The sequence below is a fragment of the Oncorhynchus tshawytscha genome, linkage group LG09 (assembly GCF_018296145.1).
Source record: "Oncorhynchus tshawytscha isolate Ot180627B linkage group LG09, Otsh_v2.0, whole genome shotgun sequence".
Classification (NCBI taxonomy): domain Eukaryota; kingdom Metazoa; phylum Chordata; class Actinopteri; order Salmoniformes; family Salmonidae; genus Oncorhynchus; species Oncorhynchus tshawytscha.
The window spans coordinates 28,959,364-29,216,276 of record NC_056437.1 but is presented as its reverse complement, the minus strand read 5'-3'; the positions used below and the strand labels follow the sequence as shown (position 1 = coordinate 29,216,276).

The 256,913-nt window shown below is 42.8% G+C and overlaps 9 protein-coding genes and 2 long non-coding RNA genes across 26 annotated transcripts; 9 read left to right on the top strand and 2 right to left on the bottom strand.

Annotated features, from left to right (window-relative positions):
* Positions 1–19,651: 19,651 nt before the first annotated feature.
* Positions 19,652–27,860, top strand: fam76b (family with sequence similarity 76 member B). Of its 2 annotated transcripts, none has more exons than XM_024431531.2 (10): positions 19,652–20,100; positions 21,095–21,159; positions 21,265–21,319; positions 21,446–21,601; positions 21,699–21,877; positions 22,116–22,166; positions 22,330–22,431; positions 22,658–22,793; positions 26,266–26,367; positions 26,716–27,860. In XM_024431531.2, exons 1-10 carry the CDS (start codon positions 20,014–20,016, stop codon positions 26,803–26,805), a joined length of 1,023 nt encoding a protein of 340 aa, XP_024287299.1. In that variant the 5' UTR covers positions 19,652–20,013; the 3' UTR covers positions 26,806–27,860. The 2 variants fall into 2 exon arrangements, with proteins under 2 accessions (XP_024287299.1, XP_024287300.1); XM_024431532.2 differs by having other exon boundaries at positions 19,653–20,100; positions 22,330–22,407.
* Positions 27,861–36,684: 8,824 nt separating this feature from the next.
* On the top strand, positions 36,685–49,607 carry LOC112257736 (sestrin-3). Its single transcript, XM_024431530.2, has 10 exons — positions 36,685–36,950; positions 43,189–43,254; positions 43,534–43,734; positions 45,157–45,339; positions 45,488–45,721; positions 45,828–45,975; positions 46,072–46,190; positions 46,272–46,462; positions 46,649–46,793; positions 47,544–49,607. Exons 1-10 carry the CDS (start codon positions 36,873–36,875, stop codon positions 47,628–47,630), a joined length of 1,452 nt encoding a protein of 483 aa, XP_024287298.1. The 5' UTR covers positions 36,685–36,872; the 3' UTR covers positions 47,631–49,607.
* A 7,335-nt stretch (positions 49,608–56,942) lies between these two features.
* On the top strand, positions 56,943–60,976 carry cwc15 (CWC15 spliceosome associated protein homolog). Its single transcript, XM_024431528.2, has 7 exons — positions 56,943–57,082; positions 57,667–57,808; positions 57,977–58,089; positions 58,305–58,396; positions 58,507–58,617; positions 60,311–60,453; positions 60,536–60,976. Exons 2-7 carry the CDS (start codon positions 57,678–57,680, stop codon positions 60,663–60,665), a joined length of 720 nt encoding a protein of 239 aa, XP_024287296.1. The 5' UTR covers positions 56,943–57,082; positions 57,667–57,677; the 3' UTR covers positions 60,666–60,976.
* Positions 60,977–75,253: 14,277 nt separating this feature from the next.
* LOC121847156 lies at positions 75,254–79,757 on the top strand. The gene is made up of 4 exons (XR_006084077.1): positions 75,254–75,501; positions 75,843–75,928; positions 76,138–79,297; positions 79,530–79,757. It is a non-coding gene; the product is annotated as an uncharacterized LOC121847156 (long non-coding RNA).
* A 520-nt stretch (positions 79,758–80,277) lies between these two features.
* LOC112257733 (UDP-glucuronosyltransferase-like) lies at positions 80,278–103,364 on the top strand. 3 transcript variants are annotated; one of them, XM_042326752.1, is made up of 6 exons: positions 80,278–80,780; positions 84,136–84,561; positions 88,659–88,790; positions 99,926–100,013; positions 100,194–100,413; positions 101,729–103,364. In XM_042326752.1, the coding sequence occupies exons 1-6, from the start codon at positions 80,337–80,339 to the stop codon at positions 102,012–102,014; spliced, it is 1,596 nt and encodes a 531-aa protein (XP_042182686.1). In that variant the 5' UTR covers positions 80,278–80,336; the 3' UTR covers positions 102,015–103,364. The 3 variants fall into 3 exon arrangements, with proteins under 3 accessions (XP_042182686.1, XP_042182685.1, XP_042182684.1); XM_042326751.1 differs by lacking the exon at positions 84,136–84,561 and adding an exon at positions 81,388–81,580 and having other exon boundaries at positions 80,278–81,013; XM_042326750.1 differs by lacking the exon at positions 80,278–80,780 and having other exon boundaries at positions 83,518–84,561.
* Positions 103,365–107,258: 3,894 nt separating this feature from the next.
* Positions 107,259–128,107, top strand: LOC112257732. 3 transcript variants are annotated; one of them, XR_006084076.1, is made up of 3 exons: positions 107,259–108,003; positions 127,316–127,469; positions 127,801–128,107. It is a non-coding gene; the product is annotated as an uncharacterized LOC112257732 (long non-coding RNA). The 3 variants fall into 3 exon arrangements; XR_002954634.2 differs by lacking the exon at positions 107,259–108,003 and adding an exon at positions 116,848–117,059; XR_002954635.1 differs by lacking the exon at positions 107,259–108,003 and adding an exon at positions 117,070–117,177.
* Positions 128,108–137,517: 9,410 nt separating this feature from the next.
* Positions 137,518–171,236, top strand: si:dkeyp-118h9.7 (sacsin). Of its 4 annotated transcripts, XM_024431524.2 has the most exons (8): positions 137,518–137,708; positions 137,923–137,962; positions 139,150–139,237; positions 139,402–139,513; positions 150,353–150,499; positions 158,175–159,603; positions 159,708–159,796; positions 159,916–171,236. In XM_024431524.2, the coding sequence occupies exons 2-8, from the start codon at positions 137,943–137,945 to the stop codon at positions 170,907–170,909; spliced, it is 12,879 nt and encodes a 4,292-aa protein (XP_024287292.1). In that variant the 5' UTR covers positions 137,518–137,708; positions 137,923–137,942; the 3' UTR covers positions 170,910–171,236. The 4 variants fall into 4 exon arrangements, with proteins under 4 accessions (XP_024287292.1, XP_024287294.1, XP_024287293.1 ...); XM_024431526.2 differs by lacking the exons at positions 150,353–150,499; positions 158,175–159,603; positions 159,708–159,796; positions 159,916–171,236 and adding an exon at positions 146,996–147,376 and having other exon boundaries at positions 137,520–137,708; XM_024431525.2 differs by lacking the exons at positions 158,175–159,603; positions 159,708–159,796; positions 159,916–171,236 and having other exon boundaries at positions 137,524–137,708; positions 150,353–150,556.
* A 2,378-nt stretch (positions 171,237–173,614) lies between these two features.
* Positions 173,615–175,728, bottom strand: LOC112257730 (ependymin-2). The gene is made up of 6 exons (XM_024431522.2): positions 175,544–175,728; positions 175,312–175,343; positions 174,951–175,091; positions 174,582–174,768; positions 174,318–174,402; positions 173,615–174,115 (listed from the first exon to the last, which is right to left on the bottom strand). Exons 1-6 carry the CDS (start codon positions 175,629–175,631, stop codon positions 173,983–173,985), a joined length of 666 nt encoding a protein of 221 aa, XP_024287290.1. The 5' UTR covers positions 175,632–175,728; the 3' UTR covers positions 173,615–173,982.
* A 26,046-nt stretch (positions 175,729–201,774) lies between these two features.
* Positions 201,775–203,217, top strand: LOC112257729. The gene is made up of 4 exons (XM_024431521.2): positions 201,775–202,218; positions 202,348–202,449; positions 202,567–202,776; positions 202,984–203,217. Exons 1-4 carry the CDS (start codon positions 202,009–202,011, stop codon positions 203,215–203,217), a joined length of 756 nt encoding a protein of 251 aa, XP_024287289.1. The 5' UTR covers positions 201,775–202,008.
* A 154-nt stretch (positions 203,218–203,371) lies between these two features.
* LOC112257728 (unconventional myosin-Ic) lies at positions 203,372–237,858 on the bottom strand. 6 transcript variants are annotated; one of them, XM_024431516.2, is made up of 31 exons: positions 237,620–237,858; positions 220,235–220,393; positions 217,658–217,773; positions 217,210–217,408; positions 216,768–216,848; positions 216,112–216,291; positions 215,921–216,019; positions 215,675–215,788; positions 215,465–215,536; positions 215,101–215,220; positions 214,872–214,957; positions 210,591–210,696; positions 210,363–210,443; positions 210,137–210,228; positions 209,892–209,986; positions 209,739–209,785; positions 209,456–209,536; positions 209,270–209,375; positions 209,079–209,196; positions 208,615–208,728; positions 208,414–208,490; positions 207,417–207,485; positions 206,951–207,195; positions 206,722–206,805; positions 205,829–205,922; positions 205,673–205,728; positions 205,258–205,393; positions 205,028–205,098; positions 204,818–204,915; positions 204,502–204,601; positions 203,372–204,250 (listed from the first exon to the last, which is right to left on the bottom strand). In XM_024431516.2, exons 2-31 carry the CDS (start codon positions 220,358–220,360, stop codon positions 204,227–204,229), a joined length of 3,087 nt encoding a protein of 1,028 aa, XP_024287284.2. In that variant the 5' UTR covers positions 220,361–220,393; positions 237,620–237,858; the 3' UTR covers positions 203,372–204,226. The 6 variants fall into 6 exon arrangements, 5 of the variants coding, with proteins under 5 accessions (XP_024287284.2, XP_042182680.1, XP_042182681.1 ...); XM_042326746.1 differs by lacking the exon at positions 237,620–237,858 and adding an exon at positions 228,696–229,322; XM_042326747.1 differs by lacking the exon at positions 237,620–237,858 and adding an exon at positions 228,696–229,322 and having other exon boundaries at positions 215,675–215,760; positions 215,941–216,019.
* LOC112257727 (rho GTPase-activating protein 35) lies at positions 236,659–253,995 on the top strand. Of its 3 annotated transcripts, none has more exons than XM_042326744.1 (8): positions 236,659–236,713; positions 239,430–239,482; positions 244,129–248,028; positions 248,494–248,635; positions 249,134–249,211; positions 249,630–249,761; positions 250,674–250,779; positions 250,971–253,995. In XM_042326744.1, exons 3-8 carry the CDS (start codon positions 244,306–244,308, stop codon positions 251,422–251,424), a joined length of 4,635 nt encoding a protein of 1,544 aa, XP_042182678.1. In that variant the 5' UTR covers positions 236,659–236,713; positions 239,430–239,482; positions 244,129–244,305; the 3' UTR covers positions 251,425–253,995. The 3 variants fall into 3 exon arrangements, with proteins under 3 accessions (XP_042182678.1, XP_042182679.1, XP_024287283.2); XM_024431515.2 differs by lacking the exon at positions 236,659–236,713 and adding an exon at positions 238,833–239,253; XM_042326745.1 differs by lacking the exons at positions 236,659–236,713; positions 249,134–249,211; positions 249,630–249,761; positions 250,674–250,779; positions 250,971–253,995 and adding exons at positions 238,828–239,253; positions 248,334–248,380 and having other exon boundaries at positions 248,494–248,596.
* The last annotated feature ends 2,918 nt before the right edge of the window (positions 253,996–256,913 follow it).

Sequence of the window (256,913 nt, the reverse complement as noted above, 5' to 3'; positions counted from 1 at the left end):
CTTACAGTAGTGAACTCATCACCGAGTTCCACTGCCTGCACCCCGGTCAATCAAGTATGAGCCCAGGTAGGGGGGGGTACCTTACCGTGAAATGCTTACTTACAATCCCTTAACCATCAATGCAGTTAAGAAAATAGAGTTAAGATATTTACTAAATAAACAAAAAGTAGGAAAAAAAGTGACAAAATAACAATGAGGCTATATACAGGGGGTACCGGTACTGAGTCAGGGGTACAGGTTAGTCGAGGTAATTTGTACATGTAAGTAGGGGTAAAGTGAATATGGATAGATAATAAACAGCGAGTAGCAGCAGAGTAAAAACAAAGTGGTGAGGGGGGGTCAATGCAAATAGTCCGGGTAATTGAAAATGATACTACTTTCAAAGTCTCAAAGTCTTTCAAACAAGCATTGCAGAGCTGGCTACGATTTAAATTTCATCCCCCTGAAAAGAGAGAACAAATATTATGGCTGAACTCAAATGTGCTGGTTGAAAAAATACCTGTATTTATGGGAAAGATGTTTGAAAAGGGTATTTTGTTCTTAAATTATATTGTAATGGTAGAGTTATGTCCTTCATGGAGTTATCAGAATTGTACGGGAAGGTCTGCTCAATCCAAGAGTACATCCAATTGATTAAAGCATTACCCCAGGTGGCAGTGGGAGGAGGTAGGGAACTGGTCTGTCTGTCCAATATAAAGGATCAAACTGTCAGAGGAATAAAAATAGCTTAAATAGGAAAGTATACCAGTTTAATTTGAGGACCAAGCTGTTGACAGCTGTGCCATACAGATAGCAAAATAGTTGAAGAGATTTTTGATGTACCAATTAGAGGTCGACCGATTATGATTTTTCAACGCCAATATCGATTGGAGGGCCAAAAAAGCCGATACCGATTAATCGGTCGATCAAAAAATTTTTTTTTATATATATGTATATATTTTGTTGTATATTTTTCAATATTTTTTTATATTTTTAATATAAATGTATTTTTTCATTTAAAAAAAAAAGTTATATATATATATATATATATATATATAATATAAATCGATGTCTGCTTATTTTGGTATATATTTGTAGTAATGACAATTACAACAATACTGAATGAACACTGAACTTATTTTAACTTAATATAATAAATAAATAATGAAATAATGCCCAATTGGGTTTAAATAATGAAAAAAGTAAAAGTGCAATATGTGCTATGTAAAAAAGCGAACATTTAAGTTCCTTGCTCAGAACATGAGAACATATGAAAGCTGGTGGTTCAATATTCCCAGTTCTTCAATAGTCCCAGTTAAGATGTTTTAGGTTGTAGTTATTATAGGAATTATGACATGTCGACTATTTCTCTCTATTCCTTTTGTATTTCATATACCTTTGACTATTGGATGTTCTAATAGGCACTTTAGTATTGCCAGCCAAATCTCAGGAGTTGATAGGCTTGAAGTCATAAACAGCGCTGTGGGGCAAGCATTGCTAAGAGCTGCTGGCAAACGCAGTAAAGTTTGAATGAATGCTTACGAGCCTGCTGCCGCCTACCACCGCTCAGTTAGACTGCTCTATCAAATCATAGACTTAATTATAATGTAATTAAACACAGAAATACGAGCCGTTGGTCATTAATATTGTCAAATCCGGAAACTATCATTTCGAAAACAAAACGTTTATTTCAGTGAAATACGGAACTGTTCTGTATTTTATCGAACGGGCGGCAACCCTAAGTCTAAATATTGCTGTTACATTGCACAACCTTCAATGTTATGTCATAATTATGTCAAATTCTGGCAAATTAGTTCGCAATGACCCAGGTGGCCCAAACTGTTGCATATACCCTGACTCTGCGTGCAATGAACACAAGAGAAGTGACACAATTTCCCCAGTTAATATTGCCTGCTAACAGGAATTTCTTATAACTAAATATGCAGGTTTATAAAAAATATACTTCTGTGTATTATTTTAAGAAAGGCATTGATGTTTATGGTTAGGTACATTGGTGCAACGATTGTGCTTTTTTTGTGAATGCGCTTAAATCATCCCGTTTGGCAAAGTAGGCTGTGATTCGATGATAAATTAACATGCACCACATTGATTATATGCAACGCAGGACAAGCTAGTTAAATATCATCAACCATGTGTAATTAACTAGTGATTATGTGAAGATTGATTGATTGTTTTTTACAAGATAAGTTTAATGCTAGCTAGCAACTTACCTTGGTTCCTTGCTGGACTCACATAACAGGTGGTCAGCCTGCCACGCAGTTTCCTCGTGGAATACAATGTAATCAGCCATAGTCGGAGTCCAAAAATGCAGATTACCTATTGTTATGAAAACTTGAAATCGGCCATGCCAATTCCATGGTACAGGGTGTTTGAGTTGATATATAAAACGATGCAAGATTCAAGACTTCGTGCTTTTCAGCTAAAATTTTATATAGAATTCTTGCCACGAACAAAAAGTTGTAGGTTAGACTACTGCAATGCTCTACTTTCCGGCTACCCGGGATAAAGCACTAAATAAACTTCAGTTAGTGCTAAATACGGCTGCTAGAATCCTGACTAGAACCAAAAAATGTGATCATATTACTCCAGTGCTAGCCTCCCTACACTGTCTTCCTGTCAAGGCAAGGGATGATTTCAAGGTTTTACTGCTAACCTACAAAGCATTACATGGGCTTGCTCCTACCTATCTCTCTGATTTGGTCCTGCCGTACATACCTACATGTACGCTACGGTCACAAGACGCAGGCCTCTTAATTGTCCCTAGAATTTCTAAGCAAACCGCTGGAGGCAGGGCTTTCTCCTATAGAGCTCCATTTTTATGGAATGGTCTGCCTTCCCATGTGAGAGACGCAAACTCGGTCTCAACCTTTAAGTCTTTACTGAAGACTCATCTCTTCAGTGGGTCATATGATTGAGTGTAGTCTGGCCCAGGAGTGTGAAGGTGAACGGAAAGGCTCTGGAGCAACTAACCGCCCTTGCTGTCTCTGCCTGGCCGGTTCCCCTCTTTCCACTGGGATTCTCTGCCTCTAACCCTATTACAGGGGCTGAGTCACTGGCTTACTAGGGCTCTTTCATACCTTCCCTAGGAGGGGTGCGTCACTTGAGTGGGTTGAGTCACTGATGTGATCTTCCTGTCTGGGTTGGCGCCCCCCCTTGGGTTGTGCCGTGGCGGAGATCTTTGTGGGCTGTACTCGGCCTTGTCTCAGGATGGTAAGTTGGTGCTTGAAGGTATCCCTCTATTGGTGTGGGGGCTGTGCTTTGGCAAAGTGGGTGGGGTTATATCCTTCCTGTTTGGCCCTGTCCGGGGGTGTCATCGGATTGGGCCACAGTGTCTCCTGACCCCTCCTGTCTCAGCCTCCAGTATTTATGCTACAGTAGTTTATGTGTCGGGGGGCTAGGGTCAGTTTGTTATATCTGGAGTACTTCTCATGTCCTATCCGGTGTCCTGTGTGAATTTAAGTATGCTCTCTCTAATTCTCTCTTTCTTTCTCTCTCTCGGAGGACCTAAGCCCTAGGACCATGCCTCAGGACTACCTGACATGATGACTCCTTGCTGTCCCCAGTCCACCTGGCTGTGCTGCTGCTCCAGTTTCAACTGTTCTGCCTGTGATAATTATTATTTGAACATGCTGGTCATTTATGAACATCTTGGCCATGTTCTGTTATAACCTCCACCCGGCACAGCCAGAAGAGTACTGGCCACCCTACATAGCCTGGTTCCTCTCTAGGTTTCTTCCTAGGTTTTGGCCTTTCTAGGGAGTTTTTCCTAGCCACCGTGCTTCTACACCTGCATTGTTTGCTGTTTGGGGTTTTAGGCTGGGTTTCTGTACAGCACTTTGAGATATCAGCTGATGTACGAAGGGCTCTATAAATAAATTTGATTTGAATCATCAAAGCTCTGCAGATTTTGTTGTGAGGATACAGAATCAATAGACCATTTATTTTGGTATTGCCCTCAGGTAGCCTGTTTCTGGTCTCAGGTTCAGGAATGGCTGAAAATGAATAACTTTGATCTAAAGTTGACCCTAGAAATAGTACAGTTAGGAGATCTGGAGAGACCGGGTCAGTCAATTACTAATATATTAATACTCTTAGTAAAAGTATTTATCTTCAACTCACAATCTGTGCAGGTGTTTGTACACATGCATATACACACACACTCATTCAAATGCACACAGGCACATACACGGACACACACATGGACAGTGCCATACATGTACTCAGACATATTCAGTTGGCCTTGCTGGGGGGGAATATATTTTTTTAAATTAGTTCTCTATTCTCTATCGTATTTTCTCGGGGGACTGTGGGCGCGGGGGTGGGGGGGTGTCTCTGTCGATGTGCCTTTTAGCAGGGTGTTGACCCTGGTTGCTTCTGTGTCGCTTTGGATGGGAGTCCGTTATATGACTAATGTGATGCAGTTGTTGATCGGCTTCACTGTACTGTTGAAGTCAGAAGTTTACATACACCCTAGCCAAATACATTTAAACGTTTTTCACGATTCCTGACATTTAATCCTAGTAAAAATTCCCTGTTTTAGGTCAGTTAGGATCACCACTTTATTTTAAGAATGTGAAATGTCAGAATAATAGTAGAGTGATTTATTTCAGCTTGTATTTCTTTCATCACATTCCCAGTGGGTCAGAAGTTTACATACACTCAATTAGTATTTGGTAGCATTGCCTTTAAATTGTTTAACTTGGGTCAAACGTTTTGGGTAGACTTCCACAAGCTTCCCACAATAAGTTGGGTGAATTTTCACCATTTTGTGAAGTGCACCAGTCCCTCCTGGAGCAAAGCACCCCCACAACATGATGCTGCCACCCCCGTGCTTCACGGTTGGGATGGTGTTCTTCGGCTTGCAAGCCTCCCCCTTTTTCCTCCAAACATAATGATGGTCATTATGGCCAAACAGTTCTATTTTTGTTTCATCAGACCAGAGGACATTTCTCCAAAAAGTACGATCTTTGTCCCCATGTGCAGTTGCAAACCGAAGTCTGGCATTTTTATGGCGGTTTGGGAGCAGTGGCTTCTTCCTTGCTCAGCGGCCTTTCAGGTTATGTTGATATAGGACTCGTTTTACTGTGGATATAGATACTTTTGTACCCGTTTCCTCCAGCATCTTCACAAGGTCCTTTGCTGCTGTTCTGGGATTGATTTGCACTTTTCGCACCAAAGCACGTTCATCTCTAGGAGACAGAACGCATCTCCTTCCTGAGTGGTATGACGGCTGCGTGGTCCCATGGTGTTTATACTTGCGTACTATTGTTTGTACAGATGAACGTGGTACCTTCAGGCGTTTGGAAATTGCTCCCAAGGATGAACCAGAATTGTAGAGGTCTACAATTATTTTTCGGAGGTCTTGGCTGATTTCTTTTGATTTTCCCATGATGTCAAGCAAAGAGGCATTGAGTTTGAAGGTAGGCCTTGAAATACATCCACAGGTACACCTCCAAATAACTCAAATTATGTCAATTGGCCTATCAGAAGCTTCTAAATCCATGACATAATTTTCAGAAATTTTCCAAGCTGTTTGAAGGCACAGTCAACTTAGTGTATGTAAATTTCTGACCCACTAGAATTGTGATAGAGAGTTAAGTGAAATAATCTGTCTGTAAACAATTGTTGGAAAAATGACTTGTGTCATGCACAAAGTAGATTGTTATGCCTTCTTCATGACTTTCTTGGTGTGTTTGGACCATGATAGTTTGTTGGTGATGTGGACACCAAGGAACTTGAAACTTTCGTTCCGCTCCACTACAGACCCGTCAATTTGAATGGGGGTGTGTTCGGCCCTCCTTTTCCTGTAGTCTGTGATCATCTCCTTTGTCTTGCTCAAGTTGAGGAAGAGGTCACTGACCACCTCTCTATAGGCTGCCAGGTCTCTCTCTGACCTCCCTCTAGGCTGTCTCATCATTGTCTGTGATCAGGCCTACCACCGTTGTGTCGTCAACAAACTTAATGATGGTGTTGGTGTCATTCTTGGCCATGCAGTCGAGTGTAAACAGGGAGTACAGGAGGGGACTAAGCACACACCCCGGAGGGGCCCGTGTTGAAGATCAGCGTTTCAGATGTGTTGTTGCCCACCCTTACCACCTGGGGGCGGTCCATCAGGAAGTCCAGGATCCAGTTGCAGAGGGAGGTGTTTAGTCCCAGGGTCCTTAGCTTAGTGATGAGCTTAGTGGGCACCCTGGTGTTGAACGCTGAGCTTTAGTCAATGAACAGCATTCTCACATAGACATTGGGTGAGATTTAAGTATAATATGAAGAAGTGTTCTTTTGGTTGTTTTGGGCTTTGTTTCAATACGAATCTCACCAGATTGGGTCTGCTGTATGGTTAGCCCTCTAACTCCCTGATCCTGTAACTCTGCCGTGAGGTTGCCAATATGATACGGGAGTATAAGCCAATTTGCAAAATGGTTTCAGCAGTGTGTTGTTATTCTCTTTGACACTCGTCTTAGAAATGTTGTATTAAGAAAATTGGTTATCCTTTTACGGCTGCGGTCCCTGTACAGGGACCAAAATCAGCGGAAATTTCAGAGCGCCAACTGTAGTACTCGATAAAACTCAAACTTTCATTAAAACACACATGCAGGGTACTCAATTAAAGCTACACTCGTTGTTAATCTAGCCAACATGTCAGATTTGTAAAATGCTTTTCGGCGAAAGCATGAGAAGCTATTATCTGATAGCATGCACCCCCCCAAAATACCTGAACGAGACGCAAACAAAAGAATTAGCGTAGCCGGCGCTACACAAAACACAGAAATAAAATATAAAACATTCATTACCTTTGACGAGCTTCTTTGTTGGCACTCCTATATGTCCCATAAACATCACAATTGGGTCTTTTTCCCGATTAAATCCGTCAAAGTATACCCAAAATGTCCATTTATGAAGCCCGTCTGATCCAGGAAAAAGCACCTTTCCAAAACGCAACGTCATTTTTTTAAATTAAAAAAGTTGCCTATAAACTTTTACGAAACACTTCAAACTACTTTTGTAAACCAACTTTAGGTATTAATAAACGTTAATAATCGATCAAATTGATCACGGGGCGATCTGTATTCGATAGCAGCAAGTCTTGAAATCATCGTCCATATTTTCCCTTTCATAACTTCCTTCGGTGGAGCCCAAGACAGGAAGTGCCTATTCGTCATCACACCAAGGATAAACTACCAATGAAATGCCAGTACTGGCGACATCGTGTGGAAGCTGTAGGCATTGTAAACGGGACTCTATCTATTTTCCCTTGCCGTAGACAATACATAGACTGGCGGATGGATATTTTTTTTGTGAACAGTTTTCCTCTGGATTTTTACTCCTAAACACGTTCTGTTATAGCCACAGACATGATTTAACCAGTTTTAGAGACTTCAGAGTGTTTTCTATCCACACAAATTCGCAGCATCCCTAACAGGTTGTAATAATTTGTCATACGGTGAATAGTTTGTCTGGATTTCCTGAATCAGAAATGCCCTAAACTATTCTGGTCTGCCTTCTCTTGGGGTAATGGCCATAGTGACTCCAGATGGTATCTAGATACATGGAAGGGATAATTCGACAGAACAGTGTGAGCCTCACCCCCTCTAACCGGCTGAAGTAATGGTGACAATTGCGCTCACTACGGCCCTGTCTTTCACCATTCCTACCTGAGACCTGAGTCCGAGCCAGCAACCTGTGTTCGAGCGGCAGGATTGCGGTATGAATCCTGACACTACATGTGGAGTGAGCATTGAGAAAGTTCCCATCCAAACTGCTCATGCTGCTGGTGTACTGGTCAGAAAATGGACAGGACAGAATGGATCGTACAGAATGATGGTGGCGGCCTAGGTGAGAGATTAGTTTGCTTGGGAAAATCTGATTTATTTCCCAGATATTGAAATCGGGACATTATCAAGGGACATTCACTTTGACAGGCATGAGTTACATGTGTGCCATTGTGAGGATGAACTGTAACGTTATCCGATAAAGAAAATTAAGAGACGCCAGAAGAATGAGTGCCGAGGAGTGGGGTGGTCAACTGCCTGTAAATTAATTTAAACTGTTTATTTGGGGTATCAGGTCGATTGAGGGGGGTCTGCACACTGGAAAATGTGTAGTAATTTAGACTAGAAATGCATTGAGATACTGATCTGTCATTAACATGCCACAGGGATAAACGGTGGCCGTGATGAGAAAATGTCATGCTGATATAATATAAGTAGTACATACTGTATATACATTTTCTCCCATCTGTAAATGTACATTCTGCTACTGTCGGGGCGTGTAAAGTTGAGGGTCTTGAATTCGAGTGATAGACTCAACATGAAGCACTGTCATTCTAAATTTGGATTGGATAAGATATCCACTTCTGCGAGCAGGCCTTTCTAATCGACCTGGCCCGGGTATCCTGGAAGGATATTGACCTCATCCCGTCAGTTGAGGATGCCTGGTCATTCTTTAAAAGTAACTTCCTCACCATTTTAGATAAGCATGCTCCATTCAAAAAATGCAGAACTAAGAACAGATATAGCCCTTGGTTCACTCCAGACCTGACTGCCCTCGACCAGCACAAAAACATCATGTGGCGGACTGCAATAGCATTGAATTAGTCCCCGCGATATGCAACTGTTCAGGGAAGTCAGGAACCAATACACGCAGTCAGTCAGGAAAGCCAAGGCCAGCTTATTCAGGCAGAAATTTGCATCCTGTAGCTCTAACTCCAAAACGTTCTGGGACACTGTAAAGTCCATGGAGAACAAGAGCACCCCCTCCCAGCTGCCCACTGCACTGAGGCTAGGTAACACGGTCACCACCGATAAATCCATGATTATCGAAAACTTCAGCAAGCATTTCTCAACGGCTGGCCATGCCTTCCTCCTGGCTCGGCCAACAGCTCCCCCCGGCTACTCGCCCAAGCCTCTCCAGGTTCTCCTTTACCCAAATCCAGATAGCAGATGTTCTGAAAGAGCTGCAAAACCTGGACCCGTACAAATCAGCTGGGCTTGACAATCTGGACCCTCTATATCTGAAACTATCCGCCGCCATTGTCGCAACCCCTATTACCAGCCTGTTCAACCTCTCTTTCATATCGTCTGAGATCCCCAAGGATTGGAAAGCTGCCGCAGTCATCCCCCTCTTCAAAGGGGGAGACACCCTGGACCCAAACTGTTTCAGACCTATATCCATCTTGCCCTGCCTATCTAAGGTCTTCAAAAGCCAAGTCAACAAACAGGTCACTGACCATCTCGAATCCCACCGTACCTTCTCCGCTGTGCAATCTGGTTTCCGAGCCGGTCACAGGTGCACCTCAGCCAGGTACTAAACGATATCATAACCGCCATCGATAAAAGACAGTACTGTGCAGCCGTCTTCATCGACCTGGCCAAAGCTTTCGACTCTGTCAATCACCATATTCTTATCGGCAGACTCAGTAGCCTCGGTTTTTCTAATGACTGCCTTGCCTGGTTCACCAACTACTTTGCAGACAGAGTTCAGTGTGTCAAATCGGAGGGCATGTTGTCCGGTCCTCTGGCAGTCTCTATGGGGGTGCCACAGGGTTCAATTCTCGGGCCGACTCTTTTCTCTGTATATATCAATGATGTTGCTCTTGCTGCGGGCGATTCCCTGATCCACCTCTACGCAGACGACACTATTCTGTATACTTCCGGCCCTTCCTTGGACACTGTGCTATCTAACCTCCAAACGAGCTTCAACGCCATACAACACTCCTTCCGTGGCCTCCAACTGCTCTTAAACGCTAGTAAAACCAAATTGCATGCTTTTCAACCGTTCGCTGCCTGCACCCGCACGCCCGACTAGCATCACCACCCTGGATGGTTCCGACCTAGAATATGTGGACATCTATAAGTACCTAGGTGTCTGGCTAGACTGTAAACTCTCCTTCCAGACTCATATCAAACATCTCCAATCTAAAACAAGTCGGCTTTCTATTCCGGAACAAAGCCTCCTTCACTCACGCCGCCAAACTCACCCTAGTAAAACTGACTATCCTACCGATCCTCGACTTCGGCGATGTCATCTACAAAATAACTTCCAATACTCTACTCAGCAAACTGGATGCAGTTTATCACAGTGCCATCCGTTTTGTTACTAAAGCACCTTATAACACCCACCACTGCGACCTGTATGCTCTAGTCGGCTGGCCCTCGCTACATATTAGTCGCCAGACCCACTGGCTCCAGGTCATCTACAAGTCCATGCTAGGTAAAACTCCGCCTTATCTCAGTTCACTGGTCACGATGACAACACCCACCCGTAGCACGCGCTCCAGCAGGTGTATCTCACTGATCATCCCTAAAGCCAACACCTCATTTGGCCGCCTTTCGTTCCAGTTCTCTGCTGCCTGTGACTGGAACGAATTGCAAAAATCGCTGAAGTTGGAGTTTTTTATCTCCCTCACCAACTTCAAACATCTGCTATCTGAGCAGCTAACCAATCGCTGCAGCTGTACATAGTCTATTGGTAAATAGCCCACCCAATTTACCTACCTCATCCCCATACTGTTTATATTTATTTACTTTTCTGCTCTTTTGCACACCAGTATCTCTACCTGTACATGACCATCTGATCATTTATCACTCCTGTGTTAATCTGCAAAATTGTAATTATTCGCCTACCTCCTCATGCCTTTTGCACACAATGTATATAGACTCTTTTTTTTCCTACTGTGTTATTGACTTGTTACTTGTTTACTCCATGTGTAACTCTGTGTTGTCTGTTCACACTGCTATGCTTTATCTTGGCCAGGTCGCAGTTGTAAATGAGAACTTGTTCTCAACTAGCCTACCTGGTTAAATAAAGGTGAAATAAAAAATACAAATAAAATAAAAGTTCTAAGTATGACTCCGAAAGGCAAGGAGAGAGAGCGCAAAGTGAGGGGAGGGTGCACTGCTCGAATCTATTGAGTCTAGGTGTAAGGGTTTTCTTCCGAAGAGGAGAGGCGAAAAGGATCAGAGGACCAATATGCGGCGTGGTAAGTGTCCATGGTTCTTTTAATACGTAAATGTACACATGAACAACTGACTACAAAAACAAGAACCGTGGAAAACCAAAAACAGCCCTATCTGGTGCAAAACACAGAGACAGGAACAATCACCCACAAACACACAGTGAAACCCAGGCTACCTAAGTATGATTCTCAATCAGAGACAACTAATGACACCTGCCTCTGATTGAGAACCATACTAGGCCGAAACATAGAAATACCCAAATCATAGAAAAACAAACATAGACTGCCCACCCCAACTCACGACCTGACCATACTAAATAATGACAAAACAAAGGAAATAAAGGTCAGAACGTGACACTAGGGAGGATTTCCTCCCAAAAAACCTTGTCTTTTAGTGTCCTCTGAGAGGGAGATTATCAGAGAACCCACTAGCTTGGGCTAACCATGATGGGGACATTGATAGTAGGGGTTTTGTTTTACCATGTCATGAGAATCCTAATGTTAAAGCGCATCAATACATATGGCTTTCTGGACGATACTGTACAATTAATTACTTACAAGGCTCATAGTCTGCATCTTGCTTTGCCACCTGAGGATGAAGAAGACTGGCATGGAGACTAGCATCCCATTGGTATAGAACAGAAGGGATGGATGGTCCTTGCCCCAATCATTCTCATTAAGGGTGTATGAAATGATTAAACATTTATTCTCTCTTCCCTGTTGAAGTCAATGTGTTTTCTAGGTGGTGTGAACATGGTGGGACTGACATCAGTGCATTCTAATGAGTCCCAAAAGCCATAGCGATAAAGTTACAGGGAATTGGGAAAGTGGAATGGAATATGACTGGGGTGGAGATTTGTGTGGCTCATAAATTAAGGAAGTGGGTAATAGAGTCTCTGGGGAACGATACAGTCATCACTGTTTAGTGATACAGGGGATAGCTCTTAGTAGAGGAAGGACAGCTAACTATGTACAATATAGAAACTACTATGAAGACAAGTTGAACGTCACACATACCCAGATCATGGTGGAAGTAGCAGAGCTAGTGTTGTCATTTTAGACACCATTGTCAACTTTCAGTGATTGGTTCAACTCTTGAAAGAATAGCCACAGATCCTTGTATACAGGAAGCCACCTCACCGGAAGGGAAGTTTACTATAATAATAGCATCACATCTCCTGCAGAGTGTGATTAAGAAACATGTGACTCAGAGTTTTGTAAGGTTGGATACTCTTCCAACGCCACTAATCTCTCCCTCATTCCTAACCATCAGCATTGGGGCCGAGTGACGGTAACAGGAAAGTGTCAGAAGGTTGTGGCTTATCAACCGTTGGGACCCAAAGTTTACACTGTAACGAGGATGTTCACAAAGGGGTGGGGTGTAGATCGGCCTCAAGATGAGAGATGTGTACCTAACCTGAGCACAGGGAAATATTATCCACAGATACCGACTCTAGCTGAACATAGGATGTCATTGGAGATGTTGGTGGCTAGAAAACCGGGTATGAGTTGGGAGGGAGTATCTGAAAGATTCAGTCCTAGATCTATCAGTGAACCACAAAGGCAACAGGAGATCGGGAGCAAAAGACAGATTTAATGCAATAGCTATTCTCACGGCAGTCGCTGTAGGGACAGTAACTGAAGGAGCAGTAGTAGTGGTGAAGGATGCTATAGTAACTGCATGGAACTGGACAACGGCGCAAATTAGGAGTATTTTGAAGTATGCATCATGGGCAGTGTTAGTGGTAGCAGGAGTTACCTTGTTAGCATTGCTGGGATATCACCTTCTGAAGGCATTGATGTTGAAACGTATATAGAGTGCTGATTTACCTCAAGATGAGGTAAAGTTGATTAAAGCCACCGCACGTGTATATCAGGTGGCCATGGAGGAAGAAGTAGATTGTGAGTGAAGTGAAAATTATATGGCGTTAGAACACTTTTTGTAACCTGTGGCTAACGGAGGAAGATTGGGTGAAAGCATGAGGAGGTTTTTTTAGGGCCTTCATTTTTGTGGACCCCAGAAGAACATTACCCGAAGGTATAGAGTCAGGCTAATAGAGAGTGGGAATCATCATGATATCAAACTTAGGTTTTTCTTTGCGCATATAATTATGCATAGCTTAACGCATTATTAATACTTGTTATGTTTTGTGTTTCCTTTTGCTTTTCAAGTATTGTGCTATCACTCTCTTAGGAACCCGAAGGAGGAAATTGATCAAGTCAAAAGCTCCAGCTGAAATGTCACTATCAGTACAATAGGAGTGGGAATTAGTGTGCATAGCGTGATCATAAATCAGAGGTCATAAGTCTCGGAGGTGCAAACATACAAATCAACTGAGAATGTTAATCATGTTTTATCTTCTGTTCATTTATGTCATTTCAAAGTTTATATAATGTTGAACAGTATGAAGTTACTATTAAAAAGGAGGGACTGTTGATAATGATTACATGTATAATGAATGTATATGGTCGAGTCAGTGGAGGGTGGATTAAAAACTAGGGGTCTTGAAAGTTACTAAAGTAAAACTAAATGCACGCTCTTCAACCGATCGCTACCTGCACCTACCCGCCTGTCCAAAATCACTACTCTGGACGGCTCTGACTTAGAATACGTGGACAACTACAAATACTTAGGTGTCTGGTTAGACTGTAAACTCTCCTTCCAGACCCATATCAAACATCTCCAATCCAAAGTAAAATCTAGAATTGGCTTCCTATTTTGCAACAAACATCCTTCACTCATGCTGCCAAACATACCCTTGTAAAACTGACCATCCTACCAATCCTCGACTTTGGCGACGTCATTTACAAAATAGCCTCCAATACCCTACTTAACAAATTGGATGCAGTCTATCACAGTGCAATCCGTTTTGTCACCAAAGCCCCATATACTACCCACCATTGCGACCTGTACGCTCTCGTTGGCTGGCCCTCGCTTCATACTCGTCGCCAAACCCACTGGCTCCATGTCATCTACAAGACCCTGCTAGGTAAAGTCCCCCCTTATCTCAGCTCGCTGGTCACCATAGCATCTCCCACCTGTAGCACACGCTCCAGCAAGTATATCTCTCCAGTCACCCCCAAAACCAATTCTTTCTTTGGCCGCCTCTCCTTCCAGTTCTCTGCTGCCAATGACTGGGATGAACTACAAAAATCTCTGAAACTGGAAACACTTATCTCCCTCACTAGCTTTAAGCACCAACTGTCAGAGCAGCTCACAGATTACTGCACCTGTACATAGCCCACCTATAATTTAGCCCAAACAACTACCTCTTTCCCAACTGTATTTAATTTTTATTTATTTATTTATTTTGCTCCTTTGCACCCCATTATTTTTATTTCTACTTTGCACATTATTCCATTGCAAAACTACCATTCCAGTGTTTTACTTGCTATATTGTATTTACTTTGCCACCATGGCCTTTTTTGCCTTTACCTCCCTTCTCACCTCATTTGCTCACATTGTATATAGACTTGTTTGTACTGTATTATTGACTGTATGTTTGTTTTACTCCATGTGTAACTCTGTGTCGTTATATCTGTCGAACTGCTTTGCTTTATCTTGGCCAGGTCGCAATTGTAAATGAGAACTTGTTCTCAACTTGCCTACCTGGTTAAATAAAGGTAAAATAAATAAAATAAAATAAACTGAGTGAGGGAAAATGCAATCACCTGGTTGTGGTCACTGAAAAAGTTGGATAGCTGTGGATTAGTGAGGAATTTGGCCCCAGGTCAGGTCAGATGAACTGAGAAGGAACCGTTTTATTACACACAGCACCTAAGTTCCTGCCTAGCAACAGAGGTGTATTGGCTGTCTAGATGGGCAAGGAGGAACTCCGCCTAATAGGAGGGTATAAATACTTGTGCTGGTGGAAACGTGTTTGTCTTTGCAGCTGTTTGACCCAGTGGGGAATAAACTTGGTTTTAACTTTAGTTGTCTGTGAGTGTTACTCTGTTTTTTCAGAACCTAACAGTATAGAATAACAAATTAATTCTACATAAACTAGAAACTGAATGCCACAGATGTGGCACTAACCAGTCCTCCATGGAAGATGGTAACAGTCTCACTAACGACATGCCTCAAACAGGCACAGTGATTTAGAGCTGTGTGCACTATTTAAAATAAATAGTCGCAACAGGGATGTGATCAATACTACAAACAGTTGCAAGATGTTCGAAAACTAGTGTTTCTATTCGACAGATTCCCTGTTTGCTGAACCTGTCCAATAGAAACGCTAGTTTGTTACAAAATGGAACATGTTGCAACTGCTTGGACTAATGATTACATCCTGGGGCATATTCATTATGGAAACTTTACAGTTGTAGGACCAAAAGGACACAAATAGAGCAAAACGATAGTTTCTATTGGACAAATTCAGGTAGGTCCCTCCCTGTTTCATTCACTTCCACTTAACCTCACTAGGGTAGGGGGCACTATTTTCACCTCCGGATGAAAAGCGTGCCCAAAGTAAACGGCCTGTTACTCAGGCCCAGAAGCTGGGATATGCATATAATTGTTATATTTGGATAGGAAACACTCTAGAAACTGTTAAAATAATGTCTGTGAGTATAACAGAACTGATATGGCAGGCAAAAACCTGAGAAAAATCCATTCAGGAAGTGGGATTTTTAAAAATGTTTGTAGTTTTCCATTGACTGCCTTTACAGTCTCCATTGATTTAGGACTCAGATTGCACTTCCTATGGCTTCCACTAGATGTCAGTCTTTAGAAATTGTTTCAGGCTTGTATTCTGAAAGATGAGAGAGTAAGACCACTCTGAATGAGTGGATCCTGCAGTGTCCCAGAGCTGTTTACTGCGAGCGACCGAGAGCGCGCCTTTCTTGTTTTTCTTTTATATTGACGTAACTGTCTGGTTGAAATATTATTGATTATTATGACTAAAAACAACATGAGGATTGATTATAAACATAATTTCACGTTTCTACAAACTTTACTGATACTTTTGGGATTTTTCGTCTGCCTGTTGTGACCGCCTTGGAGCCATTGGATTACTGAACAAAACGCGCCAACATAACAGAGGTTTTTGGATATACAGAGGGACTTAATCGAACAAAACTAACATTTATTGGGTAACTGGGAGTCTTGGGAGTGCAACCATATGAAGATCATCAAAGGTAAGTGATAATTTTATCGCTATTTCTGACTTTTGTTACTCCTCTACTTGGCTGGTTTGTAATGTTTTGTGTGCTTGGCGCTGTCCTCAGATAATTGCATGGTATGCTTTCGCCGTAAAGCCTTTTTGAAATCTGACACAATGGTTGGATTAACAAGAAGTTCATCTTTAAGCCTATGTATAACACTTATGTTTTCTGAATTTTTATTATGAGTATTTCTGTTTTTTAATTTGGCGATCTGCAATTTCACCGGATGTTGGTCACACCCCCTAGAGAGGTAAGGAAACATTTTGCAACAGTCGCCTAATGAATACGCCCCAGGGCTTTGTCTTTGAACAGTAATCTGATTACTAAACGGAGGGAAAGAAATGTGACTCATTCCCCACTAGCGCAATGATGAAGTGGCTTTTTTAATGGTCTCACAAGGGCACATCCTTAATCAACATAAATCAGTAACTGTTGAACTGTGTGTTACATGGAAGGACGAGGAGATTTTATACTGACGGGTAACGAGGCAGTACGTGACAGGGTTGATGTGATGGATTACCTTGAAGGGACCAATGAAGTGAGGACAGAACTTTTTGTATGGGAGGCAGAGCCGGACATGCTGTCCGGGGTGAAAGAGTGGCGTAGGTCGGCAGCGTCTGTCGGCAAAGCGTTTCTGGGTATTAGAGGCTTCCTGCAGATGCCGGTCTCACATTACCGCTCACTATGCCGAAACCAGTCATCAACAGCTGGAACAGTACCAGGCTCCGCCTCCCAGGGAAACATGGGGGGTTGGAATCCAAGTACACATTGAAACGGAGTAAGGCGGAGGGATGAATGCATGAGTGAGTTCTGAGCGTATTCGGCCCAGGCCATATACCGACTCCAGTCGTGTGAAGAGGCAGAACATTGTTGGTGGAGGTACTTCCCTATTTCTTATTCAGGCGTTCCTTCTGCCCGTTGGTCTGGGGATGGTACCTGAAGGAGAGGCTGAGGGCGACCCCCCCAGTCGGTCACAGAAGGCTCGCCACACCCGGGAGATATACTGGGGCCCGCAGTCAGAGACGATGTCCTTCGGAATCCCATACAGACGGAACACCTGCTGGAACATACACTCAGCCAATTCCATGGCATTAGGTAAATGAGGATTAGGAACCAGACGGCACATTTTTGAAAACAATGGTCTACTATGACAAGGATGGTGGTGTAACCAGGGGATTCATGAAGGTCTGTGATGAAGTCAACAGCTATGTGGCACCAGGGTCTGTGAGGGATTGGCAAAGGTTTAAGCTTACCGGAAGGGAGATGACGAGGGCTTTTGGTTTGGGCACAGACTGGACAGGAGAGTACATAATCCCTTACGTCGGATGCAAGTGAGGACCACCAGAACTTCCGGGCTAGATGTTCATTGGTTTGTGTAATACCCAGATGTCCTGACCCCAAGGACGTGTGACACCATCAGTTGGGGTCTAACAGCTGCTGGTACGTAACTCTTCCCAGCTGGTGTCTCAGGAGGAGCTGGGTCCTCCCACTGTACCTGTCCCATAATTCAAGAGGAAGGAAGAATGGGTGTAGGGTCTGTGTTACTCGTCAGAAGTTCAAACTGGCGGGAGAGAGCATCAGCTTTTACGTTTTCTTTCCAGGGATGTAAGTGACATGAAAATGGAACGCGTGAAGAACAGAGCCCAGCGGACTTGTCTGGAGTTTAACCTCTTCGATGAGAAATCAAATCAAATCAAATGTATTTATATAGCCCTTCGTACATCAGCTGATATCTCAAAGTGCTGTACAGAAACCCAGCCTAAAACCCTAAACAGCAAGCAATGCAGGTGTAGAAGCACGGTGGCTAGGAAAAACTCCATAGAAAGGCCAAAACCTAGAGAGGAACCAGGCTATGTGGGGTGGCCAGTCCTCTTCTGGCTGTGCCGGGTGGAGATTATAACAGAACATGGCCAAGGTGTTCAAATGTTCATAAATGACCAGCATGGTCAAATAATAATTATCACAGGCAGAACAGTTGAAACTGGAGCAGCAGCACAGCCAGGTGGACTGGGGACAGCAAGGAGTCATCATGTCAGGTAGTCCTGAGGCATGGTCCTAGGGCTCAGGTCCTCCGAGAGAAAGAGAGAATTAGAGAGAGCATACTTAAATTCACAGAGGACACCGGATAGGACAGGAGAAGTACTCCAGATATAACAAACTGACCCTAGCCCCCCGACACATAAACTACAGCAGCATAAATACTGGAGGCTGAGACAGTAGGGGTCAGGAGACACTGTGGCCCCATCCGATGATACCCCCGGACAGGGCCAAACAGGAAGGATATAACCCCACCCACTTTGCCAAAGCACAGCCCCCACACCACTAGAGGGATATCTTCAACCACCAACTTACCATCCTGAGACAAGGCCGAGTACAGCCCACAAAGATCTCCGCCACGGCACAACCCAAGGGGGGGCGCCAACCCAGACAGGAAGATCACATCAGTGACTCAACCCACTCAAGTGACGCACCCCTCCTAGGGAAGGTATGAAAGAGCCCTAGTAAGCCAGTGACTCAGCCCCTGTAATAGGGTTAGAGGCAGAGAATCCCAGTGGAAAGAGGGGAACCGGCCAGGCAGAGACAGCAAGGGCGGTTAGTTGCTCCAGAGCCTTTCCGTTCACCTTCACACTCCAGGGCCAGACTACACTCAATCATATGACCCACTGAAGAGATTTCTCTTCTTAAAATCTGATTTTAAACCTAACCACGCTGCTAAGTTTATGCATAATTCTAACCTTAAATTAAGATCAAAAAGCTATTTTTAGTTTCCATGAACTTGCACAAAAGCTGAACACGCGTCACAAGGTCTCTTTCCAGTTCCCCTGAAAACCGGAACATTCGGTTGTTGGGGCTCTGTACGGTTTTGTCTAGAAAGGATACAGCTTTTGTCAAAACTTTTCATAGCAGGTTTAGGAAAATTTACGCAGCACGTTGGGAGATTTAACGTAGCAGGTTAGATCATCTCCCCCCACCTTTATTTAACCAGGTAGACCAGTTGAGAACAAATTCTAATTTACAACTGCGACCTACATTAAGAAAAGGTTTCGCTAAAATGCAAGAAACGACTTTTGACGTTGTATCCCATCTAGAAAAGTTGTATCCCATCTAGACATGGCCACTCGGCAGAGGCTATTAGAATCGGAGATTATATATTATATTGACAAGATGACCGAACTAACAATTGAAATACATGTTTTCATGAAGGGACCATTCTAGCCAATGAGTGTTCAGATACGCTTGTGAACAACTGGCAAAACTATGTAGTTTTTCTCAAAGTTGCTGGAATGCCACGTGCATCCACTTATGTCAGTACATTTGTAATAGTCTAAACATTACGAAACTATTATTCGATCAGGCCTCACGTAATTCGAAAGTCTCATATACAAAAAAATCCTCTCGCTTTCGCTTCCTCTCTGGTGGAACTTAATCATTCAGTCTTGTTTTATTCTCTGATTGGCTTCTGTGTTTCAAAATGCAAAGTCCCGCGCACTAATAACATGTCATGATTGGCTTATCTTTCTTTCTTTTCTAGTCGGCCGCATCCGGTATGAATGACGCCGCCGCGGATACAAAAAAAAAGAGAAAGGGAAAAAAGCTAGGAGAATTGCTAGCTAAGATCAGCGTTAAATATTTTACTCGTTTTTATATTTTGCGAATCCATTATCAGCTGTTTTGACTACCGATGTTAACTAATTTATGTTAGCTTGCCAACAGAAAGAGATGATAGATATTTGAGGACATTTAGCTGTTTTATTTAGCATTAGCCTAGCTAACTATTATTAGCTAGCTGGCTAGCTACATGCTTAGCTAAATAGTTAAGACGGCACGCTGTCTAGGTGACTACATATTTCACTCTATTTGTTTTTATCTGTGACTTTTTGTTAATCTTGGTGAGAATGGCAACAACGGCCCTCTACGCGTGTACGAAGTGTAACCAGCGGTATCCGTTCGAAGAACTGTCGCAGGGACAGCAGCTGTGCAAGGTTTGGACTGGAGGTGTGGGTGCTAGCTAGTTGTGGGCGCCTGCAATTTAGTTAACCATTCATATTGCCAGATTTTGGGCTAAGTTCACTAACGTTACTGTACTATTACAGACGTATACGTGTTTCACGCGTGTTTAGACTGCTACCTGGATGTAGAATTCCAAGGTCTCTGGCCACATTCAGCCCTTATAGCAAGTGATAATTATGTAACCGCTATATCATTGCAACATGTCTGGGACGCAAATGGCATCCTCGTTAGCTAGATAATATACAATGGGACTATACAATGTATCCGCGAGTTGTTTTCTCATCGAAGTGTCCGCTGGGTGTAACAGACAAAATAATGTCAGATGAACTTGTGTTATTAACTAACGTTATCTATTTTCACATTGCATCGTCCATGACCTGTTCAGTTGTCATTAGTTTACACTTCATGCCACTTACTAACAAGTCTATTTTATCATCAATGTAGTCTAACTACCGGCATTTACAAAACTGAATTCCAGTGGGCTCAATGTAGCATTCCTCTTCGGCCTGTAGGGTAGGCTATGTTCCACATAACTTCAAAATGGAATGGGCAAAAATCGAGTTATAATTCCAGTGGCAAATTATTACATTTTATTAAAACATTTTGCTATTCATGCTGGTGCGTTGTAAATACATATTTCCCATTGCCATAAGCTCACCACCACACACACAGGTTTTCAAGCTTTCTGCCCAGATTGACTAAATAAAAGGTTCATTGTAAATACTTCCCATTCATGGTAAATAATAATGAACAAATGCTTAACACTAAATAAAGGCAGACAAAGGTGTTTTGACAGGTAGGACAAACTCATGATTGAGGGTTTTTAATAACTAAGTTATTTATTAGTGTTATTGCCAACATTATTATTATTTTTTAAACACGATTATATTTATATTTTGTCATTGGAAGAGCTTTATAAGCGTTTGAAGAGATTAATCACTAATGCTTTGTTTCTTGTGTCAACAGGAGTGTCGCATCGCTCATCCCATCGTCAAGTGTACATACTGCAGATCAGAGTTTCAGCAGGAGAGGTGAGTTCTGCTCCAGCACCTGGTATTCTTATTCCATTCTTAATATAGTGAAAACATTGGTTTCAGGATGTTGTTGTGATTTCTCTTTACTGTTCTTTATTTCAGCAAAACAAACACCATTTGCAAGAAGTGTGCCCAGAATGTAAAGCAGTTTGGGACAGTATGTTTGACTTGAATTATCTGTTTATAATTGTACATTATGTACTGATTGACTCAGTTCTGGTTATGCTGGACAAATTGTCTGCCAAATCAGGTTGAAACAGTCTTCTGTTGTTTCCCCACATAGCCCAAACCCTGCCAATACTGTAACATCATTGCTGCTTTCATCGGGACAAAGTGTCAGCGTTGCACCAACTCAGAGAAGAAGTATGGACCTCCACAGACCTGCGAGCAGTGCAAACAACAGTGCGCATTTGACCGCAAGGAGGAGGGCAGGAGAAAGGTAGGCACAGATTCCTGCTGCATTGGTACCCTGACATGCATGTTGTTCAACACTTGCGTATTCACTATCCTCCACTGTCCTGTGTGTGTTGTTTCAGGTGGATGGGAAACTGCTGTGCTGGCTGTGCACTCTGTCCTACCGACGTGTACTGCAAAAGACCAAGGAGCAGAGGAAAGGCTTCAGCTCCTCCCACTCCAACTCCTCGCTCAATGAGAAGGACCACCACTCCAGACAGCACCATCACCACCAGCAGCAAAGACACAGCAGCTCACACAAGTAGGCCCTGGCGCCACAGCCCTCTCCTCTACATGTTAGTCCTTTACATCCTCTGTAATGCAGGTCTCTGCTCTGTCACAATACTATATATGTATTGTGCTGAACAGGCACTTTTTGGAAGGATGTAGGGGTCTGAGTAATGATGTATGTGTCAAATATCAGAAGAAACATCTTGAAAGATGAAATTACATAACTTGGTTTTTGTTTGTGCGTGTATTTTCTTGTCTCTGTGTTGTAGACTCAGTGGGAGCTTAAGTCCAGAGCAGGAGCAGGGAATGTGGAAGCAGAGGTGACTTACCACCTCTTTCTGAATCACATTCCCTAGTGTTTTGACTTATGACAAGCCCATTTGCTTAGTTATGCAATGTATTTTAACTATGGGGCAATCTGGGACGAGTTCCGTTTTTGATGGAGCCTCTGTGGCTTAAGTTGTGTGTTGGTTCTCCCGTCAGCCATAAATCGTCTTCGATCCAGAAGGATACCCCAAAGAAGAAACCAAAACTGGAGATGAAGCCATCCAACGGGGACAGGTACGAGAGGAGTTTCAATCAGATGTAAGGAGTTAGAACGAGTTTAACTTTTTGAAGTAAACCGGGCTGAACATCCAGTATGTTCCTGACACTTATTTTTGGCCTTCTTGGTTCTAACACACATCTGTGATGGTTGCCATCAAGGTGTTGTTGGAGCAGGTAAAGTTGGCCAGTGTGAAAAAGATCTCCAAACAGGTATTTTCCTTTTTCTGCCACCCTAACTTGTTTTTTCCCTGCTCTCTTCCTGCAGTAGTTCAATCACCCAATCTATGGATTCTGGAGGAACGGACAACTTCATTCTGATCAGCCAGCTGAAAGAGGAAGTGATGTCATTAAAAAGAATGCTTCAGCAGAGGGATCAGACAATGCTGGAGAAGGACCGAAAGGTACATGCCTAACTAATAGAGATATACCTAAACCTATTCATTCCAGGGTTTTTCTTTATTTGTACTTTTTTCTACATTGTTGAATAATAGTGAAGACATCAACTATGAAATGACACTCATGGAGTCAGGTAGTAACCAAAGTGTTAACTTGCGTCGAGCAATCCCGTATCCGGGAGTGTAATCATAGCCTCAAGCTCATTACCATAACGCAACGTTAACTATTCATGAAAATCACAAATGAAATGAAATAAATATATTGGCTCACAAGCTTAGCCTTTTGTTAACAACACTGTCATCTCAGATTTTCAAAATATGCTGTTCAACCATAGCTACCCAAGCATTTGTGTAAGAGTATTGATAACTAGCATAGCATTAAGCCTAGCATTCAGCAGGCAACATTTTCACAAAAACAAGAAAAGCATTCAAATAAAATAATTTACCTTTGAAGAACTTCGGATGTTTTCAATGAGGAGACTCTCAGTTAGATAGCAAATGTTCAGTTTTTCCAAAAAGATTATTTGTGTAGGAGAAATCGCTCCGTTTTGTTCATCACGTTTGGCTAAGGAAACCCCCCGAAAATTCAGTCATTACAACTCCAAACTTTTTCCCAAATTAACTCCATAATATCGACAGAAACATGGCAAATGTTGTTTAGAATCAATCCTCTGTGTTTTTCACATATCTATTCGTTGATAAATCATTTGTGGCAGTTTGGTTTCTCCTGGTCAATCTTCCAATGATATGCCTACAAATGTCACAATGCAGCAGACACCTTGGGGAAACAGAAAGTGTAGGCTCATTCCTGGCGCATTCACAGCCATAAGGAGACATTGGAACACAGCGCATTCAAAATCTGGGGCACTTCCTGTATGAAATTTCATCTTGGTTTCGCCTGTAGCATTAGTTCTGTGGCACTCACAGACAATATCTTTGCAGTTTTGGAAACGTCAGTGTTTTCTTTCCAAAGCTGTCAATTATATGCATAGTCGAGCATCTTTTCGTGACTAAATATCTTGTTTAAAACTGGAACGTTTTTTTATCAAAAAATTTAAAGAGCGCCCCCTATATCGAAGAAGTTAACCTCTCTGGGATATTCGGGACGGTAGCGTCTCACCCCGCCAACAGCCAGGGAAAGTGCAGGGCGCCAAATTCAAAACAACAACAATCTCATAATTAAAATTCCTCAAGCATACAAGTATTTTACCCCATTTGAAAGATACAATTCTCGTTAATCCAGCCACAGTCTGATTTCAAAAAGGTTTTACAGCGAAAGCACCACAAACGATTGTTAGGTCACCACCATGTCACAGAAACACAGCCATTTTTCCAGCCAAAGAGAGGAGTCACAAAAAGCAGAAATATATATCAAATTCATCACTAACCTTTGATCTTCATCAGATGACACTCATAGGACTTCATGTTACAGAATACATTTGTTTTGTTTGATAAAGTGCATATTTATATCCAAAAATCTCATTTTACATTGGTGTGTTATGTTCAGTAGTTCCAAAACATGCGGTGGTTTTGCAGAGAGCCACATCAATTTACAGAAAGACTCATAATAAACATAGATAAAAGACACAACTATTATACATGGAACTTTAGATAAACTTCTCCTTAATGCAACCGCTGTGTCAGATTTCAAAGAACTTTATGGAAAAAGCATACCATGCAATAAGCGCTCGGAGACCAAAACAGTCAAAGAGATCCGCCATGTTGTGGAGTTAACATTAGTCAGAAATAGCATTATAAATATTCACTTACCTTTGATGATCTTCAGAATGCACTCCCTGGAATCCCAGTTCCACAATAAATGTTTGATTTGTTCGATAAAGTTCATAATTTATGTCCAAATACCTCCCTTTGTCAGCGCGTTTGGTAAACATCCAAGCGCGCGTGCAAGTCCAGCGGAAAATCCTAAAAGTTATATTACAGGTCGTAGAAACATGTCAAACGAAGTATAGAATCAATCTTCACGATGTTTTTATCATAAATCTTCAGTGATGTTCCATCTAGAGAATTCCTTTGTCTGTAGAAAAGCAATCCCCTCTCATTCGGCCCCACTTCACAGTAGAAGCCTCAAACAAGGTTCTAAAGACTGTAGACTTCTAGTGGAAGCCTTAGGAAGTTCAAAATGACCCCACAGACACTGTATATTGGAATGACATAGTTGAAAATCTACAAACCTCCGATTTCCCACTTCCTGGTTGAATTTTTCTCGGGTTTTCGCCTGCCATATGAGTTCTGTTATACTCAGACATTCAAACAGTTTTAGAAACTTCAGTGTTTTCTGTCCAAATATACTAATTATATGCACATTCTTCTAGCTTTTATGGCTGAGTAGCAGGCAGTTTACCCTCTGCACCTTATTCATCCAAGCTACTCAATACTGCCCCCCCAGTCACCAAGAAGTTAAACAAATCAAAATATATTTGAGATTCTTCAAAGTATTCTTCAAAGTAGCTACCCTCTGCCTTGATGACAGCTTTGCATTATCTCAACCAGCTTCATGAGGTAATCCATTTCAATTAACAGGTTTGCCTTATTAAAAATGTATTTCCTTAATGCGTTTGAGACAATAGTTGTGTTGTGACAAGGTAGGGTTGGTATACAGAAGATAGTCCTATTTGGTAAAAGACCAAGTCCATATTATGGCATGAACAGCTCAAATAAGCGACGATAAATGACAGTCCATTACTTTGACTGACCTTCATGTCTTAAACTTGAAAGTTTCTTCAAGTGCAGTTGCAAAAACCATCAAGTGCTATGATGAAACTGTCTCTCATGAGGACCACCACAGGAAAGGAAGATCCGGAGTTACCTCTGCTGCCGAGGATAAGTTCATTAGAGTTACCAGCCTCAGAAATTGCAGCCCTAATAAGTGCTTTAGAGTTCAAGTAACAGACACATCTCAACATCAACTGTTCAGAGGAGACTGTGTGAATCAGGCCTTCATGGCTGAATTGCTGCAAAGAAACCATTACTAAAGGACACCAATAATAAGAAGAGACTTCTGCATCAAATAACCTGGCCTCCACAATCACCTGACCTCAACCCAATTGGGATGAGTTGGGCTGCAGAGCGATGGAAAAGCAGCCAATGCTCAGCATATGTGGGAATTCCTTCAAGACTGTTGGAAAAGCATTCCAGGTGAAGCTGGTTGAGAGAATGCCAGGAGTGTGCAAAGCTGTCGTCAAGGCAGGGGGTGGCTACTTTGAGGAATCTCAAATGTAAAATATATTTTTGATTCAACACTGACATGATTCCATATGTGTTATTTCATAGTTAATGTCTTCACTATTATTCTACAATGTAGAAAATAATAAAACTGAAGAACAATTAGAATGAGTAGGTGTCTAAACTTTTGACTGGTATGCATACACACTTCTAAACATTTTTATGTGAAATTTGACTTTTGGTCGTGTTGTATTCATTAGATTGTCTGCCTCTTTCTTTTTTTTTGTACTTCTAGCTCACAGAGCTCAAGGCAGACTTCCAGTACCAGGAATCCAACATGAGGGTGAAGATGAACAACATGGAGAAGGCACACAAAGAGTCCATGGAACAGCAACAGGTAGACTAGAAATTTCCATGCATGCCTTTACAAGATAAAAACCTGACATCTTGTGAGCCATTGGCTACATTTACACAGTTGGCCCAATTCAGATCTTTTGCCCAATTATTGGCAAATGGGTTGATCTATTAGTGGAAAAAGATCAGAATTGGCTGTCTGTGTAAACGCAGCCATTGAGACAAGTTCCAACCCAATATGTTGACCTTTAGCCCCTCAAGTACATGGGATTCAAACAACTTTCCTAAGAAAGAGGCACAGTAGGATGTAATCAAACACTACTAGCTTGTGCGGTAAATGCTTTCATTAAACATAGATGGTTACATACTCACTACTTTTCTTTTACTACAGGCCAAAAATCGGGATCTGCTGAAACAAGTGGCCGGACTCTCAAAGGGCAAGAAGTTTGACAGAACAGGGAGTTCACTGCTGTTACCGTAATGACAAGCCCACCCAACTACAGCTTGGAGGGGCTTTGTTGTTTTAACACTGAAAGGCTGATGCCATTCAACCTTTCCCCTCTCCTTTCTGTTTTCTCAATTTTGATCCTTTTCAGTTTTCTTCATTGGAAAACCTGGTGAACATGCTGTACATGGAAATTGTCTTTCATGTTGACATGACAATAAGAATGCGTCCTCGTGTTTTGACCCCAAGTTATTATTTTTTTATCTGGCTGTGACTGTGGATGGAGGGAGGAGAGAGCCTCGTTAACACTGCCTGGGTCCAGCAGCATGGTTTGCGCAAGGTGGAAAAGATTGCCAACATCACAGAACCAAGTTGATTTTTATAGATGTCATGGAATTATTTATTCAATTGTCTTTCTTAGTGTTTTCTCACCACATACTCTGAGCATTTCCCAGGGTTTGGGGGATTTTTGTCTTCAACAGCAACTTTCTCTTAACATATTAGTTATATTTTTCTAATTGGACATAATTATGGAATAGGTTCTCTCCTCATTGGAGAGACCCTTCTCAACTTACTATGTATGCAAATGTTAAAATAGTGTCCAACCACAGCGTTGCTGGCCAGCAGCGGAGACTTCTCTCGGCGTTAAAGTCTAAAAACCATGAACTCTTTGAGAGATTTTTAAACCTTGTTATTTAGAGACACCTCCCGGCTGCCCTCTTTCTCACTGTGACAGCTGTAGTGCTTTGCTGTTTCTCTGTAGTGGAACGATTGTAATACTGCATGACTTAGTGCCATATACAGGTTGGCATTGTGGTCTCATGTACTTTTAGACTTTTGTCCTTTTTTTATCACATGTAAAGGTATTACAGGGGTCAGCCTATGTATTTAAAATGTGTAACTTGTATCGTTTTTAGTGAGTATGTGTAGGCTGGGTAATTCTATGTAGAATATGGTTTTTAAAGGAACACAACTTTCACTTTACAGCTCTGGACCAAACTGGTTTCATACTGTGGCGTACAGATCACTTTTGTACTTTTTTTCCAAACCCAATGTTTAAAAAAAAAAAAATTAAATTACATCTGGTTAAACATGTTTTGTTTTTTATTTGTTGCATTCTCAGCAAGGAGTGGCTCTACTATTGTGCCCTGTATCATTCCTTCATAATACTGTCAGACCCACCCAAACACCACCATATTGTGCCTGTACGTTTTCCTGTTCCACCAGAGCTGGTGTACGTGTCAAATGATATTCAGGGTTTGACCACTAGGTGGCACTTGTTTGCTTTACTGTATAAAATCTGACATGCTGATTCAGACATTGCTCTACATTCAATGGGTGAATTGGACAGTCGACTTTAAAGGTGAGTCCAGACTGATTGATCTACAAATGAGCTTGCATCACAAATAACTACTCGATATTAATTATTGATCAGTCAGTGTCACAATTTACTAGGGCTGGAAATTGCCAGGGACCTCACGATATGTTATCCCGATACTAAAGTCCCAATATGATAGGCTAATGAATTGCGATTGGATAGTAATAAAATTAGTATTTGATATTCCAAACATTGCTCACCATTTGTCTGATGCAGAGAGACATGAGAATGAGTTTGGATCAGTCATGGGGAAAGAAAGCTGAAAACAAATTGGCTCTATTAAAAAAGAGCAAAAATAATATCCTGATATGTAACTATGGATATTTTTCACCCATCACTACAATTTACCCATGATCACAGTTTGGGTGGTCTGGAACTAATCTAATATTACCTGAGGATTTTCCAAAGAAGACCGATAGAGAATTCTTTATATCTGTCCAATTGTGGCATCTGAGGTGAAGGGCGGTGCTAGTGAGGCCATCTCCATTTTGAAGTAGTCAATTTCCTTCTGATAGTTCTGAGTTGGCAAACAAACTGAAAGGGTGCACATTGCCACTTGGAGTGTTTGAACAGATATGAAGCCAAGGTTGTTGATTTACTGCTACCTGTAGTTATAAAATGTTTGATCATGAGCATAATTCATTGGCTGATGACCTGGATAGAATTATATGATGCTCCTTATCCCATAGGAAGACCCACCCAGTTGACTACTTCAAAATGGCGAATATCCTCAATTGCGCTGCCCATGCTAAAACTTTAAGGCACTAAAGTCCTCTTTCACCTTTGGATTTGTTTTGTCTTAACCCTACAACAAGGGCTTTTTCATATCGTTTTTAAATGTGCACATGCTTTTCTCCTTTGAAAATACAACAGCTGATTCAAAGGGTGTATGGCAGGTATCAAAAGTCTTCCACGGTAGGATACACTTGTGCTTCCTCACCAAAAGGAGGCTATCAAGGAGGGGAGGACAATCTTCTGTTTAGCATACTCCTCAACCATTTATCAATTTACAGGTGACGGAGGAGAGCGGATGGAGGACAGACTTTTGCCCAAATGAGAAAATGACAGGGAATCAGTACAGTGGAATTTTGGGAGATTCTCAATTGGTTTGATCAACTCTTCTGTCCTCTCCTCACCTCCTTTTGAAAAAGGTAAATGGTAGGCGAGGGGAGGAGAGGAAAGTAGAAACAAATGGACATCATGCAAATGACGTTTACAGTGGTGGAGTCCTCAATTAATTGTGTAAAGTAGTACAAATACATTTAGCTAGTTGTGATAAACATTTTATAGATAAAAGGATAAAAAAGCATATTGTTTTTGAAATATATGCATGCTTTCTCCTCCGTGTAAACAACAGCTGATTCAAAGGGGGTGTGGCGGATCTCTAAATTCTTCCCCGAAGGACTCAGGTAGGATACTCTTGTGCTTCCTCAGCGGAAGGAGGCTGTCAAGGAGGTGAGGACACTCCTCCGTTTGCCTACAAACTAACTGATATTCTCCTCAACCACTTATAGGTTTCCTGATCACAGAGGAGACAGGACGAAGGAGTCAAGGAGAGGACAGTCTTTTTCTCAAGTAAGAATCTCCCTTAGACTTGTGATTTCCATCAAAAAAGTTACGTGAGTGCAGAGAGAAGGTGCCCAACATTGAAGGCCTGTCATCCCATGTCACTTTGTTTAGAAACAAGTTTTCACAATTCTATTTACATATGTTATCTGCTAGTCATTCAAAATGGTATGCACAAACAGCAAACACATTGCAGTCTATGGATCAGGTAGTTCAGCCCTGTAGAAGGACATAGGCTTCAGAAGGGTCAGCTGGGCTGAAGTAAGGGGCAACAGTCCAGAATGTGGGTCAATGCAGGTATGAATGTGGATCAATGCATTGGGGTCTACACTCGGGTCCTCTTGACTGAGGCAGTATTATCTATATGGATGCTTCTTTTCTCCTCCCCCTTTCCTGCTCTCCCTGTCAGAATTTATTGGTGATGTCAATGACCTACCCCAACAACAGAATGATGTGGGCGTTTACTAGTCATTAAAAATATTAATGTAGACCACTGATCGGCCAGCTTAGCTAATGAAGCAGGATGGCATTCTCTTTTAGGAAATAGCAAGCATTTTTTAAACTTCTGTTTGAGATTCAAGTTTGAGGTGGGGATTTTTAAGTGTTTTTTTCTCCAATTTATGCTTTGACCACAAATATGGGTTAACAGAATATTAACTTTTAAAAAGGATATTTTCACAGTTACTTTAAGAGTTACATTTTATGTAAAGTAGATGTAACTTAGACCCAATATATGTGGCCCCACATTTATGGTTTTAGATTCTGTTTTATTATGCCCTTTACCATTTACGAAATCCGCCGGGATCATTTTGCACTATTACAATGGTTCTTATGGAATTTACTGTTGATAATACACTATGTTGTCCTTCAGCCTTCCAATAATGTAAGGATAATACAATTATTACTGACAGCTTGACAAAAGCCATACAGTTAACACAGCCTTAACTAGAGAAACAGCAGGTGAATGTCCAAGTTTAATCTGCTCAAACTCATGCAGAGAAGAGAGAACAGCAGTACGTATTCACAGAGCTCTGACAGAAAGAAAGGCACTCTGGATCTGTTCATAAAAAACAGGAAGTGAATACTTCTGCCAAGAACCTGAATCAGACCAACATATTTTTGTATATTCACAAGAACCACATTACATAAGTCTCAAAAATAATGAGACTTAAAACTTTATGAACAAAGGCACACAATAAAGCTTTGTTAGTCATTGTTTGAACTGAATTATGACCAGGCATTGAACCTTGATTGCTGAGATGTGAAGTAGGAGTTGTTTATGAATTTGATTGTTATACTGCGATGTGTTGTAATGCATAATATAGTCATCCTCACACAGTATAGGAAGTACTGAGAATCTGATATCCAATCAGAAGCCACTCGCTCCTGCCAGCTACCAATCTGACCTTTCTCTGTGTCACTGTCCAGCAATGGAAACAAAATATTTTATTGCTTTGAAAAATTCTCAGCGGTTAGGTATGCTCACTGTACGGTGCAGACATATCTGTGGGGCAGACTGTAATATGCATAAACACAAATTGCAATATAGCCAAGCCATTTCCGCATAACCTCCCAAACACCTAGCTAACAGGGTCTGGAAATCAGTCTCTTGCTCTAGCCACAGCCAGTGATCTGTGTCTGGGTTTCCCAGTGAGCTCAGACAGGCTTCATTGTGTTGGAGGACCCTGTGTTATGATAAGATGTATTATTTTGTTGCTGCCAGTGGGACTGAGTGTTGTGTAAACCAGCCATTGAGGGTCAGGCAGTGCAATACCTGATGACAGAGTTTAGAGTTTGAAAGTAAACCAGCTACAAAGGAACTGGAATAAAGGTGCACATTCAATACCCACCTATTGGAACCAAAATGAGAAGCATATGTGTCCTGTAGTAGGGACAGGTTTAACAAAGGACACAAACTACCCACTGGGTGCAGAAGTCACTTCACGGTATAGCTTTGATTTACATTTGGTTGAGTTGTCATCTAACGTTAATTCAACGAGAAATCAACAAAATAATTCACAGTGTCATTGGATTTATGTTCAAATTTAGGGGAAAAAAACACAATGCCCTTATGCTAATGACTTTTTACAAATCCAATCAGTTTTGCATGTTGAGTCGTCATCACAGATTATTTTGGTTGAAATGTCTTGGGAAAAAAATGTTGATTCAACCAGATTTTGTCCAGTGGGTAGCTTCAGTGGCACAGAGAGATTATAATGTATGCGACACACAGCAGCACTGACCAAATAGAGGGGTTACAGTTCTTTTAGAAAGTATTCAGACCCCTTGACTTTTTCCACATTTTGTTACGTTTACAGCCTTATTCTAAAATGGATTACATACACAATATTTACACACAATAATCCCATAATGACAAAGCCAAAACAGGTTTTTAGAAATGTTTGCTAATGTGCAAAAAAACCTGAAATACCTTATTTACATAAGTATTCAGATCCTTTACTATGAGACTTGAAATGTTGCTCACGTGCATCCTGTTTCTATTGATGACACTTGAGGTGTTTCTACAACTTGATTGGAGTCTACCTGTGGTAAATTCAATTGATTGGACATGATTTGAAAAGGCTCAGACCAGTCTATACAAAGGCCCCACAGTTGACAGTGCATGTCAGAGCAAAAACCAAGCCATGAGGTCGAAGGAATTGTCCATAGAGCTCTGAGACAGGAGCACAGATCTGGGGAAGGGTACCAAAACATGTCTTCAGCATTGCAGGTCCCCAAGAACACAGTGGCCTACATCACGTTTGGAACCACCAAGACTATTCCTAGAGCTGAGAGAGTGCTCAGGACCTCAGGCGAAGGTTCACCTTCCAACATGTTAATGACCCAAGGACGCAGCCAAGATAACGCAGGAGTACCTTCGGGAAAAGTCTCTGAATGTCCTTGAGTGGCTCAGCCAGAGCCCGGGTATGAACACGATTGAACATCTCTGGAGAGACCTGAAAATAGCTGTGCAGCGATACTCCCCATCCAACCTGACAGAGCTTGAGAGGATATGCAGATAAAAATGGGAGAAACTCCCCAAATACAGGTGTGCAAATCTTGTAGCGTAATACCCAAGAAGAATCGAGGCTGTAATCGCTGCCAAAGGGGCTTCAAAAAAGAACTAAGTAAAGGGTCTGAATACTTATATAAATGTGATATTTCATTATTTTATTTTTTATATACATTTGCAAACATTTCTAAAAACCTGTTTTTGCTTTGTCATTATGGGATGTTTTGTGCAGACTGACCATTTTCACTGTAGCTTTCGGCTGGAAAGTCTCTCAGTTTACAGCATTGTAAATGTCGGATTTCTTACTGGGTAACACTTTTTGCTTGTTTGAAGCAAGCTCTCACACGGCAGATTTACAGTGTGTATGAAAACACAAACTGAAATCCAGATTAGTGTCAAATGCAATAATACACATTGAATTACACCTGAATAAACAATTGTGACTAGTTTGAAATATTGAGATTATAAGATGTCATATGTATAACTCTTTAGCTTTGTATGGGAGGAGCCAGGAATCAATGACACAGCCAATCAGATAATGCCAACTTGACATGAGGGCTTGAGTATTTTTCTCTCCAGTTATTCTTACAGTATTAGTACAGCATAGTGATCACCTACAGTACAATGAAGGTCTTCAATTCCCCCAACATACAGTATATAAATACTCTGGATGTTTGCAGCTGTACACAGCCCATCTGTAAATAGCCCATCCAACCAACTACCTACCTCATCCCCATATTTGTTTTTGTTTTTCTGCTCTTTTGCACACCAGTATTTCTACTTGCACATCCTCATCTGCACATATATCACTCCAGTGTTAATTGCTAAATTGTAATTACTTTGCCACTATTGGCCTATTTATTGCCTTACCTCCTTACTTAATTTTCACACACTGTATACAGATTTTTCTTTTGTGTTATTGACTGTACGCTTGTTTATCCCATGTGTAACTCTGTGTTGTTGTTTTTGTCGCACTGCTTTGCTTTATCTTGGCCAGGTTGCAGTTGTAAATGAGAACTTATTCTCAACTGGCCTACCTGGTTAAATAAAGGTGAAATAAAAAATATAAAAATACCATTTTGGAAGATAAGTGCAGATACAGATACACTCAAGTGTAAAACTGTTCAAATTAAAGGCCTGTACTGTGTATGTACAACCCATTCACATAGCATTACAAACAGTAAATAATAATCTAAATATCACTCTTCTTAGAAAAAGGACGACGACGACAACAACAATAGTCGGGATGAAAAACTAAGCAGCGAGAATTTTGGGTGAGCCAGTTGTTGAATGACCTTTGATCAAGACTTTGAATGACCTTTGATACATACTTGATGGAGCACATTTCAGTTTCATGGCTAATGATTAGTAATTGTTTTTTTTATAGGGAGATTTAAAGAATTTTACTTTACAAATATAAGTGGGAAAGCCAAACTCAAAGCCTAATGCAGAGGGATAATGAGCAGTAGAGCACCTAAGCCAGAGTCACCTGGTATCGCCTGCTGAGACTCCCTGGCAATGAGGTGGAGGAGATTGTCCCTAACTACCTTTTGACCTGTCACCTTTTCAATCAGTTAAGTAAAAAACAATGTAGATTGTTCCAAAAGAGATAATTCCAAAAGATAATGTAAGGGAGAAACTGATTGCATCAGTGGCACTCATAAGATTACCAGTGTTGGGGAGTAGTTTACTACATATAGTTCAACTAGTAATTAAACTAGTTTGCAGTAGCTTGGTTTAAATCTACATCGTGTTTTCAGTAGATAATTACTTTTTTGCTAAAATAAAATATGGGTGAAGTAGGCAAGAATGTCCTTTATTTTCAGGCATTTTCAGACCAGCCTAATTCTCCCTTGAAACATTGCTTTTGTGTTTAATAGCATAAATTACACATTATGTTATTGCATTTTGTATTCGATGACATTTCAGATTTAGATTTTCACGAAGTAGTCAAAGTAGCTTTAGTTAAGTAAAAGGTAGCTTTAGTGTAGCTTATTAACTTCTTCCAGTGTGTAGGAATTGGTAGCTTGGTAAACTATATTTTCAGAGTAGCTTTCCCAACACCCATATTTAGGGGTTCACAGCGAGGCTGTCAAACCTATTTTTATTCTTAGATTTTTTTTCTCTTGACATGGTCAAATAACTCAAGTACAGATTGGTAACTTTTTTCTAATTTGGCACACATAAACTAGAGGCCTTGAGTAACTTGGTAAAAACAAAATGGCACGATTTGCCTATAGGTAGGTATCACTAGCAGGCCCGCTAGTTTCTCGAAGCTCCGCTACAGCTAGCTTCACAGTTGGGTGCACAGTTCGCATATGCCGGTGTAGGTTGTGCGTAGAACCGGCTTTATATGAGATTTTGTTTTGGCAAATTCTACACTGTGCTCTAACATAGTCTACATGATTAAAATGCATCCACATGCTACTGTGCTTCCAACTCATTTTCCAGCTGTTGTTTTCACAGCTGTCCTTCCTCTCTCTCCTCGCTGCTAAATGTGTGACTGTGAGCGAGTTGGCTCCGCCCTCCCTCACGCATCTTTGGTTCATTGGTTGACACTGTGTGTCTGATTGACAGGAACAACAGGTAAGGCTGTTAGTCTGAGCAGACAGTCTGAAAGAATGTGTTGAGCATTTAGGCCTATATATTTGATTTCTTTGTTTATTCTTTGAATTTGTTAATTCTATTCATTTAAATCTTTTGATTATTAATATCTTAATGTTTTAATATTTGTATAAATAGATTTGGCTCTTTTGATATGCGAGCCGGCTCCCAACGTTCACCACAAGAGCTGGATCTTAGAGCCGACTCGTTCGCGAACGACCCATCACTACCACTCATGGCTGCACCCCTACACAGTCATGTAAAATCCATAGATTAGGGCCTAATTCATTTATTTCAATTGACCGATTTCTTTATATGAACTGTAACTCAGTAAAATCTTCCAAATTGTTGCATTTTGTGTTTATATTTTTGTTTAGCATAGTTCACTACTCCCCAGCCCTGGGTGAGACTTGAAAGGCAGAAGAGAGAGGAGGTGAAAGATGATGAGACATGTCTGTGGGGCTGGATTAGTCAAGATTTCTGCTGAGTGGTTTTGTTACCACTGCTGCTCTCTTTGTTTGCTGACTCAATGTTGTACTTGTATGAAATATTTTCTGCTTCCTCAACTAATAATGCATTTCAAATTAAAGAGAATTTACAGCATACCAGCAGAAAGTATGGTGACTCACGTCAGATTTACCAGTACTACCATGGCCCCATACACGAAAAACAAAAGCAGGATCCTTCCTTTATGTCTGTATTTATTTATAGTCTTTAGTATAAAGATGAAAATAATGGTTTTATTCTTGAAGATCTACCTGGCTGTAGGCCTGTGTTGCGTTGCTCTGTAAATCGCTGAGCCTTCGTTTTTCATCTTGTTTGTTTACACACACACACACGCACGCACACACACACACACACACACACACACACACACACACACACACACACACACACACACACACACACACACACACACACACACACACACACACACACACACACACACACACCTACCTACGTACAACTTTATTGCCTATTATTAAAACAAACCTTGTAGACCAGAGTATTGTATCCTGGTTCTATCCATGCTGTTATATCCAATTGAAATTACTGTGATGACAAACGCATTGTAATTTATTTATACATCGTAACACAAAGAAAAGTAATCAAATTGTATTATTTTGCTGAATGTTGTTTTTTCCTTTATTTGGTACGGATTCAAGTTGCTTTTTAGTTGTCTTGGGTCTAATAAAAGGATGCGGGTTGTGGAAAGTTATTGCTTTAATAGCTAACTAAAGACAGCAGGCGTATGTTGTTTTGCAAACACACCCCTCTAGCTGTTGTGCGTCGCTATTGGCTGGTGGGCGTGCCCACCTCCGGCAGAGCAAAGTCAGAAGTTTGCTCACCGAACTGCCTGGCTTTGTGTGGTGAGTGAGACTGGGGAAGACAGAGCCTCCTTATACCACTCTCGAAAAACGGCTTCGTGATATAACAACTCTTCGGTCTCCCCAACCCACCACTACCACACCTGCAAGAGAGTGACATAGGCCTACAGTTATTTAAAGTACCGTTTCTACGACGGTTACAGTGGCGGCCAGCATGAGCTTCAGTGCGGACTCCAACTCCCCCAACCCATTTCACATGTGTAACATCTGTCAAAAGGTGATAAGGAAAAAGGTATGGTGTTTTCAGATTGATTTCTCCAAATGTTATTTTTACTAGTCGACCAATAGCATGTTTTATCAAGGTGATTAGTCATTCCTTCCAATTTAGATAAAATATCATTGCACCCTAAAACTCTAGTTTTCAATTAGATCCTAGTACAGTAAGTCGCCTATAGACTCTAGTAGGCTTTGATTAGATCTACTGATTCAGACAGCAGACATACACATTTCTTTTCATGGGTCTAATCCTTCCCTTACTGATATGTTTGTATTACATTCTGTATTTCAACATCTCTATATTTGCTTCAGGACCTAAATTGCTTTAGATTTAGGCCTATTGTAAATGATCTGAAATCTAATAATTTAGTCATTAATCATGGGCTTTTTTGCAGTTCATGGACAACATGAAAGTTAATAATAATTTTGATGACAATCAGGCTGTTTTTCCATTCAAACATAGACAACAATCTGCAAAAATGGTTCCATTTGCATTGATTTAATTCCCAGTATGGTCATCAATCAGTATGATAGCAATAGAGTTGGGGGGGAATTGATAAGAGTCTCTAACTCACTCACTTCATGTAAATGGTAAACTCATTAGAAATGTATCTGCATTTTGCACAAAGATGGCACATATCCATTACATAATTAATGTACTCAAAAACATTTAGCAGAACAAATAGAGACTGCCTTTGATATTAGTTTAGCATGGTGATCATATTTCCACTGCATCACTTCCATTTTCTCTGCAGATTCACTGTGAAGTACCATTTGTATTTACATTTAGTGGTAATATTTGTATAGGCATGTGAGTGAATAGATTTGGACAACTATACCATGAACCTATATGCTAAAATGATTGTAATCTGTCATCGAATACTTAAAAAAAAATGTTTTTATTGACTTCAAGTGTAATATTCATTTCAAGTACATTTCTAAAAATGTTTTGGTATATTTCTAGTTCATCCCTACTTTTATCTAAATCCACCTCTTAATTCCTACTTCTTTCTAAATCTCTACTTCGGTCTAAACAACATTCTGTTGAAGAACTTCAAAAGCAGCTCTCAGTCAATGAATGCATCAATACTCTGTCCTATCCCTGTTGCCACAGTTATCGGTTTAACAACAAAACATGAGGACATACAGATTACAATGCCTAGAGACAGCTTTGTCTGTATGCACACCAGAGTCAGCCCTTTCATGACAAACATCACTGACAGAAAAAAAACACTTTCATGTCTGCCTCCTACATTTACCAATAGATACTGGTAAATACTCTATGCCTCAATCAGATATACATATACTGGTAAAGGCAGAAACTATAGATATTTTATTTTGTAGGTTAAAACCCAAAAGGTTTCATAGAGGTTGTTCTCAACAGACACCCTATTGGTTGGAAATTAGAGTTTACTGAGAGAGAGAGAGAGAGAGAGAGAGAGAACTGTCACTTTGCATTTTACTTAATTTATCTTTAATTATGATGTAAGATTCTTGTTTTTGATTACTTTATTACTTATTTAACAAATACTTATCCCACAATTACAACTGTCTATTAGTTTTTTGTGTGATGGAGACAGACGGGTCCAGGCTCTTTTTAGATCTGCACAGGCCAGGATATATAGGAGCACTTGAGCCACATCTCTCTGTATCATCTCAGGTAGTTGCATCAGCCACGCTGCCCCAGCAACAGACACGCATCACACACAAAGGGGCAGAGAGAATAGGAAAATAGAGGGGGATAGGGAGAAAGAGGGAGGGATTGCTACCAGGTTGCACCTGTCTGCAGCACAGGGCAGGTCTGTCTGTCTGTCTGTGTGTGTCACCGGTGGCAGTGGGAGACACAGGGCTTCAACCCAATTAGCTAAATTCACGGGAAATTGCCTGTCTGTTGACAGAAGGCACATTCAAAGGTCTGTTATGTAATAAGACATATGCCACTGGAACAGAGAGGGGTCTCTCTGACTCTTTCTCCTCCACCCCCATATGTATTGAGCCTACACTGTCGTTAGCTTGTGTGACATCATTTTACAGTTCTTGTTTACAATGTCCTTCATAAATATTATACCCTTCATGTAAATTTTTTCAAAATTGTATATATTTTTTCTCTATCGGTATATTGGACTTTAGCTATATTATTTGCTGTAATATTATATCTGCCTTTTCTGGAGGATGAAATTGTAGCCAACTCTGTATGACTTCATTTAAACAGGAGGATACTTTAAACAGGCATCCATTGTCAATCCACCGAAAATGTAAGGTTTTAATCTGCAAAAAGCTAAAGATAGGATGGGCCTCTCTTAGTAGCTTGCTAGAAATCCTATTTGGATTTACAATAGATACAATTGTGGTACAATGGAGGCTTTAAGAGAGGTTTAATGTCTTAATATTTAATAGTTTTAATGCTCATGTTCGTTATATTATTATGCTCGTTTAACTTAATCTGGTTTGCCATTCCAAATAAATTGAAAAAAACCCATCTTGCATTGTTTGAAAAAAGGATTCTCCTGGAGTCAGTAGAACATGACTAAATATGTCAACTGTGATTTCACTAGAGAAACTGGTACATTTTCCAGTTACCAAACAATTGATTCACATTCAAAATCCTATGTTCCCTAAACCTAATCCCTAAATCTAAAATAGCCTTTTTTCTTGTGGGGTTAGGGTTAGTCCTGTCCCCAATTTTCTTGTTTTACTATCCTTCTGAACAAAAATATAAAATGCAACATGCAACAATTTCAAAGATTTTACTGCGTTACAGTTCATATAAGGAAATCAGTCAATTGAAATAAATTCATTAGGCCCTAATCTATGGAATTCAGATGACAGGGAATACAGTTATCCATCTCTTGGTCACAGATACCTTTTTTTTTTTTACGTTAGGGGGCCTCCCGAGCGGCGCAGTGGTCTAAGGCACTAGCTGTGCCAATTGCTGTGCCAATTGAGATCCTGGTTCGAGTCCAGGCCCTGTCCCAGCCAACCGCGACTGGGAGACCCATGGGGAGGCGCACAATTGGCCCAGCGTCGTTCTTGTCCCATCACGCACTAGCGACTCCCTTGTTTCCTCCGACACATTGGTGCAGCTTCCGGGTTAAGCGGGCATTGTGTCAAGAAGCAAGAAGCTGGGTTGTGTTTCAGAGGATGCACGGCTCTCGACCTTCACCGCTCTCTCGAGTCCGTACGGGAGTTGCAGCGGGAGTTACCAATTGGATACCACGAAATTGTGGAGAAATAATAAATAAAATGTATAAAAGAAATATATATAAGTTAGCGTCGTGGATCAGAAAATCCATCAGTATCTAGTGTGACCACCATTTCAGGCCTGTGGAATGCTGTCTCACTCCTCTTCAATGGCTGTGAGAAGTTGCTGGATATTGGCGCAAACTGGAGCATGCAATCCAGAGAATCCCAAACATGCTCAATGGGTGACATGTCTCTTGATCATGTAGACCATGGAAGAACTGGGATATTTTCAGTTTCCAGGAATTGTGTGTAAAATAGCCTTCTCCAGTTACGTACCAGTGACCATCGAAGGTGAACATTTGCTCACTGAAGTCGGTTACGACGTCAAACTCTTGTCAGGTCAAGACCCTGGTGAGAAGGGTGAGCACACAGATGAGCTTCCCTAAGATGGTTTCTGACAGTTTGTGCAGAAATTCTTCGGTTGTGCAAACCCAGAGTTTCATCAGCTGTCGGTGGCTGGTCTCAGACGATCCCGCAGGTGAAGAAGCCAGATGTGGAAGTCCTCGGCTGGTGTGGTTACACGTGGGGTCTGCGGTTGTGGGGCTAGTTGGACGTGTGTACGAAACTAATTTGGCTGCAGTTGTGGGGCTAGTGTACGAAACAAATTTGTACACAACATTTGAGAGAAATACACTTTTTGTGCATACGGACAATTTCTGGGATCTTTTATTTCAGCTCATGAAACATGGCACCAACACTTTACATGTTGCGTTTCTATTTTTGTTCAATTTAGTATTTAAAAGTACTTTTACTTAGTTACTTTACATCACTGCCTCTGGGAAGAGATCTCTTTAACCTCCCTCTCTCCTCAGAGCTCTCAGTACATTAAGTTCAATAGATGTACAGGTGTGACATACACAACCTAACATAAATCTACACTTTAACATGCCAGACTCACACACGCACGCACGCACACACACACACACACACACACACGACAATGTGAACCATAAAGCTGCCGTTCTTTCCTCTGCCCAGGACTTGATCCCAATGTTCCATGGCTAATGTGTGTGCACACAGGCTGTTTGCTCATCTCAAAAGGTTACAAGAGGAGGGGGTTACTTTACCTTTGAGCAAATGGATTGATGCACAAAGGCCTGGCTGTTACATTTTAGTCACTTAGCAGACATTCTTATCCAGAGCGACTTACAGGAGCAATTATGGTTGGATGCCTTGTTCAAGGGCACATCGTTAGATCTTTCACCTAGTCAGCTCAGCGATTTGAGCCAGTGTACTTTCGGTTACTGGCTAAATGCTCTCACCCGCTGGGTTTACCTGCTGCCCATTACATATCAAACCTCACTTCTATACAGTGCATTCGGAAAGTATTCAGACCACTTCCATTTTTCCACATTTTGTTACATTACAGCCTAATTCTAAAATTGCTTAAATTAAATGTTTTTCTCAGCAATCTACATGCAATACCCCATAATGACAAAGCGAAAACAGGTTAGACATTTTTTCACATTTAAAAAATAACAATAAATACCTTATTTACGTAAGCATTCAGATCCTTTGATATGAGACTTGAAATTGAGCTCAGGTGCATCCTGTATCCATTGATCATCCTTGATGTTTCTCCAACTTGATTGGATTCCACCTGTGGTCATTTCTATTGATTGGACATGATTTGGAATATATCAGGTCCCACAGTTGACAGTGCATGTCAGAGCAAAAACCAAGCCATGAGGTCGAAGGAATTGTCCTAGCTCAGAAACTGGATTGTGTCGAGGCACAGATCTGGGGAAGAGTACCAAAACATTTCTGCAGCATTGAAGGTCCCCAAGAACACAGTGGCCTCCATCATTCTTAAATAGAAGAAGTTTGGAACCATCAAGACTCTTCCTGGAGCCAAAACTGAGCAATCGGGGAAGAAGGGCCTTGGTCAGGGATGTGACCAAGAACCCGATGGTCACTCTGACAGAGCTCCAGAGTTCCTCTGTGGAGATGGGAGAACCCTCCAGAAGGACAACCATCTCTGCAGCACTCCACCAATCAGGCATTTATGATAGAATGGCCAGACAAAAGGCACATGATGGCCTGTTTGGAGTTTGCCAAAAAGCACCTAAAGGACTCTCAGACCACGAGAAACCAGATTCTCTCGTCTGATGAAATCAAGATTGAAGTCTTTGGCGTCACGTCTGGAGGAAACCTGGCACCATCCCTGCAGTGAAGCATGGTGCTGGCAGCATCATGCTGTGGGGATGTTTTTCATTCAGCGGCAGGAACTGGGAGACTAGTGAGGATCGAGGGAAAGAAGTACAGAGAGATCCTTGATGGCAATCTGCTCCAGAGCACTCAGGATCTCAGATTGGGGCGAAGGTTCACCTTCCAACAGGACAATGACCCTAAGCACACAGCTAAGACAGCGCGGTAGTGGCTTTGGGACAAGTTTCAATGTCCTTGAGTGGCCCAGCCAGAGCCCGGATTTGAACCCGGGTTAAGCGGGCATTGTGATCGAACATCTCTGGAGAGACCTGAAAATAGCTGTGCAGAGACGCTCCCCAGCCAACCTGTCAGAGCTTGAGAGGATCTGCAGAGAAGAATGTGAGAAAATCCCCAAATACAAGTGTGCCAAGCTTGTAGCATCCTATCCAAGAAGACTTGAGGCTGTAATCACTGCCAAAGGTGCTTCAACAAAGTACTGAATAAAGGGCCTGACTACTTATGTCAATGTGATATTTCAGTTTTGTTATTTTGATAATTTCTAACAAATTTTTTCTTTGTCATTATGGGGTATTGTGTGTAGATTGAGGGGGAAAAACAATTTAATCAATTTTAGAATAAGGCTAATGTAACAATGTGGAAAACGTCAAGGGGTCTGAATACTTTCCCGAAGGCACCGTACATGCCCTCTTTTTCATTAATTTAAGTTTTTTTTTCTTTGTTTCCCCAACATGGCGGAGTTCATTTAAGTGGTGCTTAAAGTGGGTTGTACATCTAAGTTCCTTGTGTACTATGGTTCCTTAGCTAACCCAGTTTCCTTATCTAACGCTCTTGTCTCGTCTCAGGATAAAGGAGTCAGAGTGCCGCGACCCTTCTCCAGTGGACCCAGTGCCTTCATTCCAAAGGAAGAGGTGAGAAAATGCTTTCGTTCTGTCTTGAGGCTATACTTCCCCCTGTCCTGCTTACACTCTCGTTTTCTGTCACTTTTGTTTTATCTAAAACTTTTTCCCCTTTGTCTTTCTTTCCACCTTTATCTTCTTCTAGCCTCGAATTTAGGTGTAAACCATGTTTTAGATTACAGCAGCAGCATTTTTCCTGTAACACGATTTCAATACACACTGCCTAACTGAAACCTCTCTCTTCCCTGTCCTGCCGGACCACTTCCCCCTACCCCTCCTTCCTGGTTCCAGATTGTGGAGGCGTCCCAAGTGGACCCCCTCACAGAGCAGCTCCTAGCCGAGGCCTACTCTCCGTCAGGCCATGTGGACCACCTGACCCAGGTGATGGGACTGCACCCCCACTACCTGGAGTCCTTCCTGCACAGCCAGTTCTACCTGCTGAGGATGGACGGCCCCTTGCCTCTCCACTGCCGACACTTCATCGCCATCATGGTAAACACTGGAGTAGGATGAACAAGAGATTGTTTATGCAGCCATCTCAGAGGGTCCTCCCAGCACACCTCCAACTCACCCAGTTCCTGATGTGGCCCACAACTAGGCCAAAGTCTGCCCCCTCACTCTTAACGATACAGCATGTTATGTCAGGAGGAACAGCTGAATTCAGTGCATTGTCAAAGAACCATGTGGAAACCATCAATGTGCAGTTTAAAATAAGTCATGCTTAGAAGTGACAGTATACAACATGCATATAAAATATTAATTTAGTATAGATCGTGCATATACAGGCAAAATGTATGCTTTATATTAGTCTGCCAAGCCAGCTACATGGTGAATGCAAACTAAAACAGGACTGTTAAATACAGTACTACCCAGAATATTTTATTTTTATTTCATCTTTATTTAACCAGGTAGGCTAGTTGAGAGCAAGTTCTCATTTACAACTGCGACCTGGCCAAGATAAAGCAAAGCAGTTTGACACATACAACAGAGTTACACATGGAATAAATAAAACATACAGTAGGAAAAGTCTATATACAGTGTGTGCAAATGAGGTAAGATAAGAGGGGAGGTAAGGCAATTACTAGGCCATGGTGGTGAAGCAATTACAATATACCAATTAAGCACTGGATTGATAGATGTGCAGAAGATGAATGCGCAAGTAGAGATACTGGGGTGCAAAGGAGCAAGATAAATAAATAAATACAGTATGGGGATGTGGTAGTTGGATGGGCTATTTACAGATGGGCTATGTACAGGTGCAGTGATCTGTGAGCTGCTCTGACAGCTGGTGTTTAAAGCTAGTGAAGGAGATATGTCTCCAGCTTCAGTGATTTTTGCAATTCGTTCCAGTCATTGGCAGCAGAGAACTGGAAGGAAAGGTGGCCAAAAGAGGAATTGGCTTTGGGGGTGATCAGTGAGATATACCTGCTGGAGCGCGTGCTACGGGTGGGTGTTGTTATGGTGACCAGTGAGCCGAGATAAGGCGGAGCTTAACCTAGAAGAGACTTGTAGATGACCTGGAGCCAGTGGGTTTGGCGACCAGTACGAAGCGAGGGCACTGTGATAGACTGCATCCAATTTGTTGAGTAGAGTGTTGGAGGCTATTTTGTAAATGACATCGCTGAAGTCGAGGATCGGTAGGATGGTCAGTTTTATTAGGGTATGTTTGGCAGCATGAGTGAAGGATGCTTTGTTGCGAAATAGGAAGCCGAATCTAGATTTAATTTTAGATTGGAGATGCTTAATGTGAGTCTGGAAGGAGAGTTTACAGTCTAGCCAGACACCTATAGTATACAGAACAAGAATATAAATAGTTTAGACAGTAGAAAACAACAAAGTATATGCAGTAAAGGAAGAGTTTTCCAAGTAGGCTATAAATATAGATATGATAGCCTCCCCTCTTTCTCTCTCCAGGCTGCAGCGCGTCACCAGTGTTCCTTCCTGGTGTCTCTGCACGTGCGTGAGTTCTACAGGATGGGGGTGTGTCTGGACTGGCTGAAGGGCCTACAGTACGTCCCTCAGAGACTGAGGAACCTCAACGAGATCAACAAGCTCCTAGCACACAGACCATGGCTCATCACCAAGGAGCACATTCAGGTTAGAACACAGACATACATAAAACATACACATATTCAAGTACATTATCCACATATGCACATACTGTATCTATTCAAAAACACGACTTTTATCCACATACGCACACAAAGTAACTCACACCAAACCCTTTTCTTCCCCTCTACTTTAGAACTTGGTGAAGACAGGGGAGCACAGTTGGTCTTTGGCAGAGCTGGTCCATGCTGTGGTCATATTGGCCCATTTCCATGCTCTGGCCAGCTTTGTGTTTGGCAGTGGCATCAACCCCCAGGTTGACACACAAAACACCAACGGCTTCCAGGCCGTCTACATCAGCAACTACTGTACATGTGACCTGGCCAGCGACCATCACCTGGACCGAGATCTCAGCAGTAGCAGCCCTGAGGTGAGATTTAACTATGTGTGTTTGGAGGGATTGTGTTGGAAATGTATCTAAGTATGTGTAACTATTGTCATAATAATAGAGTTCTGCTTTGTTGTGTGTGTTTCAGACCACAGACTCTGTCAGTGAGTTGGAGGCGCTGATGGACAGAATGAAGAGGCTGCAGGAGGAGAGGGAGGAGGATGAGGCTTCGCAGGAGGAGATGGCCACACGCTTCGAGAAGGAGAAGAAAGAGAGCCTATTGGTGGGCTCTGGAGGTACTGCAACCACACCTGTTCCTGTTGTCTCTCTCTCACTGAGTAAAGGGATTATGTGATTACTGATTATGATCCATCTCCATTGTGACTCTGCAGAGTTGGAGGATGAGGTGATGCCCACATCCAAAGTGTCTCAGTTTGTGGAAGATGCCACCTTCGGGTACCAGGACTTTGCTCGACGAGGGGAAGACAATCCACCAACTTTTAGAGCACAGGTGGGTGATAATGGAAAACCTTAATTCCACTGTCATGCCTGAACAACTTCACTCGCTTTCTCTCTGTCTCTCTGTCTGTAGGACTACTCGTGGGAGGACCATGGTTTCTCTCTGGTCAACAGGCTTTATTCAGACATCGGGCTGCTGCTGGATGACAAGTTCCGGACAGCGTGTGACCTGACCTACTACAACATGGCCAGTCACGAGGACGTGGACACCACCATGCTCCGACGTGCACTCTTCAATTACGTGCACTGCATGTATGGCATCAGGTAAGGCATCAGTGCCCTTTCTGTCACATACATTTCTCATTCACTATCAAGTGTGGATACTTAGTATTAATCAAGTTAGTGTGATAATGATAATATTTAAATGAGTGAGTAAGTGTTTATTGAAGCCCTGAAGTAGTCCATAGCAGACCGTAAAGTGATGCTCCAGGCTTGATGTCCTGTCTGCAGATATGATGACTATGACTATGGGGAGGTGAATCAGCTATTGGAACGCAGTCTGAAGGTCTATATAAAGACCGTAACATGTTATCCAGAGAGGACCACTCGTCGCATGTATGACAGCTACTGGAGGCAGTTCCGCCACTCCGAGAAGGTTAGAAAACTGCAGATGCTCGTATTTGTGAGAGTGTATAATCGTATGGTGTTTATGTACGTGTGTATCCTTTGAAAAACAACGTTTTGCTTTGCTTTACACTGTCAACAGCCACAAAAATGATCTTGTGAATCCTGATATGTCTTTGTAACTAGGCCAGAGTTCAGTGGCAGGATTGGTCATGCTGTTAGATTGTGTTTCTGCAGGAGGCTTTGGCTCATGAGTACACTAGGACTATTGAGCAGAGCTGGAGGAAATTAAGCTCTTGGCTGCAGGAACATGCTGTTATTGTGTTTTGGTTGTTCTGCAGAGAGGCCCCCTGTTGGAATCTGACTGGGCTGAAAGAGATGAAAGACGAGCTCGAGTTATTATTAGAACCAGCAGCGTGGAAGTGGGTCATTGTCTTGTTTTTAATGCTCCGGTCAAGACAACCTGGAACAAATGTCTCATCCCTGACGTAATGAGGGCAGCAGCATTCACTTTAGTTAGTAATTATGTCTGTACAAGCATCTTTTTCTTCAGACCCCATTAAAACGTTTCTCAACAGAATCTCACTTGGTTTACATATCCAACTCAGTGAGATGTCTTTTGTCTCTTACAGCCTTGTGCTACATTCTGCAAATGCATATCCATTTTACAGCTCAATGGCTGTCCATACTGCAGTCCATACCATTCCAGTTATATAAAGTAACTGCACTGTGTTATATTATGTATGGTATGCTAATCCTCTGGCCACCATGCCCCTTCCAGGTCCATGTGAACCTACTCCTAATGGAGGCCAGGATGCAGGCAGAACTGCTATATGCCCTGCGCGCCATCACACGCTACATGACCTGACCAACCACAGCGGGCCATCTGTCTCCACCTGACCAATAGAAACCCCAGCCCACGTCCCCCCCAACACCGCTACTGTCCTTCCCCCTCTCCACAGCCCCAGGAATGCGGCCTCTGGGAACCAGGAAACTGTCTCACTACCAGTCACATGTCACTGGCCTCTTACTGTATGGTTGGATGGGGACTTTTACCCATTTTCTTTTAGCTTAATGCCCTTTTAAAAGAGGAAGTATGTGAAAATGAAGGAAATCCTACTGTGAGTGTGTAAAAATTGTGAAAATGGGTGCACGTTCTCATCCTTTTTTGCCAAAATGATATTGCCAGTTTGGCTTTAGTGACATAGTGAAGGGGTTGGAGTTCATGACTAACTTTAAAAAATATATATTTATCCAAGCAACCTCAAAGTACTGCACTGTGCTCTAGGGAAATACTGAATAGCCGGAAACGGTGTTGCACAACGTAGAATATACCTCTGAATGTAATGCCTTGATTTGGTACAGTCCCACCAATATCAGGTGTAAGATTAAAATGTTATCTGATTGAGAGAGCAAGCCCTTTTGTGGCACTATTTTAAAAAGTGCAATATTTCTACATTATTTGCAATTTAAAAAGGTAGACTCAGCTAAATGCCATTGCCATGAGCAGCACCGCAGATATTGAGATGAGTGAGATGCAAGACTTCACTCTAACAGTCACACACAGTATCTTCGCATGGGTATGAGTTCGCTTCACACTTACAGCGTGGTAGCCAGGATACCAAAACAGAAGTTGAACCTCTCGCTTCATCACCCTTAGTTGTTGCAGAACTTGACCCACTATGCTGTTTACTTTTATGCATCTGTCATATCGCTGAGTTTACCTTTGACAGAATAATTATGCTTTTCAGTATATTTATACCTTTGTCAATAAATCTGTCAAATTAAAATATTTCTAGAGAACTATTTATCTGCAATGTTTCTCCTAATACAGAATATAAATCACAGCAGGTAGCGCACAAGATTTTGTGGCAACATTATCAGCAATTTTAGGACTTCTCTCATCCTGTTCTGTGCCAAATGTTTCTCACTGGGTCTGTAAGACATTAAGATTACATACTTGTCTATTTCGACCAAAGATGCAGTGTACAGATGTTAGATCCATGAGACATTTTCAAAACATTTTTATATTCCATTAGGAAGTACATTTTTAGAACTGCAATAAGCTATATAATGCTGGGAATGTGCTCTGTTTTGTTTTATAATTACTGAAGTATCACCACATGAGTGTGTTCCTAATCCTGAAATCTGCACTGTTAACTTTGTATCACCAGCATTTATTTGATGCTTATTTCTTCACCAGTGTAGGGTTGAAAAAATCAGTGTTTTTGTGAATGATTGTTGCTCTTTGCACATCTGTATCTGCAAATGTAGGAACTGCTGATGGCAGTGTCAATCATTTTTGCAGATATTTACTGTAGGGAAAAAAACCTCCCAGTTGGAAATATGCAAGAAATGTCAGTATTTCCTTAAATCCCCTCCCTCTCAAATCTTTCTTGCATTTAATTTCTCAGATGTGAAATTTGTCATATTTTAGCCCCCCCCATGTATAGGTTTAGTTACAATGTTTCATCAATGCCTCTGAACTCAGATGACATTCACCAAAGTACTGTTTACTTTTTGCCAACCTACCTTTTAAAGGGATATTTTTTCATTAGTACACATAATCATGATGCTGTATTAACAGTGGACTAAAGAAAAAAATACCCAAATAGTTTGAGTGGATTTTCATATTTTATTTGAATAAACATAGTGTTAACAATACCAATTAGGCTCTGTATAATCAGAATTATAACTGATGATGGAAGCTGAGTTGTCCAAACTTTACAAAATGATAACCTACTGGTCTGAGAGTTAAAGCTGCACTTCTCTCTTTCCCAGATTGTGCTTCAGGATTGTTGTAATAGTTTTGGGAGGTCGTGCCTTCATCAAAGCCATTCAGCCATTTGCCCCCCCAACACCCCCCAACACCCCCCCAAAGCTAAAAGGACAACAGTGCAACTGAAACTGTACCTCGCCTGTAAGGACATTTTCAAAACAATAAAGAAGTTACAAATACATTATGTGTTCTGTTTATTTGATATATCAACATGCATACTGGTAACTTGATGTATGATACTGGTATGTGTGTATCTCTAGCATCAGTCAACATTTTATTAACTCATTCTAGATAGAAAAACTGTGGCATGAAAATTAGGCTATTTAGAAAAATGTCTCCCACAAATACACATACTGTAAAATCGGGTTTCAAAATTGTTGTTTGACCTCAGAGGTTCAACTGGTTAGCTAGACATGATAATGCCACAGAACAATGAGCCAGATATTTCATTGGACGTATAAGTGTGAAGCATCTGCTTGGCGTTTCCACTCACTGCCAAATATGGTAATGAGAGGAAGCCCAGTGACCGGCAGATGGAGAAGTTGGATTTTGGCCAACATTACGCAGATTTTCTCATGAATTAAACACCTCTGATCTCCAACATCATGGGTACCCCTATAGTTTACACACACAACTTTTTCCACCTATACACCTTCCTTTGTATCATGTCCTTCTGCACACTTCTCAATTTATCCTCCTCAACACTTAATGCCACTCTAGTTATCACTCCTTTCAACGGTGCCCTGCTCCAGAGAGGAAAGCAAGTCACAGTTCTTGTCCCCAATCGTGTGGCACACGTTCACTCACTCTAGACGGCAGAAACGCAAAATATCTACACGATTCCACTTCGAGTCATCATGCAAAACTACAAATCCCTGTAAGCTCCTGCAAGTCATCTACAGCTGATACTTTTGCAAACAGTTATTTTAAAACTTGCACAAGATAGTTCACAGAATTGTCCATTTAAAGAAATGTTGGCAATTTATTCATTACTACATTTAGCTAACATTAGGTAGTTAATCCAGAGATTCTTACCTTTGCCTCGATTCGGTAGTGTAACAACATTCCTCCTCCTCTGAGGAGGAGAACCGAGAAGGATCGGAGGACCAATGCGCAGCGTGGTAGGTGTCCATAACGTTTATTAAAAGACATAAACTGAACACTACAAAACAATAAACGTGAACATGAACGAAAACCGAAACAGTACCGTGTGGCCAAAACACTCACACGGAAACAAACACCCACAACTCAAAAGGCTACCTAGGTATGATTCTCAATCAGACAACTAAAGACACCTGCCTCTGATTGAGAACCATACTAGGCTGAACTCAAAACCCCAACATAGAAAAACACACATAGACTGCCCACCCCAACTCATGCCCTGACCATACTAAATAAAGACAAAACAAAGGAAATAAAGGTCAGAATGTGACAGTACTCCCCCAAAGGTGCGGACTCCGGCCTCAAAACCTGAACCTATAGGGGAGGGTCTGGGTGGGCGTCTGTCCGCGGTGGTGGCTCTGGCGCGGGATGTGGACCCCACTTCACCACAGTTTTTGTCCACCTTCTCAACCGCCCCCGTGGCCTCTTATGAGCGGCGACCCTCGCCGCCGACCTCCGACTGGGGACCCTAGCCATGGGACCCGAATGAGGAGATTCCGGCAGCGCCGGACAGAAGGGAGACTCCGGCAGCGCCGGACAGGCGGGAGACTCCGGCAGCTCCGGAGTGAAGGGCGATTCCGGCATCGCTGGCGTGAGACTGGCCGGCAGCTCCGGCTGGCTGAAGGGCGATCCTCCGGCATCGCTGGCGTGACAGGCCAGCCTGGCGGCTCCTGGCTGGCTGACGCGCTCTGGCGGCTCAGGACTGGCGGCTCAGGACAGACTGGCGGCTCTGGCGGATCCTGTCTGACCGGCGGCTCAGGACAGACTGGCGGCTCTGGCGGCTCAGGACAGACTGGCGGCTCTGGCGGCTCAGGACAGACTGGCGGCTCTGGCGGCTCAGGACAGACTGGCGGCTCTGGCGGCTCAGGACAGACTGGCGGCTCTGGCGGCTCAGGACAGACTGGCGGCTCTGGCGGCTCAGGACAGACTGGCGGCTCTGGCGGCTCAGGACAGACTGGCGGCTCTGGCGGCTCAGGACAGACTGGAGACTCTGGCGGCTCAGGAGAGACGGGAGACCCTGGCGGCTCAGGAGACGGGAGACCCTGGCGGCTCAGGACAGACGGGAGACCCTGGCGGCTCAGGACAGACGGGAGACCCTGGCGGCTCAGGACAGACGGGAGACCCTGGCGGCTCAGGACAGACGGGAGACCCTGGCGGCTCAGGACAGACGGGAGACCCTGGCGGCTCAGGACAGACGGGAGACCCTGGCGGCTCAGGACAGACGGGAGACCCTGGCGGCTCAGGACAGACGGGAGACCCTGGCGGCTCAGGACAGACGGGAGACCCTGGCGGCTCAGGACAGACGGGAGACCCTGGCGGCTCAGGACAGACGGGAGACCCTGGCGGCTCAGGACAGACGGGAGACCCTGGCGGCTCAGGACAGACGGGAGACTCTGGCGGCTCAGGACAGACGGGAGACTCTGGTGGCTGAGGACAGACGGGAGACTCTGGCGGCTCAGGACAGACGGGAGACTGACAGCGCTGGGCAGGAGGAAGGCTCTGGCAGCGCAGGACAGGTGGGAGCACCTGTAGGGAGAAGACGGAGAAACAGCCTGGTGCGGGGGGCTGCCACCGGAGGGCTGGTACGTGGAGGTGGCACTGGATAGACTGGACCGTGCAGGTGCACTGGAACTCTTGAGCACCGAGCCTGCCCAACCTTACCTTACCAACCTTACCTGGTTGAATGCTCCCCGAAGCCAGGCAAGTGCGGCGACGTGGAATAGCCCGCACTGGGCTGTGCTGGTGAACCGGGGACACCATGCGTAAGGCTGGTGCCATGTACGCCGGGTCCGAGGAGACGCACTAGAGACCAGATGCGTAGAGCCAGCTTCATGGCACCTGGCTCGATGCCCACTCTAGCCTGGCCAATACGAGGAGCTGGAATGTACCGCACCGGGCTATGCACACGCACTGGGGAAACTGTGCGCTCCACCGCATAACACGGTACCTGCCTGGTCCCTCTCTCTCCGGTAAGCACGGGACGTTGGCGCAGGTCTCGTACCTGACTTCGCCACACTCCCCGTGTGCCTCCCCCCAATACATTTTTGGGGCTGCCTCTCGGTCTTCCAGCCGTGCTACCGAGCTAGCTCCTCATAATGGCGCCTCTCTGCTTTCGCTGCCTCCAGCTCTGCTTTGGGACGGAGATAGGGTCCTTTACCGTCCAGAATCTCTTCCCATGTCCATCTCTCCAGGTATCGCTGCCTCTCCTGCTGCTGCTGCCAGTTACCACGCTGCTTGGTCCTCTGGTGGTGGGTGTTTCTGTAACGGCATTCCTCCTTCTCTTCTGAGGAGGAGAAGCGAGAATGATCGGAGGACCAATGCGCAGAGTGGTAGGTGTCCATAACGTTTATTAAAAGACAAACTGAACACTACAAAACAATAAACGTGAACATGAACAAAAACCGAAACAGTACCGTGTGGCCAAAACACTCACACGGAAACAAACACCCACAACTCAAAAGTGAAACCCAGGCTACCTAAGTATGATTCTCAATCAGAGACAACTAACGACACCTGTCTCTGATTGAGAACCATACTAGGCTGAACTCAAAACCCCAACATAGAAAAACACACATAGACTGCCCACCCCAACTCACGCCCTGACCATACTAAATTAAGACAAAACAAAGGAAATAAAGGTCAGAACGTGACAGGTAGACTTGTCCAGATCATCAGGGCATTTGTAGTTATTTCTGTTAGCCACATTAGCAGCTAATTTGCATTTAAATTTTTTTAGAGGGGGGTTAAATACAGGCAAATATATTGCTAAAAGTCACCTAGTCCTAGACAGAATTATACAAAACGTCATGCCTGGGTAAGCCTACATGAAACACAGCCCTTAACAAATCAAATTTTATTGATCACACACTGTAGTGAATGGCTTGTGTTTCTAGCTCCTAACAGTGCAGTAGTATCTAAGAACAATTCACAACAATACACATACATCTAAAAGTAAAAGAATGGAATTGAGAAATATCTAAATATTAGATTGAGCAATGTCGGAGTGGCATTGACTAAAATACAGTAGAATAGAATTCAAAATATACATACGTGATGAGTAAAGCTGTATGTGAACATGATTTAAACATTATTAGAGACTGGTCTTCCCCTATTAAAGTGGCAAGTGATTCCAAGTCTATGAATATACGGCAGCAGCCTCTAAGGTGCACGGTTGCGTAACTAGGTGGAAGCCAGCTAGTGATGGCTATTTAACAGTCTGATGACCTTGAGATAGAAGCTGTTTTTCGGTCTCTCGGTCCCAGCTTTGATGCACAAAAACTGACCTCGCCTTCTGGATGATAGCGGGGTGAATAGGCCGTGGCTCGGGTGGTTAATGTCCTTGATGGAGGAACTTGACGCTTTCCACCTTCTCCACTGCGGTCCCGTCAATGTGAATACGGGCGTGCCACCTCTGCTGTTTCCTGAAGTCCACGATCAGCTCCTTTGTTTTGTTGACGTTGAGTGAGAGGTTTTTTTCTGGCACCACTCTACCATGGCCCTCACCTCCTCCCTGTAGGCTGTCTCGTAATCAGGCCTACTACTGTTGTGTCATCTGCAAACTTGATGATTGAGTTGGAGGAGTGCGTGGCCACGCAGTCATGGGTGAACAGGAAGTACAGGAGGGGGCTGAGCACGCACCCTTGTGGGGCCCTGTGTTGAGGATCATCGAAGTGGAGGTGTTGTTTCCTACCTTCACCCCCTGGTGGCGGCACATCAGGAAGTCCAGGACCCAGTTACACAGGGAAGGGTTCAGACCCAGGGTCCTGAGCTTAATGATGAGCTTGGAGGGCCATATGGTGTTGAATGCTGAGCTATAGTCAATGAACAGCATTCTTACATAGATATTTCTCTTGTCCAGATGGGATAGGGCAGTGTGATGGCGATTGCATCATCTGTGGATCTATTGGGGCGGTAAGCAAATTGAAGTGGGTCTAGGGTGTCAGGTAAGGTGGAGGTGATATGATCCTTAACTAGCCTCTCAAAGCACTTTATGATGATAGAAGTGATACGGGGCGATAGTAATTTAGTTAAGTTACCTTTGCTTTATTGGGTATAGGAACAATGGTGGACATCTTGAAGCAAGTGGGGACAGCAGACTGGGGATAGGGAGAGATTGAATAGGTTCGTAAACACTCCAGCCAGCTGGTCTGCGCATACTCTGAGGACGCGCCTAGGAATGCTGTCTGGGCTGGCAGCCTTGCGAGGGTTAACACGCTTAAATGTCTTACATCGTCAACGGAGAAGGAGAGTCCACAGCCCTTGGTAGCGGGCTGCATCGGTGGCACTGTGTTATCCTCAAAGCGGGCGAAGAGTGTTTAGCTTGTCCGGAAGCAAGACATTGATGTCCAGAATGTGGCTGGTTTCCCTTTGTAGTCCGTGATTGTCTGTAGACCCTGCCACATACGTCTCGTGTCTGAGCCATTGAATTGCGACTCCACTTTGTCTCTGTACTGACATTTTGCCTGTTTGATTTTCTTACGGAGGGAATAACTACACTGTTTGTTTTCGGCCATATTCCCAGTCACCTTGCCATGGTTAAATGTGGTGGTTCGTGTATTCAGTTTTGCGCGAATGCTTCCATCTATCCACAGCTTCTGGTTTGGGTAGGTTTTAATAGTCACAGTGGTTACAACATCTCCTATACACTTCCTGATGAACTTTGTCACCGTATCTGTGTATTCGTCTATGTTATTCTCAGAGGCTACTCGGAACATATCCCAGTCCGCGTGATCAAAACAATCTTGAAGCATGGATTCCAATTGGTCAGACCAGCGTTGAATAGACCTTAGGACAGGTACTTCCTGTTTGAGTTTCTGCCTATAGGAAGGTAGGAGCAAAATGGAGTCGTGATAAGATTTGCCGAATGGAGGGCGGGGGAGGGCCTTGAAGGCATTTTGAAAAGTTTAGTAGCAGTGGTCCAATGTTTTCCCAGCGCGAGTACTAGTCAATGTGTTGGTAGAACTTCTGTAGCATTGTCCCAAAATTTGCTTTGTTAAAATCCCCAGCTACAATAAATGTGGCCTCAGAATATGTGGTTTCCAGTTTGCATAAAGTCCAGTGTAGTTCTTTGACGGCCATCGTGGTATTGGCTTCCCTCTGGTGGTAATACGGTCGGCAATTGATTGTGAGGTATTCTAGGTATGGTGCACAAAAGGACTTGAGTTTCTGTATGTTATCACAATCACACCATGAGTAGTTAATCATGAAACATACACCCCTGAATTTCTTCTTCCCGGAGAGGTCTTTATTCCTGTCTGCACGATGTACTGAGAACCCAGATGGCTGTATGAACGGGGACAGTATGTATGAACGGGGATGTGAACATTAGCGAGTAATATACTCGGAAGTGGTGGATGGTGTGCACTTTTCCTGAGTCGGACTAGAAATCCACTCTGAATACCTCTTCTCCGCTGGCTGTGTTTTGGAGCTGCCTCTGGAATAAGTTCAATTGCCCTAGGGGCTACGAACAAATTATCCAATTTGGGAAATTCGTATTCCTGGTCGTAACGCTGGTGAGTTACCGCTGCTCTGATATTCAAAAGTTCTTTCCGGCTGTATGTAGTTACACAAAACATTTTCTGGCCTAATAATGTAAGAATAACAAACCAAAAAAAACAAAATACTGCAAAGTTGCTTAGGCGCTAGAAGCAGAGCTGCCATATCTGTCAGTGACATCTTACTATTTTAAGTGTTTCTAAAATCCCCTATTGGAAAAATGAATGGTGGAAAAACGATTGGAACCATTTCCCTATTTGACCGCTAGAGGTGTTATGGGTATTATGACTTATACTGTGGTACTCTATACTGGCAACCATCTCATTCAGATTGCACCTAGGTTAAAAAAATGCAGAGGTAAAAACGTTCAACAACTGGGACCTCAGAAATCTCTGACTTCCGACTTAAGTGCATTCAAGATAACTGGGGAACTCAACAAAATATATACAAAAAAGCTCAGATCTAACTCGGAATTCGAAGTTGGAAACTCAGGCATCTTTCTACATCTCCAACTTTCCGACTTGAAGATCACCGACATCATGACTTGACCTCGTTTTTTGTTCCCAGTTTCTTGAAAGCACAAAAAGCAAAATACGGACAGTTTGTAGAATGGTAAAAGTGCTTCTGTTGAGGCGTCACACACTCAAGAAGGCTCACCAATCACCCGACCTAAGTCATTAATGTTAATGCCTTTGGCTCCGGCTATCCTACGAAAGGACATTTCGCACACGGCGTAACGTCACGTTTCAACCCGTCCAGTTGGTGGCGGCAACACACCTTTTGGGGTTGTAGTCCGCGATAAAACCCACAGAAGAAGAAGGACGACGTGACGTCACTGTTTACATCTAAAGGCCCTTTCTCTTCCTCATAGTGTGAGGAAAAAGGTACATTTCCTCGACATTATTCCATATTAGCTTGCTAGCTAGTTGGTTTTATTTTTAAAAATAGAAATATAGTTTATTATTTTAGTAAACTTGTAGCTTTGGTTACTGTATGACTGTTATTTTTCTCGCTGAAAAGATAGTAAAGCTAACGTTAGCTGGCAGCCAGCTTGTTAGCTAACAACCCCGGTACTCATAAATTACTACCTAGTGTAGACGAGTGTGCTGGTGTTTGCACAGCAATAATCAATACCACGTTTGTACTAAATTCCATGCAATGCTGAAATCGTTATTAAATTTGCTTTACTAACTAGCTGTGTCGGCTGGTTAGCTAGCCATATAACTAGCTAGCCTAGATGTCTGTTTAAGTACAGTACTACTAGCTAGCTAACGTATCTCAGACGTCCACCGTTTGATTGTTTCATCATGGCGAGTTAGCTAACTAAATATGTATTGAGTTATGTAAACGTGACATTAAAAAAAACGTTGTCACGTGATTTGATGTGATAATGGCAGATTAGCTATGTATGTGTTGCCCTTTATGTTCTCGCTAGCTAGCTATATTTCTTTGGGTTTTCTATTTTTAGAGCTACCAAAAATGACAACAGCCGCGAGACCAACGTTTGAGCCAGCGAGAGGAGGGAGAGGGAAGGGAGAGGGCGATCTCAGTGCCTTGTCCAAACAGTACTCAAGCCGAGATCTGCCTGGTCACACAAAGATCAAATACAGGTGAGTGACACAAGTAACAAAACCTATTCTTGTTGTGTTTTGACATCTTGGCATCAGTCTTTCCCCATACCATATGGCTTAGTGCTGCACTGCACCAGTAGTTGGGAACAGGTCCCTCTGGTTGAAGGTAGAGTGATGTCTCACTGTGTCCCTGTCTCATCCCCTCAGACAGCCCACCCAGGATGCCCCCGAGGAGGTGCGTGCCCGTGACTTCCGCAGAGAGCTGGAGGAGAGGGAGCGTGTTGCTGTCCGGGAGAAGACCAGAGAGAGGGGACCTAGAGGTGGGTATCCAGGCATACACATAAACTCAGACCTGAGGTAAAGATTGACCTGAACGTAAAATATTGTCTTCTGTGTGTAAAAAAAGATCAAGAGGATTTAGCATCTGACATACCATTATGCCCAAAGGTTCTTTTTTGTTGGCATGAGTCATCTGCAGGGGCTTTCATCTCAAGCAAGTATCATTGAAATTGTGGTTTCTCTTTTTAATTTTCAGAACACACCACATCTTCATCCTCGTCCTCAAAGAGGCCCAGACTAGATCAGATTCCTGCTGCCAACCTTGATGCAGACGACCCCCTCACTGATGTAGGTGCCAGATGTTCATCCACCTGTCACATTAAAGTCTGTGCTTCTTTTCCCTTCTTTTTTGAAAGCTCAGCCGCTAACCTTTTATTGTTTTATGTTTTTGGGTGTAGGATGATGAGGAAGATGATGACTCTGAGGACAGTGATGATGATGACACTGCAGCTCTGCTGGCTGAACTGGAAAAGATCAAGAAGGAGCGGGCTGAGGAGCAGGAACGCAAGGTAAGGCCTCCCATGCAGAGATACGAGTCACTACAAGATAGTCAATAGCTGCAAGGTCACAGTCGTGCCAGTTGAGTCCAGCCAAGTGCAAATGGCTTACTCCGGTATTGCTGAGTAGTAGAGAATAGGGCTCAATTGACCTGCTAAATTAATGGGTTGTTTTGTTTGAAAAGTATGTGGACACCTGCTAGCCAAACATCTCATTCCAAAATCACGGGCATTAATATGGAGTTGGTCCCCCCTTGCTGCTATGACAGCCTCCACTCTTCTGGGAAGGTTTTGCACTAGATGTTGAGACATTTCTGTGGGGACTTGCTTCCATTCAGCCACAAGAGCATTAGTGAGGTCGGGCACTGATGTTGGGTGATTAGGCCTTGCACTAAGTCAGCGTTCCAAATCATCCCAAAGGTGTTCCATGGAGTTGAGGTCAGGGCCCTGTGCAGGTAGTCAAGTTCTTCCACATCAATCTCGACAAACTATTTCTGTATGGACCTCGCTTAGTGCATCGGGGCATTGTCATGCTGAAACAGGAAAGGGCCTTCCCAAAACTGTTGCCACAAAGTTGGAAGCACAGACTAGTCTAGAATGACATTGTATGCTGTAGCGTTAAGATTTCCCTTCCCTGGAAGTAAGGGGCCTAGCTCGTACCATTATTTTTTTTTAGCTCCAGACCATTATTCCTCCTCCACCAAATTTTACAGTTGGCACTATGCATTTTGGCAGGTAGCGTTCTCCTGGCATCTGCCAAACCCAGATTCGGCCATCGGACTTCGAGTTCATCACTGCAGAGAACGCGTTTCCACTGCTCCAGAGTCCAATAGCAGCGAGCTTTACACGACTCCAGTCGACACTTGGCATTGCACATGGTGATCTTAGGCTTGTGTGCGGCTACTCAGCCATGGAAACCCATTTCATGAAGCTCCCGACAAATAGTTTTTGAGCTTACGTTGCTTCCAGAGGCAGTTTGGTAGTGAGTGTTGCAACAGAGGACAGACTATTTTTATGTGCTACATACTTTAGCACTCACTGATCCCGTTCTGTGAGCTTGTGTGGCCTACCACTTCACGGCTGAGCTGTTGTTGCTCCTAGACATTTTCACTTCACAATAACAGCACTGAGTTGACCAGGGTAGAAATTTGACGGACTGACTTTTATGACGGTGCCATGTTGAAAATCACTGAGCTCTTCAGTAAGGTTGTTCTACCGCCAATGTTTGTGTATGGCGATTGCATGGCTGTGTGCTCGATTTTTATACACCTGTCAGCAACAGGTGTGGCTGAAATAGCCGAATCCACTAATTTGAAGGGGTGTCCATATACTTTCGTCATTATAGTGTATAATCCTGGTCAGACATTTTCTGACTTGGATATATACATATGGATTCAACTGTCAAACCCCATCAGAACCCAAAATATAAGATTTGAGTAAATGCCTCAAAACATGCATGAAACTAATGTTGATATATTGGCTGGTCAGTCCTTGCATCTATAGCTCTGTCTATGAATTTCAGAGTGGTTACATATATTTAAAGGGACAGTCCTGAGTCTACCTTTTTTGTTGATTTTTGAGATGCTTGCAAGCAACTATTTGAGCCTTTTATTAAGGCCTACCAGAAAGTGGCTATAGTATTGATCTTGGCAACAATGAGAGCTTTGCACCTGGTCCTCTGTCCACGTTTCGTGTCCTGTACCAGGAGCGGGAGCAGAAAGCTGAGGAGGAGAGGATCCGCATGGAGAACATCCTGAGTGGGAATCCTCTGCTCAACCTGGCAGGACAGCAGCAGCAGCAGCAGCAACAGATAGTCCCCACCCCGACTGCCTTCAGCGTCAAGCGGAGGTAAACACACACAAACACAACTGCCTGGGGCATGGCTGTGGATGACAGTTGTTTTATATCCTCTCCTGTCTTTCTCTCTAAGGTGGGACGATGATGTAGTGTTCAAGAACTGTGCAAAGGGAGTGGATGAGGCACGCAGGGAGAAACGCTTCGTCAACGACACTCTGCGCTCCGAGTTCCACAAGAAATTCATGGAGAAATATGTGAAGTAGAACTTACAACTCTGCTTTGAAGGTGTTTCATTTCACTCGGCTCTGCTCTGTTTCCAGTTCATCAGACTGATAGGGATTCGTCTGAAATCATTGAATGAACCTGAAGAATGGAGGGACCCCCACGTACCGAATCCTCTGTATATAAATGAATCTAATGCTTGACATAAACAGATTAACTAATTTTGTTTAGTGTTAACATTTATCCTTGAAATTAATGGTTGCAATTGCGACATCGTCAACTTTTTGTTATTTTGCTTTTAGCCTTTTTTTTAAGCGATGTTAATAAAACAATAAATAAAACCTGTCTGTGAGAGGGCTTTTATGGTTTTGTCATTGCTTTTAGCTTTGTGCCCCAGGAGTTATAATTCTGCAATGGCAAGCTCGACAGCATGCCTTTTCTCTCCTTTTGTTTTGGGGGCTTATTTTGTGGTCATTGAAAGCCTATGTGACACATTACCTTTATGACTCATGCCTTTTAATTGAGATGAGGTTAAACCTTTCTGCAGAGGATGTTTATTTTAACTGAAGTGAAGTGTTGGTTAAACTTACTGTCAGCTGCAACCCCCGACTGACTGCCTTCAAGAGGAGGTTCACACACACTGGTGAATGTCCTCAGAATTAGAGGGGAGATATTGTAACTATTTAACGGACAATGGAAGTTAAGTAAAACTAATGCGATGGCCAAAAGCCGAAACACTGGTTTTACTTGTAATGTTTTGACTTCCATTGTCCTCCAATAGTTGCTGAATCTCCCCTTTTAGTTTGCTCTTCAGTTCATGCACCTTGGTTGGAGAGCGAGGTTGTGGCAGTGCTCCCTTTCCTTTGGTGAATGAGTCCAGCCATATTCTTCATAACGCATCACACTACTCAGTGTGGCAGAGAAATGTGGAAAGATTAGTAAGTATTGGTATTTCGTCTGCTTTGATGTGCTATGCTGTTCCCACTGAATGTCTTCTCTCGTTTGAATTTAACCTTGCCAGATGTTATTTTCCTCATGGTGATAAAGGCAAACATTTAGCTCTGCAGATGTGCTTGACATTCATTTTGAGATGGTGTGATTGTATGTTGCAACAGACATTCTTCACTAATTATGACGACATACTTTTCCCTTTCAGCAGATTAGGTCCTCAGCCAGCAGTACATCTCCAGGGAACTCTGTTCTGGGTGGTTTTCTTGACCTTATTCCATGTGGTTCCTGCCTTCTTAATTTCCTCCTCACTTCCATGGTAGGTAGGTCATTTGACCCCTCCTGTCTCAGGCTCCAGTATTTATGCTGCAATAGTTTGTGTTGGGGGTGCTAGAATCAGTCTTATATCTGGAGTATTTATCCTGTCTTATCTGGTGTCCTGTGTGAATTTAGGTATATTCTCTCTCACGGAGGACCTGAGCACTAGGACTACCTGGCCTGATGACTCCTTGCTGTCCCCAGTCCATCTGGTCGTGCTGCTGCTCCAGTTTCAACTGTTCTGCCTGCGGGTGTGGAACCCTGACCTGTTCACCGGACGGGCTCCCTCTCCCAGACCTGCTGTTTTCAACTCTGGAGACAGCAAGCGCGGTAGAGATGCTATGAAAAGCCAACTGACATTTACTCCTGAGGTGCTGACCTGTTGTACCCTCTACAACCACTGTGATTATTATTCGACCCTGCTGGTCATCTGAACGTTTGACAGCCAGAAGAGGACTGGCCACCCCTCGTAGCCTGGTTCCTCTCTAGGGTTCTTCCTAGGTTCTGGCCTTTCTATTGAGGTTTTCCTAGCCCCTGTGCTTCTACACCTGCATTGCTTGCTGTTTGGGGTTTTAGGCTGGGTTTCTGTACAGCACTTTGACATCAGCTGATGTAAGAAGGGCTTCATAAATAAATGTGATTGTACAACCTTTCATACCAAAGTTAAGAATTCCCCACGTGTCTCGTGGGGAAACAAAAACGATTAACTGGCTGAATGCAACCTATGTTTGTTCAATCATGTTGCTCAGTTCTACAATCTTACTTTGCTGAACTTATACACAATATTTTTAGCCATTCTCAGAGGAAAAAGGAAATCAAATAAGAATGCACTTTTTCCATTCAGTTTGTTCCCTAAACATGCGCTTTGGTTGAATGTATTGCCAGTATGCTTTTTCCTTGTCAGAATACAAAAAGGTAAATGTCATTGGAAGACCTTCCACTGACGATTGCAATAACGCAGTCCTCAGATGTACAGAAGTTATATTATCGGCTGTTCTCTTTCACTCAAAGGCTGAACAGTAATCATAAAGAGACCCATTCCGACTTAGGAATTTGCCTTTCCTACGCACTTCTCAGTACATTTATCTTAAGCCATCCCTTTAAAGATGGTGTGCCTTTAATTAGAAATTTGTCTACAGACTAGAATACATTGAGAGAACGGGTTCAGAAAATAGGGATTAATGAAAGAAAGTCATCTAAATATATGCATATTCGTCTCCGTTTCAACACCAACTGGTCGATTTAAAAAATACTCATGTTAATGATTTAGGTACATTTTAGGGTTGTATGAATCATTAAAAAGAGAACTGGTTTGGAGAGCCTTTACACATGAAAGATATTGATGAATATAAAATGGTGCTTTGAGTCATTCAGAAAATGTTTAACCCAAGGTAATGTATATACAATTATAATAGGGAGAATAGTGTATAATAGCAGGCTAAACTCTCATTTATTGCCTGCACTAGCCATGGAACTATGTGATGACATAGTCAAGTGTCTGGTTCAAACTGTTCGGTCTTGGTCTGTGCTCTGCTCCATAACAATTTCATTAACTATTACGAATGATCCCTGTAACAACCACACGTCTGTGATGGAGTTCACAAAGGAAGCAAATGAAGGCAAACTAAACAATGGAATGGAATGATAATGTAGGCTATACCAACTGAAGGGAACTAACAGTCAATTGGCAGTTGAATATGTGTTGTTATTAGGCCTACTGAGGGTCGAGACTGATCGTGGTATTTAGACAGTTGCGGTAGCCTGTAATTACAACATTTGAGAGTGCCCATCCCCGCCAGTTAAAAGGCTGTAAAATGTTTATTCTGCATAATGGCACAGCATTTCATAAACTTTACTGTGAGAAAGTTGATATGCTTCAGTTTGCTGCCATATGACTGGTTTCACTTCTCCAGCGATAAGGTAAAATATATCTAAAAACAAGTGTCATTTATATTTACAATTCCCTTATCCAAACAGATTACTCATTTACCTAGCTCTTATCAATAGCGTTATTTCTATCTGAAAAAATAAAGTCAATTATTTTTCCACTTGGTAGTTCGCTGGACCTTATTCATGGTTTCGTCATGCGTAAAGTTGGTGGAAATATTAGGGGATTAAGTAAAGGTCAGAAAATTGCATATCTGTAGGCACACCTCTGCCACACCATTTATTCCATCTAAACCCAAAATTAATGGCAAGTGAATAGCACCCTAGTACCATGCTTAAGTTCAAGGTCAGAATACACAGAAAGAGAAGTGCATATAAAGGGAATAACGTTCCATTTACACGCGCTTAACTCAGGTTGGAATCAGGGCCATAGCGATTTGCTGCTGTAAAAAAAACAATACTGTATGAGATGAGCAAGCTGCAGTAGCAAGAGGCTGACCTGAGCAGAACAAGGGTTATTCACACTCCCATTCACAGCATCTACTGGACCATTGATCCCTCTTTGATCTCACTTTGTTCAAAGTGCCTATATATTTCAGATCTTGTTAAAATAATGATATGGTTCAGCCTGTCAACTAGCAGAATTTAGACTGACTAAATGAGGATGTAATTGAAAGGTTACTCTGCATCAGCAACCATCTAATTCTCTGACATTCTACTTGGCACTGTCATATATTAAGCCAGGAAATTTGGATAGGTTTCTCCAATTGAAATGTTTGTTTTGATGAAACAAAAGCTAAAAAAGACAATCACCACTACGTCAACTTTATTTGCAAAGAATCCAATTCTAGGTAGGAGCAATGTAAAAAAAATAATAATAGTTCTATTAAAATGTTCAATTTGCTGGAAGTTATGAGTTTTTCCTACCAAGGTCATTGCTAAGGTCCACTCATTAAAGAGCTTAAAGAGCAAGTCTTTTCCAGACATCCCATTTATCTGTAAGCTAAGCGCTTCAGTATTATAAAAGTAAAGGGATTCCATGCTTTGGATTGAGACCCTCTACTGGCCAGACTGAAGGTGAAATCTCTCCAACTCAGTATCCTTTACCCTCTATGACCACAGTACCCTGATGTAGCAGCTACTATTCAAACACATTATGGCACATCACACAAAAAAACAGAGAGACTGAAAGCCAGCTTCTATCTATCAGCCAACTGAACCACGGCCTGAAGGTGGAGACAGTACAGGTGCAACCAAGCTGGGACCGAGAGACTGAAAGCCAGCTTCTATCTTCAGGCAATTAGACTGTTGACTATTCACTACTAGCCAGCCTCCGCCCAGTACCCTGCCCTGAAATTGTGTCACTGTTACTAGCCGGCTATCACCCGGTACACCACCCTGCATCTTATAGATGGCTGCCCTTTGTACATAGTCATTGATCACTGGTCACTTGAATAACGTTTACATACCGTTTTACCCACTTCATATGTATATACCGTATTATAGTCAAGGTTCATCCTATATACTGTCCATAATGTCTATACACACCATCATATGTCTCATATATATCTATATTGCCACATCACCATATTGTGATGCCCATGTTCCAGTCCCATGGAGTTAAAAATAGCATTTATCATGGCATTAAACAAGGGACTGGTTGTGTGTGTGATTCATTTTCCATTTCACAAAAAGTGAGGGGTAACCGTGAGGCAGCTGTCCCAATATAAACCTGTATCAACCGTCCAAATAATACAACTCAAGATCCAATTATATAATCTCCCACAGATCCCTTAAGGGTACAGTAGTCCTTCTGGCTACAATTTGTCATTGGCCTTTCCAGGGCTCTTTTGTGTGCCTGGCTTTGCATACAACAATCTCTGCTCAATCTCAGCTCTGCATAGTTATTGTTTTTATGCAGAATTTGTTATATTAGCATGAAAATCTGTCACCAATTGGATGGAAACCTAGCCATGGTTGACATAGTTGTTGCATTCATCCATTTTCAGTCCTGTGGACTTCCACAAGTCACATTATGCTGGCTTGAAAAATACACTGAACAAGATAAACAACATTTAAAGTGCTGGCCCATGTTTCATGAGCTGAAATAAAATATCCCAGAAGTGTTCCATACCCACAAACATTGTATTTCTCTCAAATTGTGTGCAGAAATTTGTTTACATCTTTATTAGTGAGCATTTCTCATTTGCCAAGATAATCCCTCCACCTGACATGTGAGGCATATCAAGAAACTGATTAAACAGCATGATCATTACACAGGTGCACCTTGTGCAGGGGACAATAAATAGCCACTAAAATGTGACGTTGTCGTCACACAATACAATGCCACAAATGTCTCAAGTTGAAGGAGCGTGCAATTGGCATGCATTGGCAGCTGACTGAAAGAATGTCCACAAGAGCTGTTGCCAGAACATTTTATGTTCATTTCTCTACCATAAGCTGCCTCCAACATCATTTTAGAAAATTTGTCAGTACATGCAACTGGCCTCACAACCACAGACCACATGTATGGCGTCGTGTGGGTGAGCGGTTTGCTGATGTCAATGTTGTGAACAGAGTGCACCATGGTGGCGATGTGGTTATAGTATGGGCAGGCACAAGACGTGGACAACGAACACAATTGTATTATATCGATGGCAATTTGAATGCACAGAGATACCGTGATGAGATGCTGAGGCCCATTGTCGTGCCATTCATCCACCGCCACCACCTCATGTTTCAGAATGATAATGCATGGCCCATGTCGCAAGGATCTGTACACAATTCCTTGAGCTGAAAATGTCCCAGTTCTTCCATGCCCTGTATACTCACCAGACGTGTCACCCATTGAGGAGGTTTGGGATGCTCTGGATTAACATGTACAACAGCGTTTTTCAGTTCCTGCCAATACCCAACAACTTTGCACAGCCATTGAGGAGGAGTGTGACAACATTCCACAGGCCACAATAAACAGTCTGATCAACTCTATGCGAAGGAGATGTGTCATGCTGCATTTGGCAAATGGTGGTCACACCAGGTACGGACTTGTATTCTGATTCAGACCCCTACTTTTAATTGTCTTTTTAAAGGTATACAGATGCATATCTGTATTCCCAGTCATTTGAAATCCATAGATTAGGGCCTAATTTATTTCAATTGACTGATTTCCTTATAGAAACTGTAACTCAGTAAAATCTTTGAAATTGTTGTATGTTGCATTTATATTTTTGTTCAGTGTATTTATCAAAGTGCAGCTGCCTCTACTCTTAAACACCTTGATGCCGTTTTTCAAAGCGCCTTCAGTTTTATCACAGAAAACAGTATTATTACTCATCACTGTATTCTTTACCAAAAGGTTGGCTGGACCTCTTTGAAGTAACATAGATCACATCCTTACACTCTTTTTGTTTCCAAGCCCTGCTCCACAAACTTCCGACTTACCTAACATCACTGTTAAGATTTACAATGACAAGTTATCAAACTAGTTCACAGGGTTGGTTAACTCTGTAGACTCCTTTGGTGTCTAGAGAGTTAGGTCGGTTTCCTTGCGCCTTGTGTGTGGAATGATCTACAATGCACTTAAGAAATAGGAATTGGTACCTCTAGGGCATTTCAGATGGCTGTAAGGGGACCTTTTTATTGAAGAATGTGTCTGTTTTTTATGATTGCGTTTAGCTTTTTGTGTATTGTTGTGTATAATAAAGTGTATTTTAATGTGTATATGCATTTGTAGTAATGTGTTTCTTGTATTTGGATGTGTATTATGGTGCTATACAGGGCTCACCAGGAAAAAATATATTGGTCTCAGCATTGACTGAGGGTTAATGTAAAAAAATATATATATATTAAAGTGTGTCATTGTACCATCCCACCACTAGAGGGCATAGTAAGCTCTGTGTCTAAATCAAATCAAATGTTATTGGTAACATGGTCAGCAGAGTGTAGCGAAATGCTTGTGCTTCTAGTTCCGACAGTGCAGTAACATCTAACAGTAATCTAACAAATCCACAACAACTACCTAATACACACTAATCTAAGTAAAGGAATGGAATAAGAATATGCACACATGGATGAGCGATGACAGAGCAGCATAGGCAAGATGCAATAGATGGTATAAAATATAGTATATACATATGAGAAGAGTAATGCAAGATATGTAAACATTATTAAAGTGGCATTATTAAAGTGACTAGTGATCCATTTATTAAAGTGGCCAATGATTTTAAGTCTGTATGTAGGAAGCAGCCTCTGTGCTAGTGATGGCTGTTTAACAGTCTGATGGCCTTGAGATAGAAGCTGTTTTTCAGTCTCTCGGTCCCAGCTTTGATGCACCTGTACTGACATTGCCTTATGGATGGTAGCAGGGTGACCTTGATGATCTTTTTGGCCTTCCTGTGACATCGGGTGCTGTAGGTGTCCTGGAGGGCAGGTAGTTTGCCCCCGGCGATGCGTTGTGCAGATGGCACCACCCTCTGGAAAGCCTTGCAGTTGTGGGAGGTGCAGTTGCCGTACCAGGCGGTGATACAGCCCGACAGGATTCTCTCAAATGTGCATCTGTAAAAGTTTGTGAGGGTTTTAGGTGACAAGACAAATTTCTTCAGCCTCCTGAGGTTGAAGAGGCCTTCTTCACCACAATGTCTGTGTGGGTGGATCATTTCAGTTTGTCCGTGATGTGTACGCCAAGGAACTTAAAACTTTCCACCTTCTCCACTGCTGTCCCGTTGATGTGGATAGGGGGGGTACTCCCTCCTATCCTGAAGTCCACGATCATCTCCTTTGTTTTGTTGCTATTGAGTGAGAGGTTGTTTTCCTGACACCACACTCCTGGAGCCCTCACCTCCTCCCTGTAGGCGGTCTCGTCGTTGTTGGTAATCAAGCCTACTATTGTTGTGTCGTCTGCAAACTGCATGGCCACGCAGTCATGGGTGAACAGGGAGTACAGAAGGGGACTGAGCACGCACCCTTGTGTTGAGGATCAGCGAAGTGGAGGTGTTGTTTCCTACCTTCACCACCCGGGGCTGGCTCGTCAGGAAGTCCAGGACCCAATTGCACAGAATGGGGTTGAGACCCAGGGCCTCAAGCTTAATGATGAGCTTGGAGGATACTATGGTGTTGAATGCTGAGCTGTAGTCAATGAACAGCATTCTTACATAGGAATTCCTCATCCAGATGGGATAGGGCAGTGTGCAGTGCGATGGCGATTGCATCGTCTGTGGACTTTTTGGGGCGGTTAGCAAATTGAAGTGGGTTTAGGGTAAGGTAGAGGTAATATGTTCCTTGACTAGTCTCTCAAAGCACTTCATGATGACAGCAGTGAATGCTACCGGGCAATAGTCATTTAGTTCAGATACATTTGCCTTCTTGGGTACAGGAACAATGGTGGCCATATTGAAGCATGTGGGGACAGCAGACTGGGATAGGGAGATATTGAATATGTCCGTAAACACACCAGCCAGCTGATCTGCGTATGCTCTGAGAACGCGGCTAGGGATGCCGTCTGGGCTGGCAGCCCTGCGAGGGTTAACATGTTTAAATGTCTTATTCACGTCGGCCACAGAGAAGGAGGGCCCGCAGTCCTTGGTAGTGGGCTTCGTCGGTGGCACTGTATTATCCTCAAAGCGAGCAAAGAAGGTGTGTAGTTTGTCTGGAAGAGTGACGTCGGCGGTTGTCTTTTTGTAGTCCGTGGATGCCTGTAGACCCTGCCACAGCCGTTGAATTGTGACTCCACTTTGTCCCTATACCAACATTTCACTTGTTTGATTGCCTTTCGGAGGGAATATCTACACGGTTTGTTTTCTGCCATTTTCCCAGTCACCTTTCCATGGTTTTGCGCAAATGCCGCCATCTATCCACAGTTCCTGGTTAGGGTAGGTTTTAATAGTCACAGTGGGTACAACATCTCCAATGCACTTCCTTATAAACTCACTCACCGAATCAGAGTATAAATCTAGATTATTCTCGGACGCTGCCCGGAACATTTCCCAGTCCGCGTGATCAAAACAATCTTGAAGCGTGGATTCCGATTGGTCAGACCAGCGTTGAATAGTTCTTGTCACGGGTACATCCTGTTTGAATTTCTGCCTGTAGGACAGGAAAAGAAAAAGGGAGTCATCCTCAGATTTACCAAAGGGAGGGCGGGGGATGAAAGTTAAAAGGAGAAGAGGGGTTCAATGAAGATATTTAAGTTAACATAATTATCGGAAATTGAATGAGGGAAAGCGATAGAAAACTACAGATCCCTGTTAATATGTTTGGGACATGGCTTTCAGATCAAGGCTGAAATGAACCCACATTTAAAATCTGCAATTCTCTCATTCTTTTCTGTGAGGATATTTCTCTCTGGAATTACTGGAATTAAAAGGGGATTTACCCCTCCACATCTAGTCTACCAGTAGGGGAACAGTCTGAGTGATTACATCATTATGTACCAAACTGTTTTGGAGATTAAGCTTCTTTTTCACACTGAAATATTGTCAAGTCATCATGGCCAGACCTTGGTTTACACAGCAGCTCCCATTCATTCAAACTACTTCACTTCTGAACCAGAGGGCTCTGCTCTGGGCTGGGTGCAGAGTCATTGGCAATAACATCAGACTCACTCTGTTATCTGACATTAGTCAAAGTAATGGAAAGCTGGTTAATCACTCTGTACAATAGAGCATGGCATTTAGAACGCCAGGATTGTTGGTTCAATTCCCGGCGCCACCCATATGTAAAATTAATGCATACATGACTAAGTTGTTTTGCAGAAAAATGTCTGATAAAATGGCACATATTATGTATTTGTTATATTATCAGTGGGCTGGGCTGAGGTAGTGTTCTGATCAGGTAGATTAATCACCAATCAGCTTGCTAGAACTTTCACTAATTACTTTATTACTAATGACAGATAACAGTTTGCTGTTACTTCCAGCCTGATAGATCTGAATATAAATGTGTTTATTGCCACACAACCAAAGGTTTGCGATATTAGTTTTGGGTACAGAGATGGTCTGTCTGAAATATTCCACTGTGCACACCACGGCAGTTCAACGTGGACATTTTAATATTTGGTTGAGATGTTGATCAATGAGATTTCAACCTAGCCAGCCAGAAGTTTGTTGAATTCCCAATGTGTTATCACTACACTTTCAACCATTTAAACAAAATTCAATTGGCAAAACAATGTCAGATATGTTGTATTTATACAAACAACTTAATGTGTTATCACTGTGCCTAATCAAATAGCATAACCAAATGACCTGGATTGTAGTTGAGGTTTCATTGAGATTCTGCACAGATTATTATAGCAATGGTGAAAATATCCATAGACATGCAACCTTTGCATGCTTCCTTGAACATGCACGATTTCTATGATTAAATCAGACATTTGTAGTTACAGTAACCTCAATGTGTCCATGGATGTGTTACTCATTTTAAGGTTGAATAAATACTGTTACATTAGTTCAGGGACAGGGGAGGCTGCTGAGGAGAGGACGGCTCATAATAATGTCTGGAACAGAGCGAATGGAATGGCATCAAACACATGGAAACCATGTGTTTGATATATTTGATACCATTCCTCCTAATCCGCTCCAGCCATTACCACAAGCCCGTCCTCCCCAATTAAGGTGCCACCAACCTCCTGTGTTCAGGGATCATCAACTAGATTCAGCTACGGGACAATTCTTTCTTGAGCGGATGGTTGGGGGGCCAGAACATAATTACAAATCATTTGTAGACTGCAAGAAGCTCAAGCAGATATAATATTTGACTAAAACAATCATTTCAAACCTTACTTATATCACGTGTCTCTTTTATGTATGGTAATACTTGGGAACCGATTTCCAAAATGAAAATATCTTGGAGCAGATTTCCTGGTGTTTTTACAGTCTTACAGGCAAAAAAAAAACACCCGGCCTGCAAGTTGGGGAACCCTGCATTAGTTTGTAAGATAGCCTTAACTTTAGGCTATTTACTGTTTTACAAAAGTAATATTGAATTGTGTTTGGTTGACAACTCAACCAAATATGAACATTTATAGGAGATGTATCTAGTGCTTGCATAGATTCATCTGAGCTACTGGCTTAATCCTTTTCTTTAACTTTTCTTTTGGGGTTTTGGTTTTAGACATGAAACCAACATATCATCTGTTAGCCTATTAACTTGTTGAAAAGTTATTTAGCTACTGTATTGCAAAGTTGATATTAAATTGTTTATGTTTGTCAATGCAACCAAATATCAACATCTGAAGGAGACGTATATTTTTTGCCATTGACTTAGTCTGGCTTTAATTCCAGTTTGACTTGTTGGATTCATGTCTACATCTCAACCAAAAAGAATAGGACTAAATCAAATCACACATGATTTAAAGTTTGACTTGATGTAGTGTGATGGAACATTTCATGTTGGTGCTTTTCTACCCATACATTTGTGTTCTAGGTTTGTACTTTTCTAATAACTGTTTTCTGTGTTCATGCAAGTGACTGATTGAATGAATCCTCACCATCAGTATCTGCAGTACTCCAATAATGCAATATTTTAGTAATTTGAAGTCGTAAAACAGAGGGATTGAGCATTGGAACTGATATTAAATTAGAGGCCATTCACTCTTCAAGGCCTGATTAACTGCTCTCGTGTTTAAGCCCTCTATTGTTTGGGTTAGAGATAAGCTTCCTGTGGAACAATAGATTGCCGCCATTACACACTGTACTCAAACTGGCTGTAAGGGGCACAGTGGGGGAATTTTGGATGGAGGCATGAACAATTGAATAAGATGTTTTTGACAATTTATTACTCAATTCCATAGTTTGGGTAGCACCAGTGATTTAATTAAGTAATGTAATCTAAAACAATAATATGTTTTCATTATGCGGAACTGTGTCCAGAATTGAAGTAGATCCAAGTAAATGTTTTTAATACCGAATGTTGAGCAGATAAGACAGCACCAACGTTTTGAAAGATCCTAGCAGAAGTTAAACAGGTTTTATATATTTTTGACTAAGTTTATGTCCCTGGGACAGTTTGTACAGAATTGTATCTCAATGCAACAGGTCAAAATGACAATGATTACAAGAGAGGGGTTCTGGGATTGTTTACTTTAAAAGGTGCATATTCAGCTTGACGGTACACTGTATCATGTGTCTGAAGTATCATTCTGTATACGACTGATGGAATGTCTACTACCAAGTTTTTAAAAAACACATTTTTAGCAATGATTCTGTATCTCTCCCTTTGAAAGGCTTCCTAAGGCAAGTGCTTTAGGAGAGCAGTTAAATGTACCCGAATCCAGCTGTCAAGCGAGCTCCCTAATTAAGTAAGGCTTGGACATTTTGTTTGTTTTTACCCTGCAATTTTTACCACAAACACAATTATTTCTTTATGGAGTTGTCAATAGTTGTAATTCTAATTTGATATTCTAATTTCTTTATTTTACATTTATTGGACACATGAATCCCGATGTGAGTCATGTGTACAAAGGGGGAATTACCAGTCCCCTGGAGCCCTGGCCCTTTGGTAGATACAGTGCCTTGCGAAAGTATTCGGCCCCCTTGAACTTTGCGACCTTTTGCCACATTTCAGGCTTCAAACATAAAGATATAAAACTGTATTTTTTTGTGAAGAATCAACAACAAGTGGGACACAATCATGAAGTGGAACGACATTTATTGGATATTTCAAACCTTTTTAACATATCAAAAACTGAAAAATTGGGCGTGCAAAATTATTCAGCCCCCTTAAGTTAATACTTTGTAGCGCCACCTTTTGCTGCCACCTTTTGCTGCTTGGGGTATGTCTCTATCAGTTTTGCACATCGAGAGACTGACATGTTTTCCCATTCCTCCTTGCAAAACAGCTCGAGCTCAGTGAGGTTGGATGGAGAGCATTTGTGAACAGCAGTTTAGTTCTTTCCACAGATTCTCGATTGGATTCAGGTCTGGACTTTGACTTGGCCATTCTAACACCTGGATATGTTTATTTTTGAACCATTCCATTGTAGATTTTGCTTTATGTTTTGGATCATTGTCTTGTTGGAAGACAAATCTCCGTCCCAGTCTCAGGTCTTTTGCAGACTCCATCAGGTTTTCTTCCAGAATGGTCCTGTATTTGGCTCCATCCATCTTCCCATCATTTTTAACCATCTTCCCTGTCCCTGCTGAAGACAAGCAGGCCCAAACCATGATGCTGCCACCACCATGTTTGACAGTGGGGATGGTGTGTTCAGGGTGATGAGCTGTGTTGCTTTTACGCCAAACATAACGTTTTGCATTGTTGCCAAAAAGTTCAATTTTGGTTTCATCTGACCAGAGCACCTTCTTCCACATGTTTGGTGTGTCTCCCAGGTGGCTTGTGGCAAACTTTAAACAACACTTTTTATGGATATCTTTAAGAAATGGCTTTCTTCTTGCCACTCTTCCATAAAGGCCAGATTTGTGCAATATACGACTGATTGTTGTCCTATGGACAGAGTCTCCCACCTCAGCTGTAGATCTCTGCAGTTCATCCAGAGTGATCATGGGCCTCTTGGCTGCATCTCTGATCAGTCTTCTCCTTGTATGAGCTGAAAGTTTAGAGGGACGGCCAGGTCTTGGTAGATTTGCAGTGGTCTGATACTCCTTCCATTTCAATATTATTGCTTGCACAGTGCTCCTTGGGATGTTTAAAGCTTGGGAAATCTTTTTGTATCCAAATCCGGCTTTAAACTTCTTCACAACAGTATCTCGGACCTGCCTGGTGTGTTCCTTGTTCTTCATGATGCTCTCTGCGCTTTTAACGGACCTCTGAGTCTATCACAGTGCAGGTGCATTTATACGGAGACTTGATTACACACAGGTGGATTGTATTTATCATCATTAGTCATTTAGGTCAACATTGGATCATTCAGAGATCCTCACTGAACATCTGGAGAGAGTTTGCTGCACTGAAAGTAAAGGGGCTGAATAATTTTGCACGCCCAATTTTTCTGTTTTTGAATTGTTAAAAAAGTTTAAATATCCAATAAATGTCATTCCACTTCATGATTGTGTCCCACTTGTTGTTGATTCTTCACAAAAAAATACAGTTTTATATCTTTATGTTTGAAGCCTGAAATGTGGCAAATGGTCGCAAAGTTCAAGGGGGCCGAATACTTTCGCAAGGCACTGTATGTAGATATTTCATTAAAAAACCTGCCATTTCCAGCTACAATAGTCATTTACAGCATTAACAATGTTTACACTGTATTTTTTGATGTTATTTTAATGGACAAAACATTTGCTTTTCTTTCAAAAACAAGGACATTTCTAAGTGAGTCCAAACCTTTGAACAGTAGTGAGCCTGGGATTTTAGTATGGGAACTGGTAGAAAGAGATATATATATATATATATATTCGAATTTGTAGAAATAAGTAAATAAATAGTTGGAACATTTGTGAGAAAAAAATAGTAACAATAGTTAAAATTGGAGTGTATTAGAGTGTGAGTGTGGAGATTTAAACACCCTGGATACCGTTGGGAGTGGTTTAAACCCTAAATTAGTAGATTAGTGCTCAGCTGCAAAAAGACTGGGTTCGTGAAAACATTGATCGAATATGTACGTCTGCTTTGATGGCAGGTTTGAAACCTGTTATCAAAACGGCAAATGCGGGGTTATTGGATGAAATAGAGCAGGATGCTTTGAGAGTGGAATCGAACTCTGCTCACTGCGCAGTCATGTGAGGGGTTAATACAGCCACAGTAAAAGTCACAGTGGTTTCAATGGCCAAGGTAAGACAAACGTAGCGAAAAAACATCAAGGCTTAGGGAGATAAATCCCTGTCTTAGATGTGGGGCCGTGGGTCATTGGAAGAATGAGTATAGTGGTAATGGAGTCTACTATACTCGGTGCATTCGGAGGCAATGTAGCAATGCAAGGGTTTTGCATCTTTGACAAAAGAACAGAAGCAAACACTGTTAAAGGCAGCGGGACAGGAACATTTTAAATAGTGGTGCATGGCCTCGGTTCAATCAATAGTGGTTCATAGAGATTACGTTATATGTGAAGGGAGACATCTCACACAACTTTTTAATTGATTCCTGGGATCTGTTTACCATGGCTTTCAACATAGGTCCAGTAACAATACACAGAATGAAGTGGAGACGACTTTGGGGTTGGAAAATCCTTGCGAGAATCAAAGACAATGGAGTCTAAAAGGTAACAAGTTAGAATCAGAACGGAAAAATATATTTCTAATCTCGTGAGACATTTTATTTGGTATTTTTCTGAAATAGATTTATAGAATTGACAAAAGGGTGGATGGGTCACTGGAAATTAGATGAGAGTTAATATTGGGAGAAGGTCACAAGAAATTAGAGTTGGGGTAGCCAAACCTATAATTACTTTTTTTAAATGTTGTACTGCAGTGGTCATGGAAAATCATGGAGAAGAGAGACCAGTCATTACGGGAGTGAATCGTTGGACTCGGTGGCGAAATAAATGTTGCCGTGTCTAAGGGTAGTACATGCTAAATTAAGTCCATATAAACAATGGGGTTGATTAAAACAAATGATTAATGATTGGAGGGAGGACAGTGGATTTATCATTGAGTTTGGTTTGTAATTAAAACGTACGAGTTGCTGATTAAGATGTAGCATAGTGAATGCCAAGGAAGTGTACACTTTCTCTTCCAGGAGAGGAGGGGGTGTCATTTTCATGCTTTTTGGAAGGATTAGGCCTGTAAATGAGCTCCCAGATAAGTAAGGCCTGGCCATGTGTGTTTTCGCCATATGGTTTAACACACACACACCAGCATGCAAACACAATTTACTGATAATGAATATAGGTTAGTGGTGTTACTATCGTGGGATTTATTGTTGGGGTCTTAAATTTAGGTGGTTTCTGAAGGATAGGGAAAGGAAATAACTAATGGTGGTGAATGACCTTGGTCCTGACTTTCTGGTGAGGCCTGATCAATCTTACTAGAAATAATGGACAATAGGATTTTTAAAGTATAGTCTATTTTACCTTTACCTTATGGGATAAAATCATTTCCTTATGGAATAATCAAGAGTTGTAACTCTAATTGGATGTTAATAACCTAAGTTGTTTATCTTTGATTGAACAGGTAGTGTTATGTCGGTTAGTGTTTCTGTATTTGTTTTGATACATATTTCACCAGATTGGGGATGTTGTATTGTTGGGATTTCTCCCGAGAGGTTAGTGATGTAACTCCCTGACCCTGTATCTGCTGTGAGGTAGACACTATGATTAGGGAGTATAGGACAATTTGGAAAATGGTTTCAACAGTGTGTGGTTACACTCTTTGGCATTAACGTTATAGGGAATTGGGAAAGCGGAATTGAATGTGACTGGCGGTGGCTCATACATTAAGTGGGTAATAGAGTCTCTGGGAAAAAGTACCACTCTGTATATTGTTACAGGATATAGCACATAGGAGAGGACAGCTAACTGCACAATATAGAATACAGAGACTAATATAAAGTAAACTGAATGTCACACAGACCTAGATCATGGTGACAGTAGCAGAGATAGTATACTATTGTCAACTTTCAATGAGGGTTTGTCAAAGAAGGTATAACGATTAAAAGGAAAGCAACAAATTCCTGTATACAGCAGGTCACATCAACGGAAAGGAAGTTTGCTGTAATAATATCATCACATCTCCTGAAGAGTGTGATTAAGGAACATACAGTATGACTCAGAGTTTGTTAGGTTGGATACGATTCCAACGCTACCATAGGACTCATGCCACAAGAAGGGTTAAGTGGGAGACCGATGGGACTACCGGGTGCTGTTATTCACGTCACAAATTAGTGATTTGGCCATGCTGGGAGAGTCTATGTTGTCATATTGTCAGGAAATGACCCATGCGTTGCAGTGTATATCTTCCCAGGTGAAAGAGGCCCACCGTAGACTCCCTCAGGATTGGAAAGCACACTCACTAGAGCCGGGAGACTACGTGTGCTTGAAGGTTCATCAACCGGGTACCTTTCAGCCCAGGTGGACCAGACTGTCCTACACAGCAGTGAAGGTGTCGGGAAGGAAGGCCTGGATCCACGTGTCCCAGGTGAAAGCTGTATCAACACCTACTGACTTGGGAGAGGCTAGAGCAAGTTTTGATCATTGATAATTGTTTTGATAAATTGAGGATTAATTGTGATAGACGCGGAGGGATGCCTCGCCTATAAATTAAGAAAATGGGTGATATACTCATTAGAGAATGATACCACTCCACTGTGTAGAGTTATACACGGAATAGTGCGTTGTGTGGGAAAGACAGTAGTCTGTGTAGAGTGGAAGGACTACTATGAGGATAAGCCCAACTTGGAGGACTCTAGCAGGGTGATCATAACCATTGCTGAAATAGTTTTACAATTTCAGACTTTAATAGCCACATATGGAGATGGTTTTACTGATGAGGGAACAACAATTGAGAAGGTTGCCACAGACCCATGTATACGGGAAGCTGTATTCCCAGAGATAAAGCTTGCTGTAGTGGTGGCAGCCCATCTGTTGCAGGGGACAATCAGGAAGCATGTGACCCAGAGATATGTAGAACTGGACACTCTCTCAACCCCACTGCTCTCTCCTCCATGTCAAAGGGCAGATAATCCATTGACATACCTCCCAGAGAACTGGGACCAAGACACGGTAACAGAAATCTGTGGAGGGATTGCGGAAAAACAATTAGGGTTTTCACAGGGGGGTGGGTATGCTGTGGGATGAGAGATGTGATCCAGATCTGAGTAATGGTCATTATTGCCCGCCAGTCCCTACTGTAGCACCACATAAGGAGGCAATAGATAAGCTGGTCAGGAAAAGGTTAGGAGAGGACTGGGAAAAAGGCAGAGAATATCACAAACTCAATCATAGATCTAACGGCAAAGCGGGTGATGAAAGTTACTGACAGAGTTAATGCTGTAACAATACTTACTGCTGTTACATTGGGAGTAATAACAAAAGAGACTTAAGGTTGTGGAAGGTGTTGTAGGAAAAGCATGGTATTGGACTATTGATCAAATAAGGTGGATGTTGGAATATGCGGCATGGGCAGTGTTGGCAGTTACGGGTGTAGCAATGATGGCATTGTTACGATTCCATATAGTAAAGCTTTGTTGTTCAAACACACCTATTGTGCAGATTTTCCACAAGAGGAGGTGAAATTGATTCAGGCTACGGCTTGCGTCTTTAGGGCAGCTTTAGGAGGTGAACGCAGTGAGGAGGACTTGGCTGAAAAACACATCTTGTGATCCTGTAGCCCTTGATGGAAGACTGAGGAAAAGCATAATGGGGATATTTAGAGCCCTACTTTTTGTGGACCTGAGCAGAAAAGCATATCAGTGGGTATAGGGCTCAGAGGTAGCAAGATATTTTGTCAGTTGTGTCCCTCAAGCTGTGGTCAGAGATTTAGTTTATACATGTATCTACATAGATGCTTATGATAATCAGTAGAATTTAGGATTGTTTTAACTCAGTGTTTTTTTGTTTTGTGTCTTCTAGTCTTTTCTATGTCTATCAAGTCGGTTTCTATCACACTCTCAGGTCTGGAGAAAACCAAAAGAAGTAAGTCTACAGCCGGCAGTTGAATGATTGTTTAGTGATATTAAACAATAAGAAGTGTTTATGGTTTTAATAGGGGGGACTGATGGATTCTGTCAAAAATGTAATGTTTCAAATTAAACTGTAGTTTGTTTTTATCCTGTTTAGTGAATGATTACTGTGAGTTTAGGCCATGAAACTGTGTGTATGCTCATTTAGAAAGATGAACCTAATCAGTTAAGAGGAAATTGCCCAGGGTCAGAGAGCAGGGTCAGGCCCAGAACAGAAGATAGACGGGGTGTGATTCTGACATCTGGCTAAACAAAAGAGGAGCATGGACATTCCACAGGGGAAAGGAGGGACACTCATTGGGGTCATAAAATGTATGGCTGAGGAGGTGACACCTACAAGGAATGAAGAGTATAAGATGTTTTCTGAACTTTCTAAATATATGCCCTCAGCTGACTATCCTTGGTATTAAATACTTGAAACTTAAAGCTTTTGGTCTCAATTCCTTATTGCAAAGAGGCTGTAATAGCATTTTTCTTTTTAACATTACTTTAAAAAAAATCCATTGTATTTTCCACTTTGATTCCACGTCACAATATGTTGACAAATTCCTGAAACACTTGATTCAACCAGTTTCTGCCCAGTTGGATGTTGCCTTTTCTCTCACGTACAGCATGACTATAGGTCTAGTAGTGTAGCATGCTATTGCACAGAATGAGTATGGCGTTGCATCTTGGTGCAGACAGATCCTTCTACAAACCCTGCATCAGCTCCCATTTGACAGCATGACACCCAGTTGTAGTAAACACATTTCTGAATGCACAGCTCACTGTTGTTTGGCACTATGGCCAATGAAAAAAACTGTCAAACAACGTTTTGTATGTTTAGTGGTGAAGTCTTGATTTCAGCCGGTTGAATCAGGCCAGCCCCTGATAAGGACACACCCTTTTCTATTTAAACACTTGGTTCTCTGCTAGGAAGCACAGTTCAGTTACTCTAATTGGGTATACTGTTCTGTCTATCCTACAGTGTGACTGTACTATACTGCTGTGTTATGGCTGGAGGAGGGGTAGGGTTGAGGGGAGCAGCAGCAGGCCTGGTCCTCTCTCTGTGTCTGGTGGTGTCCTGCCGGGCCGGTAAACTCCTGGTGATCCCAGCCGACGGCAGCCATTGGAAGGGCATGAAACCATTGGTGGAGGAGCTGGGTCGCCGCGGAAACCAGGTGGTGGTGGTGATTCCAGAGGTAAGTGGCTCTCTGGGTCCATCGGAACACACCATCACACTGACCTACCCCGTGCCCTACACTCGGACACAGCTCCAGACCATTCAGAGGGCCAACCTGGACACCATCATGGCCTCCGACACCTCCAACGACATCAGCAGGATGTGGAGCTACTACCAGACCCTGACGGTTCTCAGGAACTACACCCGTAACAATTGTGACAGCTTGCTATCCAACCAGGACATGATGCAGACTCTGAGGGAGCAGCGGTTTGATGCCATACTGACTGACCCCTTTGAGCCATTGGGTGTGATTGTAGGAGCACTCCTCTCCCTGCCTGCCATCTACATTCACAATGGCCTGCCTTGTGGAATGGACTTTGAGGCCTCCCAGTGCCCCAGCCCACCCTCCTACACCCCTGGACGCTTTACTCACTTCACTGATCACATGACCCTGAGGCAGAGGAGCGTCAACTTCCTTTGGGCGTTGCTCCGCCCCCTGGCTTGCAGGTACCTGTACTCTGATGTCAACCCTAACCCTAAAACAGGGGTACTCAAATACCATTTCAGAAGGTCTGGTCAGACATATTTCCTAGGTGGCAATGGTCCGGATGGATATTTATCAGTGTAGTAACAAACCCGCTCCTCGCAACCCATGCGATCCCAAACTGTTCACACCCCTCTTGTTGGCAGACAAAAATTTTAGTTTTATTGCTAGTTTCCTACAATTCTACACATTATGCCATGGAGTGAAGGAAAACAATCTAGACCGAATATGTTTTGTTAGGACCCACGGTCCGTTTTGACCCCGTTTTGGGTCTAGATCCGTTCCGTGGTCCGCCTATTGAGTATGGCTGCCCTGACCTCAAACCCTTGTCCTGCAGGTACCTGTACTCTGATGTCAACGTCATTGCCTCAGAGATCCTGGGGAGAGAGACCACCATCCCAGAGCTGATGAAGAAGGCATCACTGTGGCTGGAGCGCAATGACTTTACCTTCGAGTTCCCCAGGCCTCTGATGCCTAATATGGTGATGATCGGAGGAATGAACTTTGAGGAGCCAAATGAACTGCCAGAGGTAGCTATAAGCTAAAGACATTTTACATTTGTCATTTATGCAGAGCGACTTCTTATTCAGTGCATGTAACCAAGGGCTCTATTCAATCCGTATTGCAGAAGTTCAGTGCGATTGCAATGTTCCTGCATTCACGTAGACTGCAATCACTGTAAATGCTGCATATGTCGGCACAATCGGAAATTACCTTTCAATTTCAATCACATTGAACTTTCGAGGTAAGGATTGAGTCGAGCCCTAAGGTCAATTAGACAATAGTCTGAACTGATTATTTTTTGTCACTATAAAAAAAGGCCAGATAATATAATGATGTGTAGGACAATTGCAGATGGTGACTGATTGTGTCCTAAATGGCACCCAATACCCTACAGGGTTCTGGTCAAAAGTAGTGCCATTTGGGACATATTCACAGTCTATTGATCAGATGAGCCAAACTTCTAGCCCTCTTCGCTTCTTCTCAATCATCGATTTATGTTTGTGTACACACATTAGGAAAAAAAAAACAGACAGAGGCCCAACCTTTAGAACCGTCCAGAATAGAATCTCCAGCCTGGCCTCAGGGCATGGACAGATGTGTGTTCTGAATTAGACTGTTGGTTAATTGGGTGTTCTGTGTGGTCTCTCTTTACTCTGTTGAAGAACCATCATCTCAGTGAAAACAGATGGCCATTGGCTGTATTGACTGTTGTATTGTCCCTGGGGGCCTGGCTGTATTCCTCAGCTAGTTGTTTACACTGTAGTGCCCTGATACACAAACAAACATGGTAACAACACCAGTAAACTGTCTGATCATATCCAGAATGATGGGCACTGAAAGTAATTTTTATATTTAGCTTCCGTCATTAGAAACCATCACAGTGAGTTAGTTGATCACCTCAACAGTTCCTGTTCAGGGAGTAAATAGAACGTGGTGTAAAGAGGCTCAGTCTGTGGGTGGGACTGTACTCAGGATAAGTGTTATTATTGATTACAGTCCTTCACCTTTAAAATAGTTGATTAGCACTGTATACTGTACTTTATTGTAATATGTACTGTAATTCAAATATGGTTGATTACATAACACTCAGCATTCTTTCAATGCTGATGTATTTTTGTTGATGTTCAAGGAAACAAATATTTTATTCTTCATTAACATAAGAGGACAAATGTAATGTATTTGTGTCACTGTGATAAAGGTGGTTTGTCAATAGTAATATTAGCTTTAACCGTAGGTGAAATACTGCTCTATATATCATATGTTAGATGTTATCTCCCCCAGACTGGACGTGTGAGTGTTTGTTTCCCAAGACAGCTGCCTTCGCACGCCACTGGTCTTTTTGAGTGTGTGTATGTGTGTTTGAGAAAGTGTGTGAAAGTATGTGAAAAGTATGTCAGTGTTTTGGGTGGGAGGATAAAGGGGAGGAGCTGAAGTTAATGATCTAGATTCCTCACGAAACATGAGGTCATACTCTGAGTTTGAGGATTAGAATACCACCATGACTCCTCCCATGGTAAGGGTAACTTTGACTTACATGATCTGTAATGACTTTTTTTTCAATATCATGCTGCTCAATGGGAAATTAATAAATAGTTTATTTTGTGGAAATAAGAAAAGACTTCAAACAAGAAAACAGCCCATTTAAATCAGCCATGTTTACTTTTCTTGTTTCAGTACTTGTTAAAAAAAATCTAATTGATCATAAATATCTCTGGTACAGTTTTGCTTTCAAAACTATTGCTTTATAAGTCACTAGCTAGCTAATCTCGGCACCTAGAACCAACTCAGCTAACCCACTGTTAAGGTTGTCACAAGAGATTACTGGCGAGCCAATCTTGTACCTCTCTCAATTGATCTTAAGGAATCATGAACCATTCAGCCTACAGATAAACTTTAGCCCACAGGAAGGACTGTCTGATCTTATATAACAGCCTGCCCATAAAGGCAGCGAGAATGAGCAGGGAGACACTCACCAACCCACCCATCCACAGTTTACTCTGAGGTCCAGCCCCCTCTCAGTAGCACTCAGTGCCAGATCTCAGGGAGGTATTGTCCTTCTCACAGCAGCTCGCATTACTGAGCTGAAAGGCAGAGAGGCATGGGTTGGGGGGAGAATGTTCCTGTGCTGGGGTTGAGGACGGGGCTGAAGATGGGGCAGTGTCTGGGACAGGGATCGCTGGCCCTGCTGTACTGCCTGGCCCTGTGTCCGGGGACCGTCCAGGGGGACAAGGTCTTGGTGATGCCTGTAGATGGGAGCCACTGGCTGAGCATGAAGCTGCTGGTGAAGGAGCTGGCGGCCAGGGGCCATGAGATGGTGGTGCTGGTCCCTGAGACGTCCATCCTCATCCAGGGCTCTGACTACTACAGGACTGAGACTTTTAGGGTCCCTTACAGCAAGGCCCAGCTGGACGAGAGCGTCAACAAACTGAAGGACGGCGTGTTTCTCAAGATGCCGGAGGTAATGGATATATTTGTGAGTGTGCAGCATCTGGTTGACTTCACCACCATGCAGGTGAAAGGCTGTGAGGGTCTGCTGTATGATGAACCCCTGATGCAGCGTCTCAGAGGAGAAGGGTTCCAGCTGATGTTGACGGATCCCTTCCTACCCTGTGGATCCATCATTGCTGACTCCTTCAACATCCCAGCAGTGTACTTCCTGAGGGGGATCCCCTGTGGGCTGGATGACAGGGCTGCCCAGTGCCCCACTCCCCCCTCCTATGTACCACGCTTCCACTCAGGCAACACTGACCACATGGACTTCCTAGGGAGGTTGAAGAACATGATGATGTACAGTCTGGAGAGCTACCTGTGTACATTCATGTTTGCCAGCTTTGACAAGCTGACCAGTAGGTATCTGGAGAAAGACATGACATACAGGGAGCTGCTGGGAAACGGTGCTATCTGGCTGCTGAGGTATGACTACTCCTTTGAATATCCCAAACCTAGGATGCCCAACATGGTCAACATAGGAGGCATCAACTGTGGTAAAAGAGCTCCACTGCCACCGGTGAGTCTCTTGTAAAAACGTTTTAAAACAAACAAGTGGAGAAACTTCCACTTTGCGGAGTTGTGCACCTTATATGTTGTATGGATCCAGGTACAGAAACCTTAAAGGAAAACTTCACCCAAAAACTATTTTGGTATTTGTTTCATTAGTCCATTTTTGATATAGTCCCAAAATGTTTTGCATGTCAGCAATCACATTTTCAAGATATATAACTTTCATAATACAGAAATACAGCCGGTGTGCGCATTTTGCATCATATGACGTTAAATGCCACAAACCGGCTGTATTTCTGTATTTTGAAAGTTATACATCTTGAAAACTTGATTACTGACATGCAAATCATTTTTGGGGCTATATCAACAATGGACTAATTAAAGAAATAACTAAGTACAGTTTTAGGGTAGAATTTTCCTTTAAGGGATAGATTCACTGTAGTGGCAGTTGGACCACAGCAATGATTCCTCTGGATAAAATACAGCAAACTTTTAACTTGTTTACACATTTCAAGATATCAAATTCTTATTTGGGACAATATCTCTTTTCAAGATCTTTATGTTCTAACGTGTTCTCTGAATCACTTTTTATTTTTTGGGGGTGTTGTCAGACACTCAATTAGCAACCGGCTGTAACCTGATCTGTGTTTCCTCCATGAGGATTGACTTGACAAAGCTCAATGTTTGTGTACCATGTTCAGCTCCTCCTCACGTTATACAACATGCATTCCAACCTAATTTGCCTTCAAATCTGTGAACCGATCTAGAAACATAGTGTAGACTAGAGAACCAGCTACTTTCCTGTCAATTCTAAGTATCATGCGTTGGGGAGAGTGGAGTAAGTTGAGCCACCCTTTTCCTTCCAAACACACACACACAAAATTAAGCATTTTACCAAATATTTAGGAAAGAGGTCATCATTTAATGAATCTGAAGGAAGAAACCACATGGAAAAAGTGGTAAGCAAGTTAAGTCCAAAAAAATGAATTTCCCCCAAGCCAATTGAATGTATTGTGTTACAGGCATCATGAAACCTCTATCTAAACCAAAGTAGATTATTTTAAGATTGTTCTATACATCAGTTGGGGTCTTTATAAGCTTCAATGTGAGGAGCTTATAGACCTAGCATGAAAGTACATCCTTGTAACTTGGGGTAAGTTGAGCCGATGGTTGAGCCAATGGCAGGTTGAACAAATTGATGCGTTTTCTTCCCAGGCATAATGCAAGGCATTATCGATTGGATATGAGGTAACAGGGCCTATGGCCTTTGTTAAAAGTGGTCAAAAAAAAGTGCAAAGTGTTTGTTAGGTGTTATTAAGCCTGTATTAATAGATGCTTAAAATGATCAAAAGACAAAAAATTGCGATGTTGTGTTTGGGAAAGGTAGTGATAATATTTCATTCAGGACAGAAATTTGTGGGCAACTTAACTTACCCTGTCCTGCGGTTCAACTTACCCCGTCCTGCGGTTCAACTTACCCTGTCCTGCGGTTCAACTTACCCCATACCCGGTAAGTTGTGCCAAGAGACCACCTTTTTTAGACAAGCTATGTTTTCAAATTTGTAATGTTTACATTAATTCTGATTATTTCCCGATATACACAACGATATACATATTTGTTAGAAAGAATAGTATATTTCCCTTGACAGATGCTGAATCTGAGAAATGGCTCAATTTACCTCACTTTCCTCTATTGATAATGGATTTTTTTATTTAACTAAGCAAGTAAGTTAAGAACAAATTCTTATTTACAATGACGGCCTACCCCAGCCAAATCCAGACAATGCTGGGCCAATTATGCATCGCCCTATGGGACTCCCAACCACAGCCAGATGTGATGCAGCCTGGATTCAAACCAGGTACTGCAGTGACGCCTCTTGCACTGAGATGCAGTGCAGTGTTTTAGAACACTGCACCACTTGGGGTGCCAGAGTGCTATAGGAATCATGCGAAACATAAGTTATCCTGACAATGTTTTAGGCATAAAATAATCAATGCACCAATAGAAATTCTGCGTAATTACACTTTCAAATTGAGTTTCTGAAAACAGTTCTTAGTTAAATTGAGATGTGTTTTTCTAACCCAATCATTGAGCTTGGAGAAGGCAAAAATGACAAAGTAGATGTGCAGGGAAAGCATTGGTGTGGTTCTTCATATTTTGTAGAAAGAAGTATTGCTCAACATTAGTTTTGGGAGAGTATTCCTCGCTCTTCTCTAAACATTCTGGTTGTATCCCAAATGGCACCCTTTCCCCGATATAGTACACCATTTTTGACCGGGTCCATATGCTCTAGTCAAAAGTAATGCACTATATAGGGAATGGGGTGCCATGTGGGACACTGGCTCTGTGCAGCCAGTGAAACCTGAGCCAGGAACAGCAATTCTTTCCTCCTGGACTGTGGCCATTATAATCTAACAGAGGAACTGAGGGGCCCTATTGTGTTCTTCCAACACTACAAACCGCAGGAAGGGAAACTACTCTGCAGGGATATTTCTGTAGGGTTGGGGTTAGGGTTTAGTATGTCTTTACCTTGTATGACTACAGGGTGTGCTTTCAAAGCATGGCCTCCTTTCATAACCTCACTCTTCAGCCAATGTTTTACTAACTAGACCAACTGTTGTAACACTGATGTATGGAAGTTAAGATATATTGTCCAATGTCAACTATATGATTTAGTTCCCTACATGTTTTATTTGGTCCAATGTGAAATGTTGATGGCTACTATGAGGGAACGTTTCAGAGTAAGAGTACACATCTGTTTTCTGCCTGTGGACATACAATTCCATTGCATAGTGTGAAGATATTTCAAAGGATCTAGTAGCATAACTGTGATATGTGGTTGTACTTTCCCACTAAACTTAGTGGCAAGAAAAAGTATCTGAACCCTTTGGAATTACCTGGATTTCTGCATAAATTGGTCATCACATTTGATCTGATCTTCATCTAAGTCACAACAATAGACAAACAGTCTGCTTAAACTAATAAACATTTATACGTTCTCATGTCTTTATTGAACACACCATGTAAACATTCACAGTGTAGGGTGGGAAAAGTATGTGAACCCTTGGATTTAATAACTAGTTGACCCTCCTTTGGCAGCAATAAACCCAACCAAACGTTTTCTGTAGTTGCGGATCAGACCTGCACAATGGTCAGGAGGAATTTTGGACCATTCATCTTTACAAAACTGTTTCAATTCAGCAATATTCTTAGGATGTCTGGTGTGAACTGCTCGAGGTCATGCCACAGCATTTTAAAATCGGGTTGAGGTCAGGACTCTGTCTGAGCCACTCCAGAAGGTGTATTTTCTTCTGTTGAAGCCATTCTGTTGATTTACTTCTGTCTTTTGGGTTGTTGTCCTGTTGCATCACCCAACTTCTGTTGAGCTTCAATTGGCAGACAGACTTACATTCTCCTGCAAAATGTCTTGATAAACTTGGGAATTCATTTTTCTGTCAATGATAGCAAGCTGTCCAGGCCCTGAGGAAGCAAAGCAGCCCAACCATGATGCTCCCTCCACCATACTTTACAGTTGGGATAAGGTTGATGTTGATGTGCTGTGCCTTTTTTTCCTCCACACAAAGTGGTGTGTGTTCCTTCCAATGCCTGTGTGTGTGGTGTGTGTTCCTGAACCATGCCTTTGTTCGAGGCATGGTTCACATCAGGCAATGCTTCTGGTGAATAGCAAACTCAAAATTTGTCAGTGTTTTTTATAGGGCAGCTCTATCCAACATTTCCAATCTCGTCTCATTGATTGGACTCTAGGTTAGCGGACTGGAAAAATCATTAGCCTAGGGGTTCACATACTTTTTCCAACCTCCACTGTGAATGTTTAAATTATGTATTCAATATAGACAATAAAAATACAATAATTTGTGTGTTATTAGTTTAAGCAAATTGTGTTTGTCTATGCGAAAGATCAGATCAGATTTTATGACTAATTTATGCAGAAATCCAGGTAATTCCAAAGGGTCCACAGTTTTTCTTGCCACTGTAGTTGAATGCAATGACTAAGTCACTGGATAAGCGCATCTGCTAAATGACTAAAATGTTAAATGTAAAATGTCCTTGTTAAGTAACCATTCACCCCCATGCCTCTTCAGGACCTGCAGGAGTTTGTGGATGAGTCAGGAGAGGATGGCTTCGTGGTCTTCACCCTGGGCTCTTTGGTCTCCCAGATGCCAGAGGAGAGAGCCAAGCAGTTCTTTGATGCCTTCAGCAGGATCCCTCAGAGGGTAAGGCCAATGCAAATACATCCCAAATGGTACCCTATTTTCTACATAGTGCACGACTTTTGACCAGAACTGTCCAAATGTAGTGCACTGTCGTTCTACAGAAGTGGTGTAAATCTAACAAACTTTCAGCACACATCTTCCAACATACAGTACGTCATGTAGACATATACTTACACAATTTGTAGTAAATGTTGACACTATAATGAATGTTTCTGATTCCTATCGATGCCACATAGGCCATTTATAACCACGGAAGTTGGTTCTAGGAGGCATTTCCTCTTTAAATGGTGGAAGCCCTCAATGGAAATGTCTACAACAGAACAGTTATTTCCATCTAGAGTGCTCTTTTATCTCTATGATTGACACTTAAGACTGAAACTGCAGTTTGTTTTGCCAAAATAAAGATGGGTAAAGTGATATTTTAAACATCTAACAACAATTAATCAACATTGAACATTTAACAGAAAACAATACATTCGATTTAAAGGTTTTTAAAATCAGGTTAAAAATCATGTTTTTTAATATTTTGTTATGCAAATAAAAATATTACAATTAATCTAATAGAAGGTTAAATCAAAATGATCACTACTGTGCATGGTTCTCCCTTTATTGCAACTTTTTTGGTATTATAGACAGACATATCTAATTTATCCAACTATTCACACCTCTGAGTCAATACATTTCAGAATCACCTTTGGAAGCGATTAGAGTCTTTCTGGGTAAATCTAAGAGCTTTGCATAGCTGGATTGTTCAATATTGGTTGTTAAATCATTGCTAGTCTTGCCGAGCAATATGTCAAAAATATAATTCTACCACTCAGGAACATTTTATTAGCTTTATTAGGATCCCCATTAACCGGCGCAATGGCGACAGCTTGTCTTACTGGGGTCCGACATATAATGAAAGACATGACTGACAAAATACTTTACATACATTTAAATCACTGACATGTAGTGTGTGTGTGCATGCATTTATCAGTTACACATACATGTCAGTACAAACATACAACAAGTAGGTCACATGTGGGAGAGGCCTTGTGCCATGAGGTGTTGCTTTATTAGTGTTTTGAAACCAGGTTTGCTGTTCACTTGCGCTATATAAGATGGAAGGGCACTCATGGCTCTGTATAATACTGTACGTTTCCTTGAAATTGTTCAGGACCTGGGGACTGAAAATACCCCTGGTGGCATGTCTGGTGGGGTAAATGTTTTCAGTGCTGTGTGTAAGTTGACTATGCAAACAATTTGGACTTTAACACGTTTATTATAAAAAACAAGTGACGCAGCCAGTCTTCCCTCAACTCTTAGCCAAGCCAGACTGGTGTGCATAGTACTAATATTAGCCCTTTGATTACATTGAAAAGCAAGATGTGCCGCTCTGCTTTGGGCCAGCTGCAGCTTCATTAGGTATTTCTTCGCAGTACTTGACTATATGACTGGGCAATAATCAAGATAAGATAAAACTAGAGCCTGCAGGACTTGCTTTGTGGATTGTGGTGTCAAAAAAGGAGAGCATCTCTTTATTAGACAGACATCTCCCCATATTTAAAACCATTGAATCTATATGTTTTCACCATGACAGTTTACAATCTAAGATGACTCCAAGTCATTTAGTCTCAACTTGTTCAGCAGCCACACCATTCATTACCAGATTCAGCGGAGTTCTAGAACGATTTCTACCAAATACAACCAAAACAGACTGAACTCTTTAAGGGTTTCATTTACTTCATTAGCTGTGGCTGCTGATGCGTATATGATTGAATCGTTAGCAAACATGGACACACATGCTTTGTTTAATGCCAGTGGCAGGTCATTGGTAAAAATAGAAAAGAGTAGAGGGCCTAGAGAGCTAACAGTACAGCTCCCACAATTTCTTTCAACCCATCAGTAATTTGTGTCAGTGCAGTACATGTTGAGTGCCCTTCTATACAACCATGCTGAAAGTCTGTTGTTAATGTATTTACAGAGAAGTAGCATTGTATTTGGTCAAACAGTTTGCTAAGAGTTAGCAGCAAGTTGATAGGTCTGCTGTTAGAAACAGTAAAGGCCGCTTTACCACTCTTGGGTAGTGGAATGACTTTGGCTTCCCTCCAGGCCTAAGGTCAAAGAGTTTCCACCAGGCTTAAAGATTAAGATGAGACAGATAAGAGTAGCTATAAAGTCAGCTACCATCCTCCGTAGCTTTCCATCAAAGTTGTCAATGCCAGGAGTTTTGTCATTATTGATCGATAACAATATTTCCACCTCCCACACGAACTTTACAAAATTCAAACTTGCAATGATTTAAAAAAGAAAAATTATACATGAGTATGATGGCTCATTGTTGGCATTTCCTGCCTAAATTTGCCCACTTTGCCAATGAAGTAATCATTAAGATAATTGGCAACATCAAAATTATTGTGATGAATAAGCCATCTGATGCGATAAAAGATGGAGTTGAATGTCTTTCTGACCATTTATTTTAAAGTACTATTTTTTTCCATCATTCTTTATCATTGATCTTGACTTCATAATATACTTTATTATTTTTGTTGAGTTTAGTCACATAACTCCTCCATCTGCAGTAAATCAGACAGTCAGATTAGCTACTCCTTTTGCCCCATCTCTTTCAACCATACACTTCTTCAATTCCTCAATCTATGGAGCCTTAACAGTTTTATCAGTCAGTTTCTTAACAGGTGCATGTTTATCAATAATTGAAGAAGCAATTTCATAAATTCATCAAGTGCAGCATCTGTATGTTCCTTACTAAATCACATCAGACAACAAATATTTTTAACATCCACATCACAGCTAAATCTTTTGTATGATATCTTACAAATCTGGGCCTGAAAGTGTTTTTTTTTTTAAAACATTTTTTTTTTACTTTGGCTTTCCTGGATATTGCCACTGCATTCAATGGGTACAGATACAAGTTCTACAGTATTTGTAAAAATGTTATCAGTACATGTGGATCACATTCACTGCCTTCTTGGTAAGCAACTAATGTAGAATTGGCCTTTTGTTTTAGGTTATTGTCCAGCTGAAAGGTCAATTCATCTCCTAGTGTCTGGTGGAAAGCAAACAACCAGGTTTTTGCCTGTGCTTAAATTCCATTCAGTTGATTTTTTATCCTGAAAAACTCCCCAGTTCTTAATGATTACAAGTGTTAGGTTCTTATTTTTCAGAGTAAATAACTCACGGACACTAGAGAAGCTTTAACCACATTTAATTATTCCTAAAGGTTCTGTAAAGCTGTAATGAGGCGGCAGGGTAGCCTAGTGGTTAGAGCGTTGGACTAGTAACCGGAAGGTTGCAAGTTCAAACCCCCGAGCTGAAAAGGTACAAAACTGTCATTCTGCCCCTGAACAGGCAGTTAACCCACTGTTCCTAGGCCATCATTGAAAATAAGAATTTGTTCTTAACTGACTTGCCTGGTTAAATTTTTTTATTTTTATAAATTAGACAGCAAAACATTTTTCTTTACCCTACTTAAAACACATCCTTACAGTTTATGGCTCCACAGGAAGCTAATACAGAGGGTAACGGGATGACAAACCTTTATTACTGCCTTAAGAGAATCTGTCCTCACCTCCTGACCAACACATTCCTTCATCTAATCCATAGATGTCCATTGTTTTTCTTCTGAGAACCATTAACTTCTGACATAACCCAGTCTCTTTAATTTCCTATCTCAATTATCAAAGTTTAGCCGATTCCAGCACAAGCATACCCATAACATGATGCAGCTACCAGTATGCTTGAAAATATGGAGAGTGGTACTCCGCAATGTATTGTATTGGATTTGCCCCGAACATAACACTTTGTATTCAGCACATAAATGTAATTGCTTTGCCACATGCTTTGCAGTATTACTTTAGTGCCTTGTTGCAAACAGGATGCATGTTTTGGAATATTTTTATTCTGCAAAGACTTTGTTCTTTTCACTCTGTCAATTTGGTTAGTTTTGTGGAGTAACTACAATGTTGGTGATCCATCCTCAGTTTTCTCCTATCACAGCCATTAACCTCTCTAGGGTACGTCCCACCTGTCAACAGCCAGTGAAACTGCAGGGTGCCAAATTCAAATCAACAAAAATCTCATAATTAAAATTCCTCAAACATACATGTATTTCACACCATTTTAAAGATAACATTCTTGTTAATCCAGCCGCAGTGTCTGATTTCAAAAATACTTTACAGCGAAAGCACCACAAACTATTATGTTAGGTCACCACCAACTCACAGAAAAACCAAGCAATTTTTCCAACCAAAGAGGAGTCACAAAAAGCAGAAATATAGATCAAATTAAATCACTCTCCATCAGATGACACTCCTAGGACTTCATGTTACACAATGCATGTGTTTTGTTCGGTAAAGTTCATATTTATATCCAAAAATCTGAGTTTACATTGGTGCATTATGTTCAGTAGTTCCAGAACATGCAGTGATTTTTGCAGAGAGCCACATCAAATTACAGAAATACTCATAATAAACATTGATAAAGATACGACTATTATACATGGAACTTTAGATAAACATCTTCTTAATGCAACTGCTGTGTCAGATTTTTAAAAAACTTTACGGAAAAAGCCAATCATGCAATAATCTGAGTACAGCGTTCAGACAACAAAATCAAGCCAAATTGATATCCGCCATGTTGGAGTCAACATTAGTCAGAAATAGCATTATAAATATTCACTTACCTTTGATGATCATCAGAATGCACTCCCAGGAATCCCAGGTCTATATTAAATGTTTGTTTTGTTCGATAATGTCCATCATTTATGTCCAAATAGATCCTTTTTGTTAGCGCATTTTGTAAACAAATCCACACTCATGAAGCACGTCCACCAGTTGCAGATGAAATGTCCAAAAGTTCCGTTACGGTCCATAGAAACCTGTCAAACTAATTATAGAATCAATCTTTAGGATGTTTAACATAAATCTTCAATAATATTCCAACTGGAGAATTCCTTTGTCTGTAGAGAAGCAATGGAACAGAGCTCGCGAGACTGATGTCGAGGCTGCTGGCAGACACCTGACTCAATCCCCTCTCATTCGGCCTCACCTCACAGTAGAGGCATCAAACAAGTTTCTAAAGACTGTTGACATCTAGTGGAAGCCTTAAGAAGTGCAACATAGCCCCTATTGAATTTACAGTGGGATATTGGTTGAGTTAAAAAAACTACAAGCCTCAGATTTCCCACTTCCTGGTTTATTTTTTTCTCAGGTTTTTGCCTGCCATATGAGTTCTGTTATACTCAGACATCATTCAAACAGTTTTAGAAACTTCAGTGTTTTCTATCCAAATCTACTAATTATATGCATATTATTTTATGGCAGAGTAGCAGGCAGTTTAATCTGGGCATGCTTTTCATCCAAAATGCCCAATGCTGCCCCATACCCTAGAGAAGTTAAAGTCTGCAACTGTTTTAAAGTCACCATTGGCCTCATGGTGAAATCTGAGCGGTTTCCGTCCTCTCTGGCAACCGAGTTAGCAAGGACGCCTGTATCTTTGTAGTAACTGGGTGTATTGATACACTATCCAAGGTGAAGTTATTAATTGCACTCTTTTTTTTTTTTGACCTATCTACCAATAGATAGAGTAGCAGCAGCTACTCTTCTTGGGGTACATATACAGTACCAGTCAAAAGTCTGGACACCTACTCATTCCAGGGTTTTTCTTTTTTTAACAATTTTCTACATTGTAGAATAACAGTGAAAACATCAACACTATGAAATAAACACAGTAAACAAAAAAAGCATTATAAAATATAGTTTGATTTGATTTTGAGATTCTTCAAAGTAGCAACCCTTTGCCTTGATAATAGCTTTGCACACTCTTGGCATTCTCTCAACCAGCTTCATGAGGTAGTGACCTGGAATGCATTTCAATTAACATGTGTGCCTTGTTAAGGTAATTTTTTTTGAATTTCTTTCCTCCTTAATGCATTTGAGCCAATCAGTTGTGTTTTGACAAGGTAGGGGGGTATACAGAAGATTGCCCTGTTTGGTGAAAGACCAAGTCCATAATGGCAAGAACAGCTCAAATAAGCAAAGGGAAACGAAAGTCCATCATTACTTTAAGACATGAAGGTCAGTCAATCCGGAAAATGTCTAACTTTGAACGTTTCTTCAAGCACTATGATGAAACTGGCTCGTGAGGACTGCCACAGGAAAGGAAGACCCAGACTTACCTCTGCTGCAGAGTTAACTGCACCTCAGATTGCAGTCCAAATAAATGCTTCAAGTTCAAGTTGCAGACATCTCAAAATCAACTGTTCATTGGAGACTGCGTGAATCAGGCCTTCATGGTCAAATTGCTGCAAAGAAATCACTACTAAACGACACCAATAAGACAACACTTGCTTGGGCCAAGAAACACGAGCTATGGACATTAGACGGGTGGAAATCTGTCCTTTGGTCTGATGAGTCCAAATTTGAGATTTTTGGTTCCAACTGCCGGGTCTTTGTGAGACGCAGAGTAGCTGAACGGATGATCTCCGCACGTGTGCTTCCCACCGTGAAGCATGTAGGTGGTGTGATGGTGCTTTGCTGGTGACATGGTCAGTGATTTATTTAGAATTCAAGGCACACTTAACCAGCATGGCTACCACAGCATTCTGCAGTTATACGCCATCCAATCTGGTTTGGGCTTAGTGGGAAAATCATTTGATTTTCAACAGGACAATGACCCAACACACCTCCAGGCTGTGTAAGGGCTATTTGACCAAGAAGGATGGAATGCTGCATCAGATGAGCTGGCCTCCACAATCACTCGACCTCTACCCAATTGAGATGGTTTTGGATGAGTTGGACTGCAGAGCAAAGGAAAAGCAGCCAACAAGTACCCAGCATATGTGGGATCGCCTTCAAGACGGTTGGAAAAGCATTCCAAGAAAAGCTGGTTGAGAGAATGCAAGGAGTGTGAAAATCTGCCATCAAGGCAAAGGTTGGTTACTTTGAAGAATCAAAAATATTATTTTGATTTAACACTTGTTTGGTTACTACATGATTCCATGTGTTATTTCATAGTTTTGATGTCGTAACTATTATTCTATAATGTAGAAAATAGTAAAATTTAAGAAAGACCCTTGAATGAGTAGGTGTCCAAACTTGACTGGTACTGTGTGTTTAATATACTACCCAGATACAAAAGTGTCTGATCACAGAACATTCCATAGAACTCTAGAAAAATACCACCATTACTAAAACATATCTCATTCATAATAAAAGCTATTACTTTTCTGATTTCAGATTATTAATTCTTGCAAAATAAGGAAGGCTCAATATGCTCCATCTTCATTAGGGAGTTGTGTTAATTGTAGTTTGGGACGAAAGCATATAAGACACACTGTTCCTGTTATTGCCTCCTCCCACCTCCAGGTGTCACATGTTTTCCTCATTAGTCCCTGTGTATTTATTCCTGTGTTCCATGTTTGTCTGTTGCCAGTTCGTCTGGTCAAGTCAACCAGCATGTTTTTCCATGCTCCTGTTTTTCCCCCTTCTCTGTTTTTGCAAGTCCTCCCAGTTTTGACCCCTTCCTGCCTCTACTCTGAACCCGCCTGCCTGACCGTACTGCCGGTCCTGACCTCGAGCCTGCCGGTCACCCTGTACCTCCTGGACTCTGACCTTGTTATGATAATTTGCCTGTCCACGACCCTTCTCTTGCCTGCCTTTTGGATTATAATTAATATCAGAGACTCAAACCATCTGCCTCCCATGTCTGCATCTGGGTCTCGCCCTGTGCCCTTATAGTCCCATAGTAATGAATGTGTCGGGACGAGATAGGGTCATGTTGCCTGCCTAAGGAATTACCTTCCAGTGCATGCATTATAACATTGGCTGAAAAAGTACTCACACACAACTACTTCATGTTTCTAAATTATTTCTTTATTCAGATGAAGGGTACTGCTATGGGATCCCCCATGGCTCCTTACTATGGTAATTTGAGTTACATGGAGAAACAGTCTATTTTCAATCCTCTCAAAACTGTTTTCTTGCCTAACATCATTTGGAAACGGTATATTGATATTTTTATTCTATGGAGGGGTGATGTAAAACAGCTCCAGGTGTTCCATGCTTTTCTTAACTCCTGTTCTGAGCATCCTACTGATTGTAACAGTTTGTTGAGTGCCGACAGCGGTCACCCACTTCCCCTGAAAAACAGTTTGCCCTACAGCCAATTCTGTCGAGTCAAAAGAATTTGTAAAAAAACAGATTGACATAAATATGGCTGAGACTAAGAAAATTCAAGGAGAGGGGGGTACAAAAATGGTCAGATTAATACTGCCATTGAGAAAATTCTAAACAAAACGAGACATGACCTTTTAAGGTCAGTCTCGAAAAAGAAGCATCCTTGCGTTCTAGCTACCTGCTATTTAAAGTGCTCTGAGCAAGTTACGGGAATCATTCAAACATTGGCACATTCTAAGATCCGATGATAGTATTTGTAATGTGTTTTCGGACCTTCCCTTGGTTGTAATTCTCGCAGGGGCAGAAATCTCAGATCAATTGGTAAACTCTGATTTATCACCCCAAGATATCCCTGCACAACGTGCATTTGCGCCCCTACTGGATGGAAACTACAAGTGTAATGGCTGTGCTCAATGCAATGGCACTTAAAATGCAGATCATTCAAATACCCCCAAACAGGGAAACAAATCACCAATGAAAAGGTGTTATCAGGTGCTCCACTAAGTCAGTTATGTATCTTATAACTTGTCCTTGTGGTAAAAATGTGGGTAAAACAAAGCGCAAATTAAAAGTACGAATCTCGGAGCATCATTAGGTGCAAAAACTCGACTTACCCAGTTGCGGCACACTTTTTGGAAGCAAACCACTCGATTTCGTCTCTACGTTATATTGGCATCGAACGTGTCACCCTCCCTAGGAGAGGGGGTGACCTCGACAATTTATTGTTAAAACGAGAGCCTGCCTGGATCTTTAAAGACCCTTGCTCCCTTCGGTCTCAACGTAGACTTTGATCTGAAGCCATTCTTGTGATTTTGCTATTGTAAATGGTTGTTGGCTTCTGTAGCCAAATTGTATCTATGATCGTACACTATCCATTTGTTTTTTGTATGTTATTTTAATGAGAATTAACCAATGACACCAGGCCACGATTACAGACAACTGAGTGTGTCTTGACATTTTTTAAGCGAGTTACCCTGCAGTGTTTGTCATTATATCTGAGCTCCTAGACTGTGCGGCTCTCTTTTTTTTTTAGGCAGCGTTTCTCAGCCAGTCGAAATCATGAATCAGCTGGCATCATTTTTATGGATATATACAAAGAAATGTAAATTAAAAAAAATGTAAAACGAAGTGCATCTAGTTTGCAGTCTTTCCAGCTTCAGTTTGAAGTGATTGCGCTAGCTCCTCTAAACAACAGTGTACTGACTGGTGAGCACATTTTCTATGCCAGGTGAAATCGTGCCTCATTAGCTCATTGTTATGGATGTATCCAAATAAATGTCACTAGAAAACAGCTCAAACAAATGCAGCTACTTTGTTATTTTGGTTGCACTGTTTGACGTGACTGTAAGAGCCGTAGTTGGCTGGCTAGCAAGCAAGGGATAAGAACGTGGCCAGCCAGCATGGCAATAGAACTTTTAGGACGAACGACTGGGTCGCGTCCATGGATACAGAACAAAAAGACAACTACTGGGTTGCATCTCTGGCATCCGAACCGATATAACCCTAGATGTGTGTCGGGACTATCTCGTGCAAGGATGAAATATTACGAATGAATTCATCAAAATAATGTTAATGAAAATGTTGGTAACCCGTTGTATAAAAATGATAATGCACTCAACAGGTTCTATTTAAGTGAATGCGCCAAAGCCGGTGTTGAGGATATTTTGTCATGGTTATATCGTGCCAATATATCCTCCAAACACCGGCTTCGAGGGCATTATCACTTAAATAGAACATAAGTTCTATTATTACATTGAAAGATATTGATCTAATTATTAGTTTGGTTTATTTTTAAAAAATTTCTCTGAAATGTCCCCGCTAAATCAGCAACGAAACACACACTTTAAAAGACTGTAGAAATAATGTGCCACAATCCTACAAATATCTCTAGGTAGACACTTAAAACATTAATGCTGTGAAAAGCACCAGAAATGGACGGCTTTCCCATAGAATTATATTTACAATTTTGGGACAAAGTAAAGCCCTTTTAACATATAACGTCACTCGATTCAGTGCTTCCTAGTTTCATGTATCAAACAATTATTTCAGTTGTATTACTACGAGGAAAATCTGGAGAGTCCCCTGTTAATTACAGAACCATACATTTAATAAACTGACAAAATAACAAAGCTCATAAGCAATAGAATGGCAAAAGTCTTACCAGACTTGATACATAATCAAACAGGGTTTATTAAAAATAAACACTAACAAACACATACAAGAACATGTTCCAGCTGAAATACATTATATGATAAAATTGCTTTTGAAAGGGGCACAAGAGGGATGTCTTCTCTTTCTCCCCCAATTCTCTTTGCTCTGGCAATTGAACCGCTTGCAGAAATAGTTAGACTGGACCCAAACGTAACAGGTCTCGGTATAGGTTGACATGAATATAAACTGAACTTATTTGCAGATGGTCTTCTGATATATCTGACCAATATTGAAAACTCAATGCTCCCCTTGCTAAAAATAAATATCAGAATACTAAAATCTCAGGATATGAAATGAACGTGGAAAGAAAACAATGGCAAAATGAAAATAACTTAACTCAAAATCTAATACTTAGGATGCTTAATAATTGACCAAATAAATGTAAAACTGTATCCCATTAACAATATGAAAGCAGATGTCATTAAATGAAACAATGTTCCCATAAATCCACCACGCTGCCTTGTTGACAAAATGACAGTGGCATAGATTACTGTTTGATTTGAGAATGGCACTCCTCCCTGCCCGATGGTCCTTTGCCTGGCCCTGCATCTCAGCATAATCGAATCCACCCAATGATCATAAGAGCAGCTCCTCACCACTTTGACAGCTCAAACACAGTTACCAGTGATTTACACCCCCAGACACTGCCAAAACAGCTATGCGGGTGTCGTCTGTTGCCGATTAACACTTGATCTTATTGAATCTAAGCCTTGATTAGCTAAATAAACTGTTGTCTCTGTTTTTCAGGTTGTGTGGAGGTACACAGGGGTGGTGCCTGAGAATGCTCCAGCCAACGTCAGAGTGATGAAGTGGCTTCCTCAGAATGATTTGCTGGGTTGGTTTAATCAGTTAGTGTTATACATTTATAATAAACCATATAGGGGAAGTTACAGAAGGGCACTTCTCAGTGAACCCAACACACTGTTTATGTTGTAAGATAAATAAGCTTCTCCTTTATTTTGATGTCAACACCCTTGTGGTGAATGTTCTGTGTTCATAAGATTTTATGTTCTAGGCCACCCCAAGGTCAAGGCCTTCATCACCCACGGAGGAACCCACGGTATTTACGAGGGGATCTGTAACGGCGTTCCCATGGTGATGCTGCCATTGTTTGGTGACCAGGGTGACAACGTACACCGCATGGCAGTGAGGGGAGTAGGGGAGGTGCTCAGTGTGTTCGACGTCACCTCAGACAAACTGGTGGAGGCCCTCAACAAGGTCATCAATGACAAGAGGTCAGACATCATGCTAACATAATACTAGGACATCATGTTATAGGAGAGAGAGAGAGAGAAGTGAGATTGCGGGGTTGTCCAGACTGTTTTCAGTGTTGCTTTAACCATCAGACGACAGAAAACATTTGAGCTGAACAAAGTATGCCAGTGAAAGGGAGGACAGTAGCATGTGACCCCACTGTGGTTTGAATACTATGATTTAATTTAATTGAAAATCCGTTAATTTTCTTTCTGTAATTCCGTTACCGATTTGGGAACAGAATTCAGAGTTTTAATCACTTGATACCACTAAAAACAAACTAATTGGTAAGTCTACCTTTACTTGTTACTTCTATGAATTCATGATCCTCCCTCATGAGGTTTTTGGTAATGGAATTAAGGCACAAGGCAATGTTTCTTAAACGTACAGAAGACAAATAATTTCTCAAATAATCAAATGTATTTATATAGCTCATCTTACATCAGCTGATATATCAAAATGCTGTACAGAAACCCAGCCTTAAACCCCAAACAGCAAGCAAATCAGGTGTAGAAGCATGGTGACTAGGAAATACTCCCTAGAAAGGCCAGAATCTAGGCAGAAACCTAGAGAGGAACTATGCTATGAGGGGTGGCCAGTCCTCTTCTGGCTGTGCCAGGTGGAGATAACAGAACATGGCCAAGATTATCATAAATGACCAGCATGGTCAAATAATAGTAATCACAGTGAACAGGTCAGGGTTCCATAGCCGCAGGCAGAACAGTTGAAACTGGAGCAGCAGAACGGCCAGGTGGACTGGGGACAACAAGGAGTCATGCCAGGTAGTCCTGAGACATGGTCCTAGGTCTCAGGTCTTCCGAGAGAGAGAGAAAGGAATTAGAGAGAGCATATTTAAATTCACACAGGACACTGGATAAGACAGGAGAAATACTCCAGATATAAGACTGATCCTAGCCCCCCAACCCACTCAAATAAGTGTTGATATTGGCAGGGTTCTGTAATTTAACATTGTGTTTTGATGTATTTCTAAGACTTTTTCTGGTAGATGATGTTTAAGACTCCTTTTCCATCCGTTTTTTGTCTTTATATAATAGGAGATACTGTGAACTCAAGAAGCAGTGCAAACACTATAGAGACCAAATCCTAACTTTAAATCCACACATTGCATGTCAGTACAAATATATGGTCACCAATCCATTATTGGAGGTGACAGTCGGAGTTCCTCGTTAGAGGAACCCACTTCCTTCACTGGTACAGTATTAGCAGCCATGAGTTGTCTATGAAGAGATGGCAAACCTTGATGCATTCCTCATGTTCTCCATCCTTCCTCCTCAGTTACAAGCAGAAGATGCTACAGCTGTCAACGGTACATAAGGACCGTCCCATTGAGCCGCTGGACCTGGCCGTGTTCTGGACAGAGTTTGTGATGCGCCACGGAGGAGCCGACCACCTGAGACCCGCTGCTCACGACCTGAACTGGATCCAGTACCACAGTCTGGACGTGTTCGCTCTGCTACTTACTATAATTCTCACTGTTGTCATGGTCACCGTTAAATGCTGCAAAGTCTGCTTCCGCAAGTGCTGTGGAATGATTTGGACAATGAAGATGAAGAGTGAGTGAATGTCCTTCCTGTGGCTTAGGCTGGGATTCAATCCGAGGCTGGTTGTAGTGCACTGTCACCAAGAATGTGCCTTTTACAGGCAATGTTTCCGTGTTTGCTGTGATCGCATTCACGTTATATGCTGCAGATATCAACTCAAATTATCTTCAAATGTTAAGCGACCTACAAAGCTATGATTGAATACCAGCCAAGCCTTAAGGCACTAGAGTCCAGTGAAGCTATACTGCCACCTCTAGGGCCTGTGTGTATAACAGGGAAGATATACTGTAGGCTACTGTAGGTTGAAGTAAAGGAACACCAAAAAAACTGCTCAGTAAACCCACACCTGGGTTTGTATGGTGTGTGTGAGTGAAGGGTTTGTGTGTAGTGGGGGGAGCTTACGCCATGTTTGATATCTCAGGATAATGTCAAAGTAACTTCATGCATCTGTTATCAATAAGGCCGTGAATCCAGCTAGACACAAGTCCCATTTCTCAGCCACTGTGCCTTTGGAAGAGTATGGCCTAGATGAAATCCGTATTGTGGAAGATCAGTGCAATAGCGCGATTGCCATTTAAAAACAATGTTCCTGCATTTGCGGAGACTGCGTTTACACGTGTCTCAATCGGAAATTTTAATTGCATTATAACGCAGCTCTTCCGCGATATGGTTGAATCTAGACATGACTCAAACTGTTGGCCTTTCTATGTCATGCTGATTCAATACCCTGTTAAAGGCCCAGTGCAGTCAAATTTGATTTCCCTGTTTCTCATATATATATATATATATATATATAAAAACACACATATACACACAGTTTGGAATAATACTGTGAAGAGAAAAGTATGATAATGTCCTTTTAGTATAAGATCTGTTTAAAAAGACCACCTGAAATGTCATCCTATTTAGGTGGAATGGAGTTAGTTAATAAACCAATAAGATAGAGTTCCAAACCTATTTGCCAATAACAGCTAGTTTAGTTTCCCACACCCCACTCAGACCACTCCTAGACAGTCCCAGCTAAATACTTGCTTGAGAAATTGATCTTAGCTAAGAAGCTGTTTGTTTTAAATTAAAATGGTAAAATAATCACAGTAATGTACTTAATTGTTACCCAGAAATGATTTGATATTGAGATATAAATGGCTACATTGGACCTATAACAAACAAATTGGTGACAGGAGAGAATTTCTCAGTCTTTGAAATGCATTTTTCGCTGGTAAAAAGTGATGTCTTCCAGCTGAACATGTTGCTAGATGTAAAGACAAAGAATAAGTATTTTGCTTTTTTGTTGTTGTACAGTATTTTGGATCACATTGTGAAAAAATAATCTACAAATACATTTTAATAAAACGTTTTGTCCCTTTTCATTGCCGTTAGAGTGAGAGGAAATAACTTTCCAATGAGCACTTGAACACAGCCAAATAGAGAACTACATTACCCATGAGAGATGAGAAACCGGAAATAACCACAGCTGGCTGCTCGGCGAGTAGACTACAGTAAATTAAAATATCATACCACTTTTTGTTACCGTACGAGTAGGCTATAGTAAATTATCATACCACTTTTTGTTATCTCTGCAGGAGACTTGCTAACTGTACATTTACGTAGTTTAGCCGCCACTCTTATCCAGTGCGACTTACAGTAGTGAGTGCACACATTTCATACTAGTGCCCCGTGGGAAACAAACCCACAAATCCTGGCGTTACAAGCACCATGCGCTACCAACTGAGCCACATTACCCTACGCAAACCAATAATAGGTCTGTGGAAATAGCCAACAGTTTTGTTTGCTAGAAAGTTTGATTCTACCAGAATGCATCAGGAGGATAAAGATGACAACTCCACCCGATGAGTTTATTAGCTTGACTGACTTCACGAGCTGCGGTAGCTACCAAACTTTGATTGATTTTATCAAGTAGTGTAGTAGGGTTGTTTACCATTGAAAGAAGTTGTCACAGTTCTACTCAGCGTAAGGGGCGGCTCTCCTGTAAGCACCAATACAATAGCTGCTGGGTCTGGTCTACTTAGTTCATTGACCGTATATGAACCAGAAAAAAAGAGGAAGTGGGATGTCTCGCTTCCTCTTCTGCCATTGATCCTGCTACAAAATGTAAAAAACTGTTACGAAACCCGTAACTAAGCCTACGGATATTGTCGCACTTGGTTTGTCTAGGGGTCCTATGCGTAGTTACAACCTGAACGAATATGTGCATTTATGTGGGAAATCAGCATTTGAGGACTGTTGGATACACATGTGCCCAGGAAGACAGCAATCTTACCTTAGGTCCAGGACCAGCTCTGTCTCTCTTGACATCTTGGTCGGCCAGGTCAAGCGGAATATTAGTTGTTCAAAGATGACCAAAATAAATATATATAAACAATGAAACTACAAAAAGGCATACATAAACTCAAGATTAAAAACCAAATGAATGACCTCATGGTCACCAAACAACCCATCAGCCTCACAGCTTCAAAGCTGTGACACTGACTGACGATTGATTCACCGGCATTGGCAGCAGCTGATGTGCTTATCAACCAGGCTTAGCATCTCGACAAGGTTTCTTGTAACAACAAAATGAAAAAAAAATGAAATAATAATAAAAAAATGTATGTTACTCTCATTGAAAGTATTTTCTTGAGAACTACAGATGTATCATAAAGAATGTGAAAATGTAATTGGATACATTTGCTCTTTTTAGAACCCCCTCAGTCGTTGAGGGTGTGGCTTTAATGAACCATCAGTATGTTGGCAGCAGCCACTCAATGTTAGTGGTGTCTGTTTAACAGTCTGATGTCCTTGAGATAGAAGCTGTTTTTCAGTCTCTCGGTCCCTGCTTTGATGCACCTGTACTGACCTCGCCTTCTGGATGATAGCGGGGTGAACATGCAGTGGCTCGGGCGGTTGTTGTCCTTGATGATCTTTATGGCCTTCCTGTGACATCAGGTAGTGTAGGTGTCCTGGCGGGCAGGTAGTTTGCCCCCGGTGATGCGTTGTGCAGACCTCACTACCCTCTGGAGAGCCTTACGGTTGTGGGCGGAGCAGTTGCCGTACCAGGCGGTGATACAGCCCGACAGGATGCTCTAGATTGTGCATCTATAAAAGTTTGTAAGTGCTTTTGGTGACAAGCCAAATTTCTTCAGCCTCCTGAGGTTGAAGAGGCGCTCCTGCGCCTTCTTCACCATGCTGTCTGTGTGGGTGGACCAATTCAGTTTGTCCGTGATGTGTATGCCGAGGAACTTAAAACTTACTACCCTCTCCACTACTGTCCCATCGATGTGGATAGGGGGGTGCTCCCTCTGCTGTTTCCTGAAGTCCACAATCATCTCCTTTGTTTTGTTGACGTTGAGTGTGAGGTTATTTTCCTGACACCACACTCCGAGGGCCCTCACCTCCTCCCTGTAGGCCATCTCGTCGTTGTTGGTAATCAAGCCTACCACTGTAGTGTCGTCCGCAAACTTGATGACTGAGTTGGAGGCGTGCGTGGCCACGCAGTCGTGGGTGGACAGGGAGTACAGGAGAGGGCTCAGAACGCACCCTTGTGGGGCCCCAGTGTTGAGGATCAGCAGGGTGGAGATGTTGTTACCTACCCTCACCACCTGGGGGCGGCGCGTCCAGTACCCAGTTGCACAGGGCGGGGTCAAGAACCAGGGGCTCGAGCATGATGACGAGTTTGGAGGGTACTATTATTGTTAAATGCTGAGCTGTAGTCGATGAACAGCATTCTCACATAGGTATTCCTCTTGTCCAGATGGGTTAGGGCAGTGTGCAGTGTGGTTGCGATTGCGTCGTCTGTTGACCTATTGGGGCAGTAAGCAAATTGAAGTGGTCTAGGGTGTCAGGTAGGCTGGAGGTGATATGGTCCTTGACTAGTCTCTCAAAGCACTTCATGATGATGGAAGTGAGTGCTCAGGGGCGATAGTCGTTTAGCTCAGTTACCTTAGCTTTCTTGGGAACAGGAACAATGGTGGCCCTCTTGAAGCATGTGGGGACAGCAGACTGGGATAAGGTTTGATTGAATATGTCCGTAAACACACCAGCCAGCTGGTCTGCGCATGCTCTGAGGACGCGGCTGGGGATGCCGTCTGGGCCTGCAGCCTTGCGAGGGTTAACACGTTTAAATGTTTTACCCACGTCGGCTGCAGTGAAGAACAGTCCGCAGGTTTTGGTAGCGGGCCGTGTCAGTGGCACTGTATTGTCCTCAAAGCGAGCAAGACATCCTGGTCAGCGACGGGGCTGGTTTTCTTTTTGTAATCCGTGATTGACTGTAGACCCTGCCACATACCTCTTGTGTCTGAGCCGTTGAATTGCGACTCTACTTTGTCTCTATACTGACGCTTAGCTTGTTTGATTGCCTTGCGGAGGGAATAGCTACACTGTTTGTATTCGGTCATGTTTCCGGTCACCTTGCCCTGGTTAAAAGCAGTGGTTTGTGCTTTCAGTTTCGCGCGAATGCTGCCATCAATCCACGGTTTCTGGTTTGGGAATGTTTTAATAGCTGCTGTGTGTATGACATCGCCGATGCACTTGCTAATGAACTCGCTCACCGAATCAGCGTATTCATCAATGTTGTTGTTGGACGCAATGCGGAACATATCCCAATCCACGTGATCGAAGCAGTCTTGAAGCGTCAGATTGGTCGGACCAGCGTTGAATAGACCTGAGCGCGGGGGCTTTCTGTTTTAGTCTCTGTCTATAGGCTGGGAGCATCAAAATGGAGTCGTGGTCAGCTTTTCCAAAAGGAGGGCGGGGAAGGGCCTTATATGCGTCGCGGAAGTTAGAATAACAATGATCCAGGGTTTTACCAGCCCCGATAGCACAATCGATATGCTGATAGAATTTAGGGCGTCTTGTTTTCAGATTAGCCTTGTTAAAATCCCCAGCTACAATGAATGCAACCTCAGGATATGTGATTCCAGTTTACATAGAGTCAAATGAAGTTTGTTCAGGGCCATCGATGTGTCTGCTTGGGGGGGAATATATGCGGCTGTGATTATAATCGAAGAGAATTCTCTTGGGAGATAATGCGGTCGACATTTGATTGTGAGGAATTCTAAGTCAGATGAACAGAAGGACTTGAGTTCCTGGATGTTGTTATGATCACACCATGTCTCGTTCATCATAAGGCATACCCCCCCGCCCCTCTTCTTACCAGAAAGATGCTTGTTTCTGTCGGCTCGATGAGTGAAGAAACCAGCTGGCTGTACCGACTCTGATAGCGTGTCTCGAGTGAGCCGTGTTTCCGTGAAGCAAAGAATGTTACAGTCTCTTATGTCTCTCTGGAATGCTACCCTTGCTCGGATTTCATCAATCTTGTTGTCAAGAGACTGGACATTGGCGAGTAGTATGGTAGGGAGTGGTGTGCGATGTGCCTGTCTCCAGAGCCTGACCAGAAGACCGCTTCGTCTGCCCCTTTTACTGCGACGTTGTTTTGGTTCGCTGGCTGGGATCCCATCCATTGTCCTGGGTGGTGGGCAAAACACAGGATCTGCTTCGGGAAAGTCGTATTCCTGGTCGTAATGATGGTGAGTTGACGTTGCTCTTATATTCAGTGTCACTGTGTCACATCCTCCCTGCAATATAACAATATTTAGGATATTCTATTAACTGAATTAGTGGATAGAAGCTAACTTTTCTTTTGAGCCTTGTGTTCACTTGGACATTACAATGCCTAAACCTCAATCTAGTGGACAATGTTAGTTAGAACACTGTGCGCTAGGTATATCAAACTCCTCTGTTGTTCTGTTCTGTGTTGTAGGTCTATTAAACCCCTGTTTACTCCTGTAGGTGTGTTAACTTCTGTTGTTTTGGTTTGTGTTCTGTTCTGCATTGTAGGTGTATTAAACCCCTGTTTATTCCTGTAGGTGTATGCAGTGGAGGTCAGCTCCATAGCAGAACACACTGAGACCGTGGTGAGGCAGAAAGGCTGTGAGAAGGTGGTCAGAGTGTTCCAGTGCCGGCCTGAGGAGCTGAGTCTACCTGGCAGAGTGGATGGGCAACTGTCTGCTGGTAGGATACTGTCTGCTGGTAGGATACTGTCTGCTGGTAGTAGTTACAGTGCATGCTTCCCAAATGGTACCCTATTCCTTAGGTAGTGCCCTACTTTGGCAAGTGCACAAAAGTAGTGCACTACAAAGGGAATAGGATGCCATTTGGGACGCAAACACAGCACGGATGGGATGAGAACCTTCTTGATTCCCAGCTGGACGTACATTTCCTGTATTTCCCATAGCTCACATTCTGTCCCAGTTGTGTCAATGACGGCTGTCTCTCCTCTCTCTTACAGTTTAAGTTCATGCTGTCTCTCCTCCTCTCTTCTCTCTTCCAGTTTCAGTTGATGCTTTCTCTCTCTCTTGCTCCAGTTTGAGTCAAATCCAATCAAATGTAATTGTCACATGCGGAAAATACAACTGGTGTAGACTTTACTGTGAAATGCCTGCTTACATGCCCTTCCCAACGATGAAGAGTTTTAAAATAATAAATAGTAACAGAAGAAAATAAAATAAAATACACAAGGATGGAGCTATATACAGGGAGTACCAGCACCAGATCAATGTGCAGGGGTACAAGGTAGGGGGTTGTTGGGGGGGGTTGTTGTTTGGGAGTGTCAATGTAGTGTGTGTGAATGAGTGTGTACACTGAGTGTACAGACATTAGGAAGACTGACCAGATGAATCCAGGTGAAAGCTATGATCCCTTATTGATGTCACTTGTTAAATCCACTTCAATCAGTGTTATACCAATAAGATCCTCTCAAATCTCCACAAGTGCATATAGGGTCGTAGGGTTTAGGGGTCGATTTCGATTTGGGCCTCTCTGTGTGGCTGTACCCAAAGTCAATTTGGCAACATGAATATACTTTGTTTTGAGTCTCAGCCATTTTAACACAAGCATCTTTATCTCCCTATAAACTATTTATCTGTTTTTATCTGCTGGTAGTTTAGGGGATGAAGCTGTTTTTGCTGAAGATATTATGAATCACCAATCATATAAAGACATGGGGGTCTGATGAAGGCCTGATGATTACGACATTATATTACATGATTTCTTCAGAAGAATTCTCTAATAAGTGAGTGGCTATTACATCCATTCTGTTTCCCTACCATCATCCATCATACCTGCTATGTAAAGACCCCTCTGTTTTCTTAGCGCACCACGTCGGCCCAGGTATCCTGCTGTAAGGGCTCTGTATCACTGTATCACAATCTGTATCACTGAAGCTTTAAATTTAAAGATTATTTCTGATGGACTGACATATGCATAGTTTACTGTGAATGTAGTCTCTGCTAATGTGGGAATATTGCCTTTAAATTCTAATCACACTGTAACGCTGATCTTCCGTGATATGGATTGAATAGTGGCCTAAGTATGTACGATGTTATGTAAGTTATTATTATTATTATTGGATTCCAGATAGAGGCTCCAGTGGAGGGGTCATGGTGGGTATGCGTTAAGATTGAAGATGATTCAGATGAACCCCCAGACTAACCACAGATTAACATGTTTCTGTCTAAAGACAATGGAACAAAACAAACAAAAAGAAGCCTTGTATTACATTTTGTATGAACACTGGTGACTGCAGAGATACAGCATTTACATTTTTATAATTTAGCAGACACTCTTATCCAGAGCAACTAGGGTTAAGTGCCTTGCTCAAGGGCACATCAACAGAATCTTCACCTAGTCGGTTCAGGGATTCGAACCAATGACCTTTCAGTTACTGGCCCAACACTCTTAACGGCTAGGCTACCTGCTGCCCACAATGCAGTGCACACTATGCCCAGCTGTTCTGATGAGTGGTGCCATTTTTTATCCTGGAGATACAGTATTTTTACAGCACATTCTGTTTGTTGACATGTGGAAATATGCATTTGTCAGAGGGGTATTCCTGGAAGCCGGATTAGTGATTCCGCAAGATCTGTCAAACAGGAACTTGTGCAAACTCCGGCTCCAGAAAGAAAGCTTGAAAGAGAGCCTGATCAGAAACCATAGCAACGAATGCTCTGAAGCAAACCCGCGACCTACTAGGTTAACTTGATCTTAGCCTGTCCTGGTGAATAAATATGGGACCTCTAAGCCAATCAGATACTTGTTCATCATTATGCCCTGTCACTTCTTGGTTAAATCCACTTGACATCGGAGCCTGTGCTGTTCTTCGCGCTTTACAAAGGGAATGTATTTTCTGGACCTCAAATACATCTTTTAAATCAAATCAAATCAAATCAAATTTTATTTGTCACATACACATGGTTAGCAGATGTTAATGCGAGTGTAGCGAAATGCTTGTGCTTCTAGTTCCGACAATGCAGTAATAACGAAGAAGTAATCTAACTAACAATTCCAAAAAAAAAACTACTGTCTTATACACAGTGTAAGGGGATAAAGAATATGTACATAAGGATATATGAATGAGTGATGGTACAGAGCAGCATAGGCAAGATACAGTAGATGATATCGAGTACAATATATACATATGAGATGAGTATGTAAACCAAGTGGCATAGTTAAAGTGGCTAGTGATACATGTATTACATAAGGATGCAGTCGATGATATAGAGTACAGTATCTACGTATGCATATGAGATGAATAATGTAGGGTAAGTAACATTATATAAGGTAGCATTGTTTAAAGTGGCTAGTGATATATTTACATCATTTCCCATCAATTCCCATTATTAAAGTGGCTGGAGTAGAGTCAGTGTCATTGACAGTGTGTTGGCAGTAGCCACTCAATGTTAGTGGTGGCTGTTTAACAGTCTGATGGCCTTGAGATAGAAGCTGTTTTTCAGTCTCTCGGTCCCAGCTTTGATGCACCTGTACTGACCTCGCCTTCTGGATGACAGCGGGGTGAACAGGCAGTGGCTCGGGTGGTTGATGTCCTTGATGATCTTTATGGCCTTCCTGTAGCATCGGGTGGTGTAGGTGTCCTGGAGGGCAGGTAGTTTGCCCCCGGTGATGCGTTGTGCAGACCTCACTACCCTCTGGAGAGCCTTACGGTTGAGGGCGGTGCAGTTGCCATACCAGGCGGTGATACAGCCCGCCAGGATGCTCTCGATTGTGCATCTGTAGAAGTTTGTGAGTGCTTTTGGTGACAAGCCGAATTTCTTCAGCCTCCTGAGGTTGAAGAGGCGCTGCTGCGCCTTCCTCACGATGCTGTCTGTGTGAGTGGACCAATTCAGTTTGTCTGTGATGTGTATGCCGAGGAACTTAAAACTTGCTACCCTCTCCACTACTGTTCCATCGATGTGGATGGGGGTGTTCCCTCTGCTGTTTCCTGAAGTCCACAATCATCTCCTTAGTTTTGTTGACGTTGAGTGTGAGGTTATTTTCCTGACACCACACTCCGAGGGCCCTCACCTCCTCCCTGTAGGCCGTCTCGTCGTTGTTGGTAATCAAGCCTACCACTGTTGTGTCGTCCGCAAACTTGATGATTGAGTTGGAGGCGTGCATGGCCACGCAGTCGTGGGTGAACAGGGAGTACAGGAGAGGGCTCAGAACGCACCCTTGTGGGGCCCCAGTGTTGAGGATCAGCGGGGAGGAGATGTTGTTGCCTACCCTCACCACCTGGGGGCGGCCCGTCAGGAAGTCCAGAACCCAGTTGCACAGGGCGGGGTCGAGACCCAGGGTCTCGAGCTTGATGACGAGCTTGGAGGGTACTATGGTGGTGAATGCCGAGCTGTAGTCGATGAACAGCATTCTCACATAGGTATTCCTCTTGTCCAGATGGGTTAGGGCAGTGTGCAGTGTGGTTGAGATTGCATCGTCTGTGGACCTATTTGGGCGGTAAGCAAATTGGAGTGGGTCTAGGGTGTCAGGTAGGGTGGAGGTGATATGGTCCTTGACTAGTCTCTCAAAGCACTTCATGATGACGGATGTGAGTGCTACGGGCGGTAGTCGTTTAGCTCAGTTACCTTAGCTTTCTTGGGAACAGGAACAATGGTGGCCCTCTTGAAGCATGTGGGAACAGCAGACTGGTATAGGGATTGATTGAATATGTCCGTAAACACACCGGCCAGCTGGTCTGCGCATGCTCTGAGGGCGCGGCTGGGGATGCCGTCTGGGCCTGCAGCCTTGCGAGGGTTAACACGTTTAAATGTCTTACTCACTTCGGCTGCAGTGAAGGAGAGACCGCATGTTTTCGTTGCAGGCCGTGTCAGTGGCACTGTATTGTCCTCAAAGCGGGCAAAAAGTTATTTAGTCTGCCTGGGAGCAAGACATCCTGGTCCGTGACTGGGCTGGGTTTCTTCCTGTAGTCCGTGATTGACTGTAGACCCTGCCACATGCCTCTTGTGTCTGAGCCGTTGAATTGAGATTCTACTTTGTCTCTGTACTGGCGCTTAGCTTGTTTGATAGCCTTGCGGAGGGAATAGCTGCACTGTTTGTATTCAGCCATGTTACCAGACACCTTGCCCTGATTAAAAGCAGTGGTAGATCTGGGGTTCCCAAACGTTTTCACTCTGGGCTCCCTTTCAAGCTTTGGGGAACATCCCGCACTCCCCTTGCATGCTGCGTCTATTTCTATGGGCACAAGCACTGTTCATGGCACAAACTGTTCACACCCCTCTTGTTAATTATCATACCACTTTTTGTTATCTCTGCAGGAGACTTGCTAACTGTACATTTACGTAGTTTAGCCGCCACTCTTATCCAGTGCGACTTACAGTAGTGAGTGCACACATTTCATACTAGTGCCCCGTGGGAAACAAACCCACAAATCCTGGCGTTACAAGCACCATGCGCTACCAACTGAGCCACATTACCCTACGCAAACCAATAATAGGTCTGTGGAAATAGCCAACAGTTTTGTTTGCTAGAAAGTTTGATTCTACCAGAATGCATCAGGAGGATAAAGATGACAACTCCACCCGATGAGTTTATTAGCTTGACTGACTTCACGAGCTGCGGTAGCTACCAAACTTTGATTGATTTTATCAAGTAGTGTAGTAGGGTTGTTTACCATTGAAAGAAGTTGTCACAGTTCTACTCAGCGTAAGGGGCGGCTCTCCTGTAAGCACCAATACAATAGCTGCTGGGTCTGGTCTACTTAGTTCATTGACCGTATATGAACCAGAAAAAAAGAGGAAGTGGGATGTCTCGCTTCCTCTTCTGCCATTGATCCTGCTACAAAATGTAAAAAACTGTTACGAAACCCGTAACTAAGCCTACGGATATTGTCGCACTTGGTTTGTCTAGGGGTCCTATGCGTAGTTACAACCTGAACGAATATGTGCATTTATGTGGGAAATCAGCATTTGAGGACTGTTGGATACACATGTGCCCAGGAAGACAGCAATCTTACCTTAGGTCCAGGACCAGCTCTGTCTCTCTTGACATCTTGGTCGGCCAGGTCAAGCGGAATATTAGTTGTTCAAAGATGACCAAAATAAATATATATAAACAATGAAACTACAAAAAGGCATACATAAACTCAAGATTAAAAACCAAATGAATGACCTCATGGTCACCAAACAACCCATCAGCCTCACAGCTTCAAAGCTGTGACACTGACTGACGATTGATTCACCGGCATTGGCAGCAGCTGATGTGCTTATCAACCAGGCTTAGCATCTCGACAAGGTTTCTTGTAACAACAAAATGAAAAAAAAAAGAAATAATAATAAAAAAATGTATGTTACTCTCATTGAAAGTATTTTCTTGAGAACTACAGATGTATCATAAAGAATGTGAAAATGTAATTGGATACATTTGCTCTTTTTAGAACCCCCTCAGTCGTTGAGGGTGTGGCTTTAATGAACCATCAGTATGTTGGCAGCAGCCACTCAATGTTAGTGGTGTCTGTTTAACAGTCTGATGTCCTTGAGATAGAAGCTGTTTTTCAGTCTCTCGGTCCCTGCTTTGATGCACCTGTACTGACCTCGCCTTCTGGATGATAGCGGGGTGAACATGCAGTGGCTCGGGCGGTTGTTGTCCTTGATGATCTTTATGGCCTTCCTGTGACATCAGGTAGTGTAGGTGTCCTGGCTGGCAGGTAGTTTGCCCCCGGTGATGCGTTGTGCAGACCTCACTACCCTCTGGAGAGCCTTACGGTTGTGGGCGGAGCAGTTGCCGTACCAGGCGGTGATACAGCCCGACAGGATGCTCTAGATTGTGCATCTGTAGAAGTTTGTAAGTGCTTTTGGTGACAAGCCGAATTTCTTCAGCCTCCTGAGGTTGAAGAGGCGCTGCTGCGCCTTCCTCACGATGCTGTCTGTGTGAGTGGACCAATTCAGTTTGTCTGTGATGTGTATGCCGAGGAACTTAAAACTTGCTACCCTCTCCACTACTGTTCCATCGATGTGGATGGGGGGTGTTCCCTCTGCTGTTTCCTGAAGTCCACAATCATCTCCTTAGTTTTGTTGACGTTGAGTGTGAGGTTATTTTCCTGACACCACACTCCGAGGGCCCTCACCTCCTCCCTGTAGGCCGTCTCGTCGTTGTTGGTAATCAAGCCTACCACTGTTGTGTCGTCCGCAAACTTGATGATTGAGTTGGAGGCGTGCATGGCCACGCAGTCGTGGGTGAACAGGGAGTACAGGAGAGGGCTCAGAACGCACCCTTGTGGGGCCCCAGTGTTGAGGATCAGCGGGGAGGAGATGTTGTTGCCTACCCTCACTTCCTGACGGGCGGCCCGTCAGGAAGTCCAGAACCCAGTTGCACAGGGCGGGGTCGAGACCCAGGGTCTCGAGCTTGATGACGAGCTTGGAGGGTACTATGGTGTTGAATGCCGAGCTGTAGTCGATGAACAGCATTCTCACATAGGTATTCCTCTTGTCCAGATGGGTTAGGGCAGTGTGCAGTGTGGTTGAGATTGCATCGTCTGTGGACCTATTTGGGCGGTAAGCAAATTGGAGTGGGTCTAGGGTGTCAGGTAGGGTGGAGGTGATATGGTCCTTGACTAGTCTCTCAAAGCACTTCATGATGACGGATGTGAGTGCTACGGGCGGTAGTCGTTTAGCTCAGTTACCTTAGCTTTCTTGGGAACAGGAACAATGGTGGCCCTCTTGAAGCATGTGGGAACAGCAGACTGGTATAGGGATTGATTGAATATGTCCGTAAACACACCGGCCAGCTGGTCTGCGCATGCTCTGAGGGCGCGGCTGGGGATGCCGTCTGGGCCTGCAGCCTTGCGAGGGTTAACACGTTTAAATGTCTTACTCACTTCGGCTGCAGTGAAGGAGAGACCGCATGTTTTCGTTGCAGGCCGTGTCAGTGGCACTGTATTGTCCTCAAAGCGGGCAAAAAAGTTATTTAGTCTGCCTGGGAGCAAGACATCCTGGTCCGTGACTGGGCTGGGTTTCTTCCTGTAGTCCGTGATTGACTGTAGACCCTGCCACATGCCTCTTGTGTCTGAGCCGTTGAATTGAGATTCTACTTTGTCTCTGTACTGGCGCTTAGCTTGTTTGATAGCCTTGCGGAGGGAATAGCTGCACTGTTTGTATTCAGCCATGTTACCAGACACCTTGCCCTGATTAAAAGCAGTGGTAGATCTGGGGTTCCCAAACGTTTTCACTCTGGGCTCCCTTTCAAGCTTTGGGGAACATCCCGCACTCCCCTTGCATGCTGCGTCTATTTCTATGGGCACAAGCACTGTTCATGGCACAAACTGTTCACACCCCTCTTGTTAAGAATTTTGCAGGTTAAAGCTTGTGTCCTGCAATTCTACACATTTTGTCATGGTGTACAACGACAATTTTGCAGTTTTATAGCACATTTTCCCATGTAATGTGTTCCCGTCTAATGTGTATTCATGTAATATTAAATTACACAAATATCTGTGGGCAATTTTTTTTTAGCTGACATGGGCTAGTTGATCTGGACATTTATGACAAGTTATAAATAGTTCTCTAAGGTACGCAATGACTAACATGACAAGAAGAAGTGATGATGCACTACCCAATTTTGAAATTGCACCTTGTGCATTCTACTATTACAACTTTCAAGAGTAAGTTTAAAGCCGGCCTAATTCACGCTGCAGATTTTCCAACGTCATTGGTGCTAGAGATGAAACACATCCCCCATTCAAAGACCCTCTGGACCAAATGAAGGAGACTACTGTCACGCCCTGACCTTAGAAAGCTTTTTATGTCTCTATTTTGGTTTGGTCAGGGTGTGATTTGGGTGGGCATTCTATGTTCTATTTTCTATGTTTTTGTATTTCTTCGTTTTGGCCGGGTATGGTTCTCAATCAGGGACAGCTGTCTATCGTTGTCTCTGATTTGGAATCATACTTAGGCAGCCTTTTTCCCTTTTGTGTTTGTGGGAAGTTAACTTTGTTAGTGGTACTTAGCCCTGTAAGCGTCACGGTTGTGGTGTTTGTTGTTTTGTTGGTGTCATTTTAAAATAAAATGTACGCTCACCACGCTGCACCTTGGTCTCCTTCTTACGACGCCTGTGACAACTACGCGAAAATTTTTCACAGCATAAATACATGAATACTGTAAACAACACTTTCACCAAATCATTTTCAGAAACAGTCAATTCAATGATCTTTCTCACTTCTTTTGTCTGTGACTCCCTTGGGGTTACAACTAAACATATAACACATTGTTGCCCGTGTTGTCACGAAAAGCACTATGAATTCAATACATTATTTTTCACCCTACATAGGCTATGGAATGGGCCTACCATTACAAGTGTGACAGGCTACTACAACTTACAGTACATATTAAATCATAGCCTTGACACATATCACCAGTGTTGCAATAAAAGTGCTCTATAAAGTGAAAGCATTATTACTAATCAGGCATGTGTGTCTGCTTGGTCTATTAGATATTGTAATTGTGCCACTTCACTTGCACATTTGCTCTGTCTGCAATTTCTTCCCAGGCTCCCTCTCTGGTTTTGGCAGTGTCGTTTAATCAAACTTGTCTGTACGTGAGTAAAATAACTGCTAACGGTGTGTCTTTATGAAGGCACATTTATTGCTTACTTGACGTTGCTTCACATTACAAGCCACAAGAGAGAGATGCTTTCCTCATGAACACCACATCTCCCCTTTTCAGAGAACAAATGGTAGACTGCCTTTGTCGCAACAGACCTCAAGGGATTATTCTGCCCTTGTGTTGGTAAGTCTGTTCCTGCCTAGTTCTTCTGGAACATGTCAACATAGTAATCAACATATATTTTCTCTCAACTTTAACCCAAAATGCATCTAATTTCTTTTAACACAAATCTACCCCAAAGGTAAGTTAGAACTGTAACGATTTGACAGGTGTTTTGTCATTTTGTTTAACTTTGAGCTCAGTCTTTTGTTCTTGTTGCTTTGACTTATAAGTCCAGTCTTTAACTATTGCTCACCCAGACCTTGTTCTGGGTGTAGCAGGAATATCCATGATTACTTTTGGTGTTGGTGGTTCTGGCAATGCGGTGTGTCATTATGGGGTATTGTGTGTAGATTGACAAGGGAAAAAATGTATTTAATACATTTTAGAATAAGTCTGTAACATAACAAAATGTGAAAAGTCAAGGGACCTGAATACTTTCCAAATTCACTGTATTTCGCTAAGCGTGAAGACACTTGAATCTTCACCTGCGTAGCATTGTTGTTCTCGGGTCCATTCATAGGGATGAGGTGATGTCTGTTCCTGCGGACAGACCCGTGGGAAACTTCCACCATGTAGGATTGTGGTGCTGCATGTTCCCTCAGCACTGTTCCTGTGATTTTGAGTCAGTCACACACACCTGTTTTCCAGGTGGGAGTCTGCTGAGATTGCTAACTCTGTGACGCTCCTCTTCCTTTGAGCTGACCATAGCTGTGTTTAAGAGTGATGGGTCTAGCAGCGATGGGAGTGTTGGCACTGTGGTATGAAGCTGTCATCCCATCAGCAGCTGAGCTGAAGCCATTCTAGAGCGGAGTTGACCGATAGGCCAGCAAAGCAAGTGCGGTCTGCCTCCGTTGCTTTGCGTGAACATTGGACTACTGGTGACATTGCAAGTAACCAGGACCTCAGGTACCCCATGGCAGGCGACGATGGACTTCAGATGAACTATGACTTCCACAGACTTTGTTAGTGACATGTCTGCAATTTCCACATACCTTGAGAGGTAGGTGGTGATTTTCAGAGTGAACAAGTCTGTTCAGTCTTTGACAGGGTCTCTCAGGAAGTTGTGATGGTATGAGTGGGTGTGGATGTCAGCTCCTCCTTCAGCTCTTTGAAGGCTCTGACTTGGTCGGCCCCCCAGAACCAGTGATTTTTCTTTGAGAGTAGGTCTCTGAGAGGTTTGTCATTTTCTGCTAACTGGGGGATGAACTTTCCCAGTTGGTTCACCATTCTTCAAACTCTGCAGCTCGCTGATTTTGGATGGCTTCGCCTTCTCCTTGGCAGCCTCTGTCTTTGCCGGGTCGGGCTGTCCTCCTTTGTCCGAGATGTGACCCAGGAACTTCACTTCCTCCTTTGACAGGTCACAGTCCATGTTCAGAGTTCAACCGGCTTTTTCCATCTCCTGCAATGCGACATGAAGTCTTGTATCATGCTCCTCATGTGTTTGGCCCAAGACCAACACTTTATCCATGTGACAGACCACACATCCAAGCCTTCAGTGACCTCTTTCACCATTCTGTTCTGGAAGTGTTCAGGTGCTGAAGCGATGCCAAAAGGCAGACGGTTGAAGTAGTAATGTCCGAAAGGTGTGATGAAGGTTGTTAGTTTAACTGACTCCTCGGCTAGCGGGATCTGCGAGAAGCCCATGTTCGCGTCGAACTCACTGAAGATATTCGCCCCGGCTAGTGAGCCAAGGGTCTGTTCGACAGTGGGAAGTTTGTATTTTTCTCTACACACTGACTCATTGAGACTGGTGAAGTTGACACATATCCTCACGTCCCTGTTCTTCTTAAGGACAACCACCATGCCGGCGCACCAGTCCGTGGGCTTCTTGACTCAAGTGACAATCTTGAACCCTTGAACATGCTCTAGCTCTATCTTGACTTGTGGCAGCAATGTCAGAGGAATCTGTTGTGGAGTAAGTAGGGCTCTGCACCCGGTTTCAGCTTGATGGTATATGGTTGTTCTACTGTGCCAAGACCACTGCACAGCTTAGGATAGCTTTCTTTCAGTGTCTGTAAATCAATGCTGTTGAGTCGAGCATCTAGCTCAAGCTTTATGATCGCTGGTCTGCCTAGTAAAGCTGTGTGTAGATCTCTGACATATACCTCCTCCAGTGTCTCCTTTTCTCCCTTTCTTAGATCCACACTTGTGTCACGCCGATCACGTCCAGCGGCACTCTTCCTGGTCCTATCAGAGGTTTTGTTGGTTTTTGTAGAGCTGGCTTGCTGGTTCCTGCAAAAATGTGATTGAACACATTGTCTGGGATAACAGTCACATCGGCACCAGTGTCTATTTAGAATTTGACATTTCTAAATGTGATCCCAGACAATGTGTTCATGAGCCGTAAACAACATTTCTTCTCGTTTACGGCTCATGATGACATACACACATGTTGGTAATGTCCATTTTTCACTTAGGAGTGACACACTACTTCATTAGCTGTGCACTTTGACTGCTTTTTGTCATTAGCATTTTCATGGCTAGCTTTCTCAAGCTGGAATTTCAGTTTCCACTCGCTGCCTTTCCACCTCGCAGGCAGCCTTACTGCTTTTTCAATTTGCCTTGCGATCTCTAATTAGTTCATTGTGCAAAAGTCCATAGTTGCAGCCGGCGGCTGTATGCTAAATGTAACACTTGGACCTGTATGTGCGTGTATCTGTGCCCCTCCTGCTACACCTTCAACGGGTGGCTAGCCTCTTCAGGCACTGCTCCTGGTGGCTGCTGCACTTCTCCCGTGATGTCTGCCATGCTGATTAGCCTCCTTGATTTTCTTCCCCAAACCTTTCAACCCGGTACTGTAAGCTAAACTCTGTTAGCAAATACACTCATTCTAGTCCACTTCTGATACCATGTCATGTAATCAAACTTGTCTGTACGTGAGAAAAATAACTACTAACGTTGTCTTTACGATGGCACATTTATTGCTAACTTGACATTGCTTCACATTACAAGCCCCATGAGAGAGAGAGATGCTTTCCTCTTGGACCCCTACATTCCCACAGGCCCTCATTAGCATATGGCCAATCAGGATGCAATATGCAAATAACACTACAGACCGTGGCAGATGTATTACTTTTTTTGTGAATATGTGAACATATTTGTATATTGTTTCTTGTTCTAGATCAACCAACCTGCGCTTCGCCTAATACAGTGCATTTGGAAAGTATTCAGACCCCTTGACTTTTTCCACATTTTAATGTTACAGCCTTATTCTAAAATGGATTAAATACATTTTTTTTCCTCATCAATCTACACACAATACCCCATAATGACAAAGCGAAAAGATGTTTTAGAATTTTTTTGCAAATGTATAAAAAATGTCATACTTTATTTACATACGTTTTAATACCCTTTGCTATGAGATTTGAAATTGAGCTCCGGTGCATCCTGTTTCCATTGATCATCCTTGATGTTTCTACAACTTGATTGGAGTCTACCTGTGGTAAATTCAATTGCTTAGACATGATTTGGAAAGCCACCACCTGTCTATATAAGGTCCGACAGTTATCAGTGCATGTCAGAGCAAAAACCAAGACATGAGGTCAAAATAATTGTCCTTAGAGCTCTCTCAGAGTATTGGGTTGAGGCACAGATCTGGGGAAGGGTACCAAAAAATGTCTGCAACATTGAAAGTCCCAAAGAACACAGTGGCCTCCGTCATTCTTAAATGGAAGAAGTTTAGAAGCACCAAGACTCTTCCTAGAGCTGGCAGCCCGGCCAAACTGAGCAATCAGGGGAGAAGGGCCTTGGTCAGGGAGGTGACCAAGAATCCGATGGTCACTCTGACAGAGCTCCAGAGTTCCTCTGAGGACATGGGAGAAACTTACAGAAGGACAACCATCTCTGCAGCACTCCTCCAATCAGGCCTTTATGGTAGAGTGGCCAGACGGAAGCCCCTCCTCAGTAAAAGGCACATCACAGCCCGCTTGGAGTTTACAAATAGGCACCCAAAGACTCTCAGAACATGAGAAACAAGATTGTCTGATCTGATGAAACGAAGATTGAACTCTTTGGCCTGAATGCCAAGCGTCATGCCTGGTGGAAACCTGGCACCATTCCTTCGGTGAAGCATGGTGGTGGCAGCATCATGCTTAAGGGATGTTTTTCAGTGCAGGGACTGGGAGACTAGTCAGGATCGAGTGAAAGATGAACGGAGCAAAGTACAGAGAGATCCTTGATGCGCTCTGCTCCAGAGTGCTCAGGACGTCAAACTGGGGGTGAAGGTTCACCTTCCAACAGGACAACGTCCCTAAGCACACAGCCAAGACAACGCAGGAGTGGCTTCAGGTCAAGTCTCTGAACCTGACAGAGCATGAGAGGATCTACTGAGAAGAATGAGAGAATCTCCCCAAATACAGGTGTGCCAAGCTTGTAGCGTCATACCCATGAAGATTTGACGCTGTAATCTCTGCCAAAGGTGTTTCAACAAAGTACTGAGTAAAGGGTCTGAATACTTATGTAAATGTGATATTTCAGTTGTTTATTTGTACCTAGGGTAGAAACCTGGTGGGGAGGATGGACAGGAGACAGATCTGGATCCACTGGGCATTGAGGATGAGGTCCTGGAGCCCTTAATCCCAGTTCTGACAGAAAATCTGGTGAATGACTTTGAACCTCAGGAACCTGAGGATGGGGCTATTGGAGCCTTAACCACAGTTTTCGTAGGGGAACGGCAGTTTAGGGGAAGGCTGAAGAGAGCCTATCAGGAGATGAGTGAAGGGCTAGGATAGAGGCCGGTGAGCTAGCGGCCCTTTCAGTTAAAATTGCAGAGGTGATGGAAATCTTGAAGGAACTCCGGCCCTATCAACAAATAAGGGATATTACTGACCTAGAAACTAAGACTCAGTTGGAGGGAGAAATGGATGTTGAATCGCTGGAGATACTGAATCTTTATGACTAGTCAGGGGAAGGTGTGAGCCAGGTGAGGATGACATTTTAAGGAGTCTGCCCGGGGTGGGGTGAAGGTTTTGCTTTGATTGATTTGTGTTGCTTAGACTGGCTATAAATATAAATAATGAGTGATGAAAATTACGGAAAAAAATGTAATGACAATGCTTGTATATGTGTACTGGATTGTTTCATGGAGAATGTGGCCAATGTGGGATCGGCCTATTGCACCAGATGCCTAGAGACCGATGAAAATCAAAATCAAATGTATTTTTCTCTCTCAAATCAAATCAAATGTATTTATATGGCCCATCAGCTGATATCTTAAAGTGCTATACAGAAACCCAGCCTAAAACCCCAAACAGCAAGCAATGCAGGTGTTGAAGCACGTTGGCTAGAAAAAACTCCCTAGAAAGGCCAAAACCTAGGAAGAAACCTAGAGAGGAACCAGGCTATGAGGGGTGGCCAGTCCTCTTCTGGCTGTGCCAGGTGGAGATTATAACAGAACATGGCCAAGATGTTCAAATGTTCATAAATGACCAGCATGGTCATATAATAGGTCTGGGACAGGTAGCACGTCCGGTGAACAGGTCAGGATTCCATAGCCGCTGGCAGAACAGTTGAAACTGGAGCAGCAGCACGGCCAGGTGGACTGGGGACAGCAAGGAGTCATCATGCCAGGTAGTCCTGAGGCATGGTCCTAGGGCTCAGGTCCTCAGAGAGAGAGATAGAAAGAGAGAATTAGAGAGAGCATACTTAAATTCACACAGGACACCGGATAAGACAGGAGAAGAACTCCAGATAAAACAAACTAGCCCCCCGACACGAACTACTGCGGCATAAATACTGGAGGCTGAAACAGGAGGGGTCAGGAGACACTGTGGCCCCATCCGATGATACCCCCGGACAGGGCCAAACAGGAAGGATATAACCCCACCCACTTTGCCAAAGCACAGCCCCCACACCACTAGAGTGATATCTTCAACCACCAACTTACCATCCTGAGACAAGGCCGAGTATAGCCCACAAAGATCTCCGCCACGGCACAACCCAAGGGGGGTGCCAACCCAGACAGGAAGATCACATCAGTGACTCAACCCACTCAAGTGACGCACCCCTCCTAGGGACGGCATGAAAGAGCCCCAGTAAGCAAGTGACTCAGCCCCTGTAATAGGGTTAGAGGCAGAGAATCCCAGTGGAAAGAGGGGAACCGGCCAGGCAGAGACAGCAAGGGCGGTTCGTTGCTCCAGAGCCTTTCCGTTCACCTTCACACTCCAGGGCCAGACTACACTCAATCATATGACCCACTGAAGAGATGAGTCTTCAGTAAAGACTTAAAGGTTGAGACCGAGTTTGCGTCTCTCACATGGGTAGGCAGACCATTCCATAAAAATTGAGCTCTGCCTCCAGCTGTTTGCTTAGAAATTCTAGGGACAATTAGGAGGCCTGCGTCTTGTGACCGTAGCATACGTGTAGGTATGTCCGGGAGGACCAAATCAGAGAGATAGGTAGGAGAAAGCCCATGTAATGCTTTGTAGGTTAGCAGTAAAACCTTGAAATCAGCCATTTCCTTGACAGGAAGCCAATGTAGGGAGGCTAGCACTGGTGTAATACGATACATTTTTTTGGTTCTAGTCAGGATTTTTGAAATCCCTGCAAACCACCAATAAAGAAGGTGATTGCGCTGATGACTCCCTACCCCGGGGACCTATCAACAGGGGCACAACAGGCGCAGATGGAGGGTTTTGTCTTGGAAAACCAAGGGTTCAGGGTAAGGGATATGCTCAGCCTAATCTGCCTAATCCAAGCCAATTTGGCTACGTACACCCTGTGAGTGTACTTACTCGGGGCACGCCCTATCATGTTAAAGTACGTACAGTCCATGATGAGACGGGAAGTGGTATATATTAATAACCCCCCCAAAAAGTTTGTTTCCAATGTAAGGGTAAGAATCCAAGCCTAAAAAGACTAAAGGAGCCACAGGTCAAGGAGGGAGTGTCGCGAATGAGCCTGGTCAATATGACCTGATGAGTCCTCCAGCCCGCTGACAGGACTCTGGTAACACTGAAACAAGGAAGAATAAGAAGAAGCTTAAGAAAGACAAGAAGAACACCCAACCACAAGCAGCTAGAGAGCAGCATAAATGCAGGGAGGTGATGGGTGCGAGGAGACTGTATGAAGATGTACCTCTGCTGGAGGGCAGAGGTTCATCTTATATGGCAACACCCCTGTCGAACTCAGGCCCTGGGTTAGAGCTGGTGGAGCTGCCGAATGAAACATGGGCCATGAAAAGATGACACCGTGGATTGCCGTAACATATGAAGGAAACAATGTGTTACAAAAGTCTGTAGATATCACGTGTAAAGGAGACAATGTGTTATGTAACTTTGCTTAAATGTCATGTGCAAGGGGGATGATGTCTTCAGGGATCGCCAGGGTGGCCTGTACTAGTCACCTCGACACTAGCTAACAAAACATACAGTACAGATAAATTATTCAAATTCATTATCTTACACAATATTTTATCACAGCACTGGCAAACCATGGTTGGTGAACGCTCTGACCTTTGTCCCATCATAAGAAGGTTTATGTCCATTCTAATATTCTAAATCCTAATTTATAATTCTATACCCATGTGGCTCAGTTGGTAGAGCATGGTGATAGCAATGCCATGGTTGTGAGTTTGATTCCCACAGGGTACCAGTATGAAAATGTATCCACTTGCTATTCCCCACCAGCTGTCGTCACGCTGGACCATGTTCCTGAAGCTGAGAGGAGAGGACTGAATGTAACTTTGTAGAGTTTGATGTTTTAGTCTACTAAGGTGTGTAAGATGATCTAGACTGGTCTAGCCTATGAACCAGTTTTGTCTGGTTCAGACTGGCTTACCTTGACATACTCATGGTGGTTCTGCTCAGATTCATAGGCAGGTAGAGAAACAGAAACAGAAACAGTAAAAAAAGACATATAAAGTCCAAGTCTCAGACCACATCTCAAACTTCCTTCATCTGTGTCTCGCATCTCCCTCCCTGTCTTACCAGTGATGGCTGTACAACAGGGTTGTCGATAGCTCAAATCAAATCAAATTTTATTTGTCACATACACATGGTTAGCAGATGTTAATGCGAGTGTAGCGAAATGCTTGTGCTTCTAGTTCCGACAATGCAGTAATAACGAACAAGTAATCTAACTAACAATTCCAAAAAACTACTGTCTTATACACAGTGTAAGGGGATAAAGAATATGTACATAAGGATATATGAATGAGTGATGGTACAGAGCAGCATAGGCAAGATACAGTAGATGATATCGAGTACAGTATATACATATGAGATGAGTATGTAAACCAAGTGGCATAGTTAAAGTGGCTAGTGATACATGTATTACATAAGGATACAGTCGATGATATAGAGTACAGTATATATGTATGCATATGAGATGAATAATGTAGGGTAAGTAACATTATATAAGGTAGCATTGTTTAAAGTGGCTAGTGATATATTTACATCATTTCCCATCAATTCCCATTATTAAAGTGGCTGGAGTTGAGTCCGTGTCATTGACAGTGTGTTGGCAGCAGCCACTCAATGTTAGTGGTGGCTGTTTAACAGTCTGATGGCCTTGAGATAGAAGCTGTTTTTCAGTCTCTCGGTCCCAGCTTTGATGCACCTGTACTGACCTCACCTTCTGGATGACAGCGGGGTGAACAGGCAGTGGCTCGGGTGGTTGATGTCCTTGATGATCTTTATGGCCTTCCTGTAGCATCGGGTGGTGTAGGTGTCCTGGAGGGCAGGTAGTTTGCCCCGGTGATGCGTTGTGCAGACCTCACTACCCTCTGGAGAGCCTTACGGTTGAGGGCGGTGCAGTTGCCATACCAGGCGGTGATACAGCCCGACAGGATGCTCTCGATTGTGCATCTGTAGAAGTTTGTGAGTGCTTTTGGTGACAAGCCGAATTTCTTCAGCCTCCTGAGGTTGAAGAGGTGCTGCTGCGCCTTCTTCACGATGCTGTCTGTGTGAGTGGACCAATTCAGTTTGTCTGTGATGTGTATGCCGAGGAACTTAACACTTGCTACCCTCTCCACTACTGTTCCATCGATGTGGATGGGGGGGTGTTCCCTCTGCTGTTTCCTGAAGTCCACAATCATCTCCTTAGTTTTGTTGACGTTGAGTGTGAGGTTATTTTCCTGACACCACACTCCGAGGGCCCTCACCTCCTCCCTGTAGGCCGTCTCGTCGTTGTTGGTAATCAAGCCTCAATGGCTGTGTGCGTGCAGCAGTTTGCTCCCCGTGACGGGCCCTATCCAGTCACCTTGAACTCTCCTAGCTCTTGCCCCCCCCCTTGGACACAGAAAGTCTTCAAACACACACACTGCAGTGCTGCACATCTGCGGTCCATACACAGAGCACGAACAATTCAAGTAGCTATCAAGCAAACACATCCTCACATGACTAGCTAGTAGCCTATAAGTAAGTAACGTTAGCCTGTGTATAAATGGTTAGCTAACTAGACACACAATACAATATCAAGTAGTTACTTAGCTAGCTAGCTTCAAATGCTAGCTAGAGATTGTAGTTGTCACGTGCACAGCCGCTAGGTAACAATAGCTGGCTACAGAATTACAATTATCAAGTCACTCAACTAACAGTTGTAATGATTTGACCAAGAACACAAATTACACTCAACGGAGACTGTGTGGCTAGCTACTGTAGCTGCACTAGGAACAATAAATGCACCCAGTTCGGCAACACCCTCCCTTTCCCCGCCTACCTTGATAATGCTTGTTTTCCGATATCCAAAGTGAAGAAAGCAGAACGAAAAAGGCAGATTTCTGTAAATTTCGCACATCTTGAAATAACAGATAACCAGTGGTAAAATGATTCTGTCATGCTGCTTAATGAAGGATACCCATTGGCCACAATATACACTGACCTAATTCAGTAGTCAATTCAACATAATATTTTCTCTCCTATTAAGTCCTGTAGCTAACTACATGTCAGAGCTGTGCCTATACCCGACAACCCTCGTCTCACTGCCTTGACCTGTTGCTGCGACTCTTCCTAGTCTCTGTGAATGAGTAATTACAAATGTTGTTACAACCAGCAGCACATACTGAGTGTCTGTCTCTCTCGGTCTTGTCTGCAAAACAGACACTAACCTAGACCAGTGTGCAAAATTAAATAATGAAATGTAGTGTTGAAACCAATTCACCCAAACCAAGCCACGTTCAATCTGACCCAGAACGCAGTTCCACCTCGAAATTCCAGCCCTGGGTTTACCAACCCCTTGGTGATCAAGGTGCTTTACCCTCTCTGATGAATAACCCTGTTCTGAAGCAGTACTCTAAAATCAGTATAATCTCTGTGACATACCAGTCTGTTGTCTTTCAGATCACATCTTTTGGACTGGCTGGAGGAATGACCACCAAGGAGACTGTGTGGAGAACACTAACACAACTCCTGACAAATGCCATGAACTGGAGAGGGGCCAATGGGAAGGAGGCATTCGAACCACTTGCCCTGGTGGCACTGTTTTTGTCACAAGGTATGGGTCTCTCTCTCTGGATTTGAATTAAACTAGTGCTTCTATTTAATGATTTTACCTACCATATTTCTCAGTGTTGAGGCAAAATACAAAACCTCTCTTTTGGAAACAAAATGATCACATGATATGATTGTATTCATATACAGGTTTAAGCTCATGATATTATTGAGTTGATGCAAAAGGGACAAACTGGCTTTTCCATAACAAATGGCAGAAGAAAAAACATTCTGGATTCAATGACCAACAGTGGGAATAGATTAATACTCCCTTAAAAGTGCCTTCCCAGTAAAACAATCTTGAATCCTCCCTCTGTTGTCTCTGTTTTCTGCAGGTGCCAACATCAATGCTCAGATAGAGGAGACAGTAATCAGTGATGGTCTAACATGTGTTGAGTCATACTGCTTTTTTTAATAACTTTGCATGGGTGAGTTGGATTAATGGATGGTCCATTGTGTGTCTACAACGGTCTCCACTCTGACAGGAAAAGACATGCACTGCTGTGAAGGATCCTGCCTGACTCAAATGCTTCAAATGGCACAGTTACTGGCACAGGCTGTCTGTTTGACAGGCATTTATCAAAAGGAAACCACCAGAACACTATCCCTAAAAACAGTGAATAAAGTGATTGTTTGATTGAACCCGTTTTATCATAGACTAATTACATGTAGACTACATATTTTGTTACCCTTTCCTGATTTAAAAAAGGAGGCTGCGAATTTTTGCAGCTTTTTGTTAAAAATCGCGCAAAATTTCAATGTCCTCCTACTCATGCCAGGAATATAGTATATGCATATGATTAGTATGTGTGGATAGGAAACACTCTGAAGTTTATAAAACTGGTTGAATCATGTCTGTGACTATAACAGAACGTGTTTAGCAGGCAAAATCCCAAGGAAAACTGTTCAAAAAAAAAAAAAAAAAAAAAAAATATCCCTCCGCCAGTCTCTGTATTGTCTATGGCAAGGGAAAATAGATAGCGTCCAGTTTACAATGCCTACAGCTTCCACACGATGTCACCAGTACTGGCATTTAGATTGAAGTTAATCCTTGGTGAAATGAGGAATAGGCACTTCCTGTCTTCGGGTACACCGGAGGAAGTTATGAAAGACAGAATGTGGACCATGATTTCAAAATGTGCTGCTATTGAATACAGATCGCCCCGTGATCAATTTGATCGATTATTAACGTTTACTAATACCTAAAGTTGGATTACAAAAGTAGTTTGAAGTGTTTTGTCAAAGTTTATAGGCAACTTTTTTAATTTTAAAAAATGACGTTGCGTTTTGGAACGGTGCTTTTTCATGGATCAGACGGGCTTCATAAATGGACATTTAGGGTATACATGGACGGATTTAATCGAAAAAAAGACCCAATTGTGATGTTTATGGGACATATAGGAGTGCCAACAAAGAAGCTCGTCAAAAGTAATGAATGTTTTATATTTTATTTCTGCGTTTTGTGTAGCGCCGGCTACGCTAATTATTCTGTTTACGTCCCCTTTGGGTATTTATTTAATTGAGTACCCTGCATGTGTGTTTTAATGAAAGTTTGAGTTGTATCGAGTACTATTAGTTGTCACTCTGAAATTTCCTCTGATTTCCGCTGATGTTGATCCCTGTATAGGGCTGCAGCCCTAAGAGGTTCATAAATCCTGACTGCTAGCTCTAGTTTAGACTTGTCTGGCACAAACACTTGTAGCTGAATGCATTGCTAATACCGCCATTCCCATCCTGTTTCATTTTATGTATCTCATTAATAATTTACATAAACGTCTGTGTGTGCTGCATTGTGGTATTTTTTTCCTGTGTTGACAGTTGTAATGGTCAAAATAATAAGCATTAGAAATGTATTTATACATTTTCTTTCTTTGATTTTGTTCTAGGTGCCAGTTCCCACATCATAAGTTGTGTACTCTGCAGTTTGTACCCTTTATATAATATTACTTGTTGATGAAAAGGAAATTATAGGATGTAAAACAAGGATCATCAACTAGCTGCGCGACTATTTTTTATTGAATGGATGGTCAGAACATAATAAAAATATTTTTAGAATGCATATTGCCCGCAAGAAGCCAAAACAGATATATTTGACTAAAACATAACATTTTCAAACCTTGATTACATTGCCCTGTGAAGGGTGCTGTCTTTCGGATGGGACGTTAAAACGAGTGTCCTGACTCTGTGGAGATGGTTGTCCTTCTGGAAGGTTCTCCCATCTTGGCAGCACTCCACCAATAAGGCCTTTGTGATAGAGTGGCCAGACAGAAGCCACTCAGAAGCCACTCAGTAAAAGGCACATGACAGCCCGCTTGGTTTGACAAAGGCACCCAAAGGACAATTGACCATGAGAAACAAGATTCTCTGGTCTGATGAAACCAAGATTAAACTCTTTGGCCTGAATGCCAAGCGTCACATCTGGAGGAAACCTGGTGTAACAGTATAATTTTAGACCGTCCCCTCACCCATACCCGGGCGCAAACCAGGGACCCTCTGCACACATCAACAACTGACACCCACGAAGCATCGTTACCCATCGCTCCACAAAAGCCACGGCCCTTGGAGAGCAAGGGGAACCACTACTTCAAGGTCTCAGAGCAAGTGACATCACCGATTGAAACGCTATTTAGCGCGCACCGCTAACTAAGCTAGCCGTTTCACACCCGTTACACTGGCACCATCCCTACGGTGAAGCATGGTGGCAGCATCATGCTGTGGGGATGTTTTTCAGTGACAGGGACTGGTAGACTAGTCAGAATGTGAAAGATGAACAAAGCAAAGTACAAACCTGCTGGACCTCAGACTGGGGCGAAGGTTCACCTTCCAACAGGACAACAATCCTAAGCAGACAGCCAAGACAACACAGGAGTGGCTTCGGGACAAGTCTCGGAATGCCCTTGAGTGGCCCAGCCAGAGCCTGGACTTGAACCCGATCGAACATCTCTGGAGAGACCTGAAAATAGCTGTGCAGCGACGCTCCCCATCCAACCTGACAGAGCTTGAGAGGATCTGCAGAGAAGAATGGGAGAAACTACCAAAACACAGGTGTGCTAAGCCTGTAGTGTCATACCCAAGAAGACTCAAGGTTGTAATCGCTGCCAAAGTTGCTTCAACAAAGTACAGAGTAAAGAGTCTGAATACTTATGCAAATTGTGATATTTCAGTTTTTGTATCAACCAATGTAATTTATATGGAAACGGCCGAAGCTGCTTACTATAGCTAGCTAATGCCCGGTGTACACTAGCAGAAGAGCCGCGCTTCCCATTTATTTCCAATGGAAGGAAAGCGGCGAGGGATCTTTGGGCGGTGTGAACGTGGTGTGGGAGGTGGTGAAAAATAAACTTTATCCAACTTTATGCAAATCACCAGCAGTGACTGCTGGACAATGACTAATCATATCGAGTGGTTCCCATGACGGATTTGACGTTATGCGACCCAACGCAAATACTAGGATGGAAGCAAATGTAAGTGATTATAACAAATGCAAAAAAGGTACAGTTGAGAATAATGTGTTAGTTAGTGTAGAGAAAAAACAAATATGCATATTTTTTAAATCATAAAGTTAATTTATGAAAATGGCGATTTAGCAAGCTAGCTGGTTGCTTTATGGGTGTTGTGACAGTATGAAATTGTCATTCTGGAAACAACCAGCAAACCAGGCTGTCATCTTGTGAACAGTGGATGTAAATAGTCTAGCTAGCTAAAGCATTTATTGCAAATTGCATGTGCAATTTTGTAAGCTTGCCATGTTGATATTTGCCATGCAATGCAGATATATGAAATGACGTAGTTAGCTAACTATTTTCTTGCTTATTGTGCAGTGGAGGATAAAAATACCTGTATGCTATGGATGTGTAGCTAGCGATGTAGCCGATCTGTGTTTGGACCCTAAAACGTTTGGTATACATATTAGTTTGGGCGGTGCACAATTGACCCAGCGTCGTCATTGTAAATAAGAATTTGTTCTTTAACTGACTTGCCTAGTTAAATAAAGGTTAATAAATATATATAGAATTCTGAGTGTGAGTCATTAGGGCCTGGTCCGGGGTGAGCAGTATGTCCTGCGCAGCCAAATAATTGTAGTAGTAATCTTCATCCAAATCGAGGTTATTGATCACTGTTGTCCAGAAGCTATTTTCGGTCATAGGAAACTATTGCAAAAATATTATGTAAAAAGCTCAAATAAAAAAAGTAGCCGATAAAACGTCCTCTATACATTCCAGCGCCATTCTCATTCACAAGCGGCTCCTGGCATTATGCCTAAAGCGGACATTGCCATTGGCAAATTTGAACACTGGAATATGAGATGTAATCTACACCTCAATTAGGATGCTAGACTCTGTACATTGACTCTGTACTGGTACCCCCTGTATATAGCCTTGCTACTGTTATTTTGCTGCTGCACTTTATTTAAATTATTTACTTTACGCTTATTTTTATTAAACGCTTTGTTGGTTAAGGGCTTGTAATTAAGCATTTCACTGTAATGTCTACACCTGCTGTATTCAGCATTTCACTGTAATGTCTACACCTGCTGTATTCGGTGCATGTGACAAATACAATTTGATTTGAAATCCTCATTATTTAGTTTCATGATTTTTCAATTTAAGTGGAATGATTTCTATATAGCCTACACTTCATGGCTATCGCCGGTTAATGCTTGAACTGATTGAATCTAGGCCTAAGAGTCCCACACTTTGTCATGTATATTTTATTTCAATTCAACATTAATATACAACCCCAGGGGCCACGTCCAGCACCAGAGCCGCCACCGCGGACAGATGCCCACCCAGACCCTCCCCAATAGGTTCAGGTTTTGCGGCCGGAGTCCGCACCTTGGGGGGTTCTATGTTTGGTCAGGGTGTGATCTGAGTGTGCATTCTATGTTGTGTGTCTAGTTTGTCTGTTTCTGTGTTTGGCCTGATATGGTTCTCAATCAGAGGCAGGTGTTAGTCATTGTCTCTGATTGGGGACCATATTTAGGTAGCCTGGGTTTCACTGTGTGTTTGTGGGTGATTGTTCCTGTCTTTGTGTTTTGCACCAGATAGGGCTGTTTTGAGTTCTCACGTTTATTGTTTTCGTTAGTTTATTCATGTATAGCGTCTTCATTAAAGAAACACGAATAACCACCACGCTGCGTTTTGGTCCTCCTCTCCTTCACCACAAGAGAACCGTTACAGAATCACCCACCACAACAGGACCAAGCGGCGTGGTAACGGGCAATGGCAAAAGCAGCAGCAGGAGAAGCAACAGATGCAGCAGCAACAGGAGCAGCAGCAGCAGCAGTGGGAGAGGCTGCACTACTTGGAAGAATGGACATGGGAGGACGAATTGGATGGTAAAGGACCCTGGGCTCAGCCAGGAGAATATCGCCGCCCTAAAGAAGAACTGGAGGCGGCGAATGCGGAGAGGCGCTGGTATGAGGAGGCCGCGCGGCGTCGTGGATGGAAGCCTGAGAGTCAGCCCCAAAAATATCTTGGGGGGCTCACAGGGAGTATGGCTACGCCAGGTAGGAGACCTGAGCCAACTTCCTGTGGTTACCGGGGGGCGAGAGAGACCGGGCAGGCACCGTGTTATGCTGTGAAGCGCACATTCCAGCTCTGCGTATCGGCCGGGCTAGAGTGGGCATCGAGCCAAGTGCCATGAAGCCGGCTCTACGCATCTGGTCTCCAGTGCGTCTCCTTGGGCCGGCTTACATGGCACCAACCTTGCGCACGGTGTCCCCGGTTCGCCTGCATAGCCCAGTGCGGGCTATTCCACCTCGCCGCACTGGCAGGGCGACCGGGACCACTCAACCGGGTAAGGTTGGGCAGGCTCGGTGCTCAAGAGCTCCAGTGCGCCTGCACGGTCCGGTCTATCTGTCACCACCTCCACTCACCAGCCCTCCGGTGGCAGCCCCCCGTACCAGGCTGTCTCTCCGGTCCATCCTTACAGGGGCTCCCTCCTCTCCGGCGCTACCAGAGCCTTCCTCCTCTCCAGCGATGCCGGGGTCTCCCGCCTCTCCAGCGCCGCCTGAGCCACCCGTCTGCCCTGCGCCGCCTGAGCCACCCGTCTGCCCTGCGCCGCCAGTGCCGCCCGTCTGCCCTGCGCCGCCAGTGCCGCCCGTCTGCCAGGGGCCGCCAGTGCCGCCCGTCTGCCAGGGGCCGCCAGTGCCGCCAGTCAGCCAGGGGCCGCCAGTGCCGCCAGTCAGCCAGGGGCCGCCAGTGCCGCCAGTCAGCCAGGGGGCGCCAGAGCCCCTCTGTCCCGAGCTGCCGCCCCTCTGCCCAGAGGCGCCAGACCCCCTCTGCCCAGAGCAGCTGCCCCTCAGTCCAGTGGGGTCATGTAGTAGGGTCGCCGTAGTTAGGAGGCCAAGGAAGCGGACAAGGTGGCGGACTAAGACTATGGTGAAGTGGGGGCCACGTCCAGCACCAGAGCCGTCACCGCGGACAGATGCCCACCCAGACCCTCCCCAATTAGGTTCAGGTTTTGTGGCCGGAGTCCGCACCTTGGGGGGGGGGGTACTGTCACACCCTGACCATAGTTTGCTTTGTATGTTTCTATGTTTGTGGGCATTCTATGTTGTGTGTCTAGTTTGTCTGTTTCTGTGTTTGGCCTGATATGGTTCTCAATCAGAGGCAGGTGTTAGTCATTGTCTCTGATTGGGAACCATATTTAGGTAGCCTGGGTTTCACTGTGTGTTTGTTCCTGTCTTTGTGTTTTGCACCAGATAGGGCTGTTTTGAGTTCTCACGTTTATTGTTTTCGTTAGTTTATTCATGTATAGCGTCTTCATTAAAGAAACACGAATAACCACCACGCTGCGTTTTGGTCCTCCTCTCCTTCACCACAAGAGAACCGTTACACTTCATTTGTCTTAGCCAAACCCATGTTAGGTTACCTCTGACCAGAAAAGACACATCTACGTCTGCATCTGTCGTATCTCTGACTCTACATTTTAAAAATGACACTGTCTGAAATAAATTCCATAAAGTTATTTCTGTCCCAGCCTCTTCCCTGGGTGAAACAGTGACTCCCACCAGATCTAAGAGCCTGTATTGTACTGTATTACTAAGCAATGCTCCACATGCTCTTGTTTAAACTTGGGGTGGCATAGGTCATCGACACACTTATACCTCTACAGCTACATATGTAAGTACATTTTACATCAGGGTTCCCCAGCTGGTGGGCAGAATTTGGCACATGGGTGGTTTTATTTTCAGAAACACCAGGAAATCAGTTCCAATGGATTTTAATTTGGAAATATGTTCCAAGCATTCCCTTGCATAATAGAGAGACATACAGTGCATTCAAAAAGTTCAGACCACTTGACCTTTTCCACATTTTGTTACGTTACAGCCTTATTAGAAAATACATTATATTTTTCCCCTCAATCTACACCCATAATGACAGTGAAAACAGGTTTTTAGAATGGTTTCCAAATGTGTGTGTGTGTATTAAAAAAGGAAATATCACATTTACATAAGTATTCAGACCCTTTACTCAGTACCTTGGCAGCCTCTTCTTCTTCTGTGGGTTTTATGGCAGACTACACTGCTGCCACCAACTAGACGATTTGAGCCCCCCCAAAAGAAATGTTTAAAAAATAAATAAATACGTAATAGTAAAACTAACTTAATCCACCCTAATAAAAATAGTACATTGTCAAAACAAAGAACTCCTACTTCCTTCTTTTAGCTCTAGGACCTGAGAGGGTGGTACGGCTTGTGCCAATATTGCATGTAACTCCTTCGCTGAGAAATCTTTCAGCCCCAGGAGCCGCAATCACTATGATTTCTATATTCCTGGACTTTCTCTACAACTTGGCAGTGCCACTAATTACCATAGCTATAAATGCCACAAATTCCACTTTCTTACCTTTGAAATGTCAGGATCCTGCTGGTGAAAGGCAACCCCTGCCTCCTGCAGTGTAGGCCTATCCACTACCATAGACTCTTCTGGTGCACCATTCAAACCCTCAACCCTTTTCACAGCTGCATATGAAATGCTCTGTACAACCCTGACTTTGGCCACATCATTCTCTTTCACCCTTGTGGGGCATTCAGAAGACGTGGAGTCATGGTTCCCACCCGAATTGCAACATGTCACATATTCATCACTTTTATAACACATAATATGATCCTTTCCACAACTTGGACATCCTAGCTTATCACTTCTGCAAACACTTGCTACATTACCAAAAGCTTTACAATGATCACACTGTATTGGTCTTGGGATAAATGCTCTGACTATGTAGTTAATATACAGGTACCTTAACTGCACTTGAGTAGGGTGAGACTCCATATCAAGAAACAAAAGAACAGATAGACTCTTCTCTTGTTCACCATTCACCACACGATTCATCCGACGTGCTTCAATCACTCCAGGAATATCTTTTAATCTCTTCAAAATCGACTTCCCACCAGGTGCCAGATATAACCCCTTTGATGAGTGCCCTGTTCCGAAGAGCCACACACGACACTTCAAACTTATCAAATCCGTTAAGACATAATGCACGTTCCTTCTGATCTGCAGAAGCACAAGAAATCAAAACAAGCCTGCCTCTCGTGATCCTCACAGCCTTCACTTTACCCAGCACTCTCTCCACCATTTGGATAACTCATATGGTTTCTTCAAGATTGGTACTCTGCTCTACTCTACTAGATACAAAAGGTCATTCTCATCACTGTACACTACTTTGCTCCGGACAATACTCCAATTCTCCTTGATTCTACCGCCATTGTATTCAGAATCCACTTCATCATCCGCTTCCGCCATCTTTCGTTCTCCCCAATACCGCACTCAACAAGCTGTGTAGCGCCATAAGCAAAGAATTATGCTCATCCAGAAGCAGCGCTCCTAGTGGCTGTTTATTTTAATGCAATCTGTTTGACCTTATTTATACCAGCATGTCACCCCAATTTTGAAAGTGCAGTAACTGCAGTTGACTGTGGTATTTTGGACACAGTAATTGCAGAATAACTGCAGTGTACTGTAGTTGAACTGCAGTTATACTGCATGGTAACTGCAGTCACACTGCAAAATTACTGCAGAAAAAAAAACACATTTTGGATGCAGTATTTGCAGCATACTGCAGTTATACTGCACTCTAACTACAGTTTTAATACAGTGTACTGCAGTTATACTGCACTCTGACTGCAATCTTTTTTTGCAAAGGACCTGTGCAACAAGAGGTGAAAAAAGCTCTAGATCACGTTTACTCCACACACAGAGACGCATACAAAGCTCTCCCTCTACTAAATAAAATGTGGTGGCACACTGACACACCTATTGATGAAGATGAGGCCTTAAACTACTCATGGTTATGGCCGATGAGCTGGTCGTGGCAATAGCCTATTTCAAGATGATCTGCTTTGAAAAATAGTGCTGCTGTTAGCTACAAATTGGGAGTTGTTGATTTAAAAAATAAAATAATTGATTATTCTGTTTCCAGTAGTAGGCATTTGCTTTCCAATCTCTATGTTTTCCCCGCAATTGTATTTTGAAATCTGCAATAGGCAAACCGACAGCCGCAACCAACCATATAAATATAATCCATTGTTGGTAGTTCCCATTCGATTCGGGACTGGCATCCATTGGTAACGTACCATATGAGTTTAACAGTCAAATTGCCAGAGTAAAAGGTTACACACCTTTCTATAGATTATATATCTATGGCCACAATGTGAGGCTGTTTACATTTTAGAAGCAAGCCATTGGCTGCCTTCATCCCTAGGGATATGTAAGGGAGTTCTGATTGGTTACAAGTTCAGCAAGTTCATACATTTGCCTCAGTAGACAATGTTGAAATATATATATATTTTCTGACAAAATGCGCAAGAATTGAAGGTGGCAACTCATTTTACAGTATTCATAATAATATTTCATTGTCATATACAACAAAATCAGCTCCTCCCTTAACGTAGATTGATCAACTTCACTTTTTTCGGCGTCAGCCCACCACCTATCACTCATTCACCTTTGAATCACGTGCGAATAAAAATGTAAAGAGGAAGAAAATGATTATGAGTCACGCCCTAATGAAAGTTTTGTTTCATACATGACAAGGCATGAAACGAAACTATTTTGTTATTCCTATGCTGGCAGGGCAGACCAAGATAAAATAGGCGTTTCATTTCCCCGGAGGAGGAAATGTTGGTCAACTGAAGAGTCAGTAGAGGACATAAAACCATTAGTCTACTAAGAATATTTATTCTGATGACATAGGTGGCTTCAGATTACTCCATCATCACGAAGAAATGATTGAGGTAAATTGATCAATTTATGTATCTTAAATACAACAAAAGTCTTCTTATCATGATTATTATTATACGTTATTATTAAGACTAGGCTAGGCCTACTTGATCCTTGAGTAGTACATTTCTAAACTAGGGACATTTTTGTTTGCAGTCTGATTAGTACAGTTAAATTTGCTATCAAGACATATAACAATAATTATAACTAATTCATTGGTTCTTGTAGAATCCTACCAATGTGGAAGGATGAGTGAGAGGAAAACACGGTGAGGAGATCATTTTAATCAGTTGAACATTCTAACCAGTAGAACATTTTAACCAGTTGCTTGGAGCTGTATGTGTGTTCTCCTATAGCTGCACGATGTTTTACCTTGCTAACACTATACATGCTTGACCTGGTTAACACTATACATACTGTAGCTTTACCTTGTTAACACTATACATCGTGGGATTAACTGGAGATAATTTCCTGTTTCTATATAAAGCTATGAAATCTATAAAAATGGAACCAAATGTCAGTTTTATGTTTAGCAAATGTATAGAATTTAAACATAATTTCTTCCTTCGTTTAGTAGATAGAATTTATAGATTGAGAAGAATGTAGTTTAATTTCCAACCATACTGTGAAAACTAAACCACAGTTTCTAAACCCAAAGGCGCAACATTGCAAGACTTCCCGGAATGCTTGCGAAACAGACCAAACAGACCAGGCCAGCGTTTGAGAAGTGAACAATTCTTCCTTAGTTGTTAATTTTCTTGATATCTAAAGGCACAGCCTAGATTTGAGCCAATGTCTTAAAAGTTGAAGATGTTATTACTCCAACCTCGTGAAAGTGTCAAACTGACCCATTTTTATTTTAGTCAAAAAACAACTTTATATTGTAATGGAGCAGGTCTCGGACCATCGAGCCCGAGGTCCGGCGCGCTATCAACTGTGCCGCAAAAGCATGCTCGATTTCCGCGCTTATAAACCCAGGGTCGTTACACTACTCTCTCCTTTCAAAGAGCGCGTCCTCGCGCTAGCCTGCGACTCTACGTCTTACAAGAACGCGCTCACCGGCCAAGCACACACACTGTCGTGGATGCAAGGTCCGATCAATGTAATGAAACAGCAGAGAGCAGGTCTCGAACCTTCGAGCCCGAAGTCCGGCGCGCTATCGCCTGTGCCGCAAAAGCACGCTCGTGCGGCAGGGTCGATTACCGCGTTAATAACCCAGGGTCGTTACACTATTGAAGGAATGCCTTTGATTGCCTGCACATTTGCAGTTCTGCATGAGACGACGAACGTTAGACCCAAGACGTGTTTCTACGCATGAGCTTAGCTAGCCAACGTCGCCATGACATCGCCTACAAGTGTGATCAGGGATTTCTATTGGAGAAACAGTTTTAGCCTATCTTCATACTGTAATGTCTTTGATTAAACTATCCAACTTCTTCACTTCTTATGGTTTAGAAATTCATTTGCTGCAACAGTTCCCCCTTTCATTGATTACCTGAAGGACATCCTGCGGAGGTACCCTGATGGAGGACAGATATTAAAGGTGACTTTGATAATCAATCAATCATGTAGTCATCTGTTCATTCTGTACACTTACGGTAAATGCCATTAAAGCCACTAGATTTAAAGAAGTAGTGTGAAGATCTTGTATTGTATAAGTTTGCCATAGCCCAATGTACTATCCAACCCTATCTGTGCTGTGACCAGGAGCTTATCCAGAATGCTGATGATGCCGGGGCGTCGGTGGTGGTGTTCCTCCATGATGAGAGATGCTACGGCAGCCAGAGCCTCAAGACTGAAGGTTTGGGAAAGTACCAAGGTAGGGTTGTTTCATATTTGTGGAAGTTTGAAGAGGGTCATTACATATCTGCACCCATTTTGATTTGAACAAAACCTTTCATACATGTTTGCGCATGGTGGAAGTGGTCAGAAAGTGACCTTTTGGATCTGAATGCCAAAACAAAGTTGACCTGTTTTGCCTACCAAGAGACCTCCATGTGTTCATCACTGAAAAAGATTAAGGTTTGAGTTTGAAAGTTTACAGAGTTGTCAAACTATTCTACGATTTCTTGCAAAACAGTTTTACATTTTTAAAAATGTCATTTTTTTAAAGCCTTCATGTCAATAATCTACAAACACGTAACTAAGATTTTTCACATCTTCACAAATGTTGTAGCTTGGACTCTATTTAACATAATTTGAAAATGTTTGTGTTGTGCCTGTCTTCGGTTGAGACACAGCATACTAATGAATACAGGTTGGGTGTCATTTCAATCATAGAATTAATAGAAAATACCTATCCCTTCAGATCCCTGTAATTCAGCTGTTACACCATTTGACATTTAAATTGAATTAAAACTTTAACTTCCAATTACTATCAGAAAGATGGCAACCGGTCCACCCACTGTCGAATGTCAACTTGAATGGGAATGTCTATTATTTTACATTTGAGTAATTTAGCAGACACCCTTATCCAGAGCGCATTCATCTTAAGATAGCTAGGTGGGAGAACCACATAACACAGTCATAGTAAGTACATTTTTCCTCAAAGTAGCTATCAGCAAAGCCAGAGCTAGTAAGGAGAAAAGAGTCAAGAGCCAGTGTTAGTTCTTTTCAAATTATAACTTTTTTTTGGGGGGGGGTGCTGACAAATTATTTAAGATACTCTTTGAAGAGGTAAGGTTTCCGATGTATTCGGAAGATGGGCAGGGACTCTGCTGTCCTAGGTTCAGGGGGAAGCTGGTTCCAACATTGGGGTGCCAGGACAGAGAACAGCTTTTTAAATTTATTTTTATTTATTTTATTTCACCTTTATTTAACAAGGTGGGCAAGTTGAGAACAAGTTCTCATTTACAATTGCGACCTGGCCAAGATAAAGCAAAGCAGTTCGACACATACAACAACACAGAGTTACACATGGAGTAAAACAAACATACAGTCAATAATACAGTAGAAAAATAAGTCTATATACAATGTGAGCAAATGAGGTGAGATAAGGGAGATAAAGGCAAAAAAGGCCATGGTGGTGAAGTAAATACAATATAGCAAGTAAAACACTGGAATGGTAGATTTGCAGTGGAAGAATGTGCAAAGTAGAGAGAAATAATGGGGTGCAAAGGAGCTAAATAAATACAGTAGGGGGAGAGGTAGTTGTTTGGGCTAAATTATAGATGGGCTATGTACAGGTGCAGTAATCTATGAGCTGCTCTGACAGCTGGTGCTTAAAGCTAGTGAGGGCGATAAGTGTTTCCAGTTTCAGAGATTTTTGTAGTTCGTTCGAGTCATTGGCAGCAGAGAACTGGAAGGAGAGGCGGCCAAAGGAAGAATTGGTTTTGGGGGTGACCAGATAGCTATATACCTGCTGGAGCGCGTGCTACAGGTGGGTGCTGCTATGGTGACCAGTGAGCTGAGATAAGGGGGGACTTTACCTAGCAGGGTCTTGTAGATGACCTCGAGCCAGTGGGTTTGGTGACGAGTATGAAGCGAGGGCCAGCCAACGAGAGCGTACAGGTCGCAGTGATGGGTAGTATATGGGGCTTTGGTGACAAAACGAATGGCACTGTGATAGACTGCATCCAATTTGTTGAGTAGGGTATTGGAGGCTATTTTGTAAATGACATTGCCGAAGTCGAGGATCGGTAGGATGGTCAGTTTTACAAGGTTATGTTTGGCAGCATGAGTGAAGGATGCTTTGTTGCAAAATAGGAAGCCAAATCTAGATTTAACTTTGGATTGGAGATTTTCGATGTGAGTCTGGAAGGAGAGTTTACAGTCTAACCAGACACATAGTTATTTGTAGTTGTCCACATATTCTAAGTCAGAACCGTCCAGAGAAGTGATGTTGGACTGGAGGGCAGGTGTAGGCAGCGATCGGTTGAAGAGCATGCATTTAGTTTTACTTGTATTAAAGAGCAATTGAAGGCCACGGAAGGAGAGTTGTATGGCATTGAAGCTCGTCTGGAGGGTTGTTAACACAGTGTCCAAAGAAGGGTCAGAAGTATACAGAATGGTGTCGTCTGCGTAGAGGTGGATCAGAGACTCACCAGCAGCAAGAGCGACATCATTGATGTATACAGAGAAGAGAGTCGGTCCAAGAATTGAACCCTGTGGCACCCCCATAGAGACTGCCAGAGGCCCGGACAACAGGCCCTCCGATTTGACACACTGAACTCTATCAGAGAAGTAGTTGGTGAACCAGGCGAGGCAATCATTTGAGAAACCAAGGCTATCGAGTCTACCGATGAGGATGTGGTGATTGACAGAGTCGAAAGCCTTGGCCAGGTCAATGAATACGGCTGCAGGCCTCCCGGGTGGCGCAGTGGTTAACTCTTGATTCTAGCCATCCTGGATCCGGGATCGTGAATACAGCCTCAAGCTCATTACCATAACGCAACGTTAACTATTCATGAAAATCGCAAATGAAATGAAATAAATATGCTAGCTCTCAAGCTTAGCCTTTTGTTAACAACACTGTCATCTCAGATTTTCAAAATATGCTTTTCAACCATAGCAAAACAAGCATTTGTGTAAGATTATTGATAGCTAACGTAGCATTTAGCGTAGCATTCAGCATGCAACATTTTCACAAAAACAAGAAAAGCATTCAAATAAAATCATTTACCTTTGAAGAACTTCAGATGTTTTCAATGAGGAGACTCTCAGTTTGATAGCAAATGTTCAGTTTTTCCAAAAAGATTATTTGTTTCGGACAAATCGCTCTGTTTTGTTCATCACGTTTAGCTACGAAAAAAACCTGTATCCAGGAGTGTAATTGCCCCGCAGCTCATTAGCATAACACAACGTTAACTATTCATGAAAATCGCAAATGAAATGAAATTAATATGCTAGCTCTCAAGCTTAGCCTTTTGTTAACAACACTGTCATCTCAGATTTTCAAAATATGCTTCTCAACCTTAGCAAAACAAGCATTTGTGTAAGATTATTGATAGCTAGCGTAGCATTTAGCGTTAGCATCAGCAGGCAACATTTTCACAAAAACCAGAAAATCATTCAAATAAAATCATTTACCTTTGAAGAACTTCGGATGTTTTCAATGAGGAGACTCTCAGTTAGATAGCAAATGTTCAGTTTTTCCTGAAAGATTATTTGTTTAGGAGAAATCGTTCCGTTTGGTGCGTCACGTTTGGCTACCAAAAAAACACAAATTCAGTCATCAAAACGCCAAACTTTTTTCCAAATTAACTCCATAATATCGACTGAAACATTGTAAACGTTGTTTAGAATTAATCCTCAAGGTGTTTTTCACATATCTCTTCGATGATATATCGTTCGTGGAAGTGTGCGTTCTCTTCTCAATCTCATGGGAAAATGCCTCCAGTTGAAGATTTACGCACCAATTTAGACAAAGGACACCGGGCGGACCCCTGGTAAATGTAGTCTCTTATGGCCAATCTTCCAATGATATGCCTACAAATACGTCACAATGCTGCAGACAACTTGGGGAAACGACAGAAAGGGCAGGCTCATTCCTGGCGCACTCACAGCCATATAAGGAGACAATGGAAAACAGAGCCTCAAAAATTCTGCTCATTTCCTGTTTGAAGTTTCATCTTGGTTTCGCCTGTAGCATGAGTTCTGTGGCACTCACAGATAATATCTTTGCAGTTTTGGAAACGTCAGAGTGTTTTCTTTCCAAAGCTGTCAATTATATGCATAGTCGAGCATCTTTTGGTGACAAAATATTGCGCTTAAAACAGGCACGTTTTTTTATCCATAAATTAAAAGAGCGCCCCCTATATCCAAGAAGTTAAGGGTGCTGTACTGCAGCGCCAGCTGTGCCACCAGAGACTCTAGGTTCGTGCCCAGGCACTGTCGTAACCGGCCGCGACCGGGAGGTCCGTGGGGCGACGCACAATTGGCCCAGCGTCGTCCGGGTTAGGGAGGGTTTGGCCGGTAGGGAAATCCTTGTCTCATCGCGCACCAGCGACTCCTGTGGCGGGCCGGGTGCAGTGCACGCTAACCAAGGTTGCCAGGTACGGGAGTTGTAGCGATGAGACAAGATACTAAACAATTGGATACCACGAAATTGGGGGAAAAAAGGGGTACATTTTTTTAAAATAATTTTTAAAAAATTAAAATGAATACGGCTGCACAGTATTGTTTCTTCTCGATGGCGGTTAAGATATCGTGCTTGAACTGGGATGAACGGGACCTGCCCTTCCGTAGGGGGGAGGGCCAAGAGACCAGCGGTGACATAACGAATTACTCTTTTTGGGGTGTGAGGTTTGGAGAGGAGGATCTGATGGTTCACGGTGTCGGAGGCTGTGGATAGATCTAGGAGAATGAGAACAGAGGAGAGAGAGTCAGAGAGCCTCCGTTACACAGAGAAGAGCCATCTCAGTTGCGTGACCCATCTTGAAGCTTGACTGGTTAGGGTTAAGAAGATCGTTCTGTGAGAGATAGCGAGAGAGTTGGTCAGAGAGAGCTCAAGTGTTTTGGGAAGAAAAGAAAGTAGGGATAAGGTCTGTAGTGTTTGACGTCAGAGGGGTTGAGTTTCGGTTTCTTGTGGAGGGGATAGGGCTGTGGTGGTCATGAAATTTTGTCAGAAGGTAATTGTCATGCAAATGAGTGCTGGTCTCACGGTAATTTACTGTTAATTAACCAACATGTTTAGCATGCCTTTGGAACATCTACATTTTAAAAAGTCATTCATTTTATATAGCCATCACAATAAAATCCATTATTTATTTAGTTGTGATAGGCCTATAAACCTGGGAATGTCTTAGAAATCAAAACATGAGGGCTGCATGATGCAACTCTATATTGATGATTTGGAAAAAGATGCACAAAAAAAAGCATGCACTCTGATCAAAGTGCTTCCAGTGAGAGAGCGAGAGAGATGATTGCATTGCTGCTATGCTTGTGTAGCAAGAAAGTTAGGGTATATCTAATCAATAGAAGATGGAATTAAAATGACAGAATGAAAAGAAAGGCTACAACAACCAAAAGCCAACAGGTAGGCTGCTATTTAGGCTATAATCCAGAGTTATTTGTAGGCTAACTGTAGGATGGTGAGAAGCGCAGTAACATTATGGCTAGCCTCAATTAGCCTAGTTAGCTAGCTTCTCAGTTTAATGCTGTCAAGACAGGTACTATGTAATCGGATGGGATGATAAATAATAGGCAAGAAGTTAGTCTAGCGCGAGATAACAGTGGTTGTGGTAGCTCTCTCTGGGTCACTCGTGGTGCTCTGAGCATCTGGCTTCCGGCCAGCCGAACTGATTGAGTGTGCTCACATGCTCCCTAAAAAGACATTAGCTAGACTAATGAAGAAAAAAACTGGAAAGCGGCGGTATTACCCCGGGACAGTAGAGGGCAAAGAGTTAGTAATAGCCATCTGTGACCAAACAAGGAAGTGACGACACACCCAGACAAGGAACAGACGGGCGGGAGAATACAATTGTGTACACAGAGAGAAACTTGACTGGGAGGGGAAGATGGCGGAAGTGGATGCTGAGTTCGAATTTATCAGCGCGTTGTGTAAATTTAGTGAAGACGAATGTTTGAATGGACAACAGTAATATTGAAAACTGTAACAAAAAGGAAATTGTCAAATTGGAGTAGACGAAACGTGTGTAAATGATAAAGAATTGCTTCTTGTTGAGATGCGTTTGAGTAAGGATGCATATGAGAAACCTGTTTGAGGTGTGGAAAATGGTGAAGTGTGTGCTTGGAAAAGTAGAGTCTGTCAGAGTGACCAGGAGTGGTCTTATTTTGATTAATTGTATTTCTGAAGAGTAGAGGAAGATTGCAGTGAGCCTCAAAATAATCCGGACAACAGAAGTTTTATGTGTTGAACTTTGGAGTAGAGCACCCTTCAAAGGAGTCATCTCAGGGGTGACAACAGGTATTCAGGTTGAATACCCGAATTGAATTCGTGGTGTGATTGGTGCCCAGCGTCTGACCCGCTGGGTGAATGGAGAAAAATAAGAAAGTCTGTCGGCCCTGTTTTTTGATAAAGAGCAAATACCATGGGTGTTTTCTATTAAGAGAATGTGCCTTGTTAAAAGGCTAAATAGCACTAAAGGGGGTAAGCAAAGGCACTATGTGTAATCCTGGGATTAAGTGTATTTATTGGTATAATTCTATAATGGCCTATAGTTATCTGTACTTAATCCTATAATGGCACATAGTAATATTATAGTCCGATAATGGCATGTAGCAATCTTATAATTGCCTATATTAATCTGTAGTTATTATTTTCTTGGAAATAATGTATAGGCGCGGCACCAATATAATTGATCCAAAGAACTAGAGGGGAGCGGAAACCCCGCCCAGAGGAAATAACTTGATTTGGAAACAATGGTGGAGTAAAGCCGAGGGGATATGGTTATTAGCATAATGTGGAGGGACTATGAAACTTGTATCCGCATGAAACTGTATAAAAGGAGTGGACTGAGAATGAGTCCGGCAGTTTGTCCATGGGCCAGCTCGGCTTGTTACTTTGTAATGAAGTCTATTTCAATTCACAAGTTCCGGTATCTGAGAAATAGGATTGAGCGAATATTTCCACGACAATACCTACGGATGTGAAGCTTGGTTATGTAAGATACGCCATAAGAACTTTCGTCCCCAAACCCTGCACTGTAAGAATTGTAAAGGATTTGGCCATGTTTCAAGTGTGTGCAGACGAACAGAGTATACTGAAGAAAGGTGTGTAGAATGACGACTGTGTTGCAATTGTGGTGGGGATAATGAGTTCCTAGAGTGCCCTGAAAGGATGAAGGAAATTGAGGTGGCAAGTTAGAGCGGTCAATCGAATCTCCTATGTGGAGGCGATTTAAAATAATTGAGAAAACATGTGATGCTAGTGAAGAGTTGGTAGTGGATACACCACAGCCTGTAGTAAATGTTTGCTGTCAGACAAAAGATACCCAGTGTATTAAAAATATGGATTTTGTTGCATTCATTGCCACAGTTATAAACTGTACAGCACAAGTCTCAAAGAAGTCGAAGAAACTAGACCTTATTGTGGCTGCAACAGAAAAGTTTTTGGCACTCATGGATTTTACATCGGCTCCAGAAGACCAGCCCTCCCAGGTCCCCCTTGAGCCTGTGTAGGGATCAGATCTGCTTTATTTATTTATCACAGGTGTCCATCTCAATGAACCTGGGCATACCTACAACTACTGCCACTCTTGTTGTCGGAGAGTCATAGAGAATGCATTCAGTATCATGGCTGCGAGGATGAGGATTCTTGGTCGTCCAAATGAGTGTACACCTGAAAAGACTAAGGACATTGTGAAGGCATGTGTGGCTCACAACTTCCTGTCCTCCACAGATGAAGCTCATGAGCTGAACACAAGATACTTGCTTCCCGCTTTTGCTGACACGCCCCTCCCTTATGGCAACTACCAACCTGGAGAGTTGAGAAGTGTTGTTGCCTGCCACAACCATCTCCAAGAGGCAAGGAGACTCTCGTTCCAGGGCGACACGGCTTGCAAGTGAAACAAGCTTAGGGACTACTTCCTCTCCCCCCTGGACGTGTGCCATGGCAGGAAGACAACTCAACCCAACGCCAGCAAATCATGTAGAATAGGCCTTTATTTGGAATGCTCACGCACGCCTTGATGGATGCATATAGACTCAGTTATTTGTGTGCACTGTCAGCCAAAGTACTAAAATGTACCGTTTCATCTTAATAAAATTAAACCTGATTCTATGATGTCTTTGTACATGAATTTAGATTGAACTATACCACACAAGTAGAAGCCACAAATCTACATTGCCAGCACGGGAAACACCTTGTATTGAGATGAAGAAATGACAACAGCTTTTTCAGCACACAAACATTTATCTTGCTTCTGAAAGTAAATCACAATGCAATGTGTCTATGAACAGACATGTAAATACCAAGTGTCAGGAATAAAATGAGTCAGTGTAGATACAAATATTTATTAATAGAACAAATATTACAAGTGTCTGCAACTTTGCTCCTTTCGTCTTTTCCTCAATCCTGACTATTCTCCCAGTCCCTGCTGCTGAGTCCTTTAGATGCTTTTTGGCAAACTCCAAGCGGGCTGTCATGTGCCATTTACTGAGGAGTGGCTTTTGTCTGTCCACTCTACCATAAAGGCCTGATTGGTTGAGTGCTGTAAAGATGGGAGAACCTTCCAGAATGACAACCATCTCCACAGAGGTGGAGCTGTGTCAGAGTGAACATCGGGTTCTTGGTCGACTCCCTGACCAAGGCCGTTCTGCCCCGATTGCTCAGTTTGGGCGGGAGTCTAGCTCTAGGAAGAGTCTTAGAAGAGGTTTTGAACTACCATCTTAGAATGATGGAGGCCACTGTATTCTTGGGGACCTTCAAAGCTGCAGAAATGTTTTAGTTCCCTTACCCAGATCTGTGCCTCGACACAATCCTGTCTTGGAGCTCTATGGACAATTCCTTCGACCTCATAGCTTGGTTTTTACTCTGACATGGACTGTCAACTTATATAGACAGGTGTGTGCCTTTCCAAATCATGTCCAATCAATTGAATTTACCACAAGTGGAATCAAGTTGTAGAAACATGGATGATCAATGGAAACTGGATGCACCTGAGCTCAATTTCGAGTGTCATAGCAAAGGGTCTGAATACTTATGTAAATAAGATATTTCTGTTTTTTATTTTTTATACATTTGCAAAAATGTCTAAACCTGTTTTGTCTTTGTCGGGTATTGTGTGTAGATTGAGGAATATTTTTTTTGTTCATCCATTTTAGAATAAAGGTTGTAACGTAACAATACTTTCCAAATGCACTGTATGTATGAAAGATTTCTTTAAAATCACAAGGGATGCAGTCAAAGTGATTGAAATCATATGGAACGACCCAAAATAAATCACTTGAAATTGAACCTTACATTACAAGGGCTCACTGTTGATTAGACAGCCAACATGCTGAATTTTCTCTTTAACAGTGAAATGTCCATTTTACTTCAACATTACACTACAACACTAATGAATACATCAGAAATTAATAAAATACAGGTCAATCTATATGTCTGAGGCTGACTTGGTCTCATTGCATGCTGACTGCTAGGCAGAAAATGTAGTAAGGGTTTTCCACAACATCAGATTAACAGCAGGGCAACATGCCCAGATTAATGTGTATACTACTATGCAAGCTAGATCTACTCAGGGTTTTTAAAGCTAGCCAGCTTCTGTTCGCTTCACATTCCAGCTCAGGCTTCATCCATGTTATGAAGGTGGATATTGATTGTGTACCTGCCTCTTACTCAAGCCTGGGCAGTAACTGCTCGTTCATGTCGCACGTGGCTAGTCGAATGCCAAACTCTAAATTGAAACGTCAGTTCATGGGTGAGTCAGTGCCACTTTTTCATTTGTACTGAAATCAAAATGAAAAAAAAGTTATCTTGAAGATTCAGCAGGCTATGGTGTGAAATAGACTGTTAGAAGTGCCTTTATTTTATTAAGTATTGTTAATGCTGTCTTTTTTGTTAGCTGTGGTGTACTTATCAATGCACGAGCACCTTTTTTCACACTCCTATCGATAAAATAATTGTATTAATTCATACAAAAGTAATACACTGCTGAAGTTTCAAATGCATTCTGTCATTACTAAATGTGTAATGTGATATGTATTTTAATGTTACTATTTTTTTTAACACAAAAAAACATTACAATATTTTGTCAGTCGTCTTCCTCAAATGAAGGGGATGATGACGCAATCCTTGCGAGAGGGAGGGAATGGAATTTCAATGGTCCTTCATTCAGGATAAATGGAGTTAGCCCTTAGCCTGCCTTGGAGCAGGTTAGTTCTGAAGGATTTGTTGCCATAGAAATGTACCTGACTAAAAGTTGAGCCACTGGTTATCCAGAGTTGAACTCCGAGTGGACCAAAGTTATCTCGCTAACTCGTCAAATCTCATTTGTAGTATACCGCTCTGATTTAGAATTTTAATCATCATGCTGGAATGCAGAAATATTAGTGGTCACTTGCTCTGAGCATCAGGAAACATTCTCTCTCTGGCTCACACAGGACCGCCAGCAAATGTGTGGCAAGCTGGCATTAGGGAAAAAAAGTACCACACTTTATATGCTCCCAACAATGTAATGCGTAAACCTGGCACTTGCCCCAGTACTTTTCAATCTGGTGTAGCGGTGCCCCATCACTTGATTTGGTTGAATAAAAAATATTGGTATATTGGACTGTTGTCATGTCTGTCAGCAGGTCCTAATGTATATGTAATGAATACTCAGGGAGAAAAAGGTGTAGATTCACGTGCAGAGTGCGGCAGGTGTTTATTTCACCTTCGCAGAAGGCAGGAATCGTGGTCATAGGCAGGCAAACAGGCAGGTGAATCAAAGCAAGGACTGAAGGCTAACTGGTTCTCACAAATGAGCTAGGAAAAGGCTTAATAGAGTCAAAACGAACAATACCTCACAAAGGCACGAACGGAATGAATTGAACTAAATAAGGAGTTGATGAAACCAGGTGAGTAACTAACACAGGTGAAATCAATGAACAAAAATGAGAGACAGGGCTACGTTCAAGAACACAAAGAAACAGAACACAAGGTTGACTAAGAAAATAAATACAGAACATTACAGTATATGAATATCTGACTGTTGTCTTGTCTGTCAGCAGGTCCTAATGTGTATGAATAACTGACTGTAGTTCTGTCTGTGACCAGGTCCTGCACTGTATGCCTTCAACAATGCAGAGTTCACAGCAGAGGACTGGGAGGGAATCAAGACCACAGGCCGGAGCATCAAACGCAAAGACCCAAACAAAGTTGGCAGGTTTGGGATCGGATTCAACTCTGTCTACCACATGACAGGTGAACCCCAAAGTATTTTTATCACAATAAAGAATCAAACAATGAGCATGCAATAGCTACTGTATTTCACAAGGTGTGGTTGATATGCTAAAATCCATAACACAGCGCATGGATCTACAGTGACAAGAACAAGTATGAGCGACATTATTGATGTGTACAGAGAAGAGAGTCGACCCGAGAATTTAACCCTGTGGCAACCCCATAGAGACTGCCAGAGGTCCGGACAACAGGCCCTCAATTTGACACTGAATTCTGTGAAGTAGTTGGTGAACCAGGCGAGGCAGTCGAGTCTGCCGATAAGAATGTGGTGATTGACAGAGTCGAAAGCCTTGGCCAGGTCGATGAATACGGCTGCACAGTATTGTCTCGTTTAGGACCTTGAGCATGGCTGAGGTGCACCCATGACCAGCTCGGAAGCCAGATTGCATAGCGGAGAAGGTACGGTGGGATTCAGAATGGTCGGTGATCTGTTTGGTAACTTTGCTTTCGAAGACCTTAGAATGGATGGATATAGGTCTGTATCAGTTTGGGTCTAGAGTGTCTCCCCCTTTGAAGAGTGGGATGACCGCGGCAGCTTTCCAATCTTTGGGGATCTTAGACGATACGAAAGAGAGGTTGAACAGGCTAGTAATAGGAGTTGCAGCAATTTCGGCAGATCATTTTAGAAAGAGAGAGTCCAGATTGTCTAGCCCTGCTGATTTGTAGGGGTCCAGATTTTGCAGCTCTTTCAGAACATCAGCTATCTGGATTTGGGTGAAGGAGAAATGGGGAGGCTTGGGCGAGTTGCTGTGGGGGGTGCAGGGCAGTTGACCGGGGTAGGGGTAGCAGATGTAGAAAAATGCTTATTGAAATTCTCAATTATCGTGGATTCATCATGGTGATAGTGTTTCCTAGCCTCAGTGCAGTGGGCAGCTGTGAGGAGGTGCTCTTATTAACCACATTAGTGTCCCAGAACTTTTTTTAGTTTGTGCTACTGTTTGAAAAAGCTAGCCTTTGCTTTCCTAACTGCTTGTTTACATTGGTTCCTAACTTCCCTGATAAGTTGCATGTCACGGGGGCTGTTTGATGCTAATGCAGTATGCCACAGGATGTTTTTGTGCTGGTCAAGGGCAGTCAGGTCTGGAGTGAACCAAGCGCTATATCTGTTTCTGGTTCAAATTTTTTTAAACGGGGCATGCTTATTTAAGATGGTGATGAAGGCACTTTTAAAGAATAACCAGGCATCCTCTACTGATGGGATGAGGTCAATATCCTTCCAGGATACCCGGGCCAGGTCGATTCGAAAGGCCTGCTCTCTGAAGTGTTTTAGGGAGCGTTCGACAGTGATGAGGTGTGGTCGTTTGACCGCAGACCCATTACGGATGCAGGCAGTGATCGCTGAGATCTTGTTTGAAGACAGCATAGGTGTATTTGGAGGGCAAGCTCGTTATGATGATACCTATGAGGGGTTGTACCTGGTAGGTTCATTGATAATTTGTGTGAGATTGAGGCATCAAGCTTAAATTGTAGGAGGGTGTTAAGCATGTCCCAGTTTAGGTCACCTAGCAGCACAAGCTCTGAAGATAGATGGGGTGCAATCAATTCACATTTGGTGTCCAGGGCACAGCTCGGGGCAGAGGGTGGTCTATAGCAAGAGGCAACGGTGAGACTTGTTTCTGGAAAGGTGGATTTTTAGAAGTAGAAGCTCGAATTGTTTGGGGACAGACCTGGATAGTATGACAGAACTCTGCAGGCTATCTCTGCAGTAGATTGCCACTCCGCCCCCTTTGGCAGTTCTATCTTGTCGGAAAATGTTATAGTTAGTGATGGAAATTTCAGGGTTTTTGGTGGTCTTCCTAAGCCAGAATTCAGACACGGCTAGGACATCTGGGTTGGCAGAGTGTGCTAAGGCAGTGAATAAAACAAACTTGGGGAGGAGGCTTCAAATGTTAACATGCATGAAACCAAGGCTTTTAAGGTAACAGAAGTCAACAAATGAGAGCGCCTGGGGATTGGGAGTGGAGCTAGGCACTTTTGGGCCTGGATTAACCTCTACATCACCGGAGTAGGATAAGGCTACGGCTAAAGGCTATAAGATCTGGTTGTCTAGTACGTTCAGAACAGAGAGTAAAAGGAGCACGTTTCTGGGCGCGATAGAATAGATTCAAGGCATAATGTACAGACAAAGGTATGGTAGGATGTGGATACAGTGGAGGTAAACCTAGGCATAGAGTGATGATGAGAGAGATATTGTCTCTAGAAACATCATTTAAGCCAGCCAGGTGATGTCACAGCATGTGTGGAAGGTGGAACTGAAGGTTTAGCTAAGGCATATTGAGCAGGGCTAGAGACTCTACAGTGAAATAAGACAATCACTAACCAGAACAGCAATGGACAAGGCATATTGATATTAGGGAGAGGCATTCGTAGCCGAGTGATCATAGGGGTCCAGTGAGTAGTTAAGCTGGCTGGAAACACTGCGATTCAGACAGCTAGCGGGCCGGGGCTAGCAAGCTAGCAGAAGGGCCTTAGAGGAACGTTGTGACGGAAGAAGTCTGTTGTAGCCTCCTTGTGCAGAGCCTCCTCGTGCAGAGCCGCCTCGTGCGGTTCCGTTGGCAAACCAGCCGTGATGGATTAGTAGGGTTCCGTGTAGTAAAGGTGCCCATTCCAATTGGCAAAATAGGTATAGTGGCCCAAGAAATTGGCCTATGGACCTATTCAGCTAACAGTCCGATATGCTAGCGGGCTGCGGCTAGCAGATGGGCATTCAGGGGACGTCGCGATGGAGGGGTGTTTTGCAAAAAGTACCCTCTGGCAGGTTACGTCGGTAGTCCAGTTGTGATGGATTAGCAGGGCTTCGTGTAGTAAAAGGGGTCCAAAATAAGTATTGTAGCCCAAGGAGTGGCTGATGGACCTCTTTAGCTAGCCAGGAGATGGACCTAGCATGGGCTATCTCCAGGCGAATTGGTGCTTGCTTCGGGACAGATACGTTAGCCAGGAGTAGCAACTCTGATTGCAGCTAGCTAGCTGCGATGATCCAGGTGAAAAGGTTCAGAGCTTGCGGTAGGAATCCTGGGATATGGAGAGAAAATAAGTCTGGTATGCTCTGGTTTGAATCGCGTTGTGAAAACTGGCGAGAGATTTCCAAGGTAGAGGTTAGCTGATGACCGCTAGCAGTGGTTAGCCGACTAGTAGCTAGTTAGCTGACCGCTAGCAGTGGTTAGCTGACTACTAGCTAGTTAGCTGGCTAGCTTCTGTTGGTGGATCCCGGTTCGAAAGTAATGAAAAATACTTTAGGAAATAGCAGATCCATACCACATTGGGTGAGGCGGGTTGCAGGAGAGTATATTGAAGTTTAGGAAAAATATATACACGGGACAAGACGAGGACATCTGACAAAAAAGTAGTTTTTATTTATCCGTTATTTTACCAGGTAAGTTGACTGAGAACACATTCTCATTTGCAGCAACAACCTGGGGAATAGTTACAGGGAAGAGGAGGGGGATGAATGAGCCAATTGTAAACTGGGGGTTATTAGGTGACTGATGGTTTGATGGCCAGATTTGGAATTTAGCCAGGACACCGGGGTTAACACCCCTACTCTTACGATAAGTGCCATGGGATCTTTAATGACCGCAGAGAGTCAGGACACCCGTTTAACGTACCATCCGAAAGACGGTACCCTACACAGGCCAATCACTAGCCTGGGGCATTGGGATATTTTTTAGACCAGAGGAAAGAGTGCCTCCTACTGGCCCTCCAACACCACTTCCAGCAGCATCTGGTCTCCCATCCAGGGACAGACCAGGACCAAACCTGCTTAGCTTCAGAAGCAAGCCAGCAGTGGTATGCAGGGTGGTATGCTGCTGGATGCTTTGTAGTGCAATCAATATGCTGATTAGAATTTAGGTAGCCTTGTTCTCAAATTTGTTTTGTTAAAAATCCCAGCTACAATAAATGCAGCCTCAGGATATATGGTTTCCAGTTTACATACAGTCCAGTGAAGTTCCTTGAGGGCCGTCGTGGTGTCTGCTTGAGGGGGAATGTACACAGCTGTGAGGATAACTGATGAGAATTCTCTTGGGAGATAATATGGCCGGCATTTGATTGTAAGGAATTCTAGGTCGGTGAGCAGAAGGACTTGAGTTCCTGTATGTTATCACAATTAAACCATGAGTCGTTAATCATGTAGCATACATTGCCGCCCTTCCTCTTCCCAGAGAGGAGTTCATCTCTGTCGGCACGATGCATGGAGAAGCTCCGTGGCTGAACCGATTCCGACAAGATATCCCGAGAGAGCCATGTTTCCGTGAAACAGAGAATGTTACAATCTCTGATGTCTCTCTGGAAGGCAACCCTTGTTCTACCCTTGTTCTAATCTACCTTGTTGTCAAGAGACTAGACATTGGCGAGTAGTATACTCTGGAGCGGTGGCAATGTGCACGTCTACGGAGGCCGCTCCATCTTCCCCTTCTGTGGCGCTGTTGTTTTGGGTTGGCTTCTGGGATTAGGTCCATTGTCCTGGGTGGTGGTCCAAACAGAGGATCCGCTTTGGGAAAGTAGTATTCCTGGTCGTAATGTTGGTAAGTTGACATCACTCTTATATCCAATAGTTCTTCCCGGCTGTATGTAATAAGACTTAAGATTTCCTGGGGTAACAATGTGTTAGGTTCTAATTTTTCAGAGTAAATATCTCATGGACACTAGAGAAGCTTAACCAAGTTAAATTCTTCCCAAAGGGTCGTTACAGCTGTAATTCAGACAAAAACATGTTCTCACCATCACAAGTATATATACCCCACTTTGGACACTTCTCCTTCTCTCCGATCCTTACATCTTATGGTTCGACAGGAAGAGGGTAACAGGATCCTAAACCCTTATTACTCCCTTCAGGTGATCTGACCTGACCTCAACCCCTCCTTTGCCTAATCCACATGTGTCCATCCGCTTCCCCTATAGCAATCCTGTGATCTCTCTCCCGTTCACCCAGCACATTCCACAGCCACTCTGTCTTTCTACAGATCTCTCCTTTATATACTATGCGTCTGATCTATCATGTCTTTAATATCTCAATGTTCAAAGTTTAGCCCGAATCCAACAAATGTAAGAAATAATACGTAAAAGACTCGATTCGAAGTGAGGCGTCCATCTGTTGGCGCCATTTCATGTTATTAAATCCAAAGGTTCACATACTTTTTCCAACCTGCACTGTGAATGTTTATACAGTGTGTTCAATAAAGACATGACATGAAATTATCATTGTTTGTGTGTTATTAAATCAAATCAAATCAAATCAAATTTTATTTGTCACATACACATGGTTAGCAGATGTTAATGCGAGTGTAGCGAAATGCTTGTGCTTCTAGTTCCGACAATGCAGTAATAACGAGCAAGTAATCTAACTAACAATTCCAAAAAAAACTACTGTCATACACAGTGTAAGGGGATAAAGAATATGTACATAAGGATATATGAATGAGTGATGGTACAGAGCAGCATAGGCAAGATACAGTAGATGATATCGAGTACAGTATATACATATGAGATAAGTATGTAAACCAAGTGGCATAGTTAAAGTGGCTAGTGATAGACTTTAGTTTAGTTCAATTAGTTCAATCAGACTGTGTTTGTCTATTGTTGTGACTTAGATGAAGATCAGATACCAATTTATGCAGAAATCTAGGTAATTCTAAAGAGTTCACATACTTTTTCTTCCCACTGTATCCCGGTATAACGGAAATATAGCCATACCGCCCATTGCTAAATTAAAATGTTCCTTTATAGCCAGCTTTTTATTAAATGTCAAATGCAGATGTTTTCATCTCAATATAATTTCTGGGTAACAATTAAATACCTCACTGTGACTGTTTTCAATTAAAATTGTCAAAAATAAACAAAACTAGCTTCTTAGCAAAGAGCAATTTCTCAAGCAAGAATTTGTGGAGGTGAAAACGTAAAACTAGTTGTTATTGGCAGAGTTATGGAACTCTTTCTTGTTGGTCTATTAACTAATTTACCACTGGTGATGTCACCAGGCAGGCCAAAACTCCATCCCAGAAAAATAGGCTGAAAATTCAGGTGGTCTTTTCAAACAGCCCTTACACTTAAAGGGAATTATCCTTTTCACAATTTCATAGTATTATTCCAACCTCATACAGTGGGGCAAAAAAGTATTTAGTCAGCCACCAATTGTGCAAGTTCTCCCACTTAAAAAGATGAGAGGCCTGTAATTTTCATCATAGGTACACTTCAACTATGACAGACAAAATGAGAAAAAAATCCAGAAAATCACATTGTAGGATTTTTAATGAATTTATTTGCAAATTATGGTGGAAAATAAGTATTTGGTCAATAACAAAAGTTTATCTCAATACTTTGTCATTGCCAACAAAGGGTATATAAACAGAGGTCAAACGTTTTCTGTAAGTCTTCACAAGTTTTTCACACACTGTTGCTGGTATTTTCGCCCATTCCTCCATGCAGATCTCCTCTAGAGCAGTGATGTTTTGGGGCTGTTGCTGGGCAACACGGACTTTCAACTCCCTCCAAAGATTTTCTATGGGGTTGAGATCTGGAGACTGGCTAACCCACTCCAGGACCTTGAAATGCTTCTTATGAAGCCACTCCTTCGTTGCCCGGGCGGTGTGTTTGGGATCATTGTCATGCAGAAAAACAGCCTCAAAGCATGATGTTTCCACCCCCATGCTTCACAGTAGGTATGGTGTTCTTCGGATGCAACTCAGCATTCTTTGTCCTCCAAACACAACGAGTTGAGTTTTTACCAAAAAGTTCTATTTTGGTTTCATCTGACCATATGACATTCTCCCAATCTTCTTCTGGATCATCCAAATGCTCTCTAGCAAACTTCAGACGGGCCTGGACATGTATTGGCTTAAGCAGGGGGACACGTCTGGCACTGCAGGATTTGAGTCCCTGGCGGTGTAGTGTGTTACTTATGGTAGGCTTTGTTACTTTGGTCCCAGCTCTCTGCAGGTCATTCACTAGGTCCCCCTGCGTGGTTCTGGGATTTTTGCTCACTGTTCTTGTGATCATTTTGACCCCACGGGGTGAGATCTTGTGTGGAGCCCCAGGTTGAGGGAGATTATCAGTGGTCTTGTATGTCTTCCATTTCCTAATAATTGCTCCCACAGTTGATTTCTTCAAACCAAGCTGCTTACCTATTGCAGATTCAGTCTTCTCAGCCCGGTGCAGGTCTACAATTTTGTTTCTGGTGTCCTTTGACAGCTCTTTGGTCTTGGCCATAGTGGAGTTTGGATTGTGACTGTTTGAGGTTGTGGACAGGTGTCTTTTATACTGATAACAAGTTCAAACAGGTGCCATTAATACAGGTAACGAGTGGAGGACAGAGGAGCCTCTTAAAGAAGAAGTTACAGGTCTGTGAGAGCCAGAAATCTTGCTTGTTTGTAGGTGACCAAATACTTATTTTCCACCATAATTTCTAAATAAATTAATTAAAAATCCTACAATGTGATTTTCTGGATTTTTTTCTTCTCATTTTGTCTGTCATAGTTGAAGTGTACCTATGATGAAAATTACAGACCTCTCTCGTCTTTTTAAGTGGGAGAACTTGCACAATTGGTGGCCGACTAAATACTTTTTTGCCCCACTGTAGGGTGGAAACCTATATTATACACGGGAAGTTTTACAGCATTTCATTCATTCTGATCATTTCTAGATGTGCCATCCATATTCAGTTCCAAGTACCTGGGCTTCCTGGATGCTCAGGACAAGCTGTTTGAGGAGGATGGAGGCTTCCGGTGGTGTCTGGAGAACGAGGAAGACCAGATAACTCTCCTGAATCTGCAGGATCAGTTCCAACCATTCAGAGATGTTGTCGAACTAGTCAGTCGCCAGAGATGGAAGGACATCATCCAGGAGGAGCAACACTTTAAAGGGACACTCTTTAGGTTTCCTCTGCGCAGGGAGGCCTCAGAGATCTCAGATAACCTGTATGACTACCACAAAGTAGTTCAGCTTTTCGAGAGCTTCATTGCAGATGCAGACATAATCCCTCTGTTCCTGAGGAACGTGTCATCAGTCACTTTGCAGCACATTAACACGAACGGATCCGTCAACACCCGGCTCTCAGTGACCTCATCCAGTCCCACAGCTGATCCAACTCTGAAGCCCAGGAGTGATTCAAACATCAAGGGCTCAACCTGCTTCAAAACCATCGCCTCTACCTCCAACAAGGAGGAGACAAAGACCAGGTGGCTTGTGACAACATGTTGCATGAAAGACGGAAATGTACCAAAGCTAGATTCACTTGCCAAGAAGCTAAGTTTCCGTCCTCGTGTTGACTTGGCGTTTCCGTGTGGCCAGGAGAATGTCCTGACTGAGGGCAGACTGAGCTGCTTCCTGCCCCTTCCTAACAACGACTCCAACAAGACTGGACTCCCGGTCCATGTGAATGCCTGCTTTGGCCTCACTGACAACAGAAGACACATCAAGTGGCAGGAGGAAGACCAGAAGTATGATGAAGCTGCAATGTGGAACGAGCTGCTGGTGAAGGAGGTTCTCCCTCACACATACCTCCTGATGCTGCAGGATGCCACCAACCTAGCCAGGACCACCACACTCCCCGTCTCAGCTGTGTACAAGATCTGGCCAGACCTCAGTCAGACCAGAGACAAATGGCATGGGATTGCTGAGGACATTCTACAACGTCTGTTTAGACAGAACACTGCTGTCTTCTCTCTAGCTGAAGACGAAAGACAGTTTGTTTCTCCTGCCGAGTCTGTGTGTCCATTGAATGACCCCAAGGCATCTGAAATGATGGCTGCGGTGACCAGGACCTTGATTGCAGGAGGAGAAAAGCTTGTCACCTTCCCAGATCATGTCTCCAGAGCTGTCCAGCAGGCTTTCCCAAACCGTGACACTCTGAAATGGGTGACTCCAGCTCTTGTAAGGGGTGTTCTCCGCAGAGATGCCATATCCAACCTCTCCATCGATGACAAACGGTCTCTGCTGCAGTTCATCTTGAGCGATGAGAAATACCACAACCTCAGGGATCTGAAGATGCTGCCTCTCAGCGACGGGACTTTCAAGACATTCACAAATAAAGAGAAGGACATTGCTCTTATTGACAATGATTCATTTCCAAGGTAAATTCTTAATAATCTAAATATACAGTGCAGTATTTTTCACAGGGATAATCCATGCCTTTTTTTCAATAAACAATTTACAAGTAAGTCTTCTCATCATTCAGAGTGCTGCTGCCAGGTTACAAAGCCCTGTTTCTGCCGGATGATCTCAGCGACACTAGCATCCACCATTTGAGGCAACTAGCTAAAACAAGTAAGATAATATATTGTTCAATATTGTACAAATTCTGAAAGGTTTTGGATATCATGTGGAATTGCAAATACCTGCATGTTTTTTACATGGTTATTATTGCCATATCTCTGTAATTTTAGAGAAATTCAACGTATTCAATGTGGATGCTGACATCGTGGCTACATTTGCCAAGAAGAGTCTCCCAAAGGACTGGGAACAGACAGATGGTCAGGTCACCTGGAAGGTAGGGAGTGGCCAGCACCCACCCTTGAGGTGGCTCAGAGAGTTCTGGAAATGTCTCAACACTCACTGGGAATATCTGAGATGTTTTGAAGGCATGCCACTGATACCCATCGAGCCTCTTCACGATACTAGCCAGTCTGTCAAACTTGCAAGACTACAACAGAATCCAACCATAATTTTTCGGGAAAGCAAACAAACCATCTTATCAGACAAAATCGAGAAAGTGATAAATAGTGTTGGGGGAACAGTGGTGAACAGAGATAAATGCCTGAAGCACCGAGATCTTGACTCGTATGTACTACCACCATCGCCTCAGAACATTCTACAGGTGTTCATGAACTTAGCTGCCAGTCAGGTCATCAGTGGAATCAGTTCTGCTCCTCACCATGAGAAAGAAGAACTCAAAGCCTACCTATCTACTCTGAATCCTCTCACAGTCCAGGAGCGAGATCTGCTCTCAAAAATGCCTCTCTTCCAATCAATGGCCGGAGAATACGTTGCCGCCCTATCCAAGCAGGCAGTGGTTCTGAGTTCTACCCCAGCTCTCCCCACAGAGCTCCCCATGCTGCATTCCATTGTCCGGTGTGCAACTAAGGCTGATCGCAAGCTCCTATTGTTGCTCAAGGTTGATCTCCTGGAGACCGCCCAGGTGGCCATTTATTTGGTTGATGGAGTTGAGAGGAAGTCTTTCAAGAAACAAGAGACTGAGAGAATCATGACCTGGATTTTACAGCATGGCAGTATCCTCTTCTTACAGAATGGGACATTGTACAGAAAATGTAAGGATTTGAGCTTCATCGAAGTAGATGGAAAATTGAAGAAGACTTCCAGCATTTTTGATCCAAACAATAAAACCTTCCAAGTCCTTTTTGAAAGAGATTTTTTCCCTCCAGCTGTGTTCACCCAGACTCCAGAGATGCTTGACGGCTTAACACGTATTGGATTGCAGACAAAGGAAATGGAAGTCTCAGCAGACAACGTGTTGCATATTGCCACCCATATTGAGAAATCACGTGTTCACTCACAAAGGGCTTTCAAAAAGGCAGAAGCACTTCAAAGACTATTGAATGACAATGACTTGCTTTCCCAGTTCTCTCATCAGCAGCTGCAGCACCTCTCACAGCTGCAGTGGGTCCCTTGTGAGAATCCTTGCATCACGAAAGAAAAGAACAAGCGGAAAAGTTTCTACAAGCCAGAGGAGATAAGACATTCGGAGTACAAGAGCATTGTAGGGCATGTCATGCCTCTTACTGGAGAATTCAGTCAGAAAGTAAGCAGCAAACTGGGTCTGTTACACCTCCCTCCTGCTGAGAAGGTTATGGAGAATGTGTCATCACTGGCAGCTGTGGCCCAGTCAATGACAGATCCAGATAAAGATGTGGAGTTTAAAACCAAGCTGCACAGCATTTACAAATATATGCAAGATCACATTCCTGCGGTCAGGGAAGTGTTGAAAAAGAGACGCTTACCTTGGCTGTGGATCCACAACCATTTTGTTTTTCCTCATGATGTAGTCTTGGCCTACCCCCCTGATTTGGATCTGAGCTCGTACATTGAGAGGGTGACCGATGAATTTCTTCCATACAACACCTTGCTGACAGAGTTTAAAGTGAAGACATCACTGTCAAAAACAGAAATAGAGGGCATCCTTTATGGCATCAAACAGACCATTGAAGAAAGGTCCCAACCATTTGGCGAACCCTCAGAGCTGAAAGTGTCAATAGCCATTCTGAACTGGATGTGGAGAGAGAAGAAGACCGTCAAGGTCAATATCCCTGTGCCGGTCATGGCAGGGAGTCAGAGATTTACTCTGCAACCATTGTCCAAGACAGTGTTTTGTGACATAAGCAGAATCAGTCTGGAGGATATACAGCACGACCAGGAGGAGATGCATGTCATCCACGAGGAGATTTCACCGGCAACGGCAGAGTGGCTAAACATCCCGTTCCTCAGCACCCGGATCCTACGTCCAGAGTTAGTTGGAATAGAGCAGTGTGGGCAGTCAGAACCCATAACTCTGAGGATCAAGAACATCCTGAAGGAGTATGATGAAGAGAATGACATATTCAAAGAGCTCATTCAGAATGCAGAAGATGCTGGAGCAAACACCTGTAAGTTCATGGTGGATTTCAGAGACCACAAAGACCCAGCGGACAGCCTCATAGACCAAGGCATGTCCCTCTGTCAGGGACCATGTCTCTGGGCCTTCAACGACGAGCTCTTCACTGAGGATGACTGGAAAAACATTGTCAAACTCGGATCTGCCTCAAAGGAAAACAAGGTTGAAAAAATAGGGAAGTTTGGACTTGGATTTAATGCTGTGTACCATGTGACTGATATTCCTTCAATCCTCAGTGGCAAGGGGCTTCTGATACTTGACCCAAATGTTACACACCTGCAAAAGCACATACAAAACAAAGCAAATACTGGAATCAAACTGGACTTATCTCGGGAGCAGCTTCTGCACAGGTTTCCTGGACAATTCAGACCATATGAGCGCATTTTTGATTGCAATCTTTCAAAAAAGAGCACTCAGAAATTCTACCAGGGCACGCTCATTAAACTACCTTTCCGGACACGAGAGGAGGCTGTCAAGTCAGAAATCAGCGGAAATGTGTATGACAGCGATGGCATAGTGAAATTTCAACAGAAACTGATCAACTCACAAACTCATCTCCTCTTTCTGAAGAACATCAAGATGGTATCTCTTCAAAACCTCCCGAGCGACGCTTCCACTCCTCCTCAGGACGACCAAATTGAGACGCTTTTCACTGCCACCAGAAAAGTTGTGAACACATTCAAGATTCCAGAGGACACTCCTCCAGGAACGATGCAGAATGATGCTCTGAAATCTCTGATGAAGCAATATGCGAAATGCCAAGAGGTCATTGACTGCCATAGCGCCAACATAGCAGAACTAACTCAACAACATTGTGATGGATCTGATGTCCAGTTTTGGCTTCTGTACAATTGCTTTGGGACACAAAATTCTTTACAAATGGTCCAGACAGACAACAAGCATACAGTGTTCTCCTTGCCAATAGGAGGTGTTGCTGTACCATTAAACAAAGAACCACAGACTGGGAAATGGGTCCCAGGAGACACCAAACAAGTTGGCCAGGCTTTCAGCTTCCTCCCCCTCTCTGTTGCCACAGGGCTCCCGGTGAACCTGAATGGATCCTTTGCTGTGACCTCTAATCGGAGAGGTCTGTGGGAGAGTGGAGTGAAATATGACTGGAATAAAGCTCTCCTGCAGGATGCTGTTACAACTGCATATGTCACTACACTACTAGTGTTGAAGAATATGTCAAACAATGGAGACCTTCAACGTTACCCGTACTACACCTTTTGGCCCAATGAAAAGAATGTGAGCAAGACCTTCAAACCCCTGGTTGATGAATTTTACTTCGCCATCACTCAGCACTTCTCTGGCAAAGCTCTGGAGCTCTTCAGTGACGGGGACAACTGGTGCTCAATGTGCAATGCCAGATTTCTGCACCCAACAATTCAAGAGGACAAAGCTGTAGGAGAGCTTGCAATGAAGGTTTGTCAAAGGTATCCAAACGCATCTTATCATGTTGTCCCACTGCCATTGTGGGTGAGACAGAGCTTCATACAGACTGGCTTTGATACGATTCTAAATCAGAGAACATTTGATTGGAAAACATTTTACCAAAACGTGGTATTCAACAACCTGAGCACTATGGACCAGAAGAGTAGGAACGCTCTTGTGCTGCATGCTATTGACCTGAATGACGATGCCATTGACAATCTACTGAGGAGCTACCCATGCATTCCTACAAAGAAAAGTGGACAACTCCAGTTCATCAAAAAACTTGTGAATCCCCCTGGAAAAGTAGCATGCTTGTTTGAGCAAGAGGAAGGACGGTTCCTTGGGGGGACCAAAAATGACTTCTGTTCCTCTAAAAGGATTCAACGTCTGTCAGAACTGGGGATGCTGAGTAACCATCTCCCTTTGGAGGACATCACAGAGAGAGCAGAGACCATTGCCAGCATTTGGCAAAAAGAAAAAGGGAAAGCATACAAGCATCTTCAGTGCATCCTGGAGCTGATGAGGGACTCCTTACAGGATAAAGCCTCGCCTCACTGGGAGACTCTGAGAAACACAGAGTTCATTCCAGCATGTGCTCCAGTGAATACATGGGAAGGTAAAGATGGAGCAGTCAGGCTTCAAAAGCCTACTGACATTTACAGTGACCGATGTCGCCTTCTAGTTGACATGACACAGTCTGTGGTAGACTCTTCAAATTTGAAAATACACAGTGATGATGCAGTGCTACGCATACTGGGACTTTGTGAAAGCCCTTCACTTGAGACAGTTCTTCAGCAGCTGCAGGAAGCATCCAAGCACACACAAACATTTGACAAACAGATGCTTTTCAACATTGCCCTTGAATGCTACAGATTTCTGAATGAATGGCTGCAAGATGAGAAGGAATCCACAGCCATTTTTGAGAGGGCACACTCATTCCCCTTCATCCTGGTTGAAGACAGATTTGTGGATGTGAAATCAGTGGCAAAAACTGAGAATTTTGAGGCTAAACCGTATCTTCATGTCCTTCCACCTTCCTTGTCCAGTTTCAAAGAGCTCTGGAAATGTGTAGGCATCCAAAAGCAATTCACACCAGAACAGTTTCATGGTGTACTGCAGAAACTTAGCCAAGCCTATGGTATCAGCCCACTTTCCAATAATGATCTAGAAATTTGCCTGACAATAATCCTAAGGGGATTATATAAGGCCAAAGATGAAAACCAAAATGATGGTCTCATACCTGATGAAAACCAAGATGACTGTCTCATACCTGATGAAAGTGGTGTTTTGAAGCCATCTAACCAGCTCTATTTTAATGACAGCCCCTGGATGGAAGTGTCAGAAGATGTCACTTTATGCCATAAAAAGATATCTCGTGCCATTGCACTTTATTTTGGGGTGAACACAACAAGACACCACACACTGCAAAAGCATTCAGTAGAGAACTTCTCACCATTTGCCGAAGAGTTCGGACAACATGAGGAACTGACCGTCCGCATTAAAAACATAATTGCAGCTTATCCCTCAAAGAAGGACATCCTGAAGGAGCTCATCCAAAATGCTGATGATGCAGAAGCCACAGAAATTCACTTTGTTTTGGACAAAAGAAATCACAGCACGGAAAGAACATTTGGAGAGAGATGGCATCCACTGCAGGGCCCTGCACTGTGTGTGTACAACAACCAGGTATTTTCTGAAGCTGATCTGAGAGGCATTCAACAGCTGGGAGAAGGTGGAAAGCACAACATTCCAGGGAAAACTGGAAAATATGGACTTGGATTTAACTCAGTCTACCACCTGACTGACTGTCCTGCGATCCTAACCGGTGACAAATGGCTCTGCATATCTGATCCCAATCTGAAGTATGTTGAAGGTGGATCACGAGAATCACCTGGTCGCAAGTACACTCTGAAGAACGAATTGAAGAACACCTTCATGGATGTTTACAATACATTTCTCCCAAACGAATTCTCTCTTGAAAAAGGCACCATGTTTAGGTTGCCTATCAGGTCGTGTGCCATGGCAAAAACCTCAAAGATATCAAACAATGTTGTCAATGACAGAGATATCAATGAACTGTCTTCTGCTCTCCGTGAAGACCCTGAGGGATTGATTCTCTTCTTGAAGAACATCAGGAAAATACAGTTCCATGAAATCAGCACAAACACAGGAACGCTTATAATTACTTTCTCGATTGAAAAAAGTATTTCTGAGAAGAGTCATGCAGAAAAGGTTAATTTCCAAAACCACGTACAACAGTCCCTGTTGTCTGATGGACCAACAACACCACATGAAGCCATTTACAATGTCAAGATTTCATCATCTGATGAAAGGCAAAGCCAGTGGATCATTGCAGAGCAGTTTGGCTCCTTTAAAGGAAACACTGATATGAAAGGAGAGACTGGCAGAGTTCCCCAGGCATCTTTGGCAGCATGTGTAAGTTCTCATTCTAAACAGGATGACTTCAGTGGGCAAGTGTTCTGCTCCCTGCCCTTGCCTGGTAGAACTGGACTTCCAGTCCATGTAAACGGACACTTTCAGGTAGATTCTTCCAGACGGGCACTCTGGAAAGAGGATGGGAAAAGTTTGAAGACTGATTGGAATGAGTCTCTGAAACGGAACATCATTGCCCCACTGTATGCTGGCCTTCTGAATTACATCTGCAACCTAAAGAAAGTGAAACCCAATTCCATACATCTTATTAATTCAGTCCTGGACAGCTCCTACTTGTCCTTCTTCCCCACAATTACCAAAGACACTGGCCAAGATTGGCATGAAATGATTCATGAAGTGTACAGGTCAGTCAATGAAAAAGAACTCTGTGTTGTTCCAGTACTACGCAGATCAACTTGTCAAGTCCAACCCCAGTCAATGACACACCTGACAAATGTAAAGGAGTACACTGTTGACTGGTCAAGTGTGAGAAAGACAGTACCAACTGACACTCCTCATTTAACAAGCATGGAGAACAAGATCTTATTTTCTATTTTAGAAGATATTGGAATGCAGTTGGTTCCTTCATCCACAAAGATGACAAAAATATGGACCTGCTTCAAAACAGCTGGAATTGATGTGGAAAGAGTCAGTCCTTTGACGGTGGGAACCTACCTGAGGAAGAAACCACTGAATGATCCAACTCAAACTGAAATGGGTTTACCTCTACCAATTGGGCAGACTTTGATCAAAGACAAAGAGAGATGCTCCAAGCTCTTGGAGTACTGTATCGAAGATGTTGTAGTTAGCAAGAACACTTCCAGTTCAGAGAGCGGACTTCAAATAGCTGCCAGATCAGTCAGTGGACTTCCACTCCTTCTCACTCAAGATCAGATTCTCAGAGTGTTTGATCCTGAGTCTCCCAAGCTTCTGTCAAAATTTTACGGATTGTTCCATGGACATCAAGAGGATTTTGCTGATTACACAACCAACATCAATCATGTTGAGGTTCTAGAAGATGGGAACTTTCTTGAGAAACTGACAATTCCAGTCACAGTTAAGTATTTGAAACCTATACTTCTGCAACTCCTTCAAAACTGTGAAACTGATCCACACAGTAGGTTACACGTACCAGACGAGACAATGCTCTCATGGCTGAAAGCGCTTTGGAAATTCTTTGATGGTCAAGTCAAATTAGCAACTAAGAAGGGTGAAGGTGATAATCAGGCTCTGAGGGCCATCAAGGAATTGTTCTCTGACTGCCCTATTTTGCCAGTTGTGTGCCCAAGACTTAACAAACATGTTCTCCAAACAATGAGGAAAATGTCCAGTGTGATTGACATTGAATCAAAAGAAGACATGTCATCTATCCTCCTGAAACTTGGTCTCATGAAAATAAACATTCAATTCTTCAGACATGTGGACCAACTGCTGTATCAACATCTACTCCCTGAGCTCTTGAAGACAAGTGACTGCAGTGCTGTGTTAGACCAAGTCCACCAGCTGAAACATTCAGAGTTTCGGCATCTGTCTAGTAATGAGTTGATTAAACTACTACAGTTTCTGCAGTCTGGGATGTGCTCATCTAAAAACAGACAGGGCTACCAGAGAAAGCTCAAGTCATTGCCATTATTTGAAACCATACAGGGTAAACGGCAGCGGATTGATGGACAACAAAATGTATTCATCCTCAAAACAGAGTTCAAGGAAAGCTTTCCAGATTTGTACATGGCAGATGACAACAACATCTTCCTCAAATATAACTGTGAAAATGAGAGCTTGTCAGACAACCTGAGCATTAAAATCTTAAGTGATTTGGAGTACTATGTACAGTTTATTCTGCCTTTCCTACACAAGCTAAACGAAAACCAAATTATTCTCTCGGTCCAACTGTTGTTGTTGCTACAATTAAAACCCAACTACAAGTACCATGAAAAAATCATCTCTACAATGAAACATGTGAAATTCATTCGGAACATCAATGGGAATCTGCAGATGGCCTCTTACTACTTTGATAAGAATGAGAAGTTGTACGAAGTCATGCTGCCGCAAGAGAGATTTGTGCCAGAAAGCTTCTGGAAAATATTCCCAGATGGAGGGATCATATCTCATAAGGTTCAAGCAAGGAAACTGCTCGAAGAACTTGAAATGAAGTGCACTGTGTCAGATGAGGAGATAATTGAGTTTGCTCATAAAATTGAATTGGAAGCCAAAGTCACTGCCTGCCTCCAAGAGCTGAAACTAAAGTCGTCTACATTGTTTGAAACTATTTTGAAAAGGGATGACGTAAAGCTAGCACCAAACTTTCTCAAAATTATTTCTGACATTAAGTTTGTTTTTCCTGTGGAAATTCAAAAGAGATTGTGCAGCTACCACCCGTCATTTGCTGGAGAGAGGACTGTAGTTTCAATCAGAGGTTGTTTGCTTGGAAAAGATCTCCACAAGTCCCTGATTTGGACAACCATGCCAATACTGCACTTAAGGTTTATTGAAAAGCATATAACAATGATGATAGAAGCAGGCGCTGTTGAACAGCCCCCTCCGGAACGTGTGATAGAGAACCTCAGAAACATCTGTCAGTCACCATGCCAAACTCCTGACTTGGTTGGAACCCGAGCTGAAGTGTTCCGGACATCTTACACCTATCTACAAACAATAGAGTTTGACCCCAAGCTGTTGTCTGACCTCCCTGTGGTGCTGGTGGAAGAAGATTCTACTCTTGTAAAGACCAAGCAAACAGCTTTGGTATTGCCTCACGACGTGAAGTTTAGGCCATATTTGTATTGCATTCCTCCAAAGGATGTTAGGTATGCAGAATTCTTCAAGAAAATTGGCGTCAAACACGAGCCTACTGCAGAGCAGTACTGCAACGTGCTACAAGAAATCCATGCAGATTCCACCGACAAGCAAACCCTTCAACCAAATCAGGAGGAAACTGTCAAGTGTGCTGTAGAGCAGCTTTTTTGTCTGATTAGGAAATTGGAAGAAAATCATTTGACCTCAGAACTTCCCAAGGCTTTGTATCTACCATCAACAGATGGCAGACTGTACCCTTCAGACTCTCTGTATTTCAACGACACAGTCTTCCAGGGTAGCAGATTGGAGGGTGCTCTTAAAGACTTGAAACTCCTGGAGAAACTGAGCAACTGCCATTTAGGGTTCGACAGGTATGGGCATCATAAAATGCTGCAATTGTTGCCCCTGGAGATACGACCCAAAATGCTCTCCCAAACTGTAGTAGAGAACATGGTGGAATCCAACATGCAACTGTGTGAGTATGGGGAGTGCTGCGAGTTCAGCGGATGGTTTCAGGCACATCTGTCCTCTACTCCTTTCAGGCATGGTCTGGTTTGTCTCATTAGACAGCAGAAAGAGGGCCAGGTATCACAAGGCGACGCTGCCACCATGTGTGAGACAGCCTTTGGCAGCATTGAGATCACCTGCTGCAAGAGCCTTGAAACGGTGCTTTGGCTTGGCCAGGAGTTACTGAGTGGCACCACTGCTGCCACACAGCTGTATGTCAAAAAGAGCCAGCAAGGTTGCACCTTCTACCTGAAACACAACAACGACACAGCCCACAAAGTGAAGAGTGAGGTCATCATGAGACTGACTTATGAGATTAATGTCCTTCTCAATAACATTCTCGGCTCAAACCTCCTGCTAGTTCTGGGACACCTTCTCTCGTGTGATAGCATGGAGGATGTCAAGATGGCTCTGGAGCAGAACGGTATCCATAACAGTGCCGATACTGGTAGCACCAATACCGAAGAATCCCTGAAAGGACCGCCAGAACCAGGAAGTCCTATTCCTGAAGAGTGGCACGACACCCTGGACATGAGCTACCTCAACAACTATGAAGCTGGGGAATACGTTGGCTATAAGAAGACGGCAGAGGAGGATTATTGGTGTTATGCAGTTATAGTGGAACAGCTGTGTGTACCAACAGGCCAATCAGGACAGAGTGCACACAGATACAAAATACAAATTGGGAAAGATAAAGTAATCTTAGTCAGTGCCCTTGATCTGTACCAATTTAAACAGGAAAAGAAGCCTTCTTCCACTGGAGCAACTTGCATGGAACTGGTACAACTGACAGAATCTGTTCCACGGTCATCAACAACAATGGTCTTGCCACAGTCTTTGGAAGAAGCCAAAAAGGACATTGAGGATTGTCTGGCAGAGATCTGGACTCTGTCTGCAGAGGAGAAACACAAGGCCATCAATCGCCTCTGGTTGAGGTGGCACCCAGACAAAAATCCAGACTGTCTGCAACTTGCCACAGAGGCATTCAAGTATCTGCAAAACAGAATAGAGGATCTTGAGAACAGCAGGACGGGAAACCAATCATCCCCGCAATGGAGCACAAATTTCCGAAACTTCTACGAACGGTGGAACCAGGAGGCTCATCGCCACCGGTGTGGGAGAGAGAGGTTCTCCAGAGCAAGGGGCCACAATACCAGATACAGCTTCTATACATATCATGGAAATGTACCACAACCCAATCGAGCAGAGGCTCAGCGCTGGCTCAGTCAGGCCCAGTGTGATCTAGCTGCTGCTCACAACGACACAGGAGGCAGGGCCACAGAGTGGACTCTGTTCAAGGTACATCAGGCCGTGGAGAAGGCTCTCATAGCAGCCGAGTACAGAAGACATGGACAATATTCCAGCAACATTTCCATCTCCATTCTGGCTGAGCGGGTATCTGACTACAGCCCCAAGTTACACACTCTACCCAGCATTGTGAGCAAACTGAAACAGCTGGGAGTCGACGCCAAGACCACTCAATACCCAAACTACCACCCCTTACCAAACATTCCCAACAAAATGTTCAAGTGTGAGAATGAAACCGAGGTACTGGACATGGCATCAAAGCTTCTGTGCAAAATAGAAATGTATATTAATTGATTCAAGACATAGCCTGCATATGTTTCCATTGGGCATTGATAGAAAACAAACAGTTGATTATTGCATCCAGTTCTTTTAGAAATGCACACAAAAAAAATGCTAAAAGCTATTTGATTCGAATTGCTAAATGTATATTTCATGTTGTGAGCTTGTGCTTAGCTGCAAGTATATTATGATCATTCAAGTGGTTCAGTAATTATTTTTAAGAAAACATTGATTTAAAGGAGAAATTGTTTTTGTTATACATCAAATACAGTAAAATGATAATTTTCCATGTTTTATGTTGAAGATGTATTCTGTTCTAATAAATGTCAAATATAAATGTGATTTAATTAAGTAAAGATTGATCAGTCTCTCTGCATCCTCAGACATATTACAATATTTAGTCTCCAAGTAAAACAATGATCAGTCATCTGATAAAATGCTTTTATTTATTATGAAACCATGAAAATGAACCATAACAGACAAATGCATGTCAACTAACAGAATCTGCTCTGAAAATATCTCCTGAATGAATGATGTCACCACTCATCAGAAAATAAGTCTGGTAGTGTGTGCTTGGTTGTCTCTCGGCAGTAGCCAGCCCCCAGTGTTTATGCAATACAAAAGGTTTTGTTCTGTTGTCTTCATAGAGAAACATGTTAGTCTGGGGTTTCATTTGAATCATCTTTAGTCTCTTAACACACGTCTTCATCATGACCCTATGGCTGGAGCCTTTATCTGGGATCCAATAATAATAACTTGTATATACAACAGGCTGCTGCCTGGGCCCATGCGGTGCACTAAGGATACAGAGGAGTCTTTACATAGCAGATATAGTATGGTGGATGATAGGGGAACAAAATTCAATACATGCAGCGATCCAGACTAATGTTTTTCACTGGTGACACCAACTTTTTCAGTTGGTGGCACCAGCCCAACTGTCACGCTGGTATGTTTAGTTTTTTTTTTGCCCAAATTACAGCGTGCCGTGTAAAGGCACGGGGACAAAGACCAAACAAACACGTAACAAAAACACAGGGTTGAAACCCGAACAAAAGAGCGAGGAGTACCTTGAATAAATATCACACGCGCACAATGATTAACACACGGGACGAGATCTGTAATCATCTGCGCAATCCACAAGGGCACAAAACACACAGCATAGGTACTCACCAACGGACATTGTAACAATAATCGACCCCCTAATGGAAACCAAAGGGCACATGTATACAAATACAAATCAGTGGGAATAGGGGACAGGTGTGCGTGATGAAAGTTCCGGAGGGATCCGTGACACCAACAACAACAATAACAAACATAGCGGCGTCACGCAATAGATAAATGAGTAATCACCTTATCAAGTAATCCACAATGCTTAAATAAGAAGTGTAAAAGACTATCGAGATGGTATTCAATAAACAAGTTGTTACATCTAACATGTCCAAACAGGAATGCATGATTCAAGATATTTTGATATGCAACCTAATCCAGTGATTGTCAATAATTTTGGGTTGACAATTAGGCTATTGTTATATTTTACCGTCAAAATAAGGCTCCAGAATTTTCAGATGTTTTTGTTCAGCAGAGATTAATTTTCCTTCATCTTTATGTTGACTAATATGATATATAGCCTAATTCAATTGGTGCCAATTCACCACGGGGGAATTCAGATCCGAGGTGTGCGGAAATGTAACGTAATTCCCTTTTTATGCACAATTGGATACCACGAAATTGGGGAGAAAAAGGGGTAAAATAAGAAAGTATTGTTCATCCGAAAAGCAAGCCGATGTCCCAAGGTTTTACGCACATTAGGCCTATTTGCTATGAAGACTGCGAGGAACTAAGGTTTACTGTAGTTAATTAACAACAAGCATGTTCCTTATCTGAAGTGCATTCAATGATGCCTGTTACTCATGGTCTAGACTTGCACGGATGGGCTAGCGGCAAAGGGGTGATCGACACGTGACCCACCTCAACGCTCACATCCTATTATTATTTTACTGTCAATGGAAAAGCAGTGCCAGACTTGCCTAGGTCCACGGCCATATTTGCAATCAAGTCCACGCACTGAGTGATACAGAAAAAAAAGAATGTTCTCTCCTCCAGGAATAAATTAGGTAGGTCTGATTCATAGCGTTGCTATGACAGTTTCATTTCATACATGGACTAGTCCCCCACTGCTGCAACTGCTGCCATGCAGTGGGCCCCATGTGGTGGTGCTGAAATGGGCCAGGAGGCCCAGGAGGAGGGTCCCAGTCAGTCACACTGTCCCAGCCCTGGCAGCTGCAGCACCAAGGACAGCAGTTGGCCTCATGCTCAGCAACTCACCCCAGCTAGGGTTCACGCTCTGTCTCCCTGCTTGTTTTGGGTTTAATGACTTCATTGCCTTTCAGGTATCACATCCCTCTCTGTTAACCAGAAATAGTTTAAAAGTTATTTCAAACCCCATTTACAAAAGGCCACAAGTGACCATGTCTGTGACATACATTTTATGTAAACCTAACCCCAGAAATACTGACAGACAAAGACAGTGAGACTATTGTTCTGGATCAAAGGCATGACTAATTAATGAGACTAGAGTTTAGCCAATGTGGGCTACAGGGGCTAGACGCTATGGTGCTGCAATTAGTTTCAGATAGAGATTAAGAGATATTCTTATGTATGTTTGATGTAGATGTTGAAGATGACTTGGGTAATAAAAAAAAATACATTTGGAGACTGGAAAAGATTTGGAGTTTTTATTCTTATTTGCCTATGCAGACCTCTTATGCATTTGCAACTTAAAGTGACAGATTAATAGTGTAAGGTACAAACATTATATGCCCATCTATCCTGTTCAAACGTAGAGATTACATTAACATGACAACTTGAAATTAACTTTCCTTTTTACATCTGATCTGTCTTTTATGCAATGTCTTCAAAGGGGAATCAACAAAGAAAGTAAATTATAATACAGATCTTATCTAACAGAAGAGGAAAGATGGTAATAATAAAACAGTCAAATGTAGTCATTAGAGTGAGAGAAACATCTAGGTGGATTAGCTTGCCAGGCTCTTGGTTGGTTGGGGCTGGAGGTCCTGGTGCCACTGTATCAGACAGTGTTGAAAATATTGAAGAAGTCATTCTTCTGGCCCTTTGGAGTCTCCTCCAGCTCCACAGCCTCACAGAAAGACGGCAGAGTGAACATTTCAGGGGCCTTCACCTCAGTGACCACTTCAGAATTGCTGTAAGAAAAAGAGAAATCACATGATGATTTGGCGCATGCAAGAACCTACAACGTAAGCACAATCAGATATACAGTGCAGAACAAAATCTACAATCGTCAAATAAATCTAGTACTGTAATAGGGCAATATGGTAGCAGCATACTTTACATACATGTCAGTGACCTTACCACTGCTTTATGCAAGTTAAATGTGTCACACACCTGAAGAGGAGTGTGATGGAGTCAGTTGAGTAGAAAGTACTGAGTGGTAGACATTCTCCCACAGTAGTTAACGCAGAATACTGGCCTGGAGATCAGATAGATAGACCAACAGACATTAAGACTGACATACACTGTATGTGAATGTTTTGATACACCTCAATAGCCTTGCTATGTAAACCAATATACAGTATATAAACCATCATGTATTACTTAATTAATGAAAATCACATTGACAGTCTGACTCCTAATGCGTATCATAATTACCCTTAGTCTCTGCCACAGATCCCATCCATATATTCACTTTGATGTTCTCCTCCTGAACAGTGTCACTCCCCAAAAACAGCTCAACCTGATGGGCTGCACCAGCGGGGAGTTCCAGAGCGTGAGCATGAGAGTGCAGAGACATCTTCTTACAGGACTGGTTCTTCATGTCAATGTCATAGAAGACCCCCTGAGAGAAACGGTAGAGATGGAGGAAGACTCGGTTATGACGATGCTGTGTCATAACCATAGAAACAAGTGTGGTATACATGTATACTTTGATGTTATAAAGCAGCTATTCTGCATTACAATTGGGTTGGACTCAACTGAAACGTCTTATAAGTGTGTATTTCTGTTAGTTCTCAGTGTTACCTCTTCAAACAGCATCAGGTAGTCCTCCAGATGCTCAGTCTTGTTGAGGTGCATCTCACTTTCAGTGAAACGTAGCTTCTTGTTCGTAGAGTCGTAGCTGTAATGTCCAGTTGCCTTGATTTCACCTCCTGTAAGGGCCATCTGTTTTATCAAGAGATGAAGAGCGAGAGGAAGATATAAAGAGAGAGATAGAGAGATGAGTATGACCCAATTCTGTACCTGCAAAAACATCAGTGGACTAAAAAAGGATTGCCTGAGCTGAGAGTCTGGTTTGGTTTTGAAATAATGGAAATATAACCACACGGTGTCCTTACATGAAACTGGACATTGATAATGGTTAATGGATTAATGGGCAACTCACCACAGTCAGGACCCCAGTCATATTAGGTGATGCTAAAAGACAAAAACGGCATTTAGGCAGATTTTAAAACTCAGAGATGTGTAGACATATAGGTATAATTTAAGTTAGAGACTGTCAAATCTATGAACCCTGACAATATTACAGAAACAGTCATACAAGTAACAGCAGTTTTCCACATAGTGCACAGCAAACATTAACTACTACAAGTAGATATAAAGCAGATAATCCTTACTGCAGTGTTGTGGGCCATGGGACTCTGCCAGGGCGGTGGCACCCAGACACAGCCAGATGGAGAGGGCAGCGAAGGCGAAGTCCTGCATCTTCTTTTGGAGGGAGACTGAGGTTAACACTCAAACTTACACAACTCAGAGAGGATGATCACGACTCCAAGCGGTTCCAGGAACTGTGACAGGATGGATGGACACTGGTCCTTTTATAGGGTCCAACCATGGGGTTAAATGGAACACCTCTATGGGTCCAACCCCCACAGTGTCTGTAACAATGGAAGAATGTTTTGGAAAGAGACGAGGGGTGGTTTAAACTTGTTGACCTTTCCTTCCACGTGGACCCTGACAAACAACATCTGCATAAACAGGGACTTAAGGACAAGCCACATGGAGTCACTATGAAGTAATGGTCTGCCTTGCCATTGTGTGTCCTGTTCTGTCCTTGTGTGTCCCTTGTCTTGTCAGCATCTTGTGCTACAGTTGAAGTCGGAAGTTTACACACACTTAGGTTGGAGTCATTAAAACTGTTTTTTCAACCACTCCACAAATGTATTGTTAACAAACTATAGTTTTGGCAAGTCAGTTAGGACATCTACTTTGTGAATGACACAAGTAATTTTTCCAACAATTGTTTACAGACAGATTATTTCACTTATTTATTATTTCACTGCATTACAATTCCAGTGGGTCAGAAGTTTACATACACTAAGGTGACTGCCTTTAAATAGCTTGCAAAATTCCAGAAAATGATGTCATGGATTTATAAGCTTCTGATAGGCTAATTGACTTCATTTGAGTCAATTGGAAGTGTACCTGTGGATGTATCTCAAGGCCTACCTTCAAACTCAGTGTCTCTTTGCTTGACATCATAGGAAAATCAAAAGAAATCAGCCAAGACCTCAGAAAAAATTGTAGACCACAAATCTGGTTTATCCTTGGGAGCAATTTCCTATGCCTGAAAGCACCACGTTCATCTGTACAAACAATGGTAAGCAAGTATAAACACCATGGGACCACGCAGCCGTCATACCGCTCAGGAAGGAGACGCACTCTGTCTCCTAGAGATGAACGTGCTTTGGTGCAAAACGTGCAAATACATCCCGATACAACAGCAAAGGACCTTGTGAAGATGCTGGAGGAAACAGGTACAAAAGTATCTATATCCACAATAAAATATGTCCTATATCGACATAACCTGAAAGGCCGCCTAGCAAGGAAGAAACCACTGCTCCAAAACTGCCATAAAAAAGCCAGACTACGGTTTGTAACTGCACATGGGGACAAATATCGTACTGGAGAAAGGTCAAATGGTCTGATGAAACAAAAATAGAACTGTTGGGCCATAATGACCATTGTTATGTTTGGAGGAAAAAGGGTGAGGCTTGCAAGCCGAAGAACACCATCCCATCCGTGAAGCACGGGGGTGGCAGCATCATGTTGTGGGCGTGCTTTGCTGCAGGAGGGACTGGTGCACTTCACAAAATAGATGGCATCATGAGGCAGGATAATTATGGGGATATATTGAGGCAGCATCTCAAGTCATCAGTCAGAAAGTTCAAACTTGGTCGCAAATTTTAAAACTTGGCCAAATTTCACCCAACTTATTGTGGGAAGCTTGTGGATGGCTACCTGAAATGTTTGACCCAAGTTAAACAATTTAAAGGCAATGCTACCAAATACTAATTGAGTGTATGTAAACTTCTGACCCACTGGGAATGTGACGAAATAAATAAAAGCTGAAATAAATCACTCTCTCTACTATTATTCTGACATTTCACATTCTTAAAATAAGGTGGTGATCCTAACTGACCTAAGACAGGGGATTTATACTAGGATTAAATGTATTTGGCTAAGGTGTATGTAAACTTCCAACTTCAACTGTATATTCTATGATTCCTTGGGTATGGTCCACCCAATTAGTTTGTAAGCCATGAGACAATATTCAGATAATAATTATACTGTATGAATGCTTACTGCTTGGTCATAAATGTACTTGTAGTGGACAGTAATATTTGACATGTGTATATACAGTATATATGATATTATAAATGCCTCACATGCGACTGGTAATAAATGTTTATCTGACTCCATAAAGATAATTAAAATATACAAGCAAGCATCATGCTTGACGTTGACTAGCAAGAATTTGTCTGAGAATTGTCTACACCAAAGGTAGATATTTAATTAACATTGTACAATGAATGGATTCACATACAAGGAATAAAGCTTAAGTTACAAAGCATGAACAAAGTGATGCTTACTAGGCGGGAGGCCTACAAGCCTAGGAAATTGGAACTGATCATACAACCTTCCTCATTGGACAGGATACAGGATAGGAGAGAGAACAAAGGCATTTAATTCCATTTCTAACATCTGAAGGTGTAACCTTTCAACCCAAAACCAACCACCATTGACCAATCAAACAATACAAAGTTTACAGTATCCTAAACACTCCCGGCCCCAATCTCCACAGGGTGTCACAGTGTAAATAAGACAGCCTACATACTTTATTTGATGGCTTCTCAACAATAAACTGTAATAGCGTAGAATATGGTGCACTTCTCAAACTAGAATATCTACTGTGTAAGATCTTCTAAAGCTCTACCGAAAGTTTTATTCATGCCCTTACAGTATATTAATAGTGCTTCCTGTGCAGTTTATGTCTCTATGGCTGTGAAAGATCCAGCGATCCTCTGAAGAAATAAGGGGGAGTCCAATCCAAACACTGAAAGCCCTGGTCAAATGAGGTCGGCTCACTGTCGTCCTGCTGTCTGTCCTCTGTTGCTCTACAGCAAACTCTATAAGACAACAGATTTGTCTTTCCTTTGAGAGGATGAATATGATCACATTGCTGAATAGGTTACATTCCACTAAATCTTCAACTTAAAGGTATGTTTTGAAAAAGTTGTCACGCCTACTCCTGCTCCCTCCCTCCGGCACTCGAACCCATATTGCGCACACCTGACAACCATCATTGCGCACACCTGCTCCCTATTCGCACACCTGCTCCCTTAAGCACACCTGGACTTTATCACCACCCGGATTACTCACTTCATATAGCCCTCACCAACCTCAGTCATCAGGCAGTATTGGTTCTGTTTTCATGTCCAGATGTTTTTCTTGTTTTGTAACACGCTTGTTATTATTAAACTCACCATCTGCATCCTGACTCGTTGTTACAAAATACTGCTTCAAATTATGGAAGCAGCAGATTACACCATGGTCAAGGAACAGGGTCATCTTCTCCACCAACACCACGACCAGCTGGCTCTACTGGGTACGACCATGAAGGAGGTCCTCCACGTTCTCAACCGACTCAACACCAGCAGCGAGGTTCTCCATACCTCTGATGGATGGCCTCCTACCACGGGTCGTCAGTGAGCCAGTCCCCCAGCCTACCCAGCCGTCCTCCCAGGTCCGTGATGCCCAACTGTCCCTTCCGAAGAAGTATGATGGTACTCTATCAAAATGTCATAGCTTCCTACTCCAGTGTTCCCTCTATTTCACCTCTCAGACAGGAGCCCCCACCACCGAGAGGTCCAAGGTTGCCACGGTCGTTTGCCTGCTGACCGGACAGGCGTTGGGGTGGGCTACAGACGTCTGGGAGAGAGGAGGAGCTGGGTTCCTACCAGAGGTTCATGGCTCTGTACAAGGTGGTTTTCGACCATCCTCCAGAGGTCAGAGAGGGAGGTGAGCGACTTTTCCAATTCCACCAAGGTGCCCAGACCGCTGCGGAGTACGCCCTCGTCATTCGGACTGTGGCAGCCTCCAGCGGATGGCATGAACCGGCACTCCACACGCTATTCTGCAGTGGACTGCACGAAGAGGACCAGATGGAGTTGGCATGTCGGGATGACAACATATCCTTGGACGCTCTCATCGCGATGGCCATCTGTCTGGATAACCTTCTTCGGGCGCGTTGGTGTCCACCTCACCACTCACCTCCCTCCTTTGGCTGTCCTGAGGCAGAGCCTGAACCCAAGGAGGTAGGGGATACACACCTCCCATCCTACACAATTACTCACGTCACAGCACCACTTACCCTCACCATGGGACCAAAGCACCAGGAAAGCTTTCCCTTCTTCATCACCGCACCCGTACACAAAGTCATGCTCGGCCTACCGTGGCTCCAACTCCATAACTCCACCATCTCCTGATCAAAGATGAGAATCACCACCTGGGAACCAGGATGCCGGAGGACCTGCTTTCCTACACCCTGTTTTTCTACCCCTATCAAGTGATCCTCCCGTATGATTTGCCCCGTGTTTTGGGAGGTAGCTGTGGACATCTGCCAGGCTCTGGAGGGAACCCGCTTCTGTCCTTGAGTGCGTCTACATCCCCACTGGGTGAGAGATTGGCTGTTGACCTGGGCACACACATCCCTCGCCGCTGGACACCCAGGTATCACCAGCACCATCTAATCCCTCTCCGATAAATACTGGTGGCCAACCTTGGCGCAGGACTTTGCCCACTATGGCAATTCATGTTTGGCATGTATTCAATCCAAATATCCCCGGCACTCTCCAGCAGGTAAACTACTTCCCCTTCCCGTGCCTCAGAGGTCTTGGTCACATCTGTCCATAGACTTTGTAACGGATCTCCCCCTTTCTGATGGTTTTACCACTATTCTGATTGTTGTTGACATTCTCCAAATCTTGCCATTTTATCCCGCTCTCTGGTCTACCTACCGCTCTCCAGGTTGCTGAGGCACTATTCCAGCAGGTCCTCTGGCACTATGGCCTACCGGAGAATATTGTTTTCGACCGTGGTCTCTAATTCACTTTGCAGGTCTGGAAAACTTTTATGGAGAAGCTGGGGGCCACGGTCAGCCTCACTTCTGAGTCACTGCCAGGTCCGGCAGGTGGAGTGAGCCCAGTTCCTTCCCTGGGCGGTATGTGCCCAGAACTCCGTCACTCCTCCACTGGGCTGACTCCCTTCCAGTGCGTCCTGGGATATCAGCCAGCCCTGGCTCTGTGGACTCTGAGCCAGACCAAGGGCCCTAGCAGTTGACGAGGTGTGGAACGCCGCCTACATGAAGCTCCATTTTGCCCTCGACTGTCAGAAGGATCAGTTGGACCGCCACTGCTGTGAGGCTCCCGTGTTCCATCCTGGTGATCGCATCTGGCTCTCCACAAGGAACCTCCTGCTCTACCTGCCCTGCCGGAATCTGAGCCCCCGGTTTATGGGGCCCTTCATCCTCCAGAGGGTCAATGAGGTAGCCCATCGTTTAGAACTCCCCACTAACTACTGGATCTCATCATCTTTTCCTTTTTCCCCTCAGTCCGGTGGTTCCTGGTCCCCTGGCTGATTCCGTCCCCCATGACACCCCTCCACCTCCCCTGGACATTGAGGGACACCCCGCCTATGCTATTAGGTCCCTCCGGAACTCCTGCCGTTTTGGGGGTCGGATCCAGTAACTGGTGGACTGGGAGGGGTACGGTCCTGAGGAGCACTCTTGGGTCCCGTTGGTGGACATCCTGGACCCCAACATCATCCAGGATTTACAACCCCGCCGACCAACCCGCTCCTCGCGGCCGTCCTCCTTTCTGCGGCTGTAACCGCATGTCAGGGTAGGGATTGTGCTCCCTCTCTCTGGTGCTTGACGTCGCCAGTCTACTAACCACCAGTCCTGGCAACCCATATTGCGCACGGCTGGCAATAATCATTGAGTACACCTGCTCCCCATCATTAAGTGCACCTGGAGTTCATCACCACCATGATTACTCTCCCTTCATATAGCCCTCACCAACCTCAGGCAGTATTGGTTTTGTTTTCATGTCCAGACTATAGGGAATAGGATGTCATTTGGGACAGAGCCCTACTGCTTGGCTAGGCTTAATGAGCCCAGGCAGGCAGGAGTAACATTCGCCTTGTATTTTCTTGTTTTGTAACTCTGTTTGTTATTATTAAACTCACCATCTGCACCTGCTTACTAACTCCCTGCGCCCTTACACACATGAAAACAAAAAATTCCCCCGGGAGTCGACAGAACATGAGTTGCAAGTTTATGATATATCATTAACCCCTTTAACCTTGCCTGATCTTTTTTCCCTCTCAGATTTCTCTTCATTGTTGCTGGCCGACAAAAGACAAAGACAAGATCTGCTGTGGTGGGAAAGAAGTACCCCAGAGTGGTCTAAAGCGTGCGTCTGTGTGTGAACAAGGGTCTTTAAGTTCACGATTAGTTGTTGCTGATCAATTGCTTGTTTTTTTTCTCTAAACAAAAGTGCTGTTGTTATGTTACCGTATCTACCTTGGTTCTGTTTTCATGTCCAGAAGCTTCTCTTGTTTTGTAACTCTGTGTAATGAATACTCAGGGAGAAAAAGGTGTAGATTCGAGCCCGGCAGGTGTTTCATTACGCCTTCGCAGAAGGCAGGAATCGTGGTCACAGGCAAGGGTCATACACAAGTAGGCAAACAGGCAGGAATCAAAACTAGGACTGAAGGCTATAACTGGTTCTTACAAACGTGCTAGGAAAAGGATTAGAGTCAAAACAAACAATACCTCACAAAGGCACAAACAGAATGAACTGAACTAAATAAGGAGCTGATGAGACCAGGTGAGTAACTAACACAGGTGAAATCAATGAACAAAAATGAAAGACAGGGCTACGTTCAAGAACACAGAAACAGAACACAAGGTTGACTAAGAAAATAAATACAGAACCTTACACTCTGTTTGTTATTATTAAAGGCACCATCTGCACCTGCTGCCTGACTCACTGGGTCGTCGTTACAAAAGTGGTAAAATGGTGATATATTACCTTGATAAATACCACATTTCACTGCTCCACAGCTCAGTTTACAGAGCATGTTGACTGGTCTATAATCAGTGATCTGACATGCATGGACATCCACATTCTTCAGGATTCAAATCTGGATACACTGTAATAAACACAATCCAAACACTGTAATAGTTGAGTTGTTCCACTAAATTAGTGCCTTTTCATATTTTAAGTGATTGTGCACCAATATTGAATTTTAAGTCAGTTTATATTAAATGAAGTGCCCTTTAATATAGACCACATGGAGAATTTTCTTTATACGAATAAAGACTTGCTAAAGTGCCAAAATGAATAATTTGTACATGTCCCTCGGACTCTTCAGGTTTTCACCATGATTGTAAAGTCTTATTTTGTTGCTTGGTCATTTCTGAAGATTGAATAAATAATGTGATTAGTGATTCATTTTTGATTATTTTTAGCCATGTTAGAGTTTTTTTTTGTGGTGGAAAACTGAGTTGGTTGAGCGTAACACCCCAACCCGTTTACCCATAAACAGGCTAGAAATTATTTAACAATTGCATTTTTTGGGGTGACGCTTGCAAGCTTCCATTTCCCATGTCACAAGGGGACTTATGGCTGATTTAACATGCAATCTACAACCCTGTTACATTATTTGGCACTTAATAGGCAGTATTTCATTTATTTCACCTCTCTAGATGGGAAAACATGTTCAACTTCCTAAAAAAAATTATTTTCATGACAATGTTAAAATTAGGTGCAATCTGTCACGTCCTGACCTTAGTTCCTTTATGTCTCTATTTTTGGTTTGGTCACAGCGTGAGTTGGGGTGGGCATTTTATGTTTTTGTTCTATGTTTTGTATTTCTGTGTTTGACCTGGTATGGTTCCCAATCAGAGGCAGCTGTCAATCATTGTCTCTGATTGAGAACCATACTTAGGTAGCCTGTTCTCACCTGTGTTTGTGGGTAGTTGTTTTCTGTTTTGTGTCTTCACCTTACAGAACTGTTTCGTTTCATTCACTATCTCTCTTTGTTGTTTTTTGGTTATTTCAGTGTTCAGTTTATTTATTCAAATTAACATGGACACTTACCACGCTGCATTTTGGTCTGATCTTTACTATTCCTCATCCGAGGAGGACAACGATCGTTACACAATCAAACGTTTTCTTTCACCAAGTTACACATCAAAAGGCACCAAATTGGCAGACTGGCCCAATTAATAATTATTATTTTATTTTGGACTGGCCCAGTTAGTAATTACACCTTTATTTAACCAGGTAGGCAAGTTGAGAACACGTTCTCATTTACAACTGCGACCTGGCCAAGATAAAAAGCAGTTTGACACATACAACAACACAGAGTTACACATGGAACAAACAAACATACAGTAGAAAAAAAGTATATATACAGTGTGTGCAAATGAGGTAAGATAAGGGAGGTAAGGCAATAAAATAGGCCATAGTGGCGAGGTAATTACAATATAGCAATTAAACACTGGAGTGATAGATGTGCAGAAGATGAATGTGCAAGTAGAGATACTGGGGTGCAAAGGAGAAACATAAATAGATAAATACAGTATGGGGCTGAGGCAGTTGGATGGGCTATTTACAGATGGGCTATGTACAGGTGCAATGATCTGTGAGCTGCTCTGACAGCTGGTGCTTGAAGTTAGCGAGGGAGGGGGTGACTAGTGAGATATACCTGCTGGAGCGTGTGCTACAGGTGGGAGATGCTATGGTGACCAGCGACTGAGATAAGGGGGACTTTACCTAGCAGGGTCTTGTAGATAAGAGTCTTCAGCTTCAGCAATTATTGCAGTTGGTTCCAGTCATTGGCAGCAGAGAACTGAAAGGAAAGGTGGCCAAAGGAGGAATTGGCTTTGTGGGTGACCAGTGAGATATACCTGCTGGAGCGCGAGCTGCGGGTGAGTGCTGCTATGGTTACCAGTGAACTGAGATAAGGCGGGGCTTTACCTAGCAAAGACTTGTAGATGACCTGGAGCCGGTGGGTTTGGCGACGAGTATGAAGCGAGGGCCAGCCAACAAGAGGGTACAGGTCGCAGTGGTGGGTAGTATATGGGGCTTTGGTGACAAAACGGATGGCACTGTGATAGACTGCATCCAATTTGTTGAGTAGAGTGTTGGAGGCTATTTTGTAAATGACATCGCCCGAAGTCGAGGATCGGTAGGATAGTCAGTTTTACGAGGATACGTTTGGCAGCATGAGTGAAGGGTGCTTTGTTGCAAAATAGGAAGCCGATTCTAGATTTAATTTTGGATTGGAGATGCTTAATGTGGGTAATATATGTACATGTCCAAAGTTTACACAAGATAAAAATCCAGACAGTACTGTCCATGAAAAATTCTGACCCTGGCCTACAGAGAGAGACAGGATCACGTCCAAAAACAATGTTTTCTTGTACAAGGAGAGCTCATCTTAGTGCATATAGGTTCTGTAATATTTGTGTTGTGGAGAAAATTACCAGGCAGGAGACAGGGGTACAATTGAGTGCTGTTTAGTAAAAACATCTCGTGCCCTACAGCTCCCGGCCCAATAGTAGCATGTGCACTTGCTATTAGTTGTCATAACATAACACTGCCATAATACATTGCTGCTTAGTAACAGCATAGTAACTAATATATACAGATATAGATCACCAATACTACACTCTTCCCCATAGCTTTCAACTCCCAGAGAACAAGGTAAATACATTTGTGAAATACTAATGCAATATCTGAACAATACATTCTTAAACAGTTCTCAATTACTTGGTTGAAGCAGACTTTTCAGATCCCAGCACAAATCCAGGGGATATTTTGCCCAGAAGATGGAACTTGTGTCCTAATAACTAACCCAGGTAATGTTGTTTTTCTTTCCTTTTATCTAGGACATATTAAAGTGTTTGTTTGTTTTTACAATTTGTTACCTCCTGAAATAGCTCAACTCACAGGTCAAGCTTTTAAGGTGCCCTTTGCTGTCGAACAGGATATCTCCGCTCCTCCTGAAATTCTGGTGGTGGGCCAGGTTTGGGTGGAAGGTCAGGTTCAGGTGGAAGGCCAGGCTCTCTCTCCCATACGTCCACCGTCAGGAGAATAGTTCTGGGGGTCATTATTGTTCTTGTTCTTTCGGCACGTCTCTGCTGGGGCATTGGACCGTACCAGATGATCCCCATGAACATTGACATGGCGATGACCAACTTGGACTTTGTAAGTCAAAGGTCCTCTGCGTTGCAAGATCACACCTGAGTTCCACAGGTGCTTGGGGTATCTGAAATCCCGTATCACCTTCTCTCCCTCTATGAATTATCTGGCAGTCTTTGAGTGTCTGTCATGAGCTTTCTTCTGCTGTAGCTGGTGCTTTGCCATAGTGTTTGACAATTCTGCTTTCAACAATGTCAGGAGGGCACGTGGTTGGAGTTTCAGAAACAGTTCAGCTGGTGTACGTTCCGTTACTGTGCGTGGTGTTTTATGGCAAGTAAACAGGAAAAGGGGAAGCCTTTGGTGGGTTGGCACAGACTGAACCTCGAGTCTAGTCCAGGTCTTAAAGGTTTGCACAGCTCTCTCTGCTGCTCTGTTTGATACCGGATGGTGAGGTGGTGACAGGATGTGCCTTTACTCCGTTGTTATTGAGAAACATTTCTAAATTGTTCGATGTGAAAGGAGGGCCATTGTCCGAGACGAGCTCTTTGACTAGTCCAAAGGATGCGAACAGGTGTCTGAGAAGATTGATGGTCTTCTCAGCTGTGGTCAGTTGAGTAGGGAACACTTCAATCCACTTGGAATGGACATCAACAAGGAAATGTTGCTTGTCAATCTTGGCGTAATCCACATGGATGCATCCCCATGGTGTTGCAGCCCAGGACCATGGATGAAGAGGTGTAGTAGCAGGCTTATTGCGAACAGCTTCACAGGGTGAAAAGTGATCTACATGCTGCTGAATGTCCTGATCCAGTCCAGGCCACCACAGATAAGTCTCAGCTTCACCTCTGTGTCGTAGTGGTAAAGCCACTTGCTATTTGGCAGATGCTGTTTCTGAGTCTTGAATGCTTCTTGGCATTGTGGAGACCAATTCCACTTTGTATTGGCCTGCAAGTCTGTGAATGCCATTACATAAATGCAGACAAGTTTGCCACTAACTTTCTGTAATAGTTCAGGAGCAAGGTGCTCTTCAATGGTTGGTGCCGACAAGGATGTTGTCCATTGTGACGTAGAAGTCCGTCACTGGCTGCGGGCAGCATTTGGTTCTTTAACGCACGCACACATTCATCACTTCTCCCTGCTCCATTATCAGATAAGTTAACAATGTGGGTCGACACACAAGTTAACTTTTATGTCTTGGTACATACATTTCACACTTATGTCAATGTTCATATATAATACAAGCAATATGTATTTTACTTATCGATGTTATGGATGAGCGCGTTGTTTGTTTGTTCTGTTCCTCTCTCTCTCCATCGCTGTAGCTTCCGGGTATGCTGGATAAGGACCCGAGCAAAGGGAATTGGGGTGACTTCGTAGTGCCTGTCCCAAATGGCCCATTATTGTAAAAGGGTATATTAAAAGACACTGTCAGTAGTGATGTAATTTTGTAAATGTTATGTGGTGATATTGTTTAAAAAATTAAAAAACATGTTGCAATGTATATACTTTAGTATGTTTAGTTAATGGAAAATGTAGGTTTGACGAGGTAATTGCTTAAATAATTGGTGTTTAATTGTTCTGAGGGGAGGGGATAGCCCTACAAAAGGAGCCTCTATTTCAGTTCATGGGGAGGCCATTTTGGATTGAGCTGTGAATGGGGTAGCATTGTTTTTAGCTGTCCCATAAGGTATATGTTTGATGGCAGTACTGTTGTTTTTGTTCCCGGAATCACTATGTAAATAAACACCCTTGCACAGAAGAACTTTTGCGGCTCCGCCATCTTTTTATTTTGATAGAGGTTATGTTTTCCAGTATAACCTTCTGGCCTACTCTACGTGACATATGGTGGCAGTGGTGGGATGGCGCACCGCAAATCAGTGAATTCCAACAAGAGAGGTAAAGGAATGTGTACAGGATTGCGTTCTCAGCAGCAGCATCAACTGTCAGAAAAGGTACCTGAAGTTGAACCGGGGTGGAATACCATGGAATCGTCTGGCACTGTGAAGAGACATGAGAGGTGTAGAATAAGTGGGAGGCCCCGGCCGCCGGTGAAACACCACTACTCTTATCGTTTTTGAAGCACACAACATTGTCTATCCATCCAAGATCTGATCCATTGCATGTTGGAATATTGCTGGAGCTGTCGAGATCGCATACGCCAAGCGGTTGAATCTGAATAGCCCCTTGTGTGTATTGATGGTCAGATACTGTTCTGACTCCGGATTCAGCTTCAGTTGTTGTTAAGTGAAAGACAGGTCCAGATTACTGAAAACCTTCCCGCAAGCTAGAGTGGCAAACAGATCTTCAGCGTTTGGTAGTGGATTTTCCTCTGGTAGTATGCTGATTTACTGCAACCTTGAAGATTCCTCACATTCTGACGGTCTTGTCTTTCTTTGGGACTACAGCGATCGGAGCGGCTCAGTCGATACTCTCCAGTTTCATGATGCTGTTATTCTTCTGTAAGCACTCCAGTTCTTTCTCTACTGCTTCCTTAAGAGCATAGGAAACTGGACGTGTTTTGTAAAAGATAGGCTTGGTTCCTTCTTGCTCTCTGACTTTTGCTGTGAAGTCTTGTATCTCGCCATATCCATCTTTGAAAAGTTATTTGTGCTTCTCCAGCATGTTAGTGAGTGTAGCCTGACTCACTGGTTTGTAATTTCTCAGACTGAAGATTTCTCCCCAGTTCAGCTTGATCTTCTGTAGCCAGTTTTTGCCTAGCAAAGCTGGTTTCTCTCCTTTAACAATGAGACGCGGTAGCATCCACTCCTTCCCTCATAGCGGACTGTGTCATGACTGTCCAGTAAGAATTCAAATAGGTCAGATCAGCTTTGAAATAAATATCTTCAGCCAGACCCCCTCTCACCCGCAGATGGGAGAGAAGGGAGCTGGTGAGGGGTTGACAGCCCACACCCTGTTGTAAATCAAGGACAATAACTTTCAGCTATCTCCCTCTCGAAATTTACACAGGAATGTGCCTTTGTTTCACATACATTTTCCAGACAAAGCTCTAACAGGTTAGTGAACACTGGAACAATATTTCCAACATAGAACGTGGAGAATTGTCAGAACTAACCCAAAGACCACTAATGATGTTTTGAGTGTTATTTTGTGATGTCATTAACATCCTGCATATTGCAAAAACCCTAGCCTTACTTATGATTCAGTACTACACAAATTGGTTTAATTATTTATTTACTAGCTAAGTAAATGGTAACACAGGATAAACATACACACTTAAGACATTAGAAACAGGTCCCTAGCGGACTGACACAATATGGCAGCTTGTTACAAAAGAGATGGGGGGGGGGGCAGAGAAGGACAGAGATATAATACTTTGGTACATTTAAAAACTACTCTCACAGTAATCATATACTTTGCACATATACCGCCGCCCGTTTGGAGTAAGAAATCATGAGTGTATTTACATGGAAATGCCTTGTTTTTTTGTGTATTTATCCTAACGGAGCATTATTGGAAAGGGATTGGTTGGGGCTTTCCACGGCACGATTGTAAGGCTCTGACCAAAAGGGGCCCCACCCGTCTTCTACTGTTGCTCTCCTCTGCCTTTGCCCGGCATCCGGGCGACCCTTCGTGCAGTCCTGAACAGAACTACAAAGCTCGCTCTACTTCCACTCGCTCTGGAAGAGGATTATTTGAAGATAGGCTAGCCAGCCGTGTTGATGATTCTCAGTGGGGTGATGAGAGTAGTGTACTACGGTGATTTGAGAAGAGTAGGAGAATGGTCCTACTTAAATTCACTTTTCTAGATACTTTACTTAGGACAGCTAATCAGCTGTACCAGTGATTGTCTAGGGGGTGACTTCATCGTCTCTACCTCGTGTTGAGATTTCGGAGTTCGAACAACTTTGGACGTGAGCTGCAGCTACATGCCTCTCTGGTCTGATATGTTCATTCTTAACCCATCGTTTCATACAGTTTGTTCAGAAAGGCCTGTTCGTGAGGCTGACATGCTCTCTGACCTCACTCAAGGGGGCGGTGACTACTTACTTGTACAAAGTTAAAGAAACAATTTCCTCTTATAGTTTGTCAAATCACATCCTTCTCTTAACAAAAACACTTCAATAAATGTTCATATTTCATGCACAATGCATCGGATGGACACTTCACACACACACATAGTGTGTATACTTTTCAAGTTATAGTATTTTCTTTATAACATTATTAAGTCTGTTCAGAATGATGATATGATACGAGGTTATGATTAATAAGTTGACTGTTTATGGATGTGATAAGTAAAGACCCTTTAGAGTTTATTTCGGGAGATGGTAACTCTTTAGAGACGCTCTCGTGGTGCCCCAAATCCTAATGAGTTAATTGTTACGTGATGAATTTAATCGGGTGACAATTGAACATAGTTAGTTGATTAGATGAATAACAGTTATCAGAGTAAATAAAGTATTAAAGTCACGACAACTGGTACCTGGATCTGCCCTAACACGGGAATAGTGTCACCAGTGTATGATGAAAGGCGGATGGATGCTGGCTGAAGAGAGCACTCTATCAGTTTTTCTTTGTAGATTCTCTCTGGAACAAAAGATACAGATGCTCCGGTGTTCAGCTGCATTTTTACTGGCTTTCCAGCTAACCCCATGCTGAGATAGATTCCATCTTTTTGTTCTTGAGCTGTGTACACTGTGAACAGTTCCAATACTGTTTCAGATGTACCTTCCTCTTCTTGTGCTGTGTCTGACACTGTGCACTCTTGCTGTGAGTTTTGGAGCTTTACATACTCTCTGTAAATGCCCAAAATGTCCATAATTGTAGCACTTTTTAATTTGGAATCGATATGCACTGTGCTGATGTTAATCTCCCCCACATCTGTACCAACTTGGCTTAAACTTTTGTGATATGGGCTGCTGTGTTCTTGTGTTGCATTGAGGATGGGACTGAGAAAAGTGTGACTTATGTGAGCATTTTGCTTCACGTGTGTCACTGTGTCACCTTGTGAACTCCTTTCTGATGATCCGTATGTCCTGATAGGTCAATACTATCCCTGTGGGCAAGTTCAAGTCCAAGTGCGATATCACAGGCTTTCTTGAAAGTTAAGTCCTTCACTGACAGAAGCCATCTGTGATATGCTTCACCTGTGAGACTACAGACAAACTTGTCTTGGAGAGCGTCATCAAGAAATTGTACAAACTCACATATACTTGCCAGCTGTTTCAAAGCAAGGATGTAATCAGCCATGGTCTCCCCTTGACTCTGGAAAAATTGGTAGAATCTGAAGGTCAACTCCACTGCTTTTATTGGTTCAATGAGACCTTCCAGCAATCCATACTCAGTTGGACCCAAACACTGAGAAATACATCTGCTTTCTTTTCATCTTTAATTTCATTTGCAGCCAGCCAACGCTCAAAACACTCTAAATAGGAATCAAAATCCTCTTTTGTAGCCTCAAACTCTGGTACTCGACCAATGGTTGCCATTTTCACAGTTAATTGTTCAGTTTCCACATTCCTTGTATTCCTTCATTTTCAGAAATGTCATCTAATTCTTCACTTTCTCCATTTCAGAAGTTTCTGAAATGTTTTCATTATCTGTGCTCATTTGTAATAAAGTGCACACTGTGTTACGTTTCATCTTTATTTTTTTTACACTATTTCTCCACTGAGAGTCTATTTTCAATGGGTTCAATGACAGTTCCTATGATCACCAGCAGAGGGTAGTGTCGCTATTCTGGACTCCCATAGGCTTGCTATTTGGCAGCTCTTGAACACTGTTCCTGCTAGCAGTGCTCAGCATAAGCAGTCATCTACTGTAGGAAACAACGGACGATTTACATCATTATATTGAGTTTAATTACTCACGCAACATTCTTCCCATCAAGCAATGTCCGTTTAAGAAGCTTAATCACCTGATCACCACTGTAATATTTGTGTTGTGGAGAAAATGACCAGGCAGGAGACGGGAGTACAGTTTAGTGCTGTTTAGTAAAAACATCTTATGCCCTACATTAGTAGCATAAGCACTTCCTATTAGGTGTCATAACATAACAGTGCCGTAATACATTACAGCTTAGTAACAGCATAGTAACTAATATAGGCAGACACAGTACCAGTTAAAAGTTTGGACACACCGACTTATTCAAGGTCTTTACTTTTTAAATACTCTATTTTCTACATTGTAGAATAATAGTGAAGACATCAAAACTATGAAATAACTCATGGAATTATGTAGTAACCAAAAAAGTGTTAAACAAATCAAAATATATATTTTATTTGAGATTCTTCAAAGTAGCCACCCTTTGCCTTGATGACAACTTTGCACACTCTTGGCATTCTCACAACCAGCATCACGAGGTAGTCACCTGGAATGCATTCCAATTAACAGGTGTTCCTTAAAAGTTCATGTGTGGAATTTAAGTTTGTTTGGGCCTCCTGAGTGGCGTAGTGGTCTAAGGCACTGCATCACAGTGATAGCGGTGCCACTAGAGATTCTGGGTTCGAGCCCAGGTTCTGTCGCAGCCGGCCGCAACCGGGAGACCCATGGGGCGACGCACAATTGGCCATTGTCGTCCAGGTTAGGGAAGAGGTTTGGCCGGTAGGGGTATCCTTCTCCCATCGCGCACTAGCGACTCCTGTGGCGGGCCGGGCGCAGTGATACGGTGGTGTATGGTGTTTCCTCCAACACATTGGAGAGGCTGGCTTCTGGTTTAAATGGGCATTGTGTCAAGAAGCAGTGCGGCTTGGTTGGGTTGTGTTTCAGAGGATGCACGGCTCTCGACCTTCGCCTCTCCCAAGTCCATACTGGAGTTGCAATGATGAGACAAGACTGTAACTACCAATTGGATACCATGAAAAAGGAAGAAAATAAAAGTTAATGCGTTTGACCCTATCAGCTGTCTTGTTCAACTAACAGACAGATCTCAACATCTACTGTTCAGAGGAGACTGGACCATGAAGACTCAGGCCTTCATGGTCCAATTGCTGCAAAGAAACCACTACTAAAGGACACCAATAAGAAGTAGAGACTTGCTTGGGCCAAGAAACACGAGCAATGGACATTAGACTGGTGGTGTCCTTTGGTCTGACAAGTCCAAATTTGAGATTTTTGGTTCCAACGGCCGTATCTTTGTGAGACGCAGAGTATGTATGCGGATGACCTCTGCATGTGTGGTTCCCACCGTGAAGCATGGTGGAGGAGGTGTGATGATGTGGGCGTGCTTTGCTGGTGACACTGTCTGTGATTTATTTAGAATTCAAGGCACACTTAACCAGCATGGCTACCACAGCCTTCTGCAGTGATACGCCATCGCATCTGGTTTGGGCTTAGTGGGACTATCATTGTCTTTTCAACAGGACAATGAACCAAAACACACCTCCAGGCTGTGTAAGGGCAATTTGACCAAGGAGAGTGGTGGAGTGCTGTATCAAATGACCTGGCCTCCACAATCACCCGTCCTCAACCCTATTGAGATGGGTTAATTGAAATGCATTCCAGGTGACTACCTCATGAAGCTGGTTGAGAGAATGCCAAGAGTGTGCAAAGCTGTCATCAAGGCAAAAGGTGGCTCAAATATAAAATATATTTTGATTTGTTAAACATATGTGTTATTTCATAGTTTTGATGTCTTCACTATTATTCTACAATGTAGAAAATTGTACAAATAAAGAAAATCCTTGAATGAGTAGGTGTGTCCAAACTTTTGACTGGTACTATAGATCACCGATACTACAGGTTTGAGTACGTAATCACACTGAATATTGACAGTTTATTATTTTTTATTGTCTTTAGGGCTTCTCTAGTGCAAATAATATGGCAGGGTACAGATGTACAGTGGGAGATAGAGATATAAAGAAAGGGGTTGCTGGGGTCAGGTGCTGTCCGTACATTGCAAAAGAGCAGAGCAAGCGTTTTGGTGTTCCATGGTATTGTCAGTGCTCTCTTGCTTATCAAAAATGGGAAGGAAAGCTAATGAAACTAAAACATATGTATTGAAACTAAATGTGACCGAGACAGGGGAATCTCTATCAGTGTTCCTTCAAACAGAGAGCACAGGCGGAAGTCATAAGAATGAGGGTAGCCCTACTGGTGAGGCATGTGTGTGATTTGACACTGGCGTGCTTGTGCATGAAAAGCCTAGGATGCAGGCCGTTTCTGAGATACTGGAACCGGCGCTCCTACAAGATACAAATCCAGACAGGACTGTACATGATTATACTACGCTCAAAGTTGCTTAGGTCACTCGTTTTGCCCATTCTAACATTCAATCGAACAGTAACTTAATGCCTCGATGCCTGTCTGCCACATGACTCACTTTCTGTAGGAGTGAAATGAGGTTGGCCCACTGTCTTCTGCTGTCTGTCCTCTGTTGCTCTACAGCAAACTCTATAAGATAACAGATTTGTCTTTCCTTTGAGAGGATGAATATGATCACATTGCTGAATAGGTTACATTCCACTAAATCTTCAACTTAAAAGGAATTTGTTGAAAAAGTGGTAAAATGGTGAGATATTACCTTGATATTTTTCACTGCTCCACAGCTCAGGTAACACAGCATGTTGACTGGTCTATAATCAGTGATCTGACATGCATGGACATCCACATGCTTCAGGATTCAAATCTGGATAGACTGTAATAGACACAATCCAAACACTGTAATAGTTGAGTTGTTCCATGAAATGAGTGCCTTTGGCATCCTTTTGATATTTTAAGTACAAATTGTGCACCAATATTGAATGTTAAAAGCCTGTTATATTCAGCGGAGTGGAGAATTCAATTAAAAAAAAACATTTATATGAATAATGACTTGCTAAATTGCCAAAATTCAACATGTTGACAAGTCTCTCCGTGCACCCTCTGTGACTTCAAGGGAGATTTTAACCCACTTAACCCCAACATTTCTCCAAGTTTACACCATGATTGTAAAGTCCTAGTTATTTTGTTGATTTAACAGTCATTTCTGAAGATTATAATTTATTTAATGTTTTTAGTGATTCATTTGAAGGTAAAAAAAACAACAACAACCTGTCCCTCATTTTAAGGTCAACCTGTAACATGAACTGAACATACATTTTAATAAGATGAAACTATTATAAAAAATGAAAAATAAAAATTCTGAAGAAACATTCAACTCTAATAGTCAATTCATTCAGCAGGTCAGCTTACTCTTTTTGGCCATTTTAAGGTATTTGTTGTGGTAAACTGACTGGGTCGAGTGTGACACTCCAACCCTCTTACCCATTGTTAGGTTCTAATTCTCAGAGTAAAAAACTCACCGGACACTATGAGAGCTTAATTAACCAAGTTTATCCTTCCCAGGGGACCAATACAGCTGCATTAGAATAAACATGTTTCCACCAACACAAGTATATATACTCCAATTTAGAGGCACTCCTCCTTCTCTCCAACCCTGACATCTGTTATGGTTCGACAGGAAGACGAAGTGATGGGGTAATAAACCGCTCCTCCTCCCTTAAGGTGACCTGACCTCAACCCCCTTGATGCCTAATCCAAAGCTCTCCACCCGTATCACCTATAGCAGATAACCATTAACGTCTGATGTAAAAAATACATTTAAAAAAGTTTATATCACTCCTCATATACTATAGTATTACTCCTGATGTATCATGTCTCTAGTATAACAATATTCCAAGTTTAACCCAGAATCTAACACCATAGACAGGATAGAAATGTTTTATGTGAAGCTTGCCAGCTTCCATTTCCCCTGTCACGAGGGGATTTATGTCTGATTTAAGATTCAATCTTGAACCCTACACTTGATAGGCACTTACTATAGTATTTTTTTTAAATTTAACCTCTTTAGATGGGAAAACATGCTTTGTATGAAGTTGAACATGTGCTCTTTGTGACAGAATGTTAAAATTAGGTGCAAATCAAAGGTTTTCTTTCATCAAGTTACACATCTCAAAAGACACCGAATTGGTGGACGGGCCCTGTTAGGAGTATATGTACATGTTTGAAGTTTATACAAGATACAAATCCAGACAGTTCTGTCCATGAAAAATTCTGACCCTGGCATACAGAGAGAGACAGGATCACATCCCAAAAATAAGTTATCTCGGACAAGGAGAGCTCATCTTAGTGCACATAGGCTTGAGTATGTAATCACACTGAAATGGTTTTAGGCTAGCACTCCCCCATGAGGATCTAGACTAAAACTGAACTGTTCTTCAGCATTTGGTCCCCGAACTGACAGAAACTGAGGCAATCAATCCAATTTGATTTGTTAGCACTTTCCCCAATACATTTCTAATACTGACAAAGACCCCAGGAGAAGGAACAGAATTACTATCTGGTTTAATATTGACAGTTTATGCTTTTAACTGTCTTTAGGGATTCTCTAGTGCAAATAATATGGTACAGATATAAGGAAATGGATTGCTGGGGTCAGGTGCAAAAGAGCAAAGAAGAGCAAGCGTTTGTGTTCCATGGTATCGTGACTGCTCACTTGGTCACTAAAACCTACCCTAACCAGAAACCATGGATAGATGGCGGCAGTCACGGAAAACTGAAAGCGCGAACCACCGCATTTAACCATGGAAAGGTGACTGAGAATATGGCAGAATACAAACAGTGTAGTTATTCCCTCCACAAGGCAATCAAACAGGCAAAATGTCAGTATAGAGACAAAGTGGAGTCGCAATTCAACGGCTCAGACACGAGACGTATGTGGCCACGGACTACAAAGGGACTACAAAGGGAAAACCAGCCACATCACAGACACCGACGTCTTGCTACCAGACAAACTAAACACCTTCTTTGCCGCCTTTGAGGATATACAGTGCCACCGACGCAGCCCGCTACCAAGGACTGTGGGCTCTCCTTCTCCGTGGCCGACGTGAGTAAGGTAATTAAACGTGTTAACCCTCGCAAGGTTGCCGGTCCAGATGCTGCAGAGAATATGTTCATTCGAGTTACCAGGCTCAGAAATTGCAGCCGAAATAAATGCTTCACAGAGTTCAAGTAACAAACACATCTCAACATCAACTGTTCAGTGGAGACTCTGTGAATCAGGCCTTCGTGGTCAAATTTCTGCAAAGAAATCACTACTAAAAGACAGCCATAAGAAGAGACTTGCTTGGGCCAAGAAACATGAGCAATGGACATTAGACCGGTGGAAATTGATCCGTTGGTCTGGTGTCCAAATTTGAGATTTTTGGTTCCAACCACAGTGTCTTTGTGAGATGTGTGTGGGTGAATGGATGATAGCCACATGTGTATTTCCCACCGTAAAGCATGGAGGAGGAGGTGTGATGGTGCTATGCTGGTGACACTGTCTGTGATTTATTTAGAATTCAAGGCACACTTAACCAGCATGGCTACCACAGCATTCTGCAGTGATACACCATCCCATCTGGTTTGTGCTTAGTGGGACTATCATTTGTCTTTCAAGAGGACAATGTCCCAACACACCTCCAGGATGTGTACAGTATGGGCTATTTTACCAAGAAGACAGTGATGGAGTGCTGCATCAAATGACCTGGCTTCCACAATCCCCCGACCTCAACCAAATTGAGATGGTTTGGAATGTATCAGACTGCAAGGTGAAGAAAAAACTGCCAACAAGTGCTCAGAATATGTGGGAACTCCTTCAAGACTGTTGGAAAAGCATTCCAGGCGAAGCTGGTTGAGAGAATGCCAAGAGTGTGCAAAGCTGTCATCAAGGCAATTGGTGGCTATTTGAAGAATCTCAAATATAAAATGTATTTTGATTTGTTTAACAGTTTTCTGGTTACTATATGATTCCCTATGTGTTATTTCATTGTTTTGATGTCTTCACTATTATTGAACAATGTAGTAAACAGTAAATATAAAGAAAAACCCTTGACTGAGTAGGTGTTCTAAAACTTTTGACCGGTAGTGTATACATTCTTATTCCATATCTTTACTTAGATTTGTGTGTATTAGGTAGTTGTTGTAGAATTGTTAGATTACATGTTAGATATTGCTGCACTGTCGGAACTAGGAGCAGAAGCATTTTGCTACACTCGCAATAACATCTGCTAACCATGTATATGTAAACAATTAAATTTGATTTGATTTTTGATTTGAAAAACTGGTAAGGAATGGTATTGAAATTAAAGTAGATGTATTGAAACTAAAAGTGACCGAGACAGGGGGAATCTCTGTCAGTGTTCCTTCAAACTGAGAGAGCACAGGCGGAAGTCATAAGAATGAGGGAAGCCCATCTGGTGAGTCATGTGTGTGATTTGAAAGGGGTAGTTTATATGTATGTATGTGACTCATAAAGATCTTCTTCCACACAACACACACATCCACACACTCCCACTCAGCCCCTCCCGATAACACATCACTGTGAGTGTGTTCTGCTCCCCAAGGAGAGGAAGTAGATACTATATCTGTCCATCAGCACTGTTGTCCTGACTGTCCACTCTCTCTCTCTCTCCAGGTCTGAACCTGACCTGTTCGCATGGGCCAGATAGTACCAAGTACCAAAAATGTGTCCATACTTGGCTGGTTTTGACTGATCACTAAATCGATTAAGCAGCTGCTTAATATATCTTTTAACTCTCATTTGAATCTTGATTATGACTATTTATGACCGTTGGCTTTAGGGTAATGCCAGAGTTCCATATCATATCTCTACTATGGCTCTTGATAACAGAAAGTGGGATGGATAGTCATGATGGTCATGCCGGTGGTAGTAAAGGTGGTAAAAATGGTAGTGATGATGTACTCTGAGACATTCCCATGGCAGTCCCCCTGCAGGCTGCTGATTCCGGGGGATCACCAGGAGATTGGCAGGATAGAAACTCCTCTCTGCTCTTTCTATCACCTGCCACTCTCTGCATAAGACTGTGATGAAACGGCCTGCTTCCGCAATCCAGAAAATGACTCAGCCCTATCCTTCTCTCTCTCTCTCTCACTCACTGGTAATTGAGAAAGTAGATGGAGAGAGAAAGCGAAAAGAGAGAGACCACTATTACTCAGACTGTCTATGACACACAAATGTGACACAATGCTCTCTCAAGACAACACTATGATACAACAACCTACAGATATATTTTTTACCATCAAAGGCATATTTTAAAACTGCCTGAAATGTCTATTTTCCAAAAGTCTCAACTGTCAAATTGTATAAATAAATGTCAAGACAGAAAGCCAAAAACAGTAAACTGCTGCATTTGCAGCGATGATTGTGGTGGGTCATTCTTGTCTATGTACAAAGGTTATTGAGTGACCTTTGATCCCTTCACTGTATGATTACCACATATCTGCACACCTTGGCCCTTTAGTGTACATAATTTATATGGTGCAATGACCAGAATGGGTACGCATCATGATGACTGACAGTGTTTGTGTGTGAATGCAAGAACGCTGGCTGTCTTTGTGAAATGTTGTCTTGTGACTTATCATCTCATACCGTGCAGCAACAGGTAAGCTGTAAAAAATGGTTGATAACATCTATAGGTGCTTTCTACACATTGTTTTGTTAATTATACAAAAATATACACTACCGTTCAAAAGGCCAGCATCCCGGAGTCGCCTCTTCACTGTTGACGTTGAGACGGGTGTTTTGCAGGTACTATTTAATGAAGCTGCCAGTTGAGGATTTGTGAGGCATCTGTTTCTCAAACTAGACACTAATATAGTTGTCCTCTTTCTCAGTTGTGCACTGGGGCCTCCTACTCCTCTTTCTATTCTGGTTAGGGCCAGTTTGAGCTGTTCTGTGAAGGGAGTAGTACACAGCATTGTACAAGATCTTCAGTTTCTTGGCAATTTCTCGCATGGAATAGCCTTCATTTCTCAGAACAAGAATAGACGGATGAGTTTCAGAAGAAAGTACTTTGTTTCTGGCCATTTTGAGCCTGTAATCGAACCCACAAATGCTGATGCTCCAGATACTCAACTAGTCTAAAGAAGGCCAGTTGTCAGTTTTCAGCTGTGCTAACATAATTGCAGAAGGGTTTTCTAATGATCAATTAGCCTTTTAAAATGATAAACTTGGATTAGCTAACACAACGTGTCATTGGAACACAAGAGTGATGGTTGCTGATAATGGCCTCTGTACGCCTATGTAGATAAAAGAATCTGCCGTTTCCAGCTACAATAGTCATTTACAACATTAACAATGTCTACACTGTATTTCTGATCAATTTTATGTTATTTTAATGGACAAAAAAAAGTGTTTTTCTTTAGAAAACAATGACATTTCTAAGTGACCCCAAACTTTTGAATGGTAGTGTATATTCCATGCAGACTCCTGATATGATTTGTGGATTAGTGCAGGCTGCTGTTCCATGCAAAGTTTACCATTTTATTAACTGTGCTGCCAGACTTAAAGTAGTGACTTACTGCATCCTGAATGAGAACAGTGCTTTCACAATTATTCACTTTCAAAATTACTATCAATTGCATTTGGAGATATTATTTCAGGTGGGCATTAATGGGATATGTTTTTCAAACTCTACAACTACCTTGGTGGGCTGTGCAGTAACATCAAAGTGAATAAAACATGTAATTGCCCAATGGAGCTTTAGTTTCCACAATTATTTTAGGCAGTGATTAGTTCTCTATTTCTGGAACAAAATACTGTAATTTAGATAATAATGCTGTTTCATCCTCTTCTTCTATAGCCACACCCTACGTCTTGGTCATCCATCCATCCAAGTTACATATAGTTTTAACACTATACATAGTATAAGTTATACTATTATAAAGGTTTCTGAAAAATAAAAGGGATTTGTTTAATTTACCTTTAACTCTTAATTTGGATTAAAACAACAATTTGCATGTGGAATCAGCTGTTTCTGGTAAACTTGTTATTGTCAACGTCTCAGCTAGTGCTATCCTATAGCCAAACCCATAATGTATGCCCTTATTATAAGAGGTGCTGTATGCATATAAAATGTGACAAAATTCAAGATTACACGTTGATGTAGGTATTTATACGTTAAATATATTTGACCAGATTTTTTTTATTTCTACTTTAGCTTATTTCCCATGTGTGTTTTCAGACTACCGACTGGATTTGTCAGGGTGTCACATATATGAATATATAAAGACATTGGGGTCCGAAATGATTAACACCGTTGATAAAGATGAGCAATAATGACTGTATAAAATAAACGATTCCAATACTGAGCTACAGGTAACTGCCAAAATAATGGAAAGACTTGAGTAAATGACTGATACAAAGTATATTGAAAGCAGGTGCTTCCACACAGGTGTGGTTCCTGAATTATTTAAGCAATTAACATCCCATCATGCTTAGAGCCATGTATAAAAATGCTGGGCAGGCCATTATTTTGGCTGCCATGGCCGTCTTCGTCACCAGATCTCAATCCAATTGAGCACTTATGGGAGATTCTGGAACAGCGCCTGAGACAGCATTTTCCACCATCATCAACAAAACACCATTGAAGCTGTTCTTGCTCGTGGTGCCCCAACACCCTATTAAGACACATGTTGTTGTTTCCTTTATTTTGGCAGATACCTGTAGTTTATACATCAGTAATAAACAGCTAGGAATCCAATGGTTGAATTTGTGTGATTGTTATTTTGTATTTGGCAACCAGCTAAATGACAAATCACACAATTTCAATCATTGTTTTATAACTGTCTATTAATTTTTTATAAACGATTAACAAGTAACTAACAGTGTATAAACTAAGTATAAGCCACGTTTAAAATTATTTGGCCCACTACTAACGTAAAGAGAAAAGGAGGGATTGTAGGTCTTTAAACCCAATACCGATCCAATGGTCTAATAAATCAGATACACTAAACTCATCAGAATATCATATATAATGACTAATTAGGCTAGATTACAATTACAATGTAAAAAGTTTCAAAAAGTAGAGTTCGATCAAGATAAGATTTATTAGCCTAATTATACATCATATTAGGCCCTTTTATCTCAAAATGATAGTGAAAACGGAATAATGATGCAATTATGTGCTTACAAACTTCTAAACAGAATGGGCAATTGAGATGAATCATCCGTGCAGGAACCCCTACTCAAGCTGCTGAGAAAAAGTCCAGGTTACAAGAGAAACTAAGGACATATATAAATATCAAAGGATGCAGCTAGGATGTATGTCAATCACAGATTGCTATCACTAAAAGGTAAGTCTGCTGTCTCTGGAGCTCTCTCTGAACTAGTGTTGAGCGTACAGGTGTCCCATAGCTGGACCACCTGTGGTATACTCCTTTATCGCTATAAGGCTTAGATACTAAGAAGTCGGTGTTACTGTGATGGGAGAATGATACTAGGTTAGAAAGCAAGGATTTTTGGAGCTTGTCAAATTCTACAGTTTTCCATAGTAGGTAATAGATTGTCAAGGATCTACAATTTGTACTGTCTTTGTGTTGTTGTTGTAAAGTAATACATATTGAGGGCTTTATTCAATTTGTATTGCTGAAGCGTTACAGATTACGCTATAGAAATGCAAAGGTAATTTCCTATTGAGACGAAATATGTAGCGTCTATCTGTGTCTCCATTAGAGCCAGAACATTGACTTTAAATTTCAATCACACTATAATGCTGAACGTCTGCAATACAGATTGAATAGAGCCATTACAGAGAGTTCCACAAGTAGCCAACATGTAATGAATATTGATTAAAATAAATGTTGACATGATTGTGCAGTTCAGCATATATTCATCCTCTCCCTGTCTCTTCCAGATGGCTGTTTGGTGGTGTGTTCTGTTTCCCCTGTTCTTCCTCACCCTGAGCTGTGTGTACCCATGTGGTGCTTCCACTCCAGGCCTACTCCAGGCCTACTCATACTCCCTCAAATCTACCAGGTGCACCCATGCCCGGGTTCAGCAGCTGCTCATGAGATATGTGAGTTAACTCCTCTGTTATTCCTCTGTTACTGGTGGCTAGTCTGCTAGCACTTGTACGCCCAGAGACAACAGCTATCCTCACCTACTACAGGCTGTTATCATAATGTACCCTCATTTGTCTTGTCAGAAAGAGGAGCTGTTGGATGACAAGCAGTTTGAGGACAGAGATCTGGAGTTACAGACCATACCATCACTCTCTACAGACTTCTACCACTGGCTTCAGATGAAGGTTTGTGTTTGTTGTGTGACTTGTTTATGAATCACTGTTAACCTGTGGTGGTTTAATGCTTTAAAAAGGTACGATGGAGCAGGAGGGACATTGTGTATAATGTTACGATCTGTACAGGACTGGGAGCGTCTGAGTGCTGCATCTCAAGCCCTGCACACTTTCTGGGCTCACCTGGATATGAAGAGAAAGGAGATGGAGGTGGATAAGGTGGAACAGAGAGCAGCCCACTGGATGGGGACAAGGGGGAAGGCTAAAACCACCATACCCCAGGGAATACACCGCATTCAGACAGACCTGCGGGATCTCATGACAAAAGTCAACTTTCAGGTACAATGCCCACCATATAAATGAATGAACGAACACATGCACAGATACACATTTGAGGTGTTCACACATTGTGTGTATACTTATGGTCTTTCCACACTAAATGAGGTGTTCACATAGCTACCCATCACTCAGCAGCTACCATATATCCAACGTGAGGAGAATATTGTTACGAGCTCAGTCTGATAAACCTCTCTGTGGTCTTTACAGTTGAGGTGTGTGAACAGTTCCCGTGTGAGCCCCACCTCTCCCCCAGCCCTGACCCGTACAGTGAGCCCTTCCTCCAGCCACCAGGCCCCATCAAAGTCCCTGTGGACCAGCCGCCTTGAGGGCTACATCATCCTCAGGGACCTGGAGCGCTACCTCACCAAGCTGGCCAGAGACTTCATCCTCCTGAAGACCAAACACAGTGGTCCTCCAAGCACCCAGCCCAATGGCAGATAAACATGGTGTGCATGGATTCATATTCATAATGCGTAATAGTACTGCACTAGCCTGGAAAAGTTGTGGTCAGAGTGGCTTTTAACTTATTTTGTGGACGAGGGATATTTTGGGATGTGAGAATTTACGTATTGTTATGAATCATAACACAACAGTATTTTATGTTGTCAATGCACACAGTTTATTTCAGCAGTAACAAGTTAATACAGCTAATACCAATAATAATGATATTCATATTATTCATATTTATAAATAATTCAGTATTGCTTTTGACAGAAAGACTTCAATGGAGATTTCTGGTATTTATCCTAAGATCATGATTTCTCATCGTGTGAGAACTTTGTTAGACAGAAATCAGGTTTACATGTAGTATTACTGTAAGTTGTACAGCCTTACTCTCCTCTGGGTTTCTCCCTGAGTTTCCATCTTTTCTGTCTCTCACTCTCTCTGACTAACAGCCGAGAACCGGAAGAGTGCTGAGAAACACAACATCCCCTTTTTCCACAGCCCTCACTGACTTCAATGCCTATTTGCCTATTTATTGACTTATTTATTACTTATTTATTTGAAAATGCTGTTTATTGTTGTTACTATGGAAATATAAATATTGTTTTATATTTTTATTACATACAAGAGCTAATATATTGTAAACAGGACTACAAAATAAAGATGAAGCATAAGATTTAAAATGTGTGGTTTCATTTAACACGACTATTGCTAATAAACATCAAAGTATTATGAATGCCGGCAAAACCTCTGATTCCATTATATATGAAATGTCGTCAATAACTAAATCAATAACTATATAAATGCAGATTAATAAGTGCAATTGTGTTAAAAGAGAAAATAATCATTATATTTTTGCAGTGAGTGTATGGCTATGGTCTCACATTTAAAGAAGAAAAACAACTTCTGTGTGGCTATAATCTGATTGGCTATGGCAGGAAATCATTCTATGGAATGATTGGTTCGCTGTGGATTACAGCGAGGCGGTTATTACTTCCCATCATCATCACGGGTTGAGTTTAGGAGCCGTCTGCAAAACAAGTCAATTCACAAATGGCGTCATTGTTATTACCTAATGTGGATTATTGGTCAAAACTTCCAATGAAAATATAAAGATGAAAGAGGTGACTATCTTTAAACTACTGCTTTCCATTTTACAATCCCAGTCCTCCTCATGCTCCATCTACAAGTCCTCTCTTCTCCTCTATCCCCCTTTCTCATCCTCCCTTCCTCAGCCCTGCTGTCCTCATAATAATGTGTCTCTTCTGTCCCCTTACTCACCACTAGCAGGTGTCCTTTCTTGCATTTGGCCACCTTCAGCTCTGGTCCACTGGTGAAGTCAATGACTCCCTCTTTCCCCCGAGCCACTGCAAACGTAATACTGCACACAGGAACAGACAGGAGGAGAGGACCAGAGGAAAGGAGGGAAGGGGTAGGGGGTGAGAGGGGATGAGAGAGAAGAGGGGATAAAAGAGAAAACTATCATGATCACTAACAGTGGATGACAGTTGGAATGGGTTGACAAATGTCAGCAGGCTCTCAAAGATACTCTGAAGAAGATATCCAGTGTCCAGATGATCAGAGGAGCCAAACTCACCTGTCCTGGCTCATGTTGACCTTGATCTTCTTGTCCGCCATAGTGGCCAGCTTGGTCACCACCTCGATCAAATGATCACACTGGAGCACCACATCACTCTACAGGGCAGACAAGGGGTCAGAGGTTAGGTACTGTACTTTATGGCACCATGGCAGTAAGTCGCCATGACAACTGCTAGATAGAATAACCAGGATGAGATCATCCTGTTACCTTTTGCTTGTTGTCCTCACTGGGCACGTGGAGAACCATGAACCCATCACTGAGAGAACTCACAGAGATGCCTGGAAAGAGAAGAACCGTGTTATACGTGTTAGAACCGTGTTGTACACTGGACACATACACTACAACTACCTAACTACCTCGTAACCAAGGTTACACCCCCCCCCCCCGACCGACCACCCCTAGCCCTCAATCCCCTATGGCCCCCAGGAGAGACTCACTCCTCAGGGTTGCATAGTCGATCCTCTGCTTCAGCTTGGCTTCGGCCACCAGCATGGCGAAGGAGGAGGTGAGGAGCAGCTGGCGAGGCCGTGCCTTGTAACCCCTCCTATCATACTTAGTCACCGCAATTCCATACTGACACAGGCAGATAGAAAAAGAGGGGGATTGAGAGAGAATGACAGAGAGAGAGGGAGAGACACAGAAAGAGGGAGGGGTTGTCATAAAAACCCAAAGTTCTAAGTCTAACTGTATCAATTAGATTCAAAGCAATGCATGACAATGTAAAGAGGATGTACACAGAAAACAGACAATTAGCAGGATTAAACTACTCAGCCAACAACAGCAGAGTGACAGAGGTGAGACAGGGGTCGCAAACACTACAGGGGGATAGTATTACAATATCATATTACTCACCTTCACTTTGTCATTGCCCAGAGTCTGTATCACTTTGAGGTTGAACTCCTCACTGTCTGTATACAGGACAAAACATCTGTCAGTGGTGTGGTTGTCAATTACGTGGTCTGTGAAGTTTGGAAGTGTGTGCACACTGTGTTAGTGAGTGGACCCTACTTAGTCTGGAGGCCACAAACAGCTTAGGGACACTCTGGGGATAGCTGTCCTTCTGGTCCTTGAATATCTGACTGGCTACTACCTTCTGCTCCATCTATAGAAAGAGGACAGAAGAGATGCCTGTAGAGTGAGGTTGGAGAGAGAGACAGAGGGAGAAAGAATGGAGAAATGTGGACAGAGACAGAGAGACACAGAGACAGAGAGACACAGAGACAGACAGACACAGAGAGAGAGAGATACACAGACAGAGAGACACACATACAGAGAGACACACATACAGAGAGACACACAGACAGAGAGACACACAGAGCGAGAGAGACAGAGAGAGTGTGTGAGATTTAAAAAACGAATAGAAAGAGGACAGAAATATCCTTTATTTTTTTCCTCTTTTTTTTGTGCCTCCCGAGAACTCTGGGTTCACGCCCAGGCTCTGTCGCAGCCGACCGCGACCGGGAGGTCCATGGGGCGACGCACAATTGCCATAGCGTCATCCGGGTTAGGGGGGGTTTGGCAGGCAGGGATATCCTTGTCTCATCGCGCACCAGCGACTCCTGTGGCGGGAAGGGCGCAGTGCACGCTAACCAAGGTTGCCAGGTGCACAGTGTTTCCCCCGACACATTGGTGCGGCTGGCTTCCGGGTTGGATGTGCGCTGTGTTAAGAAGCAGTTGGCTTGGTTGGGTTGTGTTTCGGAGGACGCATGGCTTTCGACCTTCGTCTCTCCCAAGCCCGTACGGGAGTTGTATCGATGAGACAAGATAGTAATTACTAACAATTGGATACCACGAAATTGGGGAGAAAAGGGGGTAAAATTAAAAAAATAAAAAATAAAAAATAAATATCCTTTCTATGTGTTCCCGTCAGGTGAGTGACAGTAACAGACAGAGTAGCCTACCTGTTTCTTCCACTCTGGCTGGATCCTCCTGCAGTAGGCCCGCATCATGTTCCGCATACACAGCCTGCACAGGTGCTCTGACGCCTACACAGACATCGGGACAGATACAAATAAAACATTGACACATTGAATGTACAACAATCAGATGCATTTCACCATCACCTCTTGGCTTACGCTTAATGTCTCTCAGTGAGTTTTGTGTAGAGTGTTGTTGGGCTGGTTGCAGTACCTCAGTGAGGCAAGGTGGGGGGATGGGCCAGCTTTTGTCCAGGACACTCTTAGGTGGGTTCCTAAACAGCATCATCAGGAAGGAGAAACGCTGATGGTCCAGGAAGTACTCGTTTTCTGGACAACGCTCATAGTGGCGGTAGATGAAGCCTTTGATGAACTTGCGTATGATGTCCACAGCGTGTCTGCGACGCCTGGCCTTCTGACGGGATATCATCCCTCTCCACGCAGATTGGATCACTATGACTAATAGATGGATAGATGACACAATCAGTCATGTCACAGACACACCACAACAAGCTACAACTGTGCAGAGCTCAAAAGAACAAACAACAAAGTAATATCCTTTGCATTACTTCATTCATAGATTCAGCAGATATCAAGAAAGTGGCTACAGAGTAACTGCTTCAGGAAGCAGTAATTGAGAAGCAGAGAAATAGTGTGAGCTCTTTGATCCAGGCCCTCACCTGCCTGTCTGATGCGGAGGTACTTGGCCCTCTCTCTGTAACCCCTCCATGAGGTCTGTAGGGTGAGAACTAGAGCAGAGAACAGGAACAGAGGAGACCAAATGGACCACAGAACGGAAACGTTTAATTGGATCCTACATTGAACCAAAATATAAATGCAACATGTAAAGTGTTGGTCCCATGTTTCATTCAAATAGAATTGTGCACACATTTGTTAGTGTTAGTGAGTATTTCTCCTTTGCCAAGATAATCCATTCCACCTGACAGGTGTGGCATATCAAGAAGCTGATTAAACAGTGTGATCATTACACAGGTGCATCTTGTGCTTCGGACAAGAAAAGGCCACTTTAAAATGTGCAGTTTTCTCACACAACACAATGGCACAAGTTTTGAGGGAGCACGCAATTGGCATGTTGACTGCAGGAATGTCCAACAGAGCTGTTGCCAGAGAATTGAATGTTAATTTCTCTACCATAAACTGCCTCCAATCGGCCTCACATCCGCTGACCACGTGAAACCATGACAGCCCAGAACATTCACATCTGGCTTCTTCACCTGCAGAATTGTCTGAGGGGGTTCTGAGCTATTTCTGTCTGTAATAAAGCCATTTTGTGGGGATAAACTCTTTCTGATTGGCTGGACCTGGCTCCCTATGTGGGTGGGTGCCATGGCTGCACCACTGCCCAGTCATGTGACATCCATAGATTAGGGCCTAATTCATTAATTTCAATTGACTAATTTCCTTATATGAACAGTAACTCAGTAAAATCTTTGAAATTGTTGCAAGTTGTGTTTATATTTTTGTTCAGTATAATTACATAAGCTTACTGTATTATCCATCCTCATGCTGCTGGTTAGTTGACCAAGTGGACAGTTCTCCGTTTTCCACTGCTACTGCTACTCTGCTGTTTATCATGATCTGTGTTATTCTCCTAGCTAATTACATTAATTCCCCCAAAATGGCCTTGTCATCATCTTCCCTGCTGTATAGTCTCACCGAGGGCAGGCCTCCTGGCTTCCAGGGAATCTTCAGTGCTGAACAGAGTCTTAGGGAAGCGGATGAAGATCTTGGTCCTGCAAAGAGATAGGGAATTATACATCAACAACATACTGTCTCATGTTTCTCCTCACAACATGACTAAGGGAAATGTATGTCCCCTTACTTCCCTCCCTCCCCTCTCTCTCTCTGTGTACCTACTTGCCCAGTTTGTATTCCTCTGGTTTGTAGCCCAGGTGTTGGACCAGAGTGGCTACTCCATCAGCCAGTCTGCCCTGCCAGTTAGGCCATGTCCTGGGACACAGAGACTTGTACCTGTGGTTACAGAATGTATATAGTTAATATAGAAACTGTTGTTACAGAAATGTATATAGTTAATACAGAAACTGTGGTTACAGAAATGTATATAGTTAATATAGAAACTGTGGGTATAGAAATGTATATAGTTAATATAGAAACTGTAGTTACAGAAATGTATATAATTAATATAGAAACTGTGGTTACAGAAATGTATATAATTAATCTAGAAACTGTGGTTACAGAAATGTATATAGTTAATACAGAAACTGTGGGTATAGAAATGTATATAGTTAATACAGAAACTGTGGGTATAGAAACATGTAAACATAGTGGCATAATATAGACACACACACGCACACACAGACCTCTGTAGGAAGGTTTCGTAGTGTCGGCGGTAGGCAAACCCAGCTCTCCTGACCCTCAGGTTCTCCATCAGACCCAGATACTTGACCTGGTGTCTGACTAGAGCCTCATCAAACCTCCCTGGGGAGAGTGAGAATATTTAATTGACTGATTGATTGATTGGACTGATTGACTTCACAGGGTGTATGATTACCTGACTGCTTGGCATCGTTGGGTTTGATACAGCGCACATAGGATGGCTCCTTGGACATCAGTATCTCTATAAGTTTGGCCAGGCTGTTCTTAAACTGAGTGGCAGCCTACAGAGGGAAGCAGAGAGGTGACATATCAGACTGTGTGTGTGTGTGTGTGTGTGTGTGTGTGTGTGTGTGTATCTCACCGTTTCTGGGCGTTTTTGGTCAGTCACTTCCTCTCTGTGGAAGCACTGACTCAAAACCTGGCAATTTGACTGGCATATGACCTGGACAGAGAAAGCACACCACAGAACCATGTAAACACAACACACCAAAACATCCGCTACACTCTATACCTACTATAGTGCACACACAAAAACCATGTGTGGGAATTCTGAGCGAGATCATGGGAAACCTGTAGTAATTGTGAGGTGAGTGTGAGTGTGTGGTCTGTGTGTTCTCATTTCTCTATTGTTGCTCCAGCCTCGCCTCTTTCAGGTTTCTGTAGAGAAGGTCCTTGTTCTTGTCCAGAAACCCTTTGATGCAGATGAACACAAAATATTACAAACAGTATATGTGAGGATGAAATCAGTTAATTATTTTCTGCAATAACACTATTACCAGATTGATTAGCTAGCTCACCATTGACACTGTAGTTGACCTCTCCTGCATAATGAATCAGTTTGAACTCCTCTCTGCTCACTGCCTTGCGAGTCTTCCCATTCGACAACTTGTGACTGACATGCATACAGAGACAAATCATATCTTAGATACAGAACCACAAATATACAAACAAAAACATATTTGGAACATGGTGCAAATACACAAACAAACTGTGAAGGCACCCATGTGTTTTGTGCATGTGTGTGTGTGTAAAAGAGACTCACGTGACAAAATGGGCATGGCCTCCCAAAGTGTCCTCAAGCTTCTCGAGGAAGGAGATATCGCTGGGCTCCCCTGGTCTCAAACACTCCTCATCCTAAAACACATTTATACCTTAACATTCAACTAGAGACAGGGAGAGGACAGAAGGAGAGCGATATTAGAGAGAGGTGAAAGGTTAAAGTGAGTCAGAAACACTACTAAACTGAAGTGAATGTCAGTCATTCTCACCAGGATGGAGATCAAGCCTTTGTGCTTTCCCTCTACCAGGTCACAGATTATCTTGTTGTCGAAGTACTTCACCGGTTCCCACTGAAATATACAGTATCATTATCGAACTACACCTTTATCACTACATGATAATTTGTTTTTCTTAGTATACCTCAATTCTTGTTTTGTCTATTTGAATGAAAACAGCCCTCTCTTTCTCTGAGTACCCCTCGACCCTCCCTGACTCACAGTGATGCCCTCTGCCTCGTACTCCTCCTGCTCAGACTTGAGGGTGAGCTCAATGAACAGCTGTTGCAGCTTCTCATTGCAATAGTTGATGCAGAACTGCTCAAAACTACAGGGAGATGGTTAGGGTAAAGAATATGGCACAAAACAACTGTGCTACAATTTATTTATTAACCTTTATTTAACCAGGGGAACCCATTGATAACAGGGTCTCATTTCCAATGGTGCTCTGAGAACCACAGTTCAAGCAATGTGAGCAACAAATTTAAGCATGATCACCACAAAATTAGTTACAGCGCTTCAAATCAATTATATTACATTCAAAAGGGCAGTAGAAAAAAATATACAGTGCATTCAGAAAGTATTCAGACCCCTTGACTTTTTCCAAATTTTGTTACGTTACAGTCTTATTCAAAAATTGATTACATAGTTTTTCCCCTCATTTATCTACACACAATACCTCATAATGACAAAGCAAAAACTGTTTTTTAGAACATTTTAGAAAATATCTGAAATATGCCATTTACACAAGTATTCAACCCTTTACTCAGTACTTTGTTGAAGCACATTTGGCAGCGATTACAGCCTCGAGTCTTCTTGGGTATGTCACTACAAAGTTTGGCACACCTGTATTTGGGGAGTTTCTCCCATTATTCTCTACAGATCCTCTCAAGTTCTGTCAGGTTGGATGAGGAGAGTTGCTCCACAGCTATTTTCAGGTATCTCCAGAGATGTTAGACTTGGTTCAAGTTCGGGCTCTAGCTGGGTCACTCAAGGACATTCAGAGACTTGTCCCGAAGCCACTCCTGTGTTGTCTTGGCTGAGTGCTTAGGGTCGTTGTCCTGTTGGAAGGTGAACCTTCACCCCAGTCTGAGGTCCTGAGCACTCTGGAGCAGGCTTTCATCAAGGATCTCTCTGTACTTTGCTCAGTTCATCTTTGCCTCGATCCTGACTAGTCTCCCAGTCCCTGCCATTGAAAAACATCCACACAGCATGATGCTACCAGCACCATGCTTCACTGTAGGGATGGTGCCAGGTTTCCTCCAGATGTGAAGCTTGGCATTCAGGCCAAAGAGTTCAATCTTGGTTTCATCAGATCAGAGAATCTTGTTTCTCATGGTCTGAGAGTCTTTAGGTGCCTTTTGGCAAACTCTAAGTGGGCTGTCGTGCCAATTTACTGAGGAGTGGCTAATGTCTGGCACTCTACCATAAAGGCCTGATTGATGGAGTGCTGCCGAGATGGTTGTCCTTCTGGAAGGTTCTCCCATCTCCACAGAGGAACTCTGGAGCTCTGTCAGAGTGACCATCCGATTCTTGGTCACCTCCCTGACCAAGGCCCTCCTCCCCCGATTTCTCAGTTTGGCCGAGTGACCAGCTATAGCAAGATTCTTGGTGGTTCTAAACTTCTCCCATTTAAGAATGACGAAAGCCACTGTGTTCTTGGGGACCTTCAATTCTGCAGAAATGTTTTGGTACCCGTCCCCAGATCTGTGCCTCGACGCAACACTGTTTCGGAGCTCTACGGACAATTCCTTTGACCCCATGGCTTGGTTTTTGCTCTGACATGCACTGTGAACTGTGGAACCTTACAGGTGTGTGCCTTTCCAAATCATGTCCAATCAATTGAATTTACCACAGGTGGACTCCAATCAAGTTGTAGAAACATCTCAAGGATGATCAATGGAAACAGGATGCACCTGAGCTCAATTTCGAGTCTCATAGCAAAGGGTCTGAATATTTATGTAAATAAGATATTTCTGTTTCTTATTTTTAATACATTTGCAAAAATGTCTAAAAACCATGTTTTCACTTTGGGGTATTGTGTGTAGATGGATGAGGTAAATATGTTTAATACTGTCTGTAACACAACAAAATGTGGAATAAATCAAGGGGTATGATTCCAAGGGGTATGAATACTTTCCGAAGGCACTGTATATCAACATGTCCAGGTGAACAGGCTACACTGATAACTCGAGCTTGGCTCCCAAGTTTCTAAAACATACAAAACCATCTTCGGTATAGTGTCGCCATAATATTTTAATTGCGGAAATGTGATCATAATCAATAGGATATTTTAGCGATCCGCAGTAGAAGACGTCCTAAATGCCCCCAGCCTGCAGATGTTAGCTAAACAGCACACTTGCACTTGAGATGTGTTTTTAGGTTATGAAAGTGAGAAAGTGAACTGGTAAATCCAAAACTTTAGCTCAGTTGTAATGCTGCTTTGCGATCTATTAGGCGCAAGGGTTGTATTAAATAGGAACAATATGTATTTACTGACGCATTTGCCGATGTTCAATTCAATGGCACAAAACGTATAAACAAAATCATTCACTGTGAAAGTTGACACATACATGTAGACCTTCATATATACGCTATACGCAGCACTTCGTTTAAAGCATCAATTTATCAAATCAATTATTGTTTTGTTGCTCAAACTGCAGGCAACACCTGTCAAACTCATTTTCAAAAGACAGGGATGTCGATTCGCACAGGAATAGTATTATCAGAGGACCTTGGAGTTAGTCGAAAAACAGTAGGTGTTTTGCGGCTGGAATTATTACTCTTCTGCGATGTAAAAAATGACCGACATAGCATATTCAGACAGGACTTAAATTACAGACGTGGTGATACGTTCTAGTGATAAAACACAAGGCTGAGTGGTAGACTTTAAACAGGTTTTAGAACAGAATCTGCGCGTGCATGTAGATTGAGTTGCCATAGTCAATTACTGGGAGGAGTGTTGCTTGAACAGTCTTCCTCCTATTTTCAAACGTGAGACAGGATTTATTTCTATACAGGAAACCAAATCTTTACTCTAATTTTTTAGTCACTTTATCAATGTGTGTTTTAAAGGACAGTTCACCTTCAATCCAAATACCTAACGTAAACTCACTCACTTTTGTACATCGCCTTGGTCCGTACAACTGACCTTATTTTAGCGCCCCAAAAACGTAATACTTCCAGATCAACTGTAATGTCAATACCATTGTAAAGCACAATTTCTCCCCTTTCCAACAAAATTAATGACATGACCTAAACGCTGCCCGTTTCTGTATAATTAAAGGCAATGAGCTCCTTCAGGTCTTTTTAAAAATGGCGGGTGGGGAAGCGAAACTAATGCGTGATAGTGAGGAGAGGAGATGTGTGGGAAAACTGATTTTTTTCACTCGATCTGTCCAACTTATCGCCTCTAAAATGTAAATAAAACACTATAAAGAGTTTATTTAATGTGTCATTACTGTCACGTTTGTAATAAGAACGGGACCAAGACGCAACGTGTGTTGAGTTCCACATCTGTATTTGCAGTGAAACTTAATTATTATTATTTTTTTTTAAAACAAGCAACAAAACGTAACCTCAGACCAGCACAGACACAAATAATATCCCACAACCCAGGTGGGAACAATGGAGAACTTAAGTATGATCCCCAATCAGAGACAACGATAATCAGCTGACTCTAGTTGGGAACCATACCAAGTACACCAATATAGAAATAGGAAAACTAGAACACCCCCCTAGTCACGCCCTGACCTACAACACCATAACCAAGGGCTCTCTATGGTCAGGGCGTGACAATTACATACCTATTTGAAGGTTTGTGTCAAAAAAATTGAATCAGGTTTTTAGGGCGGTGCTAAAGAGATCTTCAGAAGTAAACAGCAGCTTTGAAAGTCATGATCGCTTACAGTGATGACGTAACCCCCCTTACCCCCGTCACTGTCCATTTCTTGTTTTTAAACGATGAGAGAAGTGCTACACCTGGTGGAGAGAGATTGTAAGACAGAAATAGTTGCTTTATGTGTGCTGTACGTTATGGCATGACATGTCACGATGTAACGGAGGGTCTGTTTTTTCAACTTTTCTCCAATACTATAGAGCCATTACCATGTCGATCAACGCTTGAATAGAAACGTAGTTCACACCCCAGATTTTGAAGTCAACACAGTCGCTACACTCCCATTAGTTTTCTTTGCAGCCTCGTTTGAATGTTGCGGTTGCGCACATTTGTACGGAATGGGGTAAGTTTACGTTAGATACTTATAATGGGGGACAAGCTCAATTTGGGCGCCTCTCAAAGTACAGATACGCAGGTCTTTAGGATACATTTTACGAGACCTGGAGAAAAACATAAACCTGGTTTTGTCGACATTTAGAACTCATTTAAGATCGGTGAGTGATTCTTGAATTGAGTCATAGCCAAACAATTACATAATGTACAGCACATTGCTATACAACACATATTCATGCACTGAATACATGAGCTAACATTTGTTCTGGTACCTATTGTGCTGGAAGACCTCAAAGCCATAGATATCCAGCAGTCCTATGACTGATGATGAGCCCTTACTGCTGTTGTACACATCATCCTGCAGATAGACAGCACACAATACACTCAGTTGTATAGGTAGGAAGCAGCATTATGTAGCTAGCAAAAAGAGGAGCAGTAACTATGAGCAAAAAAGCAAATTGTTTCCCTAGCTAGCTATCGTGAGTGATGTTTGTGTGAGACCTTGAATGCCAGAGACTGGTTGATCTTCACCACCAGCCAAGTGAAGGTACGGCCATATACCGCTTTGGCCAAGGCATCACGGGCTGCCACAGCCTGCTCAAAACTCAACGGGCTTATCATCTGGGACACACACACACACACACACATATTAGTGATGCAAAATACTTTAATGTTAACTTTAGTGTTATCCTCTGGGCTCAGCTGAACTGTATCAGCACCCTCTTTTTAAAACCACAATCTAAATATGCATGCCATACACATCAAAGGCATACTGTATTACTTGTTTGTAAGTGGGATATTAAATTATATTATATTACCAGGCATAGTTCTGTATCAAGTGAAACAGCCCGTCATAGACACTCACCTCCTCCCCTTTGGCAGTGATTTTCTTATGAGTGAGAGCCTCTCTCAGTGCTGCTCCATCCACACCTAACAGCTGCAGGACAAGCAGGACAACATCAACATCTGCCTTTAGAATGGGGAATGTGTGTGTGTGTTAGAATGGGTAATTTGTGTGTGTGTGTGTGTGTGTGTGTTGGGGGAGTAGGGTATCGTTCATCTTCATAGTTCCAACCTTGGACAGGTATTTGAGCTGAGGCTCAGTGGTGATCTGGTTTTCCCCATTCTTTCCTTCTCCAAACTGAGTGTTCCCAAGATGGAGGACACTGGCGATTATATTCAACAGATCCTAAAGAGCGAGAGTGAACAGACATTTAAACCATGACCTTCTCATTCTTCATGGTGAAACTTTGGGTTGAGTGAAATTTGTTTGCAGTGAAAAACGGTATGCACTATTATTATACACTAAAATGTCTCTAACCTCCACCTCATCCTCATGGAAGCCGATGACAGTCAGGGCCTTCCTCACTGTTCTCCAGTCATTCTTATCATTGATGGAGCTCACCCTAGGACAGCAACCCTGAGAGGAACAGGACATCACTGATCAAATAACTGTGCGCACACACAGACACACACACACACACACACATATGCGCACGCACAAACACACACCTTGACCAGGTATTGGTATTTCTGGGCGTTTCTCTCCAATCCCAGCTTGCTGAGAAGGTCTTGTTCTCCTCCCTCGAGCAGCTGGTAGAAAATATGGAAGTTCCTCTCGCCGTGGTTCTGGTGCACAACACGGGACTTCTCCAGCAGGTAGTTGAGGATGTGGCCTCCTATCGGCGCACCCTAGGGGAGGTTAGGAACAGGGACAGTCAAGGTACTGCTGAGTGTAGTCCTACTAGAGCTGCATTAAAGCCGATTTATGCTTGATCCGAAAATGCTGTCTGAAGGCTCCATACGGAGGGTGTAGCACAATATAAACACAAACTCACTTCCTTGACAACAGCTCTGCTCCGCAAAGTGCAAAAAGTATGAATGCCCTGACTTCTACAGAGGCCGCATCACAGTAAATGCTGTACGGCCAATGCAGATGCGGAATGACCATAAATTGTCTTTTAGCTGAATTATGCCCTCATGACTTAGACTCATAGTAAGGCATGTTGTATGGTAAGACCTGAATGCAACATGTTTTAGTTATGCACAATCTTTTGATGGAATGGTGTGTTGTAGAGACAGTATGGCATGAGTATCAGCGATAGTAGACTTATGTGAGGAAAATCCCTTAACCCAGGAGCCAAAAGAAAGAAGAACAAAAGGCTTACCCTGAAGTCAAACTGGACATCCATGTATTTGCCAAACCGGCTGGAATTGTCATTACGCAGTGTTTTGGCATTACCAAAAGCCTGTAGAGAGAGAGAGAAGTGAGTGAGGGGAACAACAGAGATAAGATCAAACACAGCTGAGAGAGAGGAAACATTAACAGTACAGTAATAGCATGTTCACAGCAGGATGTATCTATTGTTATGGCTTTGTCGGAGATTGGTTCAAAATATGCAATGTATCAACATGATTTCCCTCATCCACAAATAGATTTACTAGTTTGAAGCAACATGATTTTGTAGTGGGCCATTAATTTATCTTTGATGTTACACCAGTCTCAGTACCCCTGCTATAAATGTCCTTCCTCCTCCAGAGCCTTAGAGGTGCTCATGGGAAGAGATCCTTGGCAGGGGATCTTGAGAGGCGGCGGGGGCTATACCGTACCTCCAGAACAGGGTTGGACTGCAGCAGGCGGTCCCGGAGCGTACTCAAGTGGTCAGTGACAGGGCAGGTAGTAGCGTAGTACTGGAGGATCTTCTTAGAGACCTCGGTCTTCCCTGCTCCGCTCTCCCCAGAGATCAGGATACACTGGTCCCTCCTCTCAGTCCGCATGGCCCGGTACGTGTTGTCTGACACCGCATAGCTACAGGATAGAGAAACAGAGGGGTGGGATACAAACATGATGTCAGCTAATGATCCAGCTCATACTGGTGTTTTCACATACAGTTGATCACGATCATATAGAAAACACACAATACATCCTGTAAATGTATTGTACCCAATGCAGATTCATATGTAGGCCTACTGTATGTACATAAAGACATCTACACATACATGCTGGTCCTGCTTGGTCAGAGAGAGGTTCAGGATCAGGGGTCAGAGGGTGACTCACATGTGGGGTGATATCTCGTAGAAGCTGACCCCTCGGTAGCGCTCCATGTGCGCCTTGGAGTAGATCTCCAGGTCCTTGTTGGGGTTCACTGACACCAACACTGATCCTATGTAGGTCTGATACGGGGAGACAAGACCCGCACACTGCCGTCACCAACCCCTCAAACACTGACATACATGTGAAGCTATGTAGGATCAGTCGTGAAGAGGGCACGACAACACCTCTTCCCCCTCAAGATGCTGAAAAGATTCGGCATGGGCCCTGAGACCCTCAAAAAGTCACTGCTTGGTATGGCAACCGCTTAGCATCCGACTGCAGGCACTACAGAGGGTAGTGCGTATGGCCCAGTACATCACTGGGGCTGAGCTATCTGTCATCCAGGACCTCTATACCAGGAGGTGTCTAAGAAAGGCCCTAAACATTTTCTAAGACTCCAGCTACCCAAGTCATAGACTGTTCTCTCTGCTACCGCACGGCAAGCAGTACCGATGCACCAAGTCTGAAACCAACAGGACCCTGGACAGCTTCTAACCCGAAACCACAAGACTGCTAAATAGTTAATCAGGTTAGCTATTGGTTAACGATTTATCTGCATGGACCCTTTTTGCACTAAGTCCTTTGACTTATCACATACGCTGCTGTTACTGTTTATTATCTATCCTGTTGCCTAGTCACTTTATTCCTACCCATATGTACATACAGTGCATTTAGAAAGTATTCAGACCCCTTGACTTTTTCAACATTTTGTTATGTTACAGTCTTATTCTAAAATTGATCAAATCAATCTTCACACAATAACCCATAATGACAAAGCAAAAACGGTTTATTTTAAATTTTTTTGCAAATGTATAAAAAAAATAAAAAAACAGAAATACCTTATTTACATAAGTAGTCAGACCCTTTACTATGTTACTCGAAATTGAGCTCAGGGTGCATTCAGTGTCCATTGATCACCCTTGAGATGTTGCTACAACTTGATTGGAGTCCATCTGTGGTAATTACAATTGATTGGACATGATTTGGAAGGCACACACCTGTCTATATAAGGTTCCACAGTTGACAGTGCATGTCAGAGCAAAAACCAGGCCATGAGGTCGAAGGAATTGTCCGTAGAGCTCCAAGACAGGATTGTGTTAAAAAAATATGTTTGCAGCATTGAAGGTCCCCAAGATCATAATGGCCTCCATCATTCTTAAATGGAAGAAGCATGGAACCACCAAGACTCTTCCTAAAGCTGGCCCCCCGGCCAAACTGAGCAATCGGGGGAGAAGGGCCTTGGTAAGGGCAGTGACCAAGAACCCAATGGTCACTCAGAACTCTAGAGTTGTCCTTCTGGAAGGTTCTCGCATCTCTGCAGCACTCCACTAATCAGGCCTCTATGGTAGAGTGGCCAGACGGAAGCCAATCCTCAGTAAAAAAAAGCACATGACAGCCCGCTTGGAGTTTGCCAAAAGGTACCTAAAGAACTCTCAGACAATGAGAAACAAGATTTTCTGATCTGATGAAACCAAGATTGAACTCTTTGGCCTGAATGCCAAGCGTCACGTCTGGAGGAAACCTGGCACCATCCCTACGGTGAAGCATGGTGGTGGCAGCATCATGCTCTGGGAATGTTTTTCAGTGGAGACTGGGAGACTAGTCAGGATGGAGGGAAAGATGATCGGAGCAAACTACAGGGAGATCCTTGATGAAAACCTGCTCCAGAGCGCTCAGGACCTCAGACTGGAGCGAAGGTACACCTTCCAACAGGCCAACGACCCAATGACGCAGACAAGACAACGCAGGAGCAGCTTTGGGACACGTCTCTGAATGTCCTTGAGTGGCCCAGACAGAGCCTGGACTTGAACCCCATCGAACATCTCTGGAGAGACCTGAAAATAGCTGTGCAGTGACGCTCCCCATCCAACCTGATTGAGCTTGAGAGGATCTGCAGAGAAGAATGGGAGAAACTCCCCAAATACAGGTTTTCCAAGCTTGTAGCGTCATACCGGCAGGTAGCCTAGTGGTTAGAGGGTTGGGCCAGTAACTGAAAGGTTGCTAGGTCGAATCCCCGAGCTGATAAGGTAAAAATCTGTAGTTCTGCCCCTGAACAAGGCAGTTAACCCACTGTTCTTAAGCCATAATTGTAAATAAGAATTTGTTCTTAACTGACTTGCCTAGTTAAATAAAGGTTCAAAGAAATCTAATAAAAATGAAATACCCAAGAAGGCTCTAGGCTAACAAAGTACTGAGGGTCTGAATACTTATGTAAATGTGATGTTCCCATTTTTCATTTGAAATAAATTTGCAAACATTTCTAAAAACCTGTTTTTGCTTTGTCATTATAGGGTATTGTGTGTAGATTGATGAGGGAAAAAAATTATTTTATCCATTTTAGAATAAGGCTGTAACATAACAAAATGTGGAAAAAGTCAAGGGGTCTGAATACTCGTTGTGTATTTATTCCTTTCTCGTGTTATTTCTATATTTTTCTATATTTTTTAATTTTGGGGGGGGTTAGTCTACACCTGCTGTTTACGAAGCATGTGACAATAATTTTTATAGGACCAATATTTCCATAATGATATGATTCTTTACATAGATGAGGTTCTCCCCAAAACGTCGGCGCAGGTTTTCGATGAAGGCCGCCTCGCTGGTGTAGTTCTCCAGCAGGACAAAGTCCTGCACCCCCACCCTGTCACGTGCTGTCAGAGTACTCTCCATAACTAGATGAACTCTGCCCTCACCTCCCAAATCCTAGAAAGAGAGAGAGAGATAGATAGAGAGGGATGGGGTGAGAAGAGGGGGGGTCTTCATTGCCTGCTGCTCTTTCCCCAGATACACATAACCCAAATTGACCCCACCAATATGCACTTCATCTAGACACGATAGAATTTGACAGGTATAAGCAATATGTTAAAATCCTCACCTTGCCCCCTGATAGGCTTGGAGTAATTTTCCCCATATCGCTTACATAACCTCTTAGATCTACACAAGTGCATGGAGGGTTGGGCAGAGGTTCGAGTTGGGATTGAGTATATACCGACAACACCACAGCACTGCAAATAAACAGCTCTACAAGAGGCTTGTCAAGAACAACCACATCAACCAGAGGAAAGCACACACAGGACATTCAGACATACAGAACACAAATCAAACAATAATGACATTTCAAGAATCCCTAATATAAACAGTGTCTCTAAGCTCCTCTATTGTGTGATTGTGAGATAGCGTATTGGGATGTATATACAGTAAATAGCTCCAGTCAGGTTCTGACCAATGCCGTTAAAGAGGTGTGTGTACATGTAAACACTGGTACACTGATGGCAAACATGACAGGAATTAATATCCAGAGAAGTTCACCGTCATGTCCATCAGAAAAAAATCCCAAGGGTACAGACACACAAATAAAAATATACCTACTGTGGATTATCCAGCTATGACTGTACTATAATCCAGCAGTACAGACCAGAATTTCAAGGCTAGGCTACATCCTATATTCCAGCACAGTGCTACTACAACCAATAGCCTCTAGTTTGTTTGATCACTCTCTGTATCTTTTGAACAGACTAAGCCAGTCCCTCCTAACACACACATTCACACATGCACGGACCCCCACCCACCCACAAACATACACACATGCAAGCACGCACGGACGCACACACACACACACACACACACACACACACACACACAAAGGGAGAGGTACAATGGGGCCAGGTGCTTTGGGAACACAGCCCTGTCAGGGGTGTTGTTAGGGGCTCGTTAAGGTAATTAACTGGTCGTTCTCTCTGAACGCTTAAATGGTGGAAAATCGTTGAAACAACACAAGGACAACAGTGGAGTGTAGCCAAGAACTTTGAGCAGAGGAAGGCCAGGAGACACTTCCACTCTGTGCTCTAACCCCTCTAACTCAGTGTATTGTTCTCCTACTCACATCTGCAGGTGGCCTTCCTGCAGCCAGTAAAACAGAGGAATTCTTTCTCACACACACACATGAATACATAGCGATTAGCGAATCAGTCAGATTTTCCGAAGGATATAACTGAAGTATTTTAGGGTCAGGTTTAGGGTCAGGTCTTCAAGGAACTCCATTGAATGTGTCTTTTGTGTGTTTCTCTCAACTCTAATGCTTTAGCTCACACCCTTTTTCTGCCTCTTTAAAGGGTTGTGAGTGGACTCTCAAGTAGTGTAGGCATAGTTGCTGTTGTCCTGTGGCCCTCAGTGAAAAGATATGTGCAGTACGTACTCATTAGAAAAGCACAAGATTCTAGGTCAGGGGCGTCATGCACCCATTCTTTTAGAGGGAAGTACGTGAGGATGAACGGAGGTGGTCCAGAGGTGGAAAATTCTAAGAATTTAGCATTTTTCAAAGACCTGAAACAGATTTTTCCTGCAATGTAGAGCCATAATCATTATGCCCAATTCCATGTCAACATTACATATCTTTTTCTGCATAGATTATATTCTAAGCATACCTCTTTACCTGCTCAATTGTCATTTTAAAATAATGCACATTGATTCTTTAATGCCTTAAGGGTTGTTCCACCTCAAAAAGCACAAGAAATAGGATTTCGACACCCTCCATCTCAGATTGTTCTGAAACTGTTTTTGTTGTTATTAAAAAGAAATAAGATTAGTATTCCTGCAACAGTATTTTGTTGAAATATAATTTGATCTCTAAGAAATTAATCTAATTGATTGCACCCAAATTGGTAATTTAAATTTTTAGGATTCATATAATATTCAGTAAATATAGTATGTACTATAACATCTGATTGTGACTATAAGTTAGACATGAGGAATCCAAAAAATAAATCAGAAGCCACCAACGGACACCCCACACCCCACGCCCCACAGGAATTCCACCCCAACAACAAGTATATAGTATCAGTTTTCTATGTTTGTCAAGTAGTATGGAGGAGTTGTGGTTCGGAAAATTGTTTCTTCATCCTATGTAATGTATTCTCTGTTAATTTGGTGATGTCAAGGTGTGCCAAGTTTGTAGCGACATACCCAAGAAGACTTAATGCTGTAATCACTGCCAAAGGTGCTTCAACAAAGTACTGAGTAAAGGGTCTGAATACTTATGTAAATGTGATATTTCAGCTATTTTCTAAAATGTTCTAAAAAACAGTTTTTGCTTCATCATTATGAGGTATATAGATTCAGATTTCGTTCTGTTAAGTGACCTAAACTGGGATATGCTTAACACCCCGGCAGTCCTACAATCTAAGCTAGATGCCCTCAATCTCACACAAATCATCAAGGAACCCAACATGTGCAACCCTAAATCCGTAAACATGGGCACCCTCATAGACATTATCCTGACCAACTTGCCCTCCAAATACACCTCCTCTGTTTTCAATCAGGATCTCAGCGATCACTGCCTCATTGCATCTATCTGCTATGGGTCTGTGGTCAAACGACCACCCCTCATCACTGTCAAAAGCTCCCTAAAACACTTCTCTGAGCAGGCCTTTCTAAACGACCTGGCCCGGGTATCCTGGAAGGATATTGACCTCATTCCGTCAGTCGAGGATGCCTGGTCATTCTTTAAAAGGAATTTCCTCACCATCTTAGATAAGCATGCCGTTCAAAAAACGCAGAACTAAGAACAGACATAGCCCTTGGTTCCCTCCAGACCTGACTGCCATTGACCAGCACAAAAACATCCTGTGGCGGACTGCATAGCGTCGAATAGTCCCCGCGATATGCAACTGTTCAGGGAAGTCAGGAAAGCAAAGGCTAGTCCAACCCCGGCCAACCCCCCCCAGCAGATGTTCTGAAATAGCTGCAAATCCTGAACCAGTACAAGTCAGCTGGGCTAGACAATCTGGACCCTCTCTTTCTAAAACTGTCCGCAGCCATTGTTGCAACCCCTATTACCAGCCTGTTCAAACTCTATTTCATATCGTCCGAGATCCCTAATGATTGGAAAGCTGCCGCGGTCATCCCCCTCTTCAAAGGGGGTGACACCCTAGACACAAACTGTTATAGACCTATTCCATCCTGCCCTGCCTATCTAAAGTCTTCGAAAGCCAAGTTAATAAACAGATCACCGACCATTTCGAATCCCACCGTACATTCTCCGCTGTGCAATCCGGTTTCCGAGCCGGTCACGGGTGCACCTCAGCCACGCTCAAGGTAATAAACAATATCATAACCGCCATCAATAAAAGACAGTACTGTGCAGCCGTCTTCATCGACCTGGCCAAGGCTTTCGACTCTGTCAATCACTGTATTCTTATCGGCAGACTCAATAGCCTTGGTTTTTCTAATGACTGCCTCGCCTGGTTCACCCACTACTTTGCAAACAGAGTTCAGTGTGTCAAATCGGAGGGCATGTTGACCGGACCTCTGGCAGTCTCTATGGGGGTACCACAGGGTTAAATTCTCGGGCCGACTCTCTTCTCTGTATATATCAATGATGTTGCTCTTGCTGCGGGCGATGTCCTGATCTCCCTCTACGCAGACGACACCATTCTGTATACTTCTGGCCCTTCCTTGGACACTGTGCTAACAAACCTCCAAATGAGCTTCAATGCCATACAACACTCCTTCTATGGCCTCCAACTGCGCTTAAACGCTAGTAAAACCAAATGCATGCTTTTCAACCGTTCGCTGCCCTCACCCGCCAGCCCAACTAGCATCACCACCCTCGACATCATCTACAAAATAGCTTCCAATACCCTACTTAGCAAACTGGATGCAGTCTATCACAGTGCCATCCGTATTGTTACCAAATCACCTTATACCACCCACCACTGCGACCTGTATGCTCTAGTCGGCTGGCCCTCGCTACACATTAGTCGCCAGACCCACTGGCTCACAGGTCATCTATAAGTCTATGCTAGGTAAAGCTCCGCCTTATCTTAGTTCACTGGTCACGATAACAACACCCACCCGTAGCACACGTTCCAGCAGGTATATCTCACTGATCATCCGCAAAGCCAACACCTCATTTGGCCGCCTTTCCTTCCAGTTCTCTGCTGCCAGTGACTGGAACGAATTGCAACAATCGCTGAAGTTGGAGACTTTTATTTCCCTCACCAACTATCTGAGCAGCTAACCGATCACTGCAGCTGTACATAGTCCATCTGTAAATAACCCACCTAATCTACCTACCTCATCCCCATACTGTTCTTATTTTATTTACTTTTCTGCTCTTTTGCACACCAGTATCTCTACTTGCACATCATCATCTGCTCATTTATCACTCCAGTGTTAATCTGCTAAATTGTAATTATTCGCTCCTATGGCCTATTTATTGCCCACCTCCTCATATGCCTTTTGCACACACTCTTTTTTCTACTGTGTCATTGACTTGTTTATTGTGTTATTGGCTTGTTTATTGTGTACTCCATGTGTAACTCTGTTGTTGTATGTGTCACACTGCTTTGCTTTATCTTGGCCAGGTCGCAGTTGCAAATGAGAACTTATTCTCAACTAGCCTACCTGGTTAAATAAAGGTGAAATAAAAAATACATTAAAAAATAAACCTCTCCAGGCTAGATGGGACCCTACCGTCCCACCTGACCAACATCCAGTGAAAGTGCAGGGCGCCAAATTCAAACTACAGAATTGTAAATATTTAACATTCTTGAAAATACACATGCAATATGTCAAAATAAAGCTTAACTTCTTGTTAATCCAGCCAATGTGTCAGATTTCAAAAATGCTTTATGGCGAAAGCATACCATGCGATTATCTGAGGACAGCACCCCATCAAACAAACACATGACAATAATATTTCAACCCGCCAGGCGTGACACAAAACTCAGAAATAACGATATAATTCATGCCTTACCTTTGAAGATCTTCTTCTGTTGGCACTCCAAAATGTTGCATAAACATCAGAAATTGTCCTTTTGTTCGATAATGTCCTTTTTTATATCCATAAAAACTCAGTTTAGCTTGCGCGCATCAGTCAATAATCCACTCAGTTTCCCTCCATCAAAATGCATACAAAATGAATCCCAAATGTTACTAATAAACTTTTCCAAACAATTCAAACAACATTTATAATCAATCCTTAGGTATCCTAATACACAAATAAACTTAATTCAAATTTAAGACAGAAAATCATAATTGTAATTACCGGAGATAAACAACAAAGAACGCACTTTCCTTCACGCACTTGGAATCACTAAAGCCAAAATGGGAGCCACCTAGAAAAACAATTTAAAGGTAATTTTGCTAAAAACCAGCCTGAAACTCTTTCTAAAGACTGTTGACATCTAGTGGAAGCCCTAGGAACTGCAATTTGGGAGGACTTGGGCTTATAATTAAAATTCAAGCCATTAAAAACAGTGTTTTTGGGATGATGTTTTTGGGATGGTTTGGTCTCTGGGTTTCGCCTGCCATATCAGTTCTGTTATACTCAGACATAATTTTAAACGTTTTAGAAACTTTAGAGGATTTTCTATCTAAATCTAATTATTTGCATATCCTAGCTTCTGGGCCTCAGAAACAGGCAGTTTACTTTGGGCACGCTTTTCATGCGGAGGTGAAAATAATGCCCCCTATCCCAAAGAAGTTAAAAGTTAATGTGTGGAATTTCTTTAGTTCTAAATGCATTTGAGCCAATCACTTGTGTTGTGACATGGTAGGGTTGGTATACAGAAGATAGCCCTATTTGGTAAAAGACCAAGTCCATATTAGGGCAAGAACAGGTCAAATAAGCAGAGAAAAAGGACAGTCCATCATTACTTTAAGACATGAAGGTCAGTCAATACGGAACATTTCAAGAACTTTGAAAGTTTCTTCAAGTGCAGTTGCAAAAACCATCCAGCACTATGATGAAACTGGCTCTCATGAGGACCGCCACAGGAAAGGAAAACCCAGAGATACCTGTGCTGCAGAGGATAAGTTCATTAGAGTTAACTGCAACTCAGAAATTGCAGCCCAAATAAATGCTTCATAGAATTCAAGTAACAGACATCTCAACATCAACTGTTCAGAGGAGACTGCATGAATCAGGCCTTCATGGTTGAATTGCTGCAAAGAAACCACTACTAAAGGACACCAATAAGAAGAAGAGACTTGCTTGGGCCAAGAAACTGGGCAATGTACATTAGACCGGTAAAGCTCTGTCATTTGGTCTGATGAGTCCAAATTTGAGAATTTTTGTTCCAACCGCCATGTCTTTGTGAGATGAAGAGTAGGTGAACGGATGATCTCCGCATGTGTGGTTCCCACCGTGAAGCATAGAAGAGGAGATGTGACGGTGCTTACCTGGTGACACTGTCAGTGAATTATTTAGAATTCAAGGCACACTTAAAACTAGGATAGGGGGCAGCATTTGGAATTTTGGATGTAAAGCATGCCCAAATTCAACTGCCTGCTACTCATCCCCAGAAGATAAGATATGCATATTATTAGTAGATGTGGAAAGAAAACACTCCAAAGTTTCTAAAACTGTTTGAATCATGTCTGTGAGTATAACAGAACTTATGTAGCAGGCGAAACCCCGAGGACAAACCATTCAGATTAATTTTTTTTGAGGTCACTCTCTTTTCAATGGGTTTTCATTGGGAATCCAGATTTCTAACGGACTTGCTTGCAGTTCCTACCACTTCCACTTGATGTCACCTGTCCTTAGAAATTGGTTGAGGATTTTCCTTTGTGTAATGAAGAAGTAGCCCTGTTCAAAACGAGGGTCACTTCATGTGTACTGTTTGAGAGAGGTGCGTGACCAGAAAGCTAGCGTCAGTTTGTTTTCTTCCTGTATTGAACACAGATAATCCCGTATTCAATTTCATTGATTATTGACTTTAAAAAATATCTAAAGTTGTATTACAAAAGTAGTTTGATATGTTTTGGCAAAGTTTACAGGTAACTTTTGAGATATTTTGTAGTCATATTGCATAAGTTGGAACCGGTGTTTTTCTGGATCAAACAGGCCAAATAAATTTACATTTTGGATATATATGGACGGAATTAATCGAACAAAATGACCATTTGTGATGTTTATGGGACATATTGGAGTGCCAACAAAAGAAGCTCGTCAAAGGTAAGGCATGATTTATATTTTTATTTCTGCGTTTTGTGTCGCCCCTGCAGGGTTGAAATATGCTTTCTCTCTTTGTATACGGAGGTGCTAGCCTCAGATAATAGCATTGTTTGCTTTCGCCGAAAAGCCTTTTGAAATCGGACATGTTTGTGGGATTCACAACACGTGTAGCTTTAATTTGGTATCTTACATGTGTGATTTCATGAAAGTTCGACTTTTATAGTAATTTATTTGAATTTGGCGCTCTGCATTTTCACTGGCTTTTGGCCAGGTGGGACGCTAGCGTTCCACATATCCCAGAGAGGTTTTAACCAGCATGGCTAACACAGCATTCTGCAGCAATACGCCATGCACTTAGTGGGACTATCATTTATTTTTCAACAGGACAATGACCCAACACACCTCCCGGCTGAGAAAGGGCTATTTGACCAAGAAAGAGGGTGATGGTGCTGCATCAGATGACCTGGCCTCCACAATCACCCGACCTCAACCCAATTGAGAGGAGGAAAAGCAGCCAACAAGTGCTCAGCATATGTGGAAACTCCTTCAATACTGTTGGAAAAACATTCCTGGTGAGGCTAGTTGAGAGAATGCCAAGAGTGTGCAAAGCTGTCATCAAGGCAAATGGTGGCTACTTTGAAGATTCTCAAATATAAAATATATTTTGATTTGTTTCTGGGTTACTATGTGATTTCATGTGTTATTTCATAGTTTTGATGTCTTCACTATTATTTTACAATGTAGAAAATAGTACAAATAAAGAAAAACCCTTGAATGAGTAGGTGTGCCCAAACAATTGACTTGTACTGTACACCATGACTCATGCTGAGCACATTATTTGTGATTGATGAATGACTGAACGTGTCTCCCTTTCCTCTTTGTGGTCGCTGTGAGGGCAACCCAACATGAGCTTACATTACCTTCAGAGGAATGTTCCATATGTTCCGTACACATCTGCTCTGTGTGTTCTGCAACACACACACACACAAACCGACATCTATGACATGTTATGAGCAGCATGTAGAGAAAGGAAAAGGATCTTACCCTGCCTCGGTACCTCATCCTGTCCTAGCTTAGTGTTTGGTGATCTCGCTCTCTGGTCCTTGGTGCCTCTGGAGTCACTGGTCCTCCCTCCTCGTCAGGAAGACTTCCTATGTGTTCTAGTTAGTCTCTCTGTCCATGTGCAATAGATTCAGATTACAGTTACTCTCTCCTTCTTCTCTCTCTCTCGCACACAGTACAGTATACTGTCTCTGTTTCTGTAAGTCTGGTTCTCTCTTCCAAACACACACATACACCCCACTCTCCCTCCCTCTCTCTCTCGCAGGATCAAGCCTAAATACCAGCAGTTCAACTTGTTTACACCTTCAGCCCGGTAGTCCCATTGACAGATCAAGAAAACATCCTCTTCTCCACTAGTCCGCAAGTTCTTAAACCACCGATCTGAAACACGGGCTGTAACTCCACTTACGCGTCACACATTTGGACCGGAGCAACTTCCAAAAAAGAAAGAGAGAGAAAACATACGAGGGAAAGTATGCTGTCTGAGCCAGACCAAAGAATAGAGGGCAAAGAAAAGGAAGATTTCAAAAGGTTTGGAAAAATATCCAAACAGCCCATGGACATTAACAAAACATGTAATCGCTCTGAAACTATATAAAAAAGTTTAAAAAATCACATGACTGAGGCCTGAGGGCATTATTTCCCTCCCTCCCTCCTTCCTTCCCTCATTCCCTCCCTCCCGTCTTCCCTTCTCCCACAAGCTGAGACAGATTTGTAGGAGATGACAGCAATAGAACTGTCACACCAACGAGATTCATTTCATACCCAACCCTCTCCTTTGGCTCTCTTCCCGTCCATGAAAAAAAACAGTCCATTCAACACAAGATGCATCACTCTCTTACAATAACACCAGCACAGACATTTCTCTTATATCATTACTCTGCTGCCCCTTCTATGCCATATGTTTTTGTAGGCTACAGGCTATATGTTCACACATTTGTTCACACGTTTTGTGACTGTGTGTTAGTGATAACTATATCCCCTAACCCCTCATGTACAGTACACACGGAGTTTGTGCAGCAGTGCACTTATTTGTGCACTGCACTTACTCTCACCCTACTGACAGGGTTGGTAAGGCCAAGGTCACTGGTCTCAGTTTGAGGACGGCACTCCCCATTGTCCGCCTCCACCTCTGTTCTGATTTCCAGTTACTATCATTTAAACCCCTCCTCCCCCATAGTCCCCTCTCTCTCTTTGCCAACATCATCAGAAATCCAGCCTTGTGGAATTTGAATAATGTTTTCCAGACGGAGCCTCTCTCTCTCCCACTCTGAACAGAGTCACATAAGGGCAGTGTGCAGAACAGTGAGATCCAATATCTCTCCACCCAGACCTATCCTAAAAGACCCACAGTGCATGCTATGCTCTCCACCCCCTTTTCACTCAATAGCAATAAACAACATCTTTGGATGTGTTTTTACAAATGCTATAAAATACTTGGCACCCCAACACTTCTTAAATTACCAAATAGAGCCTAAATAACTTCCCTACCATTTTCAGTCCTTCGCATAGTAGCATAGACTGACTCTAATTTATGAAATTACAGTTAATTGCATTACCAACTCAAAAACAGCAAAATTGTGCATGATACTGTAGCCTAGTCTAAATCTCCAACGACGAGACATTCTGACAAAAGCTACATGCAACAGCATCGATAGGCTTTAGGCCTATGCCGATAGTTTGTTATGCTCTTTCCCCTCATTGTGTTTTAACTGGTGAGTTTTCCATCACTGGCGTGATGAGGCATGGAGGAATGATAATGATATTTGGGGCAAGGAAGTCTGAGCGAGGCCAGGGGGGATTATCACACTGGATGTCATTCCCACACACACAAAAGCATGTGCACATGTGCACATACATCCATGCGTAACACATGCAGGTATGTACGCACACGCAGGTATGTATTCACCCTCACACATGTACACACACACACACAGTTTATACATCAAATATGCATAGGAAGACCAGATCAGTACCACATCAGTAACAAAAACACACACATACACACAGGTACACACACACAAAATGCATGTGTGGTGACAGCGTAAAAGAGGAAGGCTAATGAGTATCAGGTATAATCCCTGGAACAGAGCAATAAACTCATCGTTATCTACAAGACAACTCTTGCCAGACTTCTCTTTTTTTCCTCTCTCCCTTTCTATCCCCGTTTATGCTGCCAGCTATACTCCATTTCACCCAGTCTGTTAGTGTTATAAAGCACTGATGCTTAAACAGTGTTCTGTGAGAGAAGGGCTTTGTCCAGAAAAAAAGTAATAGGTGTATTAACAGAAAGTTGGTCTTTTTACATTTATTTAACTAGGCAAGTCAGTGAAGAATAAATTCTTATTTTACAATGATGGCCTACCCCGGCCAAACCCTAACCCGGACAACTCAGGGCCAATTGTGTGCCGCCCTATGGGACTCCCAATCACGGCCAGTTGTGATACAGGAATCGAACCAGGGCCAATAGTGACGCCTCTAACACTGAGATGCAGTGCCTTAGACCGCTGCGCCACTCTGGAGCCCCTGTCATTGTGAGGTTGTGTAAACAGCAACCTTTGTATGTCGCTCTGTCTAGTCTACTGGTTCCCAACCTTTTTTGCTTACTGTACCACCAACTGAATTTTGCTCTTCCCGGAGTACCCCTGAAGTACCCCCTCATGTACATTTTATCAGTAAGCATGTGGTTTCATGAGTGTTCTCAAGTACCACTTGTGGATAGACCAAGGAATCTGGTTGGGAATCCCTGGTCTAGTCTATGAGTCTACAGTATCACACACCTTCTCCTGCTTGCTGTCCATCTGTGTTTGATTCCCACAGCCACCATCTTTTTCTCCCTCTCCTTTACTCCCCCTCCTTACCTTCACTCACACTCAGCAGTCTCAGGCCCCCTCTCCCTGACAAAACACTGGAGCTGTTCCTCTGAAACCTCACTCACTCTCTACAAAGGCCTACATCCTTTAGGGGTTGGTGGTATACCATATTTTACTATATACTGGTATACAGTGCATGGACCAGTTTACTTTCTATAATGGTATTTTAATGCTTGGTTTGTTAAATGTGATATGCCACGTGTAACATACATTTTTGTAGTTTAAACCGCAACTTGAGTCATCCCTCTCCACTCTCACTCTCTCTCCATGGCGCATTCCACACAGACTTAGTCCTGACCCGTCACTCAAAGAGCGCATTTGTTGTTGCTTGACCATGAGACACTTCCATTCAGTCTACATGGTCAATGCAGCACATGCAACAATGTTGATGACAATGATGCTGCTTCCACTTTGCTTCTTAATATAAATCCACAAGCGTTCCATAATTACTCTGTTAGTTTGTGTTTCTTACATCTGCAAACAGTCTTTTCTTAGTAAGTTTTAGCTAAATTGTGTTAGCTGCTAATCGCTAGTTAACTGGCTAGCTAGTTAATATATGTACTGAGTCAGAGCAAACGTAGCTAGCTAATACAGCCTGATACCAGTGATGGTGTAGGCCTCAATCAGCATGTTGTTTGTGCAACAGTATCTTCTGACATAGAATAATAGGCGAAGCATGAATATGTTGGCTACATTAAGAAGCATTTAACATAGCCAAAGATTATAGGGTCCCCTGGGAAAGACTGACTAACACTTTGGTTCCTACCCTGTCACAATAACTCGGAAAGGCTCTGGAGCAACGAACCGCCCTTGCTGTCTCTGCCTGGCCGGTTCCCCTCTTTCCACTGGGATTCTCTGCCTCTAACCCTATTACAGGGGCTGGGTCACTGGCTTACTGGGGCTCTCTCATGCCGTCCCTGGAGGGGGTGCGTCACCTGAGTGGGTTGATTCACTGTTGTGGTCATCCTGTCTGGGTTGGCGCCCCCCTTGGGTTGTGCCGTGGCGGAGATCTTTGTGGGCTATACTCAGCCTTGTCTCAGGATGGTAAGTTGGTGGTTGAAGATATCCCTCTAGTGGTGTGGGGGCTGTGCTTTGGCAAAGTGGGTGGGGTTATATCCTTCCTGTTTGGCCCTGTCCGGGGTGACCTCGGATGGGGCCACAGTGTCTCCTGACCCCTCCTGTCTCAGCCTCCAGTATTTATGCTGCAGTAGTTTATGTGTCGGGGGCTGGGGTCAGTTTGTTATATCTGGAGTACTTCTCCTGTCCTATTCGGTGTCCTGTGTGAATCTAAGTGTGCGTTCTCTAATTCTCTCCTTCTCTCTTTCTTTCTCTCTCTCGGAGGACCTGAGCCCTAGGACCTGAGCTCCAGGACTACCTGACATGATGACTCCTTGCTGTCCCCAGTCCACCTGGCCATGCTGCTGTTCCAGTTTCAACTGACCTGAGCCCTAGGACCATGCCCCAGGACTACCTGACATGATGACTCCTTGCTGTCCCCAGTCCACCTGGCCATGCTGCTGCTCCAGTTTCAACTTCCACCTGACTGTTCTGCCTTATTATTATTCGACCATGCTGGTCATTTATGAACATTTGAACATCTTGGCCATGTTCTGTTATAATCTCCACCCGGCACAGCCAGAAGAGGACTGGCCACCCCACATAGCCTGGTTCCTCTCTAGGTTTCTTCCTAGGTTTTGGCCTTTCTAGGGAGTTTTTCCTAGCCACCGTGCTTCTACACCTGCATTGCTTGCTGTTTGGGGTTTTAGGCTGGGTTTCTGTACAGCACTTTGAGATATCAGCTGATGTACGAAGGGCTATATAAATAAATTTGATTTGATTTGATTTGAACTCCTCCCTGGCATTTTCATTCGTTGTCATGTCAAACAACCCTGTATTCAAACTGCCCACTATAATTTATATTCTAACTATTGAATTAGACATTATATTTCCATGATACCAACAGTTCACCCAAGTGTTTTGATCTATATTGCAAGTAAAATCGCAATTGCAACATTTAGTAAAAAATAAGGCCTCGATTATTTGTCCATATCGTGCAGCCCTACGTGGCAGTGTGGAAATTGTCTCAAATGAGTGCATGAAATGCTGAAATTTATGAAAACGCAGGAAATCATTTGTGCTTGAAGTTGAAAGTGCATTGTGGGGTTGTGGTTCCGGGAAACCACCATGGTTGGCCTTTAAAACAGAAAGTGGCAGAGAAGAGAGGAGGAAGTGAGCTCAGATCAGGTACCTGTGCATCAATAGAGACACTGTGTGGTAGGCCCAAAAATAGGACATGGCTCATGCAAACACAAGCAACAAACCACACAACAACAGATGAACTGTAGGCCTAGAGACAAAAAGCAACTGAGTGACCCAATGCACTGCAGTTTAGTAACTTTAGTTCACACAACAGAGTGCATGGTCATATTTAATAAGCTAATAAGAAACTGATTAATTTTATAAAGGAGTTTGACCTTGGCATTACAGTTGCATATTTGGTGACATGCCGCAGCTGACTGAAATTTGTCAGATAATGATGTTCCCTCATGCACCACAGAAAGAGAAAACATATCATCTTCCAGTGAGGAGGGAGGCTCATTCCAAGGTCAAGCTGATCTAACAGAGGAGGCTAGCACAGTCCACGCTAGGGTTGAATATTTACGGTATATACAAATGTCCCATGCCGGAAATAAATCACTTTTCTCCCGGGTAACCCGGTATTTCCCACCAAAACCGGAAGTGTCATTCAAAAGCATTATAAAGCATATGAATATGTCTGGATTTGAAACCTGATGCTACCTGAGCCTGATGAGCCATACATTAAATATATTTTATGAGCCCTACGTTAACGACATTTAATGATCCCAAGCCCAAAAAACCCAAAATGATTGTGCCATTATCCAATACATATATGATATACTGTAGGCTACTGCACATTACGCACGACATAAAAACCCATATATGTAGCTAGCTATATGCTCTCTTGGGTAAATAAATTAAACTAGCTCCAGTAGGCTAATCTTTTTTAGTGTGAACTGTATTACTGTACTGTATTGTATTATACTGTATTAAATGGCCTGGAATTACGCACATCGTTCAAACTATGATTAAGCAGAAGAGAACATGTGATTCTGGTGCAGCACATGAGGCCTACAAGTTACAAGTATAGGAAAGCAAATTTCATTTTGAAATATAATAGGGCCTATTTGTATAGGTTAATTAGTAGACTTTATTTTTATTGTTCATTTAACCTTTATTTAACTAGGTAAGTCAGTTAAGAACAAATTCTTATTTACAATGACCGCCTACCCCGGCCAAACGCTCCCTAACCCGGATAACACTGGGCCAATTGTGCACCACCCTATTGGACTCCCAATCACAGCCAGTTGTGATACAGCCTGGAATCGAACTAGGGTCTGTAGTAACACCTCTAGTACTGAGATGCAGTGCCTTAGACCGCTGCGCCACTTGGGAGGCTAACATTACCAACCCCTACTCTATGTATTTTCTACATTGTAGAATAACAGTGAAGACATCAAAACTACAAAATAAAACATATAGATTCATGTAGTAACCAAAAAAGTGTTAAACAAATAAAAAAATATTTAATATTTGAGATTTTTCAAATACCCACCCTTTTCCTTGATGACAGCTTTGCACAGTCTTGGCATTCTCTCAACCAGCTTCACCTGGAATGTTTTTCCAACAGTCTTAAAGGAGTTCCCACATATACTGAGCACTTGTTAGTTGCTCTTCCTTCACTGTGTGCTCCGACTCATCCCAAACCATCTCAATTTGGTTGAGGTTGGGGGATTGTGGAGGCCAGGTCATCTGATGCAGCACTCCATCAGTCTCCTTGGTAAAATAGCCCTTACACAGCCTGGAGGTGTGTTGGGTCATTGTCCTGCTGAAAACAAATTATAGTCCCACTAAGCCCAAACCAGATGGGATGGCATATCGCTGCAGAATGCTGTGGCAGCCATGCTGGTTAAGTATGCCTTGAATTCTAAATAAATCACTGACAGTGTCACCAGAAAATCACCCCCACACCATAACACCTCCTCCATGCTTTACGGTGGGAAATACACATGTCGATATCATCCGTTCACCTACTCTTCGTCTCACAAAGACACGGCGGTTGGAACCAAAAATCTCCAATTTGGACTCATCAGACCAAGACAAATTTCCACAGGTCTAATGACCATTGCTCATGTTTCTTGGCCCAAGCAAGTTTCTTCTTATTATTGGTGTCCTTTAGTAGTGGTTTCTTGGCAGCAATTCAACCATGAAGGCCTGATTCACACAAGCTCCTCTGAACAGTAGATGTTGAGATCTGTCTGTTAGTTGAACTCTGTGAAGCATTTATTTGGCCTGCAATTTTTGAGGCTGGTAACTCTAATGAACTTATCCTCTGCAGCAGAGGTAACTCTGGGTCTTCCATTCCTGTAGCGGTCCTCATGAGAGCCAGTTTCATCATAGTGCTTGATGGTTTTTGTGACTGCCCTTGAAGAAACTCCAAATCCTTCCGTATTGACTGACCTTCATGTCTTAAAGTAATGATGGACTGTCGTTTATAGGGTTATATTCTGTATACCCCCCTACCTTGTCACAACACAACTGATTGGCTGAAACGCATTAAGGATAGAAATTCCACAAATTAACTTTTAAGAAGGCACATCTGTTAATTGAAATGCATTCCAGGGGACTGCCTCATGAAGCTGGTTGAGAAAATGCCAAGAGTGTGCAAAGCTGTCATCAAGGCAAAAGGGTGGCTATTTGAACAATCTCAAATATAAAATATTTTGATTTGTTTCACAGTTTTTTGGTTACTACATGGTTCCATATGTGTTATTTCATAGTTTTGATGTATTCACTATTATTCTTCAATGTAGAAAATAGTACAAATAATGAAAAACCCTTGAATGAGTAGGTGTTCTAAAACTTTTGACAGGTAGTGTATTTATTTATTTTTGCTAAAAATATGGGGCTCAAAACAGGTGTGGCTCTGCCCTGAATGATGGGTCGCCACTGTAGATAAATATAGGTCGGCAATGGGGAGTTGCTGCTTCCTACAAGAGGACAAAACGTGTAGGCTACATTTCAAGCTGTCTTTGAAAGGCCAGTCAGGTAAAAAGCTTACTTCTTAATTAAATGGTTGTATTTTGAGACAGGCTTGAATATGCAAATAAGCCAATAGGCAGATGGGTAGCCTACATTATCGAATTCTCTGTATGGTAATAATAATACATGTTATTTCGTATAGTGGTTTCTTGCATCATACAACACAATGCAATTCACAGACACCTATTTGGCCCATGGTGTTACAGACCAAGTAAAAAGTATTCAGTAATATTAAGCCCTTCATAATGTAAAAACATTTTTAAAAGTCTCATGCAATTTAGGCCTGCATTGAACACCACATATAGGCTACTGTGGGCTATATCATATAAATCAGTGCACTCCAAAATTTGAGGGAACATTGTTTCTCACCTGTTAAAACTATAACCTAAGCATGATTGCAAAACTTAATATGCTGTGAAAATGGCAATAAATGCAATATTTGCTTGAAATAACCCCCCTAAAATTAACAGTGGGAGAATATAGCAGTTGGTTACATGTATTTTTATTCTTGCAAATAAATACAATCTTGTATTCAATATATTTAAAAAGTCAAGTGAAAATTACCCTATTGGTAAAGTATACAATTTGTACAGCAAACACAATAACAAAAGTGTGTTGGTTATAAGTCTGATTTTAGTAATAAGTATTTAACCTACAGAATATTAATAATACATTTTCCACAACGTGGCAATTCTGAAGCATATGCGATACAAGTTTGGACAGATATAATGGGTAACTTTGTTAACTATTATTATAAAGCTAACGTTAGCTGCAAAGGTTGCACTCAGCTACAAAATACCATGAGTTCCTCCTTTGAGTAGCCTTTGATCACCTTATCCACAAATGCAATATTTCAGCTAATTGAAGCAATGATATAGCCAAAGATAAGAAAATTCTTGAATTAAAGCTTACCTTAAAGCTGTATACTTAATTTATGATCCCGTTATTTATGAAATCCCACATGAGCTCCGTAATCCACTCAAACAACCGCATTAGAAAAGTGTCAGGAGACGAACTGTCACCATGGTGTCTTGTCCTGTCGTTCCAATGCTTGACTCCCCGTGCGCAAATGTTTTGGAAGTACGTCATCAATTAGCCAATATCTAATTTTGGTGTGATGTGTGCTGCTGTGGCTGAACTTCACATGTATCTATTGCATATATTCAACGCGTATTCGGGCTAAATTATTACATATATATATATTGCAGTAGCACTGGCCCCATGCATAGACGTGTAAAACCTGTATTTATTTGTACAAATATACGTACACAACAGTAGGCTACACCAGGGGGCGGCAATAGCCTTTACGGCATCAGATTTATAGAAACCCACAAGATAGGTTCGTCACTAGCTTCTGTACGATAGACATTAAAACCAGTTCTTTACCCACAAAGTCTTTACCCACTTTACCCACAAAGTTATAAACCCACTTTACCCACAAAGTTGTAAACCCCACCCATTTCAATGTATCTTCTTAAAATTTGATTTTAAACATAACTCTAATCTTAACCACGCTGCTAACCTTAACTAAGACAAAAAAGCTACAACTTTTTTTTGTTGCCAATTTTGACTTTGTGGCTGTGGAATCTGACTTTGTTTTTGTGTAATCTGACTTTGTGGCTGTGGAATCTGACTTTGTTGCTGTGGAATCTGACTTTGTGGTTATAGTCTCTAGAAGCTAGTGGAAACCCCAAGATAGAGTATATTGTACAATGTTGGATAGGAAATATTATTTTTTAGACAATGTTAAAAAGTTGGCCTATCCTTTCACTTTTACTTGAAAGTATTTTAATCTATTTTGGGACTTTTTGGGACCTGTATCAGAACAGGGATGAACCTAATAATAATAATTTGAACAAATATTACTATGACGCATTGGGTGAATTTAGAGTAGGACACAATAATAAAATAATAAGGCAAAGACAAAGACATATGGCCTACCAAAGCAGGCGATGTCATTTTGTTCAGACAAAATAGAACTCTATTAAAAATATATTGGTTAGTTTGTGAAAAGCAGGAATGCACAGAGATATATCACCGTCATTATCACCCTTGACATTTATTGGCTAAAGTCACCTTTGTAGCAGTGATGGTGATTGCGCGTGTCGGCATGACAGCAGCGTCTCGCCTTTGTAAATAGCGACGTTCTGCAGTTGTGTGTGTGCGCCGCTGGGCGAGTCTTCGCCGCGTCTGTCTCCGTAGCTCCCCATTTTCCGAGAAAAGGAGAGGAGAATTAGCTCCGGGAGGAGGGCCGCCGCCATTATTGGGAAGCTGGGGGAAAAAAACACTTTCACACACACACAATCTCTTGTTAAATTGATAAGGACGTTACCAATTTATTGCATGAAGCCAGTTTAGAATAAACCTCGTACGGCAATTGCAGCAAACTCGACTGGTGTCCCGTGCATGATCGATCCAGCATAATGTTGGCACAACAATGGACATAATAATTGGTCAAAAGCAACGTGGTGAACCAAGGAGAAGACGGTGAAACAAGCTTTTATTCTCCGAGGAGAGAAAAAAAACAGGAAGATCATTGTTTTTACGTTAGTAGTTTTATTATCACAAAGACAACGAAAATATCAATGAAATTGGAAATAATCAAAATAGGGATATAGACTTAAAATTAATCTGTCAAGCTAACAATAACATATGTATAGTTATTTGTGTCTGTTTCGGAATCAAACGAGCCACATTTGTGTTTCTTGTCCATGTATATCAGGCGGCGAGGGCTGCGGCAAGCGCTGGCCTGACAGATTCAGGGAGAATGCGATGGTATGTATTCACTTTCTCCCCATTTTAATCTGAAACCCAGACGGAAACCAGTGTTCAAGCTAAACATTCTCATCATCAATTTACTCACAATGTATCAATTGTCTGTTACAAATGTATCTTTGGGTGAATAGAGTGATGATTAAAAAGTGCAAGTGGATTCAGAAATACTAGGTGAATGGGTTTAGTTACGAGTCGGCTATTTCATTCTGTGGACAAGAGGCCTGGCGTGGCCAGTGCTTTTCATCAACATTCATTTCAAAATCGTTGTTAATCCTTTCAAATATGGATAAAGAGTTGTAACCCACCCACTATATATTGACAATGTCGAACAATATGGCGCAATTATGTTTGCGCTTCTGAATATAGAAAGGTATGTATCTTTACAATCAGAGGGTAGGGTAGTGACTTGCTTGTTTTCATTTCCAAATAACTTGCCTGTTCAATCTGGTTGTCAGTCAGGCCTTTCACAGCTAAGCTTCATGATGGACTGCCTACTTTGCCTTTGATGGGCTATTTAGACATGTTTTAAATGCTGGATTTTATATAGGTTTAGAATATATGGAGATGCCTCCTTTTGTAAACAATAATAATGAAAACAGTTTTATTAAATGGCAGTAGCCTGTCAGTTTGTAGTCCACATTTCATGTCAATATTGATACAGTAAGTACATGATAGTCTATTTACATGTGTGATTTTATCACAATAATAAAGTGTGATTTGTTTTCTGGTTGTACTTTGTGCATCCTCTTGTCATAATTTGGTTGTAGTTATGGAGTATCTCCAGTATGGCCCCTTCCTCTGTGTCAAATATACTGCTTGGCAATTTGACAGACAAGAGTACACCAAACCTTACCTGATTCTAATGCTGGTGATGATGATAGGTTACTGTGTACATACAGTAGACCGGATTATGCTAATTAGTGATTGTCTGTATGCTGGGCAGATCTTTTATCTGTTGTTTTTTCTTTGTTTGCAACAGTATAAACACAGCAATTAGGAAGCTATTACAATAAGAACAGTGCAAACAGACCTCTGGCTGATGAGTTTATATTTTTGTTGCTGTCTAAAGAGGTTGATGTTTACCTAAATGTGTGTTGTCATTCATCCATGATCATGATATTCAGGATCAAGGCCATAGTCAAGAGCATAGATCCTTAATAGTGACCAGCTAAAGGTCCCGGTTGGCAAGGAAACCAAGAGCACTGCTTAGCCCTTTGTCTGAAGAGGTCCTTGGCCACCATCGAGATAAGGATGTATCTTACATGGTTATGAGACACACAGACCATCCATCCCCTCAATGCTTTTGGCTAGCGATAGGTAGGATGGGACTCCAATTAGTGTGAGTGCTTCTCCTCTTCCTCCCCTTCACTCCCATCCCTGCTCACACTCCAAAACCTGCCAAGTCATAAAGTAGGCAGAAAAAGACCCTAAAAAAAGATAGCTCTGAGCAGAAGTACAGTACAGCCTCGTGGCTAGGGAACCTAACTGCTAACTAGCAGGTTAATGATCCAAATCCCAAGTTGGGTTTAGGGCTAACCTTGATTCATCCACTTTAACATGACCAACTCCTCACATGTTGTATTGTACTGGATGTTGTATTGTACTGGATGTTGTATTGTACTTGATGTTGTATTTTACTTGATGTTGTATTGCAGTTGTTGTGATCCTTTTATGGGATCGTCAGTAGCCTACATGTGATATGTTTGTCATTGAGTTGAAGTATTTGTATTCATGGTAGAGAGTACCCATGTCTCCGGTCCCATTTAGGCTCCTTTCATGTAACATCTCTCATACAAGGCAAAAAAAAGCAAATGTCATCTTTTCACTACATACGCCCTCAACATATTTAGTGTCTCACTTGATTTGCAGGGATATTGAGTTTTACTTTGTATATTGCATTTGCTGTTGGGTTGTTCCATGTCATTTCAGCAAGCCATCAAACCCACCATCTCAGATTGTTCAGAAATCGTTTCTGTAGTTAGAAACGTATAAGATTAGCATCCCTGCCATGTTATTTTGTTGAGATATAATTTGATCTCTGAGAAATTAAACTAATTGATTGTACATCAATTGGTCATTTTTAATTTATAGGATTCATATAATATTTAATAAATAAAGTACCGTACATTATTATTTGGACCAAATAGTTTTCTATCAAACACAAAAACATGTTTCTGATACCATTCTATTTACTCCTCCCCTCAGCAGCCTCCACTGGGATATAGTATCAGTTTTCTATTTCTGACAACTAGTATGGAGCTGCGGCTCTGAGAATTGTTTCTTCATCCTTTGTAATGTATTCTCAGTGAATTTGGATTAGGCAATTTCGGCCACACCTGTTGCTGACAGGTGTATAAAATCGAGCACACATCCTTGCAGTCTTCATAGACAAACATTTGCAGTACAAATGGCCTTACTGAAGAGCTCAGTGACTTTCAACATGCCACTGTCATAGGATCCCACCTTTCTAACAAGTCAGTTAATCAACTTTCTGCCCTGCTAGAACTGCCCCGGTCAACTGTATGGGCCGTTGTGAAATGGAAACGTCTAGGAGCAACCACTTGCTCAGTCGTGAAGCACGTAGCGTGTGAAAATTGTCTGTCTTCGGTTGCAACACTCACTACCAAGTTCCAAACCGCCTCTGGAAGCAACGTCAGCACAATAACTGTTTGTAGGGAGCTTCATGAAATGGGTTTCCATGGCCGAGCCGCCGCGCACAAGCCTAAGATCAAATGTGCAGTGCCAAGCGTCGGCTGGAGTGGTGTAAAGCTCGCCGCCATTGGACTCTGGAGCCGTGGAAACATTATCTGGGGTGATGAATCACGTTTCACCATCTGGCAGTCTGACAGACGAATATGGGTTTGGCGGATGCCAGGAGAACCGAATGCATAGTGCCAACTGTAAAGTTTGGCGGGGGAGGAATAATGGTCAGGGGCTGTTTTTCATGGTTCGGTCTAAACCCCTTAGTTCCAGTGAAGATAATTCTTAACGCTACAGCATACAAGGACTCTAGACGATTCTGTGCTTCCAACTTTGTGGCAACAGTTTGGGGAAGGCCCTTTCCTGTTTCAGCATGAAATCTGGCCTAATCGCTCAACATCAGTGCCCGACCTCACTAATGCTCTTGTGGCTGAATGGAAGCAAGTCCCCACAGCAATGTTCCAACGTCTAGTGGAAAGCCTTCCCAGAAGAGTGGAGGCTGTTAGAGCAGCAAAAGGGGGACCAACTCCATATTAATGGTCATGATTTTTGGAATGAGATGTTTGACGAGCAGGTGTCCACATACTTTTGGTAACGTGAATGACGACAATCCATGCTTTGGTTTTGTTTACCAGGCCACTGTTTCAAATGCAAGTCAGTGGTATCTATAATAGTATTGTTGTGCTTCATAACCAAATCATCTATAAGTAACCATTGAATTACACAATATATTTTTTAGATACTTTCAGATGATTTGAATATGAAGTGTGAAAATGCTAACATAGGTACTATTGATTTGCATTGGCTTTGTGCCACAAATCTTTAAAAGTTACCATTTGAAACATTCACCAAATTCACTAGGAATATATCACATATAATGGAGAAACAATACTCAGAGCCGCAGCTTCATGTTACTTGTCAGACACAGACCGGTACCGGAGCACCAAGTCTAGGTCCAAGAGGCTTCTAAACAGCTTCTACCCCCCCAAGCCATAAGACTCCTGAACATCTAATCAAATGGCCACCCAGACTATTTGCAATGCCACCCCCCCCCTACACTGCTGCTACTCTCTGTTGTTATCATCTATGCATAGTCACTTTAATAACTCTACATGTACATATTACCTCAACTAACCGGTGCCCCCGCACATTGACTCTGTACCGGTACCCCCTGTATATAGTCTCGCTATCGTTATTTTACTGCTGCTCTTTAATTACTTGGTACTTTTATTTCTTATTCATATTTTTTTTTAACTGCATTGTTGTTTAGTGGCTCGTAAGTAAGCATTTCACCGTAAGGTCTGTTGTATTAGGCGTGTGTGACTAATAACATTTGATTAGATTGTTGATATACTCGTTGTTGGTGTGGGATTGGAATGGGGGGGTCTGTGACTGGCTTTTGACCATTCCTTTGGATTCCTCATGTGTAACTCATTGTTAGAAAAAAAGTTTGGTCCAAGTTGGATGTTAGGTACTATATTTATTGACTATATGAATCCTATACATTTTAAATGGCCAATTTGGATGCAATCAATTAGGTAAATTTATATTAAAACAAAATAATGTTGCAGGAATACTAATGTTCTGTTTCTAACAACAGAAACGATTTCAGAACAATCTGAGATGGTGTGTGTCAACTCTTTGTTGTACTTTTTGAGCTGGAACGACCCTGTTCTATTAAAAGGCCAGCCCAGATTGAGAGCGGATTAGAAATGACAAATTCTTGCCCCTACTCAGTGTTCTCTCATTAAGTTGAAGGGAAATTATTCTTAGTCTTGTCTTTTAACCACTGTCGTTCTTGTGAAAGTGTTTGACTGTTCTTTTTATGAAGAGAGCAGAAATAAGGTTAACTTGGCTCAAACTAATATTTGTTCCTCTTTTAAACATAAATTAAGATTTTGTTTAGCTAATTATTTGATTTTTGTGCTCTCTTTTCTTCCTGACAGGCTCATAGCTACATTAGGAATGACTGAGAGAAGCCTCTGCCTTTGCTACACCCCTACACTGCTGTTGATAAAACATGAAGCACACTAGAAGAAACACCAACTAATCTGCCACTCACATCCAGGTGTACTCTTCTATCGAGTCCCTGAATATGGCAAGATGAGTGTCAGCAGACGATAATGATGGCGAAAAAGCAGGATGCGAAGTCACCCACATACAACCTTATTGTTGTGGGTTTGTCAGGGACGGAGAAAGAGAAGGGCCAGTGTGGAGTGGGTAAGTCCTGCCTGTGCAACCGCTTTGTGCGCCCCAGTGCTGATGACTTCTATCTGGACCACACGTCAGTGCTGAGCACCAGCGACTTTGGGGGCAGAGTGGTTAACAATGACCACTTCCTGTTCTGGGGGGAGGTGGGGCGGGTGGTGGAGGAGGGGCCGGAGTGCAGGATGCATGTGGTGGAGCAGACCGAGTTCATTGATGACCAGACATTCCAGCCACACCGCAGCACTGCCATGCAACCCTACATCAAGAGGGCGGCCTCCACCAAGCTGGCCTCTGCAGAGAAGCTGATGTACTTCTGCACGGACCAGCTGGGGCTGGAGCAGGACTTTGAGCAGAAGCAGATGCCTGAGGGCAAGATACAGGCTGACGGGTTCATGCTCTGTATGGATGTCAGTAGGGGGATGAACCGCAACTTTGACGACCAGTTGAAGTTTGTCACAAACCTTTACGGTCATCTGAGCAAAACAAAGAAGCCCATTGTGCTCGTCTTAACCAAGTGTGATGAGGGGGTTGAACGCTACATCAAAGATTCTCACACCTTTGCCATCACTAAAAAGAGTCTTCCAGTAGTGGAGACATCTGCACGCTCTAACATCAATGTTGACCTAGCCTTCATTGCTTTGGTGCAACTCATTGATAAGAGCAGGGGCAAGCCCAAGATCATTCCTTACTTTGAAGCCCTCAAGCTCCAGAGTCAGCAGATAGCCCTGGCTAAAGACCGATACGAATGGCTAGTCAACCGCATAGTGAAGAACCACAACGAGACCTGGCTTAACACCAGCCGACGCATGCACAGCTCCTCAGAGTTCAAGGAATACGTCTTTCTAGAGGGTACAGCGAAATGCAAGAAGCTCTTCCAGCAGCATGTGTACCGCCTGAAACAGGAGCACATTGAGAGACGTCGGAAAATCTATCTGAGCACTCTTCCTCTAGCACTTAGCTCCCTGGTGCCTGACCTGGATGAGATCGACCAGCTGAGCTGGTCTGGGGTTCAGAAGGTCCTGGAGTCCAAGCAGCACTTTGCCCATTGGTTTGTGGTTTTGGAGGACTCTCCATGGGAGGACACGTCTCACATAGATAACATGGAGGATGAGCGCATCCCGTCAGACCTGTTGGAGACGGCCCCAGCCGAGTACATTTTCAACGCCCACCTGGAGCACCTGAGGAATGAGTGCAAGCGGGCCGAGATGAGGCAGGAGTTCAAGCACAAGCTGGCCTGTTCTCCCTTTGTCACGCCAGGCAAGCCCTGGGAAGAGGCCCGCAGCTTCATCATGAACGAAGACTTCTACCAATGGTTGGAGGAATCAGAGTACCTGGACCTCTACAACCGCCACCAGAAAGAGATAATAGACCACGCTAAAGAGGACTTCCAGGAGCTGCTGCTGGAGTATTCTGAGCTCTTCTATGAGCTGGAGGTGGATGCCAAGCCCAGCAAGGAGAAGATGGGGGCCATCCAGGAGGTTCTAGGGGAGGAACAGAGGTTCAAGACTCTGCAGAAGCTTCCAGCTGAGAGAGATGCTCTGGTGTTGAAGCATATCCACTTTGTCTACCACCCAACCAAGGAGACCTGTCCCAGCAGCCCACAGTGTGGAGACTTCAAGATAGAGCAGCTCCTGGCCTCACGTTTCCCAACATGCTACCCATTCTTCAATGTGAAGTCCCATTTTGGGGATATTAAAGCTGACCGAATCAACCTTGTGATATTGGGCAAAGACGGACTGGCCAGGGAGTTTGCCAATGAGATCAGGACTCTGTGTACCAATGACGACCGGTATGTGCTGGATGGGAAAATGTATGAGCTGACCCTGCGACCTATCGAGGGAAACGTACGACTTCCTGTAAATTCCTTTCACACTCCCACTTTCACACCCCATGGATGCCTGTGTCTGTACAACTCAAAAGAGTCCCTAACTTACGTCGTAGAAAGCATTGAAAGGTTGCGGGAGTCAACTATAGGTAGAAGGGATAGCCATATAGCTCAGCTTTTAACATCTCTGCTCTTGGTTACTAAAAGGGGAGTAGGGACATATGCAGATATTGGGGGAGAAACTGCCTTAGGCCTAATAAAACAGGGACAGCAGGTAGCAAGGAGACTGCAGTGTAGCTTCCTAGACCCAGCCTCTCCTGGTGTGGGCTATGGGCACAATGTGAATGACAGTCAGATCAATCAAGTATTGAGGGGTCTCCTGGACTCTAGGAGGAGCTCATCTTTTAGTAGCAGCTCCCCACCTCTGCCCCCTAAACCTCCAGGCCCAAGAGACTCTCCTCACCAGCCCAGCCCAGAGGCAGACATCCGCATCGTCATGTGCTTGATGTGTGGAGACAATTACGACGTGGAACAGCTCCTCTCTCCCTTCCTACTGCCTCAGCACTGCAGGCCAACATCCAATAGTGGGACCTCAGTGATACTGGAGCAGACAGTGGGGCCTCACAAACAGGTGATTGAGCTCTCCCTTCTTTCCTACCACGCCTCCTTCTCCCTGAGGAAGAGCAGATTAGTGCATGGCTACATTGCTGTGTACTCAGCCCGCCGCAAGGCCTCCCTGGAGACTCTATGTGCCTTCCTGTGTGAGATCCAGGACATCATCCCTGTTCAGCTGCTGGCAGTAGGGGAGAGCCAGGTGGAGCTCACAGAAAGTGAGTCTGCCAGAGAGCAGCTAGTCCAGGGAGAGGAGCTGGCCCAAGAGATAGAAGGCAGGTTCAACAGTGTGGTGTGTGGGTCTGGAGGGGTGGTGGGCGGCCTGCACAGGATAGAGATGTTCCAGCACTTCCTGATGGAGGTGGTGGAGAAACGCAACATTGTGGAGGCAACACACATGTATGATAACGTGGCTGAGGCCTGCACTAACGACACTGCCTACTCCCCTCGCTGTAGCTCACCCAGCCCTGGCAACATGTTCCTAGACTCTGATGTGGATGACGTGGAGCCCTCCCCACCCTACTTCGATGGCACACTCACCTCCCATGGTGGGGGCTTCAACCTGCCTGACCTGGACTCCAGCGATGTCTCGGTCATCTCTGACATCAGCTCCTTTGAGAACAAACTCAACAGCAAGGTCCCTCCCCAGGTGAGGCCCAAGCCCACTGTGACCTTTGACTTCCGGAAGGTGGGCCGAAACCCCTACAACACGGATACCATGGGCCACCGTCGCTCCCTGCCCTCTGCTGTGACATGGGTACCAGGTGGGGACGGAGGTTACGACCCCTCAGACTATGCAGAGCCTATGGATGCTGTGTCCAAGCCCCGGCCCAGCAACGAGGAGATCATCTACTCTGTGCCCCATGACAGCACGCAGGGCAAGATAATCACCATCCGCAACGCCAACAGGATGCACTCAAATGGAAACGGCTCGGACAGTGAGGCAGACAGCAGTTCCCTGGAGCGCTGCAGGAAGTTCTCGGCGGCGGGGGTGAAGCCCCGGCTGTACCGGGACCGCTCCAAACGCCTGGGTAAGTTCAGCAGCTTTCGCACTAGCTTCATTGGCAGCGACGACGAGATGGGGGCCCTGCCAAAGACCAAGGAGGATGAGTTCGGAACCCTGAAAGGAGACATCATCAATGAGGAGGGAGAGGACCCCAAGAAGAGGAACATTCTGAAGAGCCTACGGCGAACTGCCAAGGTACGTGTATCTTCACTTAGTATTCTCCTCTTAACTGCTAATGGGTTAATACTATAATTTTCAAGTTTGAATGACTGTTGTCTTTCAAGTTTAGGTAAATGGATGGCTAGCTTTGATACGATAAACGTGGTTAAGTATTGACAACATGGTTAATATGATTTCTCATGTGAACTCTACTTTCTAAATAACTTTTTTGATGTGTAATTGCTTGATTGTTTTAATCAGAACTATTCCTCCATGCTAATATTCTATTCACATAAAGTAAGTTCAAAAGTGAGTGGATAGAATTTAAGGCTGTATTTCAGAGTGACTAAGACTAGATGCGGCAGCTGTTCATGCTGAATACATAAAGGTAAATTTGGTTTGCCAGCTTACAGCTGAATTGAGAATAGTGTTGACATAATGAATAACCATTCTAATATGGACTTGGTCATTAACAATTTCAACATTCCTGTTTCTGTGCAGAAAACCAGACCAAAGCCTCGGCCCTCTATTCCCAAGCCCCTGGAGAGCAACTACTTCGGGGTACCCCTGATCAATGTGGTGTTCCCAGACAGACCTATCCCACTTTTTATTGACAAGTGTGTCCACTTCATTGAGACCACCGGTAGGTCACCGTTTTCTGTCTCCTCTTCTCCCCTGTGTTTGTGTGTGTATTTGTCTTGTTCATTATGCTATTTGATGTGGATGCTGTCCAACACTTAGGCAGAATCTTATTGTTGATAATTCTGAGGTAAATCTGTGGTGCTGAATTATGAAAATGTGTAATGTCTTTTTAGTGGTGCACTGTGAAACTTTTACTTACAATATTCACTTTATGAGATTGTTAATTTTCAATGTGCTTTAATGTAAGCCCTTCTGGATGAGGGCATCCGCTAAATGAAAAAACTGTAACGTGAATGTAATGATTATTTTTCTTCCCAACTATATTTACGTTTAATAAGTCAAGAAGAACTAACTACACTAGAGCAAATGTAGCCAGTGATCAAGTTCTGTACTTCAGCAGTGCCCTCATTGACTTTACAGGAAATTGATAATGATGTAATGCAGATGGAGTCGATGGAATGAAGCATTCTTCCTGGTTTCAATCTCTGTCTCTTTGCAGGCCTCAACACAGAGGGGCTGTACAGGGTGAGCGGGAACAAGTGTGAGATGGAGAGCATGCAGAGGCAGTTTGACCAGGGTGAGTTACTGTACCTAGTCCTGTCTGGTCTAAAACATTGTATCAGACCCATGGATGGATTGACTGTAATACTCACCAAACTCTGTCCCTAACCCCTGGATTAACCCTGGTTAGTTATTTGGCTAATCAATATATTGACACATGAGCTGTAGAGGAAGTTATGGCCTACAACAAAATATATTTAGAACAGTGACAAAGCCGACTACCTCTTACACACTATTCCTATTCTTCTCTCTTCCCCTTTCTCTCCTCCCTCCCCTACCTGTTTTTCTCCCCTTTTCTCTCCTTCTACCCCTCACCTCCCTCTAACACTCCCTCCTCTTTCTCTTCTTCTACATCTCACCTTCCTCTCCCTCTCTTCATCTCCCTCTCCCCCATCTTGTTTTACCTCTCTATCCCTCTACCTCTTCTTCTCTAGACCATGGGCTGGACCTAGTGGAGAAGGACTTTGCCATCAACACGGTGGCTGGGGCTCTGAAGGCCTTCTTCTCTGAGCTGCCGGAGCCATTGGTGCCCTGCATTCTGCAGGTGGAGCTGCTCGAGGCCTTCAGTAAGACATAGAGCTGGCTGGGGTTAGGGAGGGGTACTGGGGTTCTGGAGAGCTCAGTAAGACATAGAGCTGGCTGGGGTTAGGAAGGGGTACTGGGGTTCTGGAGAGCTCAGTAAGACATTGAACAGGCTGGGTTAGGGAGGGGTACTGTGGTTCTGGAGAGCTCAGTAAGACATGGAGCTGGCTGGGGTTAGGAAGGGGTACTGGGGTTCTGGAGAGCTCAGTAAAACATTGAGCAGGCTGGGGTTAGGGAGGGGTACTGGGGTTCTGGAGGGCTCAGTAAGACATGGAGCAGGCTGGGGTTGGGGAGGGGTACTGGGGTTCTGGAGAGCTCCGTAAGACATGGAGCATGCTGGGGTTAGGGAGGGGTACTGGGGTTCTGGAGAGCTCAGTAAGACATGGAGCAGGGTTTGGTTAGGGAAGGGTACAAGGGTTCTGAAAGGTTCAGTAAGACATGGAGCAGGGTGGGGTTAGGGAGGGGTACAAGGGTTCTGAAGGGTTCAGTAAGACATTGAACAGGGTGGGGTTAGGGAGGGGTACAAGGGTTCTGAGGGGTTCAGTAAGACATTGAGCAGGGTTTGGTTAGGGAGGGGTACAAGGGTTCTGAAGGGTTCAGTAAGACATTGAACAGGGTGGGGGAGTCAGGGTGGGGTACAAGGGTGGTGCAGAATGGTTGTTCAGGGAGTGATTCTTGTGATTTTTGACAGTGAAGTTCTTACAGGGTGAGTAAGTGTTGGGGAGGATTTCTCGTAGAAGGTGGGATAAGGATATGTCATGTTTTGTTCTCAGAAAATATAATATATTACAACTGTGTGTGTCGATGTATACTGTATGTAGTACTGCATATGGAGTAACAGTGTTGAAAACATGTGAGTCATAGCCCTGACCCCCTCCCTGTGTGTGTGTGCACAGAAATCAATGACAGGGAACAAAGGCTCTACACCATGAAGGATGTGCTGAGGAAGTTCCCCAGGGAGAACTATGACGTTTTCAGATTTGTCATGAGCCACTTACACAAGTGAGTGCAGATCAGACTGGCTAACTGTTCCATTCTATGACCTTGGCCCTGACTGCATTGTGACTGAAACCATTTGCACGCTTTGTAACATGTATCATCAAGTAGCTCTTACACCTGTGTAATAATGTTATTACACTAGTAGCTGTTGTCATGCTGTTGTTGATGGAGGTGTATTGTGTTGTCTCTCCCAGGGTGAGCCAGCTGAGCAGACAGAACCTGATGACCAGTGAGAATCTGTCCATCTGTTTCTGGCCCACTCTGATGCGGCCAGACTTCACCACCATGGACGCCCTGACGGCCACGCGGACCTACCAGACAATCATCGAGACCTTCATCCACCAGTGTGCTTTCTTCTTCTACAACCAGCCCCTCCTGGACTCCCCCACTGGCCTGGCTGGCCTCCCTGCCTCCCCCACCACCACCCTCACCGGTGGCTCTACCTATTCCTGCTACCGCTCCTCCCCTCCCCCACCACCACGCAATTCAGCCCCCTGCAGCAGTCGCCCCCACCACCCCCCAGTCACCCCTGCAGTCCCTCCTCCCCCTCCACCAACACCCCCACTGCGCCCCCACCGAGCAAGAGACACTGTAAAAGACACTGTGAAAGACACTGAGAAGGGAGCACACGCCGTACCCCTGATCTGATGATGCTGAACCTCCGTCACTTACACACACACACACACAAACACACACACCAACACACACACTGACACTACCTTGTTTGGTCATTGATAATAACATAGATAAAGAGAGAGAGGAGACGAGGAGCGCTTGATAAACAAACTTGCCACTAGTGAACAGCATCCAGCTGACCTGCCACCTGTGTGCCAGATCCCAATGCTGACTCTTCCCCTCCACCCCTCTATAGCCCCTGATAACCTGGAATGTGACTCTAGGACTCACCAACAGGAGGCCCAGGGGAAAGAACAGAGTGGGTTTCATTGTTACAGTAAGACTCTCTCTGCCAACCAACCATTTTAACCCTAATGATACACTATAATGAAAAAGTCCAAGCCTCCATGTCAAGTTGGAAGATATGATTTGTGCCCATAGCTATGTTGTTATTTGTGTATAATAATTTGACATCTGTTTCTTTCTGTTTGTTAATGAAAGTAGCCACTGGATGTATGGACTGTGCTCTGAAGGCTGTCGGCAGTAACGTGCCACACCGCTGTTTGGGGAGCCTACCTCTCTGCCTGAAGGACCCCTGCTATGTGGTTGGGGGGGTTCAGTGGGGATGGGGGGTTGGGAGAGTGGGGGGACATCCAAGGATGCACTTTAATGGTCAGAGTGTTTTTGTTTTAAAAAATGTATCCCAAAAGGGTGTTGTTGGGCCAGAATGTTTTAGTGTGATGAGTTCCCAGCTCAATCAGCCATACCCATTGCCTCTCTGAAGGGGCCTTGGCAGATCAAAATGTTGTTTACACCCAAACCCTTGTATTTGTATCCACATACTTATCTGAAGCACTTTTAAACTCTAGTGTGAAGTTCCATGAAATACAACCTTGATCAATTGACTTTGTTTTAATGGCTGGGTGGGTGTGGCAGTAGTAGAGAGGGACTCCTTAACATGACCCTGTCATAAAAGTGTTATTTTAGAGGATTCGGGGCTCACTTTATAACCCCATGGAAAACCAAACAATAATACTGATTACACATTCCTCTTTCATCTTAGTCAAGACAGAAATAGTTTGTTCTGGGAATGCAGGTTTGAATAGCATGCAGTTCCCCCTCTCTTTTTCGAACTGCTGTTGCTTTACTAATTGTTGTGAATATGGAAGTTGCCTAGTGTTGTTTAGGCAAGTAAGTTTGAGCCAGGGTCAGTTAATCAGCCCCTTTAGGATCCAGGAGAGGAATGCTCTTGCTTAAGATGACCTCAGGTCCACTCCATCAGTTAGGGTTTGATGATGGAACATTGATTATGGGAATTATTGACAGAAACCTCAGACAGTAGCATAATGAGGGAGAGGTTAGAGAGACATTAGTTATACCAGACAAGTCCTCTATGTACTGTCTTTGTTCCACTGTGTTATCTGGTGGCCATGGAAAGCACTGCCCTATTGCAAAATGATGCTGGATATGTTGCTATGGGTGTCTAGCCAGTTGAACTCTTTGTACTCATCTAATATTAAGGACCTTAAACTGAGGTAAGGTGTGCATACAGAAAACACTACCATGGCAACGAACTACAGTACAGTAATAACAGTATAGTATATCCTATAGAGATGTATGGACTCATGCCCAGGAATGTCAACAAAGCATAGAGTAACTAGCTCCAGTGTTCTATGGGATTTATGTTGGTGTTTAACTGTCCTCTCTCTTGTTGAAAAAAAAAACAAGTAGTCAAGGTAAAGTAGTTTAATGAATACTCCTGGTATATTATGTATTCTTCTACCAATATAAGATAAAAAGCATTGCCACAGGCAGGCGCCTTTTGGGGTTGACTGAGGATTGGCCAGGAGGCATGGCAGTAATCTGTCAGCCATGTTGGATTGTTCTCAAGCTGCCTGCTCAGAACAGATCAGTCAAAACTATTGGTTGTATTGAGGGTCAACTCTACTCAATACTTGGGATCACTCACTGGTACTTATCCTCTGTGTTTTCATGCTGTGGGAGGCAGTTGTCTCTGTGATCAATATACTAACGCTGCAGTGACTCCTCACCCAGTACAGTATATTATTACCACATACACAACAGATCAGATGGGAGATGGATAGGGAAAACAAATTGTCCCATTAGAATGTGACTTTGGCTCAGAGGATTAATGTGGCTGCATCACATAATTTCTGACACAACTTTGACAGATCTGCAGTTCATTGAAGAAAAAAAGGCAAGAGCATACTATAGTAAAATGGTTGTTTATTTGTATGTTAGGGGGTCTAACACTTTGCCCTTTAGTCAATGGTAGAACATTTTTTTTAGTGTGCATTTCAATGATTTGAAAGTAAAAATTTTACAATTTTGTGAATGGTTTAAGGCCACTTCAGTTTAGTGCATGATTTAACAACACACCAAGGGAGAAGGTTCAACAACTCATTATTTTAAAACATGAAAGTGTGACAACAAAATAATACAAAAGTGAAATAGCAAGTGAAAGATGAAGTACTGTTCAGCAACAGCAAACCAGGGGATTTGTCTGACTTGAGAATGGTGTATGACGATGAAGGCCTTATGTGATCTGTATAATAGTGAATAAATTCAATCTTGTAAAATTGCCCTCAGACCTCCTGTGATTCCATGTGTTTGAGAGAATATCAAGTATGATATTACATTTGGCTGCATGAATAGGCAAGTGATGTCTGACACATTGCTCATTCAATTGTTTTTGCCTATATAGCAGTTATTCTGATTTAAGGCAACGATGACTGACAGAGTTATATCATTTTGTGCAATTACAATGAAGTAAATGCATTTAAATTTCAATCTATGGTTATTTCAGAGAGATCCCCTTAGATGTGGGTAACTGGCTGCCTGTAACACCCCGTAGAAACCCTGGATGGCTGATGCTATGTATTGGCCAAGAAGAGATTTTTGAAGCCACCGATCAGCCATATTGGCACTCCCCAGAAGAAGCAGTCCTTAGGAATACAGTATTTCAATTAAATGTTTGAAGGACAAATGTGTACTGCACAAAAATATAAACAGAACATGCAACAATTTCAAAGATTTTACTGAGTTACAGTTCCTTTAAGGAAATCAGTTAATTTAAATGAATTAATTAGGCCATAATCTATGGATTTCACATGACTGGGAATAGAGACATGCATCTGTTGGTCAGAGATAACTTAAAACAATAGGTAGGGACGTGGATCAGAAAACCAGTCAGTATCTGGTGTGACCACCATTTGCCCCAAGCAGAGTGACACATCCTTCACATAGAGTTGATCAGGCTATTGATTGTGGAATGGCTGTGCGAAGTTGGTGGATAATGGCGGGAACTGGAACACACTGTTGTACACATCAATCCAGAGCATCCCAAAAATGCTCAATGGGTGACATGTCTGGTGAGTATGCAGGCCATGGAAGAACTGGGACATTTTCAGCATCCAAGAATTGTGGACAGATCCTTGTGACATTATCATGCTGAAACATGAGGTGATGGAAGCAGATGAATGGCACGACAATGGGCCTTGGGATCTCTTCACGGTATCTCTGCATTCAAATTGCCATCGATAAAATGCAATTGTGTTCGTTGTCCGTAGCTTATGCCTTCCCATACCATAACCTCACCGTCACCATGGGGCACTCTGTTGAACTGCATTGTTGGTTAAGGGATTGTAAGTAAGCATTTCACTGTTAGGTCTACACCTGTTATATTCGGCGCATGCAACAAATAAAAATGTGATTTGTTCACAACGTTTACGTCAGCAAACCGCTCGCCCACACGACCTCATACATGTGGTCAATACACGGTTGTGAGGCCGGTTGGACGTACTGCCAAATTCTCTAAAACTACGTTGGAGGTAGCTTATCGCATCTGTGGCATTGTGTTGTGACAAAACTGCACATTTTAGAGTGGCCTTTTATTGTCCACAGCATAAGGTGCACCTGTGTAATGATCATGCTGCTTAATCAGCTTCTTGATATGCCACACCTGTCAGGTGGATGGAATATCTTGGCAAAGAAGAAATGCTCACTAACAGGGATTTAAACAAATTTATGCACAACATTTGAGAGAAATGCAGGGATATTTTACTTTACCTCATGATACATGGGACCAACACTTTACATGTAGCTTTATAGTTTTGTTCAGTGTACATGTATTTAACTATTTACTTAATGTAGTGGGGACAATAACATTAGAATGTAAAAAAACTTGTACTTTATGTTTAGCTCACCTAATATAATGTAAAAGTATGCATTAAGGTGTGTGTAACATAAAACATGTGGCAAAAACATGTGTAGACATTAACAAATGCATTTCTATAGCTTCCAAAATATTTGGAGGCACAGTGGCTTCATCTAGACTCTAGAGTATACATCTAGAGTATATATAAACTATTGGTTTCCCTGAGCGGTTTTCTTCCTTTCCGGCAACTGAGTTAGGAAGGATGCCTGTATCTTTGTAGTGACTGAGTGTATTGATACACCATCCAAAGTGTAATAAATAACTTCACCATGCTCAAAGGGATATTCAATGTCTGCTTTACCCATCTACCAATAGGTGCCATTCTTTGAGAGGCATTGGAAAACCTCCATAGTCTTTGTGGTTGAATCTGTGTTTGAAATGTATTGCTCGACCATGAGGCCAATGTTGACTTTACTTTATGGTAACAGTTACAGAGCTTAATGGATGTGATATGAGAAAACTAAGGATGGATCAACAACATTGTTGTTAATCCACAATACAAAATATCCCAAAACATGCATCCATAGTGGTGTTTGTCTTACAGTAAGTAACATTATATTTGGTATAATACTATCATTATGTGGTCTTGTAGAAATGTATTCAACTTTGATTAACTTTATTAAACAAGCACCATTCTCCATGAGTAGAGCAGAGAATGTGCATAAGTAGAGAATCCTGCACATGAGCAGAAGCTTCAGGACCTTTAGCCCCAGGGAAGAAATGTCCACAGCCACTCTGTTGGGGAGAGACAGTAAGGACACTGCTGACCTGCAAAATGACTACCAAAAACTCAAACTGACCTTTACCTAATTTTAACCAATTCTGTATTGAAATATTGGTTTGCAGATCAGGGGTGTCCATATAGCCTTTTCCACTTGACTGATGAAAAGATAGTGTCAGTTATAAAGATGAGGTGGAACTCTGCTGGAGCTCCTAATGTGCGGGTTAAATATTTAGGGCCTAGTTAAGGTGCCATTGAAACGCATCGATCATTTGCTGTCTGCATTTACAACTTTTGAAGGGTGACTGCTCTAGGTAAGTCTCATCAGTTTTGAATTTTCTGATGCCACCTGGTGGCTACATAGCTGTAGGGCCGCACCACCATCATACTGCCTATGACATTGCACTGAATCACACTTACGTCAGTGAATTCTGAGGTAACATATTTCATTGACAGTGCATGACTGGGACATTTTTAGGCTCCTATGGATTAAATGACTTGGAACAGTCCTCCATAATGCTTCAACTAATGTTACAACAAATGTCAGGTGTGTCAAGTTGAAGT

Excerpts from the sequence above, each read along its gene's own strand:
- fam76b (XM_024431531.2), top strand. The coding sequence starts at position 20,014 with ATGGCAACAACGGCCCTCTACGCGTGTACGAAGTGTAACCAGCGGTAT. Across the intron at positions 22,794-26,265 it reads TGCTGGAGAAGGACCGAAAG|CTCACAGAGCTCAAGGCAGA; the intron begins GTACATGCCTAA and ends TTGTACTTCTAG. Across the intron at positions 26,368-26,715 it reads AGTCCATGGAACAGCAACAG|GCCAAAAATCGGGATCTGCT; the intron begins GTAGACTAGAAA and ends CTTTTACTACAG.
- LOC112257736 (XM_024431530.2), top strand. The coding sequence starts at position 36,873 with ATGAGCTTCAGTGCGGACTCCAACTCCCCCAACCCATTTCACATGTGT. Across the intron at positions 43,735-45,156 it reads GACACTTCATCGCCATCATG|GCTGCAGCGCGTCACCAGTG; the intron begins GTAAACACTGGA and ends TTCTCTCTCCAG. Across the intron at positions 45,722-45,827 it reads TCAGCAGTAGCAGCCCTGAG|ACCACAGACTCTGTCAGTGA; the intron begins GTGAGATTTAAC and ends TGTGTGTTTCAG.
- cwc15 (XM_024431528.2), top strand. The coding sequence starts at position 57,678 with ATGACAACAGCCGCGAGACCAACGTTTGAGCCAGCGAGAGGAGGGAGA. Across the intron at positions 58,090-58,304 it reads CAGAGAGAGGGGACCTAGAG|AACACACCACATCTTCATCC; the intron begins GTGGGTATCCAG and ends TTTAATTTTCAG. Across the intron at positions 60,454-60,535 it reads GCCTTCAGCGTCAAGCGGAG|GTGGGACGATGATGTAGTGT; the intron begins GTAAACACACAC and ends TTTCTCTCTAAG.
- LOC112257733 (XM_042326750.1), top strand. The coding sequence starts at position 83,653 with ATGGGTTGGGGGGAGAATGTTCCTGTGCTGGGGTTGAGGACGGGGCTG. Across the intron at positions 88,791-99,925 it reads TCAGCAGGATCCCTCAGAGG|GTTGTGTGGAGGTACACAGG; the intron begins GTAAGGCCAATG and ends TCTGTTTTTCAG. Across the intron at positions 100,014-100,193 it reads TCCTCAGAATGATTTGCTGG|GCCACCCCAAGGTCAAGGCC; the intron begins GTTGGTTTAATC and ends TTTATGTTCTAG.
- si:dkeyp-118h9.7 (XM_024431524.2), top strand. The coding sequence starts at position 137,943 with ATGAGTGAGAGGAAAACACG. Across the intron at positions 137,963-139,149 it reads ATGAGTGAGAGGAAAACACG|AAATTCATTTGCTGCAACAG; the intron begins GTGAGGAGATCA and ends CTTATGGTTTAG. Across the intron at positions 159,604-159,707 it reads GACAATGATTCATTTCCAAG|AGTGCTGCTGCCAGGTTACA; the intron begins GTAAATTCTTAA and ends CTCATCATTCAG.
- LOC112257730 (XM_024431522.2), bottom strand. The coding sequence starts at position 175,631 with ATGCAGGACTTCGCCTTCGCTGCCCTCTCCATCTGGCTGTGTCTGGGT. Across the intron at positions 175,092-175,311 it reads TGACTGGGGTCCTGACTGTG|ATGGCCCTTACAGGAGGTGA; the intron begins GTGAGTTGCCCA and ends TTGATAAAACAG. Across the intron at positions 174,116-174,317 it reads TCCATCACACTCCTCTTCAG|CAATTCTGAAGTGGTCACTG; the intron begins GTGTGTGACACA and ends TTTTTCTTACAG.
- LOC112257729 (XM_024431521.2), top strand. The coding sequence starts at position 202,009 with ATGATTGTGCAGTTCAGCATATATTCATCCTCTCCCTGTCTCTTCCAG. Across the intron at positions 202,219-202,347 it reads AGCAGCTGCTCATGAGATAT|AAAGAGGAGCTGTTGGATGA; the intron begins GTGAGTTAACTC and ends TTGTCTTGTCAG. Across the intron at positions 202,777-202,983 it reads TGACAAAAGTCAACTTTCAG|TTGAGGTGTGTGAACAGTTC; the intron begins GTACAATGCCCA and ends TGGTCTTTACAG.
- LOC112257728 (XM_042326746.1), bottom strand. Across the intron at positions 215,789-215,920 it reads TCCATGAGGATGAGGTGGAG|GATCTGTTGAATATAATCGC; the intron begins GTTAGAGACATT and ends CTCGCTCTTTAG. Across the intron at positions 207,486-208,413 it reads AGCCAGGAGGCCTGCCCTCG|TTCTCACCCTACAGACCTCA; the intron begins GTGAGACTATAC and ends TCTCTGCTCTAG.
- LOC112257727 (XM_042326744.1), top strand. The coding sequence starts at position 244,306 with ATGATGGCGAAAAAGCAGGATGCGAAGTCACCCACATACAACCTTATT. Across the intron at positions 249,212-249,629 it reads GCAGAGGCAGTTTGACCAGG|ACCATGGGCTGGACCTAGTG; the intron begins GTGAGTTACTGT and ends CTTCTTCTCTAG. Across the intron at positions 249,762-250,673 it reads GGAGCTGCTCGAGGCCTTCA|AAATCAATGACAGGGAACAA; the intron begins GTAAGACATAGA and ends GTGTGTGCACAG.